The sequence below is a fragment of the Bos mutus genome, chromosome 20, assembly GCF_027580195.1.
Source record: "Bos mutus isolate GX-2022 chromosome 20, NWIPB_WYAK_1.1, whole genome shotgun sequence".
NCBI lineage: Eukaryota > Metazoa > Chordata > Mammalia > Artiodactyla > Bovidae > Bos > Bos mutus.
Window position 1 is genome coordinate 56,396,764 of NC_091636.1, and position 288,358 is coordinate 56,685,121.

At 43.8% G+C, this 288,358-nt stretch overlaps 2 protein-coding genes and 1 non-coding gene across 5 annotated transcripts; 2 read left to right on the top strand and 1 right to left on the bottom strand.

Annotated features, from left to right (window-relative positions):
• The first annotated feature begins 422 nt into the window (after positions 1-422).
• RETREG1 (reticulophagy regulator 1) lies at positions 423-158,556 on the top strand. 3 transcript variants are annotated; one of them, XM_070357697.1, is made up of 9 exons: positions 451-797; positions 42,581-42,687; positions 48,778-48,808; positions 145,778-145,904; positions 148,975-149,059; positions 151,719-151,856; positions 152,619-152,683; positions 153,303-153,429; positions 156,352-158,556. In XM_070357697.1, exons 1-9 carry the CDS (start codon positions 490-492, stop codon positions 156,843-156,845), a joined length of 1,482 nt encoding a protein of 493 aa, XP_070213798.1. In that variant the 5' UTR covers positions 451-489; the 3' UTR covers positions 156,846-158,556. The 3 variants fall into 3 exon arrangements, with proteins under 3 accessions (XP_070213799.1, XP_070213798.1, XP_070213800.1); XM_070357698.1 differs by lacking the exons at positions 152,619-152,683; positions 153,303-153,429 and having other exon boundaries at positions 423-797; XM_070357699.1 differs by lacking the exons at positions 451-797; positions 42,581-42,687; positions 48,778-48,808 and adding an exon at positions 107,539-108,068.
• A 6,623-nt stretch (positions 158,557-165,179) lies between these two features.
• Positions 165,180-179,417, top strand: ZNF622 (zinc finger protein 622). Its single transcript, XM_005898542.3, has 6 exons — positions 165,180-166,401; positions 167,279-167,539; positions 167,757-167,919; positions 170,507-170,619; positions 177,855-177,998; positions 179,198-179,417. The coding sequence occupies exons 1-6, from the start codon at positions 165,600-165,602 to the stop codon at positions 179,323-179,325; spliced, it is 1,611 nt and encodes a 536-aa protein (XP_005898604.3). The 5' UTR covers positions 165,180-165,599; the 3' UTR covers positions 179,326-179,417.
• Positions 179,418-240,793: 61,376 nt separating this feature from the next.
• On the bottom strand, positions 240,794-240,865 carry TRNAG-ACC (transfer RNA glycine (anticodon ACC)). Its single transcript has one exon. It is a non-coding gene; the product is annotated as a tRNA-Gly (tRNA).
• Between the last annotated feature and the right edge of the window lie 47,493 nt (positions 240,866-288,358).

Genomic DNA, 288,358 nt, shown 5'->3' on the forward strand with positions numbered 1-288,358 from the left:
CCTGAAGATTTCGGCTATGAGGGTGCAATCTGCTCCTGCAAGGGCACTCGGTGGGGATCACTGGGGGCTGAAACACGCTGCCAGGCTCAGGGGCGCCCCATTATGCCCTCTAAAGCTGCAGGATGAGCGATCAGAGGCCCTGGCTGGAGAAAGTGAGGACGGCCAATTGCTTCCGCCCGTGGCCCGGAGACTCCCTTTTAGATAAGCGGGCGGGCGGCGGCTGGGAAGGGAAAAGGGGATCACTCCGGTGGCCCCGCTTGAGGGCCCCCGCTCCCCCGGGGACGCCGCCCGGCCCCGCCCAGCCCCGCGCCAACCCGGCCGCACCCACTTCCCCCGGGAGGCGCCCCGCCGCGGCCGACGCTGACGTCACAAGGCACCCAGCCGCCGGCGCCCCGCGGTGCGCGCCCCGCGCGGGGACCCGCCGCCCTCTCGGCGCGACACCGAGGCGCGCGCGCGCGCCCGAGCCCGTCCCCGCCCGCGCCGCCGAAGATGGCGAGCCCGGCGCCCCCGGAGCCCGCCGAGCAGGGATCCCCGGCTCCCGCCGCCGCCCCCCAGGCGCCGCCGCCGCCGACCCGGGCTCCCCCAGAGGAGCCGGAGGGGGCCGCGCCTCCAGAGGAAGGGGCGGCGGCGGGCGCGGGCCGGCAGGTGGAGGAGGCCGCGGGCGGGGTGGCCGCCGTGGTGACCTGGCTGCTGGGGGAGCCGGCGCTGTGGCTGGGCGGCCGCGCCGACGAGCTCCTGAGCTGGAAGAGGCCGCTGCACAGCCTGCTCGCCTTCGTCGGGGCCAACCTGGTGTTCTGGTGAGAGCTCGGGATGGGTGGGGCGGGGGGTGCGGGCAGGTGACCTTGGGGCGCCCGGGAGCGGACGGAGGGCGCGCCCGGGACCCGATATGGGGCGGTGGGGGGCGGTGCACGGCGGACCCTGCGGAGGAAGGTACACGCTCAGGCCCGCTTTCGCGGCCACCCTTCCCCGCACAGGTCTACACACACTCCCAACTTGCCTCCAGACTCACCTCCCCCTGTAAGCAGCTGTCATCCTCCGTGGGGGTAGCCCAGCCTCGCGGGCGAGACGATGGGCTGACCCCGCACGCACCTGGACCGGCAGGTGTGCCTCCGAGCGCACTGGACCTTTGGCTTTCTGAAACTCGCAGGTCGTGACCTGCTTGCCCAAAGCCCGCCGGACCACACGCACTTGAACCTGTGTCCGTTCTTGCCCCCAGAGAGGGCATATCTGGACCAGCTTGGGCACACGCTCAAGACTGAGCCGTCGCCATCAGTCAGCTGAGACGGGCACCGAGTGATTTGTTTGCCCATCCCACCCGGAGGCTTGGGTGTACTGTCTCTACTCCCCGAGAAGAAAACAGGAGGCAGACAGGTGGATTATGGACATCACCCCGCTCCCCAGGTGTGCGTAGTGTAAAAAAGTCTTATTTTTAGCTGAAGAATAAAGAGACTACCCAGGAATGTTCTCTGAAAAGCCCCTGATCAACAGGTTTGTCTCTTCCAAAAGCGCCCTTCGCCCTAAAGACGCGGAAATGTCTGGCTCCTTCGTGGAAGCCCCTGCCTGGTCCTCTGTTACCAGTCTGATGGGGGTGGAGAAAAAGCTGCTTTGTTTCCACCTGTGTTCTCATAACAAGCATGACCGACACTGTGCAAAATAAGCAGAGCTTCAGTGACCCATACATACCTTGTCACAGGACATTGGTTTCTTAACCTTAATAAAGTTAGGAAATAAATAAACGAACAAAACATACACAACCTGCCACTTCCTCAGTTAGCTCGTTTAACCATAATGTTTATCTGCAGATCTGTGCCAGACTGATCTTGTCTTGAAACAAACTGTTTCTTAATAGAGCCCCTGAGTGTGAATTAACCTTACTTTGGGTCTCTTAGCTATCATTGTTTCTGGAGCTTATTCTGTATTTCTCTAACCTGTTATGAAGTTATAGTGAGCACTCAAAATCAGGAAGATATATGTATGATGGTAAATTGGGCAACAATAGTCATAGGGCTGTATCTCTCTCATTTTACCAATGAGGAACATGTTTTTAAAATTATTAATTTTAAACTTTATTAAAAAAATAGCTAATAGCCTCAGAGTTCACAAGTTTAAGGTACAAAAAGTTAAACAGTCTGTAAATGTCTTTCCTATGTCTCTCTCTGGCTACCCACTTTCCTACCAGAAGCAACCAGTGTTACCGGTTTCTTGTGTATCTTTCCAGATAGTGCATATTTCAACAAATACAAAATATTCTCTGCAAATTGTGGACTACTGTCTGGGCTATTTTTCTTCTTAGCGCACTTTGGTGATCACTTTCTTGTGATCAGCTGAGTCCCACTGTATGGATGTCACACATTAACCTGTCTCCTACTGACAGAATAAGATTCTTTACAAACTTTTGCTATGACAGCGTTATAGCTAAGGGTCTGAACATGCATTATTTTGCATGTAAGCAAGTATTGCTGTAGGAGGAAGTCCCAGAAGTGGAATTGTTGGATCAGAGGGAATGCGCCCTTGTAGTTTTGATGGCTGTCATTGCATTATTATACTTCCTTGGAGTGTTACCAATTTATGCTCCTACCAACAATGCATGTGACTGCCTATTTCTTTTTATACCCTTGCCAACAGCATTTTGGAGAAGGCAATGGCACCCCACTCCAGTACTCTTGCCTGGAAAATCCCATGGACGGAGGAGCCTGGTAGGCTGCAGTCCATGGGGTCGCTAAAAGTCGGACACGACTGAGCGACTTCACTTTCACTTTTCACTTTCATGCATTGGAGAAGGAAATGGCAACCCACTGCAGTGTTCTTGCCTGGAGAATCCCAGGGACGGAGGAGCCTGATGGGCTGCCATCTATGGGGTCGCACAGAGTTGGACACGACTGAAGTGACTTAGCAGCAGCAGCAGCAACAGCATTTTAGCAAACATTTTGATTTGTAAATCTGATAGGTAAAAAAGGCTATCCAGTATGGTGTTATGGTTTTGCATTTCTCTGAGCTTGAGCATTTTTTATTATGTTCAGGAACCATTATAATTATCTTTTCTATGCATTATCTGTTTACAGAAAACTTTTATCCGTATTTTTAATTGAGTTATTAGGCTTTTCCTATTGATTTGTTAGAACTCTTTTTATATTAAGAACTTTAGCCTAATTTCTATAACATGAGTTGCAAACATTTTTTCCTGTGATATATTTTTAATGTCTATTGAAAATAATGATTTTTGCATTAAATAATTGAAAGGCATATTTAATTTTATTTGGGAATGATGTCTTCCATCCATATATTTTTTTAATAAGTATGATAGCAAGGCAAACACTGGCCATAGGTTTTCTGTTTATCTGTTTTGTTTCTCCTTTTTGGAGAATTTACAATCCTATGTGTATATTTTCATGGACAGAAAAATGACTGTCCTGCTTTTGAAATTTGAAGTACTTGCTAATTGGAATTTCTGACCCATTTATTAATTTCATTAAAATGTTGTAGTTTTCCCCATTTTGCTCCTAGGTTGAAATATTCTTTCAAGGACTTTGTTTTCTCTAAATAGTGTACCTCTTATCAAGCTATCTTAAATTATGTGGCACTGACATTCTGTGTCCCAAGAACTCTAAAACTGTATTTTTATGCTCACTAATGTTTTATTTATAATAGTGAAAATTGAATAAAACTTAAATGACAAAACATAACACTAGTTTCATAAACTGAAGTACTATGTCTAAAGAGTAGATCATGTAGTTAGCAAAGTATAATTAAGTATACAGCATAAAATAAAGCTCTGTTTTGTTTTGTTTTAATAAAAAATCAGTGTTCGAAGCATGAAGAACCCAAATTTGTATGAAGCAATCATGATGATTTCACTTTCACTGATGTTATGTTTGTGAAAATTAACTTTTTAAATACATATTTTTGACTGTTTAGTACCTGGTACCAGCAGTAGCTCTCAGGATTTTGAGTTTGAGTTTAAAAGCTTTAACATTTATTATCTGCCCATTTTTTGCAAGATTTTAGTGCTGTGTATTGGAAGGACAAAAGCTGAGACAGGGGCATGATGGTATGGGTATAACTCAAGGCTGAATGGCATGAGTGTGGTTGAAGAGTCAGAGAAGGAATCATTCATTTTGATGCAGCTTTTTGTTGGGCAGGTGGCATCCTGGATAGATGAGGCTGTGGGGTCTTCTTAAGGAGACCATGCTTGAATCGATTTTGACGGACAGGAATGATTTGGGTAGATCTAGTGCATGAAGGCAATGGCACCCCACTCCAATACTCTTGCCTAGAAAATCCCATGGGCAGAGGAGCCTGGTAGGCTACAGTCCATGGGGTCACTCAGAATCGGACGACTGAGCGACTTCACTTTGACTTTTCACTTTCATGCATTGGAGAAGGAAATGGCAACCCACTCCAGTGTTCTTGCCTGGAGAATCCCAGGGACGGGGGAGCCTGGTGGGCTGCCGTCTATGGGGTCACATAGAGTCGGACACGACTGAAGCGACTTAGCAGCAGCAGCAGCGCATGGTAGACAACACTCCAGGCCTAAGGAATTGGACTTAATGTACTTGTTTCCACCAATGTATTCAACTGATGCAGTGCCACATGAGGCAGTGGGAAAAAGTAGGGGAGATGAGACTGGCTAGGCATTTTGGCGACCCATCTGGGGGCAGTGGTTGCCTCGAGTGTCATACTTCATGTTTGGATCTGTTTTTTCTATAGGCAATGGAGACCCCAAAATGCCTTGTGTAAGTGCCCAGGAATATTTTAGTGGGCAGGTAAATTGTGGTTTATTCATTTATTCTTACCATAAAATTCTTTCCATAGAGCAATAAAAATAAACTGGAGCTATAGGCAACAATGTAGATGAATTTGACAAATGCAATTTGGGGAAGAAAAGCACCTTTAATAATATGTACAGAATGATTCGGTTTTTTGAAAGTTTTAAGATGTCCAAACCTGAACAGTATTGGTTAGGGATATATAGATAAAAGACATTCTTATCTGTAAAATCAAGAGTAGAGGGAGAAGGTTTGATCACAGAAGGCACATGAAAGGTTCTGGAGTGTAGGTAGTGTTCTGTTTTTTGACTTTGGTGGTGGTAGTTATCTGATGTTCAAGTTATAATTATTTTAAAACTGTGGTTGTGTGTGCACATTCTTATCTTTGATGTATTTTTGAAAAATACTAAACTCCTAAATAATGCTTTAAACAATTGTTATTTACTCAGAGCTCAGAGGAGAATCCCAGGGCGGAGCCTGGTGGGCTGCCGTCTCTGGGGTCACACAGAGTCGGACACGACTGAAGCGCCTTAGCAGCAGCAGCAGCAGCAGAGGAGTTTAGTATAATGCAGACCATATAGTTCCTGTCTCAAGAAGCAGGGTTTCCACAACCTGAAATAGATTGGGCAACAGTCCAGTAGTCATAGGGTTGGGTCTCTCTCACTTTACCAATGAGGGACATGTTTATAAATTCTTTTTCTTATCTTAAATTTTATGGATTTAAAAATGGCTAATAGTGCCTCATAGTTCAGAAGTTTAAAAGTATGAAATTAGATGTCTTTCCCACGCCTGTCCTTGACTGCCTGTTTCCTCCCAGAGGCAACCAGTGACACCAGTGTTAAGTACACTATCAAATAGAACGAACCCAGTGAAACAGAAAATGCCCCATTTGCTTTTGTTTTTAAAGAAGTAACTTCATGCAGTATACTGTCAATAAAAACACACACATTCTAAGGGAACAGCCAAGTGTAAACACCTGTGGAATCAAAATGGCAATCAAGATCTAGAACATTTCACCTCTCTTAAAGGTTACTTTGAGTTCCTTTCCCATCCACACCCACCCCAGGGATCGATCTGTTTTCTCTCACTGTAGATTAGATTTGTCTTCCCTAAAGTTTCTTGTAAATGATACTTTATAATATGATGTCTTTTGTGCCTGGCTTTGCTTACCCAGCGTAAAGCTTTGAGATTCATCCTTATTGTGTTTATCAGTGGCTTGTTTCTCATTTTTGCTGACTAGTCCGCCTCTTTGGGGGCTTTCTGGAGGGCTCAGTGGTAAAGAGTCCACCTGCCAATGTAGGAGACACAGAAGTTGCGGGTTTGATCTCTGGGTTGGGAAGAGCCCCTGGAGGGGAAAGGGCAAGCCATTCCAGTATTCCTGCCTGAAAAATCCCATGGACAGAGGAGCCTGGCGGGCTCCAGTCCATGGGGTCGCACAGAGTCGGACAGGACTGAGTGAGCATAGCACAGCACTGCTGCTTCAGGGATATACCACAATTTGTTTATCCATTTGCCAGTGGATGTTCTTTTGGGTTATTTTCATGGTTGGCTGTTATGAGTGAAGCTATTGAAAAAATTCAGGCACAAATCTTTGCATGAAATGTCTGGTTTTGGTGAAAGGAGTGACGAGCTCTCACTGTGTTTTGTATGGCCATATGGTGATTGCCTTGGATAGCAAGGGCTGGAGGAGAAGGTCCCTCTTGTGCTCCTTGATGGTCATGATACTGAAATTGAGTCCTTCACGATGCCACCTAGAAAGCTGCTCTGATGTGATTTAGTCTTGAACCCACAGTTGGAGACCATGCATGCAGAGAAGTCTATGCTGGGCCTTTTTCCTCAGAGCATCTGGCACTTCATGGTAACAATACCCTCCACTTACATGGTTAGTTCAACTGCAAGAAAGTGATTAGCCTGAGGTGATGACGCAAAGGTGTGCCTGGCAGGAGACCTTGAGTTCTCTGACTTTTGCCATTTCTCAGACTGGGCACCCGTGCAGTCTGGAATGCCCAGGACCCACTGAGAGTCCTTGGAGGCCGGTCCTCTAGAGTTGGTTTGGAAGGTTGCAGAATCCAACTCTCACTTGATGTCAAGAGCCCCCTTATGCCATCACTGTTGGGTTCAGTCAGCTGATGTCAGAATGGTGTCCCTCAAAGAGCCAGTAGCCACCAGCATCATCATGGCCATCTCCGGGGTGCTTGTAGAGATGCAGATCATGGGCTCCACCCCAGTCCTTCAACCAGAATCCCTGGAGGTGGGGCCAGAACATCTGAGTTTTCTCCAGCTCCCCAGGTGACTCAAGTTTAAGAATCACTGCATTTGAGCACTCTCTGGGATCATGAAATCTTCTCCATTAAGGCAGCATTTCCACTGCAGGACAACTCTTGACTAGCAACTATTTTTCTAATACTGAGTTAAACTCACCTCTTTGTTACCTCTCCAGCTGCCCAAGATCTGGGCTCCCTCCCCATGACAGTCCTTTGTCTGTTTCAAGATTTGTTCTGTTCTCCATTTCCACTGAGTCTCTTTTCCCCAGGTGAGAAATCCTGGGCTCCTTCGACTCACCAGGCTCTTCTGAACACGCTTCAGTTTATCCACATTCCTCCTCAAATGCAGCATTCTGAGATGCTCTGAACAGTGTGGGTTTTCCCCCATCCTCCTGGACAGCATCCTTCTGTTCACATGGCCTGAAATAGAAATTCTTTGTTCTACTTGATAGTAACTCCTTTGACAGCCGCTACTATTAATGACTGCTGCTCTCCTCAAATTGTGCCTGTATATATAAATGTAGAAGCAGGTAGAGTTTGTCAAACTACAAATATTAAAATGATTAAAGATGCTCACAGTTAGCACCTCATTTAAGTCTTACAGCAACAAGAGAAGCAGATATTGTTCCCTTTTTACAGAAGAGGAAACAGGCCCATAGAAGTTAATTGAATTATTAAAGATGACTTTGTAGTGTTCCATAGAAAATTTGCAGTGATGGAAATGGTCTACATTTGTTCTGTCTTGTAGGGTAGCAAATAGCCTGCTGTGGTTATTGAATTTACAGTGTGTGGCTAGTATGACTCAGGAACTGTATGTTAAATTTTCTTGAATTTAAACTTCAATTTAAATAGCCACATGTGGTTAGTGGCTGCCATATCAATAGCCCAGTTCTAACCTGGCTCATGGGCCTAGGTCATGAAGCCACATACTTTCTTCTTCTTCTTTTTTTTTTTAATTCTATCACTCTAAAGAATAATAGAAGACAGATATGGGAGCAGACTGGAGGAGGCATGGCAACCCACTCCAGTATTCTTATCTGGAGAATCCTCATGGACAGAGGAGCCTGGAGGGCTACAGTCCAGGGGGTCGCAAAGAGCTGGACATGACTGAGCGACTAAGCACAGCACAGCACACATGGGAGCCAAAAATTGGGGCTTACATTTTACAAGTATTACAGAATTTCACTTAATGGTTTCAGTATAGGTGAAAATAACTTTATTGGGAGAGGATTGTTTCTACATTGAGAGGGATCTTTTTAAGCCTATTAGCAAGTCTGGTCCACATCCCCCACCTTATCTCAGCTCCATCTGGGCCTGAGGAGCCATGGAAGAGTGTCTGCTTCAGGCCTACATGGTGCTGGGCCCAGAGGGTATACCAGAAGTCCCCGGTCTGCACTTGGCTCTGAGAGCTTACTCTCTGCTTTTGGAGATATAGCTGGTTCAGTGAATTGGTTGAAACAATGTATCACACTTCTAAATTGCATGCCACAGGCTCTCTAGGGCTTTACAGTTTAGGAATAGTGAATATCAGAAAGGTTTGGAATAGTTGATAAAAGCTTTGTATGATTTACTGTATGTATAGCCTAGCTTCCCTGGTGGCTTATAGGTAAAAATTCTCCTGCCAATGCAGGAGACACGGTTTCAATCCCTGAGTCGGGAAGATCCCCTGGAGAAGGAAATGGCAACCAATTAAAGTATTCTTGCCTGGGAAATCCTGTGGACAGAGGAGCCTAGCGAGTATGGTCCATGGGGTTGCAAGACTTGGTGACTAAACAACCACAACAAAATAGGCCTAGAAGAGAAGATGTAACTGTAAAAGTAAGGTTAACAATGAGGGTTTTCTGTGTGGGACAGACCCAGGAATAAATGGGGGACAAGCGCTGGCTGTTGTCAGTCTAGGGAGACTCACCTGCCTCAGGCTGAGGATATAGGTTATAGTCCATGAGATCGTGAAGAGTCGGGCAAGACTGAGTGACTTCACTTTCACTTTTCACTTTCATGCATTGGACGAGGAAATGGCAACCCACTCCAGTGTTCTTGCCTGGAGAATCCCAGGGACAGGGGAGCCTGGTAGGCTGCCATCTGTGGGGTCACACAGAGTCGGACACGACTGAAGAGACTTAGCAGCAGCAGCAGCAGCAGAGGATATTCCCCTATACTGTACTTGTATATATATAGGCAGGTATAGTCTGTCAAACTACTACTATTAAAATGCTTAAAGATGCATGGTTAGCCTGGATAGGGTGAGGATGGTTTAAGGAAGGTCTTGCAAAATAGAGAATCTTCAGGTCATTGAAAATCGTGGACAATTTTTATTTTCAGCAAACGTTTCTTGAGTGGTGGCCGCATGTGCTTATTATTAGATCCGGGGTGCCTTTCACGAGCCTCTCTGTAAGGCTGTTTTCTAGATCTTGGTCTTTGAAGACCAGGAGCTGCTGGTGGGAGGTCCTAAGAAAAAGGGCTGTTTTTAACCAGATTAATGTTTATTCCAGAAACCCATCAGGTTTTCTTCTCTAGTGTAATAACCACAAAGCTCATTTTTAGTGATTTCTCACAGTTTTATGGTTATGCTTATTTGGGTAATAACTTTGTCTCAGCTTCTTCTTGCTACTCTTTCTCTTCTTGTCCTGCTGTGCATGAATGTTTTTAAGCTGCCTGATTGATCCAAACGAGTACAGATAAATGTGTTGTATCATTATCCCTAGCTGCTGGGAATATAGTGATGACTAAGACACATTCTCATCCCTGGTGAGAAGTGCAGATTAGTAAGCAAGTAATTCTAAGGTTATGCTGTGAGCACTAAACTATCGCACATGGGCCAAGAGGAGCCAATAGGATTTCCTTAGGCAGCAAATGAGGGTATGGAGACTGAGGCAGAAGACAGGATGATCAGTATATAAAAGTGGAAGAGAACTAATATGTATTGAGCAGTTATTATATGCTGGGTGCTCAGTTGGGAGAGGGAAGGGTGGAGATCGGGGGGACAGGGACAGCAGGGGCTCTGGGGGAGCCCACGGGGGCTGGACTTAAAAGACACCTCCTCCTCTGACTCCTGAGGACCAGGGGGAAAGCTGGGTGCACCTGGCGGGCAGGTGGCCGGGGGGCCCCTGCCAGTGGTGGCTAATTTCTCTTTGAAGGAAGAGGATGAGCTCCTGAGGTTGAGGCGGCTTAGGGAGGAGGAGACTGACTCTTGATTTCATGGGGAAGGATAACAGGAACCCAGAAACTATTGGGTGCGGCGTGCAGGGGGGAGCTCGATTACATTTTCTTGGCTTTATGTGTGTGTGTTTGGCCGTTTCTTCAGTGAATGCATTTTTATCAGGCAGGAGGGTCAAAGCATGGTGTCCCCGAGGGGCCAGGTCAGCTCGCAGCTGGGTCTGCTAGGATTCCAACCAGCAAGTGCCCTTTCCTGGCCAGCACAAAAATGAAAATACATTTTATCATGTATTTTCATCTTTGTCCTCATAGACCAATGATTTTTCAAGGTGCATGTTTCATAGAAGAGCACCAAATTTAGTGTTGTGGTCACCTCTGTGGTCTGTGAACTTTAACAGGAAATATTTTCAGGAAGTTAACCATTTGCTGAAGAAGCGAGATCGCCTGTGTCTGGGGTTTGCACATGTTACTACACACATGCTGTCAGAAGTGTACAATGCAGGTATTTTCAAAGATTCTTTGTTCTCTGCCGATTTCAGTTCATTGGGGCAGTAAGTGTTTTTGTCTCGGGCATGAAGGCAGCATTCCCGAAAGGAAAACAGGTGGAGCGAGGTGTGACCGCCTCCCACCCCAGGTGGCATCATCTTCTTCTTGTTTAGTTGCTAAGTCATGTCCAGCTCTTTGTGACCCCACGGACTGTAGCCCTCCAGGCTCCTCTGTCCATGGGGATTCTCCAGGTGAGAATACTGGAGAGGGTTGCCATGCCCTCCTCCAGGGGATCTTCCTGACCTGGGACTCAAACCCCCCTTTCTTATGTCTCCTGCATTGGCAGGTGTATTCTTTATCACTAACGCCATCTGGGAAGCCTGAAGAATGCTATACAGGAAAATAAAATACTCTTTTTTGTCTCTCCTCTCCCTCTTAATTAGATCAATGAATTCCACCAGATTTTTAATAAAATTAGAGCAGTCTCTTGCTCACCTCTTCCCACTTCCAAGTCTTGTTTCTCAGGGAAACTGTTGTTAATTTTCTGCTTTTAGCTCTGTTTAGGCTTTTCTAGATAATGTGCTTAAAATGCCATTTCTTTTTTTTCCCCTGCATTTATTTTATATTTACATTAGTAAAATTTGCGGGGTATAATTGATGAACGTTATATTAGTTTCAGGTGTACACTATAATGATTTGATATAAGGAGTCGGACATGACTGAGTGACTAGCACTTTCGCTTCCTTGACTTTAATTTATATATATTGTGAAATGATCACTCCAGTAAATCCAACATCCATCACCACACATGAGTGTGTGCTTAGTCGCTCAGTCGTGTCCAACTCTTTGCGACCCAGTGGACTGTAGCCCACCAGGCTCCTCTGTCCTTGGGATTTCCCAGGCAAGAATACTGGAGTGGGTTTCCAGTTCTTTCTCCAGGGGATCTTCCCCACCCAGTGATCGAACTCATGTCTCTGGCACCTCCTGCATTGGCAGTGGTAAAGGATTCTTTACCACTGTGCCCCTAGGGAAGCCCTATCACCATGCACAGTTACAAAATTTTTTACAATGCCATTTCTGGATTTAGCAATCCGTTGACCTCCTCCCTCTACTAAAATGAGGTTACCGTTTCGGGTTCTGTCTCAACATCAGTGTGGTTCATACGCGAGCTGGAGAAGGATGCCATGTTCATGGTCCCTTTCTGGTACAACTATTTTGCCCTTGCTCCTAGCATTTTTTTCTGTTAGGTCTTTGTAACTCTCCAGCATTTCTAGAAAACGCCTTCTGATAAAGGTCAAGCCTATCAGGCCCGCACTTCAGTTTCTCTGTCTCTTTCCCAGGGAGCCCCCTCTCTTAGAGTCCTCATTCCCCACATTGTCCCCTGGGCCTCGTCTCCCCCAGGATATCTGCATCATCGCTTCACCCCCACCTCCAGGGTGAGAGCCTCTGCTACTGGCCCGCTGCTGAGAGCAGGGTCGGGACAGTCAGCTGAAATGGGGGAGCCCCCGTTTCTTCTCCTTGAGGTTATTCCTGATAGTTTAAGGTTTCCTTGTGTTCGCACTTTGCCTGTCTGCTTTCTCTGTTGTTGCACTCTTTCTTGGTAGGCTCTTCATCCTGAGAAAGCACACCCTCTACCTTGGAGAGAGGACAGAGAAAACAGCACATTTTGGGAATCTGTGTGTGGAAACGTCTGTATCTCACCCATCCAGTGGGCTGCTGGTTTGGTTTGGCGTAGAATTCAGAGCTTGGAGTCATTTTCCTTTAGAATTTTGAAGCACCACCCTCTCTCACTCGCATCCAGGGGTGCTTTTCACAGATGGATACCTTTCCTGTACCCTATCTTGGTAGATCGTCTGTAGTTGGTCCACCCGATGGTTTATCATTTCTGGTATTTGGTTAATAAACTCAGGAGTCGGCCTGAGTGCTGTTACTATAGCTCGTGCTTTAGCTCTTTGGGGCAAGCTCATTCCTCTTTGCCTGACTGACTTCTGGGACCTAAAGTCCGCTTGTCTTGTGAAGGCTGCATCTGACTTCGGTGGTCCATTCTCGAGGTGGATGGAGTTGAACACGGGCTTCTGTGTACCTGTCAGGGCTGCTCATGCAGAAACGAGCCTGAGTAACACCTGTTGCCCCACCCCATGCCCACCCCCTGGTCCCACAAGCTTGGCTGAGTCGTGCCCCCTGGGCGTCAGGCCTGGTACCTGACCTGGCTTTGTGGAAACTTATATCCTAGGATTGGAGAAGGAAATGGCAACCCACTGCAGTGTTCTTGCCTGGAGAATTCCAGGGACGGGGGAGCCTGGTGGGCTGCCGTCTATGGGGTTGCACAGAGTTGGACACACTGAAGTGACTTAGCATAGCATAGCATAACATACATCCTAGGATAGGCTGGGCCTAACTGAACTAAAAGGCCGGGAGAATTCATACCTTGACCTCGTTAGCACAGTGCTCAAAACAGATGGTTAAATAGCATGACCAACTCAATGGACATGAATCTGAGCAAATTCTGGGAGATGGTGAAGGACAGGGGAACCTGACGTGCTGCGGTCCATAGGATCACAAAGAACCAGATCCAACTTAGTGACTGAACGATGAAAACCACAGAACAAATAGTTTCCTCACTTGTCACAGACCAGGACGCTTGAGTCCAGAGTCACTGCTCAATTTCTGGGTCTGGCGTGGAGCCGAATGCTACGTAGGTGCCCACTTCTGCTTTGTCTGCTTCCATAAAGCCTCATGGGTGCTTCTCTGTGTGTGCTTTGCTGACCTGTGCAGCGCTGGATGAAATGGACATCTGGAGTTGCAGATTGCAGCCCAAGAGTCATTGAGTAAATCTATTAAAATCAGCTAAGACCCTGAATGCCCCAGTTCTCTGATGGTACTGACCTGCTTTCGGTATTTCAAATAACTGGGGAAGAGGCTTAATTCTACAGTCAAGTTACAGTTGCTCTGACCTAGTAAACTGTATTATTTATTTTGTTAGTAACTAAAACTTTTCAAAGGCAAGCACCTGTGTGATGAAATAAAAGGTAGGTGATCTTTGCTTCAGTTTAATCACCTCATTTTATAGATGAAGAAACCGAGGCCCCAGGCCTCACAGAGAGCTGGTGACAATGCAAACCCTCCTCCACTTTAAAAAATATTTTAAGTTGATATGTTGTATTTTCAGTTTTATTCAGTTCAATACATTTTTCTTTTTCTTCTGTCCCCCCCCCCTTTTTTTTTTGGCTTCATGGCATGTGGGATCAGACCCGCGCCCCTTTCAGTGGATGCGTGGAGTCTTCACCACTGGACCCCCAGTGGGGAGTCCAACCCAACCCCTTTTGAAAACTGCATGCTGCCAAGTGTGGAAGCAGTGAGCGAGGAAACTTAGGAAGGGGGAATCATAAGGTTCCCAGGGCAGAATCACCCTTCAGATTTTGCAGGCCTGTATAGAGGCTTTGCTGAGTTGATCCAACCATGTCTTTGGGGGGTCTTGAGCATCTGCAGTAGGTATATTGACTGGTCTCCCCAAGACTTAACCTCATGCATTTCCTCCAGATTTACCTGCACTTCTTACCTGCTGTCACAGGAGCCAGTTCGTAAAAGTCACTTTTGACATAAGGGGACTTTCTCCTCTCTCAGTAGTCAAGGCTTACGTTTGATCGCGTCTACTGGAAACAAGAAGTCTACCGTCCAGGTGATGGAGCTCCGCCTTCTTTCAAGTGATGAGGTAACTCCATCCTGGGAGACCTTTCAGAGGAGACTTGGTGTCACTTGAATATGCCTTTATTATTCAAAGGAAATATTTTTACATGTTCTTGAACTACAAATGGATAACATTTGCTCAAGTATCACTGAGACCTGTTAAATTCGACAACGTACTCGGTAACTTTGTTTTCAAACCCAGCTGAAGGACTTTTTTGTTGGTAATAAAGTCTCTTGAAAAGAGCTCTTGACCTCTTCCCCTCAAGCTCTCCTGTAGCTGCTACACATAAAAAAAAAAAAAAAATTATGTGCACACTCAATATTTTTTAAAAATTCAAAATTTCAGGGGAAATAACAGCCAAATAAAAAAATAAGGATTAAAGCTATTCATTCGAACAGTGAGGTTTAGGGACTGATACACAGGACTTCCCTGTTGGCTCAGACGGTAAAGCGTCTGTCTACAATGCAGGAGACCCAGGTTCAATCCCTGGGTCAGGAAGATCCACTGGAGAAGGAAATGGCAACCCACTCCAGTACTATTGCCTGGAAAATCCCATGGACAGAGGAGCCACAGAGAAGCCTGGTAGGCTACAGTCCATGGGGGTCGCAAAAAGAGTTGGACACGACTGAGCGACTTCATTTACTTACATACACAAGATTGCAGCTGCTACTGATTTGCCCAACTCTAGTCCCCCAGGGGAATTTCACAGGTAGTCTGGAGGTGGCCTTGTGTGCTCTTGCTTGGGGCTCTGTTGCTCATGAGTTGCATAAAATCCAAATCCATCTTTGTCAATGGAGGAAACGGCTCATAAACTGGAGGAAGGGATGGTAATGAAATTCCTTCTGCGGCTGAGTTCCTGTCGTTGAATGGATATGTCTTGGACTATTGACTGTAGCTTGGAAACCTTACTTCATCTAAGTCATCTTTTTAGAATGAATATATATTTCCTTGTCATACCTGATGGTTTTAACTTCCAAATACCTTTGGGATAAGTTCAAAACAACAGCTTGCGTTGTTACATTGTGTAGGATATCTGAGAGTTATAGCGAGGGACTTTAACTGGTTTATTTTTATAGTTTATGAAAAATATGATACATATGTGAAACTACAAACCTTTTTCTTATAAATTACATCCAAATATTTGAAGATATTTAACAATGATGTTTCCCTTTTCGCTCAAGTTCCAAGTTTCTTAGATTTTAAAGCATAAGCTAGTGGAAATGGAGAATACGATCTTAGGTTGTTTTTTGCTTTTCTAATTCACTAGTAGGAGCAGACTCTAGTTTTCATTTATCAAAGTGGAAATTGATCATTTCCATTCAAAGCTTCAGTTTTAGTAATATCCTGAGTATTTTAGCTCTGATGTTGTCCATGGACTCTCTGCTGTGTGTGGGTTTGCCTGGCGCACAACGTGGATGTCTTAAGCCTTACAGCCCCTGATTCATGCCACGCTTGCCACGTGCCTCTGGCATCCAAAAGCGAGGCTGTTAAGAGAGACCCTTTGTTGGGTATTGTCTTCAGAGTGTCAGAGATGATCTTTTCTTCTAGTTAGAGCTCCTGGATGTGTGGAAAGAAGCCCTGGCTCATAGTGCTTTCACGTAGGCCTGGCTGCTTAGACAGCGTGCAGTCATCGGCCAGGGCACCGTCCTCAGGGACCTGACCAATCACATCATTGCAGCAGGGCTTTATTCAGCACCGTGGCAAGTTCAGAGGGCCAGACTGACTTCCCATTAGAGAGATACATATTCACCTAGGCCAGAGTCCCAGGGCCATCATCTTATCAGTTGCTTTTCGAAAGGTCTTCTAAAACTCTGCAGAAATATTTATGCTCCATAGGCAATTACTGTCCCTTCCCCCCTACCCCCTCCATTTTGGCAAGCTGTTACTGTTGTGATAGTATGATAGTGTGCTTTAGGGAGTTCATGATTCATGATAACGTTAATTACATGCATAATTATTTAATTATGTTAATTGGCCCATCCATTCAGTAAACACTGAATGAGCCACAATGCCAAAAGGCATTCTTGAGCACCCGCGACCAGCCAGGTGGTGGCCTTGTCCAGGGGTGACCTTGGTGAACTGGACAGAGGGGATCCTTCCCTCCTGGAGCTAATGGTTTGGTGTCAGCAAATGATAAACAAGCAAATGAATGTACAGGTGGGAATCAAGATGAGTCATGAAAGGAATAAACGTTTTTCTGGGAAAGCAGTAGGGTGACGAACATGATCACAGTCAGCCAAGGAGACTGGTTCTCCGGGCTCTGTTGCTACTGAGCGTGACCACAGGGCAGTGTTTTGACCGGGTGCCTTTACCAAGCTTTTGAAAATGCCTTTTGCCAGAGAACTCCTGTCATCCTTGATCAAAATAGCCAATCCCTTTTGAGAAAGCAGTTTTGATGTTCTGATGTAGCTGACTGTGTGGTTGGGGTCATTTTTAAAAGATGTGTTGGGAGGGACTGGTACCTGTACCTGTTTTCTGGTGGGTGGAGAGAGCTACAGTGTGATCCAGCAATCTCACTCCTGGGCATGTATCTGGAGAAAAAATAATTTGAGAAGATAGATGTGCCCCAGTGTTCACTGCAGCTCTGTACACAATAGCCAGGACATGGACACCACCTAAAAGTCCATCAACAGAAGAATGGATAAAGAAAATGTGGTACATATGTACAATAGAACATTGCTCAGATGTAAAAAAAATAAAACAATGCCATTTGCAACAACATGGATGGATCTAGAGGTTCTTACACTGGATGAAATCAGTCAGACAAATATTATGTGATAGTGCTTATATGTGGAATATAAGAAAAGGCTACAAGTTAAACCATCCCAGGGTTGGGAAGATCCCCTGTAGGAGGGCATGGCAACCCACTCCAGTATTCTTGCCTGGAGACTCCCAAGGGTAGAGGAGTCTGGTGGGCTACAGTCCATAGGATTGCAAAGAATCCAACAGACTGAAGCTACTTAGCACTCAAGCACGAGCTTATCTATAGAACCAAAACAGAGTTACAGCTTTAGAAAATAAATGTAGGGTTACCGGGGGGTAAGGAGGAGAGGGATAAACTGGAAGATTGGGATTGGCACCTGTGCACTACTGTATATAAAATAGATAACTAATGTGGACCTATTGGGGACCTACCATATAGCACAGGGAACTCCACTTTCTGTGACGACCTGTGTGGGAGAAGAATCTAAAAAACAGTGGATGTGGGCATCTGTATAGTGGATTCACTTTGCTCTGCACCTGAAACTTGCACAACATTGTAAATTAATTATTCCCCAATAAAATTAAAAAAAAAGACATGTTAACAACTGACCGAAGGCATCTTTCTGTCGTGTGTGTGTGTGTGTGTGTGTTCGCGTACACGTGTGCCGAGTCATGTCTGACTCTTTGCAGCCCCATGGACTGTAGCTCACTATGGCTCCTCTGTCCATGGGATTCTCCAGGCAAGAATACTGGAGTGGGTTGCCATTTCCTCCTCCAGGGGATCTTCCCGACCTGGGAATCAAACCTGCGTCTCCTGCATTGGGAGGGGGGTTCTTTACCCCTGTGCCACCTGGGAAGCAGTTTTACCTCACATTCACTTCTCATCTGGTTGAAATGCCTGCTTATGACTGAAATGTGGATCCTATCCGGTATCAGGCTCCTCGTGTCTGCTGTCTGCCGTTGCACTGAGGCGTTTTCTCTTATCTTTCATGTTTAATGTCAGATGTTATAAACACAGAGGCGGAGTCGCTCATTTGGAGACCTTAGTGAGAAACTGTTGTCTTTGCTCATTATGTTTGCTTTTACTCTGCTTCCAGGCATTGTTTTTCACAGGCGTTGTCTATATGTTTGAAGAGTTAATTTGGCGCTGGGAATCTCAGGTGGCATTCTCAGGAGGACATGTGTTTTCCGTTGGAGGTTGGTGAGGGCCGTGCTAGGGGACGGCTTTGTCTCCCTTGTTTAATTAGAGAGAGTTGCACCACTGCTGTGCAGGTGTGCACAAGAGGACAGGCCTGTCGGGTGATGCTCACACCTTCTAGCACACCCATGGGAGTTTTGAAACTGCGTGTGTTACAGCGGGTGGCTTGGTTTCCTCCTATAACACTCCCAACCACCATTTATCTTGTCTTTCTTTTATTGCTCCTTTTGGACAGACAGTCAAAAGCATTAAACCCAGCATCTCCAGAGATTCCCTTTTTTTTGTAACCATTTTTTAAATTGAAATATAGTTAATTTACAGTGTTGTGTTAGTTTCTCGTGTACAGCAAAGTGATTCAGTTATACACACACACACACACATCTATCAGGTTCTTTTCCTCTATGAAAGCGAAAATGTGACAGTGTTAGTTGCTCAGATGTGTCTAATCCTTTGTGACCCCATGGACTGTAGCCCTCCACACTCCTCTGTCCATAGGATTCTCCAGGCATGAATACTGGAGTGGGTAGCCATTCCCTTCTCCAGGAGATCTTCCTGACCCAGGGGTTGAACCTGGGTCTCCCACATTGCAGGGGGACCCTTTACAGTCCGAGCCAGCAGGCAGACCCTTTATAGGTTGTTGTAAGACACTGAGTGTAGTTGCCGGAGCTGTACATTAGGTCCTTGTTGTTTATTTTATATGGAGTAGTGTTTATGTGTTCGTCGCAAACCCTGTCTTCCTCCCATCTCTTTTGTAACCGTAAGTTTGTCTTCTATGTCTGTGAATCTATTTTGTTTTGTAAATAAGATCTTTTATATCATTTTTTAAGATTCCACATACAAGGGATAGCATATGATGTTTGTCTTTTCTCTGTCTGACTTCACTTTTAACAAGTCAGAGATGCATTGTCATTCAGGTCGTTATTGCATCTCCCAGGCTCTCAAAGTGAGCTTTTTTTTTTTTTTTCAGTTTTTTTTCCTAAATTTTACTTTATTTTTAAACTTTACAATATTGTATTGGTTTTGCCAAACATCGAAATGAATCTGCCACAGGTATACACGTGTTCCCCATCCTGAACCCCCCTCCCTCCTCCCTCCCCATACCCTCCCTCTGGGTCGTCCCAGTGCACCAGCCCCAAGCATCCAGCATCGTGCATTGAACCTGGACTGGCGACTCATTTCATACATGATAGTATACATGTTTCAATGTCATTCTCCCAAATTTTCCCACCCTCTCCCTCTCCCACAGAGTCCATAAGACTGTTCTATACATCAGTGTCTCTTTTGCTGTCTCGTAGACAGGGTTATTGTTACCATCTTTCTAAATTCCATATATACGTGTTAGTATACTGTATTGGTGTTTTTCTTTCTGGCTTACTTCCCTCTGTATAATAGGCTCCAGTTTCATCCACCTCATTAGAACTGATGCAAATGTATTCTTTTTAATGGCTGAGTAATACTCCATTGTGTATATGTACCATAGCTGTCTTATCCATTCATCTGCTGATGGACATCTAGGTTGCTTCCATGTCCTGGCTATTATGAACAGTGCTGTGATGAACATTGGGGTACACGTGTCTCTTTCCCTTCTGGTTTCCTCGGTGTGTATGCCCAGCCGTGGGATTGCTGGATCATAAGGCAGTTCTATTTCCAGTTTTTTAAGGAATCTCCACACTGTTCTCCATATTGGCTGTACTAGTTTACATTCCCACCAACAGTGTAAGAGGGTTCCCTTTTCTCCACACCCTTGACGTAATTGTCTATGATTTCACAACTTCACTTACCCACCAACTATATTTTAATTGATGAATTCTTTTCCTATTAAGAAGATGAGGAAATGCTCACTGTTTTAGTTTGCCTTCTACTATTGGGGGTGAGAAGGGATTTTTCTAGTGATGAAATATCAAGTTCTTACCCCAAGGAGGTCATCTCAGAACCAGATTTGTGGCTGTCATTTTGCATCTCAACTCTTGGTTTGATTTCTCGTGGGCTAAACTTAAACCTGAATGATGGTCTTTTCTTTATTTTTCCTCTCTCAGTTGCTTTTTGGATTGAGATAGAGTAGAAATAAATGCTCATGGAGGCACACAAGTGTGTGCGTGTGTGTCTGCCTCTCTCATTGTATGTGTGTGTGTTTGTGTGAGGCTAAGGAGGAGGGGTGAACGGGAGGTGAACTAGCTTCTAGCAAGATGAGCCTGGTTAAAGAACTTAATCTCTCTGAGCTTCGGTTCGCTCGTTTGTCAAAAGCAGTGAGGATTACGGAGCCAGATGCCTCACGTTCTCAGCACTCCAGCCGTGAACTCATTCAGGCTCGTGCCCTGGCCTCGTGGCTCTTTTTCAGAATCACAGTTTCCCACTTAAAAATGCTCCATTAAATTGTGTGTTACCACTTGTTTGTGCTGTATATCAAAAGTTATTCTTTTTTTCATCATAAGATGTGAAAGAGGACAGTAAAATATTCTTTTAAATAAAAATAACTTCTTAGGGGCTGGAGGCCTGATTTATAGGTTACCCTGCACTTTCAGGAGCAGGCTCCACCAATCCAGGGCAGAATAATTTTGTGACAGTAGCGCTCCCTCCCACCGGCAAGTTCCCACGTGTTCTCCATCCGGGAGGGTGGGAGAGGCTCTGCTCCGCCTGCTCAGGGATCCTGTAGGTCCCAGGATCAGGGGCTGGAGTTGGGGACCCTGAAGAATTGACATCCATCAAAAAAGATTCGTTCCTGGGGCTCCCTTGGCAGCTCAATGGTGAAGACTCTGCGCTTCCATGCAGGGGATGTGGGTTCCATCTGTGATCAGAGAATTAAGCTCCCACATGCCGCGAGGCATGGCCAAAAAAGTAAAAATTAAAAAATTCATTCATATCCAAAATTTACTCTTGGTTTGGAACACTCCAGAAACACATTTGAGGCCAGGGGTCCGTGAGGCAGCTACTGGTCCTCTGTCATGCCTTGTGTACTGATGAATAACATAACCCCTCCCCGGCCCCATATATCTGTCTCTGTCTCTCTTTTCTCTTTTCATTGGACTCATAGGAAAGAACCAGAAAGGGTTTTCTTACCTGGATGACAGAGCACAGTCTTGGGCCTGGAAGCAGCCCTGTCAATCAGAATCCAGGCAGGCAGTGGCCGTGCGTCCAGAGTGGGCCTTTCTGGTGGCCTGGGTTCTCCCCTCCTGTGCCAGCAACTGGAAGGACACCCACTGGACCTGCACACGTGCTTTTGGTTTCTACTCAAGTTTGGAAAACGTCTCCCACCCTGTGTTGGTCAGGCAGTCACCCAAGTAGGATTATAGTCTCCCTCGTGGTGCAAACGGTAAAGAATCTGCCTGCAATGCCGGAGACCTGGGTTCAATCCCTGGGTCAGGAAGATCCCCTGGAGGAGGGCAAAACCCAGTCCAGTATCCTTGCCTGGAGAATTCCCATGGACAGAGGATCCTGGCAGGGCTACAGTCCATGGGGTCACAAAGAGTTGGACATGACTAAGCAAGTAACACTTTCACTTTGGCCTGTCCCCGTGTTGCCTTTTGTGGGGACAGACACCCACCTGTTGTCATCACTGCTGTGTCCCCTGAATGTACCTGTGCAAACTGTGATGACATGATTCTGGGATGATGTGATGACAGGATGACTAGTTCTGGGTAGTATATAGTTTTTTGAATGTTTTTGCATCAGATGAAGGTGGGTGACTTTTTTCCTGGCATAGCTCCTGGATATGGTGTTCCTGATATTAAGGGAGTGTTTGTGTGGGGAGGCTGCTTACTCGTATTCTTAGGGGGGCATGTTGGTAAATGGGGTGACCCATGAAGCTTCAGTTCAGTTCAGTTCAGTCACACAGTCGTGTCCAACTCTTTTCGACCCCATGGACTACAGCACGCCAGGCTTCCCTGTCCATCACCAACTCTAGGAACTTGCTCAAACTCATGTCCATTGAGTCAGTGATGCCATCCAACCATCTCATCCTCTGTCACCCCCTTCTCTTCCTGCCTTCAATCTTTCCCAGAATAAGGCTCTTTTCAAATGAGTCAGATCTTCACATCAGGTGGTCAAAGTACTGGACCTTCAGCTTCAGCATCAGTCCTTCCAATGAATATTGAGGACTGATTTCCTTTAGGATTGACTGGTTAGATTTCCTTGCTGTCCAAGGGACTCTCAAGAGTCTTCTCCAACACCACAGTTCAAAAGCATCAATTCTTTGGCACTCAGCTTTCTTTATGGTCCAATTCTCACATCCATACATGACTACTGGAAAAACCATAGCTTTAACTAGACAGACCTTTGTTGGCAAAGTAATGTCTCTGCTTTTTAATATGCTGTCTAGGTTGGTCATAACTTTTCTTCCATGAGGCTTCAGTATACTGATAAAGGATTCTTGATCTTGGCCTTCCAATAAATGGCCCTCCCAGGATGGCAGAATTACTAACTCAGTGCTCAGTCTGTTTGATGTTTTCAACATTTGAAGCAAATTAAACTGGTGCTTCTCTGTGTTGTGTATTTGTCTGGCTCTTTAGTGGGTGAGTGTGTGATCTTCTGTCTAATCCTAAGGACGCCGGACAAGGTGTCAGGTGGGATACTATGGTTTCTCTAGTCTTAAGTCACCTGTCTCTTCTAATTTGCAGTTTCTTATAGTTTGTTCAGTTCTTTCAGCCTTGGCGTCTTCGTTAACTGAGTGTAGCAGCCTGAGAGAATGTCTTCTTCCCTAGCCGGTAGGGAAGAGACAGGATGGTCCTCAGCTCTGCAGGGTGGCCCTGGGGCAACTTTAGGGTCATTCACCTTGACACAGAAGTAGACCTTGCCGTGAGCAGTTCAGTCCAGACACTTGGCCCAAGGGCTGTAAAAGCCTCAGTCCTAGTTCTGGAACATTATGGGCTCAGACCTTCGAGGCGAGGGTCTGGGCTGTGTGAATCTTGTTGCTGAGCCTAGGATCTTGACTCAGGGAATGGTCATTCCAGGAGGCCCATTGAGGTGAGACTGTGATCCTGTACAGTGTATTATTAGGGTGTGATCAAGGTTTCATCACCTGGATAGGGGTTGGCTGGAGCTGGGGAGGCAGAGTCCTGGCCAGGCTTCCCATGAGGAAGAAGAGAAGGACCAGGGTAGGGATGGGCTGGAGAACCAGGCTGACCAACAGGGCAAGACCAAGTGGGGTGGGGGCCACATGAAAGCACCAGGACTAGGGTGTCCAGTTCCCTCCATCCTTGGGTTTTCAGAGTGACGAAGCTGGAGGAATAAGATCGACAGCTGGGGCAGTGCTGTCAGAACTGCAGAGTGTCTGACCCTTGTGGGGCCCTGGACAGGGTGCGTTGGAATGGGGTCTGGGAAGGAATGAGAATGAGAGGAGCCCATATGACAGTTGCTCTTTCAACCCTGCTATCTAGGGACTTCACTGGCGGTCCAGTGGTTAAGATTCCTCACTTTCACCACAGGAGGTGTGTGTTTGATCCCTGGTTGGGGATTGAAGACCCCTGCATGCCTCACCAGGGCCCCAAATTTTTTTTAAAGAATCCAAGCAAAACAACCACTCCCCTGCTATCTAGAACATTCTGGTGCTTTAGATTGGTTGATTAAAGTGGGAGGCCGAGGGACTCTGTAGATGATATGTAAACAGAGCAGTGGACTTGGAGTCAAGAAGACCCAAACTCTTTGGGTTATATGCTGCACGTTTTTTGACTAATTGCTCTAACCTAGTCTATTTATCGGAGAAGGCAATGGCACCCCACTCCAGTACTCTTGCCTGGAAAGTCCCATGGATGGAGGAGCCTGGTAGGCTGCAGTCCATGGGGTTGCTAAGAGTCTTGCACGACTGAGCAACTTCACTTTCACTTTTCACTTTCATGCATTGGAGAAGGAAATGGCAACCCACTCCAGTGTTCTTGCCTGGAGAATCCCAGGGACGGGGGAGCCTGGTGGGCTGCCGTCTATGGGGTCGCACAGAGTCGGACACGACTGAAGCGGCTTAGCAGTAGCAGCAGTCTACTTATAAGTGTATGATTTCCAAATATCTAGCTTCCCAGGTTGTGCAGGAGCATTAAATGAGATGAAAATGTAGAAAAACTTACAGCTATCAAAGGGGAAAGGAAGTGGAAGGGAGGGATAAATTACGAGTATAGGATTAACAGATGCAAACTGCTATGCACAAGACAGGTGTGTGTGTGTCTGTGTGTGCTAAGTCGCTTCAGTCGTGCCCAACTCTGTGCGACCCTATGGACTGTAGCCCACCAGGTTTCTCTATCCATGGGATTCTCCAGGCAAGAATGCTGGAGTAGATTGCTGTGCCCTCCTTCAGGGTCTCTTCCTGACCCAGCAAGCTAACCTGTGTCTCTTACATGTCCTGCATTGGCAGGCAGATTCTTTACCACTTACACCACCTGGGAAGCCCACACAGAGAGATAAGCAACAAGAATTTACTGTGTAACACAGGGAACTATATTCAGTATGTTGCAATAACCTATCATGGAAAATAATCTGAAAAAATATATATATATAACTGAATACCTTTGCTATACACCTGAAACTAACACAATAAAATGAGATGAACATGTGAAAATATTTAGCACACGGTAAGTCCTCATGACACCTCAGCTGCTTTTTTTCTCGGGCTCTCATAAAGGTTGATTGAATTCCTTACTGTGTGTCTGGTCCCCCTTTCTCCTTCCCAAGAGCTAGTCGTCTTAGAAGCCCCTTCCACCCCTGCCACTGTGGATTGAACTCAGTGTTTACATTCATTTATTTATGAAGGAAGAGGGCCCAAGTTCAGCTCAGATTTGGATCAGCCGAAAGGTATTACTTCTGCACTTACAGTTCATGAACTCAGAGGATGTTTGGATGGGAAATGCCCAGGGGAATCATTGCAGTTCATTATTTGCAAACCTGGCTGTTAACACGGAGACTCCTGTGCCCCACCCCAAGGATTCTGCTCTCCCAGGTCCAGTGTGGTGCCCAGGAATCTGTATTTGGAAAAAGTGTCCTGCATGATTCTGATGGTCAGTTTGGGGAAGGACTTATCTAGCCACTGTCCACTTTGCAGATGAAAATACTGAGGTGTAGAGAGGAGGATGGAGGTGTTTCTCACTGGCCATGTGATTTGGGGCTGAAATTCAAACTTTGCAGTCGCCACTGGGCACACATACCATATATCTCCTTGCTATTGGCATAAAAGCCTATGTAAACCCAGGTGGCTCACTGGTAAAGAATCCACCTGCTGATACAGAAGATGCAAGTTCAGTCTCTAGGACTGGAAGATCCCCTGGAGAAGGAAATGGAAACCCACTCCAGTAGTCTTGCCTGGAAATTTCCCTGGACAGAGGAGCTGGTGGTGAGGGGGTGGGCAATACAGTCCATGGGGTCACAAAACAGTCCGACATGACTTAGCGACTGAACAACAAAACCGACAGCGATGCCGTGAAAACAGATGCCTGACCTTGTATTTATTTTTTTCCCTCCTCTGTGCTTCTGGGTCTCACTGTCCCTTTTCTGGTCTCCACCATCCCCCCGCCCCCCCCCCAAACCCCCCTTCCCCTTGCCTTCCCTCCGTCATGCCCCATTGCAATGCATGGCTCTGATAGCATCTATTTCTTCTTTTTCTAGCTCCTTTCTGTGATGGAATCTTGGAGTTAGTCTTTAACTTACTGGGAACTCGTTGGAATGGGCTGTAGAGGTTGACTCACTAACCCTACTTGGAAGTCAGCTTCTACTGAGCTGCAGAGACCACCTGGGACAGGTGTGGGGTATGGTGGATGGGCAGATATTGTAGCCCAGGTGGCGGTGCTAGAAACCCACTGCTCACCCGGGTGCTCCTGACTTGATTTGCCCGTGGCTTTTCTCCTAATTCCTTTGCAGAGCTGGGGTAGGGTAGGCCTGAGTTTGCCTTGCCTTGACCTCAGTTGGACTTGGTTCCTCTCTAGCTGTGCCCTTGGCTTCTCCCACTCCCTGGGCTCAAGAACACAGACGCCCCGAGGCTCCTCCCCACAGTCTTGTGGTTTGTCCCCTGTGAGTTGCTTAGCTGGGCACATTCCCTGAATTCACTGGATTATCACCACTGGTTTCTACTGGAGCCAGCCCGACTCCCTCTTCCACTGACTGCAGTGGACCCTTTCTGATTGCCTCATTCTGATGCTTCCCTGCCTATGGGTGGCTTCCAAAATGTCTCCTCTCCCTGGGTCAAGAGGCTCACCTCTTTATTTTTCTTCATACTTCTCACCTCTCTTGCTTCTGATTCACTTTTTTGGTCATTGCAACTAAAGTACTTCTCTGGAAAAAGAAAAAAAAAGCACTTCTTTGGAGACTAACACTTCAGAGTTTTAGTCTCTGATTTGCAATTTCTTGAGTCATTACTTTATCTCACTAGATTGCATGATTACCCTCTTCTTTCTCAATTATTTAAAATGTGTATTTAGCTGATTTCTAAGAAATACATCCCTCCCCACCTTGGCATATCTTCATGTTTAAACAGATTTGCATCTGGGACGCTATTACAATTCAGAGGGTCATTGTGTATTTGGCAGATTTTTCCCCCTTTTGTGGTGTGTGTGCTCAATCGTGTCTGACTCTGCAGTCCTTTGGACTGTAGCGCGCCAGGTTCCTCCGTCCATTGGATTTTTCAGGCAAGAATACTGAAGTGGGTTGCCATTTCCTCCTTCAGGGGATCCTCTTGACCCAGGGATTGAACCCATGTCTCCCGTGTTTTCCCCGTTGGTGGTGGGTGTGTAATTTCACATGGCATCTTCAGACAGTATTTTTGCTGGATAAAAGACCAGGAAAAATTAAAGCCAACTTCAGTGAAGATTCAGAATTTTGTGATATTAAAGAGGACTGCTGCCAGTACGCCTAACTCTTGACAAGATGATGGAATTATTTTCCAGAAAAATGTGATCTGGAGTTTGAATAATGTTGGATAAATCATATAAGGCCCTTCTTTTATGATTAGAGGTGTGTAATGTTAATGTAATATTTAATAAAGCTCTATCTAGGCAAAGCCTATGGTTCTGTATATTTCAATAAAGAAAAACTAAACTTCCTTTTTAGATCTCTGTTTTGAAAGAGCTACAAAGCCAACATTATAGATGAATTTGTGCTTGAGAACTTGGAGAGTTTCAATGCCTTTGTCTTTCTTTCTCTGGAGACAAAAAATAAAGTGTGTTTTTTTTTAGCTGTCAACAGCCTTCATTTCATTGTAAAAAGTGAGTTATACTTTACCCAGAAAGGAGGGTTAGGTTTTTACATGTGGGTTGAGCTAAATATTGTCCTTTTCATCCATTAACAAAGAAATTGTTGTTTCCTTTTGTGAATTATCCCTTTCTTTGCTTCTTAAGAAATGTATCCTGTCAAGCCATTTAATTTGGCCTTGCAAAGCTCATCAATGAAGTAATGGATGATTCAGTTAGTGTTTCCTTATCAAATAGATACACAACTAATCAAAAAAAAAAAAAAAAAAGAGGTTTAGAGACTGTAGTTGGCCACGGAGGGGAGGGTCACAGAAGGTGGCTGTGTACTTTCAGCTCCTCCTCATGTGCGCACTGTCCACACAGCCCTTCCTGGGCGCTCCCAGCCTGGCCCAGTGCTCTGCCGGCCGCCAGTCCTGAGTTGGAGCAGGCACCCTGGAGCCCCACGCACCTTTGAAATGCCTGAAACCAATGAGCTTTGAGGGAAGATCCCCCTGTCCATGGCTTATAGGCAGTGATTTCAGACTGATTTTATATTAGTCAAAGCCTATAATTTGATAGGAAAATTTTCTACTTAAAATCACAGTGCTTTCCAAAATGGACGTCATCCGGGAGCTCCCTGGTCTCCTCTATTTTTTTTTTTTTTCCACCATTAGAAGAGTCATGTAGTCACAGTCATGTAGATTTTCTCAGAGTCTGTTTTCCTTATACCCTCCCTTGTCTCTGAGTATACAGGTTGGGTCTTATTTCTTAGCAGAGCAGAGACTAGTGTTATAATCCATCCCAACAATACCAAGTGGACTGTGGCCACTGGTGACTTGAAACTAGATTCAAATGCAAATTGATGTACCTGAACTGGAGAAGAAAGTGTAGAATACAAAAAGGACAGAAAGAAAAAAGCAAATAGACAAATGTATTTATTCCAGTATAAAAATGAATCAGAAATGATGCTATACTAGCATGGCTGGACATCATCCGTAAACTGTAATTATCACAAGCTAGACATGAGTCAGCCTGGTCATGCAGTGTTTTTTTAAAGCAATCATCGCCCTGAGATGTAGAAATTGGACACAACTTGCTAAAAGAAAGTACACACAGTGAATTGCAGAACTTGACCTTTCCAATAACTGTTAAACCATACAGTACGTCTTTATAAGACAGATGGGTATCATATATACATATGATTTTATATGTATAAGCATACATAATTTAATATATTTGTATACAAAGTATGATTGTCATATGTAGTACTGACCTACGATGATATGTGCATGCTAAGTAAGTTGCTTCAGTCCAACTCCTTGTAACCCTGTGGACTATAGCTGGCCAGGCTCCTCTGTCTGTGGGATTCTCCAGGCAAGAATACTGGAGCAGGTCGCCATGCCTTCCTCCAGGGGATCTTCCCAACCCAGGAACTGAACCTGCGTCTCTTACATCTCTTGCACTGGTAGTGGGTTCTTTGCCACTAGCACCACCTGGCAAGCCTCACCTACCATGATGTGTATGTGTATATTATGGTTGTCATGTGTAATATGTACCTGTCTTGGCTTTCGGAGTCTGGATTATCCATTGTCAGATAAAAGAAGTACATGTAATACGCACTGTTATATTTAAAATGGGTAACTAACAAGGACCTCCTGTAGAGCACATGAAACTCCGCTCAGTGGTGTGTGGCAGCCTGGATGGGAGGGGAGTTTGGGGGAGGATGGAGACATGTATATGGATGGCTGAGCCCCTTCGGTCACTGCTCACCTGAAACTATAAGAGCCTTGTTCATCATCCATACCCCTGTACAAAACAAAAAGATTTAAAAAATATGCAAAATGGTATTTGAATTTAATTGGTTATGAAAAGCTCACGTGCAGAACAATATTTACCAGAGCCGGAGACTTAGGGGCTGGTAGGGCTTCTTACTAGTTCTCACTTGTAGGAAGCATCTGTTGATACAGTCAGGATCCCTCGGCTAATTTGGAGAAAGACAAGTGTCTATGATCTTTTTCTCGAACTAACAATGATTTTAAAGTGAAAGAAAAAAACCTTTCCAGGGCTGGCTGAAAGGGCGTGTGACCTGTGCAGACACGCAGAGCCTGGCGCCCAGAAGGCCCTGCACTTGGAGACTGATGCTCTGAGGCTGCAGTCTTATAATTCTTAGCCCTTCTGTCGAGGGATTTGTGTTTTGTTGGTGAAGCGCAACAGGACAGTGAAGCAAGGGGAGCAAGGAGCCTCAGCTCATGCGTGGGGTCTCCTCACCAGAGTGGGGTATGGGCACCCCCTCCCTGCCATTGGGTGCTGGCCCTGCCAGCCTCCCCCTCCCCACCCCACCCAGGATTGCTGCCCCAGGGCGGTGGGCAAGAGGAGGCCTGTGTTCCACTGTAACCCCCTGCTCCTCACTGAGGCGTGGGTGTGAGACACAGACCACCACCTTTGCCCGGCCCGGAGAGCCCCAGTACTCCGAGTGACCAGTTGGCAGGGGCCTCACCCCTGCCCTGGATCCAGGTCCCGAACCCGCCCTGGAGTAGGGGCTGCAGTGTCTTAGGGAGCCCCCCTTTGTTGTGGGTGGGGCCTGCAGCCTGGTGGGAAGGGGAGGTTGATTTCTCCACCACCAGCACCCACATGTTCAACTTGCACTGGACTCGGAAAGCCACGAAGGCCCCAGCGTGAGAGACACCTGTCCACAGCCTCTTCCTCTTAAAAGTCTGTGCTTTTTCACTCTGCTTCCTGGGGCCTCATGGGCATCCTGCATTGTGACTGCAACCCGTCTCTGAATCGTTGTTCAGCAGCATTCAGGAATCCTCTGGCCACCTGGGTGAGGGGGTCACTGTGTGTGTCTGTGAATTCTGTGAATGGGTGGATCAGCAAGGTCACCTGGGTCTTGGGCTCGGGTCAGGCTGTTCCATGTGATATTTGCTGGCAGGTCCTAATGTTGTTTAGTTCTACTGAGAATGTTCCCAGACCTCACAGTGTAATCCTCAGCATCAGCCAAGCAGATCAGCACTTATAGACACTCAGACCCGAGGAATGCAGCAGGTTTCAACAAGGTGTTTAAGAAAAGTGTCTCATTAGATCTTTATGGACAGGATGGACTAACATGGGCAGAAGATAATGGCAAGCTGGATGGTCTGTCATATTCATAAAGTACCGATTAATAATAGTAAACTAGGTCTCCGTGGGAATCACCAGGCTCCAGTCCTGATCCGTCTTTGATGAGGATGAGGACAGAAGACACACAGACGTCAGATGTGTGGGTGTCATGGCACTGGGTACGAGAACGAAGGTGGTTGATGCCACCAATAAGGGCTGTAGGTTTGATTGATGGGCTGTCAAACAGGCACCAACGTAATAAGGCATACTGAGATTCAAAAGTTGCAGCAGAAAAATAAAATCCGTGAAGGTTTTAGCCGCCTATAAATTGAAAAGCATGCTGATAGAGCTATTTTTAAAAAGGCTGTGTCCAAGTGAGTTAATGAGTTGAAAACTTATGAATACACAAAATGCTGCACACACATTTTCAGAGAAGTTTTATTTATAATCGCCCCGAATTGGAAGCAACCAAGATGTCCTTCAGGAGGACAAACAGTGGTACTTGGATAAACGGTGGTGCAGCCTATGATGGGATGTTGCTGCTGCTGCTGCTGTATCACTGCAGTTGTGTCTGACTCTGTGCGACCCATAGATGGCAGCCCACCAAGGCTCTCCCGTCCCTGGGATTCTCCAGGCAAGAACACTGGAGTGGGTTGCCATTTCCTTCTCCAATGCGTGAAAGTGAAAAGTGAAAGCGAAGTCGCTTAGTCGTGTCTGACTCTTAGCGACCCCATGGACTGTAACCCACCAGGCTCCTCCATCCATGGGATTTTCCAGGCAAGAGTACTGAAGTGGGGTGCCATTGCCTTCTCCATACTCAGTAATAAAAAGAAGCGAGTTATCAAACCATGAAAAGACAGAGGAACTTAAATAAATTCTAAGTGAAAAGAGCCAGTCTGAAAAAGTTACCTGCTATGCGATTGCAGCTATATGACATTCTGGAAAAGGCAAACTCATAGGTACAGTAAAATGACCAGTGGTCACCAGGGTTTATGGGGAGAGAGAGAGGTATGACCATGTGGAGCTCAGGGATTTTTAGGGCAGCGAAAATATGCCAGGTGACACTGTCATGATGGATACGCAAAATTCTACATTTGTCAGAACCCACAGACTGTGTGACAGAGTGAGCTCTCCTGTGATCTATGGACTTGGTTAATAACATATCAGTATTGGTTCGTCAGTCATAACACATGTATCACAGTGAAGCAAGATGTTAATACTAGGAGACACTGCAGGTGGGATGGGAGGATAGGGGAGGAGGGGATATGGGAAGTCTCTGCACAGTCTATTCAGTTTTTCTGTAAACCTAAAACTGCTCTAAAAACACAGCCTATTAATTCTTTAAAAAGTGTATAAGTAGAGCTTTGGAATCCAGAACAAAGGGATTCAAGGCCCTTCCTGGCTCCCCTACAGATGCCCAGTGGGAGCATTTGGTCTGAAAAGAGTCACCCCTGGAGCCTGGCCAGAGTTGGATTAGACACATGGGGAAGAGGTGACGGGACCAGGGATGTTTGTGCTGACGAGGCATGATCATGACCCCCACTTTCTGCAACCTTGGTGGTGGTGGCTGGTGTCACTGAGGAGTGCTCTTGGGATCTCTTGTGTCAGTTCAGCACACCCTGAGCAGACATACTTTCCAAACTCAGTAACAGCCCTTCTAGCTGTTTTCATGTAGTAACAGGAGGAGGAAGAAGAGGAGCTTGTGTTTTGGAGGTGTTTTTGCAAGGTGGTGAGAGAGCTGGCTTAGAGCCAAGCTGTTTGGATTCCCAGATCCTGTCTGGATCCTGGTCCCACCTCCCCTGACTTTGGGGCCTTAAGAAAATTTCTTAACCTCTCCTTGCTCATCTGCAAAATGGGGCTACGTAGTAGCTTCCTCATGGGATTGTTATAAGGATTAAATGAGTGAATACATACATTGTTATAAGGATTAAACAAGTGAATACATACATTGTTATAAGGATTAAATGAGTGAATACATACATTAAATGATGTCTAGAGCCATGCTTGCACTCACTAGACATCAGCTATTCTATTCACTGCAATGTGGTTCTGTAGTAGCTTCCTCATGGGATTGTTATAAGGATTAAATGAGCAAATACATGCATTGTTATAAGGATTAAACGAGTGAATACGTATATTAAATGATGTCTAGAACCACGCTTGCACTTACTAGACATCAGCCGTTCTATTCACTGCAATGTGGCTCTGGATAGCAGAACTTGAGCCTCTGGGTCAAGGGAGGCTGGCGTTAAGGGCACTTTGTCACTCTCCTGTCCAAGCCTCTCATTGTTTCCCTGCTTCCCCTGTTCCCAGACCCAGAATGCCTTTGGTGCCTTTTTACCTGGCAGAGTCCAACAGCTTAAACGCCACCCTCTCTCAAGAGCTCTCTCTGCCTTTCTTATATGGTCATCGGTCCTCTTTCCTGTTTCCACAGTCTTGTGGAAAGTACTTGGGTTAAACATAGCTGTTTACTTGTCTGCTTCTCAGCTTCTCTGGGATTTAGTCATCAGCCCAGGGCCTGACAGTCACTGGTTATGGAATGAAATGGGATTTCCCCTTCCCCCAGTAATAAAAGGACACTGTAGGGAGCTGGATGCAGAAGACATGCTGAGCTTCCCCATATGAGATGTGTTTCAGTAGGACTGGGTGATGCTTACCGAGGGAATCATGGGTTGGATGAAAAAGTGTAGTCGTCTCTGAGTAGTGCCACAGAGTGCCAGAATCAGAATCGCTTATGGCCGGCAGGCAGGGATTTTTTTGTTTTTGTTTTTGTTTTTTTTGATGTCCTATAAGACAGTTTTCATAAAAGAAAAGATCGGTTTGAAACAACTCTGTTCAACTATTTTTTTTAAAAGATGTTACTTATTTATTTTATTTTTGGCCGCAGTGGGTTTTCACTGCTTCAGGAAGGCTTTCTCTAGGTGCAGCAAGCGGGGGCTACTTTTTGTTGTGGTGCTGGGGCTTCTCATTGCTGTGGCTTCTCTTGTGCGGAACTCAGGCTCTACGCGAATGATCTCCATAGTTGTGGCACACAGCCTGGGTTGCTCTGAGCCATGTGGGATCTTCCAGGGCCAGGAATCGAACCCATGTCCCCTGCATTGGCAGGCAGGTTCTTTACCACTAGACCACCAGAGAAGCCCTCTATTCAACTATTTTTTTTTAAAGTATAATTTGATTTAGTCAGATTGTAACCCTGTTATTCTTGAGCTTTCAATTTTAGCTATCATAGCATTATTATGTTTATAAATCCAAGAAATTTTAGCAGTCACTTTCAAGAGAGTCTTTGATGAATGATTGTGTGTGTTAGTGGCTCAGTCATGTCCAACTCATTGCGATACCATGGGCTGCAGCACACCAGATTCTCTGTCCATGGGATTCTCCAGGCAAGAATACTGGAGTGGGTTGCTATTCCCTTCTCCAGGGAACCTTCCCAACTCAGGGATCGAAGCCAGGTCTCCTGCAGTGCAGGCAGATTCTTTATCATCTGAGAATGGTTTCATTAAAAACTTTCATTATACTTCTTTCCACATGTTAAACTGCATTTGTAAAGTTTATATTTTTCCTGTCCCTTTAAAGTGTTTTATTATCAAAGGTTACTACAGTTTATACCAAAGGGACTCAGGAACCAACCTGATTAACCCACCAAGATGGGCCACTTGAGGGTCCGTAGGGATGAGACTCCGGGGGCTGTGGCACATCATTCATAAACACTGAAAAGGAATGAAGGAGACCAGCTTCTCTACCTTTACCTTAAATCTTAGTATTAGAGAACACTAAGGTCTCATTTTTTTTGAGGGCTGGTAAATAAAGAGAAGGAATCAAGTGTTGATCCCGCCTTTGCCTTGAGATCCATCTCTTCTGGTCATCCGACATTGATGAAGGGAAGTTTCTCTTGATCGATGTGACCTAGCTAACACCTGAAGCTAGAATGAAGTGCTCCCACCCCCGGGTAGCCCCTGAGGAAATATCAGCCAGGCAGCCATCACCAATGGCTGCTAACGTCACAGAATCGAGACAGTGGTCACTGGGTACCTGCTGATGGGAGCACACAGGTTCACCTGTCGTGCAGCTCTATAGAAGAAGAAACTGAGCCGAAATCTGGTCAAGACTGCAGATGCAACTGCCAGTTTTCACAGTCTGCAGAAGGGGTAAAGGAAAATGTTACACTAAGCCACAAGGATACAAGAAATGATTCTGACTTTGGAAAGCTTTACTGGACAAATGAGTCTGTTTCTTCCATGATAATTTTAAGCAAAAACAGTAATAATAATAAATAGAGAGAGACAGATGAGGGGCAGACAGGAAACCTACAAATTACAGGAAACTTAAAACTCACATCTACCGTTTCAGTGTATGATTTTTTCAGATTCTGGTTCAGTCTTTCAGTGTTTTTGTGTGTGTGTGTACACATGTGTGCAAAAGATGAGTGGGCAATTGGGAATGCTGACAGGCACCTGACGACATCAAAGAATGTTTGCATTAAGGACATTGAGCAGTATTATTAGATGTGATAGTGATATTGTTGTTAGGTTAAAAGTCCCTTTTTGTTTTTGAAGATAAATGACATTTGCAAATACACACACAAAAAATAAAATTTTGTGAAGTTTGACATTTACTTCAAATAATTTAGCTGTGTATGTGGTGGAGAGAGCTTCAGTTCAGTTCAGTTCAGTTGTTCAGTCGTGTCTGACCCTTTGTGATCCCATGGACTGCAGCATGCCAGGCCTCCTTGTCCATCACCAACTCCCGGAGTTCACTCAGACTCACGTCCATCGAGTTGGTGATGCCATCCAGCCATCTCATCCTCTGTCATCCCCTTCTCCTCCTGCCCCCGATCCCTCCCAGCATCAGAGTCTTTTCCAATGAGTCAACTCTTCACATGAGGTGGCCAAAGTACTGGAGTTTTAGCTTTAGCATCAGTCCTTCCAACGAACATTCAGGACTAATTTCCTTTAGGATGGACTGGTTGGATCTCCTGGCAGTCCCAGGGACTCAAGAGTCTTCTCCAACACCACAGTTCAAATGCATCAATTCTTTGGCGCTCAGCTTTCTTTATAGTCCAACTCTCACATCCATACATGACTACTGGAAAAACCATAGCCTTGACTAGACGGACCTTTGTTGGCAAAGTAATGTCTCTGCTTTTAAATATGCTCTCTGCTGCTGCTGCTAAGTTGCTTCAGTCATGTCCGACGCTGTGTGACCCCATAGACGGCAGCCCACCAGGCCTACCATCCCTGGGATTCTCCACGCAAGAATACAGGAGTGGGTTGCCATTTCCTTCTCCACTGCATGAAAGTGAAAAGTGAAAGTGAAGTCGCTCAGTCGTGTCTGACTCTTAGCAACCCCATGGACTGTAGCCCACCAGGCTCCTCTATCCATGGGATTTTCCAGACAAGAGTACAGAGTGGGGTGCCATCGCCTTCTCCGAAATATGCTGTCTAGGTTGGTCATAACTTTTCTTCCAAAGAGTAAGTGTCTTTTTACTTCATGGCTGCAATCACCATCTGCAGTGATTTTGGAGCCCAAGAAAATAAATCTGTTTATTTTTTAGATTTGTTTCTCCACTGTTTCTCCATCTGTTTGCCATGAAGTGATGGGACTGGATGCCATGATCTTAGTTTTCTGAATGTTGAGCTTTAAGCCAACTTTTCACTCTCCTCTTCCACTTTCATCAAGAGATTCTTTAGTTCCTCTTCACTTTCTGCCATAAGGGTGGTGTCATCTGCATATCTGAGGTTATTGATATTTCTCCAGGCAGTCTTGATTCCAGCTTGTGCTTCCTTCAGCCCAGCATTTCTCATGGTGTACTCTGTATAGAAGTTAAATAAGCAGGGTGACAATGTACAGCCTTCACGTACTCCTTTTCGTATTTGGAACCAGTCTGTTGTTCCATGTCCAGTTCTAACTGTTGCTTCCTGACCTGCATACAGGTTTCTCAAGAGGCAGGTCAGGTGGTCTGGTATTCCCATCTTTTGAAGAATTTTCCATAGTTTATTGTGGTCCACACATTCACAGGCTTTGGCATAGTCAATAAAGCAGAAATAGATATAAAAATAGGAGAGAGCTTCAGTGTGTGGAAATATAAAGAAATAAGACTGGCCATGAATGGAGAATTGTTGAAGCTGGGTTTACTATACTTCAGTCTCTCTTTTTGTATATGTTTGAAAGATAACAAAATAAAAGTTTTAAAAAATGACCTTGTCTGACAACCAAGATCTCCCAAATATTAGGCAATTCCCATAAAATAAATACATTCATAAGTGTTCCCGTGATTTGAATTTCAAAATCAGAAGTCTAAATTATGCTACATATTTTAATTGCAACCATGAGATGAATCCTCATAACCAGTATAAATAACTAAAATACCAAAAATATGCAGGTTTTTCCTAAGTACAAATTATTAATATTAGGACTTTGTTTCTTAGACATTTCTATTCTTAGCTCTTGGACTGCAAAGACATGCATCGACCAAGGAGACATGCAATCCCATACAATTTTGGCATTTCCACTCCAAGTATTGAATAGTGATTGGGTTGCATTCTCATTTGGCTGAGGATCTTTAATGACAAATGAGACCCTTGGGCAAGATACCAACTAGTCCCTGGCTCAGGGCACATGAGGGGCATCCTCAGGGCTCTTGGAGTTGCTATGGTAGTGCCCTCTAAATGAGAGCTATTAGCAGCCAGGGCGATGGGTCAAAGTCCTATCATTCCCTAATTTTTGTATTCCTGGAAGATTGTAATTTCCACTAAAAGAATAAGTAATGACCAGCATTGCTTCAGTTCATTTTGCATTTCTTTGGTTTTTAAGACATCCTTAAATGGCTTCCTGGTTAGCTCAAAAGATATTTAAACTTGAGGGAACTTTCTCTCCTAGGTCTTTACCTGACTCTGAAGCAAAGGCCTTTCTAATGAAACATAGTAATCTAACATCTGCAGATTCCTTCTGATGCAATGTGAGTCACACTGAGTTACAACTCGTTGTGGAGACACTTAAGTGAGTTGCAGTCAGCATTTTAAAATATAGTGGAATTGAAGGAAAGTATCAGAAGTCATCACACATTATAAGGACAAATATCACTTTTGAAGCTGGTTTCATCTGTATGTATGTAGATATAAATTAATTTCTTACAGTGGATCATTATCAAAAATTCTGAGAACTGCCACTTCAGTGTGTTGTGGTTCAGTTGCTCAGTCATGTCCAGTTCTTTGCAACCCCACGGACTGCAGCACGCCAGGCTTCTTTGTCCTTCACTGTCTCTCGTGCTGGCAAAGTAATGTCTCTACTTTTTAATGTGCTGTCTAGATTTGTTATAGCTTTTCTTTCAAGGAGCAAGGGTCTTTTAATTTCATGTATGCAGTCACCATCTGCAGTGGTTTTGGAGCCCAAGAAAATAAAAGTCTCTCACTGTTTCCATTGTTTCCACAACTATTTGCCATGAAGTGGCCCAGTGTAGGCCCCCATAAATAGATATTTATTGAATGTAAATACTAGTATTTAAACCACCTATTTCAGAGGATCTCGGGGGAGGAGCCTGGGGTCTGGGAATCTGTATTTTAACAAGCTTTCCAGGCAGCCAGGCTGCTAACAGTTGCAGAACTATACTTAGGAAGCACTGACCTATTCTACCTACTCTGGCCCAGGTCACACACAGACAATTAGCATAAGAACCAGACCTTAAACTTGGGTTTCCCACATTCTGGGAGAGGGTTTACCTGTACTTCACCAGCATCTCATGTTGGCCACTTCCCACCAAGCACATTGCATAACCTTCCTGAATGCCAGTTTCCTCCCTATCTACCGTATCTTCCCTGCTGCCCTCAGGGATTTCCCTAAATCACTCAATTTCATTTTCCTACTCTATATCTTTGGCTTTTTCTCTACTGTCAGTAGAGTTAAAACCAAACTCCCTATATATCCTTCAGGGCTTGCCACAGTCAGCCCTGAGCCTGACACCTCAATCTCTTCTCTCTGCCAATCTCCCAACTCTCTTCTTTATCCCTTTGCTTCTGCTGGGGCTACCTCAGACCACCTGCATGCCCCAGGCACACCTCACCCTTGTCTGATTCTTCTACTCATGTTATATCCACTAATTGGAACTTAGCTTCTATTTACCTCTGAATTGCATCCATCCTCCCAGACTAAGTTCAGTGCCACTTTTCTAGATCTTCCCTGATTTGGAGTTAATAGTTTCTCCTCCTTTGGTTCTCTCTTCTCTTTGCCCATGTTTTGCTATAGCATTAAGACTCATTGCCTTGGATTTTGTTAGCACAGCCTGTGTTCATTTCTCTGATGAGGAAGTAAGTTCCTAGAAGGCAGTTTTCATGTATTCTTTATATATGTATGCTTCTTTATATTAATACATTCTACACTACTTTACAGTTAGTGTTAAGTGATATATATGTTAATTTGTCTGAGTTATGATCGCCCCAAGTGAAAGGATTCCCTGGTGGCTCAGTTGGTAAAGAATCTGCCTGTAGTGTGGGAGACCTGGGTTCAATCCCTGGGTTGGGAAGATCCCCTGGAGAAGGAAATGGCAACCCACTCCAGTATTCTTGCCTGGAGAGTCCCATGCCAGAGGAACCTGGCAGGCTTCAGTTCACAGGATTTCAAAGAAGTATTAATTAGCAGCTTAACCAACTAACTTATGTAAAATGGGCTTCAACCTCTGTATGAAGGCTCAAAGCTCCCTGTGACTTCTTTGCCTTTCCATTCCTTTATAAAACCAATCAAAAACAAACAAACCAAAAAAGTATTGTAGGGTTTGTGTGCTGTTCATCATAAAGAATTCTTTGTTTTCTTCTGGAGAGAAAGCGGGCAGATAGACAAAAGAGCAGTGATATTAGAGAGAAAGGGCTGGCAAACTGGGTTCCTAATAACTGCTCTTTTTAAGAGATTGGTGGGAAAATGGGTAGGAGTTAGAGAAATGAATATGGCATAAAACAGAAACTAAGACAGAATAGTAAGCAAAAGGCATCTACTTTAGCTACTCTCTGTGCATGAGAAGAGGCTTCCCTGATACCTCAGTTGGTAAAGAATCCGCCACCAATGCAGGAGACCCCAGAGAGAGTTTTGCCAGGAGAACGCACTGTTCATAGCAAACACCCTCTTCCAACAACACAAGAGAAGTCTCTACACATGGGCATCACCAGATGGTCAATACCAAAATCAGATTGATTATATTCTTTGCAGCTGAAGATGGAGAAGCTCTATATAGTCAGCAAAAACAAGACAGGGAGCTGACTGTGGCTCAGATCATGAACTCCTTATTGCCAAATTCAGACATAAACTGAAAAAGTAGGGAAAACCACTAGACCATTCAGGTATGACCTGAATCAAATCCCTTACGATTATCCAGTGGAAGTGACAAATAGATTTAAGGGATTAGATCTGATAGAGTGCCTGAAGAACTATGGATGGACGTTTGTGGCATTGTACAGGAGACAGGAATTAAGACCATTCCCAAGAAAAAGAAATGCAAAAAAGCAAAATGGCTGTCTGAGGAGGCCTTACAAATAGCTGTGAATAGAAGAGAAGTGAAAGGCAAAGGAGAAAAGTAAAGATATACACATTTGAATGCAGAGCTGCGAAGAATAGCAAGGAGAGATAAGAAAGCCTTCCTCAGAGATCAATGCAAAGAAATAGAGGAAAACAACAGATTGGGAAAGACTAGAGATCTCTTCAAGAAAATTAGAGATACCAAAGGAACATTTCATGCAAAGATGGGCTCAATAAAGGACAGAAATGGTATGGACCTAACAGAAGCAGAATATATTAAGAAGAGATGGGAAGAATACACAGAAGAACTGTACAAAAAAGATCTTCATGACCCAGATACTCATGATGGTGTGATCACTGACCTAGAGCCAGACATCCTGGAATGTGAAGTCAAGTGGGCCTTAGGAAGCATCACTACGAACAAAGCTAGTGGAGGTGATGGGATTCTAGTTGAGCTATTTCAAATCCTGAAAGATGATGCTGTGAAAGTGCTGCACTCAATATGCCAGCAAATTTGAAGACTCAGCAGTGGCCATTGGACTGGAAAAGGTCAGGTTTCATTCCAATCCCAAAGAAAGGCAATGCCAAAAAACATTCAAACTACTGCACAATTGCAGTCATCTCACACACTAGTAAAGTAATGCTCAAAATTCTCCAAGTCAGGCTTCAACAGTATGTGAACTGTGAGCTTCCAGATGTTCAAGATGGATTTAGAAAAGGCAGAGGAACCAGAGATCAAATTGCCAACCATCTGTTGGATCATCGAAAAAGTAAGAGAGTTCCAGAAAAACATCTATTTCTGCTTTATTGACTATGCCAAAGCCTTTGAATATGTGGATCACAATAAACTGTGGAAAATTCTTCAAGAGATGGGAATACCAGACCACCTGACCTGCCTCTTGAGAAACTTGTATGCAGGTCAGGAAGCATCAGTTAGAACTGGACATGGAACAACAGACTGGTTCCAAATCAGGAAAGGAGTACATGAAGGCTGTATATTGTCACCCTGCTTATTTAACTTATATGCAGAGTACATAATGAGAAACGCTAGGCTGGATGAAGCACAAGCTGGAATCAATATTGCTGGGAGAAGAAATATCAATAACTTCAGATATGCAGATGACATCACCCTTATGGCACAAAGTGAAGAGGAACTAAAGAGCCTCTTGATGAAAGTGAAAGAGGAGAGTGAAAAAGTTGGCTTAAGCTCAACATTCAGAAAACTAAGATCATGGCATCTGGTCCCATCACTTCATGGGAAATAGATGGGGAAACAATGGAAACAGTGGCTGACTTTATTTTTCTGGGCTCCAAAATGACTGCAGATGGTGATTGCAGCCATGAAATTAAAAGATGCTTCCTCCTTGTAAGGAAAGTTATGACCAACCTAGACAGTATATTAAAAAGCAGAGACATTACTTTACCGACAAAGGTCTGTCTAGTCAAAGCTATAGTTTTTTCGGTAGTCATGTACAGATGTGAGAGTTGGACTATAAAGAAAGCTGAATGCCAAAGAATTGGTGCTTTTGAACTGTGGTGTTGGAAAAGACTCTTGAGAGTCCCTTGGACTGCAAGGAGATCAAACCAGTCAATTCTAAAGGAAATCAGTCCTAAATGTTCAGTGAAAGGACTGATGCTGAAGCTGAAACTCTAATACTTTGGCCATCTGATGCAAAGAACTGACTCATTTGAAAAGAACCTGATGCTGGGAAAGATTGAAGGCAGGAGGAGAAGGGGACGACAGAGGATGAGATGGTTGCATGGCATCACCAACTCAATGGACATGAGTTTGAGAATACTGCAAGTGTTGTGATGGACAGGGTGGCCTGGCGTGCTGCAGTCCATGGGGTTGCAAAAAGTCGGACACGACTGAGCAACTGAACTGACTGACTGACTGTGCCTGAGAAGACCCTGCAGCTCTGCCTTTGTTATAATGATTCTGCTCCAGGTCAATTCTATTCCATCTAGCAGAGTGCTATTTGGGCCATACCCGAAATTGCAAATCCTCTGCCCAGATGGGCAGTTAGAGCAGAAAAGCCTGGCACAAAAGTACACATGGATCAGGTGCTTTTATTTCACTGTCTCTAATGCCTATTAAGTAACTTTCTTTCTTCTTTAATTTTTGGCTTCTCTGGGTCTTGGTTGCTGTGTACAGGCTTTCTCTAGTTGCGGCAAGTGGAAGCTGTTCTGTAGTTGCAGTGCTCGGGCTTCTCATTGTGGTGGCTTTTCTTGTTGCATAGCATGGGCTGTAGGTACATGGGATTCAGTTGTTTCACCTCGTGGGCTCTAGATCATGAGCTCAGTAGCTGTGGTTCACAGGCTTAGTTGCCCCCAGACATGTGGAATCTTCCTGGACCAGAGATTGAACCTGTGTCCCCTGCATTGGCAGGCAGATTCTTAACCACTGGCCCACCAGGGATGTCCCAAGTAACTTTCATATGGTCACGTTGTGGGTGCTTTTGACAAGTGAAATCATTATTGAATCTATTTTTTGTTTCTGTGGCAGAAAGTAAACCTAATTGTTTAAAAAGGGTAAAATCCTCAAATTGAAACAATGATTTGTCTGTTTTTTGCTGTGATAGGTTCCTTGCACTGACTCCATGGAGAGTGTATCACCTGATTTCCGTCATGATCCTTACACGTGTTATTATGCAGATAATAAAGGATATGATTTTGTCTAGAACAAGAGGTAAGAAAACTTTGAATTCATTTTTATGGCATTTAATTTTCTAGACCCTGAATGTCTGACCTTTGTGTAGAGATTTTAACCAAGTGGTCTTTGAAAAGGAACAAAATAAACAGATTGTATAGGCACTGGCTTTTCTAGTTTAAATGTTTGTTAAGTGTTACTTTTAAATTTATTAAATTTATTTAGGTATTTATCATTTATTGAACAGATGTGTCCTTAGTCATAACTGCTGCTGCTGGGCAAATGGTCTGCGTGTGCTGGTTTCTATTTTGGCTCTGAGCACTGTTATTCTAAATGGCATTTTGATATTCAAGTAGGCCGCAGTGAGGATGACAGTTAAATATTTATTACATCCCACATGACGAAACTGAGCCATTGGAAAATGGACTGCTGCTGCTAAGTCATTTCAGTTGTGTCCGACTCTGTGCGACACCATAGATGGCAGCCCACCAGGCTTCTCTGTCCCTGGGATTCTGAGGCAAGAACACTGGAGTGGATTGCCATTTCCTTCTCCAATGCAGAAAAGTGAAAAGTGAAGGTGAACTCGCTCAGTCGTGTCCGACTCTTTGCGACCTCATGGATTGTAGCCTACCAGGCTCCTCGGTCCATGGGCTTTTCCAGGCAAGAGTACTGGAGTGGGTTGCCATTTCCTTCTCCAGGAAAATGGACTAGTTGATGTAAAATTTTTCTCTGCCTCAGTGGAGAAAAGCAGTGAATTCAGGGCTTAAAAACAATTAAGTTATGGTTAAATACATTTTTTTAATGAATTGAAAAAATAAATTCATTTTAAACACCAAATTTTGAAAATTCAAGTGAAAATTTGAATTATTTAAAATATTTGTGTAAGATTTAACTATGCTATACGTCTGAGTCAAGCGTTTCCATACTTGGAATGGGGGACTTCTTTCTACCAAGGTTTGAGCAAATGTTTGTAAGTAGGTAAAAATCCCTGCTTGGAATACTTGGGCTCCGTGAAATTAAGTGGAATAGGATTGATTCGATCAAAAGTAGCTAAGAGTGGGTTACAGTGAGGTAGTTGATTCCAATGAATGTAACCCCAATGGGTAATTTTGGTTGGGGTCCTTATGGGTGGATGCACATAAGAACTGTCCAGGGTCCTGTTCCCTTTTGGGGACACTGAGGCTGCTGCTGGAACCTCCCTGATGACATTCTTGGGACCAGGGATGTAAGCGGTTAGGGATGTACCATCATCTGTTAAGGAGGCACCATCACAGTGCTCTATAGGCTAGTCCTGGTACTTAGTTGCTCAGTCGTGTCCGATTCTTTGTGACTCCATGGACTGTAGTCCAGCCAGGCTCCTCTGTCCCTGGGAATTCTCCAGGCAAGAATACTGGAGTGGGTTGCCATTTCCTTCTGCAGGACATCTTCCCAACCCAGGGATTGAACCCAGGTCTCCCACATTGCTGGCAGATCCTTCACTGTCTGAGCTGCCAGGGAAGCCCCTACAGTGTTCTATCAGTTCAGTTCAGTTGCTTAGTCATATCTGACTCTTTGCGACCCCACAGACTGCAGCACACCAGGCTTCCCTGTCCATCACCAATTCCCGGAGCTTATTCAAACTCATGTCTATCGAGTCAGTGATGCCAGTGTATGGAACATTACAGTGCTCTATAGTGCACTTCAAATCCGGTTTATATTTTAAATCTGTATGGTTCTTAAATTAACTCATGTGTAAACCATTTAGAAAGATTGTTTCACATGGCTGTGTTTCAAGGTTTGGAGGTGATTCCTTGGAGGTGATAGATACCTCCAAGGTTTGGAGGTCCCTGTTCTGGGAACATGAACAGATTTGGTTTTGTCCAGTTACCACTTTTCTCAAATCTATATAGGCTGGTTTATATTCTTGTACATGTTCTTCCTTCTTGCCTTGTCCTCCTCCTCCCCACGCCCCTCTTTTCTGTTTCAGAGAATACCTTCTAACCTTAACCGGGCACCCGATGCTTTCTGTTCACCCTAACATATGCGTGCGTGCTCAGTTGTGTTCAACTCTTTGTGACCCCTTGGACTGTAGCCCACCAGGCTCTCTGTGCATAGAATTTTCTAGGCAAGATTACGGGAGTGGGTTGCCATTTGCTCTTCCAGGGGATCTTCCCGACTCAGGGATCAAACCCACATCTTCTGCATTGCAGGCGGATTCTTTACCGCTGAGCCATTGGGGAAGCCCCTTGGTTCGCCCTAGAAATACTAATTCTGCCTAGAGTTGGGGCTTCTTTGGTGGCTCAGATGGTAAAGAATCTGCCTGCAATGCAGAAGACCTGGGTTTGATCCTTGCCTTGGGAAGATCCCCTGGAGGAGAACATGGCAACCCACTCCAGTATTCTTGCCTGGAGAATCCCCATGGACAGAGGAGCCTGGCGGGCTATAGTCCATTGGGGTCATAAAGAGTCAGGCACGACTGAATGTGCACACATAACATTTTCCACATAAAGTAACATTTTGCAGGATTCAGGGATTAAGGCCTGATAGTTTTGGGGACCGTTATTCATCCTCCTACATAATTGGAACCTCTATACTATGATGAGAAATCCTCCTTATACCACAGAGTTGTGTAGAGGTCAGACAAGAGCATTAAAAAAGAAGTTCCTACATCAGTATGGGCCCCTCTGTTCAGCTTCCGGCCCATCACTTGAATATCACGGGTTTGGTCACCCATCAGTTTGTCCATATTGAGGGCCTTCCTCTAGCCAGGGCCTGTTGTGAGTGCCACTCTGACCAAGTCCAGCTCTCACACTTCTGCCTGTAGGGCCGGCATTTGGAATGGACCAATCTTTCTGTCCGAGTTTTCACTGGGGGACATTGCTCTCAATACAGAGTTTCTGCTGCATGAGAAAAGGAGAAACAAGATTCATCCCCATGCGTTCCCAGGACTCCCTCTCTGTGGCTGAAGAAGCCCTGGTGCCTGCTTCATTCTTTCTGATCCAGTCTTTTAGAACAAAGGCCCATTGAATCCCATGTGTGGTTGGCAGGAGCCTGGTCTTATAGGCCTTCAGCCTAAGGCCCTGTGGTGATGAATTGGTCTCCAGGAGGCACAGAATTGGTTTCAAGTTGGACCCAGATATGGGGATTGGCTTCATTTAGAGCCGCTGGGCTCTCATGAGACACCCTGGCCCCCCAGCAGGAGTGGTGAGGAAAGGACCCCCAACTCATCGGTCTCCTCGCCTCTCCCCCAACTTTCCTGCTTCCCACAGCATTTCTGGCTAAATATATTAACCAAAATCCTCTTGTTAAGAATTTAATTGTATCCCTCCTTTCCCTTCATTATATCTTTAACACTATCTCGACACTTAATATGAAATAGATGAGCAAAAGTGTGGCTGTACTGCCTTGGAACTTAATCGTTGTAAAACCCATGGGGCCCCATGTCTCTGGTTTCTGAGTCACTAGTGTGGATGCCCCCTGGCTGTGATAGATTTCTGTCTTGCTTTTTGTGCCCAAGTGCCTGCTCCCAGAATTAACCCCCTAGTCTGGTTCCTGGGCAGGCATCTGTGGTGTGGGAAACTCCTCCCACAGCCTTCAACTTCTCCATCACCACCTTCTCTCTCTTTACAAAAGAACCAGTCATCTCCACACCCCACACCACCTGCCCCTCACTGTCTTGAGATGCTCTTTACCTACTTCCCTGGGCAGTGGAGGAGGGCTCACTCAGCAGAGCCCCACATGCTCCCTGTGGAGCATGACCAACCACCGTCCCTTTATGCCTTTCCTCCTGCCAAATCTACATGAACCATTTGATACAGAACATGGACCCACCTGGAATCATGGCCTATGAACTGTAGGCATTTGTGCTCACTCTGCACTGTCATTCCAGCTTGTGCCCTCATGGCTTGTGTGAAGGCCTGGATTTGGTCCCCTAGACTGTCTTCGCATCTTGGACCTCAGCCTTTGGAAGTGCTGTCTCCAACCCCTGACAAGGCTGGAGGGTGCTTCCTTCTGTTCAGCCTCACTGCCACTGAACCAGCTCTGTGCCCGCAGTTCAAGCTCCTGCTCAGCCTCTCACCACTGCCCCACCCTCAGCCCTGAGCAGCCACAGCCTGGTCTACGTTCAGTGATGGTGGTGCTGCTGTCTTCATCATTCTAATTTTCTCGCTCCCTTAGGCAGCAACCATTTTTCCATTTTTTTGTTATAATTAACATACAATATAAGCTTCAGGTGTATAGCATAGTGACTTAATATTTTATACACTAAAAGTGAAAGTCACTCAGTCCAACTCTTTGCAACCCCATGGACTACACAGTTCATGGAATTCTCCAGGCCAGAATACTGGAATGGATAGCCTTTCCCTTCTGCAGGGGATCTTCCCAACCCAGGGATCATACCCAGGTCTCCCGCATTGCAGGCAGATTCTTTACCAGCTGAGCCACGAGGGATGCCCAAGAATGCTGGAGTGGGTAGCCTATCCCTTCTCCAGCAGATCTTCCCAACCCAGGAATTGAATCATTGAACCGGGGTCTCCTTCATTGAAGATGGATTCTTTACCAACTGAGCACTTAGGGAAGCCCTCTTTTATACATTATGAACTGATAACTTCAGTAAGACCAGTTACCATCCATCATGTCACCACACAAAGTTGTTACAATATTATTAATTATATTCTCTGTGTGTGCATTGCATTTCCATGATTTATTTTATAGCTAGAAGTTTGTACCTTTTAATCCCCTTCACCTATTTTGTCTATCTCCCTGACCCCTCTCCCCTTTGGCAACCATCAACAGTTTGTTCTCTTTATCTATGAATCTATTTCTGTTCTGTTTCTTCATTTGTTTTGTTTTTTAGATTCCACATGTAAGTGAAATCATGTGGAATTTCTTTTTCCCTGACTCATTTCATTTAGCATAATACTCTCAAGTCCTTCCATATTGCTGCAAATGGCAAAATTTCATTCTTTTTTCATGACCAAGTAATACTCCACTATATATGTATATTGGGTTGGCCAAAAAGTTCATTTGAGTTTTTCCATAAGATGTTACACTACATCTTCTTTATTTGTTCATCTAGGTGAAAGGGAACCCAGATCAATTATACAGTTCTAATAATCTGATAAAAGGATGCAAGCAATTTTGAGAAACTTCCTGGGGCTGAATTCTAAGAAGACTTTATCACATAGATCTTTGAGAGGGGCTTCCCAGGTGGCTCAGTGGTGAAGAACTTGCCTGCCAATGCAGGAGATGCTGGTTCGATCCCTGGTTGGGAAGATCCCCTGGAGGAGGAAATGTCAACCTAGTCCAGTATTCTTGCCTGGAAAATTCCATGGACAGAGGAGCCTGGTGGGCTACAGTCCAGAGGGTCACAAAGAGTCAGACACAACTGAAGTGACTGAGCACACAAAAGCATGTAGTGAAGCACAAGAGGGACAACATCTTTATTTGATGGAAAAAAGCAGAAACTGCCTCATGGCCATTTCTTTTCTTGAACTTCATTAAAGCTGGTATCTGGGAACGTACTATCAAGACATAGTCCAATGAAGAAAGTCATCGGAGAATTAAGAAAGCAAATGAGATCTAGGTGTATGTTTATATACATGTATATACAATTTAACGTTGATTTCAGTTGAGCCTAGATATACACTCAAAACACTTAATGAATGAATCTTCTTTCTCAAATAACAGTTGTCCCTTTGTCAGTACCATTTCAGAGTTCACCTCATATACCACCTCTGTCATTGGTGCTTTCATGACCAGTCACATTTTTCTGTCCTCCCTGAACTCTCATGGCTTATGTTTCTTGTAGAGTTCCTACATCCCCTACCTTGGTTCATGTTCACTTGAGTGCAGGTTCGGTCTGCCCCAGGGGACAGTACAGCCCTCCAGGCAGGACCATGTGTTCTCTGCTGTTCCATCTCTCCTGCTACCTATCCAACGGTTTTGCATATATTAGAATCTCAGTGGATATTTGTGGACAATTTTCCTGAATGAGTTATAGTACCAGAGGTAGACACTGTATGATTTGAGAGTTTGTAGAGTTTAAAGATCTAAGCATTCCATTTTAAGTAGCCCAGAATCTTTCTACGTTGAGAAATACCTTAAGCAGAAAATACCTCCACTAACGTTCCACATTTACTTCTATTGCAGGTGCACAGTTGTGGAGAAGCCTCAGTGAAAGGTAGGGAACTTGCTTTCAGTGTTACCACTGATGAAGAGTGGGTGGGAGAGGTGACTGGGCCACCGAGATGTGCCTCTGAAACCATAGTTTAGCGACAAGAATGACAAAAGTAATCTACAAGAGTGGGAAAATAAAGAAAAATACAGCTGAACTGAGGATGAGGATAAAATTGGGACTAGCTCTTGGAAGTAGCTCGCAAATTGCTGTAATATTGGGCTACAAGATTGCTTGAGAGTCACAGTGTGTGAAGGAGTATGGAGAGGGAAGAGTTGGGAGATGGGTTTCATTGGGGATTTCCTCTCCAACCTCATTTTGGGGTGTGAGCATCACTGCTGAGGTGGGTGAAAAACAGGTGACCCCGAGGCCTGGAACTCTGCTGGAACGTTCCTGAAGGTTAACCAGGAGAGAGCTGTTGGTTCATAGAGCTGTGGATTTGGGGAACAGCGAAGAGGAGTGGGAGGTTTGTAAGCTTGAGGGGACAGCGAGTATCTACCAGCGTCTGGGCTCCTGGCACAGCCGCAGGCAAAGTAGTTCCGTTTTCATCCACTGTACTCTACCCGGAAGTAAAGGTGGTCCACCCGGAAGTAAAGGGCCCCACCCGGAAGTAAAGGTTCTCCACTCAGAAGTAAAGGTGCTCCACTCGGAAGTAAAGGTGCTCTGCTGTGTGGAGGAGAGAGCTGGGGCAGGTGATGCGGGGAAAGTAATCAATATCACGAACTGCATGTATGAGAAGTGGGAAAGTGAAGAAGATGTAAGGGTTAACACCCCAGTAAAACAAATTTTTGTAGTTATTTATTTTTTAGTTCTGCCTTCAAAGTATTCTCGTATGACTGAAAGAGAGGGTTGAGTGCTCAACTTACATCCAAGTGGACTGTGTGCAGTGAAGACTCAAAAAGGAGACAGTTCAGTGCAGTTCAGTTGCTCAGTCGTGTCCGACTCTTTGTGACCCCATGAATCGCAGCACGCCAGGCCTCCCTGTCCATCACCATCTCCCGGAGTTCACTCAAACTCAAGTCCATTGAGTCGGTGATGCCATCCAGCCATCTCATCCTCTGTCGTCCCCTTTTCCTCCTGCCCCCAATACCTCCCAGCATCAGTCTTTTCCAATGAGTCAACTCTTCGCATGAGGTGGCCAAAGTACTGGTTTCAGCTTTAGCATCATTTCTTCCTGGTATATAACATACCCTTAAAAGCTGTGTGTTTATTTCAGGTGTAAAGTCCAATTTTATGACTAGTTGACATCTGTGTGCGTCTTCATTTTGGAGCTCAGATTTTCAAGGTGGGGTAGGTGGGAATGTAAACTTGCCAAGAGACTCAGCAGAAGGAGACATTGGCTATAAGAAGGGAAATGTGATCTTCCAGGCACAGACTCACCCCAGCTTGGCCGTCTAGGGCCTGGTTTCTGTCCTGTCCTTGCTGACACACTGAGCCTCCTAGGATATGTCTGCAGATGCTTCCCCAAATGTCAGGTGGAGAAGTTGAGCATGCTCCCTGATTCTGACTGGGGGAAGATCTGACCAAGTCAGCGGGTGTAATTTCAAAGGAATTTTAAAAGCTTTTTGATGAAATATTCTTTCATATCTGCTCAGACTGGTTAAGGCATTGCCCATCTTTACTATAGCCCTTGCTGTCCACAGCCCTTCTGAAGTAGCTGCAAGTTGCCTGGGAGAATTTCCACGGCACACTTTCTCAGCATGGAAATTAACTAGAGTATTTGATAAGGGTTTGGAGAAAAACCTTAGCTGTTAGTGAGCCCGGCAGGACCAAGGATCTCACTTTGCCAGTGTCAGGTTCAGTTCAGTTCAGTTCAGTCACTCAGTCATGTCCGACTCTTTGCGACTCCATGAATCGCAGCATGCCAGGCCTCCCTGTCCATCACCATCTCCCGGAGTTCACTCAGACTCACGTCCATCGAGTCAGTGATGCCATTCAGCCATCTCATCCTCCGTCGTCCCCTCTTCCACCTGCCCCTAATCCCTCCCAGCATCAGAGTCTTTTCCAATGAGTCAACTCTTCGCATCAGGTGGCCAAAGTACTGGAGTTTCAGCTTCAGCATCATTCCTTCCAAAGAAATCCCAGGGCTGATCTCCTTCAGAATGGACTGGTTGGATCTCCTTGCAGTCCAAGGGACTCTCAAGAGTCTTCTCCAACACCACAGTTCAAAGGCATCAATTCTTCAGTGCTCAGCTTTCTTCACAGTCCAATTCTCACATCCATACATGACCACTGGAAATTAGCTCCTTACAATGTGGCTTTTTAAAGATTTGTAACATTCTACTCCTTTGGGGAAGTGCTTGTGTGCCCCCAAAGAAGCCATGCTATGGAAATAGTCCTTTCTAGGGAGGTCTCTTTGACTTCAAAGTCACCCAGTTGGATATTCAAGTGCAGCTGATTTTCCACCTGGGTCCTAACCCTGTTCCTAGTGGTCTTGCCAAGTTACTGCTCTCTCGGCCTGCTTTCTCATCTGCAAAGTGAGAGGTAAGAGAGAGAATCATCTCGAAAATTCATTCCAGCCCTAAAAAGTCTGCAATGTGATTCAAGGGGATCAGTGTTACTTTAAGCTTCCCAGGAGTAGGAAATGACAACCTATTCTAGTATTCTTGCCTGGAAAATACCACAGACAGTGGAGCCTGGAGAGCCAGAGTCTGTGGGGCCACAGAGAGTCGGACATGACTGAGCGAGTACGTGTATGCATGCAGTGTTCCTTTCAGATTGTTACCCTTTTACCTTTCTGTTTGGCCAGTGCTTGTTTCAAAGTGATTTAATTCTCACTAGAAGGGATACTTTCCCCGATTTTCTTACTGCATTTTCCACTGTATAATTGCATTCTGTTCTCTGTTCATCACACTGGAGATGTGAAATTAAAATATGGATTTCTTTCATTTCTTTGATGGTTTGGTTTATTGTTTACAGTGATTCTTAGTATCTGGTACTGGCTAGTACAGTGGGTTTTTTTCTAATTTATTTTTATTGAAGTATAGTTGTTTGGACTTCCCGGTGGTGCTGGTGGTAAAGAACCTGCCTGCCAGTGCAGGAAACCCAGGAGACACTGGTTCGATCCCTGGGCCAGGAAGATCCCCCGGAGAAGGGCATGGCAACCCACTCCAGTATTCCTGCCTGGAGAATCCCATGGACAGAGGAGCCTGGCAGGCCACAGTCCACAGGATCACAAAGAGTCAGACACAACTGAAGCGACTTCGCACACATGCCCAAGTAGTTGATTTACAACGTTATTAATTCCTGTTTTACAGCACAGTGATTCGGTTTTATACACACACGTTCTTTTTAAAGTATTCTTTTCCACTATGGTTTATCATAGATTTTTTTTTTTTTTTTTGGTGGATAATTGCTTTACAATGTTGTGTTAGTCTCTGCGGTATGACAACATAACTCAGCTGTAAGTATACATATATGCCCTCCCTCTTGAACCTCCCTCCCACCTATCCCCCATCTCATCCCTCTAGGTCATCACAGAGCACCATGCTGAGCTTTGAAACATTCAAAACCATCTTATTTTAAGAATAAAGTGCAGTGATGAGTAGGAGGATCTTTGCAGGCAGAAGGGGGTGGGATTTTGCTCCTGTGAGGCAGGTGGGATGAGGATCTTTCCGCTTGTGAGGTCTGTGAAGTCTCTCTCTTCCTTGGCGGTAGTTAGACATCAGCATTTCTCCTTCCTTTCTCCCGTTACAGCCCGTACACCTGGATCCCCAGGTCTGTCAGGCTGGCTTTATCCTTCCTCACCCCAGCTTTGCACCAGTGGTTTATGCTTGGTCCCAGAATGAACCCGGCCTCTTTTCTGAGGGCTGGGTTTAAGGGCCATGAAGTTCACTGTTCAAAGGTGGATGGAATGATGGGCCATTCTGTATGACAGCCTCTAGGTCCACCCATGTCTCTTCAAATGGCTCAATTTCGTTCCTTTTTATGGCTTAGTAATATTCTGTTGTATATATGTACCACATCTTTTTTATCCATTCGTCTGACGATGGGCATCCAGGTTGCTTCCATGTCCTGGCTATTGTGAACAGTGCTGCAGTGAACACTGGGGTGCATGTGTTTTATTCACTTTGGTTTTCTCAGGGTATATGCCCAATAGTGGGATTGCTGGGTCAGTCATACAGAGTGAAGTAAATCAGAGAAAAACAAATATATATTAACGCATATATGTGGAATTGAGAAAAGCGGTATAGATGAACCTGTTTGCAAGGCAGAAATAGAGACACAGATGTAGAAAACAAATGTATGGACACTCAGCGGGGAAGGTGAGACACTAAGGGGTGAGACGAACTGGGAGATTGTGATTGATTTATATATACTCATATGTATAAAATAGATCACTAATGAGGACCTGCTGTATAGCACAAGGAACTATACTTAATGCACTGTGATGACCTAAGAGGGAAGGAAATCCAGAAAAAGAGGGGATATATGTATACATATTGCTGATTCATTTCATGGTACAACAGAAGGTAACACAACATTGAAAAGCATCTATACCCCAATTAAAAAATAAAACACAGTGGACCACTCTACCTTCATGATGCCACTGTAGAGTTTTTCCATTAACAAAGAGCTCCTTAAAAAGGGAACTCTTGTGCACTGTGGCTAGGAATATAGATTGGCACAGCCGCTACAGAAAACAGTATAGAGGTTGCTCAAAAAATTAAAAATAAGCCATTCTGATGGTGGTTCAGTAATTCCACTCCCAGGTCTAGATCTGAAGGGAATGAAGTCACTGCCCTCAAGAGATGTTTATGCTCCGTGTTCACTGCAGCGTTATTCACAGTAGTCACAACAGAGAAACAACTCAGTGTCCACCGGTGGATGACCTGGTAGAGAAAACTGGCATATATACACAGTGGAATATTATTCAGCCACTAAAAAGAAGGAAATTCTGTCATTCATGACAACGTGAATGAACCCGGAGGGCATATGCTAAGTGAAATACATCAGACAGAGAAAGACAAATACTATGTGATCTCACTTACATGTGGAATCTAAAAAAGTTACTCATAAAAAAAAAAAAAAGTAGAGTGGTGGTTGCCAGGGGGCTGGGGAGTGGAAGTGAGGAGCTGTTGGTCAAAGGGTACAAACTTCCGATTATGAGGTGAGTGAGTTCTGGGGATCGAACATGCAGCAGGTGACTGCAGATAACAGTACCATATTATTTACTTGAAGGTTGCTGACAGTAGATCTTAAATGCTTCCACCACCACCATGACAAAGTGACAATAATGTGAGGTAAAGAATGTGTAAACTACCCACTGTGGTCAGCATTTTGCAACAGGTACATCTGTCAGATCCCCATTGTACACTTAAACTTGTGCAATGTTGCACATCAATCATATCTCAATAAAACTGGAAAGAAAAGTAATTTCTCCTTCCTACAGTCCTAATGGCTTATTTCCATAGAGTCTGAGAAAATTTGCTTTGTCAGCTAAGCTTAAAGTACTTCATCCAAAATTTAGCATAAAGATAATGATATCTCTGTGCGTGCACATTCGTGTGTGCTCGTTCGTGTCCTGCTCTTGGCAACCCCATGAACTGTAGCACGCCAGACTCCTCTGTCCATGGGATTTCCCAGGTGAGAGCACTGGAGTGGGTTGCCATTTCCTCCTCCAGGTTATCTTCCCTACCCAGGGATCGAACCCATGTCTCCTGTGTCTCCTGCATTGGCAGGTGGATTCTTCACCACTGCACCATCTGGGAAGCCCTAATGTCTCTGTGCATGAAGGATGTTCTCAAGTATAATGTGTTACCCTTAACTAGTAAATAACAGTAAAGCCAGCATCAAATGTCTGATGTTACCAACAATAAAAATTGGATCGTTTTAATCAGATGCCATTCACATACCAATTTCTGTACCTGGAAAGTTCATTTTGTGCAAATATGATTCTCAGTGGGTAAGTCCTAAGAAGAGCTTGTGCTTGACCTTATTCTTTAATAAACAGTAAGGCCCAGCTCTGCATTCTGAACAGGATTTGTATGGAGTGGTCTGTCAACTGAACCAAATTAGCATTTTCTGTGGCTCATTTCTAGTAAAATGAAAGCTGACCTGGGGTATCATAGCTCTTAATTCTCGTGTGACCATGGCCGTGACTGAATAAAACCTCTGTTAACATAGGAGAAATTGTCCCCATTACCTTTAAAAACATAAAATTGGTTTCAGTTTGGCCTGATTTTTCTAAGTAAGTATAAATCAGAAAGAAGTACTTTTACTTATGTATATACTGATCATTTAAAATTTCCCAGATTAAAGAGTTATTTTCATCATAAACAGTTTTATGGTTCAGTGTCAGTTTACAGAAAATGTTTTTTTTTTTTTTCTTTAATGTTACAGATTTTGGGAGTTATGGCTGAGAACCCTGGGGTTTTCTTACAGATATCCCTGGAACCCCGATACCTTGGCTGTTGTCTTTCACAGAAAGTGGGGCGTGGCTGTCCAGGGGTGTAACGAGGGCCAGGACTATTGTGCCTGACCTCGAGCTGATTCTTGGGGGGCACAGCAGAGAATTAACAGACACTGCCTTTCTAGAGCCAGCTGGGATTAGCGAGAGTTGTGAGCTTTTTACCTTCAGTCTTTACCTCCAAATCTCAGGACTCCTCTGAGCTTGCTCGCTCGCTCTTTCTCTTTCTCCCCCAGCCCTGCTCCTGCTCTCAGGAGAAGCAGTTCTGTGGCCTCACTTTGTGGAGTGAAATACCCTTTTGTCTTGTCAGCTTCCAGATCATTGCCAGTCAAAGCATTCTAGCTGATTCTGTTTTTTTTTTTTTTCCGAGGAAAAGGAGCCAAGAACTATTGGTCGTAAACCCCAGTCCTGAGCTTGCCCCAGCTCATAGACCCAGAACCAAATGGAGCATTGACGTGAGAGCTGTCTAATTAATTAAACCCTGGAGCACAAACTCAAGCCTTGGTTGAAAGTGAAGAGTCATCTAGCATTTGCTAAATTGTCTCCTTTGAGGAATAGCATTCAGTGTGAAAACTGCGTTTTCTTATTTATGAATCATCATTACTTGTCAAAATTCCACAGCCAGGATGAATTACCAAGTAAAAAGAATTAACTAGTCACATGGTAGCTTAAAAAGTTTCCTCTTTGCTATTTGTGTGTGTGTGTGTGTGTGTGTGTTAGTTGCTCAGTTGTGTCCAGCTCTTTGTGACCCCATGGACTGCAGCCCTCCAGGCTTGCACAGCAGGAATGCTGGACTCATGCACTGAAACTACTAGATTTCACAGTTTTTAGTTTTTTCAAAAGTGTCTAAAATCCCCTCGTAACTTGTATTTTGTTACCTTTTTTCATAAGGCATCCTGTTTTGAAGCCGTATTTTTTAACTTCAGCCAGGACTATAGTTAGGGAGCCATATCTCCATGAGTTTTAAAAGAAAGTCTAGATATGAAGGATACATTTACCTGGAATGAATGAAAAATTCTTTTCCTCAGAAGAAAAATGCTCACTTCAATTTGGAATGTGCTGGATTTTAGCTCAAGTGTATCTGAGCTTGTGGCGTCTCAGGCTGCAGATGTCTGGCCAGCCTGCAGGCAGAGCGCCGCCTTGAAAGTCTCTACCCCGCCAACACAAAAAATGCGAATAGGCCTTTTATTCCTTTTTTCAAAAATCATAACTGAGCACAACTCTGTAGTCATTTATTGTAGCATGGAGGGCCGAAGTCCTTTTATTCCCCCCTCTTGGGGAAGAAGAGACCCATTCAGTGACTGAAAGACGGCAAGCTCCCAGCCAGCGCTGCCGCCGAGAGAACATTTCTCAGAATTCATCCAGATTCCAGTCTGTTGTGTTCATTTCTCAAAGTCGTGCTTTGACAGTCAGACCAGCTGAAGACAAGTACAGAGCAAAGGACAAGCCAAGTTTTTTCTTTTTTGTTTTTTGGACCGTGCCACTCATGGCATGTGGGAATCTTAGTTCCCTGACCATGAATCAAACCCACTCCCACTGCATTGGAAGCATGGAGTCTTAACCACTAGACCACCAGGGAAGTCCCCTTTTTTGAAAAAAAAAAAAAAAAAGAAAAGTTAAAAAAATTTACATTTTATTTTCTAATTAAAACTTTAAAATTTTATTAAAAAAAATTTTTTTCCTGCAAGCTGTTTTTAAAGCTGTTTGAGGACAAGAGGGCTAATTCTGCTTGCTTCCTGTCTCTTCACCATCAGTGGGGTCTCTACATAGAGTGTTGACTTCCTGAAAATGCTTCATGCTAGACATTTAAGGGCTTTCCCCCGCTCCTCAGGAGCCCATCAAGCTAAAAACCCTTCTTGAAACTGACGTGCATCTGCACAATTGCAAACTGATCTATTTCTTAGGCATTAAAAATAAAATGAAACAGGAAGTACAAACTGTTATGTATAAATGAGCTACAAGGATATATTGTACAACACAGGGAATAGAACCAATATTTTCTAATAACAGTAAAAGTAATATAACTTAAAAATTATGAATCACTGTGCTGTATACCTGTAACTTATACAACTTTGCACATCGACTACACCTGAATAAAATGAAGAAAATGAAATAGGAAGTACATTTCAAGGCCCACATGTTTCATTGACAAGGGAGATAAATTGCTAGACCTGTTTCCGGCTGTATAGTCCTGTCATGAGTAATATATTCTCCTTATATTCAAGCAGATTTGTCAAGTCAGAATGTGGGTGGAAAACCCCAGGCCAGGCTGTTGGTGAGTCTGGAAGCGGCAGCCCCTTACTTAATACTCAGGGCTCCCAAGTGAAAAACATTCAATATTATATTTTATAATAATTTATAGTTTTTGGTTTTTATAATTTGGGGCATTCCTTAAATTTGATAATCTGATTTAATGAGTCCAATTAGTTTTTTCCCCCCATTATTTTAGAGCTACTCCATTTCTGCATAATTCAAACTGTGTGTCCATCACTGTGTTCTGTGGCCACACCACAGGTGTCTACAGCCACTTGATAAGAAATGAAAGTTCTAGCTTTGGTCATTTTAATTCATGTTTTCAGATCCTCTTAGCCTCCTTGCTTATTAGGTTTGATTTGGTACTGGACCCTGTGTATTGGGTTTCCCTGGTGCCTCAGACAGTAAAGAATATGCCTGCAATGCAGGAGACACAGGTTGGATCCCTGGGTCAGGAAGAGAAGTGAATGGCTACCCATTCCAATATTCTTGCCTGGAGAATTCCATGGACAGAGGATCCTGGCAGGTTACAGTCCATGGGTTCGCAAAGAGTCGGACATGACTGAGTGACTAACACTTTCACTACATTTTTTTCCTGAAGTATTAAGCATTTGAGAATACAGTTCACTTATAAATATATAAAATAAGGAGAAGGCAATGGCACCCCACTCCAGTACTCTTGCCTGGAAAACCCCATGGACGGAGAAGCCTGATGGGCTGCAGTCCATGGGGTCGCACAGAGTCGGACATGACTGAGCGACTTCACTTTCACTTTTCACTTTCATGCGTTGGAGAAGGAAACGGCAACCCACTCCAGTGTTCTTGCCTGGAGAATCCCAGGGACCGGGGAGCCTGGTAGGCTGCCGTCTATGGGGTCGCACAGAGTTGGACATGACTGAAGTGACTTAGCAGCAGCAGCAGCAGCAGCAGGCTAGACTAATTGTTACTTAATAGCAGTCTTGCTTCAATAAATTTAAATTACCGAGAAGGAAGAATGATCAGTAGTTAATAATATTTATCTTAACTTGCCCTGACCTTTGTTGTGATTATTTGACCATAAATTAAAATTTCACAGGTAGTTGAAGGTTTCTGTCCTCTGCTTATCTTTGCCTCTTTCTCTGTCCTTCTCTTTGTCTCTCTCTATTGTACCAAAACAATATTTATAGTCATATTTTCTAGTAGCATTTAAAACAATTTTTCCTGATTTTAAAAAGTAATACTTGCTAACGTAGAAAACAGAAAATATAGGAAACTTATGATAAAAAAGATAAAAGACACTTGCTCCATGGAAGAAAAGCTATGACCAACCTAGACAGCATATTAAAAAGGAGAGACATTACTTTGCCAACAAAGGTCCATCTAGTCAAAGCTATGATTTTTCTAGTAGTCATATATGGATGTGAGAGTTGGACTATTAAGAAAGCTGAGTGCCAAAGAATTGATGCTTTTGAACTGTGGTGCTGGAGAAGACTCTTGAGAGTCCCTTGGACTGCAAGGAGATCCAACCAGTCCATCCTAAAGGAAATCAGCCCTGAATATTCATTCGAAGGACTGATGCCAAAGCTGAAACTCCAATACTTTGGCCACCTGATGTGAAGAACTGACTCATTTGAAAAGACCCTGATGCTGGGAAAGATTGAAGGCAGGAGGAGAAGGGAACGACAAAGGATGAGATGGTTGGATGGCATCACCAACTTGAAGGACATAAATTTGAGCAAGCTCTGGGAGTTGGTGATAGACAGGGAGGCCTGCCGTGCTTCAGTTCATGGGGTCGCAAAGAGTCTGACCCGACTGAGCAACTGAACTGAACTGATGATAAAAAAAAGAAAACAAACTTTATAAACTGTCACCTAGAAATTAAACTCATTTTCAATTTTATGCTTTTCCAGTCTTTTTATAAATGTATTTGTTGTTTTTGTTGTTTTTAGCTGTTTAGTTGCTCAGTCATGTCCAACTCTTTTGCAACCCCATGGACTATAGCCCACCAGGCTCCTCTGTCCATGGGATTTCCCAGGCAAGAATACTGGGGTGGGTTGCCATTTCCTTCCACAGGGGATCTTCCCGGCCCAGGGATCAAACCTCCATCTCCTGAATTGGCAGGTGCATTCTTTGCTACAGAGCCACATGGGATGCCTGTTTGCTCATTCATCCTTTCAACAACTATTTATTGAGGGTCTTTGTTGCCAGTACTTCTAGGCATTTGTGGAATTAAACAAAAACAATGACAAACAACTTTCTCCTCCTGGAGGTCACATTCTACTGAGTGAAGCCAGAAAATAAATAAATTGCTACAATATATAATGTTAAGTGGTGATCCATATTTAAGGGAAAGTGAAGCAGGAGAGGAGATTAGGGAGTGTGAAGGTGGGAAGTGAGGGTTGATTGTATTAAAGTCCTCAGGAAGATTATTTTTGAGCGACCACTTGGAGGAGGTGAGCTTGTGAATCGTGTCTGGTTGAAGAGCTTCTAGGCAAAGGAATCAGCAAGTGCAAAGACCCTGGGCCAGGAGTTGTAGATGAGGGTGATTTTTGTTTTACATCATTACTTTTATTTTTTAAATGCAACTGTGGTAACTAGAATAAATGGAATATTATGTATCTGATTAAGATCATATTTCATCGTGTTTCATTAAGCTAGTTTCATACTCTGTAAAGAGTATGAAAATGGAATATGGGATGTGAAAATGTATCATTTACTGCTAATTGTAAAAAAAATTTGAGATTTAAAGTACTGTAGGGTGATGTCATACCTGGTACATTACAGCTATATGCTGGTACATGTCTGGAAGCTTTGGGTGAGGAGAAAACAAGTAGTCTTTAGTTTCTTGATTTATTTATCCTTATCACATTTTTTCCCCCTATAATGAGCATGCACAGCCTTTAACCTGAAGAGAGATGACAGATACTCAGAGGGGAGAGCGTCCCACCAGGCAGGTGAGGCCTGTGACTGTGGGCCTGGGAGGTGACACGTCACTTCAGGTATTCAGTTCACGTGAGGGCTCCGGCCCGTGAGCTGGTGTCCAGAAACAGGGCTCTGGTTACCGGGATGGCACAGCCCAGGCCTTGGAGACAGGTCAGGGCTGAAGTCCAGAGATGCAGCGGGGCTCAGAGGAGAGGCCGGAGCCTCAGGAATACATCAGAGGCATTACAGGGGCCCTTGACCAGCCCAAGTGTCACTTGATACGAAGCCTCTGAGGATTGGGGCAAAGAAAATGACTAATGTGTGATTAAGTGATAAGTTAAAATGATGAATTTCCTCAGGTGGTATTGGAGGGTGGGATGAAAGTGCTCCCTGCTTCCTGAGGCTCGGTGGCAGGCACAGGTGAAAGGCCCTGGTGCGTAGCCTCCTGACTCAGACGCCCCTGGAAAGCTTATCGAAGTAAAATTTGGAAACTCTTTGTATCATCCGATAGGATTTATATCTTATTTATATCTCAATCCTTATGCTCCAAACTGCAGTCTTGGGACAATTCAAATAAGAATGAACCTGAGAAGCCATTGTGTTCTCTTCTGAATATCCCATCTCTGGGTTATGTAGGCCAGTCAGTCTGTCTGTCTGTCTGTCATCTCTGTCTGTACAATCTAGTTAGGGTGCATAGTCCATACCTTTGCATATTGCTTAATTGTCTTTTAATGATTGTATTTGATATGTTGAAGAATGTAGCTTTTCCACTAGTCATGTACAGATGTGAGTGTTAGTTGCTCAGTCGTATCTGACTCTTTGTGACCCCATGAACTGTAGCCCGCCAGTCTCCTCTGTCCATGGAATTTTCAGGCAAGAGTACTGAAGTGGGTTGCCATTTCCTACTCCAGGGAATCTTCCCGACCCTGGGATTGAACCCACATCTTCTGTCTCCTGGTTGGCAGGCAGATTCTTTACCACTGTGCCACCTTTGAAGTCTATTAAAAAACGGTACCGTAATTATGTAATCTTATGTAAGAACCAGTGTCTTAACACTAAACCTTTTTCAAAAAGATGAATCCACGCCGCTGTGTGTGACTGTGGGTCCTTCCTTTTTGTTGCTATATAATATTCCACTCTGTAGCTATACCACAGTTGATCTATATGCTGTCTTTCACTGGACTTTGGGACATTTTTTACCAGACTGTCCACTGCTTCTGTCACTTTCTGAGTTTACCGTATGACAGTACCAAAACTCAGAAAATGGGGAAAGGCAAATACTTAGCACATAAAGTGAATGGTTTTCTAGGCCAGAATACTGTAATTTGAAAGCTTGTGTAAAGTTTGTATCATTTCTTTGGCTCAGGCAGCTGTTTTAACGGAATGATGATTGCCTTGCACTCTTGGATTCTTGGCAGTGCTGTAGTGCTGGCCACCACTAGAGGGCGTAGGAGAGCTGGGCCATCAGCGTGTTGAAGAAGCTTAGAATGAGGTGACTGCTGTTTGAAACCTAGCCCCATGGCACCAGTGTTTTTAGTACATGCACGTTTCAGCAGGGCGAAAACATCGGTATCGCTCCAGTTACAGTATGAAAATCCAATTAAAGGCCACATCTGTATCTGTACACGTCTATGCCAGGTTAAACTTTAGTGTTAGTTAGTTCAGTCATTAAGTCACACCATAATGACTCTTTGTGACCCCATGGACTGCAGCACATCAGGCTTCCCTGTCCTTCACTATCTCCCTGAGTTTGCTCAAACTTATGTCCATTGAGTCACTGATGCCATCCAAACATCTCATCCTCTGAAATGAATAAGGATGAAGAGTAGCATCAAAAAAGAATAAGACAGATTGGGTGCGGAGGAAATTCACATACAGATGACCCAGAACAATGACAGATGACTCTTCTCAGATGAGAAACAAGCTGATGTTCAAAGCCTCTAAGGACTCAGTAGTATTTTGAGTGTATCACCCTGTTCCTATGTATTTCTATCCAGTGTTTTAAGAAATCTTCTGAATGTTCTTTATTATGTGATTTCCAAGAACTTCCATAGAGCTCTGTTGTTGCTGTTTAGTTGCTAAGTTGGGTACAACTCTTTGTGATCCCATGGACTGTAGCCCACCAGGCTCCTCTGTCCATGAAATTCTCCAGGCAAGAATACTGGAATTGGTTGCCATTCGCTTCTCCAGGGGATCATCCTGACCCAGGGATTGAACCAGCATCTCCTGAATTGGCAAGCAGATTCTTTACCACTGAGCCTCCAGGGAAATGTTCCCCCCCGCCGCCCCACCAGAGCTGTAAATAACCTTGGATCAAGAATCCCAGAAAATGGCTTAATTTGCAGTTTCATGAAGAGAGGGCTTCTTCTGAGTTGAACAACAACAAGTTGATCAGAACAACTTCTGGTCAGTTGTTCAGCAACTGATCTGTGAAATACTGAGGACAGAGGTCCCTGCTTGTTGGACATATGTGCGAAAGTTAGGGGCGGGGCTGCTGAGGTGTGTCCTGGACCAAGTCACACCCCAGCACCCACCTAAAGATGCCCATCTGCAATGCCCAGAACCTGTGATTTTATTCCTAACATGGCAAAGGGACTTGGCAGGTGTGGACATTGAGGGTCTTTACGATGGGAGATGATTCTGGATTATCCACATGGGCCAGTATAATCGCAAGGATCTTAGGAGAGGGAGGCAGACAGGCAGAGAAGAGAAAAGATGCTTCTGGGCTTGGAGATGGAGCCTGGGGCCCCGAGCCAAGGGCAGGCGGCCTCTAGAAGCTGGAAGAGCTCAGGAAGCAGATCCTCCCCCAGAGCCTCTAGGAGGAAGGTAGACCAGCAGACCCATGTTAGACTCTGGTCCCCAGATCTGTATGATGATAAATCTGTGTGGCTTTAAGCTACTAATTTGATAACATGTATAGCGGCAATGGGAAACTCTACAGTGTTCCTTATGATGGGAAAGAACTGGCTTTGTTTGAAAAGGTTCAGGATAGGTTTACCAACTCACATCTCCATCCCCTGAAGGAGATGCTGTCTGACCCCAGCATGCGGGAGAAGCACCTCCTGAAACCAGGGGGCCTTGAGTGATGCCAGGCGAGGTGACGCAGCCCCAGGAAAGGACAGGGAACCCAGGATGGCTGGGGAGAATGTTCCCACTGGCAAGTAGGTATTGGAGAGCTTGGAAAGGAAACAGGAGGTCAAGATGGCCTGAAAGAGTCTTGAAGACGCCATACTTGGAGGGACTGTTGTGGTGCAGGCTGCCTCGTCCCTGGGGTAGAACTTGCAGGGAGAGTCACTCGCGGGGCAGGATGATGTCTGGGGGAGAGGTGGACCTGGGCAGGTGATTGGCATTGCTTTTCATCCATAAATCTCTTCTGGAGCATTGAAGATAGTGTGAGATAACTCAGCAAATGCCGGAATGCCTACTGGGGAAGCTGAATTCTAGGCAGGCTGTGTGCCTCCGGCAATGAAAGCATTGCTTCTGGAAGAGGCACCCAAGAATGTGCCCTTCACTTGTCATTTTAGTCATGTGTCCTTTTTAATTTTTTGAAAGTGGAGGGGACTCTGCAGTTAGGAAGTGGGAGGGGACAGTGTTATGACTTAGAGGTACTTCATAAAACAAGGAAGAGGGCCGTGAGTCGTCCCCTTGTTGGGGTAGATTGCATTACTCATGTGCCGTTTTAGGTTTTTTTTGAAGGCTATTCTTACTTGTGCCTGTTTTTAATACCTGAACAACTGGGAGAGAACTTATAATCCTGCAGTCATTTGGCTTGTATTCTTAGAGAGTATTTTTAAACTCTTAACTTTCAAAGCCCTCTAATGTCATTTAAAGCACAAGAAGTGCTTTCAGTATCCATTTCTGCCCAAGTGCAAGTTTTTGATTTTAAATAGGATTTTTGCTTCTGCTGAAAACACCTTTCAGTGATGTTTGGGTTTTTTTTTTTTGGGGGGGGGAAGGTGGGCTCAGGTGTTGTTGTTATCTTTATGAAAATGAGTGATATTTTCAGTCATGACTCAGGAGTCATCGGCTCTGGAAAGAGAACTAACTGAACTCTGAAGCTTATCAAGCTGAACATCCCCAAGTCAGAAATGGATGTTTATTTTTAATAAATTGCACTCTTAAATACATTTATTTTTCATGGGGCTGAGTTGGAATGAAATCATCCTCCTTTATAGGGCTTTTAACAGATGCACCAGGCTTGGAATATGTAATGGAAACTCAGTAATTGAGAAGATCTTTAAATGAAAAAGAAATTTGTATTTTAAAATTGAGAGCTGGATCTGAAATTGATTTCTGATTACAGCAGGACTGTCCCAAATCTAGGTCCTCAGTAAACTGGACTTGGAAAAACTGCCTTTCTCCCTACTTCTGCCCGTAGATGAGCTGTTCCATGAATACACAGATGACTGGGTTGCATCATTTCTGCTTCCCTCATGGAAGGGGGTGCTCAGTGGTAAAAAATCCACCAGCAATGCAGGAGACTCGGGTTTGATCCCTGGATCGGGAGGATCCCTTGGAGGAGGGCATAGCTACCCACTCCAGTATTCTTGCTGAGGGTATCCCATGGACAGAGGAGCTTGGCGGGCTACAGCCCATAGAATCGAAAAGAATCAGACATGACTGAATTACCTGAGCCCACACACACGCAGGGAAGGAGAGAGTGACCCTGGTTTGCGGAATTGGTCTGTGCTCTTTGTGTAGGGCACACAGAGAGCTTGAGACTGACTTATGAGTTTGTCTTTGTCCCTTGTTTGAGGCACAGAAGTCCTTCAATGGTGAAAGAATGCAAGGCTTACAATAAATGCATTTTATCCAGCTCATTAAAATGTGGGGCTAATAATTTAATCAATTACAGATAGCTATTTGTAAAATCCTAGATAAAGCTTTTCCTTTTAATACTGCCAGTTGATTTCTAGAATTAAAAGAAAAAAGCAACTTTCCTCTGCTAAGCATGTGATTTTGAGAGAGAAGGAGGCCAATGAGAATTGAGTGAGGCTGGATGTTGCCTGAGCTCATCACTTAGACTTTGCGTGACCTCCTGGCCTCAGATTCTCTTCCTGCCAATCTCCTCCATTTTACCCTTGTGAATTTAATAATAAGAGTAAGAAAGGGGAATGAAATGGTTGATAAAATTCATAAAGAAGGCAGAATTACAGAGTAAGATGACTCTACAGGTAATCCAAGCCTCCGAGAAAGCTTTGAATGAAACAAAGTTATAAAGATAATCTATCTGGCACTCAGATTCCTACAGAAGCGATTACTTCATAGTCAGTTTTGGTTAAATGGATTCCCCTGTGGCTCAGCTGGTAAAGAACCTGTCTGCCAGTGCAGGAGATGCAAAAGATCTGGGTTCAATTCCTTGGTTGGGAAGATCCCCTGGAGAAGGAAATGGTAATCACTCCAGTATTCTTGCCTGGAAAATTTCATGGGTAGAGGAGCCTGGTGGGCTACAGTCTATGGGGTTGCAAAGAGTTGACTAAGCACACACACGTGGCTACCCTTGGTTAAATTGTTCTAGCATCTCAGGACCCCCTGAGATACAAAGGAGAAACACTCCCTTTCATATTCTTTACAGACACTCTTTCCTGCCTATTACAATTGAGCTCTGGGACTCTCGAATTACAAGGGTTATTTTAAGGGACGTGGTATATATTTCAGTGTGCACCGCAGGGGACTAAGCCATTTTCAGTCACATACTGCCTTCAATCATTTATATTTTGACACCTTTCTTTATAAAAACTACATATTTATTTATTTACTTGCTTATTTGTCTGCACCAAGTCTTCACTGTGGCACTCGGGATCTTTGAACCTGGGCCCCTGCATAGGGAGCGTGGAGTCCTAGCCACTGAACCACAAGGGAAGTCCTCATATTTGGACTCCTTGGGAAGATAACTTTATAGCCGCTAGACTGGGTCCAATTCTGTGGTAGGCACCGAGGGGAGGAGTGCATCATGTGGCGGGGACACGTGGCATCAAGACAATATCATGGGCCGAGCCCACTATCAACCCTAGTCATCCTCCTCTCCTCCAACCCTGGAGTCTCATAATTTCAGGATATGAAATTGTTGGGACTTTTGACATGATGATGCCATATTTGTATCTGTTCTTCCAGACACAGCTAAAGGGTTTTGTAAAACCTACTGTTAACAGAACTGAAGGTATTATATACCTTTGTGTTTATGGAAAGGTTGTGTTATACACAATGAAAAGAGAACTTGGAAGAACCAGAGATATTCTTTGGCCAAACCATCCAACTATTTCTGTAGCCAGAATTCATGCTGCTGAAGCAAGAGTTACTGTTTGGGGGCCATAAACTGTCTCCATTGTTGGTAACATGCTCATGGTTATTTTTCAACACAAGAAAGCAGAAAGCCAGCTATGTGCTCGGCTCTGCAAGAGGGTGGTAGGAAGCGAACGTGGGATGCATTAAAATCGTTCCTTTTGTTCCGAGGAAACCCAGGTCTCCTGTGATCTGCTGAGGAGATGGTTAACCCTCTGTGCTTTCCCTCCCTTAAAATATCTTTCATCTTGGGCCTGACTCTGAAATTCTGCACTTGAACTTCTTGTGATCTTTGCAATGGGATGAAACGCTTCACAAATGTCGATCTTTTGGGTCGTGAATGGAGAAGGGGAGGTGACGGTGTCCATGGTCCCCTTCCGTCGCTACAGAGCTGCTATTTTGGATTCCTGCTTAAACTCTGGGGCCACTTGCCCTGTTGGTGTCTTGAGCTTGAATCAGCGGCTCCATTCTTCCAACATTAAGTAGATGCCTGCTGTGTATAAGGCACTCCACTGGACGTCTGGAATGGCCCCTCATGTGCTGTCAAGAGTTGATTGTATTTCCCTTGATGTTAGCACAAGGGGTAAAGTTCTCAGACATCAGAGAGGTGGTACAAATAATAAGAGAGTTGTGCATTGTCAGAATTGGGTTGAAGCTGTCAGTTCACTTTGAAATAATTCTAAAGAGAGTCTGTTGCTGCTTGCTCTACCTAAAGGGAGAGAGCCAGTGGGACCCGAATGAAAATAGCTGTATTACATCATCAGGAAAAGTTTTCATTGGTACTTTATGTCTTGAGGGGAGGAAGTCTGCAGTTATATTTAGATTGACTCGGTTTTGCTTTTTGAAATGGTAATTTCAAGAGAAAGTAAGAAACAAGAAAGGGAGGGATACTTGAAGAAGTCCACTAGGTTTATCTTGTACACGTTGATTAATGTGGCATTAATTTTTGTGTGTATTGAATCCGCAACCTATCGTATTCCTGTTTTCCAATCACCTATTGTATCTCATTTAAACTATAATAGCATCTTTGAAGTAACGTGTTGCTTCTAACAGTGCACCTCTTTTGAAATGTCAAATGTTTCTTTATCAGGAATATGAAATTTCAAGATTTCTTCTGTGGAAAACAGAGGTACCAAAAGAAATTTTTTTAGTGCTTTTTTTGTTTTGTTTTGTTTTGTTTTTCTCTTGGCATTTCATTTATCTGAATCTCAAAGCCTTGCTTTTTATGACCTGTGAAGACCAGACTTGTTTAGATGCTGAGGGATAAAGGTCTTTAGCTTACCACATGTATGATGCATTTCATCAGAAGCCAGTGGTGCCTCCAGCCCAGCACTCCTCCTGGGCCCCGTGGAGAAACAGTGTCCCCACATGACCCAGGGGAGTGAGGCGGACCATGAGAACCACACTCGGGAGACGCTAATTCACATGGCTTCCCAAGGAAGCGTCTGTGATAACAACAGACAGAAACCTCTCCATCCAGCATTCAAGAAGGAGAGGTTATTATTTGGACTCAGTATCACATGAAAGGCTGAGACCCTGAAACGTAAGGAAACAGGAGCTGGAAAATGACTGGAACAGAAGCTACTAGAAGGCACCCCAGGAGTCAGAGGGGACTGGTGGGACGCTCACAGAGGGGAGGCCTGGGATGAACATAATGGTAAGTTGTGAAGAACCATCATCTGTTAGTGCCAAACATATGCCAGGCTGTGCTGAATACGGGCTCAGTTAGTAAAGAATCTGCCTGCAATGCAGGAGACCCCAGTTTGATTCCTGGGTTGGGAAGATCCACTGGAAAAGGGATAGGCTACCCACTCCAGTATTCTTGGGCTTCCCTTGTGGCTCAGTTGGTAAAGAATCCGCCTGCAGTGCGGGAGACCTAGGTTCGATCCCTGGGTTGGGAAGATCCCCTGGAGAAGAGAAAGGTTACCCACTCCAGTATTCTGACCTGGAGAATTCCATGGACTGTATAGTCTATGGGGTCGCAAAGAGTCTCCCAGGTGGCTCAGTGGGTAAAGAATCCACCTACAATGCTGGAGACACAGGTTTGATTCCTGGGTTGGAAAGATCCCCTGGAGGAGGGCATGGCAACCCACTCCAGTATTCTTGCCTGGAGAACCCCATGGACAGAGGAGCCTGGAGGGCTACCGTCCATAGGGTCACAAAGAGTCAGACACGACTGAAGCCCTTGAGCACGCACACATGCGCTAAATATTATACTTTCAGCTTTACCTGCTTTACCTACATGATGGTTCATGAGGCAGGAAGTGCTGGCCCCATGGAAAAGAATACCACAAGGATACCACAGCTTGGCTAACTTGATTAAAGTGATGGAGGGAAGACATCGACTCACATCCACCTCCGAAGGGCTGGGTTTACCTCAGCGTTTTACTGCATCTCTTACTACACTGCTTTTATTTCCTTTTCCAGGGTATAGGTGCTGCTGCTTCTCTTTTTCAAAATTTACTTATTTGGCTTCATCAGGTCTTAGTTGCAGCACACAAAATTTTCGTTGCATCGTGTGGATCTTTCCTTGTGACGCATGTGCTCCAGAGAAGGAGGGCTCCGTAGTTGTGGTGCATGCTCCAAGGCTTGTGGGAGCTTAGTTTCCTGACCAGGGATTGAACCTGAGTCCCTTGCATTGCAAGGCAAATTCTTAACCACTGGGCCACCAGGGAAGTCCTCCCAGAGCATAGCTTCTTAAACAGTATATAGACAAATTAAGGTATAGTTAAGAGTTTAAAATGTTTTCACCACCTCACTTGCCAGCAGTGAATAAATGAATGGAATGTTGGCAGCATTATTTTGCAAGGATTAGAGATGCTCAGAGCTTTTGGGGACACTTGAGCTAGGTGGAGCCCTGAGCGGAGCAGTGGGGTGGGAAAGTGAAAGTGTTAGATGCTCAGTCCTGTCCAACTCTTTGTGACCCCATAGACTGTAGCTCGCCAGGCCCCTCTGTCCATGGGGTTCTCCAGGCAAGAATACTGGAGTGGGTAGCCATTCCCTTCTCCAGGGGATCATCCTGACCCAGGGATTGAAGCTGGGTCACCTGCATTGCAGGCAGATTCTTTACCGTCTGAGCCACCAGGGAAGCCAAGAGATGGGAAGGGGTCTCTGAAATTTAGGGAGTTGTGCTTTCTTTGTGACTGAAATATATTTATGTATTTCTTTGCTTTTGCTAAAAGCTGATTGTTCATAGTTGTAAACCTTGCTTTCATCACAGAAATGAGACTGTATTTTAATATGTTGATTTCTGTCATACCAACTAATTTTTCTTGGCATAGACCCTCTCCTTGCAGGTAAAAGAAGTGAATCTTAGGAGATGATGTGTCACCAGTGGAAGGCAGTTTGGACTTTGAGCAAACAAGGTCGGCTCTTGGGCCTCGGTTTCTTTACCAGCTAAACCAAGTGAACAGGCTTATTTTAAAGCGATGCTGGGGCTTCCCTGGTGGTCCAGGGGTTCAGACACATGCTTCCACTGCAGGGGGCGCGGGTTCAGTCCTTCACTGGGGAACTAGGATTCCCACAAGCCTCACGGCATGGCTCCAAAAGAATAAAAATAAACTGGTTTTTGAATTATCTTTTCCTTAAAAACTTGTGCTAATCCAGGCAGAGTAGAGTCTAGAGATAGACTCACGCATATATGACAACTAATTTTCAACAAAGATTCAGAGGCAGTTCCGTGGAGAAAGGATGAAAGTCAAAGCCCAAGTTGCTCAGTCATGTCCGACTCTTTGTGACCCCATGGACTGTAGCTCATCGCTCCTCTGTCCATGGGATTCTCCAGGCAAGAATATTGGAGTGGACTGCCATGCCCTTCTTCAGGGGATCTTCCCGACCCCGGCGTCAAATCTGCATCTCTTACATCTCTCCATCATTGGCAGGTGGTTTCTTTACCACTAGTGCCGCCTGGGATGGTGTTTAACAAATAGTGCTTAAAAAGCTGAATATCCATGTGCAAAATCATAAACTAAAGGATGGCTTCTAACAAATAGTGTTTAAAAAGTTGAATATCCATATGCAAAATCATAAACTCTGATCTATACCTTGTACAATACACACAAAAAATAACTTAAAAAGGTGTTAAAACATAGGCCTAAGTGTAAATCTACATCTATAAAGTTTCCAGAAGAGAAAGCAGGGAAACTCTCCATTATCCTGGATTAAGGAGAGGTTTGTCGGATAAAATGCTGTAGGCATGACCCATAAAAGAAGAAAAATGACAAAGTGGGCTCCATCAGGATTAAAAAACCTTTGTTCTTTAGCTGGAATGTTGAGGGAATGAAAAGTCAAGGCACAGATGGGGGTGAGTTTTGTAAATCATATAGCTGACAAAAAAATCATACCCAGAGTCTATAAAGAATTAAAACTTAATAAATATCCCAATAAAAGAGGTCCAAATGGTTTGAACAGATATGTCAACAAAGATAAACACATGAAAAGGTGCTCACCATTGTTAGTCACTAGAACTGCAAATTAAAACCACAGTGAGACACCCCCATACCAATTTGAATGGACAAATGGTATTTTATTTTCTTCTGTTCTGTTCTGTACCAGACTGCAAAGCTTGTGGGTTCTTAGTTCCCCGACCAGGGACTGAACCTGGGCCCCTGGCAGTGAGAGCAAGGAATCTGAACCACTGGAATGCCAGGGAATTTCCCAAATGGCCGTTTTTTCTTTAAAAAGGGCTGACCATACCCTGTTTTATGAGGGTGCGGAGCAGTTGCGGTTGTCATGTCCTCACATTCATATAGACGGAATGAATGTCAGACTATATACAGCTGTTTGCTAAATCAGCTGGGCAGTTCTTAAAAAGATAAACATACACCTGCCACGTGATTCAACCATCCCATTCCTCCGTGTTTACAAGAAAAATGAAACGTGTCCACACAAAGTCTCGGATGTGAATGTTCACAGTGTCGTTATTTGTAATAGCCCCACACTGTTCTGTGACAGGTAACGGATGAGTAAACTGTGTCTATCCATACAGTGAACTCCGGAGAAGGCAATGGCACCCCACTCCAGTACTCTTGCCTGGAAAATCCCTGGACGGAGGAGCCTAGTGGACTACAGTCCATGGGGTCGCTAAGAGTCGGACACGACTGAGTGACTTCACTTTCACTTCTCACTTTCATGCATTGGAGAAGGAAATGGCAACCCACTCCAGTGTTCTTGCCTGGAGAATCCCAGGGATGGGGGAGCCTGGTGGGGTGCCATCTATGGGGTCGCACAGAGTCGGACACGACTGAAGCGTCTTAGCAGTAGCAACAGCAGCATACAGTGAACTCTGCTTGACCATGAAAAGAGCTTCCCAGGTAGCTCAGTGGGTAAAGAATATGCCTGCAAGGCAGGAGACACAGGAGACACGGGTTCGATCCCTGGGATGGGAAGATCCTCTGGAGGAGGAAATGGCAACCCACTCCAGTTCTCTTGCCTGGAGAATCCCATGGACAGAAGAGCCTGGCGAGCAGCAGTCCGTGGGGTCACAAAGGAGTCGGACACGACTGAAGCAACTTAGCATGCGTGCACGCTATGGTGAAAAGGGATGAATAAATGGAACAACTTGGATGAATCTCAAAATAATTATGCTGAATAAAAGAAGCCAGACAAAACAGAGTACGTGCTGTAAGATTCCATTTGTAGCAAATTTTTTAAATGCAAGCTAATCTATGTTACAGAAAGTGGATCAGTCCTTGCCTTGGAACAGAGTGGGGTGGTCAGGGAAGGGTGATTGGCAAGGAGTGAAAAGGGTGTCAGGAAACTGGGGAAGAATGATGGATTGTTTATTATATTGATTTTGGTGATGGTTTCTTGGGTGTGTATATATGTCAGACGTTATCAGATAGACCTCTTTAAATATGCAGGTTTTTGTACGTCAAGTATACTTCATAAGAGAAAACAAAACAGCTACAGCAATCGATACCAATACATGAGACAGACACAAATACAGTAGGAGCTGTTCTGTGTAGACAGACACAGTTCAGTTCAGTTCACTCGCTCAGTCGTGTCCGGCTCTTTGCAACCACATGGACTGCAGCACACCAGGCTTCCCTGTCCATCACCAACTTCCGGAGCTTGCTCAAACTCATGTCTATTGAGTCAATGATGCCATCCAACCATCTCATCCTCTGTTGTCACCTTCTCCTCCTGCCTTCAATCTTTCCCAGCCTCAGGGTCTTTTCCAGTGAGTCAGTTCTTCGCATCAGGTGGCCAAAGTATTGGAGTTTCAGCTTCAGTATCAGTCCTTCCAATGAATAGTCAAGACTGATTTCCTTTAGGATGGACTGGTTGGATCTCCTTGCAGTCCAACACAACAGGACAGTTCTAAAATCCTGGCAGGAATTTTCTGAAGTTTTCTCCAGGTAGTCCCAAAGCTAGTTCCCACACCCTTCCATGTGGCTGAGATGTCCCTTCACGTGTGCTGTGTGGCATGTATTTCTTTTAGCCGAAACGATTAAGCAGCCCTTTGACTTATGAAAACAATGTGTCATATATTCAAAAACAAAAAGAGATGCTTTCTGGAGGCACAGTGCAGAGATGGACAGCGTAGACCTGAGTTCTGAGCTGAGTTTGCTGGGCTGTGGGTCTCAACCTTGTCGTTTGCCCTTCATGGAAGACCACCCCCAAAGAGGGCTGGATGTTTGGAGCACACCAGGGTTTCCCTGGTGGCTCAGACAGTAAAGAATCTACCTGCAGTGCAGGAGACCCGGGTTCAATCCCTGGGTCTTCAATCCCTGGGCGGGAAGATCCCTTGGAAGAGGAAATGGCCACCCACTCCAGTATGCTTGCCTGGAGAATTCCCATGGACCAAGGAGCCTGGAGGGTTACAGTCCATGGGGTGGCAAATAGTCAAACACTGCTGAGCAACTAACACTTTCACTTATAGGTTTTACTGACTCTGAGACCCCCTTTCCCCCAACCTGTCTTCTGTCTTCATAAAGCTCTGTCACCTGCTAGTATTGTATACAGTGGAGCAAAATAAAATATACTTGTGCTTTAACGCCCCCATGCACACACACACAACGCCCTCGGGCAGGAGTCAGGTGGAGCGCTCCTCCCTGGCACCATTGCTCCTGGGCAGTAATGGAAACCAAGCGGTGGCTGGGGCAAGGTAGGCAGGTGTTCAGTAGGGGAGCATTGGAAGTGTTATGTATCTTGCTTCTGGTGGTGGTTCCACGGGTGTTGTCATCTGTCAAAACTCACCCGATTTTATGCTTTGAAAAGAAGTGAAAGTGAAGTTGCTCAGTCATGTCTGACTCTTTGCGACCTCATGAACTGTAGCCCACCAGTCTCCTCCATCCATGGGATTTTACAGGCAGGAATACTGGAGTGGGTTGCCATTTCCTTCTCCAGGGAATCTTCCTGATCCAGGGATAGAACCTGGGTCTCCCGCATTGTAGGCAGACGCTTTACCGTCTGAGCCACCAGGGAAGTCTTATGCTTTAAATGCATGCAGTTTATTCTCTGAAATTTTATCCCCATGAAGTTGTTATTAAGGATGTATTTTATTTTCATCTTTGGCTGTGCTGGGTCTCCTTTGCTGCACGCAGGCTGAGTGGGGGCTATTCTTTGTTGCGGCACACAGGCTCTTGAGGGGCAGCCTTTAGAGCACGCGGGATCTTCTCAGACCAGGAATTGAACCTGTGGCCCCACATTGGCAAGGCAGATTCTTAACCTGTGGATCACCAGGGAAGTCCGAAGTTGTTATTTTAGAACTCCATACCTTGTCTGCCCTCAGCTCTCAACTCTAGAATATAACGGCCCCTCCACACACTCTCTGATTATGTTTTAATAAAATAATAGTATTGTTGCCTTCCTTGGTATTTCTTGGAACAAGAAAGCATAGGCAGGTACGTTAGATTTTATTGTGAAACTTGGATGCTCTTCCTTTACGTCTCTGTTTCTAAGGACAAAGTCAAGTGTGAAATTGCAGCCATTTGTTTTAGCTAATGAAACAGGAGAGAAAGTGATGCGTAGTCCTGTCTCCTCAGACGAGCAAGCCCTGGGACAGGGCAGGGTCAAAGGTGATGCTTGTCCTAGAATCTCCCAAGCACAATGATACCACATGATAAATGTTTCTTGTTTACTTGTCACTTGACGGAATTGATGCTTTTTTTTCCGCTTTAGTTGTGAATCATCCTTTTACACAGCTGCTGTTTCCCTGATCCCCACAAAACACACAGGACGTATCAGCCAGCCATGGCGAATGTCTTCCCAGTCACTTCGTGTCCCCAGTTCTGTGCTCAGAAAGGTCATTTCTGTTTGGCTCCCTGGATCCCGGAGGAACTGATGGACCTGAGTGCCCAGAACCCCTGCTTTTCGGGCCCAGGTCCCCGATATCCCTCTCCTTCCCTTCCCTTGCTATATAATCATCAGTCAGCTCCACGTTACTCATTAACCAGCCTAAATCTTTCTCAGATTTGATTTTCCTACAGCGACCAAGTGAATCATTTACAGGTATGTGGATTTCCTAAAGGGATCAGAATCAAAGGGTTTCAGATTCTCAGTGTTTAAGATCCTGTCGCTCATAATTGAATTTGTGGTAGAGGTGAGCTCATTCTTTAGCTCCGGCCTGTGTCTTCAGAGATAGGAGCTTCTGTGTGACAGAAACATGAATCCTGAGTCCCTGAGTCCAGCCTCATCAGATCCCACTGTCTCCCTCTCCCCCTTAGGCTGGTACACTTTGTCCTCTCAAGTTTTATCAGTGATTGACTTCACAAATGACTGTGATCGTAAACAAGCATAATGAGGTCATTGATTTGTTCTTAAGAAATTTACAAGTGCTTAAAAGGCATCAGTCAGAGAAGGCAATGGCACCCCACTCCAGTACTCTTGCCTGGAAACTCCCATGGACGGAGGAGCCTGGTAGGCTGCAGTCCATGGGGTTGCGAAGAGTCGGACACGACTGAGCGACTTCACTTTCACTTTTCACTTTCATGCATTGGAGAAGGAAATGGCAACCCACTCCAGTGTTCTTGCCTGGAGAATCCCAGGGACGGGGGAGCCTGGTGGGCTGCTGTCTATGGGGTCACACAGAGTCGGACACGACTGAAGCGACTTAGCAGCAGCAACAGCAAAAGGCACCAGTAGGGTAGAGGCCAGTGCCCTGGGAACTGAAACTTCCTGTGTTGGTTGTTTTTAGTCGGGGACCCAGTTTGCATCAAGAAAGCTGTGGACTTTGGCTCACTTTTGTTGTTGTTCAGTTGCTCAATCATGTCCGACTCTTTCCGACCCCCATGGACTGCAGCATGCCAGACCTCTCTGTCCATCACCAACTCCCAGAGTTTACTCAAACTCATGTCCATTGAGTCAGTGATGCCATCCAACCATCTCGTCCTCTGTCACCCCCTTCTCCTCCTGCCCTCAATCTTTCCCAGCATCAGGGTCTTTCCAATGAGTTGGTTCTTTGCATCAGATGGACAAAATATTGGAGCTTCAGCTTCTGCATCAGTCCTTGCAATAAATATTCAGGATTGATTTCCTTTAGGTTGAACTTTTTAGTCCTTGCAGTGAATATTCAGGGTTGATTGATTGGTTTGATCTCTTTGCAGTCCAAGGGACTCTCAAGAGTCTTCTGCAACCCCATAGTTCAAAAGCACCAATTCTTTGGTGCTTAGATCCCCATCAAGAAATATTCCCAAAGAACCGATTTTCATAAATCTACTCACTGAATGTCTATTTTCTTTTCAGCAGCCACATCCTTTGTCCTAACCAAAAAAGCAGTCAAGAATCTAAAGAAGATACTTAGAAGTTTTATGTTAAAATAATTATTTGAATGTGCGCTTTCCTCAGGCAGAGTTCTTATCTGTTCATTTAAATGTGTCATTTATATTTTCTACTCTGAGCAAAGCTGACTTGGAAAAGTTATTTTAAAACATGTCTTTCAATCTAGGCGTATTGGATAAGTAAAGAATCTGATAGCAGTAATCACTTGACATTTAAATGTCTGGTGTATAAACTACTTAACAAATTTTGACAATTACTCAAAACATGTTTAAGACAAGTCAAGGTAACAATGAGATCTGCCTTCAGTGAGAGTGAAGTGACATGGTGAGACATGGTGCCAGGACAATTGGCTCTGCTGGCAATTGTGGGGATGGGACCTGGGGGCCCAGGGCCGGGCAGCAAGCAGGGGCCCCGGAGACAGGACAGGAGAGGAGGCTGGGCCGGCAGGACGAGAGGCTGGTCTTGACCTTTCCTGTCTGGCTCGCTGAGTCCCGGCCCTAGATTACGAAACATGTTCTGGAAATTATTTCCAGCCGGCACACATCCCTGCGGTGACAGCTTATTTCTGGATTCCCGGTGCGAATGCCTGGGCTCTGATGACATTCAGGGGTGTGTTTTACAGCCTATCATCTGATTAGTCACTGAATTCTGAGGACTCTCCCCGCTGGCGATGGGACAGAGCACGTGAGCACAGGAACAAAATAACTTGTTTATTTCCTCCAGGCTCCTTGTAACAGACCGCCAAGTCAGGGCCTCCCTGCCTCTGTGTCCCCTTTGTGAATGTTCCCAGCCATGTGGATGAGAAGTGTGGGGCCCTTCCCGGGGAATACCCCCAAAGCAGAGATTTTTGAGCTGCATATAGGGACATTTCGAACTTGATGTCTGAAGAGATGATTTCAATCATTTCTGAAAATTTTTGAAATACAAACTGAGTCTGTAACAGCTTCTTACAAACCAGCCTCAGCTTTCTTTTGGAGAAGAGCGCTGTCACCCCTTGTCAGTTCTCGGGATTGGGGACACCGAGGACAGAGTGCAGGGTGTTCTAGAAGGTCAGAGGTCATGCCAAGAGGCAGAGTCCTGGTTACAACAGACTTGAGTTCAGACGTCTCCTGACCTCATTGTGCTCATCTTTAAAATGGGTATAGTGATAGAATTCCCCTCCCAGAGCTCTGGGAAGGCTTGATGGAGATCCTGTATGTATGGCATCAAACAGAGTAGTGCGCTTGCAGTTCATCAGAGCTGCCATGGCTGTTGTTACTTGGGAATCATTTTCATGAGACGTAGAGGAGCCCCTGGGGCTTCCCAAGTGGCTCAATGGTAAAGAGTCTACCTGCTAACGCAGGAGACCCAGGTTTGATCCCTGGTTTGGGAGATGCCCTGGAGAAGGAAATGGCAACCTGCTCCAGTATCCTCACCTGGAGAATCCCACGGACAGAGGAGCCTGGAGGGCTGCAGTCCATGGAGTCGTAAGGAGTCTACAGGACTGAAGGCCTGAGCACATGCATGAGAGGACCTGCTGATCTAAAGCTGCTGCCCTGCTCAGAACAAGCCTCCGCAGGGAGCCAGGAGGTACACTAACCCTCCTGCTGCCTGGAGCTGTCGCCCCTCAGGTTCCCTTCATTCAGAGCAATCTAGAGCCGGGGTCACCTCTCCCAGAATGGTGGGGGGCTAACTTTTCAAATCCTCTCTGGGGGCCGGGCTCTGTATGTCTTGCTCTGATTTGGGTCCTACTGGAACTCTCTGTTAGTCCCCACAGATATCCCTGGAGGAGGGCATGGCAACTGCAGTATTCTTGCCTGGAGAATCCCCATGGACAGAGGAGCCTGGTGGGCTATAGTCCATGGGGTCGCACAGCCTAAGATATCAGATATCACAGACTAAGCACAGCCACAGATATCAGTAAAAGGAGCTAGGTCCTCCCTGTGAAGATCCTTGAATATACACAAGTGCTGAGTTCCTCCGTATTCTGTGAATATATTGGGGGCGGAGAATTCCTGAATTTGATCTGCTTGCCATCTGCTCCCACAGCAGCGTCCCTGCCTGCAGCCTGGGGCAGGGTCCTCACACTCCCCTTTGCAGATGAGGGGCCCCTAGGACCTAAAGTCACCCCGTGGCCACCCACACCCATGCCTCACGCTGTTTTTTTTCCCTTTGATGAACCAGAGCCTTGGTCTGATCTGTGGTCATAGCCACACGCCATGTAGGACCTATGCCCACGCCCCACAGTTGAGCCGCTGCAGATGCTGGCAGCTGGCAGATATCCAAGCAGAACAGGGGCAGCATTTACAGAACGGGCTCCGAGGCTCACTGCCTGTGGTTGCAGCCTAGCTCTCTTCCTAGGCACCTGGCTCTGGGCAAGTTCCAAAACCTCAAAGCCTCAATTCCTCATTTTTTTTGGCTGCAGCATGCAGCCTAAGAGATCTTAGTTCCCCAACCAGGGGTGGAACCCAGGCCCCGTGCAGTGGAAGCACAGAGTCTTAACCATAGACCACCAGGGAAGCCCCTCATTTCTTCATTTTTGATACATGGGAAATGCTAGTTAATGCAGGGGTCACAATGAGGGTTAGAACCCATGGAACCCTGCCAAGGGCCTGACTCTTCCCAGTAGGGGCTCCAGGAACGAGGGCGGTTCTCTGATCTCTGCCACCGTCCAGGGTCGGAGGGTAGGCCCGTCGAGGGTGTGGGGGCAGGACAGGCAGAGTGGGATGGGTGGGTGATGGTCAGGGGAGAGCAGGCAAGGGTCCAGAAGGACTGTTGGCTGAGATGGGACCTTTTGCCATCTTGGGGCCCTGTTTCTATGGATATGCCCTCCTCGCCCTGACAGCTCATCCTGGGGGGACCCTCAAGCAAGTCCATATTTGAAATGCCTTCCTCTAGTCTTCTGGCCAAAATCCTCCCCCAGGAGTCTCAGATGAACTTGGAAGCCCCATTAGTGGTAAAACCCTCTAACTCTGATATTTTGTTGTTGTTAACTATTTTTTTTTTTTAACTTTAAACTTTTTATTTTGCATTGTGGTATAGCAAAGAGTTGGACACAACTGAGCGACTGAACTGAACTGATAACCAATTTAACCCACTGCAGTATTCTTGCCTGGAGAATCCCATAGTCAGAGGAGCCTAGTAGGCTACAGTCCATGGGTTCGCAGAATCGGACACAACTGAAGCGACTTAGCGCGCACGCACATAGCCGATTAATAATGTTCTGGTATTTTCAGGTGAACAGCGGAAGGGACTTAGCTATACATATACATGTATCCATTTTCTTCCAGACTCTGATTTTAATTTGTCAAAATCCCCATGGCCTTGGGCATCCCTTTGGTTTGGTGTCCTCAGCATCACGCGCCAGTCACCCATCAGCCTCTGGACTCTCTCTGGTTTTCCACCCAGCTGGCTCTGAGACACCTGGGCCTGAGTACTTCCTATTGGGTGGGATGAGGGGATAAAGGTCACGGAAGACCAGGGTGTCTTGAGAGACCTGTGTTTGTCCTGAGACCTGTGTGTCTCGGGGGAGCCTTGGGAGAGCAGTTAAAATGTGTGGCAGGGCTGGCACGTCGATTCCACGTTGTGGCAGGTGACGCTCTTAGGTTTACTTATAAGCCTTGCTGCTCTCATTGCGACTGTGAGTAATCGGATTCTTCCTGTTCAGAGACACAAAGGAGTGAATTTGGGTTTTATCAACACTGATCAGCTTCAGGGCAGTTTGTGAGCTTCTCTCTGGGGATGAACAAGAGGGCTCACGGACTTCAAGGCCACCCCTGGGAAAAGGCAGGCTTCTTCACTGGTGAAAACTGGTCAGAAAATTGTCATCAATCCCAGCATTTGGGTGGTCTGTTTCGAGCAAGAGGCAAGAAAATGGTTGGGCACAGGAGGTGGGCTGCAAAGAAGAGAAAAGGACTCACAAAGCTCTCATGTGCTCCTGTGTGGTTTTTTCAAAAAGATATTTATTTGTTTATTTGGCTGCACGGGGTCTTTGTTGCAGCCTGTGAACTCTTGTGCTGAGTGCTAAGTCACTTCAGGTGCGTCTGACTCTATGCGACCCCATGGACTGTAGCCTGCCCGGCTCCTCTGGCCATGGGATTCTCCAGGCATGAATACTGGAGTGGGCTGCCATTTCCTGCTCCATAAACTCTTAGTTGTGGCATGTGGGATCTAGTTCCCTTACCAGGGATGGAACCCAGGCTCCCTGCCTTGGGAGTGTGGAGTCTTAGCCACCAGACCACCAGGGAAGTCCCTTTGTGTGGTTTTAAATCAGGCCCTGAGGCGTGGCAGACAGCTCTTCTGACCCAGTGCAGCGTGCATCCCACACCTATCCTGTAGCTCCCGCCAGCATGGAGACCGCTCCCACCCTTGGTGCCTCTGAAATCGGCCAAGCGCTCAGATCTCCTGAGGACTCATGCCGCCTGCAAACATGCTTGTACATACTTGGGGGTGAAGAGAAGAGAAAAAAACATGGGTGGTCTGCTTTAAATCCTTCGTTGTTAGGACCCAGAGCTTAGCTTTTAACCAAATGATCTTAGCTCTTAACCAAATGGGCCTTTATGTGTTGGTCTCTGGGCTTCCCCCTTGGCTCAGTGGTAAAGAATCCGCCTGCAATGCAGGAACCTCAGGAGACCCAGGTTCGACCCCTGGGTGGGGAAGAATTGCTGGAGGAGGGCATGGCAACCCACTCCAGTATTCTTACCTGGAGAATCCCATGGACAGAGGAGCCTGGCTGACTACAGTCCATGGGGTCGCAAAGAGTTAGACATGACTGAGGTGACTTAGCATGCACACACATGTTGATCTGTGTCTTTGGTTGCTTCAAATTCAGCTTCTCTACTACCCTGGGAGCTCTATGAAATGGAGATCGTGTCTCCTGGATCTGCCCCTGTGACCCCCTCCCCCCAGGGCCTAGCACAGTGCCTGGCACTTAATACATGCTCCCTAAAAATGCTTGATGAGTGAATGAGTGACCACAGGCCTTTGTTTCCAGAAGAAAAATGACAGCAGGAGACACCGCCTTGCGGGAGTTTGGCAGGGATATTGTAGCAATGCAGCAATCTCTGCAACAGAGTATAATTCTAACAGGGCTTCTGCCCTGAACAAATTAGTAAGATGGGTGTTCTGAGTCTCCTGTGAAAAGCGGCTGGTAAGCGCTCAGCAGAGGAAAATGCGAGCTGGCCAGGAGTGAAGTGTGAAGGTTGCTGTGAGTGCAGAAATCCCCGGGCCACCCCTTCTGATTCATTCACACATTATCACCTGATGGTCTTGGCCTTGATAAGGTTGGCTGAAATAAGCAGAGCAGCCTCTCCTCTCCACCCGCTCTATACGTCTGCACTCTGCAGCGGGGCCGGGCAAGCGTGGGGCGCCCTGCACTTCACACAGTAACCTAGGGGAGCATCCCGTCACACAGCATCACACCAGTGGGGGCCTCGTGTCTCGTGTCTTAGACTGAGTGTAGACAACACACTTCTCACAGTCAGAGCCTCGGTTACTCGGAACACATACTCTAATGCTGGGGTTTTTCGTTGTTGATAACATGCTCACTGTTGTAAATCAGTGGGTGTAGAGAAAACGTGGCGTTCTTTTTGGTTGCCCAGACCTTTGCCCTGAAGGAGGATTTTCTGGCTTATCACTTCAGGCAAAGATTTCATGCCATTATCTTCTTATTCAGGTAATTGGTAAACGTTTCTTCACAAATATGCAGATAATGCAGTGTAATACGCAGATTTTACACTTGGCAAAAATGCTTTAAAAATGGCATCTAGGTAATTGCTTTCAGTTCAGTTCAGTTGCTCAGTCGTGTCCAACTCTTTGCGACCCTGTGAACTGCAGCACGCCAGACTTGCCGGTACATCACCTACTCCCGGAGCTTGCTCATGTCCATCGAGTCAGTGATGCCATCCAACCATCTTGTCCTCTGTCATTCCCTTCTCCTGCCTTCAATCTTTCCCAACATTAGGGTCTTTTCTAGAGAGTCAGCTCTTCGCATTAGGTGACCAAAGTATTGGAGCTTCAGCATCAGTCCTTCCAATGAATATTCAGGACAGATTTTCTTTACGATGAACTGGGTTGATCTCCTTGTTGTCCAGGGGACTCTCAAGAGTCTTCTCCAACACCACAGTTCAAAAGCATCAATTCTTTGGTGCTCAGCTCTCTTTATAATCCAACTCTCACATCCATACATGATTACTGGAAGATCATAGCTTTGATTAGACGAAACTTTGTTGGCAAAATAATGACTCTGCTTTTTAATATGCTGTCTAGATTGGTCATAGTTTTTCTTCCAAGGAGCAAGCATCTTTTAATTTAGGTAATTGCTTTAGGGGAGATCAGCCCTGGGTGTTCTTTGGAAGGAATGATGCTAAAGCTGAAACTCCAGTACTTTGGCCACCTCATGTGAAGAGTTGACTCATTGGAAAAGACTCTGACGCTGGGAGGGATTGGGGGCAGGAGGAAAAGGGGACGACAGAGGATGAGATGGCTGGATGGCATCACCGACTCGATGGACGTGAGTTTGAGTGAACTCCAGGAGTTGGTGCTGTGATTCATGGGTCACTAAGAGTCGGACACGACTGAGCAACTGAACTGAACTGAACTGAATTGCTTTAGGTGTTCCCTTTATCATCTGCATGGAGACCCAGCATGAGGGAACTGAAAGGAAAAAAAAAAAACATGAAAAAGGAAAAACATTTTGAACACTAATGAGTCAATTAAGATGAAACCTCTGATGTCCTGGGAAACTGCGTCACTACCCTGATACCCACAGACTTGAGTGACAGACAGGCTACTGATATTCAGTGTCACTGGGTCTCCATTGGACACTGTGCAGGCGTGCTAAGTTGCTTTATTCGTGTCTGATTCTTTGCAACCCTTTGGACAATAGACTGCCAGGCAGCTCTGTGCATGGGATTCTCCAGGCAAGAATATTGGAGTGGATCGCCATGCCCTCCTCCAGGGGATCTTCTCAACCCAGGGATCAAACCCGTGTCTTTTATGTCTCCTGCATTGGCAGGCAGGTTCTTTACCACTAGCTCCACCTGGATATCAGGATGCATCTCAGTGTCTGCCTTCCTGTGTCTGTTTTTAAGGACGGTTTCTAAGGCCAAGGAGGACGTGGCCTATTCCCTCCAGCCTAGTGGTCTAAGTCCTTTAACAGTTGCACAGGGCCCGGAAGGGCCGATGGTTCCCAAGGATGCCGCTTCCTCGTGTTGGAAAGGAACCTTGCAGCGGGAGGAGGAGCACAGACCTTCCTAACCAGGTTGCTGGCCGCACGCACTCTAGGGAAAGCCCGACGCAGGCTGTCCACTGCCTCGTTTGTTGGGAGAAATCCTGTCTAATGCCTGGGGGATCTCGTTCCCCACCCCCCTCCCCTGCATTCCTCTCTAGCCCGCCCCCTCCTGTGCTCATCACGTGCCTCTCCGTATCACCCTGTCCTTGACCTGTCCTGACAGCACCCATCACATTACTTTGTAATTGCCCCTTGATTTGTCTTGTCTTCCCCACCAGACAGACCTGGTGATAACAGGGAGCTTTTCTAATCTTTGCCCTCCTGCTGTCTGGCCTATAATTGCCATCAATAAACACTTATTAGATGAATCAGTCATGTAGCCAAACGATAGAATTAATAAGCAACTCAGATGAGTCTAGAATGGTGCTATGAGCAACGAGTGATTCAGCAGAAGAAACACAGCCCTGGCTCAGCCCGTGTCCACGTTCTTCCTGTGGCCTTGAGCAAGATGCTGCAGCTCTCCGTCTCTTTCTTGCTCTGTGAAAGGGGATTGGAACAACACCTTCCCTAAGATGTTCCAAGGATTACATGAAATAATGAACATAAAGCACTTGATCCATAGTAAGCAGTCCTTGGTGCCGTTATTATTATCAAGAGGAGAACTGGCCAGCAGTAATGAAGGATCAAAAATGAAAGAATGTACAATATTTGTCTTTCTCTTTCTGCCTTACTTCACGCTTTAGAATAGTCTCCAGGTCCAGCCACCTCATTAGAACTGAATTAAATGCATTCCTTTTTATATAGCTAAGTAATATTCCATTGTGTACCACAACTTCCTTATCATTCATCTGTGATGGACATCTAGGTTGCTTCCACGTCCTAACTATTTTAAATAGTGCTGCAGTGAACGTTGGGGTCCACGTATCTTTTTCAGTTATAGTTTCCTCAGGGTAGGATGATTGAGGGACTAGCATAGAAGCATATATATTACCGTGTGTAAAATAGATAGCCAGTGGGAATTTGATGTATGACACAGGGAGCTCAGTCCAGTGCTCTGTGACAGATAGAGGGACCGGGGCGAGAGGTGGGGAGTAGGGGAGAGGTGGAGAGGGGCACTCGAGGGAGGGGACACAGGTATACATACCTCTGGCTGATTTCGTGTTGATGTATGGCAAAAGCCATCACAATATTGTGGAGTAATTATCCTCCAATTATAAAAAACATTTTAAAAATGAAAGAATAGGAAACCTAAACATCAGTTCAGTCGCTCAGTCCTGTCCGACTCTTGGCAATCCCATTATGGACTGCAGCACGCCGGGCCTCCCTGTCCATCACCAACTCCTGAAGCTTGCTCGAACTCATGTCCATTGAGTCGGTCATTCATTTCTTATATTGATATTCCACTGAGAGTTAGAGAAAGGAAAGATCGTTGTGATTGGAGAGAGCAACATGGAAAACGTGAGACTGAATCTTTGTCTCTCATGTGTGTTTTTAAAGCCAACACGTAGGATAGTCAGAACCCCTGCACTGTCCTCTGTGTTTTGCATATGACAGTATCTCGTTTAATCTTACACACTCAGTCTAATCCACTTACAACACTTACGGGTGCCTTAAGTCTTTGCAGCCCCTGTTGCCAGTACTTTTATGATCCTCATTGCACAGATGAGGAAACAGGCAGAGAGGTCGAGTCGCTTGCTTGAGCTCACCGCACTGGTGGGTGATGGAGCCACATCAGGACCCAGGCGGGCTGCCTGCGGGGGTCACTGGGTACTACTGCCCAAGGAACATGCTGTGTGCCCAGCACAGCGAGGGGACCAGACACCAGCAGGTTTGCTGCTGGGGGTGAGGACTCACAGTGGCATTGGAAGTAAACAATATTTGGCAACAGAGGAGAGGTTGATGGCCGGGGTGGGTCTCCTGGAAGTGGACTTGGGGATGGAGATGAGCTACAGCACGTTTGTCTGGGTCAAGACCTGGGAGGGTGGGGCAGAGGGAAGAGGGCAGGGAGGAAGGGGAGCTGCCACTTGGCCCAGCCTTCTGGGCGGGGAGGACGGTATCAGATGATGGGAGACGGTGAACATCACCGTGTGCGGGCTGCGGTGAAAGAGAGGCTGAGGATGGTATCCATGAGCTTCAAGGTTAAATTTCACCCTCTGCCCAGTTCCACAGGTGGATGCACAGGGGTTTGCCAGTGTGTGCAGTCAAGGAGATGAAAAATGAAAGCAATGAGACAGCTGGGGGGTCCTCGAGATGGTCCATATTCTCTGAGGTTCAGTTGCTTCTGAAAAATGCCGCCAGACGACCCTTCTGTTGTCTTCGGTGGGCTGAAGTGTTAAGTCATTCAGTCGTGTCCGTGTCCACTCAGTTTGTGACCCCGTGGATTGTAGCCCACCAGGCTGCTCTTTCCATGAAATTTTCCAGGCAAGAATACTGGACTGGGTTGCCGTTTCCTCCTCCAGGGGACCTTCCCAAACTAGGGATTGAACCTGGGTCTCCCGCACTGCAGGCAGATTCTTTACCGCCTGAGCCACCAGGGTGGGCTGGTTCAAATCAGAGGCGGATCCAGGAAGAGAGAGTTTCTGGTTTGTTCAGTTACCACATTAACAGCGACTGCTACAGCTTTGATTTGCACCTGATATGATAAGAGACTAATTATATGACAGGGTGACCCACATGGCAGGACGATTTCGGTCATAGCAACACAATATTTACCTGGACTGCACACCGTCCAGCTGCTAAGTCAAGATGCAATCTTTTCCAGGGACTCAGCCAATGCAGTGAAAAACAGCCTTCCTTGTTCCTCACACAAGCTCTCTCCAGTTCTAGGAAGCATGACAGGTTATTTTCTTGTCATCTGCAGATTTAGAATTTATTTACTGATGACCTTTTCCGTAAGTATTTTTATATTAAAAGAAAATATCCATTTGAAAGTATGATCAATGACAGGACACCAAAATACAGTATCCTGATTTTGTTTTTTCTTTGTAGATCTGTAAAGGTAGAATTTCACACTTTTGGGGGGTAGATTTTTATCTGACTACATATATCCGTGTGGGGAAACTTTTGAAAATACTTGAAAATCACAAAAGAAAATAGAAACTGTAGAGACGATTGCTATAAATATTGGGTTCCTTCCAACAGTTCCTTCCTGTTGGTTTTCTTTAATCAATTAAAAATACCACATACTCTAACTGGTGGTGGGGGTGTGTTTAAAAAACAGAGGTTTGCCAACTGTGGCCTACATTCGTTCCTTTACATATTGTCTGAGCCACAGTTGTTTGTTCACTAAGTCGTGTTTGACTCTTTGTGACCCCATGAACTGCAGCACACTAGGCTTCCCTGTCCTTCACTATCTCCCCAAGTTTGCTCGAATTCACGTCCATTGAGTTTGTGATGCTATTTAACCATCTCATCCTTTGCTGTCCCCTTCTCCATTTGCCTTCAGTCTTTCCCAGCATCAGGGTCTTTTCCAGTGAGTCGACTCTTCAAATCAGGTGGCCAAAGTATTGGAGCCTCAGCTTCAGCATCAGTCCATCCAGTGAATATTCAGGGTTGATTTCCTTTAGGATTGACTGCTTTGATCTCCTTGATGTCCAAGGAACTCTCAGAAGCTTCTCCAGCACCACAATTGGAAAGCATCAATTCTTCAATGCTCAGCCTTTTTTATGGTCCAGCTCTCACATTCATACACGACTACTGGAAAGCTGAGCTACACTAGTAGAGTTGATTAGCTGGGATAGAGACCATATGGCCCACAGATGTGAAAATATTTAGTGTGGGGCCGTTTTGCAGAAAAGTTCTCCAAGCTTTTTTAATATGTCAGGTATCCTAGGCCATTAGCTATTCTTTAAAAACGTGCTTTTAAGGACTTCATGGGGGTCAGGTGTATAGACTGAAGTCACATGTGGTTTCCCCTTATTTGTATTTCACAAGTTTGGTCCGTATGGAGACCTGCTTGGCTCCATCTCCAGAATGTGACCTAGACCCCAAGCCCCACTCCATCATCCCCTTGGACCTGGGCCAGATCTTACCCCTGACTGACCCCCACACTTCCTCCTAACCCTGAAGAGGGGTCTTCATGTAGTAGCCAGGACTATTTTGATGATTTCTCCTTCCATTCAGAATACAATTCATACGCAACATAAGGGCACCTCGAACGTGTGTTGGCCCTCCTTTCCATCGCCAGATCCAGGAAAAGTTTTAGGCCGCCTTGCCTACGTCAGCTTCCTGGAATGAAAACAGAAAGGGTCCAGTTTTTGACTTGTAGTAATTGTGAAATCACTGTTAGCTCACTGTGTTGATAGATATAAAATCACAACTCATTTGCATAACATCTTATTCATATTTAGTTTCAAAATGCTGTTTTTCCTCTTCTCCCTTCACGTCAATTTTATTAAAATGAGGGCCACTTTTTGGCCTTAACACGTTTTCCAGAACAAGTTATTTTCTTTCCTGAGTTGTGATAGAGGACTAAAGTCACGGATATTGATCCAAGCTATAAACAGCTATTTCAGTCAATCACTTTTTCACTCTATATTTATCCCTCCCCCTCCCGTTTTATTGAGATATAATTACCATACTACTTCGTATAAGTTTCAGGTATATAAGGTAATTATTCAGTACACATACATATTACAAAACAAAGTTAACACCCATTGCCATACAGTTGGACTTCCCTGGTGGCTCCGTGGTAAAGAATCTACCAGTCAAGCAGGAGACTCAGGTTCAGTGCCCTGGAGGAGGAAATGGCAACCCTCCCCAGTGCTCTTGCCTGGAGAATCCTACTGATAGGAGTCTGGCGGGCTGTGTTCACAGGGCCACAAGAGTCGGACACGATTTAGTGACTAAACAACAGCAACTACAAAACAGTTGCAGGTTGTTTTTAGTATTCATTCCTCACTTACTTGTTTGGCTGCACCAAGTCTTACTTGTGGCACTGGAGATCTTTAGTTTCGGCACGTGAACTCTTAGTTGGGCATGTGGGATCTACTTCCCTGGAGGAAGTAGATCGAACCTGGGCCCCTTGCACTGGGAGCACAGAGTCTTAAACACTGGACTATCAGGGCAGTCCCCACTTACCGTTTTTTTTTTTTTTTTTTTTGATGACAAGAGTTTTTGAGGTTTACTCTCTTAGCAACTTTAAATATATAATATAGTGTGGTTAACTATAGTGACCATGCTGTATGTTACATCCCCAAGATCTGTTCATCTTATAACTGAAAGTTTGTAACTTTTGTCCACTTTGACCCAATTCCCTTCCCACAACCCCCATCTCTGGAGAATTGCATGGCTCCATCTTTGGCACATGAATACTTAGGATAGTAATTTTCTTAAAACTTTTTATTTTGTATTGGGGTATAGCTGATTAACAATATTGTGATAGTTTCAGCTGGACAGCGAAGGGACTCAGCCACACATATGCATGTATCCATTCTTCTCCAAACTCCCTTCCCATCCAGGCTGCCACATAACACTGAACAGAGATCCAAGTGCTAGTATATTGCTTTTTGGAGAAATTTTTGCTAAGCTTATATTACGATAACACAGCCACTTAAGCTGTGAAGTTGCACACTCCAAAATAATTAAGAAATCTGTGATAAATGTGTTTTTAATGTGTTATTATTTTTTGCCCACCTCTTTAATTAGTGTTATTATTGTTTTTACCCACCCTGGCAATCAGGCAACTGCTGTGACATCTAAAAGCTTCCCAAACCAGCCTTGACTGATGTCATTTCAGTCATTCTTCCTCTCCTAGTGCTTTTCTATTCAAAATTTTAAAGTTGAGTCCACAGCCCTGGTCTGTGACAGATTACAGACATGTGACAGCTCCTCATTTGGAGGGATTTGTTGTTGTTGTTCAGTCGCCAAGTCATGTCCGACTCTTTGTGACCCCATGGACTGCAGCATGCCTGGCTTCCCTGTTCCTCACCATCTCCCGATGCTTGCTCAAACTCATGCCCTTTAAGTCAATGATGCCATCCAACCATCTCATCCTCTGTCGCCCCTTCTCCTCCTGCCTTCAGTCTTTCCCAGCATCAGGGTCTTTTCCAGTGAGTCAGTTCTTCATATCAGGTGGCCAAAGGATTGGAGCTTCAGCTTCAGCATCAGTCCTTCCAAGAATATTCAGGGTTTTCTTTAGGATGGACTGGCTTGATCTCCTTGAAGTCCAAGGGACTCTCAAGAGTCTTCTCCAGTTTGAAATCATCTTTTAGAGGGATAATTTCTAGCACAGCGCAGCACAGCACGTTTTAAAGAACTGTGCCTGTTTGGGGGCCTGTGGGCATGCATTCAGTGAAGCCTACCTTTCAGGCCGATGCCCCTAGAGGAGCCTCAGTTTTGCCCTTCGGGTTTATAATCCTGTGCCATCGCAGAGACCCCAGAAACAGCTATTTCTCATTGTTGGGGAGCCTCCCTGTGAACCCCTTCTGTGACAGCAGCTGCACTTGATGGGAGGAGAAGTGGACCCCCAGCTCACCCTGGAAGACATGTGGAAACATGGTGTCCCTGCTTGCACACCCATTGAGGCTGGTGTGAGAAGACATGTTGCTTCCTGGCCTCTGTTCCAGCCCCTGACACGGCCCATCCCTTGCTCTTTGATGACTTTGGACTGAGGCGGTGTGTACATTCTTATTGCTCCTGATGAACACAGAAGCTGGGTCAGGGGGATTCTTCACCTCTCATGGGCCTCTCCAGCTTTCAGTACAGTGTAGGATTTCACTGTCATGTGTTAAGTCAAGTTTGATATAAAATTCACATTGGTTTTAAATAAGCAGATCAGAAAGCCGTCCCTGGCAGCATAAATCTGCTGTGAAAATGTATGATGAACTGTGTGTATGTTGTTGCCATGGTTTTGATGCTAAAAGTAGGTGCAGGTGAAGAAGCCAAGTCTCCTTTCCATTTTTAAACTGTGGACTTCCTCTGTACTCAAAATAGGAAAGACACATGAAACGTCAGGACGCATGGCACACGTGGAAAGGAAATCTGAACTTGGTTACAAACCTGGACGTTTTATGAGAGTAAGGAAAAAACAGCAGGTGGTCATGGTTTTGTAAGAACGCGCTGGTGTGCAGATGGCTCACCTCCGAGGACACTGCTCGCCGCCGGTGGCACCCCCTGAGGGGCACATGCAGCGCCCCCACCTCACCCACGTCTGTGGAAATGGACATGCACGTGTGGAGCACAGGCTTTTGCTCCTGTGTCTGCTGACCTCTGACTTCTGAGTTCAGTCTCCATATCGTCCCTTGGCTGGTGCTTACAAGGTGGGAAGGAAGCAAGATGATGTTGAGGGGGTTCAGGTGCACTGTGGTTGATCCTAAGCCCAGCTGGAGAGTGAGGGCTGGAGTTGGATCAGTCAAGGGGGGAGCAAAGAGGTGGCCTCTCTAGGTCTCTTAAGGGGCTGGAGGAGGAGTCGTGGAAGAGGGCAGGGTGGGCAGAGTTGGCAGCTGAACAGTTTGCACAACAAAAAGTCCATCATATAGCTCTGGATTATGGCTTTCCTGGTGGCTCAAATGGTAAAAGAATCTGCCTGCAATGCAGAAGACCTAGGGTTGGATTCCGGGGTCATGAAGATTCCCTGGAGAAGGGAATGGCAACCCACTCCAGTATTCTTGCCTGGAGAATTCTGTGGACAGAAGAGCCTGACTGGCTACAGTCCATGGGGTCACAAAGAGTCAGACTTGGCTGAGCGACTGACATACACACACATACACACTCTGAGTGCTCATGAGTCCGCCCTGATTGATATACATGAATAGGTGAGTCAGTGAGGGAAGGAGGAAAGGCAAGTCTTCCTTCCAGAAGAATTCTGAAGACTTGAAGTTGCTCCCCCTACGTTCAGGAGGTGAGCTGTGTCCCTTGGGCTCCACCACCCTCCCCCTGAATGTGGGTGGGACTTGGATTTGCTTTCCAAGACCAGAGTATGGAAAGGGAAAAGTGATAACTTTGCAATGGGGAAACCTGGCATACATGCTGTGTAATCTCAGTGATCAAGTGACTGTCACCCGGGAGAAGTCATGTGGACATCAGGAACGCCCCGGTGTGATGGGAAGGGCCCTTCTCCTCCAGCGTCATCTTGCCCCCAAATCCATAGTGAAAGTCACTCAGTCGTGTCCGACTCTCTGTGACCCCATGGACTATACAGTCCTTGGAATTCTCCAGGCCAGAATACTGGAGTGGGTAGCCTTTCCCTTCTCCAGGGGATTTTCCCAACCCAGAGATCGAACCCAGGTCTCCCGCATTGCAGGCGGATTCTTTACCAGCTGAGCCACCAGGGAAATCCATAACCTCAGTCGACTCATGAGACAAATATCAGAAAGACCCAAACTGAGGGCATCCTATAAAATTACCTGATAGCTACGAAGTAGCTGTCACAGCTGTCAAGGTAAAGGGACTTCCCTGATGGCTCAGTGGTCAAGACCCTGTGCTTCCACAGCAGGAGGCCCCGATTTGATCCCTAGTTGGGGAAGTTCCACATGCCATGCAGTGTTGTCATAAAAAAACAAAGACAAAAAACATGTCTAGGTAGGAAACCAAGGGAAGAGGAGCAGCTCTCCTGGACCACAGAAGCTCAGAGGGTATCATGATTGAATGTACTGTGATGCCCCGATGGGATCCTGGAAGAGAAAAAGGACATTAGTGGAGGAAACTAAAAATAAAATCTGGTGATCATAGTCACCTACTGATGCTGGCATGTAGTTCTGACGGACGTGCCATGGTAACGTAAGATGTTAACCCACGGGAATCTAAGTGAGGGGGGTAGGCAGGCGCTCTGGGTACTATCTTCGCGGCTCTTCTGTAAATCTCAAATCATTCCCAAATGAAAAAGTTATTAAAACAAAACACGTTTGTTATGCTTATAGGAGTGAGGGGCTGGGTCCTGGGGGAAGCCCCTCATGGGGAATCATTGTAGAGGCTGGAGATCAGAGATGAACCCTGTCAGTTTTTTGGGGTTTTTTTTAAAGATTTTTTTTTTTTTAATGTGGACCATTTTTTGAAAGTCTTTATTGAATTCCTTACAGTATTGCTTCTGTTTTATGTTTTGCTATTTGGGCCATGAAGCATGTGGAATCTTAGCTCCCCAGCCTGGGATGGAATCCACATCCCCAGCCTTGTAAGGCGAAGTCTTAACCCCTGGATGACCGGGGAAGTCCCTACCCTGTCAGTCTCAATGGACCCAGTTTCTCTGCTAAGGCTTCCTTCAGGTTCACCTTTTGGATTTGTTTCACTGGGTTTTTAAAATGCATTGCTTTTTGCCAGTCATTGAGAGGGCTTTACTCATGCCTGCTAGAAACAAACTCACTCAGGGCTGCCTTATCTGGAACCTTGAGGTGGCCTGAAGGAGAGATACTGCGTTTCTGAGAGGCCAGGTTTATTATCAGGAGGGCAGACAGTGGTTGAGGTGATAAGGAGATGCTGGTCCTATAGTTTACTGGAGGGAGCCACCCTGCCACGAGAAGCAGATAGGGGTCTCTGCAGTGAAGGCTCTCTCTCTCTTTTAAAATTTATTTATTTATTTTAATTGGAGGCTAATTACTTTACAATATTGCGGTGGTTTTTGCCATACATTTACATGAATCAGCCATGGGTGTACATGTGTTCCCCATCCTGAACCTCCCTCCCACCTCCCTCCTCATCCCATCCCTCTGGGTCATCTCAGTGCACCAGCCCTGAACACCCTGTCTTATGCATCGAACCTAGACTGGCGATCTATTAGAAGGCTCTCTTTACTGAGGAAGACCAGAAAGAGACAAAGGTCTGTCTAGTCAAAGATGTCGTTTTTCCAGTAGTCATGTACAGATGTGAGAGTTGGACCATAAAGAAGGCTGAATGCCAAGGAATTGATGCTTTCAAACTGTGGTGTTGGAGAAGACTCTTGAGACAGTAAGGAGATCAAGCCAGTCCATCCTAAAAGAAGTCAGCCCTGAATATTCTTTGGAAGGACTGATGCTGAAGCTGAGGCTCCAATACTTTGGCCACCTGATTCGAAGAACTGACTCACTGAAAAAGACCCTGATGCTGGGAAAGATTGAAGGCAGGAGGAGAAGGGGACGACAGAGGATGAGATGGTTAGTTGGCATCACCGACTAAAAGGACATGAGTTTGAGCAAACTCCGCGTGATAGCGAAGGACAGGGAGCCCTGGCGGACTGCAGTTCATGGGACTGCAGAGTCAGACGCGACTGAATGACTGAACAACAAGACCAGCAGATACCCAGCTTTTCTTGTAGCAAACATTTCTAAAGGGACTGATTGTCTCCAGAAATGCCTGGAGGCCATCGGATGCTAGCCAGGCCTGGAGAACATTCCCAGAAATGCAGTTACCTGGAGGGGAGGTTCTTTCAGTGTCTGAGATCTCTCAGCCCTCCCCAAGGCCAGGGCAGCAGGTGGAACTCATCCAGCCAAGGCCACAAGGGTGTCAGTTGATGCGTGGTGAAATGGGACTTGAAAGGGATTCTCTGGTCCCTGGCCCATACCCTCAAAGCTAATAATGATTAACTAGTACAAGGCTATGGAGCTGGATAGTCTCCATTTCAGTTTGGCTTCTCCACCAAATACTGGGTAAATGTACAACCAAGAAGCATCTTATCAGGTGCTATTTAAGGAATGAAAACTACTTTTTAACACTGACTTCGCAACATGTGATAAGGAAGATTAACAGATGAAAGTGTTACATAATCCTTGGTTAAACATAGGTTGTAATTACCCTCTGTTTTTCATTGTGTTTTTTTAATTAATTAATTTATTTTTAATTGGAGGAGATGCAGATGTAGAGAACAGACTTGTGGACACAGTGAAAGGAGAGAATGGGACAAATTGAGAAAGAAGCGTGGAAATGGATATGTTCAGTTCAGATGCTCAGTTGTGTCTGACTCTTTGCGACCCCATGGACTGCAGCACGCCAGGCTTTCCTGTCCATCACCAACTCCTGAAGCTTGCTCAAACTCATGTCCATTGAGTCGGTGATGCCATCCAACCATCTCATCCTCTGTTGTCTCCTTCTTCTGCCTTCAATCTTTCCCAGCATCAGGGTCTTTTCCCATGAGTCAGTTCTTCGCATCAGGTGACCAAAGTATTGGAGCTTCAGCTTCAGCATCAGTCCTTCCAGTGAATGTTAAGGACTGATTTCCTTTAGGATTGATTTTTTTGATCTCCTTGCTGTCCCAGGGACTCTCAAAAGTCTTCTCCAGCACCACAGTTTAAAAGTATCAGTTCTCCAGTGCTCAGCTTTCTTTACAGTCCAACTCTCATCCATACATGACTACTGGAAAAGCCACAGCTTTGACTATATTGACCTTTGTTGGCAAGGTAATGTCTCTGCTTTCTAATATGCTCATTACCATATGTAAAATGGATAGCCAGTGGGAATTTGCTGTATGACCCAGGGAGCTCAACCTGGTGCTCTCTACAATGTATTTTTAAGTGCAAGAGATAAGTTTTGGCTTAAGCTGTGTGCCACTCTTGTTTGAGTCACTCCAGGCTTTACCATCTACAAAGACCTCTGTCTTTACGATTTGTGGCTTTAGAAATTTTCCATTTCCTTATGTTTACTAAGAGCAGTAAGACCTGCCAGAGTTCTTTCTCTCCTACGGCTATTTGTCCTAACTTTCTTGGAACCAAAGATTCTCTGTCAAGGAGTTTTAACTCCTGAAATACACATAGAGCCTGAGAAAGGAGCTTTCAATAAGCATGCAAGATTATTCAGAAACAGGATTGTTATTCTTCAGGATTATTCTATGAAGGGAAGCTTGAACCAATAGTGACATTGCAAGCCTTGGGAATTTGATTTCTACCATGTCTGTACTGCTGGAGTTTTATGCAATTGGGAGGGGAGGAGTTTGAAAAGGATGGGAGGGGGAAGAGATAAAGAAATGACCCCTCTTATAGAGAAGAGCATCAACAATGTTCTAAAGAAGGCATGAGGAAGTAAGTGGGAATGAAACCAGTCACCACTGACAACAGGTCCTTGGAGAAGCACGAATAGGACTTCGGAGAGACCCTGTTAAGTGCATTGAAATGGGTCTCAGTAAATGATACACCAGTAGTCACGTATGGATGTGAGAGTTGGACTATAAAGAAAGCTGAGCGCCAAAGAATTGATGTTTTTGAACTGTGGTGTTGGAGAAGACTCTTGAGAGTCCCTTGGACTGCAAGGAGATCTAACCAGTCCATCCTAAAGGAGGTCAGTCCTGGGTGTTCATTGGAAGGACTGATGTTGAAGCTGAAACTCCAGTACATTGGCCACCTGACACGAAGAGCTGACTCATTTGCAAAGACCCTGATGCTGGGAAAGATTGAGGGCAGGAGGAGAAGGGGACAACAGAGGATGAGATGGTTGGATGGCATCACCAACTCAATGGACATGAGTTTGGGTGGACTCCAGGAGTTGGTGATGGACAGGGAGGCCTGGCGGGCTGCAGTCCATGGGGTCGCAAAGAGTCAGACGTGACTGAGTGACTAAACTGAACTGAACTGAGATGACACACAGACACACAACCCAGGCCAGTGAAACAGGGTGATGTGACTCACGAGGTCCCAGCACCTGGCTGGTTTCCCAGAGTCCTCTTTTCCTCGCTGTTCCTTAAGCAGTTGCCAGGCAGCCTCTTCTTCCTCTCTAGGTATCCTGAGGCTACTCCTGTCCCCCGAATTCACCGTCCCTTTCCTGCTCTTCCCCAACTGCCATCACCCCACCGTGAATTCGCCAAATGAATCGGCAAATGGTTACTTGTGTTGTTTACACTTTCCTTCATAGGTTCAAATGGTCATTCACTCCTAAATATCACAATTTAAAATTTAACAACACATAATGAACTTTTATTAAGAAACACATAAGCCAAACCTATGGTTTTTCTAGCAGTCATGTATGGATGTGGGAGCTGGACGATAAAGATTCTGGCTAAGCACCGAAGAATTGATGCTTTTGAATTGTGGTGCTGGAGGAGATCAAACCAGACTGCAGGGCGATCAAACCAGTCAATCCTAAAGGAAATCAACCCTGGACATTCATTGGAAGGACTGATGCTGAAGCTGAAGCTTTGGCCACCTAATGCAAAGAGCTGACTCATTGGAAGAGACCCTGATGCTGGGAAAGACTGAAGGCAAAAGAAGGGGATGACAGAGAATGAGATGGTTGGATGGCATCATTGACTCAATCGACATGAGTCTGAGCAAACTTCTGGAGAGAGTGAAGGACAAGAGTGCCTGGCATGCTGCAGTCCATGGGGTGGCAAAGACTCGGACACGACTTCGTGAGTGAGCAACAACAACAAGAAGCAAGGACCTACTTACTGTACAGCACAGCAAACTATATTCAGAGTCTGTAATAACCTCTAATGCAAAAGAATCTGGACAAGAACGTTATATATATGTATATACACATATGTGTATATATGTATTGTATGTGTATATATATATATATATATATCTGAATCACTTTGCCATACATCTGAAACTAACACAACATGGTAAATCAAATATACATCAATAAAAAGATTTTGATTTAAACTTCAGAGCATCAGATACAGCCCCACAGAGATCAGCATGAACAAGATGCACTGGCATAGGACCCACCTCTTGGGGGGTCTTGGGTCTTTCACTGTGCTTCCTCCCTCCTCCCTACCCCAAAACTTCTCTCTACTCCTTCACCCCCTTTTCCCTTCAGCCATTTGCTGATTCTTCTCCCGTAGTTTGATCCTTCCACTCCTGCGTGCTCGCTCCTCCTTTGTCCCTGGGGCAGCTGCATCCACAAATGTCCAAACCACAGTTTCCAGACAGCTTCGCTCCATCAGTATCTTTTTTAGGAAAGGACACAGTTCAATCCGCGATGACAAGTCACACGACGCATGTGGTATGGACCAGACTGGAAAGGTGTGAGAGGCATTCCCTAGCTAAACTGAATGATCTGTGGCACAGACTTGGCTCCAGTTGAGGGGCATCCCTGTTGAGACAGTAACAAATTACGCAGTAATGAAAACAAGAATCGAGCACAAATTAGCAGCATGGAAGTTCTGACAAGTAAGAATATGCTAACAATTTGGGTTATCCTACAACTGATGACCTAAACAGGGACACTGATGAGAGTGCAAGGGGTCTGTTATTGATTATACCAGGACAAGAGGTGAAAATGAAGACTGTCCCAGGCTGGAAATAGGATGATTACAGTGGTACCTCCAGCGAAAGGAAGGAGGAGGTTGACCAGAAAGCTGGAGGACAGGACCTCAGAAGCTCCATGTGTTGGTTACAGAGTATCAGCTATGTTTGGATGAGAAGAAATTTGAGGAAAATGCTTCATAACTCTAAGCATAAAAAAAAAATAAAATGGGTAACTGAGTTGTTTTGTTGTTCAATCGCTAAGTTGTGTCTGACCCTGTGACCCCCATGGACTATAGCATACCAGGTTCCTCTGTTCTCCACTGTCTCCCTGAGTTTGCTCAGATTCATGTCCATTGAGTGGGTGATGCTATCTAACCATCTTATCCTCTGTCATGACCTTCTCCTTTTGCCTTCAGTCTTTCCCAGCATCGGGGTCCTTTCCAATGAGTTGACTCTTCACATCAGGTGGCCAAAGTATTAGAGCTTCAGCTTCAGCATCAGTCCTTCCAGTGAATATTCACAGTTGATTTTCTTTAGGATTGACTGGTTTGATCTCCTTGCTGTCCGAGGGCCTCTCAGGAGTCTTCTCCAACACCATAGGTTGAAAGCATCATTTGTTTCTGCGCTCAGCCTTCTTTATCCAGTCACCTGTGTTGATTCTGTCCTAATTATTATAAGAAGCAATTGAGAAAAAAAGATTCCCACTTTCTCTTCCTGGCTGTCCAGATGATCCTGGTCACAGTTTTCCATCTGTATCTCATGCAACTCTGGATTTCCAAGGATTCAATTCAGGGGCTGCCTTTGTGCAGAATCGAGTCAGCCTCTCAGTGCCCTGCTCCCAATTAATCCTGGATCACTCTTTTGGGTTGTTTTGTCTTTTATATACAAAGCTTTGTCATAACAGCATTTAGGGAAAATAAGAGTTTTTTTCACTTGGGAAGCCACGGATCTAGGACAAGTCTCAGTATGACTCCACCAACCAGAAAGCAAGAGACAGGTACCATCTCTCAGTGTAAGATGTTATGACTGTTCATCAGATCATCACTACTGAATGACATTAATCACATGGTATACGTGTATAGTCATTTGAGCCTTTTATTTCTTTTTAAGAGGAGAAAGATGTCCTTTTCCATTTTGTTCCAGAAATACATTGGCTTTGATACTAATTGACATCCTTAATCCACTTTTGCAAAGTGCATAATGTATACGCTGACTTCTCATGGGAAACAATTTCTGTGTTGGCGACACCACCTTCTTCTATGAAGAATATGCATTGAAAGTCTTTGGTGGGATTGTCAGGTGGTGCTAGTGGTAAAGAATCCGCCTGCCAATACAGGAGACGTGAGAGACACAGGTTTGATCCCTGGGTCGGGAGAGGAGGGCGTGGCAAACCCACTCCAGTGTTCTTGCCTGGAGGATCCCATGGACAGAGGAGCCTGGCAGGTTACCAGGCTATAGTCCATGGGATCACAAAGAGTCGGACACAACTGAAGCGACTTAACACACACTCATGAAGAAGGTGGAGAAGGGGAATTCTTATCCTCTCAAGTCAGTGGGTGGAGGGAGGGCTTGCTTCTGTTTTCTTTCTCTCGTTCTTTCAGTCAACACGAATCTTTTTCTGAACAGTCAGCTGCTTGTAGATGGGAACTCTTTCTGATCTGGCTTGTGGGAAAAGTCCTGAAGGCCTTGTTTCTCAAGTGAAAGAATATAGATTTTTTTTTCCTTTAGTGACAGGAAACCACAGAAAATTTTTTCCCTTCCACTTAAAAGTAACTGTTTTTTCTTTTTCCTACTTTAAGAACATTTTCTTATCAGATGAACCATTTGTATTTGTTGCCGAAAAATGGAAAAACAGGCAAAAAGAATACAAGTTAAAACATTTATTATTTTCTAAAGCTGGGAAAAAAAAACCCACAATTAATAGCTCAGTATAGACAATGGCACCCCACTCCAGTACTCTTGCCTGGAAAATCCCCTGGACGGAGGAGCCTGGTGGGCTGTAGTCCATGGGGTTGCTAGGAGTTAGACACGACTGAGCAAATTCAGTTTCACTTTTCACTTTCATGCACTGGAGAAGGCAATGGCAACCCACTCCAGTGTTCTTGCCTGGAGAATCCCAGGGACGGGGGAGCCTGGTGGGCTGCCGTCTATGGGGTCGCACAGAGTTGGACACGACTGAAGTGACTTAGCAGCAGCAGCAGGTCCTTTGAAACATTTTTCCTTTGTCTCCGCCCCCCCTCCTCGGCCCCTCCCCACTCCTCCTCCCCTCGTCTCCTAGTTTCCCTTTCTTCATTCATATCTTTGTTCAGATATTTTCATCAATATATAACTGTATATTTTTACATCAATGGGAGGCTATGCATTTTGTTTTCTAGTCTCTTTTTAAAGCTGACTATATTATGGAAAGATTTTCATAATCTCATCCTTTTTATCATAAGATTTCATTGCACCGAAATATAATTAACCCCTTGCTGATAAACCTCTAGGTTGTTTTGGTGGGGAGGAGTTGCAATTATAAAGAATGCCTGTATTTATTTTATCTCTATGTGTTTTTATTTTACATATGATGGATGAAATACATAAAGTATTTGCAAGTCATGTATGTATATCAAAATATATGTGAAGATGAAGTCACCATGGATTTGGAGAATGTGTCCTGCTAGGGGTGCTTGATCACAAACATTTGGGGGGCTCTAGCCAAAACAACAGATGATGCTGGACTGAATTAGGACAATAAGTACAGCAGGCACAGCCTCCAGGGTGGTTACAAATACAGCTCATGTGTTAGAGTAGATAGTACTTAGTGAGAAGTCTCCCCTGGCTGGTGACGGAGAGGGAAGAATGAATATAATCCCCATGTTTTTGTCTTATTTGACCATTTGGAACATTTCTTCACTTACTGATGTAACTAGTATTAACTAATAATATCATCCTAAAATAATATGGTATGTGCTGTTCTAGGAGCTAGGTCTACCACGCTCTGTACTACTGTTGAGAAACAATAATGACCAAGAGGCTAAGATCCCAGGGTATCTCCTAGTTGGGAGGGAGGGATTCAGACAGCTGGCATGTCAACAAGTAGTGAAGATCCACGGAGATGTTGCTAAATTCTATGAAGAAAATGCATCATAAAAATAAGATTGAGAATGATATGGGAAATGATTTTTCTAAAGAAAGAAAGAAAAAGAAGAGGAGAAACAGGAAAGGATAAGGGAGAGCTGGTTGATGAGAGACAGTGGGTCCTCTCTGGACTTGTTTTTAGAGACGTTTGTGGGAATTCCAGGTATTAAAAGACACACTGAGGCATATTAAGCATTTTAAGAGTTTATTTGAACAAAAACATCAATTTGAACCTGGCAGCACCAAACCAGAAGTGCTTAGGATGCTCCATTGGTGGGAACTGGGGACAAATGAGTCTTTTATAGAGAAGACACAGAAGCAGAGAGAGGAAATCATCTGATTGGCTTTAGCCTAAGTAGTTGCTGACAAAGGTCTTTCTAGTCAAAGCTATGAATTTTCCAGTAGTCGTGTGTGGATGTGAGAGTTGGACTGTAAAGAAAGCTGAGCACCAAAGAATTGATGCTTTTAAACTGTGTTGGAGAAGACTCTTAAGAGTTCCTTAGACTGCAAGGAGATCCAACCAGTCCATCCTAAAGGAAATCAGTCCTGAATATTCATTGGAAGGATGGATGCTGAAGCTGGAACTCCAATACTTTGGCCACCTGATGTGAGGAACTGACTCACTGGAAAAGACCCTGATACTGGGAAAGATTGAAGGCAGGAGGAGAAGGGGACAACAGAGGATGAGATGGTTGGGTGGTATCACTGACTCAATGGACATCAGTTTGAGCAAGCTTCAGGAGTTGGTTGGTGATGGACAGAGAAGCCTGGTGTGCTGCAGTCCATGGGGTTGAAAGGAGTCGGACACGACTGAGCGACTGAACTGAACTAAGTCGTTGTCCTTATTTGGGAAATCCTGGTTGGATGTATGTGATTAGCTGTTCTTATGTTTCTTAACCTTGCAGCATCTGTAGGCTCAGGTTATGATTGTATTACGTAGGCTTCTAAGGCCTTAGAACCACCTGGATCTGATGGCGTCCCTATTTAATTAATTTAACACAGATTCTGATGTCTAGTAGGCAGCTTTGTGTGGGTACATTTCTAGCAACTGTCAGTAGGGAATAGCAGCTTATATGTAACATTTGCCAGTTTCCATACCGTGGCTAATGCAAGCTACCTTCTTCAGAGCACTGAATGTGGGGTGGTAAGAAATGGTAAGAGTTTTCATGAGCAGATCAGAGGCAGCTTTGGTGCATCACAGCTGGTGGGTGACAGGACTCAAAGCTTCCTCGGGTTATGATAGGGTTATGTCCCGCTAAGTTGAAAATGTTGTAAGTCAAAAATGCATTAATACACCTACCCTACTGAACATTGCAGTTTAGCTGAACTTATATGTGCTCAGAACACTTCCATGAGCCTACAATTGGGCAACATCATCTAAAAAATAAAAATAAAACAGTAGTCACTCAGTCATGTCCGATTCTTGGCAACCCCCATGGACCGTGGCCTGCCAGGCTTCTCTGTCCCTGGAATTCTCTAGACAAGAATATTGGAGTGGGTTGCCATGTCCTCCTCCAGGGAATCTTCCCAATTCAGGAATTGAACCTGGGTCTCTTGTATTGCAGGCAGATTCTTTACCATCTAAGCCACCATGGAAGCCCAATGTCATCTAACACAAAGCCTATTTTATAATAAAGCGTTGACTGTCTCGTGTAATGTATTGTCCCAGGTGGCACTCATGGTAAAGAACCTGGCTACCAATGCAGGAGACAGAAGAGACACAGGTTCAATCCCTGGGTCAGGAGGATCCCCTGGAGAAGGGCATGGCAATCACTCCAGTATTCTCGCCTGGAGAATCCCATGGACAGAGGAGCCTGGAGGGCTGCAGTCCATGGATTGCAAAGAGCTGGACACGACTAAAGCAACTTAGCAGATCTCACGTAATGTATTGGACGCTGCACTGAAAGTGAAAAGCAGAATGGTTATCTGGGTACAGAGTGGTGGTAAGCATATCGGTTATTGACCCTTGTGATCACTGGGCTGACCAGGAGCCCAGGCTCACTGCCACTGTCCAGCATCACAGGAGAGTATTGTACAACAGCACTGAGTACTATTAAAAAAAAACTTTTTTAATGGGTCTTGTTCTTAGCAGGTGACGAGGAGTCTCTTTGACCAAACTCTAGTCAGGCTTCTCTAAGCTCTTTTTCACCCACTCCAGTGTTCTTGCCTGGAGAATCCCAGGGACGGGGGAGCCTGGTGGGCTGCCGTCTATGGGGTCGCACAAAGTCGGACACGACTGAAGTGACTTAACAGCAGCAGCAGCAAGCTCTTTTTTTTTTCCACCTAGGCGAAGTCTGTGGGTATGACCTCAGGAACCCAATTTTAGCAGGAAACTTGTCAAGTCACTTTATCGAGAATCCTCCACCCTTGGTATTTGATCACCTTTAATACCTAACCAAGGGCTTTCCTCATAGCTCAGTCGGTAAAGAATCTGCCTGCAATGCAGAAGACCCAGGTTCAATTCCTGGGTCAGGAAGATCCCCTGGAGAAGGGCATGGCAACCCACTCCAGTGTTCTTGGCCTGGAGAATCCCATGGACAGAGGAGCCTGGCAGGCTACAGTCCATAGGGTCTCAAGAGTTGGACACGACTTCGCAACTAAACCACCTACCAATACCTAACCAAATCCCTCATGTCTCATCACCTGGCCAGCCTTCAGCAAGAATTTTGTTAGGTCAGTTCAGCAAAGAGGCAACCTACCCCACTTAGTAATTTTCTCTCTACCAGTGACAACCACCTCCTCCCACCACCACCACCACCATTGCTTAGCCATTCATCCTAATATTGCCCAGTAACTTCCAGGAGAGGGAGCTTCCCTCCTCTTGACTCTGAAAGTTCCAGAGTCTCAGTCCACACCGCTGTAGGAGTGATGGGGAAAACAAAGCTCTTAGACCAGTGATTATGTGGAGAGAAAAAGTGCATTAAGAAAAGTGGACAGGGACATCCCTGGTGGTTCAGTGGTTAAGAATCTGCCTTGTAGTACAGGGACATCCATTTGATCCCTGGTTGGGTAACTAAGATCCGACATGCTGCAGAGCAACTGAGGCCAAGTGCAGAAGTTAGAGAAGCCCATACACCACAATGGGGACACAGTACAGTCGAAACTTTAAAAAAAATTTTTTTTAAATTTTTTTAAAAAAGAAAAGTGGACATTTAGCTTTGAAATGGCATTTATTTTCTTAGGGCATAACACTGTGTGATTAAACAGCAAGAGAAAATGGAAATGTTTGCTTAAAATATACTACTAAAATTAAACGCATACGAATTTTGAAAGAGTGTGGGTATAAGAGAACTTGAACCGTACACGTGTCTGGCCGTCTGGGTGCCCTTTTGCCGGAATGAGAGGCTCTGCCATCTGTTCAGCCGGAGGAATGAGAAGAGCCCTCAGGACTGGAGGCTGTTGCTGGCTCTGACCCCAGCAGCTCACCTCACTACTGGGCCCCAGTTCCAGCGACTGAAAGTCTAGGATGGCTTTCGTGGCCCTTCGGGGTCTTTCCCATGTCTGTATTCTGTGAGACCTTAAATTCGGGCGCCCAGTAGATTTTGAATTGGTGATGACGAGGGGACCCTGGGCATCCTAACCCCCTGCAGGACCACAGGTGTCTGCTGGGGCAAGGAAGGCATGCTGTATGTCCTGCACTCCGGAGTTTGGTGTCTGTGCCATTACTTTCTCCCTCCTCACCCCTGTGAATTTCAGAAATTAACCCAAATATGCTGAAAGGGGAGTTTACAGTTGGAGCAAGAAATTCAAAAATCCACAAAGGAGTGCTTAAAGGAGGTATTGTTAAAGGAAATTAAAGAAGATATTTTATGGTAGTGATGAGTGATTCACCTCTCACACAGACCAGTTAATTGTCCTTTAAAACTGATAGATGGTTTCAGGGATCTAGTGGTCAGTTCTGTAGTCATCCACAGCTGAGTTCAGCAACAGCTATACATAGATATTCAAGAAATTAGTACAAGAGGAACTTATAAGAATAAAGAAAAGGTAAAAATTAATGAGATAGAATTGTTAGAACTGAGAATTAGAACATAGAATTAGCATTGTGGTTGATCAAGGAAAATAGTCTCATGGATAATATTCTCATGAATTTTTCACTTCATTTAGACCTGGAATTTCTAACACAGCACATTGCTCCAATCCTTGGGAGGCTCTGGCATACCCTGATCTTCAGAACTCTGCTTATGATTGTTTTCTTCCAAGGTCAACAGTATTTGAGTTATGTATTTGAGTAACTGCAACAACTTACTCTTAGCCTTTGAAGTCTAAAACTTTAGGTCCTGTGTGGAATACTGAAGGATTGTCTTGAGTTGCAACATGCCTGTATCACAAAATAGCTAATACCCCTCAAAGAAAGTAGACAATATTTGCTTCCACTCTTCATTATACTCTAGAAATTACTTCAGAGACTTGTGAACGTTAAGTGTACATTGAATATAGAGATATTGCTGGGATTAGCTATGACTAATCCTGTGACAATGGAACACATATTTTAAAAAGTGTACCATTTTACATATATACAGTGGAATATTACTCAGCTATTTAAAAACTTCATTTGAATCAGTTCTAATGAGGTGGATGAAACTTGAGCCTATTATATAGAATGAAGTAAGTCAGAAAAGAAGAGCACCAATACAGTATATTAATGCATATATATGGAATTTAGAAAGACAGTAACGACGACCCTGTATGTGAGACAGCAAAAGAAACGCAGATATGAAGAATAGACTTTTGGACTCTGTGGGAGAACGCGAGGGTGGGGTGATTTGAGAGAATAGCAGTGAAACATGTATATTACCATATGTGAAATAGATCACCAGTCCAAGTTCAATGCATGAAACAGGGCGCTCAAAGCCAGTGCACTGGGACAACCCAGAGGGATGGGATGGGGAGGGAGGTGGGAAAGGGGTTCGGGATGGGGGACACATGTACACACGTGGCTAACTCATGTCAATGTATGGCAGAGACCACCACAATATTGTAGGGTAATTAGCCTCCAATTAGAATAAATTAATTAATTTTAAAAATAAATAAATACTAAAAAAAAGTGTACCATTTTGTTTTTATTTTTAAAATTAATTTGTATTGGACTATAGTTGGTTTACAATGTTATGTTAGTTTCAGGTGTACAGCAAGGTGAATCAGTTACACATGTATCCACTCTTTTTTAGATTATTTTCCTATACAGATCATTACAAAGCACTGAGTTGCGTTCCCTGTGCTATGCAGTGGGTTATTAGTTATCTATTTCACATATAGCAGTGCGTATATCAGGCTTCCCAGGTGGTGCTCGTGGTAAAGAACCTGCCTGCCAACGCCGGAGACGAAAGAGACGTGGGTTTGATTCCTGGGTCGGGAAGATCCCCTGGAGGAGGGCACAGCAACCCGCTTCAGTATTCTTGCCTGGAGAATCCTATGGACAGAGGAGCCTGGCGGCCTACAGTCCATAGTCTCACAGAGTCAGGCACACCTGAAGTGACCGGGCAGGCACGCACGCGTGCTCACAGTGTGTATGTGTCAGTCCTGAGTGCCCCGTTTATCCCTTCCCCCTTCCCCTTGGGTAACTATAGCTTGTTTTCTACATCTGTGACTATTTCTGTTTTGTGAATAAGTTCATTCATACAATTTTTTAGATTTTTGTATATAAGTGAGATCATATGATACTTGTCTCTCTGACGTACTTCGCTCACTGTGACAATCTTTAGGTCCATCCATCTTGCTGCAAATGGCATTATTTCATTATTTTGTATGGCTGAGTAATACTCCATTGTATGTATGTACCACATCTACTTTACTCATTCATCTGTAGATGACATTGAGGTCATGTCCTAAAAGTGGTTGTTTACATGGCTATTGTAAATAGGGCTGCAGTGAACACTGGGTGCATTCATCTAAGGAAAATATATTGTTTCTTAATAATTAGATCTTACTTATGGCTTTACTTTGCCAACCAGGAAAAGAAATGGTTTCAAGATTCTGTGCAAAGCTTTCAGGTTACATTTCTAAAGGGATCTCAGTGTTTTGCCCAGCTCTTTTGAAAGCAGGATTAAGTAATTTTTGTCCTGCTCTTAAAAGTTATAGTGAATGAGGGTACCTGGTGATTGATGACCTGTGTATGATAATGGGGGCTTCCCAGGTGGCGCTGGTGGTAAAGAACCCATCTGCCAATGCAGGAGATGTAAGAGACATGGGTTCCTTTCCTGGGTCATGAAGATCCCCTGGAGGAAGGTATAGCAACCCACTCCAGTATTCTTGCCTGGAGAATCCCATGGACAGAGCAGCGTGGCAGGCTACAGTCCATGAGGTAGGTCACAAAGAGTCAGACACGACTGAAGCGACTTGGCATGCTCACATTCACGTGATGAGGGGCCAAGCTATCAAAACATCTCAGGCCAACAGCTCAGCCACATCCCAGTGTCAGGCTGCTCCCAGATGACAGAGGGAGGTCCCTCTGAAGAAAACTTGTTGCCCAAAGGAACTCACAGGCTCTTGTTTGCTTACTTCTGAGTTAAGAAATCTAGATGACCCAAAGGAAGATTTTCTTGCAAAACAATAGCGCTCCAAACACAACTGTTGATCAGTATCTCCCCCTCACCCACACCCCCAACCCTTTTGTGTGTGTGTGTGTGTGTGTGAGAAGTGATCTTTTTGCTGAGTGGCTAAGTGTTTCCAGAACAAACAAGCCTCTGGGCTCTTGCAGTCCTGCCCATCTGCTCTCCGCCCTCCAGCCCCTCCTGCGAGTTGGAGATCTGATAGCCCAAGCTGAAGTTTGAAGCTCCCGGTGGCCACGCCGCCCTTCGGAGGGGTGCCTTGTCAATGCCAGGAAAAAAAACAGGAAAGAGAAAGGGTAGGCTGGCTTCGGTGAAGTCATCCCAGTAAAGGTTAATAGCTGGGCGGTGACACCTCCTCACAGGACTGGAGCGAAAATGCTGGGCAGCCAGGCAGCGCTTTGCTCCCAGCTGCCTGTCACGGTCCCGGGAGTAAGAGGTGACCTGTTTATATTTAGAAGGGGACAGTCCTAATAACCCGGCTCCCAGCTTCATTCAAGGCAGGCCGGCGCTTCGGAAGTTTGTAAACACCTACTTTCTGAGTAGGGGAGGAGTGCTTTTCTCCAAAAAGGAAAGAACTTCACTACTGGGTTTTTTCCCCCTCCTGATAATCATCATCAGTGCGGAGAAGAAACTGCTATAGCACAGAAGGGCTGCAGCTTTCTCCACTTGGTTATTATTTTTTTTAAAGGGCAGAAATGCCTGAAGGTGAAGACTTTGGACCAGGCAAAAGGTAATAATGATCTGTATTTACTTTTTCCTTGAGTCTATTTCCTTTGCCAGTTATCTTTTTTAAAAAAATTATGACTAATTTAAAAGGTAGTTGAAATTAAAATTTAAAAAGGAGTGCAAACCCTTTAGTTCCAGAAAGGGAATTTTCTTTAGCACGAGGAGAGAAACCTAAAATTAACAGATATACCCTTAGAAACATATGCCAATAAGCGCTTTTCTTGAACGAGGAAGAGACAGCCTGAAATTATCAAAAAGTGCTTTGACCTACACCCCGTAAAGTCTACTTGGGGTTTTTTGATGTTTCATTTTTAACTTTAGGTGGTAGTTGTTAGAAATTTAAGCTAGTGAGCATTTTAGTTGTTAGAAATTTAAGCTAGTGAACATTTTGCAAAAACGCTTGGATTTTAAAGACTTGTTGAACATTTCTAAAAGTTAACTATTAGACCAATATACCCATTTTTATATTAAACACTTTTTTTTTAAACTTCAGTTCTTGTCTTTGAAAATATGATCCCTGGGGCCCCCATATGCAGTACATTAACCAAATACTTTATTAATACCTGGCTCTAAGAAGGGGTATAGGGACGGGAAAGGAAGCAGGCAGTTATTCCTATTAATATGAACATAACTTATGTCCATACTGGAAGTTTCCACTTCTAGCCCCACTGCACTGTTAACAAAATCTGTGTGAATTGGTGTCGTTGGAATTCTGATTCAGGTCATTGAAATTCATATGTGAAAAAGTAGAAAGAAACTTGTTTTAAAAAAGGACAAGAGATTATTGCCAATCGTCAAAGAAAGTGGAAACTGGTGAATCTCTAGGAATAAGAATAACACAGTATTTTTTTTATCATTGTATGAGCATCCCTTTTCAGCCATAGTTGTATGATTGTGTGTGTGTGTGTGTGTGTACTATAATGTAGCTATAATCATGTCCTTAAAAGCTACTTTTGTCTTTAGTTTTCATTTTCTTCCAGATTCCTTCCCAGTCCCTAAGAGGGGACATGAAATTCACATTTAATTGCCTATTAAAAGAGATTTCTATATAAAATGAGACATCAAATCAAGTGCTTGAAGATGACAGTTATACACGTGCCTAGATTTAGGACACAGACTAATTGATTAAATAGTTAAGAAAATATTTCCAGAGACATTTAAATGTCAGTTTTGGTTTGAGATGATGGGTGATCTACCAGGATTGTATGTGTCCCCCTTATGACATTTTAATATTTCTGAACGCAGGACTTTCCCTTTTTTACTTTACATCATGGCATTCCTAATGACTCTGCATAAATTTTTGCATAGAACAGGCATTTTTAATGAATACTTGTGAATGGAATGTATTTATAAACCATTTGAACACTGGCAAGAAGTATCTAGGGGGCCTGATCATTTCAGAGACTGAAGGGAGAGTCTTGGCAGAAATGTAATAAAGTTTGCCTTAATGAAATGTTACATTCCCACAATTAAATTAAATCACAATTAATTGTGGCTAATTATAAATACTTTGAACTCGCAGTTTATGATATAAACTAAACAAACTTAAGTTTTTTTCTGAGAGTGTGTTACTGGTTACAGGGTAAACAGGCAAGAAGGGGAACCCTGAATACACAGTGCATGTATATCTATTAATAATAATTATTCCCAAAGACCAATAACTTGTGGAAAGTAGAAAACACCCTCACACTGCTCTGAAGTCGTGTACCCCTGCCTCTCCTTGTTTATTCTGCTGACATACTCTCAGCAGTTGGTGGTTTCTATAGAATATACTTTGCTTTGCCTCGTATGGTTTGGTTCCACCGTATCTGTGCAAGAGAGTTAGAAAGGGCACCCCAGACAGAGGGGATGTTTAGAGCCCGGCAAGAAGTGAAATATTATACGAGAGGGAATTTTACTCTTGCTAAATTTGAGATGGAATGTCATTGGACATGCCCTTTGGTGTCACTCCTGAAAGAGATGACTATTGTAAGTCTTGAATCTGCTGATAAAATGTGCTGTTGGAGCTTGATTGTGGCAGGTTCTGGGTGAGTCCCACATTTAGGGCTCCTTCGTGTTACTTTAGTCCCATTTTGGAATTTGCTGAATGGCTCTGTAGCTGGCAGTGAGGCAGCCCTGAATTCCATCAGTGGAAAGCAAGCGAGGGGAGACTTCGTGAGGGTATCCGGATGCACACTTAGGGCACCGCACGGGCAGACTGCTGTGTGGCTGTGGTCCAGCGGGCCCGACGCGCCGTCAAACATTCACCAGTGGATTTCACGTGATCACAGCCACCGGTGGGCTGGGGAGGCAGGGGAGAGACCCTCCTCCTGGCCATTTATCTCGCTGCGTCGCCAGTCATAAGCCCTCTTGGTAAAAACCTCCAAAGACTCCACGCCAGTTTCAAGGTCAGGAGATGAGGGGAGAGGGTGTGAGAGAAGGCCATTCCGATGCTGGGTGGGGAAGGCAGAAAGCCAGGCGTCTGTGCCAAAGGAGAAGGAAGGGAGGGCCACAGCTGGGGAGGCACACTGGATCAAGAAATGCCAGGAGAGTCCTCCTTGCTCCAGGCGCTGGGCACTGCGTGGTCCCTTATCCTACCTCTCACCTCATTTGGGGCCCCACCTGGAGGTAGCAGGCGGGCCCTGGGGTGTCTTCAATAGCCCAGTGAGGTGTGTGTGTGGGGAGGGGATGTGTGTGGATGGGAGAACCGGTTTTCTGTTTTTCTGTTCCAACTGCCTCGAAGGGTGTGGACCCCAGGCCACCCAGACTGAGTTCCGAGTGTGTTTTATCACAGAAGCCCTTCCACAAGAGATCATTCTGTCCACACGTCCCCTGGTTCACTTGGGGCATGTTTAATCAAGCTGCATTCTAATCTGGTGGCCGTGCGCCAGGTATGATGGTTTGAGCCTCTGCTTTCATGGAGCACACAGTCTGAATGGGGGTGAGACTTCACACGTTAAAAAAATCAGTAAAAAAAATACTTCTGATAATAAGGGTTAGAATAAAATATAAGAATGGTCCTATGGGAGATGACCTGGTGGGCGTGTGGGGTGAGAGAGTCTTTAAGCAGGCCTATCTGACAAAGTGCCCTTTTGGGGCTGAGATGTGAAGGGGTGGTCATGTTGGGGTGTCAGGTCCCCAGGAAGGAGACCCAGCTCGGGTCAAGATCCTGAGTGTGTGTGTGCTCAGTTGTTAAGTCATGGCTGACTCTTTGCAACCTGACAGACTGCAGCAGGCCAGGCTCCTCTGTCCCTGGGATTTCCCAGGCAAGAAAACTGGAGTGGGTTGCCATTTCCTCCTCCAGAGGACCTTCCTGACCCAGGAACTGAACCTGCATCTCCTGCATCGGCAGGTGAATTCTTTACCACTGAGCCTCCTGGGAAGCCCAACACCCGTTAGAAGCAGACAGACGGGAAAAGAGAGCAGTGACTAGGAGAGAGGGTTGGCCAAGTCCGCAGCACCTCTGAGGCCTCGGCAGGGGCTTGGATGGTCCTCAAGGGCATGAGAAGGTAGGGAAGGGTCTGAGGCAAGGGGCCGGGGGGCCTCCTAAATACTCGAGAGATGTCATGAGGTGATACGTGCTTTCATGAATTGATCTCAGGACCTTAACACGGTTTCTAATTTCTCATAGAAATATGGATTCTGAAGGTAAAAATGCTGATTTTAAGAACAAATCTGAGTTTATAAGTTGGAATGAGAAAAGCCTCACAAAGAAGTCTGACCAGTACCCCCTGCCCACCCCAACACACACACAGCTCAAGCTTTGTGTTGAGATGGGTTCCCTGAGCAGGTATATTTCAGCGTTCTCAAGGCTGCCAAAGTCCTTGTGCTGCCTGCCATTTGGTTTTGAAATAAGTAGAGAGAGGTGAAGTTAAAAAATAAAGGTCACACAGCCATTAAGTGAAGGAGCTGCTGTGTGAAGGCAGGCAGCTGCCTCCTGAGTCTGTCCAGACACATGCATAGTTATATGGTGGTGACCCACAGCATGGGCTGGACACTTAGAAAGGCCAGTGTGGTCAGCACACTCGGAGAAAGGAGAAAGGTGGCTGGAGGTGGGAGGGGGAGGTGTATAGGATCCCCTCATTGGGCCTTGTAGTCAGTGGTGTGTTGGTAAACGTTCAACAACCTGCTCTCTGTTCTTTAGCATTTGTTGATTCCCGTGGTGTAAATATAACCACTGTGGTCAATTTCAAACCACCCCCATGCGGTCAGTGAAAGTGGGGTTCAAAGGAGATTGGAAAAACTGGTTCTTGCAAACCTGCAAGGGTCAGCCGCAATGTACAAGTGGTGCGCGTGAAGTGAGTGAAAGTCCCTCAGTCATGTCCGACTCCTTGCGATCCCTTGGACTACACAGTCCATGGACTTCTCCAGGCCTTTCCCTTCTCCAGGGGATCTTCCCAACCCAGGGATCGAACCCGGGTCTCCTGCATTGCAGGCAGATTCTTTACCAGCTGAATCACCAGGGGAGCCCAGAAATACTGGAGTGGGTAGCCTATTCCTTCTCCAGGGGATCTTCCCAACCCAGGAATGGAACCAGGGTCTCCTGCATTGCAGGCAGATTCTTTACTAACTGAGCTGTGAGGGAAGCCCAAGTCAGCCTTCCCTAGTAGTCAGTGGTGCAAAAGTCATTATTTAATTCTATTAAAAACTGCTCCATCTTCATTTATATATCCTCAAGGCATACTAGACATTCAGGAAAGCTTTGTCAAAGGAATGAATGGTTTATTTTCCTTCCACCCTTTGATGCGGTCGTGGAAAATATCTCTCAGGCATAGACAATGTTTACCATTTTCGAAATCCTGCTTTGACCCAGCCGGACTAATATTTAAAATTGATTAAGAGCTTGGAGAACAATGTGATCTGTCCTTGTTGCAAGAGAGCGTGTTTAATGGCCATATCTTTACTCACCAGTTAACAAACCGTTAACTTCCCAAACCCCCAGGGCTCCCCAGTAAGCTTCTGGTAGTCAAGCCCTGTTGAAGCTCATTTCTGTTTCATCAACACAGGGTAACTCATTCTCTGCAATCCTTAAAATGTGATGAAGGTGGCTTTGGTTTCCATTGCCAGAGGAGGGCTGTAGCTGTTGTATGGCGGACCACTGAGAGGGCTGTCCCCAGGCTGCTGCGAGAAGCTGTCCCCAACAGAGGGACTGTCCCCTCGTTCAGGCCACCCTTACTCCCAGCTTTTTGTCTCTTCATGGGCAAATCTGTGTCTGGAGCCACTCAGTGTCTCCTCACTGTAGAAACTGGATTCCCATAGAAGGCATGGGAGGGCACAGGCTCACCTGAGGACCAAAACTCATACACAAGGTTTTCCCACTGAAGATGTTATGACTATTCATTTGGGGAAACCAAAATCGTATTAGAGAAAAATGAATGTAAAAAAAGATTGTAAGAAAAGATCCATCATAATCTTACTACCCTAAAAAAAAAAAAAAAGAGGATTGTTATATGACATTCTGTCTTTTCTAGTACTTCCTTGGACAGGTTTTCTTGGCAAAGTTACAATCATGTACTTTACACACAGTTTTGTATGTTGCCTCTTCCTCTTCTAAGCACCTCTCAATGGCATTAAAGATTTGGGGAACATTTTTTAATGCCTCAAAATACTCTCACCTTTGAATTGCTCCCATTTATTAATATTACTCTGTTGTTCAAGATTATTTTGTCATATATAAATGGGAGAAAGGTATACCACTTTAATTTTTCTCAGGGGAATGCTTAGATCCAGGGCTAAGAAGTCTGAGCTGCCCATTTCCTAAGGCCTGCTTCCAGAAACTGTCCAAGTATCATTCCCACTGTGTCCTGCTGGTCAAGCAGTCAATCCCAGTTTGAAGGGAGAGGACATGAACCCCATTTTTCCTTGGGAAGAATGTCAGTGAATTTGGGGGGGTTTATTTTAAAACTTGTAGACTGGGAAAACTTGTTTACTTACTAATGATTTTTATAAAATGTTATCAGTTGTCATTTGAAAGGATATCAATGGTAAAAATTACAGTCTGGCTCCCTCTTCAGCTTTAAAAAAAAAATGCAGGCTAGTGACATCTAAGGGAATGCTCCAGTGGTCTGGTCTCTTGGTGACTTTTTTATATAGAATAACTTCTTAGTTTGTTGATGCTCACATTTTTACACATAAACACTTAACTATTTTAACTCTTCTGTAGAATGCATACATGGTCTGTGCAATGATGCAAAGCTGTTTCCAGTTCTGGCTGCAAATCCCAATTTCACCAATGACTAGTGAATTTCATTTTGTTATCAATAAAATGGGGATAATAATACTTCCTTTATCAGTTTGTCTTATAGATGAAATATGGTAATCCACATTAAATATTTAGCTTTATAAGTGGCTTATCATAAGCCTTCAAGAAATAGTTAATGATAATAATACTTGCATAAGTTATATACTTCCTTAGGCAATATAGAATAGGTCACTTTTAAGTGAAAACACCTCAACCATCTGTGGTTTCATCCTCGTGAATATTCTGATTGCTGGTCATGATCCGTGCAGAGGCTGTTCAGTGTGTGTAACCCATCCACTCTAGATGGTGGACTCAGCCTTGGGTGTGCACAGAATTGGCCCATTCTTGTATGGTTTGGTCGAGATGGTTGGTTTGGGTAGGGCCATAATGGGGTGTGTGTTCAGTTCACATTGTTTTGATTCTTCCTGGGATTGATGTAACCCACTGTCGTGCCAGTGACCTGTGTTGAGTCAAAGTACTTACTCTTTCTTGAGGGAACAAGGATGTCTGCCCAGTGCATCCAACAGAGAACTGAGTGCCCACAGGAGGGAGTTCAGTGCACTTGTCTAAGTGTGTGTATGGTAGTCGCTCAGTTGTGTCTGACTCTTTGCTATCCTGGATGGCAGCCCACCAGATTCCTCCGTTCATGGGATATCCAGGCAAGAATACTGGAGTGGGTTGCCATGCCCTTCTCCAGGGCATCTTCCTGACCCAGTAATCGAACCCAGGCCTCCTGCACTGCAGGCAGATTCTTTGCGGCCTGAGCCACCAGACAAGCCCACTTGTCTAAGTGGTTTGCTTTAATCTTATGGGCACCATGATTCTTCTAACCAATTTATTTCCATCTCTGATTTAGCCATTTGGGGTAAATCACAGCTCACTTCTAGGTGGTATGTGGGACCCTCCAGATGTACTTCTGTATGTTCTTCTTCCCCTGGGCTCTTCTAATTTCCTCTCCCATCAGGCGTTTTAGTCTTGTTCCTTTGTAGGGCCACAGGCCCCATGGCTGCAGGGGTAGTATTCAAGGCATCCAGCTGAGAGAGTCAGTGGAGGTGGGGGCCACTGCCGTCCATCCTGGGTTCCATCCCCAAGCCCTGTGCCCTGGAGTGACGCTTCATCTCCTGGAAAAGGTGCACCATTTTGTACAAATACAGCCTGTGGACTAACAGGCTCTGCTCCTTGAGCTGTTTATTTATCCCTCGTTCACTATGTATTTTTATAAGCGACCTCAAATCCTTTCTAGACCAGAGTGAGAAAAAGTAATTACCAAGGGAACAACCTCTGCCACACACGAAGATGCTGTGAAGGGTTAAGGGCAGGAGGAGAAGGGGACGACAGAGATGGTTGGATGGCATCACCGACTCAGTGGACATGAGTTTGAGCAAACTCCGGGAGATAGCAAAGGACAGGGAAGCCTGGCGTGCTGCAGTTCATGGAGTCGCAAAGAGTCGGACACAACAACAACAACAGCAACATGTATAAAGAAACAGAAAATGAAGTGTGCCACTCACCTAGTTTTAAACTTTAGACAAGGGGACAAAAAAGATTCAGTACTGGAGAAGGTCAGTTATAGGTTGAAGTTAAGGGGAAAGAAATTCAGTGCCTCAATTTTGTGTTTGAGAAAATAGGGCATCCACTTACAGTCTTTTAAAGGAAGGTTGCTTTGAAAATCAGAAGTTTTCTTCAGCGATTACATTGCTCTTTCAAATAAAATCAAGGAGTTTCAGTTGGTTTCTGGGGCTGGTTGGCCACATCACAGCCTAGTAAGAGTGTATAATAAGAACCAGCCCAAAGTCAGAGGAAGGACCTTCAGGCAGAAGTGAGTTAAAACTCTGTTGATGTTTCTCCCGCTGTTCTTGTGAAACTACCGTGAACTCTGAATAGGAAAATAAAAGTGGCCTCCTTAAGGAGTCCTGGCTTCCGGTTCTTCAGCCAGAGTGACCGCATCTCATCCCATGTTTTGTGAGTGAGATGATCAGTTAGGAGGATTCTACCTGAGCCGTTCCTCCGTGCATTTTTTTTCTAATTTCTCTCTCATCCTCTCCTGCATCCGTTCTGTCTCTAATCTCTTTTCCCTGGTGCCTTCAACACAGGAACTACCTTCTCACTCATGGTACTCACCCACCTCTTCGTCCCCAACTGCCAAAAGCCTGGATGTAGCAACACATGGCCGTACATCTAGGTCACACACTGTCCTGTTGCAGACGTTGGGAAACAGTGGGGTGGGGAGTGTCCTGGCTGTTCCCAGAAGGCACACAGAAGCTCAGTGCTCAGGAGGACACACGTGGGACCCTTAGAAGGAGGCTCCCATGAGCCCTCCAGGCAGAACACGCTCCCCTACCTGCTGCCCCCCACCACACACACACCCCACAACCTCATTTCTGCAGGGTTGCCCTGCCCTGGGCGTGACTGTCACCCAGTGGCACAGTGCCACAGAGGGCTATTAAAGATGCTACTCTGTGGATTCAGCAGCGTCTCGAGAGGGATCACCAGCCCACATGGTCTTCCTTGGAAGGGGAGATACGGAACGAGGTGAGAGAAGGGCTGAGGCCCCACCTGCCTGCTCTTCTCCGTAACGCTGATTTATGACGGGTTGGTGCGTTTCCAGGGTGGAGACTGGCTCCCCAGAGCTGGGCAGACACCCACTTGCGGTGGTGCATCAGAGGCGTCAGCTTGTAATTACCAGCAAGATGCAGCCTCTTTGCTCGCTGTAAACTGAATGAGCAGCCATGCACCAGTATTATCCGTGACTCAGGAAGGAACATCTTCTGGTCGGTGTTTTAGTTGAACTCTAAGCAAGTGTTTTATTTTTTAAAGGAAAACAAGCCCATCTGTCAGAGCGTTTTCACATTATGCCTGTAGAAACATGCCTATAGACTCTGTCTTCAGAGAAGAGGTTGCGATTGTTGTTGTTAGTTGCTCAGTCATATCCAACTCTTTGCCACCACATGGACTGTAACCCGCCAGGCTCCTCAGTCCATGGGATTTCCCAGGCAAGAATACTGGAGTGGGTTGCTATTTCCTTCTCTTGGGGATCTTCCCGACCCAGGGATCGAAGTCGTGTTTCCAGCATTGGCAGGCAGATTCTTTACCGCTGAGCCACCAGGGAAGCCCAGAGAAGATGAGGGGATTACAGATGTGTTTCTACATTTTGGGGAATTATTAGCATCTACTACTGGGAGTATTCTGTGCAGAACTCATTAATTATGTGGCATGAACGTGTAGGTCATTCAGTTGCATCCTACTCTTTGCGACCTCATGGACTATAACCCTGCAGGCTCCTCTGTCCATGGTATTCTCCAGGCAACAGTATTGGAGTGGGTTGCCATTCCCTTCTCCAGGGGATCTTCCCGACCCAGAAGTTGAACCCAGGTCTCCTGCATTGTAGCTCCTGCCGTTTGAGCTACCAAGGAAGCCCATTATGTGGCATATGTATGTTTAAACGTGGCTCTCTTCTCTAAGAAATTAACTCAGTGTTTCTCGAGTAACTTGTTACATAAGTAGTAGATAACTTTCCTTCCAAAGTGATTTAAGTGAATATGAATTCTAGATAGTCATAGTTTCCCCACTTTGTAATATGAAAACTTCCCTTTAGAAGTGTGTTTTTTGTATGAAGGAAGACTTGAGACATAGGAGTACACACATCAATAGATTATAAACCTAGACTTAATTGATTTGCTTGCTGAAACAAGAAGAGATTTGCTCAGTAAACTAAGATACGGCCGACATTGGCAGCGACAATAAAGGAAGAAATAGATAATCCCTTTTTTGGGCACTGCAGAGGGGAAAATAGGAGGCGGTTTGTTCCATAAGTGTTGAGGGTTTGGTGGCAAATGACTTCATTCTCTGATGCCAACTCCTATAAACTGGAAATGGTGCCTGGAGCTCTGACAGGATTGTGAGGCCTCACTGGGAAGATTCTAGAAAGAGTATGATGACAAATTAGCATGGTCTGCTGTACTTGGGGAGGGTAGAGTAGTTACGTGTATGAAGCCCACTGCACAAGGGTGAGGAGTATGGGTTGGAGTTGGAGGGGCTGGGGTTTAATCTTTGTTTATTTAGATAAACTTTGAAAGACCCTAAAGTTTTCAGTGATATTTATGGCACCTTGACTTTTCCTCTGCGTTAGATACCAGTGTTCTGAAGCTTAGCAGCTTCACCCAGGGAAAAGTCTGAAGGTCAGATGCCTTTTGCTAAGACCTGGATAAACTTCTGGGGCAAGGACTATTTTAAGATCAGAGGAAATTTTTCTCACTGTAATACTTGACAGGCCAAATCTGGCATTCAACAGCTTCAACCAGTAATATGACAAATTGTGTGCTTATATTTCGTTAGCAAAAGGACTGTTTTGGTGACCACAGGCTTGAGAGGCTGGTGGGCTGGAGCTGGAAAGACCTGGGTTTAGATCCTGAGTGCTGCTGCTTCTTGGTTGTGTCCCCCTTCTCATCTGGAAAATGGGGGCATTTAGTCCACCTTGTCAGATATTTGTGAGGATTAAGGAAAATGTTATCAAGATCCTAATGTAGTTTCTGGGCTTCCCTGGTGGCTCAGAAGTAAAGAATCTGCCTCCCAAGGCAGAAGAGGCAAGAGATGGGGGGTTTGATCCCTGGGTTGGGAAGGTCCCTGGAGGAGAAAATAGTAATCCACTTCAGCATTCTTGCCTGGAGAATTCCATCGACAGAAGAGCCTGGCAGGCTACACTCCATGGGGTCGCAAAGAGTCAGACTCGATTTAGTGGCAACAACATGTAGTTCCTCGCATTTGGTATGTGCACAATAAGTGGAAGGTGTCCTTGGACTAGAAGTCCTTTGAATGGTTCCTGGTTGGCTCGCTGGGCTAATCAGTGATCCCTGTCATAGCAGTACCCAGAAGTTCAGTGAAGCCCTGAGGCCAAATCCACCCGCGGCCTGTTTTTATAAATCAAATTTTCCTGGGAAACACCATGCTCTTCCGTTTGCATGTTGCCCTCGTGCTGTGAAGCAGAGTTGCGTATACAGACTGGCCAGCAGGGCCCAAATATTTGCTCTCTGGCCCTTTCCAGAACACATTTGTCTCCTCTGCTCTAGGGCATAACAGCTTCCACTGTTTGTCTGCATTCTGAGTCGTGTGTTCATTCTCAAATCTCTTAATGGCCATTGCTGTCACTACTGTAATCGCATAATTTTAATTATAAATTATAATAAACTGATGAAGTAAGAGATCAAAAGGAGTATTGTTGTGGGAGAGTCTACTGGCTGTCCCCAAATCCTTGACTTCCTTTCCTTTGGTAATAAGAATCTCAAGTTCCAGCTGGAAGATGGCCACCAGCAATTTAATTACATTTCTTAGGCTCCCATGCAGCCAGACATGGCCATGTGATGACATTCCGGCCAGTGGGACGTGCTTGGAAGCTTCAAATACAACTTACAGGTCGTGATTTCAAAGGGAGAGGGGGTGCCTTCTGCTTCCATCCCATAGACCATGGGATGGTTATGTGATGTTGAGAACATGGAGCAACAAGATGGAAAGAACCTGGGTCTTCAGCATTACAGAGATCTCATGTCAGCCCTGGACCACTGTGATCTGCTGTCCCTGAGGGAAAACAGAAGTGCTTTCTTGTTTAAATCCCTGTCACTTTGACATTTGACACAAAAGACAAACTTATATCTTAATACATACAGCTGTTTATGAAAATTAAGTTAAATGTATTAGAATCAGTAAGGGCCAGTTACAAAGTAACAATACTATTTTTAAAGAGTGGACAAACAACTAAAAAGGTCCATGGGAAATAGGCATAAAAATTGAGAATGATCCTTTATGTGGGTTGTTTGACTTATTAAATTCTCATTCCTCTGTAAATAAATGAAACAAGAAATTATGGGTAATTCACTAGGATGTGTTTTATGCCAGAACGCCAGTCTTGTTCTAAGCCCTAACTCAACTGGCACATTTATAATTCCCACAGCACATATGCAAACATTAATGTTTACTGGACTGAGTTGACTGACCCACGAGTGGACTGCTTGGTTTGTCAGTCTCCAGTCAGCATTCAAGTTCTACCCTGAGCCTAAGGATATTCACGCCAACTGCTCATTAACATGGCTGAGAACTAATCATCTACACGAGCTCAGATAGGGCTTCCCTGGTGGCTCAGTGGAAAGAATCCGCCTGCCTTCCGGGTCCAGGAAGATCCCCTGGAGAAGGAAATGGCAACCCACTCCAGTGACATTGCCTGGAGAATCCCATGGACAGATGAGCCTGAGTCCATGAGGTTGCAAAGTTGGACATGGCTTAGGGACTAAACAATAATAACAACAACTGGAATAGGGAAGTTATCTAATACTGAAAAAGCAGCTTCAAAGTGACCATGGTTTGCAACAGATAAAGATGGGCTGTGTTTGCTCTTTTAAACCCCATGATGAAAATCTGAGATAGGAAGTATAATCAGTTCAGTTCAGTCTCTCAGTTGTGTCTGACTGTTTTCGACCCCATTAAATTGCAGCCCGCCAGGCCTCCCTGTCCATCACCAACTCCTGGAGTTTACTTAAACTCATCGAGTCAGTGATGCCATCCAGCCGTCTCATCCTCTGTCGTCTCCTTTTCCTCCTGCCCCTAAACCCTCCCAGCATCAGGGTCTTTTCCAATGAGTCAACTCTTTGCATGAGGTGGCCAAAGTACTGGAGTTTCAGCTTCAGCATCAGTCCTTCCAATGAACACCCAGAACTGATCTCATTTAGAATGGACTGGTTGGATCTCCTTGCAGTCCAAGGGACTCTCTCAAGAGTCTTCTCCAACACCACAGTTCAAAAGCATCAATTCTTTGGCGCTCAGCTTTCTTCACAGTCCAACTCTCACATCCATACATGACCACTGGAAAAACCATAGCCTTGACTAGATGGACCTTTGTTGGCAAAGTAATGTCTCTACTTTTAAATATGCTATCTAGGTTGGTCATAACTTTCCTTCCAAGGAGTAAGCGTCTTTTAATTTCATGGCTGCAATCACCATCTGCAGTGATTTTGGAGCCCCCCAAATAAATTCTGACACTGTTTCCATTGTTTCCCCATCTATTTGCAATGAAGTGATGGGACCGGATGCCATGATCTTAGTTTTCTGAATGTTGAGCTTTAAGCCAACTTTTCACTCTCCTCTTTCACTTTCATCAAGAGGCTCTTTAGTTCTTCTTCACTTTCTGCCATAAGGGTGATGTCATCTGCATATCTGAGGTTACTGATATTTCTTCCAGCAATCTTGATTCCAGCTTGTGCTTCTTCCAGCCCAGTGTCTCTCATGATGTACTCTGCATATAAATTAAATAAGCAGGGTGACAATATACAGCCTTGGTGTACTCCTTTTCCCATTTGGAACCAGTCTGTTGTTCCATGTCCAGTTCTAACTGTTGCTTCTTGACCTGCATATAGGTTTCTCAAGAGGCTGGTCAGGTGGTCTGGTATTCCCATCTCTTTCAGAATTTTCCACAGTTTATTGTGATCCACACAGTCAAAGGCTTTGGCATAGTCAATAAAGCAGAAATCAATGTTTTTCTGGAACTCTCTTGCTTTTTCGATGATCCAGTGGATGTTGGCAATTTGATCTCTGGTTCCTCTGCCTTTTCTAAAACCAGCTTGAACATCCAGAATTTGACGGTTCACGCATTGCTGAAACCTGGCTTGGAGAATTTTGAGCATTACTTTACTAGCATATGAGAGGAGTGCAATTGTGCAGTAGTTTGAGCATTCTTTGGCATTGCCTTTCTTTGGGATTGGAATGAAAACTGACCTTTTCCAGTCCTGTGGCCACTGCTGAGTTTTCCAAATTTGCTGGCATATTGAGTGCAGCACTTTCACAGCATCATCTTTAAGGATTTGAAATAGTTCAACTGGAATTCCATCACCTCCACTAGCTTTGTTTGTAGTGATGCTTTCTAAGGCCCACTTAACTTCACATTCCAGGATGTCTGGCTCTATGTGAGTGATCACACCATCATGATTATCTGGGTCGTGAAGATCTTTTTTGTACAGTTCTTCTGTGTATTCTTGCCATCTCTTCTTAATATCTTCTGCTTCTGTTAGGTCCATACCATTTCTATCTTTTATTGAGCCTATCTTTGCATGAAATGTTCCTTTGGTATCTCAGATTTTCTTGAAGAGATCTCTAGTCTTTCCCATTCTGTTGTTTTCCTCTACTTCTTTGCATTGATGGCTGAGAAAGGCTTTCTTCTCTCTCCTTGCTATTCTTTGGAAGTCTGCATTCAGATACTTATATCCTTCCTTTCTCCTTTGCTTTTCGCTTCTCTTCTTTTCACAGCTATTTGTAAGGCCTCCTCAGACAGCCATTTTGCATTTTTGCATTTCTTTTTCTTGGAGATGGTCTTGCTCCCTGTCTCCTGTACAATGTCATGAACCTCAGTCCATAGTTCATCAGGCACTCTATCTATCAGATCTAGTCCCTTAAATCTATTTCTCACTTCCACTGTATAATCATAAGGGATTTGATTTAGGTCATACCTGAATGGTCTAGTGGTTTTCCCTACTTTCTTCAATTTAAGTCTGAGTTTGGCAATAAGGAGTTCATGATCTGAGCCACAGTCAGCTCCCAGTCTTGTTTTTGCTGACTGTGTAGAGCTTATCCATCTTTGGCTGCAAAGAATATAATCAATCTGATTTCGGTGTTGACCATCTGGTGATGTCCATGTGTAGTGTCTTCTCTTGTGTTGTTGGAAGAGGGTGTTTGCTATGACCAGTGCATTCTCTTGGCGGAACTCTATTAGCCTTTGCCCTGCTTCATTCTGTACTCCAAGGCCAAATTTGCCTGTTACTCTAGGTGTTTCTTGACGTCCTACTTTTGCATTCCAGGCCCTTATAATGAAAAGGACATCTTTTTTTGGGTGTTAGTTCTCTAAAAGGTCTTGTAGGTCTTCATAGAACCATTCAACTTCAACTTCTTCAGTGTTACTGGTTGAGGCATAGGCTTGGATTACCGTGATATTGAATGGTTTGCCTTGGAAACAAACAGAGATCATTCTGTTGTTTTTGAGATTGCATCCAAATACTGTATTTTGGACTCTTGTTGACTATGATGGCTACTCCATTTCTTCTAAGGGATTCCTGCCCACAGTAGTAGATATAGTGGTCATCTGAGTTAAATTCACCCATTCCAGTCCATTTTAGTTTGCTGATTCCTAGAATGTCGACGTTCACTCTTGCCATCTCCTGTTTGACCACTTCCAATTTGCCTTGATTCATGGACCTGACATTCCAGGTTCCTATGCAATATTGCTCTTTACAGCATTGGACCTTGCTTCTATCACCAGTTACATCCACAGCTGGCTATTGTTTTTGCTTTGGCTCCATCCCTTCATTCTTTCTGGAGTTATTTCTCCACTGATCTCCAGTAGAATATTGGGCACCTACTGACCTGGGGAGTTCCTCTTTCAGTATCCTATCATTTTCCCTTTCATGCTGGCAAGAATGGGGTTCACAAGGCAAGAATACTGAAGTGGTTTGCCATTCCCTTCTCCAGCGGACCACATTCTGTCAGACCTCTCCACCATGACCCGTCCATCTTGGGTGGCCCCACATGCCATGGCTTAGTTTCATTGAGTTAGACAAGGCTGTGGTCTGTGTGATCAGATTGGCTAGTTTTCTGTGAGTATGGTTTCAGTGTGTCTGTCCTCTGATGCCCTCAGGCAACACCTACCATCCTACTTGGGTTTCTCTTACCTTGGATGTGGGGTATCTCTTCATGGCTGCTCCAGCAAAGCGCAGCCGCTGCTTCTTACCTTGGACGAGGGGTATCTCCTCACTGCAGCCCCTCCTGACCTTGAACGTGGAGTAGCTCCTCTCGGCCCTCCTGAGCCCACAAAGCCACTGCTCCTTGGACACATGGTAGCTCCTCTTGGCCACCGCCCCTGACCTCCAGCGTGTGGTAGCTTGTCTTGGCCGCTGCCCCTGATCTCGGGCGTGGGGTAGCTCCTCTCGGCCGCTGCCCCTGACCTCGGGCGTGGGGGCGTGGAGTAACTCTTCTCGGCCGCGCTTCTTCACGGTCTGTCGCAGCTGAGTCGCTTCTGCGCGGGGGAAGTTTAATCACTCCCAGGTAATTAGACCCGGACAGTAAGGAGCACCCATTGCTTCTGGAAAATTTGCCTTTGTCTTCTGACCCTCATCTCTGCCATCTTCTGCTCAATGTTTCCAGTGAAACCAGAGGTCCTGCTTTGACCAGACACAGAATTTTGACTCACATGTTTTAGCAACTTTGGAAAAGAAAGATAACAAACCAGTGAAGGTTGGAGCCTTGGGCCACCTAGAGGATCCAGCTGACTGAGCCTGCAGAGGGTGGGCTGGCTGGACGGGGCATCTGCTCTGGCCTTGCAGTTCCCAGGGCCCGGCTCGGAAATCAGTAAAGAAAAGATGAACCCTTCTTGTTGTTCTGTCGCTCAGTCGTGTCTGACTCCACAATCCCATGGACAGCAACACGCCAGCCTTCCCTGTCTTTCACTATCTCCCGGAGTTTGCTCCAACTCATAAAATTCCTTATATGGTTTTAGGTTTCTCCATCCTAGGACCACAGATATGGACAGTTTACATCTTTAGTATCCTCACAGTCTCAGAGAATGGAAGCAGATGGGGCCCTCACAGCTTATTAGGAGGTCTGTTTGCTGGGAACATCTCCTAGCCTGAGATCTGACACTTTGACGTCAGTACTTGACGGGTCTCTGATAGCTAATGGCAGAGGTTCTTTTTCCCATTGGTATCACCAGGGGTGTGTTAAGGGATGTTGTCAGCTTTAAACATTTCTCTCTAAAGTTAATGTCAGTTTCTAAATCGACTCTTTATAGTAGAAAATAAACGTTTATTTCATGAAAGTAGAGGACATATCTAGAGTTTTCCTGAGTTCAGGTAAACATGTGAATGGATTATAAAATCCTTGAACAGAAGGTGTCGTTGATGATCAAATCCAGCCGTACTCAACCTGGAGCCCATGAACCCTCTGAATCCCTGAGATATTTCAAAGGAGGCTAAATATTATCCAAAACCAGTTAATATCCAGTCTGGTCCAGCAGAATGGCTCCCCAGTGACTTCTGGGGTTGCTATGCCCCTGATCTGTATATTATTATATTCATGCATTCTTTAGCATAATTCATTAAAAAACATTAATTTCATTTCCTCTTATGATTCCAAAGAGTCCCTTCATAACAGAGTTGATTCATTCTTGGCCTCTCGGGCTATATATTCAAAATAAATTTAATTTTTAAGTGAACCTAATCATTCTTAGCATCTGGGGTGTCTGGTGGTTACGCTTTGTACAGGGATTGTTCAGACCATGTCAGTACTAGATAGTTTTGTTAAAAGGTACATAAACTAGAAGGTATAGGCTTTTGTTTATGACAAGAGAAGCCAAGGCATATATCTATCTATAGAAGCAATTACCTTTTCTAGAGCCCAACATTTTATGAGCTGTCTTTTCCATTTCTTAAAAATGCACAGTAGCATGAGCTAGGGGGAAAAAAAATAATGTACATGATAAATTCAGTCCTGATCAACATAGAATTCTAAACACAGAATATCTTTCAAGACAATGATTAAAAGATCTCCCTCTCTCTTGCAGTGCACATTATTTGTTTAAAATAGTAATCATGTTGTTTAATTATAGATGATTTTCTTTGACCATCTGCCTCCATTGGTTTTATTTTGGCTGTGGTCAGTTCCCTGAAGACCTGTTATCTTTAAGACTCTCACCAAGGATGATGAACTCGCAAGAAGCTCAGGATGAAATATTTGGCACCACTTTACTGATCCACTTAGGGCTTTTCTGATAGCTCAGTTGGTAAAGAATCCACCTGCAATGTGGGAGATCCTGGTTCGACTCCTGGGTGAGGAAGATCCCCTGGAGAAGGGAAAGGCTACCCACTCCAGTATTCTGGCCTGAGAATTCCATGGACTGTATAGTCCATAGGGTCACAAAGAGTTGGACATGACTGAGCAACTTTCACTTTCACTTACTGATCTACTTAACTGGATGGAGACCACCCTGGGAATGTCCAGGCCCAGTTACATGCTGTGTCACAGTAGTCTTGTCCTTGTGGTTCTGGATGGTTCCACATGGCAAAAAGTGTTAAGGCAATCCAAGTGTGGGTTGGAAAAGAATTTGCTGACACAGAGCATTTCAGAAGAGGGTGAGTTTATTAAAAGCAAAAAGCAGAAATACTGAGGGTACTGCAAATGCAACATGCCAACCTCCTGACAGACCAGGGAGAGTAGACACTTTGGGAGGGTTAGTAGCCAATTTTTATAGCTTCAAGACAGGGACAAATCCTGCTGGAAGGTTGGCATTAGGTGATTGGTTAGGATGCCATAGGGTGACTTCCGGGGTAGGCATTTTTGCCTAATATGAGTCAGGAAGCATGCTTGTGATGATCAAGGGGGTTTTTGGCAACAGTCACAAAGGGGCTCAGTCAGCTTTGGAGATGACCTTGGTTCTGGGCTCTGCTTCTGTGGCCTTGGTACAAAGCCTCACACCTGTGGCCTTGGAGCAGGACTCAACAAAAAGTAAACGATTAAGGCTGATCAAAGATCTATTTCACCTTACTCGGGCTCTTTTCAAGTTTATTTCATGTAACTATATTATAGTGTTGGGGAGGAATAAATTTTCCTCAACCCTTCTAGGTACTTCTGGCCAGTCTGAGAATTAAATTGGCATGAGCTAGATTAACAGGACAAAATCAAACAGAAGTTTATTAGCATGTGTATACATGAGAGACACTCAGGAGAACTGAGTAACTACCATCTTTAGATAAAGACACAGAGAATGTCGAGGGTAGTGGTTTCGGACTTTTAAGGCTAGAAGGCAGTTGACATGGAGATAGAAGAGCAGATGTTTGGGGACTTCTCTGATGCTCCAGTGCTTAAGACACCACACTCCCAATGCAAGGGGCAAAAGCTCGATCCCTGGTCAGGGAACTAGATCTCACGTGCCACAGCTAAGACCTGGCACGACCAAATAAATCTTAACAGAAGCAAATGCTTGGTAAGTGCAGGTTGGCTGGGCCTGCAGAGCAGTGGGACACAGAGTGGACTCTGATCTCTAGGCCTGCCGAGTTTCTCCCACCATACTCAGATCATGTTCTTTGCCAATGTCTCTGATTCTCACTTGGTTCCTGGGACAGGCCCTCTATCTACATTATTTTAGGCATTTTAGGGAGAAGGTCAAAGTTTCTTCCTGAGTTTTTTGGGCCTTGGTTGTTTTCAGCTCAAAATAATACACAATTTGGGGTAGCAGATTTTGCTCCCCTGCAACAGAGTACAAGCAGAACGTGATCATAATACATTCTGTGTGTAAAAACATGAAGGCCTATAGCGTTTTACTGACTAGACAATCCAGTTAAACAGTGACCTAGAGGGAGAGGAGTAATGGGTATGGGTATATTGGGCAAAGAGTGTGTTTGGATTTTTCCCATTACTTCTTATGGAAAAACTGGAATAAACTTTTTGGCCAATAACATGGGGCCTGAGCAAGCTGGGGAGGTGTGAGCACACTTTCCTAGGAGATCTGACTCAGTGTCGGTAGTTTCCTAGAAATGGCTACAATATCGGGCAAGCAGGTGTTCTCCAATGTACTGGCTTGGCAGTTTATCCACCCGGAAATTGCTTGTGGCAGCCTTTAGATTCTCCTGAACGCCACAGAAGGAATTTGCATTCTAGAGGCAGCCGTGAGTGTCTGCAAAGATAAAAGGGGATGGGGGAGATGGCAGGTACCTCTCTCACTGGCATGAAGTTCAGCCTAGATCATTTCAGTCTCCTTTATTTGCATTGAACTACATTGCACAAGGGAATATGAATTTTTAGAGTAAGGTTTTCTAAGCAAATTATAATTGCGAATGGATATGAAATGTTGGGGGGAAATCTTTAAATAAAGTGTTTGCAGAAACCCCTTCACTTTTCAGGTATAAAATGAACAATAACATTTATCAAGGTGGTGAAAAATGCACTGAAGGTAACTCCTTTTTAGTTCATTACCAGCCAAATTCTCTTTTTTTTTTTTTAACTTTTTATTTTGTATTGGGGTCTAGCTGATCAGCCAGTTAAAATGTTGTGATAACTTCAAGTGAACAGCAAAAGGACTCAGCCATACATATACACATATCCATTCTTCTCCATGTGGTGTTGGAGAAGACTCTTGAGAGGGAAGCCTGGCGTGCTGCCATCCATGAGGTCGCAAAGAGTTGGACTGAGTGGCTGAACTGAACTGATTCTTCTCCAAACTCCCCTCCCATCCATGCTGGCGCATAACACTGAGAAGAGTTCCCTGTGCTACACAGTAGATCCTTGTCAGTTATCCATTTTAAATATAGCAGCGTGTACGTGTCCATCCCAAACTCCCTAATTATCCCTTCTGCCCCATCCTTCTCCCAACCCTGGCCCCTCACAACCATTAAGTTATCAGTCTGTGAGTCTCTTTCTGTTTTGTAAGTAAGTTCTTTTGTATTGTTTTTTTTTTTTTTTCAGATTCCACATATAGAAGATTTCATATGCTATTTCTCCTTCTCTGTATCAGCCAGATTCTTACTGCTGCTCTGTGTATGAGAAAGTAGGGGAAATACATTCCTGTAACAACTCTCTAAAAGCAGACAGGCTGTGTTAATTGCTTTTTAGAATTTTTGTTTTCCTAAAAAAGCTATCACTAGGAGAAATAAGTTCTGAAGTTTGTCTTCACTCCACAGCATCAACCACTGCACCCCACCCCCCAACAAAACATGGCTCCTCGGTAACCTGTGCCAGGCCCACCTCTCCTCCCCGCCCACCATATACTCCTTTCTAGTTTGTGCCAAACACACCCCCACCTTCCGCCATGCTGCTGTTGGATATGGCCTTGTACTCATTCACCATTAAAACATGCAATATCCACACAGTAGCTCATTGTTAAAAATCTGCTTTTGAGGGAGGGCTATGGTTTTTCCTGTTGTCATGTATGGATGTGAGAGTTGGACTGTGAAGAAGGCTGAGCACTGAAGAATTGATGCTTTTGAACTGTGGTGTTGGAGAAGACTCTTGAAAGTCCCTTGGACTGCAAGGAGATCCAACCAGTCCATCCTAAAGGAGTTCAGTCCTGGGTGTTAATTGGAAGGACTGATGGTGAAGCTGAAACTCCAGTACTTTGGCCACCTCATGCAAAGAGTTGACTCATTGGAAAAGACCCCGATGCTGGGAGGGATTGTGGGCAGGAGGAAAAGGGGATGACAGAGGATGAGATGGCTGGATGGCATCACTGACTCGATGGACATGAGTCTGGATGAACTCTGGGAGTTGGTGATGGACAGGGAGGCCTGGCGTGCTGCAATTCATGGGGTCGCAAAGAGTTGGACACGACTGAGCTACTGAACTGAACTGAACTGATGGCCTGTTTAGCAAGCAATAAGACATCATAATGCAACTCTCATTTTCTCTATGACTGGTAACAGTGATCTTCTTGGTAGGGGCACATTCTTGTGAAGTGAAGTGAAGTGAAGTTGCTCAGTCGTGTCCGACTTTGCGACCCCATGGACTGTAGCCTACCAGGCTCTTCCGTCCATGGGATTTTCCAGGCAAGAGTACTGGAGTGGGTTGCCATTTCCTTCTCCACACATTCTTGTAGGAAACATCAACATTGTTTACTGGCTTTTAAAAGAGAAGAAACAGGAAATTCACTCTTTAAAGATCTAAGGTGAGACAGGGTCCCGTGATTTAACAGTGTAACATTTGTATATGTGTGTGTGGGGGTGGGGGTGGGGGGCTGTGCTGAGTCTTCTTTGTTTTGTTTAAATTTATTTATTTTTCAATGAAACAAAGATGAGTACTTTTAATGATGAAAGGTGCAATTCACAGAGAAGATAGACACCATAAACCATTGGACACCTAACAACAGAGAAACAAAGATACATACAGCAAAAATCAGAAGAAATATAAGGGACAAGAAATATACGTATAATCATAGTGAGACATATTCTTCATTACAGTGCTTGGGCTTCTTCTGTGGTGGTGCTTGAGCTTAATTGCCCCATGGCCGGTGGGATCTTAGTTTGCTGACCAGGAACCGAACCCGTGTCCCCTGCATTGGTAGGTGAATTCTTAACCACTGGCCCACCAGGAAAGTCCCAGCATTTTTAATAAATACCTCAGTGATGGATAGTCACTGACTTCCCATTTGCCATATTCCAAGGTACCCCTTTAAACACAAAGGCTGCCAACAAATTCTCGAAACAAAATTGATGTTAATTGACCTTTATAAAAAAAAAAAAATGCCCCTTGGAGGAACTTGATCATCATTCAGCCTGTTTGGGTTGTATATACCTGTTCCAGTCCAGTGCTATGGCTAAGGTTTCTCAAAAAACAAAATGAGGAACTATATACAGTTAATGAAAAATTTTGCACCATAAGAAATACATTCTTCAGTATTGTCACAGAAGCTTAGGTTTCATGCAACTAGGCCAAAGGATTTTGTTTGTTTATTTGTTTGTTTTAAGAAAAAGCAGGGAGGGGACATTTTCTTTTGAGTCCATTTTGAGTAAATCCTGGATGGTACTTCATTGGAAATGTAGATCCCATACGGAATGCAGAGAAAGGCTTATATCTGAATTAGCAAACGTGCTTCCCAAGAACAATTTCTATTTTCTTTGGAGAATATTTCCTGGTTCTCAGGTATTGTCTGTCCTTCAGGGATAAAGTAGAAACCTTTTCTTTCCTCAGGGGTAGTTATTAAAGCAGATTTCAGTGTTTACAAATGAAAGGGTGTTGACTCTCCTGAAGGTCTCAAGTAGGAGCTTGTTAGGAGCTTGTAATGGAATTTAAACTGTTCATGCCCTCGGCTTAGGAAAGTCTACTTGTTGAAAAATTAACAAAATGAGAACACTGGAAAGTAACTACTATGGGCATCTGTTCATAGAAGCTAGAATCATAAGAAGTAGTGTGATGGGCATCTAAAAAGAAATTATAGAAACGAACTTACAAAACAGTAACAGATCTACTGACTGAGAAGAAACTTAAGGTGGGGGGTGGGGAGTGGGAAGAAGCAGAAGAGGGATAGTTTGGGAGTTTGGGATGGACACATACACATTGCTGTATTTAAAATGGATAACCAACAAGGACTTACTGTATAGCACAAGGAACTCTGTTCAATGTTGTGTGGCAGCCTGGACTGAGGTGGGGAGTTTGGGGGAGAATGGATACATGAGGCTGAATCCCTTCACTGTTCACCTGAAACTATCACAGCATTGTAAATCATCTGTACCCCAATACAAAGAGGGTTTTTTTTTTTTTTTTCAAAAGTAATGTGATGGGCAACCAAATGCCAGGATTCCAGAAGGTCTTGGTGAATTGATCACTGATGATCTCTGCTCTCTGGGGAAGTGGCAAGGCAGAGATTGAGGTGGAAGGAAGGGCAGTTTCACAAAGTGACTGATCTCTAATTCCTTTATGACGTGGTATAAAAAGAGAGAAAGACCTCCAAATAAAACACCAAGTTGCCCAGAGGGAGGTGAGGCCTGGCTTCTTAGGGCAGGAAGAGATGACACTCAGGTGGGCCTCTGAGTGGTCCCTGGCCGGGGAGAAAGATGTCCACGTGGCTGGTTGATCTGAGAGAGTGAGGGCTTCACATGGAGTGCTATGTAATTTCTTAATCTCGTGTTTGCTTATTTAATCCTCCAGTTGACATATCTCATTTGCTTTGTCATGGTTCTAATTCTGTGACTGTTTGTGCAGGGAAACAAATCCCTGTTTTTTATTTTGTTTCTCTGCTTACACACCCTCACGCGCAAACACACCCTCACGCAGGGAAACACGTCGTGGATCTGGAGGATTAAAAACAGTCATAACGCATCGCACTAAGAAATGCCCAGATCTGTAACTGGAGACTGACTGACCTTTCTAAGAGAAATTCGGCAGGAGTTAACATCAACAGATGTTCACTACCAGCAGAGAACATGAGACCATTAGTCACCAACTGAGAAGGACAGGGCGATGGAGGGCTCGGGGCCAAAGTTTATTTATAGGTGTGATGGGTGAAGCAGCTATTTGTCCTGTTGCTAGGTGACAGCTTAGGTTATAACAAATTCCCTCCTTCAAAAGTTTGTCAATATATGGGATGTCGACGTGTTAACTTTCTATAAAATATGGTTCAGCTTCAACTTCCAATCCGTATGGATTAAAAATAAAACCAGAAAGTGTAAAATAATGTATTTTCCCTGGAGGTAGTTTGACAGTTCTTCTAAAGATCTTTGGAAACGGTTATTGCCATATGAGGGCTTAGGGATATGGAAAATCTAAAAAGTGAGTAGAAGGGTGTGCGCGCACGCGTGTGTGTGTGTACTTGTGCATGTGTTTGAGAGAAAACAGCAATAGCTAAAAATATTCTTTAATGGGTTGACATTGCCCAACAGCAACAAACATATCCTTCTGTCTCGATAGCAAGATGAATATTCATGGAGTTTCACATTCTGGATGACTTCCGGGCCCCAGTCCTGTCTCCATGGGTCTCACTGGTGCTCTTGAGTCACTTGAAAGTAACAGAAGGTGGGCCTGGATCCAGGGATCTCCATGGCATTAAGACCCAGGTTTTACCAGAAGGAATTCCACCCAAAACGCCAATTCCCAGTTCAGGAAACGTTTGGAATAAATGAGCCCTATTTCCTTATTACCTAATTTCAGTGACACATTAATGCTCCATTTCCAAGAAGAAAAGATTGAAACATTCCATGTAAGTGAAAGTTAGTTTGCAAATTATTTAGACTTTTTGCCTATGGTATATTCTTACACATATAAAGGAATACACGCTAAATATTGTGATAGGTAACATATAGAAGCATTCAGATAAATGAATAAAAATCATACATGGTGTCATTAGACTTGGCATGGGATATGGAATCACTTGAGGGTCCTGGAATATAATTAGCTGAAGCAGTGGAGAGAGGAAATAGGAATCTAAACTCCTGGATCCCGAGCTTCACCTGGGAACCTAGATGAAGCTGAACCTTCTTCAGCGTTTCTACTTCTGTAGCTCAGAATTCCGGGAGTCTGTAATCCATCCATGTTACTGCTCTAGCGTTCTTTCCCACTCATCTTTGAAATGCTGCCAAGTTCCATTCCAGGAAGTTCTTCCTGTGTTTCACTTCTCATGATCAGCATTTTCAGTTCCATTTATGAAGGTCTTCTATTCTGTGTGTATTTGTACTCTGACCTCAGCAGTTAATGTATCTAAGCCTCAGTTTCCTCATCCGTAGGACAGAATAATAAATGGCATCTCACACATAGGCTGGATGTAAGGATTGAATGTGATCGTAAGTTTTCAACATCATAGCATGGTGCTTGGCTCCTTGTAAGAATTAGTTGTTACTCTGATTTCGCATTGTCTGGAACCCCCTTTACTTGAACTTTTCATCATCTTCTTTGGTGTGAGTTTTTTGTTCTGTTTCCATCCTTCCATTCTATTAAAACTTTATTTAAACATCATCTAAATAGACGTCATCTACATTTATTAAAACGTCATCTAAATAGAACTTCTAAAAAGCACTAATTTGAAAAGATACATGCACCCCAGAGTTCACAGCAGCATTATTTACAATTGCCAAGATATGGAAGTGGCCTAAGTGTCCGTCAGCATATGAATGGATTAAAAAGATGTGGTGTATACATATGATGGGATATTACTCAGCCATGAAAAGAATAAGACTTTGCCATTTGCAAAAACGTGAGTGGACTTAGAGGGTATTATGCTAAGTGAAATAAATCAGACAGAGAAAGATAGATACTGCAAGTTCTCACTTATATGTGGAATCTAAAAAATATAAAAAAGTAGTGACTATGACAAAAAACAGAACAAACTAGTGATTACCATTGGGGAGGAGGTGACAGGGCAAAATAGGAGTAGAGGGGAGTAAGAGGCACAAACTATTAGATACAGCATAAGCTACAAGGATATATTGCACAACAGAGAGAATATAGCCAGTATTTCATAATAACTATAAAGGATAACCTTAAAAATTTATGAACCACTATGTTATATACCTGTAACATATAATATTGTATATCAGTATTACAAGTTGATTGTACACTAACCATACTTAAGTACAAATAAAACAAGGTGAAAAAACTAACAAATGAAACCATTTGAGTACTAAAAACTAAAAAAACAAACAAACAAAAACCAGACAGTAAAAGTTGAAAATCGCTCAGTTGTGTTCTACTCTTTGTGGCCCCATGGACTATAGCCCACCAGGCTCCCCTGTCCATGGAGCTCTCCAGGCAAGAATACTGGAGTGGGTTGCCATGCCCTTCTCCAGGGGATCTTCCCAACCTAGGGATTGAACCCGGGTCTCCTGCATTGCAGGCAGATTCTTTACCATTTAAGCCCCCAGGGAAGCAAAAAAGAAACTGAACTGTCATACTAAACTCTGTGGAATCTTATTCCATAACTCTTTTTAATAGTTGTTTCTACCTTATAATTTAAAATATATTCTACAGTTCTCCATTGCACCCCTCCTCCCTGAAAAATGTAGCACTTTGTTTTACATTGTAAATGCCAGAAATCAGACTGAAGCCAGTTAGAGCCAAAAAAGGGGGAATGGGCTCTACAAAGAGGGCATCTATGTTTGGGTTTGTTTTGGACTCAACAGAAACCAGATGACCTCACACTGAGCATCAAAGTCATTCATAGCCTGTACCCCCACTTACCCCTACTCCTCACACTCTTTGTCCCACTTTCTGTCTCTCCATCTGCTCCACGATTCCTGTCTCTTGTTGGTGATTATCTCCTCAAATCTAAAGCTCAAGAAATATGTGCAAGAGTTATTCCAGTATGCAGTAGATGCAGACACATACTGTCTGCACTTATATAATTCCACTTATATGAGGGACCTTGTTGTTGTTCAGTCAATAAATTGTATCCAGCTCTTTGCGACCCCATGAACTGCAGCACACCAGGCTTCCCTGTCTTTCACCCTCTCCCGGAGCTTGCTGAAACTCATGTCCATTGAGTTGATGATGCCATCCAACCATCTCATCCTTGGTCACCCCCTTCTCCTCCTGCCCTCAATCTTTCCCAGCATCATGGCCTTTTCCAGTGAGTCAGCTCTTTATATCAGGCAGCCAAATAGTCAAATTCATAGTCAGAAAGTACATTGGTAGTTGCCAGGGTCCAGCTGAGGAGTGGGGAGGGGGACGGGGAGTTGGTGTTTAACAAGGACAGAGTTTCAGTTTAGGAAGGAGAGAAATTCAGCAGATGGATGAAAGTGAGAGTTGCTCAAGAGTGTCAATGCACTTGGTGCCACGTCACTGTACAGTTAAATATGGTTAAAATAGTATGTTATGTTACTTTGACCACAATTTAAAAAAAAACATTAAAAAGGAAATATGTGCAAGGATTTAAACTTTGGTATATTAAAACCTGTTCTTTTGCTTTGAAAAATTACTTTCAGTTTTAAAAATATCTTCTGAGTTTTAGGTTCACTGAGCTCAGTCGCTCAGTCATGTCCAGCTCTTTGTGACCCTGTAGACTGTAGCCCGCCAGGCTTCTCTGTCCGTGGGATTTTTCAGGCAAGAGTACTGGAGTGGGTTGCCACTTCCTTCTCCAAGATTCACTAGTATATACTAAAAAGATTTATTATCCTATAAAATATACAATAATGAAATGATTGTAACATATTCAAAGGCTCTCCTCATATATCCAATCCCCAGCTTGGTTTTTGAGTGTCTCCGCCACCCACCCTCCCCCAACCCCAGCAATTAGCCCTCAATTCAGTGAAATGTCGTTTTATAAAACTGAGTTTCATACATAACGTGAGCAGGAGAGAACTCATTTTGGGGTCACACCTAACCCTTTTACTCGCTGGTTGAGATGCAGTCAGATCACTCACTCACTTGAGATCCCTGAGGTGGGACTGGTGACAGACAGACAGCCACACTCAATGCAGGTTGATTGAAATGAACCGAAAGGGAAATGATACTGAAATGCATTGTTTGTTCTCTGCCAGGATTAATTTATTTCAGCATTATTTTTGGTTGTACTCAAAGACACTTGGGAGTGAAAGAGATAAAACAGGCTGCCGGCATGTGTTCTTTCCTCCGGAATTACCATCTATTTTTAAAGAGCACTGGGGCATCACACTTAGTCTTACAGAACCCCCTAATGGGGAGAATTGTGTGCTGCACCCGGAAAGCCAAGTCCATTCCATTCCTGGTTCGTGTACAGAGCCCTTAAATGTGCAAAGCCTAGTTTGCTTTTTAATATAAAATTCAGACAGTGTTTTTGTTAAGTAGATTTTTAAAGAAAAAAGATACACAGTCAAGTAAAAGGTACTTTGCCATATACGTGAAACTAACACAATATTGTAAATTAACTGTAGTTCAATGAAAAAAGATGAAGAAAATTCTTTACCACTGAACTATAGTGCCATTATCATTTGTTCGTTTGATATTTTGTTGAATAAATACTGTGCAAGGAAGTCCCTATGCATATATTAAAAGAGTACATCATATATGATAGCATCAAAACCCATCAGATTTCTAGGAACAAATGTCATGAAGGGTGCATAACCTCTACACTAAAAGCAGTAAACAAAAGATAAAAGAAAAACAAAATTATAGTTATGTGTTCATACACATCGGTGTGTGCATGTATATTTAATAGCTTTACAATAGATCTTGAAATATGGTAGCGTGTGTCTGAACCTTGGTGCATCTTTTTCAAGATTTCCTTCACTGTTCTAATACATTTGAATCAGTTCTAATGAGGTGGATGAAACTGGAGCCTATTACATAGAGTGGAGTAAGCCAGAAAGAAAAACACCAATACAGTATACTAACACATATATATATAATTTAGAAAGATATTAACGATAACCCTATATGCAAGACAGCAAAAGAGACACATGTATAGAACAGTCTTTTGGACTCACAGTGAGATGGTAGTCATCTACAAGCCAAGTAGAGGGTCCTTGCCAAGAACTGTGTCTGCCAGCACCTTGATCTTGGACTTCCTAGTCTAAAGAAGTGTGTTGCTTAAAAAATTAAAAATTAAAAAAAAAATTCTCATGTAAATTTTGGGATTAGGCAGCCAATTGGCATAAAATCTAATGAGATTTTGAATTTGTAGGTCAAATTGGAGAGAATAGACATATTTACAATATGCCAATATATCTACTCCATGAACATATTCCTCTATTTACTAAGGTTTTCTTAAGTTTTTCTTACTAATATTTTGTAGCTTTTAGTGTAGTGATTTATGCATCTTTTGTAATATTTATTCCTAAGAATTTAGTGGCCTTTGATGAGACTGTAAATTATATACTTAAAAAATTTTTGTTTTTTAAGTTTCTATGTTATAAATAAATGAAAACTCAACTGAATAAAAAAAGGTATGAAAGAAAAAATTAGAAAATCATTTAGATCCCAGTTTGACCATGTGGGTTATTTGGTCCATAACAAAACTCACCACTTTGTATTCCTTTGTATGACAGAGTTTGGAGGAGGAAATGGCAGCTCACTCCAGTATTCTTGCCTTGGAAGTTACATGGACAGAGGAGCCTGGCAGGCTACATCCATGGGGTTACAAAGAGTCAGACTAAACAACTTAGCGACTAACAACAACAGCATGACACAGTTAAATTACTTTAAATCAGTTGGATCCTTTGAGCCCCTGCTTTTAAGCGGTGTTAGGACCACAGTGGCATTTCAGTCTGAATTCATTGTTCTCCGATACTGAGGTCGGACCTCTGAGCACTCTACTCCGTTGTGTGAATTCTGAGCATGTCTAGTCCCGTCAGTGGGATCCAGTGTCCTCCAGCCCTGTGAGCACAGGACTCCCTTCCCTCATTCCTCACATCCTTTCTGATGCTTTTTGTTCCTCACTCGTACTGTGGTCACCCTCAGCTGGAGAGTCCAGGGGACCCTGGAGGTGGCCTGTGTTCCCTGTTCAAGCTCTTACCCCTTCCCCCGCACACTCTGTCCTGCCAACTCCAGCCTCTGTTTACTCTCACGGCTGCCTCCTCAATTCAGCTAGTTGCCAGGACCCACCTTGGGAGGGGGTGGCACCTCCCTGCTCTGGAAGTTAGGTCCCTGCTATACCATCTTGCCTGAAGCAGAGTTTCCCTCTTGTCTCTTATTTTTGAAACAAGAATCCTATGTGGTTTTCTCACTGGGTGTTTCTTATTTTGATCTTAGGATAAGAAACACCTGACTCAAGATGAACTTATTTGCAAAGGAGAAATAGAGACACAGATGTAGAGAACCAATACTTATGGACACCAAGGAGGGGAGGGGCGTGCAGGATGAATTGGGAAATTGGGACTGACTTATACCCACTATTGATAGTATCTAGAACCTACTTATAGTGCAGGAAACTCTACTCACTGCTCTGTGGTGACCTAAGTGGGAAGGAAATCTAAAACAGAGAGGATATATGTATACGTATACCAGGCAATCCTAAAAGAAATCAACTCTGAGTACTCATTGAAAGGACTGACGCTGAAGCTGAAGCTCCAATACTTTGGCCACCTGATGTGATGACCGTCTGACTCATTGGAAAAGACCCTGATGCTGGGAAAGATTGAGGGCAGGAGGAGAAGAGGTTGACAGAAAATGAGATTGTTAGATAGCATCACTGACTCAATGGACATGGATTTGAGCAAACTCTGGAAGATGGTGAAGGACAGGGAAGCCTGGTATGCTGCAGTTCATGGGGTCAAAAAGAATCGGACAGGACTCAGCGAGTGAACAACAGCAAATAGCTGACTTGCTTTGGTGTGGTAGAAAATAACACGGTGTGGTAAGGCAACTATACTCCAATAAAAATTAATTTTAAAGGAAAGAAACACCTGCCTGAGAATCACCTGGGACGCTATTTTCAAAGGGCAGATATCTGAGGTCACAGCAGGCCTGCTCTACCAGAGTTTCTGGAGTAAGGCCATGACCGCTGTTTAAACAGTACTCTGGAGTTCACACACACTTTCCACGTAGAACTACCTAAAGAGATTACTTTGGCCACATGTAATGTCTATGCCTGAGTGTGTTCTAATAATTGCCTGATGGCTCAGCTGGTAATATAGGAGTATTACCTGCAATATAGGAGACCTGGGTTCGATCCCTGGGTTGGGAAGATCCCCTGGAGAAGGGAAAGGTTACTCACTCCAGTATTCTGGCCTGGAGAATTCCGTGGACTGTATAGTCCGTGGGGTCTCAAAGAGTCAGACCATGACTGAGAGACTTTCATTTTCACTTAATTTTCATTTTCTCAGTTCCATGGACAGAGGAACCTGGCAAGCCACAGTCCATGGGGTTAAAAAGAGTTGTACATGACTGAGCGCATGGTGAGAGCATATACCCACACACACAGAGATGGAGGCAGAAGGAAGGGATGTTGGCTTCAACTTCTCCTGGGAATCCAGAGCTCCCTTCTGGAACAAAGTGAGGCTGCTTGTCTCAGGAGCTATTTCCCTTAGATCTTCTCAGGCTGGTGGAATCATGTTGGTTCTTCAGTAAGCAGCTGCTTGTCTTGAGCATGTTCTTTGTCAAAAATCTAACCCTTTAGTTTCTCTTAAAAAGGAGACTGTAATTGGCTATATGACTCTGGGAACTCAAACCGGGGCTCCGTGACAATCTAGAGGGGCGGGATGGGGATGGGAGAGTGGCTAAAGAGGGAGGGGACATACGTAAGCGTGTGGCTGATCCGTGTTGATGTATGGCAGAAACCAACACAATACTGTAATTATCCTTCAATTAAAAATAAATCAATTTTTAAAAAAAGGAGAATGTAACTAAATGGATGTTTTGGAAAGCTCTGCACAGCTGCAGACTCCTGGGCAGAGCCCAGGTGACAGATGGGAAGGCTGGGAGGTATGGCTTCTCCAGGAACCATGTGACCTGGATTCTTGGAGAGTCTGGGAAGCTGGGACTGATGGTCATGACGGAGGGACTCTCACGTGGTCCTTGTCTCCTGGCAGGAGTGTGCCAAAGATTCACTCCTTCGAGAGAGAGAAAATTAGTGGGGAAAGGAAGCAAGTGAAGGTAGGGAGGAAAGAAGGAAAGAAAAAAAGGTAGATCAACAAAGAAAGTGCATGTTCTCTCTGAAACTTCGAAGGAAAAATCCTTAGCCCTGGAATATTAATGCTGAAGCCATTGGTATCTTTTTTTTTTTTTTTTCCTCTTGAGCGAACATCAGTCATAGAACACTTAACACTCTTTGGTGAAGAACTTGGTGAGTCAGACAGAGAAGCAGAAGTATCATATGGCATCCCTTATATGTGGAATCTAAAAAGAAATGATACAAATGAACTTACAAAACAAAAGCAGACTCACAAACTTATGATTGCTGGGGGGAAGGATGGAGGTAAAGGGTAGTTAGGTTGTTTGGAATGGATATGTACATGCTGCTATATTGAAAATGGATCACCAACAAGGACCTACTGTAGAGCACAGGGAACTCTGCTCAGTGTTATGTGGCAGCCTGGATGGGAGAGGAGTTTGGGGAAAATGGATACATGTATATGTATGGCTGAGTTGCTGATTAACAACTATCAGAACATTGTTAATCAGCGATTCCCCAATACAAAATAAAGAGTTAAAATTTTTTTAATGATTAAAAAAAAAAAGAACTTGGCCAAGATTCACACCATTTTTCAGCCTCCTTTTCTCTTGCTTGGGTCTTTCGTTGCCTGTTGTTCAGCGCCAGGGATGGTGGGAAGAGAGCCACATGCCATGTAAAAGATCTGTCTCCCTAGCATCGTCCAGTATTCACAGGAGATCCTTTCTCTGGTTATGCGTTTTCCAGACAAGGCTCTCTAGGAAAACCTAGAGTTTCTTTATGGAGCAACTCAGAGCCTGTGTGCACCCACACATGTGTGTATGTATGTGCAGCTGTAACCTGTATTGTCAACCATCCATCAAGCATGAATCTTACGTTCTGATGAATATTTGGATTCTGAACAGGAAGTACTCTTTTCTTTCTGTAAAGAGTTGGTCCTAATGATGCCCTGTTGGTCTTGGTCACACCTCATTTGCCCTGACTCTGAAGGAGTGAGGTTGATCAGCTTATGTTCCTTCTTGTTCTAAATTATAATTCATGGCCTCTTCCAAGATGTCATTGAACGGATTCTTCCCTTGAAGAGGGCACATGTTTTAAAGGGAAGAGAACTATAGGAAATCAGGCTCTGCCCTGAACTAGCTGAGAAAATAGGGATCTCCCTTTCCCCATTTATAAAAGAAGGGAATTTGAAAAGTTGCCATCAAGTGTCCCATCTCATTCTAAATTATATAACTGTATTATTCAAATATATTATGTAACTGAATTACCTAAATAGAACTGTGGTGATGTCAGTTACCGGTAGACTATATATAATGGAAGACAAGAGAAATGTATAGCCCACTGGTCCTCAGAATTAGCCGCTGGACAATTTAAAGGTATCATGAAACTCCCAGAAAGTAACTCTGCTGGGTGCATGTTTTATTTAGAGTGTACATGTAGAGTGACATCTCTTCTTGGCCCTTGAATTCCCATTTTCTTCTTAAATCATATTTCCATTAAATTTTATTCAGGATAATCTATACATTTATTTTTATCTCAGACATTTATACTCTTTCCCAAACCTGTTTGGTTAGATGATATTTTCATGATTTACACAAAGAATTTCTCATTTCTGTTTGTGATTTGTACAGTAATGCAGGTATCATTAGAATAGTTTAAGGCATTTGAAAAGATGCTTTGATAAGCCTCAAGTATTTTAGTTCCCCACATAGACACTGAATCCTGGCCATGGCAGTGAAAGCACTGAGTCCTAACCACTAGCCCATGAGCGAACTCCCTAAGGGGACTTTGTTAAAAATAAAGATAAGTAACTAGTGGAATTTGTTGTCCCAAAGTACTGTCACAGGAGGTAACATTTGTATTTTGACTATAAGATGTGAAGTGGGATATACTCGTGTAAGAATGTTACTGATTTAATTAAAAGAAAGAATATACACTTAAGCATCAAAAATCACTGCAAATGGTGACTGCAGCCACAGAATTAAAAGACGCTTGCTCCTTGGAAGAAAACTTATGACCAACATAGACAGCGTATTAAAAAGCAGACACATTACTTTGCCAACAAAGGTCCATATACTCAAAGCTATGCTTTTTCCAGTAGTCATGTATGGATATGAGATTTGGACCATAAAGAAGGCTGAACACCGAAGAATTGATGCTTTTGAACTGTGGTGTTGTCAAAGACTCTTGAGAGTCCCTTGGACTGCAAGGAGATCAAACCAGTCAATCCTAAAGGAAATCAATACTGAATATTCATTAGAAGGACTGATGGTGAAGGTGAAGCTCCAATCCTTTGGCTACCTGATGTGAAGAGCCGACTCACTAGAAAAGACCTTGCTGGGAAAGATTGAAGGTGGGAGGAGAAGGGGACGACAGAGGATGAGATGGTTGGATGACATCACTGACTCTACCGACATGAGTTTGAGCAAGCTCCAGGAAATGGTGAAGGACAAGGAAGCCTGGCCATGCTGCAGTCCCTGGGGTCGCAAAGCGTTGGACACAACTGAGTGACTGAAAAGCAACAACAATCAAGGAGTTTTAAATCAAGGGTGTGAATGTGTACATGTATACAGCTTTAAGAACAGTAATATTGTACATCATTCTTGTGTATCCAGCACTTGAATTAAGATATATAACATAAGGATATTCAAGAATTGCCATCTTAAGTCTTATTCCTTACATACTCTCATCTGAGGTAACTGCTCTCCTGAATTTTGTTTTTTTCTGTTTTTAATGTTTCCTTGCTTAAAGAACTGTTAGCTTAATGTGATTTTGAGCTTTATAAAAATGTAATTATGCTGTGTGTATTCTTCTGTGAATTTTTTCCCTCAATATTACGATCCCAAGGTTCATGTACAAACTTGGAACTTGTATTCCTTTATTTCCATTCCGTCTTTCATTTCTGAACACAGCTCACTTTATTTGTTCATTATCCTAATGGAAGTATATCTTAAATTTGCTTCAAAATACAAAACGTTCACTCATTCCATTGTAATCATTAAAATAATAATAATCAAATTAGTTCCATTATGTTTTTCATAGATTTTTGTTAGAATTGTATTTGCCAGTCAATTTAACCAAATGCTCATATACTACTTACTAGGCCTAGAGAGTAGAAATTAAAATCTTTATTAGGTTAGCCAAAATTTTTGTTGGGGTTTTTCCATAAGATGTTACCCCAAATGAACTTTCTGGCCAACCCAGTATGTCATGCACTGAGCCAGCCGCAGAGGAGCCTACCCTTGGCAATTTGTTAACAGGCCTATATTGTTGTAGAAAAGAAACCATAGGTTAGTAGCCAGTTCAGTTTTTACTCCCCTGTACAAAGTCATTTCCCATTAAGTTAATACACTGGCAAGGTTTTGTTACAGATAGTGACCTCCTAGCCATGCACTTACTGTTTCTTTTAATAGGTCTGGAATCATTCATAGGATATGCAGACCTAGTGCTAGACTTGGTCACCAGTGTCAACAGGCTTGCTCAGTGAGTCACGAGTGGGTAGCGTTTATGAATACATAAACTGATAGCTAAACGTCCCCAAAAGTACATTTCTTAAAATAGTTGGGACATCATTTGGCAAATGTCTACCTCATGGAGTAGCATCAGCCTGAACGCTGGAGGCTCAGTGACTGTCTGGCAGAGCTTTGGTTGAGGCTGACAGAGCAAAGAGGAAGGACAAGACTTTTTTTTTTTTTTTGCTTTTTTAATGCTGTTGAACTCACTTAAATTAGCTTAAAATTTATACTAAAAAGGGAAATTGTATTGATTGTAGTTGTCATGGTGTTGATTTGAAAATTTATTAAAAAGAAACAATTTCTGAGTAGTTCAGCATCTAAGGGCCAAAGTGGCTTTGATTTGTCATAGGGCTGAGTTGAAGGCAGGAGAAGAAGGGGACGACAGAGGATGAAGTGGTTGGATGGCATCACGGACTCGATGGGATGGACATGAGTTTGAGCAATCTCCGGGAGGTGGTGATGCACAGGGAATCCTGGAGGGCTGCAGTCCATGGGGTCGCAGAGAGTCAGACTCAACGGAACAACTGAACTGAAAGTGAAAGTGTGTGGAAGTGTTAGTCGTTCAGTCGCGTCCGACTCTTTGCCACCCATGGAATGTAGCCCTCCAGGCTCCTCTGTCATGGGATTCTCCCGGCAAGAATACTGGAGTGGGTTGCCATTCCCTTCTCCAGGGGATCTTCCCCACCTAGGGATCGAACCTGGGTCTCCTGCCCTGCAGGCAGGCTCTTCACCGTCTGAGCCACCAGGGCTACTGGAGTCCAATCTAGAGATCAGTCTCACTCTGGCACCCTTGCAGTCACAGCTCAGAGGACACCTCACTAACAGTGTGTCCTCTACTGGACACATTTGTTTAAAATTATCTATGAGATGATTGAATTGGGGGGCCCTTGGTAGATCTTGTTTGGTATATTTATGTGATAAGATAGGATTTTAAGAGTGGCATTTGAACTTGATGGCTTTGTAACTGTAAGAAATGCCCAGTGTCTCTATGTCTCCCTCCTGGAGCAGTTGTGAACAGTTTTTAGTTCCTGTAGAACAAATGAAGACAGGGACGCACAGTACGTGCCTGGCATGTACACCACATTCAGCATGTTTTCTGATGATGATTGAGAAAAGATACTCTAGAAAAATACGGGGTATTGAGAGATCTTGTTGAGCTTAACAGTTTTCTACTGAGTTGACCAACATGGAGTACCACTGACCCTTGAACAACCCAGGTTTGAACTGTGTGCATCCACTTAGAGTGGATATTTCTCAATAGTAAATATACAGGGTCTGTTGTCGGCTAAACCCTTGGATGCAGGGGAATGACCAACACGAAGGGGCAACAATAAATTGTACATACATGGATTCAGTGCAGCATTGTGCAAGGATCAAGGGTGTACTGAAAATGCAATATTGGTGTTGATGTTGAGGATGATAAGATTTATGCCAAGGTTTCTTTCAAGGTGCTGTGGCTTCTGTATCCCTAAGGTTTAAAACATTCCTAAGAATCCCACAAGGTCTCTTCCCGTCGTCCCAGCTCCCTGCAATGTTATTCTCTGGTTCGCTCTGCTGCAGCCGCACCAGGCTCAATGGTGCTTCAGCTCCATCTCACACCAGTGCCTCTTGCACACGCTGTACACTGTTCTGTTTTGTCTGGAACCCTTCCAAGCCCTTATAGGAAATAGTGTAAATGCAGACTGCACCGTAAAAGTGACATCTTCAAAGATGCCCCAGCGCCTCCACTCTATGCTTTTCCTTTGTTGTGACCAGATAATCGTGGAGTTCCGTGCTGCCCTTGGCCTGTGAACGTCCTTGGACAGCTATCTGACTTGTTCATCTCTGAATTTATATGGCTTTTCCAGAGAGTGTAGTCACTAGGAGGTGCTGAATGAATATGTGCTGAAGCAGTGACTATTGAGTGAATTATCCAAAGTTCAGTTAAAAGTTTTGTTTTCTTTTTCTCTCTTTAGCTGGGAAGTTATCAATTCTAAACCGGATGAAAGACCCGGGTTCAGCCACTGTCTTGCAGAATCATGGATGAATTTCAGCATATTTCTTCAAGAAATGTCTGTGTTTAAACAGCAGAGCCCTGGCAAGGCAAGTTTTCCAGGGAAGGAGAATGATGTGTGTGCTTTAAGATGTGCAATAAACTTGGAAACAAATGAATTAACCTATTTCATCAGCTTGTAAAAGTTTTCCAACTCTGAATGTAACATACTGGGAACTGTGCCATAAAAACTGATATTAGCAAGGTCTGGAAATGTTAGTGTGTTAGCACTAGAAAGTCCTCAACCTTATAATTTAGTTGGAATTGGATTTCTATTTTATCAATATCTATGTAGCTTATTAGCTAAAATAAAATGAATGATGATTTGTCTTCTCACTCAGTGAGACCAAAGATAAAAATGTATTAGGGGCTCTGTGACAACCTAGAGGAGTAGAATGGGATGAGAGGTGGGAGGAAGGTTCAAAAGGGAGGGGACATATGTATACCTATGGCTGATTCACATTAATGTATGGCAGAAACCAACACGACATTGTAAAGCAATTATCATTTAATTAAAAATTAACTAATTAAAAAAAGAATTTCAGTTTATGTTAATCTAGACTGGGAGAAGACAATGGCACCCCACTCCAGTACTCTTGCCTGGAAAATCCCATGGACGGAGGAGCCTGGTGGGCTGTAGTTCACAGGGTTGCTAAGAGTCGGACACGACTGAACGACTTCACTTTCACTTTTCACTTTCATGCATTGGAGAAGGAAATGGCAACCCACTCCAGTGTTCTTGCCTGGAGAATCCCAGGGATGGCAGAGCCTGGTGGGCTGCTGTCTATGGGGTCGCACAGAATCGAACACGACTGAAGCGACTTAGCAGCAGCAGCAGCAGCAGCAGACTGGTTCTCAAGTCAAAGGGAGATAGAATGAACACATAGCCCTTTGAGGATGCTTTTGGAGGTAACTGAATCTCACTTTTAGTCTAACAAGTGAAGATTCTTGTATGATTTACTTAAGGAAGGAAACCTTTGGCAGAAACATCCATAGTGATCATATGAATGGAATGAGTATTTTTCCAATGAAGATGAAAACCCATGAGGAGCAGAGTCAAGAGTGGTTTGAAGGGGCTGCATGGAGAAATGCACACTGGAGTGTTTCTATGTGTAGAAGCAGCTCCCGCTGTATCCTGACACCATGGGTGAGGTCGGGCACCATCAGTAGACCCTCCCCTTCCAGGGCTGTAGTCAGGTTTCTTGAACATCCCCCTGTCATTGGAAGGAAGGACCTAGGAATGTCCTCATTTAAAATCCCTCTCTTACAGGAAATCTAACCTTCAATGAAGAGTAGAACTATACTTGGACACATTTTGAGCATACTAACATTGCAACATTATATATGGATAAATCATTTTAATCACTGAAGGCAGTTTTTAGAATAGATACCAATATGGTGGTGGGGGTGGAATAAGTCATGCTTTTGTTGCTTCCTTTACTGAGATGATTAAACACATTGTCAGAAGATTCTGAACTTAAACTTTTGCATTGGGTTACACTAATGTGCCCCAAGTCAGTTAGCCTAAGATGATGATGCTCTTAATACAGATTTAGTGGATAATATGAAATCCCTTTGCAGAACTGAATTCTGTATATAGTAATGCCTTTATTTGTTCTTTTAACTTTTATGGTCTTTCCCCTTCCATTTTGCAAATAGAGCTCCATATTCTTCAAGGACCTCTGATACTTGAGAAACAACTCTTAATTTTGTTCCCACAGTTTCATCTGTTTTCCTTTTGACTAGTGAATTTGTTCGGAGAAGGCAATGGCACCCCACTCCAGTACTCTTGCCTGGAAAATCCCACAGATGAAGGAGCCTGGTAGGCTACAGTCCATGGAGTCGCCAAGAGTCAGACACGACTGAGCGACTTCACTTTCACTTTTCACTTTCATGCACTGGAGAAGGAAATGGCAACCCACTCCAGTGTTCTTGCCTGGAGAATCCCAGGGACGGGGGAGCCTGGTGGGCTGCAGTCCATGGGGTCGCCAAGAGTCAGACACGACTGAGCGACTTCACTTTCACTTTTCACTTTCATGCATTGGAGAAGGAAATGGCAACCCACTCCAGTGTTCTTGCCTGGAGAATCCCAGGGACGGGGGAGCCTGGTGGGCTGTTGTCTATGGGGTCGCACAGAGTCGGACACGACTGAAGTGACTTAGCGGCAGCGGCAGTGAATTTGTTAACCCTGTGCCAAGAGTGAAAAATCAAAATTAATCTGAATTTTAGATCCCCTTTCTGTTTCCCTTTATCAGTTATTGATCAGAATTGTATATGCTGTCCTCATGACTTATTTTGAAATTCCCTTAATGAATTTTCTTGGCTTATCAGTGAAATTTAGTACCATAATGTAAAGCAAAGGAGTAAGATAGTTTAAAGAATAGAGTGTGGGAAAGAAGTGAAGACTTTATGGGACAATTTTTCTGTCTTGATGTTTTAATTTCCTAAAACAACCAAGATTCTTTTGGCCACAACTGACAGAAAGAAAATAACTGAATTTTGCCATAGGAATTTAGTTTTACTCGTCGTTGGTTTCCAGCTGACCTAGGAGTGGAGTTGGTTTGAGGAGCAGGTGGTTAGAAAGGAGGATAGTAATGGCCAGTAGATTTATCCTACGATCTACTAGTAATCTACAATCACAATTGCTTACCACCTGGGTAAATTGCTGTTATGTTTATGTAAATACCTCTAATTTCTCTAACTCGTTTTGCTGGATTTATGGATTTCCATGGACTTACAGGTGTAGTTTGAACTTACAGATTTCATTCCTGGACTGCATTGTTTTCAGAGAGTGACCATGAGTGAAAGAAGTTTCCAGGCACATACTACTCTTCAGGTCTCTTGCATTTAGTAACGTAGCCGATTAACGGGAGATGTTCTCTGTGCCAGAAATTAACTTCTGGAAACTTCAAAATGATTATTATTAAATGTGAAAGTGGATTAAGGCTCATTGAACACAGCAGTCATTAGATCTAAGTGCAGAGAACAGTGTTTGAAGAACGTTTGCCATAACATGATAGATGACACATAGATCAATAAGTGTGTGTGTATCCTGTGCTCTGAAGTGTCTTGGTGTTATGAGCGAGTGAGTAACTGTCCCATTACTTCTGTTACTTCTAGTTTTGTCTCCTGGTCTGCAGCGTGTGCACCTTTTTTACCATCTTGGGAAGTTACATTCCTGGGGTTATACTCAGCTATCTACTGTGTAAGTATGTAGAACATTCAGCTAATTGATACAACACATACGATGTTATTTAATGGTCTATTAAGAACTTCCATAGCTTAGAAGAGCGGGTATGAGTTCTTGATTATAAATCAAGTTGACTATTTAATTTTCTGCTCTTCAAAGTTTCTTCTTTTTCTAGAGACATGTTGCTTTTCCACAACTGTACAAATCACTGTCAAAAAGCAAGATTGTAAGCAACTCATTTTATTTTAAATTATGTCAATAAAACAATAAAGTTATACTCTCCACTCCCCAACCCAAACACATTAATTCCTTTCGCCCAAACACATTAATTCCTTTCGCCTAAACACATTAATTCCTTTGCCATTGTGCATGATTGGCAGCTCAAATGTAATTAAAGGCACAATGAGGATGTCCCTGGGTGGCTCAGTAGTGAAGAATCCCCCTGCCAAAAGCAGGAAACATGGATTTGAGCCCTGGTCTGGGAAGATGCCACATGCCTTGGAGCAGCTCAGCCCACGCACCGCAACTATTGAGTCTGTGTTCTGGAACCCGGGAGCCACAGCTACTGAGCCCACGTGCTCCAGCTGCTGAAGCCCACACACCCTGCAGGCCGTGCTCCACGACAGGAGAAGCCACAGCAATGAGAAGCCCTTGCCCAGCAAGTGGAGAGGAGCCCCTGCTCACCGCAGCTACAGAGAAGACCCAACACAGCCAAAAATAATAAAGAAGTAGAATTTTTTTTTTTTAAAGCACAATGAGACATCATTATACCCCCACCAAAGTGGCGGAAATTAAAACTACTGACTGTATCAAGTATTAGGCAGGATATGGAACAATTAGAGTTCTCATGGATCAGTAAAATGGCGCAGCCACTCTGGCTAACAATTTGGCAGTTTTCCAAATGACCCAGCCATTTCAAAGCAAGGTATTTATTTACCCAAGAGAAATGAAAGCATACACCTTCACAAAGACTTGTGCACAGATGTTCATAGAGGCTTTATCTGTAGTCTACTCACTCCAGTATTCTGGCCTAGAGCATTCCATGGACTGTATAGTCCATGGGGTTGCGAAGAGTCGGACATGACTGCGCGACTTTCACTTTATCTGTAGTAGCCGAAATCAGAAGATAATTCATATGTCCATCAACAGATAAATGGGCAAACAAATTGTGATATATCCATACAGTGGATTACTACTCAACACTAAACAATTGATATATGCAAAGATCTGGATAAATATAAAAGTAATTAGTTGAGTGGGAGAAGCCAGGTTAAAAAACAGACTACGCACCATACGATTCCATTTATATATAATTCACAGTAATCTTTAGTGACAACACACAGAAGTGATTCTCTGGGGATGGGGTGGGTGGGGCGGGGAAAGGCAGGAGAGAGGAAGGGCTAAGAGAAACAGGAGGAAACTTTAGGGGCTGGCAGGCATGTTCCTTATTTGTCATAATGATAATTTCTTAGTTATATGCATGTGTCAAAACTTTTCAAACTGTACACTTTAAATGTATGCAATTTATCATATATCAACTATAACTCGAAAGTGCTGTAAAGAAGTTGTGCCTTCATGCTTTTCCTGAAAAATGTGACATTCTGGCCCTGCCACCTTTTTAAATGGGGCAGCAACTCTTCACTAAACTAACCTTCTTATTTCCCTATTTTTCTTGCACCAGCCTTTACATTTTACATATACCTTCTCAGCTTCTAAAGATATTTGAGTTCACAACTCCTATTTAAAAAAGGTAAATGGGCATGTGTCCTGACAACTGCAAAGAAATAAACATGAGGGCATGCAATGTTGATTAGGGCATACTGCGTTGATCTTCATTTCTTTTCATATTCCTAAAGCCTAGCACAAAAGGCAGATGAAGTGAAGTGAAGGTCACTTAGTCATGTCCAACTCTTTGCGACCCCATGGACTGTATAGTCCGTGGAATTCTCCAGGCCAGAATACTAGAGTGGGTAGCCTTTCCCTTCTCTAGGGGATCTTCTCAACCCAGGGATCGAACCCAGGTCTCCCTCATTGCAGGTGGATTCTTTACCAACTGAGCCACAAGGGAAGGCAGATGGTCAGGGCTCAAATTCATTCTCCCAGGTATAACTCATGTAGAATGTTTCAGCCCTTGAGCTGCCTTGTTTAAGAGAGAAAGGAGAAGAGAGCCAGGGAAAGAGTGTCTAAATATGGGCCAGGCATTATTCAGATGGTCTGTATTCATCTCAGTTGTTCTTCACAGCAACCCCCAGAGATGGTGGTGTTATCCTAATATGACTGATGAGAGGCTAATGGATAGTGATAACTTTTCTATGGAGAAATGTCATTTAACAAATAAGTAGAGTTGATATTTTCATCCAGGACTGTTGTATGAGAAGCATGTAACCTTTGTATGACTTTTGAGTGTAAGAGGGTTGAGTGGATGGGTTATCTAATTTCAAGTCTTTGAGAACAGTGATCATGGGGTGTGTGTGAGTGTGTGTGTATGTGTAGGAGAAAATGTTTTCATTACAAGGAGAAGAATGAAATTATGAACTTATCTCACAGAGGCATTTCCCCAAGGGAAAAAACTCCAGTTTGTCCGTAAAGGAACTGAAACAATTTTGTGAAATACTAATAGGTAGTTGGAAAGCAAGGGCATTTCCCCTAACCTCTCTTCCTCCTTATCTTTCAGTGCTGTGTGCATTTTTGTGTCCACTGTTCAAGTGTAATGATATTGGACAAAAAATATACAGCAAAATCAAGTCATGTCTCCTGAAACTAGATTTTGGAATCAGAGAATATATTAACCAGAAGAAACGTGAGAGATCTGGTAGGTAACGTTTGGATTTTAGATTCCACACCTGAAAGGAGGCATTGCTGGCTCTGTATTATGAGATCACTTTGAATGCATTTTAGGGTGTTTTAGCCATTAACTACATATTATTACAGAAGCAGATCCCCCCACAAAGTAACATAGCTTTTTCCTACTTAAGCATTTATTACTCTTTTCTCACACACATACTAAAGTGGCTTTTTAATCCAAACTATCGGGGGAAAGAGGAAAGACTCCGGAGGTCTACATTTGCTATTTATTGTTTCCTTTCTCGACACTGTTTGCTTTTGGGGTAGGTGCTTGCAAATAACGAATGATGCAGGTAGGGCAGAGAGTGGGAGCCATGGAAAAAGAAAATAGAGGGAAGGCCGGTGCGATCCTTTTTCACATTTTAACTTGGCCTCTGACCTTATAGATTCTCAACTAGAGCAAGCACCAGATGGATCTCGAGAGCGTCTTAAAGTTAGTGTCTGATTGAGTTGGTCTGGGGGAGGGCCTGGGAATTTGTATTGCTAAAAGATTCCCAGTGCTGCTGTTACTGCTGTGGTCCAGGGGCCACGCTGTGAGAGCCACTGGTATGGACCATTTCCCTCGGGAACCAAACACTTGCAAATATGTGAAGCTCGTTATATGCAAACATTTAATTACAGGGAGACATTGAAGGACATGAGGATTGGGGGATCAGGATATATAATGGATAAAATACACTCTGTCTGAGCTGGCCAGGAAACTGAAAGCTTCCAAATTTTTTCTCAACAGAAGCAGATAAAGAAAAAAGTCACAAAGATGACAGTGAATTAGACTTTTCAGCTCTTTGTCCTAAGGTATTTTTTGTTCAGTTTTCAATTCGTTCCTGTGTTGTTTGCCTGTCAGTGTATCTACTTGTACCAAAACTGGAATGATTTTCCTTTTTTAAAAAATTTAAATTTATTTATTTTAATTAGAGGCGAATTACTTTATAATATTGTATTGGTTTTGCCATACATCAACATGAATCTGCCATGGGTGTACACATGTTCCCCATCCTGAACTCCCCCTCCCACCTCCCTCCCCATACCATCCCTCTGGGTCATCCCAGTGCACCAGCCCTGAGCATCCTGTATCATGCATCAAACCTGGACTGGCGGTTCATTTCTTATATGATATTATACATGTTTCAATGCCATTCTCCCAAATCATCCCACCCACTCCCTCTCCCACAGAGTCCAAAAGACTGTTCTATACATCTGTGTCTCTTTTGCTGTCTCACATAGAGGGTTATCGTTACCATCTTTCTAAATTCCATTAATACAACTTCTCCTATTTCTCTAAAATGATTGAACTATTAAAAGGGAAAATACTCATCTGGTTCTTACTATTCTGACATTTTTGGTGTTAGTTGGATTTTTAGAAAGACATCCCATAGGAGTTTGAAATGTGTCACTGGCATTTATATTAATACAGATTAGCCTCACCACTGCTGCCAAAGAATTGTCTGTGTCTGACACCGATGTGTCTGAGGTCTCCTGGACGGACAATGGGACCTTCAACCTCTCAGAAGGATACACTCCACAGACAGACACTTCTGATGGTATGTTCACACCTGTAGATGCTCTGAGTGTTATTTTGAGTCCATGCAAAAGTATTTAACTGTGTCAACTTCTGACTGGATAAAGTGTGCTACATCTATGCAATGGAATATCACTGGGCTATAGAAACACTGACACTTGCTATAATATGGATAAACCTTGAACATGATATGCTGAGGGCAGGAAGCCAAACACACAAGTCCACTCATTGTGTGACTCCATTTACATGAAATGTCCAAAACAGACAAATCCATGTGGAAGGAAATTAGATGAGTGATTGCCAGGGGCTGGGAAGAGGGACTGGTGGGTGACTGGTAATTAATATGTTTCCTTTTGGGTGATGAAAATGTTCTAGAATTAGGTAGTGGAGATGTTGTACAGCCTTGTGAATATACCAAAGACCACCTAGTTCAGTTCAGTTCAGTTCAGTCGCTCAGTCGTGTCCGACTCTTTGCGACCTCATGAATTGCAGCACGTCAGGCCTTCCTGTCCATCACCAACTCCTGGAGTTCACTCAGACTCACGTCCATCGAGTCAGTGAAGCCATCCAGCCATCTCATTCTCTGTTGTCCCCTTCTCCTCCTGCCCCTAATCCCTCCCAGCATCAGAGTCTTTTCCAATGAGTCAACTCTTCACATGAGGTGGCCAAAGTACTGGAGTTTCAGCTTTAGCATCATTCCTTCCAAAGAACACCCAGGACTGATCTCCTTTAGAATGGACTGGTTGGATCTCCTTGCAGTCCAAGGGACTCTCAAGAGTCTTCTCCAACACCACAGTTCAAAAGCATCAATTCTTCAGTGCTCAGCTTTCTTCACAGTCCAACTCTCACACCCATACATGACCACTGGAAAAACCATAGCCTTGACTAAACGGACCTTTGTTGGCAAAGTAATGTCTCTGCTTTTGAATATGCTATCTAGGTTGGTCATAACTTTCCTTCCAAGGAGTAAGCGTCTTTTAATTTCATGGCTGCAATCACCATCTGCAGTGATTTTGGAGCCCAGAAAAATAAAGTCTGACACTGTTTCCACTGTTTCCCCATCTATTTCCCATGAAGTGATGGGACCAGATGCCATGATCTTAGTTTTCTGAATGTTGAGCTTTAAGCCAACTTTTTCACTCTCCTCTTTTACTTTCATCAAGAGGCTTTTTAGTTCCTCTTCACTTTCTTCACCACCATAAGGATTGTGTCATCGTCATATCTGAGGTTATTGATATTTCTCCCAGCAATCTTGATTCCAGCTTGTGCTTCTTCCAGCCCAGCATTTCTCATGATGCACTCTGCATATAAGTTAAATAAGCAGGGTAACAATATACAGCCTTGACGTACTCCTTTTCCTATTTGGAACCAGTCTGTTGTTCCATGTCCAGTTCTAACTGTTGCTTCTTGACCTAACCGTACACTTTAAAAGGGTAAATTTTATAGGATATGAATTATATCTCAAAATCTATTATTTAAGAGTGTGAGAAAAAAATCTAAGCCAGTCAATGTCAAATTCTTCCTTTATTTTGAAAACAAATAATTGGCAATGAAAAAAATTCTGGAATATCTGGTGGCATTATTTATAGCAGTAATGGGAAATAGTGAGACACACACACGCTCAGTCATGTCCAACTCCTTGTGACCCCATGGAATTCTCCAGGCAAGAATATTGGAGTGGATAGGCATTCCCATCTCCAGGGGATCTTCCCAACCCAGGGATGGAATCCGGGTCTCCTGCATGGCAGGCAGATTCTTTACTATCTGAGCCACCAGGAAAGACCACAGTTGTGGGAGAGAGGAAGAGAAAAGCTAATCCCACGTATCCAGAGCTAGCGCTCATTAAGAGGGACTGAACCATGGGGGACAGGTTTCCTGAATCAAAAGCTGACTCCAGGGTTGCTCATATTCTTCTTCCAAGGTAGTTTTTTTTTTTTTTAAAAGCTTTCTTCTCTTTTATAATTAGGTTAAGTACAATTTAAAATAAAATTTCAGACAACTCTTGTGCAATAACTTTTGCTAGTCTCATTGGATTATTTCAAGTCATTTTAACCATATACTGAAAATATAAGCAATTATAATAAAGGATTATGAATAAATTATTTTACACATGTATTTACAGGCAAGAACACACTTCCTTTTTCTAGAGGAAGGAAGAAGGCTGTGTGATGTTGAAATAATACAGATTGGGAGATTGGAAAACCCAAGTGTAGCCTTGCATTTGTCATTAACTTACTATATGGCCTTGCACAGGTAACATAATTTCTGTGGATCTCAATTTCCTCATCTTTAAAGTGTATTAGAACAAGAGGCTCACTGAAGTCCTCTCAAGTTCTACAAGCTGTAAACATCCGTAAGACCAGCATAACAAACCCTTTAATCTTAAGCATCCTGTCTCAGGGGCTTCCCTGGTGGCTCAGATGGTAAAGAATCTGCCTGCAATGCAGGAGACCCGAGTTCTATGCCTGGGTTGGGAAGATCCCACTTGGAGAAGGAAACAGCAGTCCACTCCAGTATTCTTAAGTGAAAGTCGCTCAGTCTTGTCCAACTCTTTGTGACCCCATGGACTATGGGGTGAGGCCTGGGTTTGATCCCTGGGTTGGGAAGATCCCCTGGAGGGTTTTTCTGGAGTAGGCTGTTCCCCTGGAGTAGGCTACCCTACTCACTTCAGTATTCTGGCCTGGAGAATTCCATGGATTGTATACAGTCCATGGCGTCGCAAACAGCTGGACATGACTGAGCGCCTTTCACTTTCACTTCCAGTATTCTTGTCTGGGAGATCCCATGGACAGAGGAGCCTGATGGGCTGCAGTCCATGGGATTGCCAAAGAGTCGGACACAACTTAAAGACTAAACAACAACAGCTTCATCAGTTAAAAGTTGAATCATTAAAAAAAAAATTATTATGGTGCTTAAGCCTCAATTTCTATTCTGCATTTTACAGACCTTGACCGACCTAGTGAGGAAGTTTTCTCTCGAGACCTTTCAGATTTTCCATCGCTAGAAAATGGCACGGGAACAAACGATGAAGATGAATTGAGCCTTGGCCTGCCCACTGAGCTCAAGAGAAAAAAGGAGCAGTTGGACGGCGGTTCCAGACGGAGCACAGAGAAGAAGTCAGCAGCTGGTCTCAGCCTTCCTCTGAGCAGTGACCAGACGCTGCACCTGATGAGCGACCTGGCTGGGGACGTCATCACGGCCGCGGTGACCGCCGCGGTCAAAGACCAGTTGGCAGGCGTGCGCCAAGCGCTGTCTCAGGCTGCTCCCAGCCTGGGGGAGGACACAGACACGGAGGAGGGCGATGACTTTGAACTCCTGGACCAGTCAGAGCTTGATCAAATTGAGAGTGAATTGGGACTGTCACAAGACCAGGAAGCAGAAGCCCAGCAAAATAAGAAGTCTTCAGGTTTCCTTTCAAATCTGCTCGGAGGCCATTAGTCTGGGAATCAGCTTATTATGACAGAGCACAAACTACCAAAAAAATTTCAAACAAGCAAAAAAGAAAAAAAAAATCAAATCTTTTCAAACTGTGAGCTTTACTGATTACTTTAGAATTTTTTTTGGTCTTTCTCCCTCCTTCTGCAGTGAATTCATTGGATATATGTCAGCTGACACTGATAGATTGATATTTCTCATAGTTATTTTTATGTAATGAGCATGGAAATGAACTTTATATATATGTATATACACACACACTGTGTTGTCGGAGTTGAACATTAGCGGTTGTTTTTAAAGTAAAATGGAAACACCCAATTATTGAGATCCTCCCATAAGTATTCCTTACATTTTCTTCACAATTTTTCAAGCATGCAAAAACAGTTTATTGTAACTCACTGAAATACTAACAATTGTGAACACATGCTATATTGGCTCCTTGTTCCTAATACTTGGACACAGTTAAAAATTTTTGGTGGATTTTGACATAAAAAGACAAAAATTATCAAAGTCACTTTGGTTGAAAGACTTGGGAGAGACTATTAAAATCAATTTCCTAGGATAATTTTTTGAAAATATATTTATGTTGGATAGGCTGATACATTTCCATGTTATTTCTGCAGTTGTAGACTTTAGGCTTCCTTGTAAATGGCATGCTCCATTGACTGCCAGCTCGAGCCTTGGCAATGGGTGATATTAGCGTGTAGAAAGCAAGTACTTAGATATCACGTGTCTACGTGGTTTTGATGTAAACAGAAATAGGCTGCACTTTGTTGTTTCAGTTGTCATGTATTTGTGAGAAGGATATTGTGAGTGCAGATTTATTCTGCCTGCTCAGAACTAGGTTAAACCCTCATCTTTGATATTACAGAAAAGTCTCTTAAAATAGTTCCTGGTATGTTCTATGAGTGATGTGGTCATCCACCGCAGAGAAACAAGAACTGTTTTCATAGTCTGACTCCCTGGCAGGAGAGAAACTTGCCTGGCTTTCAAGTGTATTTATTTGCCATTGAAGTCAAAACATGTAATCTGTTTCTTCTTAGGAAGCTAGAATATATATTTTCTTTTACTTTAAACATTTTAGATTACTTATAATCAAATTCGACTTAGGTTTTTAAAAGGACTAAAGAGCAGAAATCAAGCTACTTCTGTTTGTGCGATAGAAACTTTTAATAGTGTCGAGGGACCATGTCAGCAGCTACCAACCATCTCTTCAATCTTCAGGTAGAGCTGGCATTTTGACAGATGCACACAGACATCTGAGCCCCTCAGAAAGGAAGGATAATCCAAGAATACAGGAAATCTGAGGTCCCCTCTCTTTACTTCATCCCTTCCCTTCTGTGTCTAAAGAGTAATAATACATCACCTGACATTTTAATGTAACATCTCATATTTTGTTTTTCTTTCTGAGGTATTAAAATATCTAGACTAAATTTTGCCAAATGTTAAAGGGAGAGAAGTGACTGAAGACTCTGACCGCTTGCTTTTCGTGATTGATGATGCTTCCTTGTTATTAGTGCCTCGTGACTGTGTTTGATGTCCTTTATCAATACAAAAGTGAGCCCGTGCCTTCATCATCTTGCCCATTTCGGTACAAATGGAAACCTGGTGTTAGATCTATGAGCTGTGTGGGTTTGCGAGGAATATCCCTGACTTCTGTTTCAGCAAGAGTTTCTGGACATGAAGAAAAATACAGTCACGTATTTATAAAATAGTTTGTTACCAGGTTTCTTTTTTTATGTGTATGTTTCTTCATTGGAAAAAACTTCTGACCATGAAGTCAGAAAGTTTAAAGGTCTTTTAAGTTTCTTCTATGAGGAGAAAAATAAGTTAAATAACTCAAATAATTAAAGAACGTGTTACAAGCTTCAGTCAGTTCAGTTCAGTTGCTCAGTCGTGTCCGACTCTGCGACCCCATGGGCTGAAGCTTACAAGCTTACAAGGAGATAAACTCCAAGATTTGATGGTATAAATCATAAAGCTAGAATCAAATGTTATAAACTATCAATTAAAAGGGGTTGGGGATAGGGAGGGAGGTAGGTAGGGTAGAAAAATGTGTTACCACCCTATGGTGGAGACATACCAACTCTCTGTGGACACTTGCATTCTAACTACATATGCACTTTAATAGCATTTATTGAAGAATGGTGGTGGTTTAGTTGCTAAGCCATATCAGACTCTTGCGACCCCATGGAGTGTAGCCCGCCAGGCTCCTCTGTCCTTGGGATTTCCTAGGCAAGAATACTGGAGTGGGTTGCCATTTCCTTCTCCAGGAGATCTTCCTGATGAAGGGCTTGAATCCAGGTCTCCTGCAATACAGGCAGATTCTTTACGAATTTACGGATTCTTTACTGAGTCACCAGGGAAGCCCTATGTGACTATAAATATACACAACGTAATAATGGTACTCTTAAGTCTATCAAACATCGGGATGTTGAGGGTTTTCATCTTGTGTGTGTGTGTGTTTCTGGCAGGTTGGGGTGGAGGGGACATTACATATAGTCCTGTTTCTGGTTTTAAGATGTGCTAATGATAAACCTAGTGATTGATTCAGTTCAGTGGGAAACTACAGATCCTTTATTATGATAATTTATACAATCATTAAAATGGGAAGCATGGATTTTTCTTTTAATTGTAGAGGAGCTATAGAAAGATGTCTTGTTCACTTCTCATAGGAAGTGCTGAGCAAAACCATACAATGGGAAAAGCATACCCTGATCATGCATTTTGATCTGAAACAATAAAGCAGGGCTCAAGTTCCTTTTGGAAGGTCAGTCTAGGTTTAAAGCAGTATTTATATTCTCATTCTGCAACATTTTTACTGTTTTCACCCTAAAAGTCTTCAGAAGTGATTTTTGAAAACACTTTAACATAGTACCTCGATATGCCGAGGAGAGATTTAACTCAAAGTTCTCTTGGCCAGTGGGCTCGCCATTTATCAGGGACCTGTTGGCCATAGACCTCCTCTTTTCTACTGTTTCTCCAGTCAATTGCAGATACTGCTGCTGGATCTCCTCAAGGTCCAGTTATATTCCTCATGCCCATAAAAACAGAAACACTCTGAGTCTCTACTGTTTACCAACTGCAAAGTGAACAGCAAATTCTAGAATTCAACTCTTTACCCAAAGGTGATACCTTAATACTTCCTTGTCTCATTTCCCTTTCTTTACCATATCTTTTGTATCACACAAGCTAGGTATGTAATCTTCCTAAATATGCCGCTTATTTTCCTCTGTCCACAGGATCTCTTCTCTAGCCCCTTTTTTCCACCTACAGATGAAGTCTTCATTATCCCCACCTCCTTCAGTGCCCATCTGAAATGTCAACTCCTTAATGTAAACTTATCTCCCTAGTTGATGCCATTTTTCTATTCTAAATACCCATTGCCACTTCCTTTGTATCTCATTGTATTTGACCCATCTTTATGCTATTAGTTACTTGTGAATTTCTTATCCTTAACAAGACAGAAAAATCTCAAACAAAGGTGTATTAATTTATAACCAGTAGGATATTATGTATGTGATTTTGTGATAATAAAATACAGATATTTAGTCTTTGTCCCATTCCTTGCATGGAGCTCCTAAAACCCTTGGAAGGTCTTAAATGATGAGAATGATAAATGTGTCTTTGTTATCTTGATGAGGTGACTTTTGGACAGGCCTGGGTAGGCTAGCTGAGAGGATGTCATAACCAAAACTCCAGGGAGAGAGAATCTCTTGTTTGGGACCTTTCCAACCTCACTCTAAGTATTTCTTCATTGGGCCGTTCATTTACATCCTTTAGTTTCCTTGGTAGGGCTTCTCCGGTGGCTCAGTGATAAAGAATCTGCCTGCAGTGCAGGAGACACAGGAGATGTGAGTTCGATCTCTGGGTCAGGAAGATCCCCTGAAGTAGGCAACGGCAACCCACCCCAGTATTCTTGCTTGGAGAATCCCATGGACAGAGGAGCCTGGCAGGCTACAGTCCACGGGGTCGCAAAGAGTCAGACACGACTGAAGCTACCTAGAAGTCACCCCTGTTTCCTTTGTAGTAAACTGGTAATCTAGTGAGTAAACTAGTCTCCAGATTTCTGTGAGCTGCTCTAGTAAATTACTCAAGACTGAAGAGGACGTCTTGGAAACCTCTGATTTACAGCCAGTTGGTCAGAAGCACCACAGCCTGGACCTGGAATTGGCTTCTGAAGTGGGGTCAGTCGTGCAGGACTGAGCACTTTGACCTGTGGGATCTGACTTCATCTCCAGATAGATAGTGTTAGAATCAAGTTGAACTGGAGGACACTAGCTGGTGCTGGAGAACTGTTTTGTAGTCTGGGAAAAAACACACATGTTCCTGGAGATAGATAGTGAGGAGAGGTGATAGGAGATACTGAAAACCAGGCAAAGGAATGTAACCTTCATCTATGGGCAACAGATAACCATTCTTGAGCAGAAGGAGCCACACAAGAGAAAAGATGGCTGAGGAGAATTATTGTAACGATCTCTGTGTGCTGGAGGGTAGATTAAGAGGAACGAGAAGGCTCTCCAGGAGACCAAGTATTAATAGAATTGCAGCCCTTGGAGAAATTCACATGATGGAGAAAGTAGAGTCCCTTTGAAGGAAAAGTAAAAACACTCGGTGAGTTTAAAGATGCTGAAATGAGTCATGAAATAGATGGAAGGAGGTAGGGAGGAAATAATGACCTGAAGAAGGAATAGATGCTTGAAGAACCACAGATAATGGAAAAGAGAAAACAGAAATTCTTTACTTAACATAACCATTCTCTGCTTTAATTTTAGAGAAAGCTTGGAAATATATATTGTATTGTGTATCCCTGCTGGATTCATACTAATTACATTTCTTAAGATGGGTATCCAGAGGACTCAGCTATTTTAAAAGATTTTGATAATCTCAGAATTTTCTGGAATAAAAATCATCACAAAAGAATCCTTCAACACATACTAAATAATCCATGTGCCAGCACTGTTCTAGTTTTGGGGTACATAGCAAGGAAAGGAGTCCCTGTTCCCAGGGAGCTTGTAATCTGGAAATGGAGGACTAACCCATAATGGGACTGACTATTCTGGTCTGCCAAGGATGGAGGCAGTTCATGGGCTACTGGACTTACTGTGCTAAAATTGGGAAATTAGAAACAACAAATCCTAATGGTGGCCAATTTCCCTAAATGGTCCCCAAAGACACCCCATTCATGTACTCATATACCCCCTCCCACACTGATTAGGGCTGACCTTTGTAAGTAACAGCATATTGCAGAAATGACCGTGTGTGACCTAAAGACATTATGACTTCCACTTTGCTTACTTTGAGGGAAGCCAGTTGCCATGTTACAAGGACACTCAAGCAGCTCCATGGAGGAACCCAAACCCTCCTGCTATCAGTGTGCAAACAAGCCTCTTCTGAGGGGATCCACCAGCCACAGTCAGATCTTCAGCTGCCTTAGATTCTTGATGTGACTTAAGCTCTGTCCCCTGCAACTTTATGAGACGGAGAGCCACTCCAACTCCTGACTTACAGAAATGGAAATAAGCAAGGTCTGTTGTTTTCTTGCTAGATGTTGGGCGTAATGTGATATGGAGTAATACATGTCTAGTACGGTGATGTGAAAAGAATGGTAAAAAAATTCTCCTGCAATTCAGGAGACCCAGGTTCAATCCTTGGGTCAGGAAGATCCCCTGGAGAAGGAAATACCTACTCATTCCAGTAGTATTGCCTAGAGAATTCTATGGCCAGAGGAGCCTGTTGAGTCCATGGGGTCACAAAGAGCTGGACACCACTGAGCAACTAACACACACATTGCTGTGGAGAAAAGGTATGCTGGGGAAAGATTTATGAGCTGGGAGTAGGCACTACTATGACAAGAGGGTGTGGATAGGCCTCTCCTATAAAAACATTTGGGTAAAAACCTTAAAAGTAAGGGAGCAAGACAGCAATAGTTGATTCAAGCAGAATAGTAAATGATTTCTGAGACATAACACCAACAAAAAGATGCTTGCTTAGCTTTGTTAGAGGAACAACAAAAGTGTCAGTGTGTCTAACGTGGGTAAGCAGGGTAGGGCAGGAGGTCAGGGGTAGGTGTAGTGGGCACGCTAGAATAGAAAGGGGATCCTCTTCGTCACTTTGGACTTCCCTAGTGGCTCTGACAGTAAAGAATCTGCCTGTAATGCAGGATTCAACCCCTGGGTTGGGAGGATCCCTTGGAGGAGGGGGTGGCAACCCACTCTAGTATTCTTTCCTGGAGAATCCCATGGACAGAGGAGCATGGTGAGCTATGGGCCATAGGGTTGCAAAGAATTGGGACAGGACTGAAGCAACTTATCACACATGGACAATAAAATATCACAGACTGGGTGGCTTATAAACAACTTCCCCCCCCCCCACAGTTCTGGAAGCTGGAAGTCAGGGTGCCAGCACAGTCTGGTGAGGGCCCTCTTTGTAGTCTCAGACTTATTGTATCCTTTCCTGGGTTTCTGTTAGAAGACCACTAACCCCATTGGGAGAAACCTGACCTCACACCCTAACACCTCCCAAAAGGTCCACCTTAAATAATACCATCATCTTGGGCACTGTTTTCAATCTATGAATTGTGGGGGAACACAAACATTCAGACCAGAGCAGGAAGGTGTTTGAATCTTATTGTGAGTCAGGGGAATCCACTGGATGGCTTTCAGCAAGAATACAAGACTAGACTTGATTTTTTTTTTTTAAGTCTTTTCTTTGGTGCTCTGGCTCCCTTGTATTTAAAACATGTAGCCATTCAATTTTGAAACAGGCTGATTGCTTGTTAGGCTGTGCACAGAAGTATAAGAACTCCCCTTTCCGTCAACATAAGTGCCTCCTATAGAACTGGGCTGGGACAAATGAAAGGACAGAGCTAACTGAGCACACGAAATGAAGCTAGTCTGAAGTGCTGCTGCTGCTGCTAATTCGCTTCAGTTGTGTCCCACTCTGTGGGACCCCAGAGACGGCAGCCCTCCAGGCTCCTCCGTCCCTGGGACTCTCCAGGCAAGAACACTGGAGTGGGCTACCATTTCCTTCTCCAGTGCATGAAAGTGAAAAGTGAAAGTGAAGTCGCCCAGTCATGTCTGACTCTCTTAGCGAACCCATGGACTGTAGCCTGCCAGGCTCCTCCATCCATGGGATTTTCTAGGCAAGAGTACTGGAGTGGGTTGCCAGTGCCTTCTCCGAGTCCGAAGTGAGGTGGGCGTTAGTTGTAAATCCACTCTGGAATCCCAAGATTTAGTACTAACAAACCACGTAAATGTCTCATTAAATCCTTTGTCTTGACTACCTGTTGAAATAATATTCAGGTCACTTAAGTGGTGTCCAGCTCTTTGCGACCTATGGCTTGTGGCCCACCAGGCCCCTCTGTCCAAGGGATTCTCCAGGCATGAATACTGGAAAGGGTTGCCATGTCCTTCTCCAGGGGATCTTCCTGACCCAGGGATCAAACTCGTGTCTCCTGCATTGGCAGGAGGGTTCTGTACCACTATCACCACCTGGGAAGCCTGCTATACTGGGCTTATTACAGGATCCAGTTCAGTCACTCAGTCGTGTCCGACTCTTTGCGACCCCATGAACCACAGCACGCCAGGCCTCCCTATCCATCACCAACTCCCGGAGTCAACCCAAACTCACGTCCATTGAGTCTGTGATGCCATCCAACCATCTCATCCTCTGTTGTCCCCTTCTCCTCCTGCCCTCAATCTTTCCTAGCATCAGAGTGTTTTCCAATGAGTCAACTCTTCGCATCAGGTGGCCAAAGTATTGGAGTTTCAGCTTCAACATCAGTCCTTCAATGAACACCCAGGACTGATCTCCTTTAGAATGGACTGGTTGGATCTCCTTGCAGTCCAAGGGACTCTCAAGAGTCTTCTCCAACACCACAGTTCAAAAGCATCAATTCTTCGGCGTTCAGCCTTCTTCACAGTCCAACTCTCACATCCATACATGACCACTGGAAAAACCATAGCCTTGACTAGACGGACCTTTGCTGGCAAAGTAATGTCTCTGCTTTTTAATATGCTGTCTATGTTGGTCATAACTTTCCTTCCAAGGAGTAAGCGTCTTTTAATTTCATGGCTGCAATCACAATCTGCAGGGATTTTGGAGTCCCTCAAAATAAAGTCAGCCACTGTTTCCAGTGTTTCCCCATCTATTTGCCATGATACGGAGTTTAAAAAAATGGCCATCTTATCTTTCTTTCTGCTTTCTTAAAACATGGCTACTATTAGATTTAAGATGACCTGCATGTCCGGGATTCTATTCCTAATGGGCAGCAGCTGGACGGGGGCTCTGTGCTCCCAGGTGCGAACTATTGATTCAGGAGGTTCCCCTGCGCCCTTCATTGGAAGGGCCGCCCTAGTAAGGCCGAGGCTCTGGCCTGGACTCTCTGGTTTCCCTGTGAATTCCCTCAGCCTCCAACCTGAGTCTCTCAGCCCTCGGGAAGAGGTCTCTGATGGTCCGACCAACGGTCTAACCAGCAGTCCTGGCTTTCGTGACACCCACTCCCGGGGCTGCAGGGGCACGAACTTCAGAGAGTCCTCGACCGTCGAGTGGTCAACCACATCAGTCCTCCGGATTCCCCAAGCCGCGTTTCCGCGAGGCGGCCCCCCTTCCTGGCCTCAAGTTTCACCGTACAGGAAAAAAAACAAACCCAGACATTAATTCGGCCGGGGCTAGGCCTGTCAATCAATAACCACCTCAGGCCACGCCCACTTTTGTTGACTCAACACACAGCTCAGGTCGACTGGGCGGGGCCGGATGCGTCACTGGCTTCCCCCACTTTCCCGGGACTCTCCGCGGCGGAGGCGTGGCTACAGTCTGAGAGGCGGGACTTCCTGTCCGGCTGGGGATGACACGTTCAGTCCGGAAGTCAGCTCGCAGTTCGGTTCTTTTGGTGTGGTCAGGCCTCTGGTTGCTAGATTTCTGCCTCGGTCGCGCTTTATTTCCCGCCTGGGGATGGCGACCTACACCTGCAACACCTGCAGGGCGGTGTTGGAAGATGCGGAGGCGCAGCGGGTCCACTACAAGACGGACTGGCACCGCTACAACCTGAGGCGCAAAGTGGCCGGCATGGCCCCCGTCAGCCTCGAGGGCTTCCAGGAGCGGGTGCGGGCACAGCGGGCCCTGGCGGAGCCAGAGAGCAAAGGCGCGGCCACCTACTGCACCGTCTGCAGTAAGAAGTTTGCTTCCTTCAAGGCCTACGAAAACCACCTCAGGTCCCGGCGGCACGTGGAGCTCGAGAAGCAGGCGGTGAGTCGGAAAGTGGCACTCATGAACGAGAAGAACTTGGAGAAAGGGCTGGGCGTAGACAGTGTGGACAAGGATGCGGTGAACGCGGCCATCCAGCAGGTCATCAAGGCTCAGCCGTCCACGTCTCCCAAGAAGGCGGCGCCAGCGCCCGAGGCGGAGCCCGGGTGTCCCGTGGCCGCCGGCGGACGTGGGACTCAGCCGCGAGACCCGGGCGAGAAACCTCCCCGGCTGCGGTGGTTTGAACGGCAGGCGAAGAAGTTGGCGAAACAGCAGGGGGAGGAAGAGAGTGAAGAAGACCTGGATGCGGACGGTGAGGACCGGCCTGGGGGGCGGGGCTAGGGAGGGGTTGGTCCTCAGGTTTTCAGTTTATCCTTGAGGTTGGAGCGGGGAGGTGTCAGTTTTTAAGTGAAGATGATGAGTGAAGGTGGTTTCCATGCTTTCTGAACTGACCGGTGTGGCCAGCATCCTTACAGGGCATTTTATCAGTTAAGTCAGTTGTCAGTTCAGTCGCTCAGTCGTGTCCGACGCTTTGCGACCCCATGGACTGCAGCACGCCAGGCCTCCCTGTCCATCACCAACTCCTGAGTCTGCTCAAACTCATGTCCATCGCATCCGTGATACCATCCAGCCATCTCATCCTATGTCTTCCCCTCACTGTTGTATTAAATTGAGATACTGAAACCTTAAGATGGGCGAAGGGTGAGAATTAGCTTAGTAAATATTTGTAGAATGAATAGATCCTTTCTCTGTTTATTGAATGGAGAGATTTTTAACATATGCAGAAGGGTACACATTACCCACTACACCTTCTGCTGTAGAATGTGTTATTTCTATTGGGTATCTAGTTATGATGGCTTTACACTTAACCTAGTTTGGTAAAACCGTGCACTGAGAAGTTCAGAATCAGCTAACCTGAAACGGGAGGTTTGAGCCTTCGACCTAGCTTCCTTGACTTGGTGAGTTTTTTTTTTTCCCCTTTCTTCCCCTATGGCATCTCACATCCCACTAACACTGATTGGAAGTGTTCATATATACCTAGAAAAGGAGCCAAAGCCCCCTTCAACGGGTTTACTGTGCCCTGAACAAGGAAAACTAAGGCATTCCTTAGCCATGCAGACTGGTGAGTGGTAAATGAATAGCTAACACTGACATCTACTAATTTTGTTTTCGAAATCTCTGGCTTGAAGACTGGGAGGATATTGATTCTGATGAGGACTTGGAATGTGAGGATGCTGAAGCCATGGAGGAGGAGGAGGAGCAGGATGCAGAAGAGGAAGAGGCAGGAGGAAGCACCCCCCTTGGTGCCATCCCCATAACGGACTGCTTGTTTTGTCCACATCACTCAAGCTCCCTCACAAAAAATGTGGCTCATATGACCAAAGTCCACAGCTTCTTTATTCCTGATGTAGAATATCTTTCGGATCTTAAGGGACTGATTAAATATTTGGGTGAGTATAATGTTCTTTTCTTTTTTAATGATGAAACCCTGCATTATTGGGGGGCATTAACTTTGTGTTTCTCACCAGTCTTGGATTTAATGACCTACTGATTTTGTGAACATCAAAAACTTGACCACCAAGGTTTTGATTGTGATGAGATAGATGATGAGATATAATCTGGCTGCAAAAAGCTGCTTTCATGTCTTTTTCTCAACTTTTTTTCCAGGAGAGAAAGTTGGTGTTGGGAAGATTTGCTTGTGGTGCAACGAGAGAGGGAAGTCCTTCTACTCCACGGAGGCGGTACAGGCACACATGAATGACCGGAGTCACTGTAAGCTCTTCACAGATGGGGACGCTCTTTTGGAATTTGCGGACTTCTATGATTTTAGGTCAGTCTGGTTTGTAACATGGAGCGAAGCAAACTCATCACATTTGCATTGGATTCACCTGTGCCCCTCCCTGGTAACTGTGTCTGGCTCTGTCGGATACCCTATTCTTAATACCTCTTAGAACACTTTTGTAAGAGGTGCTTATTTCCTGTCATTTTGTAAATGAGAAACTGAGTATCACAGAGGTAAACACACATATCTGACAAAGAGACGATCTCAGGCCCAAACTGTAAGTTCGTCTGGTTTGAAAGCTTGTTTTTGTTTGCTGTGGTGTCAACGGTCCGAAGTTCAGTTTTGCCTGAGTGGTTGGTGCTTAGTGTCGGTGTGCCTATGACCCATCACAGCTCTGCTTTGCAAGCAGGTGTGTGTCATGACCATGCCAGAGTGCAGAGTCCCCCTGATACAGGTGTTCAAAAAAGTCCTGGTCTTTTAAGTTGTCCTTTTGCATTTTCCTCCTGATTTCTCATTTCTCACTTGTCCTGACAGTTTTTCATTATAGCCACTTTGGTGGCTGTGTAGGGGTAAAAGTGGCGGCTGTGTAGGGGTATCCATTGTGGTTTTGATGTGCGTTTCCCTGATGAGAACTAATGCAGTTGAGAACCTTTTACTGTGTGTTAACTGGGTATCTTAACCACTTGAATATCTCTTGTGAAGTGTCCGATCTAGTCTTTTGTCCATTCCTGTTGACTTATCTGCCTTACTGTTAACATTTTAGTGTGATTTTCTCTAATTATTTTCTGTGTGTATTTGTGAAAGAGATTCTTCTAGAACTACAGTGTCTTAATTTGCTGATTTCTAGATGTACTCATGTCACTCTTTGGGATAATTAATTAAATTAAAAATTAAAAAATTCGGTTCTTCAGTTGCACCACCCACATTTCAAGACCTATGCTTAAAAGCAGATGTGCTTTCAAAGTAGCCACCATACTGGACACGCAGACTGAAGATCTGTATCATCACAGAGTTCTCCTGGACTGCACTCTTCTAGAACTTGTTTCTGTAAGGATTTAAGTTGAGGAGAGCTGCATCTCCCACTGTACAGCCTCTTCCTCTTCCTCTGTTTGCCAGCCCTCCTCGAGAGAAACAGATAACACAGATGAAGAATTGGTGTAGGTTATTTGCTCACTGTTTTTAGGAACAGTTTTAGGTTCTCAGCAAAATTGGGCCGAAGGTATAGCAGTTTCTTATGTACTCCTCACCCTACAAGTGCATAGCCTCCCTCATTATCAGCCTCCCCCAGTGGCACATACATTGCATTTGATGAACCAAGTTGACCCACCAGTTACCGCTCAAAGTCCATAGTTCAGTGTTCGCTCTTGGTGTTGTCTGTTCTGTGAGTATGGACAGATGTACATATAGTGACCTGTATCCACCCTCAGAGTAGTTTCATTGGCTTACAGATCCTCTGTGTTCTGCCTGTTCATCATTCTCCTTCACCCGATCCCTAGAAAACAGTGATACTTAATGTCTCCATATTTTTGCCTTTTCCAGAATATTGTCTGGTTAGAATCATACAGAATGAAGCCTTTTCAGGCTTCTTTCACAGTAACATGCTTTTACGGTTCTTCTGTGTCTTTTCATGGCCTGCTAGCTCATTTTTTTTTGGTGTAATCCAAAACTGTTCCCTTGCATGGATGTACCAGTTTGTTTATCTAGTCACCTATTGAAGTCTGTGTTGGTTTCTTCCAAGTTGTAGGAATTTGGATAAATCTTCTGTAATCTACTTGCAGGTTTTTGTATAGACAGAAGTTTTCGACTCCTTAGGGTAAATCCAAGCAGCAGGCTGGGTCTTATGGTAAGAGTATGTTTGATTTTGCAACAAGCGGCCAGCTCTTCCAAGGTGGCTCTGCCCTCCTGTATCCCTGCTGGCAACCAAGGATTCCTACTGCCCATACCCTCCCCAGCATTAGATGTTCCGGGTCTGGGCCATTCTGATAGGTGTGTAGTGATATCTCTGTTTTAATTTCCATTTTTCTGATGACATATCCTGTGGGCATCTTTTTTATATGCTTATTTGCCATGTGTTTCTTCTTAGTGAGGAGTCTGTTGAGGTCTTTGGCCCATTTTTGGCCGAATCGGTTATTTTCTTACTGTTGAATTTTGAGAGTTCTTTTTACATTTGAATAACAGTCCTTTATCAGATGTGTCTTCTGTCAATACTTTTTCCAAGTCTTCATCTTGTATTTTAATTCTCTTGATACTGTTTTTCACAGAGCAGAAGTTTTTAATTTGAATGAAGTTTAGTTGATCAGTTCTTTCTTTCATGAACTGTGCCTTTTGTGTCATGCCTAAAAAGTCATCACCAAACCCTAAGTCATCCAGGTTTTCTTCTATATTATCTTCTAGGATTTTTTTATAGTTTTGTGTTTTACATTTAGGTCTGGGATCCAATTTGAATTCACAGGCTATTTGCTTACTTTACTAAAGAGAAAATGCTAGCAAATTGTTTTCTCTCCAGAAGCTTTCAGTGTAGTCCCTGTAGACGTTAACCCCCACCCGCCACCCCTTCAGTGATCTAGTAGGTTGGCAGTATTTTAATGAGATTTGGGGTCTTGGTCTGTGTGTTAATGGCATTCCATGGTTCCAGGAGTAGCTACCCAGATCACAAAGAAGGCGAGGACCATGATGAGACTGAGGAGCTGCCCTCAGAAAAGACCCTGGATTATGACGATGAAACCATGGAGCTGATTCTCCCTTCTGGTAAGTGCATTTGTCCAGAATACGTAGCTTCACGCCATTGAGATTATCGGAGAAGTGTGTTCCCATCACTTGCCTTCCACGCTGTGGGGAGAGAACCTACAACTTCAAGTGTGTGTCTATGTTCCTTGGACTAGGTCACCTCTGAAGGGAGCCCCATAGCTCTGATTTAGCTGTTTTGTTTAAGTTGCATCAGTGTTTTCCTCACTTTGTTGTGATTTATAATGCTTTAATCGGCCGTTTCCTTTCTTTTCAATACATAAACCTTTTGTATACTGTTTATTATCTAGCTTTTCGGCTCCTGGATTTTTCTTGTTAAACTTGACTTTGCCCTTACTCCTTGAACTGATTCCTGTTTCCACAGTTGTTCAGACTGCATGTGTTAGTCTGGCATGGTCGGATATAATTGACAGCACCTAGGCTTCCTGTTCATATTCTGGGTGCAGGGAGAGACTTGGAGTTTAAATTCTGCCTTCTCCTTTGGGGAACAGCATTCATAATGGTAGAATTTTGTCCCAGATATGAGAAGAAGAAGGAAAGCTATGAATATGAGAAGTGTGAAATATTGTTTATAGTGTTATGCTTAGCTGATAGGAATGGGAGCAGCTAGAGAATATACATTTTAAAATGACAGGGAATGGAATGATAAGATAATAAGGTTCTAATAGTATATTTACTGAGAAGTTTGTATATTCAGGCAGATACATTATTTTATCTTTAGATCAAGTCTGTGAGTTAGATTCTGTGGTCCTTTTTTGACATATGAGCCACCTGAAGTTTAGACGGATGAGTAATTTGCCTAAGATCAGGGACCTCATCAGTGAAGAGCCCATTCCACCTTTCCTCCACTGCCTGGGAGATTTGCTGTGATGGGGGGTGCAGGAGCAGCCATGCTGCCAGTGGGTACATGTCTGCCATGATGGAACCACCTTGTGCTGTTTGCAATCCACATGCAATATTGCTGTTTAGGAACAGACAGCCCTGCTTAACCTGGAATAATAACCTTCTAAGGTGAAGGGCAGCTTTATGCAGTGACAGTTGGAGGAAAGTGCCGGCGGAACCTGTCTTGAGGATATAGCTCCTCTACAGTGATAAGAAAGCTATAATGCAGCAGAATATTGTGGCCCGTGCAATACACAACAGCAAAACAGGCTTACGTGTATCACAAGGGACCTGATCTCTTCCCCTGGTGAAAATACTAATGCAGAACCTCAGACATAAGTTTGAAAACTTCTTTTTCAAAAACTAGTTGCTTGGGCCCTTATTTTATTAGGTTCCCCTTCCTTGCATGCTAAGTCGCTTTAGTCATGTCCGACTCTGCGACCCTATGGAGCCCACCAGGGTTTTTACCACTAGTTCCACCTGGGAGACTAAGATCACAGTAGACTTTGAGAAGGTGAATGTGCTAGTCCCTGCCAGCAGTGTCTGGCTGTAGCAGGATCACTAGGAACGTGGGCTTCGTTTTGCAGCCATTTTAGCACTTTTCATGACAAAAGTCTGCTCAACAGTGAGGATATCCTATTTAAGAAATATAGCCTATTTTGAGAGAAATTTTCATCTGGACTTAAAATTTCAGAAACTTAAAGACTCCTTAGCTGTCTAGACAACAACACATTGCCCAGAGTGATCCAGTCTCCTCAGGTTCGCCAAAGCCAAAACTGAGTGTCTTCTCAGGATCCTTTATTCCTCTCCTAAATCCAGATGGTAACTAATTGCAGTTCCTAATTAGTTAGGAATTTGCGTTTTGAATAATTTTTCTTTTTTTTGCCTCCTTGTCCGTTTGTCTGTGTTACCATGAAAGCTTCCTCTCTGGCCTTCTCCAGTCTGATTTCCACTTGGCCACTGGAACATTCTTTCTAAAACAAACACCATTCTGCTATATTTTCTTTTCCCTCTGGAATTCCCAGGGGCAGCCCTGGCCTTCAGGGTCACTTTGTCACCAGTGTCTTTGTGTGCTTCCTTTTCCTGCCCACGTGAAGTTTCCCTCCTCTAGGCCTTTGTACACGCACTGCCTGTCTTCCTCTGAGACTCAAGTTGGGTTCTATGCTCCAAGCGGCTGAGCTGAGCTCCCGCCCTGGGTGAGGAGAGTCTCCTCTGCTCCTGTGACACTTCGCACGGCCCTCATGATGGGTCTCTTCTTCTTGGTACTCGTTGACTCGCTTGCCTTCTGTCCCTGTTTCTGTGAGGACCAAACTGGCTTCTTTCATCTCAGGACAGTGCCTCAGATACATGGGAGCCACGTCTGTTGACTGAGTGACTGGAAAGTTGGAGGTGACTTCCCTGGGCCTGCCACAGGGCAGGTAAAGAGAGCCGAAGGAGCCACCCTGGGCTCCAACGTGGCCTCAGGGACCACGTGTCATATTTGCCTACAGCCCCAGGTGGCAGATTGCTTGTTCATCACACAGTCAAAGAAGAAAGGGCCATGAGATTAACTTGTAGGTCCAGTTTCTTGGGTATTATTTAGTCTTTATTTTTAAGATATTTTTTATGTGGACTTTTTTTAAGAAATCTTTATTGAATTTGTTACAACATTGTTTCTGTTTTATGTTTTGGCTCTGGGGCAAGTGGTATCTTAGCTCCCTAACTGGGGATCGAACCCACACCCTCTGCATTGGAAGGCAAAGTCTTAACCACTGGACTTCCAGAGGAGTCCTATTCTCGCGTTTTTAAACATGAACTTCCTTACTGACAGCTGCCTGTCCACGTACAGAGTCATGCTGTTTTAAAGTGTCGGATGGTGACCTCAGGCAGCTCTTGAGGGAGACTTGGCAGTAGTGAGTGACCCTTGTGGTCCTAGAGTACCAGGCAGTACTGTACCATTATACAGCCTCTGGAGAGACCTAACCGACTGCCAGGTACTGCCCCAACCCGGGGTAACTAGGCTGTGCACATCTCTTCCTGTACGTACATTTTCGTGGGGAAAGGCCATAACGGCATCAAGTAACCTGTGTGGCTACACAGATTTTTTTGACCATGTGAATAAGTGTATCTCCCCACCCTGGGGAGAGTCTGCATGTAGTGTCTAAAAAGCATGTGTGACCTGGAGCCAGAAAAGGAACTATCTACATATACATCAGTCATTGCCTTCCTGGGTCTTCTTCACAGATGACTGACTTCTGAAACCTTATAATAGAATTCATTTAAATAGCAATAGTACATGGCTTTCTTAGTGAACCAGAAACTAGCAATATTCTGAAATTTTTTCCAGCTCTACAGTTACATACACTTTTACTATCTCATTTTAAAAACCAGTCATCCTCTGGTCAGTCTTGGTTGTAATGAGATATGACAGTTTATTGTCCATTGGTTTTCTCCCTCAATACTGGTGTGGGTTTTTTCTAATGAACCAAGGAAATAGGAACTCTCAAATAAACACCGTTTAGACGTGTAGTGGCATTATGGCAGTATATTCAATCACCTGGTTATTTCTTTGAACAAATTCACCATTCAGAAACTTCTGATTATGTTCAGTTATATGACTGGGTGGTGTGGACATTAGCATGAAGCTGATTTGAGAAGGATTCTAATGTGGAGAGCATAGTGATATTTAATCAACTACCCTTAGTAGAGTCTGCATAAAACTGGTTTCAAAAGCAGCAAGTAGTTGGGATTCCTTGACTGTAGTTGCTTCAGGTCAGTTTCAGTTCAGTCGCTCAGTCATGTCTGACTCTACGACCCCATGGACTGCAGCACACCAGGCCTCCCTGTCCATCACCAAATCTCGGAGCTTGTGCAAACTCATATCCATTGATTTGGTGATGCCATACAACCATCTCATCCTCTGTCATCCCCTTCTCCTCCTGCCTTCAGTATTTCCCAGCATCAGGGTCTTTTCCAAGGAGTCAGTTCTTCACACCAGGTGTGTGAAGTTTCAGCTTCAGCATCAGTCTTTCCAATAAATTTTCAGGACTGATCTCCTTTAGGATGGACTGGTTGGATCTCCTTGCAGTCCAAGGGACTCTCAAGTGTCTTCTCCAACACCGCAGTTCAAAAGCATTAATTCTTCGGTGCTCAGCTTTCTTCACGGTCCAACTCTCACATCCCCATACATGACTGGTGGAAAAACCATAGCTTTGACTAGATGGACTTTTGTTGGCAAAGTAATATCTCTGCTTTTTAGTATGCTGTATAGGTTTGTCATAGCTTTTTTCCAAAGGAGCAAGCATCTTTTAATTTTATGGCTGCAGTCACCAGCTGCAGTGATTTTGGAGCCCAAGAAAATAAAAGTCTGTCACTGTTTCCACTGTTTCCCCATCTATTTGCAATGAAGTGATGGGACCAGATGCCGTGATCTTGATGGTCCCAGAGGCAGTGACATAAAGCATCCAGTAGAGGGCGCCGTGAGTATTTGTATCCAGACTGGTCGGCTCAGTTCCCCCTTCGCTCTTCAGTTCCTCTGGAGCAGGTTGGTGTGAGGACAGCTCCAGTTAGTTGCTGACTAGCCAGAAGAATCTCCCACTGGATCCACAAGAGATACATAATCAATCTTAGGGAAATTACTGTTAGAGATACTTCTTTTTCACTGTCTAATGTCAAATGTTAGGCTCTTTGTTAAGTAGGACCCCACTCCAGTACTCTTGCCTGGAAAATCCCATGGACGGAGGAGGCTAGTAGGCTGCAGTCCATGGGGTCGCTAAGAGTTGGACACGACTGAGAGACTTCACTTTCACTTTTCACTTTTCATGCATTGGAGAAGGAAATGGCAACCCACTCCAGTGTTCTTGCCTGGAGAATCCCAGGGACGGGGGAGCCTTGTGGGCTTCTGTCTATGGGGTCGCACAGAGTCGGACACGACTGAAGTGACTTAGCAGCAGCAGCAGCAGACAGTCTTTTTCATTTTAATTGAAGTATAGTTGATGTACGCTGTTGTGTGAGTTTCTGTTGTACAGCAAAATGATTCTACATGTTGGCGTAAATATGTATATGTGTGTGTTCTTTTTCATTAGAGTTTATTACAGGATATTGAATATCGTTTTCTGTGCTGTGTAGTAGGACATTGTTGTTTATCTATTTTATACATAGCAGTTTGTATCTGCTACTGCAGTTACAAAGCCCTAATTTCTCCTTCCCTGACCCTCTTTCCTCTTCAGGAACCAAAAGCTTGTTTTCTATGTCCGTGAGTCTGCTTTGTTTTATTAAGTTCACTTGTATCATATTTTAGATCAGGAGCGGACAGTCTTGTAAGCAGTTATTACTGTGGCAGAAGATAGGTGGACAGGTGGAAGCTTCAGCCTGACTCAGACACTTCGCATCTGTTACTTATGGACAGGCACGCTGTGTTCTGGTACGAAGCGGAGCTGTTCTCAGCGCCTGTGCTAGGTGCTTACTGCCAGGCACGCCTGTCACTGCCACAGGAAGGGGTGGCTCTAAACAGCGCTTACAGTTCTCCTGCCAGGTGTCAGAAACCCTGGCACTGATTCATGAACCCTCTTCAAACATGTCTTAAAAGATAGCCTTCAAGAATAGGTATTTCTAAATGCTGCTTACAAATGTAAATAAATCAATTTAGTAAGTCCTAATGAGCAGCATTATCATTTAATGATTCTGAGGAAGTCTTTGTTGCAAACTCAGAGCATCCTGACCTACATTATAAATAGAAAGTTGTCATCAGCACTGCTGGGCTTTGCTGCTAGAGCCTCCATGTACGTGCGAGCCTTCTCCATTGCTGTGTCTTACTTGTTTCTGGTGGTCTGGGAGCTTTGTTAATTCTTCCCCCACCAGAACAATCGGGTCCAGGGAGACATCGTTCATCCATGTTAGTATCCAGAGACCACAGCATCCTGGAATTGAAAATTTCTTTTTTTGTTGTTTCCTGAGTCTGGTCACAAATCAATCACCTGGAAGTAATCACTTATTCATATCTGTGTAGGGAGCAAAATGTTACACAGGTAGCTCGTCAAGTACTGGGACTTCACACAAAATAACCTGATAGAGATTTTTCTAGTAGGTTAAAAATCTAGATTCTAAAAGCAAATATAGCCATCTATAATAGTTATAGTATTCTGTTCATGGTCTTTCTACCCAAAAAACTTCCAACATTTAGAAAGCAGTAGGTCGGGGTTTCTCCACTTCAGCACTGTGGACATTTTGGGCCAGATAATTCTTCGCTGAGGGGCTGTCCTGTGCATTGTATGGTGTTTAGCCAAATCCCTGGTCTCGACCCACTAGGTCTCAGGAGCTTCCCTCTACCTGTGACAACCAGCAGTGACTCCAGTCATTGCCACGTGTCCTCTGGGGATAAAGTCACCCCTGTTTGAGAAGCACCCCATTAGAGAATGTTAGCAAAGGGAAAGTGGATTGGCTTCTCTTCTAAACCCAGACTGTGGCTTGTAGAACTAAAATCGGGCCATTATTGGTTCAATCTTTTTTCTTTTAAAGAGAGTTAAAATTCCTTGTCTCCTAGGACCCTGTTACCTGTATTAGTAGGGATGGCCATGTGAATTTCTGTGGAGGCATATCGTAAGTGCGGGGGCTGCATTTTTCACCTGACAGTGACTTGTCACTGTCTCTACTGTTATCACTTGTCAGCGTCTCTACTGTTCTTTTCTCCTTTAGCCGTAGACTTAATTGGTTGAATATTTGCAACTATTATTCTATACACAAGTTTTAATTTCTTACAGAACTCTCTGTTCCATGTTGCTAGGTCACTTCACTCTGTTTTATGCCACATTTCCATCAAGAAGTATTTCCCCAGTTCACAGTCTGCCTGGTTGTGTGTTGTTGTTGTTTAGTTGCTAAGTTGTGTGCGACTCTTTGCAATGCCATGGACTGCTCTGTCCATGAGACTTCCCAGGCAAGAATACTGGAGTGAGTTGCCATTTCCTCCTCCAGGTTTTTTTTTTTTTTTAATATTTATTTACTCACTGATTTGGCTACACCAGGTCTTAGTTGCAAACTCGGGATCTTTAGTTGTGGCGTGTGAACTCTTAGTTGCAGCACGTGGGATCTAGATCCCTGCCCAGGGATCAAACCTGGGCCCTCTGCCTTGGGAGCATGGAGTCTTAGCCACTGGACCACCAGGGATGTCCCTCAGTGTCTCTGCTCGGGTTTGCCTTCTTTCCCTCGTTGGTTAACATACAGCTTCATCTTTCTTCAGCTGATAGGAGTGTTTTTTTTCCTGGCACATGCGTTTGCCAGCTAGATGAACATGAAAAGTGATTTGGAAAGCTCTTGCTTTATAACTCTGCTTTGAAAAATGATCCACCTCCGTACTTCAGTACTGTTCTTTTGAAAACCAGGTGCCAGGGTGGGTCATCGCTCCTTGATGAGATACTACAAGCAGCGGTTTGGCTTGTCGAGAGCTGTGGCGGTTGCTAAGAATCGGAAGGCTGTGGGCCAGGTCCTGCAGCAGTACAGAGCCCTGGGATGGACTGGCAGCACAGGTACGTCCGTGGGGACCTCCCGGGCCAGCCCAGGAACTTGCATTACACAAAGGGGCTTGGGTGACGTGGTTCTCTTCACTCTGTTCTTATGGGTCCTCTCTGGGGGAAACTTACCTTCTTGCCTATGACCAGTTGAGACACATATGGCGATAAACCCAAAGCTCTATGACTTAAAAATTTCATATTCCCCAGCACAGTAGCTTTTTAAAACTGCCTGTAAACCATTAACTTTTTTAGGAGGTATAATTGCAAAAATAATTGTTTAGTAATCATCAAAGGTTGAAATTCTGGAGGTTATACAGTGGAATTAAATAATGTCCTTGAAGCAATATAGTTTGAGCTGTAGAGTCAAACATGACTTACCTGATATTCTTATAGGTTCTTATACAAAGAGTCTGAGTAATTTAGTTAATCGAAGCCTCTGCTTTCTCACTGATAAAATGGAGGTGGTATTAATAATATCTACGTATAGAGTCGTGCAGGTTGAACGTCATAAAGCATGTATGACATAGTACATGCATATAATAAACGCCGGCTATCATCCTTCGTTTTGAAATTTTTCTTTAGAAAGCTTAGTAAGACTCAGAGGGCTAGAGCACGCTACTGAAATTGTTCAGCTTTGAAACATCATCAGTATGAAACTATTTAAATCTATTCTGAGGTCTGCTGAGTGCAGCTCGTTATGCTTGGATCTTTGAGGAGAACGTCAGTCCCTGAAAACAGGAGTGGGGAGAGGTGCTTTCCGACGGCCTGGAAAGCGCCGAAACCGAAATCCATTGTCAAGGCCTCTGTGTTCATGTATGCACATGGGTTCCCTCACTCGGGCTCCCTGGGAGCTGTGAGACCACTTAAACGTAGTGGACAGACTTCCTGTTAGTCTTGTCAGGAATTCCTGTCTGACTTGGTTTCTAATCTGCCTTTCTCTGTGCCTTTGGTCAGTGGGCTTCACCTTTTGGGCTTCTAGACCTTTTCAGGTGATGAAAACTGAAGAGGCATGTATATAGAGAGCAGTTCTGGTGCACAGTGGTGGGCGCACGGAACCCCCCAGGGCTCGTTGGATAGAGGCATCAGATAATAACTCCTGGTTAAATATTAGAACCCGCTTACCTGAAACCAGCTTTGATTCTCTGCCAAGTTGGGTTTTCTCTGATCACAGCTCACAGCCCTTTGCCTCATTCTCACCCCCTTCCCAACCCCAGGAGCAGCTCTGGTGCGCCAGCGGGACATGCAGTATGTCCAGAGGATGAAGTCGAAGTGGATGCTGAAGATGGGGATGAAGAACAACGCCACCCGGCAGATGCACTTCCGGCCCCAGGTGCTGTTCTGATCGGCCAGGGGCTGGGACGATGGCCCTCCTGCTGCCACTCCCCTGTACTTCCTCTGTCCTGACCTGATAATAAAAGCCAGGATCAAATTGGCTCTCCCGTGTCGTTTTTGGACAGGGTTGAGGGGTCATCTTCTCACCCAGTGAGTACTGTCTGCTGGACGCAGGCCCTGCCCTGCTCCTGAGAGGTGCTGTGTAGTGTCAGCTTGGAGCTGATTTAGGGCTGTCAGAGTAGCGTGGGGGACTCAGGACTGGCTTGTCTGCCCTGAGCCTGGCTTAATGTTCAGAGGAACACCTTGCTGTGTCCTGGAGCCGCGACCCGCATTAGGTGCTTTGAAGCTTCTGGGGGAGCAGAGTGGAGTGTCCCTCATTGGAATGTACTGTGGCTCCCGACATGGCGACGATCTGTGGGCACTTTGATTAAATCCAAGCAGAATAAAAAAGCATGTCAATGGCTGGCTGTAAAAGTTCTTTTGAATTTGTTTATCATTTATTTTTGGCGGTGTCGGGTCGTAGTTGCAGCGTGCAGGATGCTCATTGTGTCATGAGGGGTCTCGTGTTGCCGCACGGGCTCTGGAGCTCTCGAACTTGCGTAGTTGTGGTGCACGGGCTGAGCTGCCCTACAACATGTGGGATCTTAGTTCCCCAAGCAGGGATCGAACCCGGGGCCCCTGCACTGCAAGGGGGGGTTCCCAACCACTGGACCACGAGGGAAGAAGTCCCTCTTTATTTCTAACTGTGAGCCAGTGCTCCCTTTAGAGTAGGAAGAAAATAAATGTAAAATGTTGAGTTTTCATTTTAGAAACAAAAGCGATCTCAGGGTTCAATCTCTGAAGAGATGCTCAGTATAGGTGGTTTGGGGAAAAGGCCATGGTCTGTTGGAAATGAAAGTAAACGTGAAGTTCAAATCCACTGAGTGACCTTTCTGACTTTGGAAAGTGACTTGATCTTTAAAATCTGTGCAGTGAGGTGTTTATTACCTCACAGGTGGTGTGTGATGAATTAAATCAGTGGACCCATCAGTCACTCAGTCCCCAGCACAGACTAAGTGCTTCACGTTCTCCTGGGTGGAGCAGGGGCCCCGCTGAGTAAGGGGGTGTCTGGTCAGTGTGATGGTCTCCCTGAGGGGTGGGTTCTGAGATGCCCAGAGAGCGTACTTTACCGTACATTCACCAGCCCTTGATTGCTATGGAGACACTTATTTTTCTTTAAATCTTGGATGCAGAATTGAATTAATTTTATTTCTTTAGTACAGGGCTCACTGTCCAACGGTGGAGGGCTCCCTGGTTTTTTATTTCATTCTGTTTCCTAACATTCTCGTCACACAACAGTCCTCCACTCTGTGTCTGACATCTTTAAATCTATGTCCTGGGAAATGATACACTGCTTGGCATGGGGTATGTTTTTAATTTATACTTAATTGAATGTGGCCTTCCCAGGTGGCACAGTGGTAAAGAATCCACCTTCAATGCAGGAGACACAAGGGTTGCAGGTTTGACCCTGGGTTGGGAATTTCCCCTGGAGTAGGAAATGCAACCCACACCAGTATTCTCACCTAGAGAATCCCATGGACAGAGGAGCCTCGCGGGGTTCAGTCCCATGGGTTACAGAGAGTCGGTACATGATACTGTGCTATATAGTTCTTGTCAGTTTTGTTTTTCTTTCAGTATTTTTTGACTCAGCCTCATAAGCTTAATTCATCATGTAATTGCTGGGAGACATCCATGCTGTGTCCCCCACGCAGAACTTCCCTTCCCTTGCAGCTGACGTGTCCTTTCTAGCCTCTGGTCTCACAGCAGCCCTGCACTGTTGGTGTGCCTCATTTGTATAGGTACCCTTTAATTTTAAGACCTTTTTACCTCTTGAGTGTCGATGAGGACAGTTTGAAATATTTCATTGATTTATTATCTCCTTCCAGGCTTCAAAAGACCGGTTCTGATTTAAATTTGTGAAGGAATCCACTACACTGCTACCTACATCATTTTAATAACTTTTAAAACTTCAGTTTATGTGCTTTTCTGGAGTAAAATTCTACTTGGGAATGAAGGCAAAGAAAAAAGATTTAAACAACTCGTAGTTAAATAACATGAGAAAGGAGCTTGTTTGGGAGGGGGACTTCTTTGTGGTTCAGGAAACTGAGGACGTGTCTGATAATGAAATCCTCCCGTAGTTCTCTCCTCTGATGTGTCTCTGTCTGTCTCCGGGTGCACTGTGCCCCAGTCTGTCTCGTGTAGTTGGGCTTCCTGGGGCTTGCTGGCCCATTGCCACACAGCAGTTTGCCATCGGGCCTCCCCACTTCAGTCCTTTCAAGGCCACATGTTCTTTACGTGGTGTCTTAAGCACATTGGAGAAGAGGCAGAACCTGTCAGAATACCAGCTTAGAGTCTAAGGCAAAGCTGCCATCCTTCACCTCACACTCTGTCATTCTGAATTTCACTGCTTACAATGTATTGTTGACATACTGCTTTCCTTTCTCCAATTATTTATTCACATTTTTAAAATTAAATATTTATCCAAAGTAACTCCAAAGTATATTTTTACTAAATCCAAATTTTTTACTTCATTCTCATCAAGACTTCCTAATAGCGACTGTAAGATAGTTGTCTAAACTGACAGCGGATACAAAAGTAATCTTATTAGCGGTTCTGCATCAGGACTGAGTGAGCACTGGCTGCTGCAGCTGACTGACCGTGACTCAGGTGGACTCTTTCATCCTGGGAGTAACCCCAGGATCGGCTGGTCCTTGAAAGTGGATCTGTCTGTCTGTGGTTGAGATAACAAGACTGGGATCAAAAGTGACAGAGTGTAATCTCATCCCCTCTCCATGCATTTTACCCAAGTCCCATGCAGCTCTGCTGACGGGTTGCACTGCTCATCTGGTGATGGCACCGTGTGCTCTTCCTGCCTTGTGGACACTGCGTTTGTGTTTTATGGAGTGTAAAGTGCTTCACAGTGCCATTTTCTGTTTCTCCACAGTGAGGTGTAGGTAACATTTCTATTTCACATGTGAGAAAATAGATTTAGGGAAGTTTAATAGCTTTGGTAAGGAGACAACCAAAGGAAGCCAGAGATTTCTGGTCCAGTGTTCTTATTTAGATATTTACTTGACTGCTGCGGTCATGTGACTAAATTAGGGCCAATGGCTGTGAGTGGAGGTTGGATTCAATCCAAGTACAGATCATCTCTGACTTGGAGACAAACAGCATTTCCACACTGTGACTTTTTCTCCTCTGCCCACCTGGGGGTGAGCTGTTGCCACTCTCAGCTGTGCAGGTGAGGATGACACCTTAAGCAGAGTGATCGTGCGGAAGACACCAGGGTCTCTAAATGACATCATGGAGTGGAGCTGCCTTGCTGACCCGAGCTGGCTGGACTGTTATGCGAGATAAACTGAAGCCACTGTGTGGTAGCGTTTCTGTTACAGTTGCCTCGCTTACAATCCAACAGAGTAAAACCCCAGGGTAATGCTCATGGGACCTGGCCCAAGGCAACAGTATGTGAGATGCAATTGCTGGGTTCCTCTCTTTCCTCTTACCTTTGTTCTCAAAAAGAGGTGGGCTAGATTGTTCCGTTATGCAGGATTGGGGAACAGTGAGGAGAAAAATGATATGATCTTATGGGACTTGCTCAGGTCAATGTGTCCAACATGTCTCTTTTTAAAATTATTTTAAGAGAGTGTGTGTGTGTTAGTCACTCATTCGTGTCCAACTCTTTGCAACCCCATGGGCTGTAGCCCACCAGGCTCCTCTGTCCATGGGATTCTCCAGGTAAGAATATTGGAGTGGGTTGCCATTCCCTTCTCCAGGAGATCTTCCCAACCCAGGGATTGAACCCAGATGTCTCATGGAGCCCACTAGAGACTGAAAATGAATATTTTTTTATTAACCTTGTTTGGCAACCTTACAACATGCTTGTGGATTCTTTGACCCTGCTCCTATGGAGAGGTAGGGTCTGCCTCCCCTTCCTTTGATACTGGGCTGGCCTTCGATGACTTGCTCATAACCAATAAAATGTGGCAGGCGTGATGCTGCCAATTCCACGGATAATCACATAATGCAGTTCGGCTCCCACGTTGCTTTCTTGGCCCCTGACCATGGAAGAAGTCTGACCCCCACCTTTCCTGGAGGTCAGGCTGTGCAAAAGCCCAGGTGATGTGGAGAGGTCACTGTAGAGTGCTCTGGTTGATGGTCCCAGCTGAGGTTCCACTCAGTAGCCAACACCAACTGCCAGCATCCAAGGTCAGCATCTTGCATATCACACCCAGTCAAACCTTCAAGGGACTGCAACGTTCCTTGACATCTGACCATAACCTTATGACAGATCCCACCCCAAAACTGCCCAAATGAGATTTCCCCAAATTCCTGACTCATAGAGGCTGTGAGAATTTAAAAGACAGAAAATTGTTTTACACTGTTGGGTTTATACAACAGCAGTGATCAGCACACTTGACTGTTGTACCATCACATGTTTCACCCAGTTGGCATTTTGGTTTCCACTTGTCAACTTTCAGTTCAGTCAGTTTTCATTCCAGTCCCAAAGAAAGGCAATGCCAAAGAATGCTCAAACTACCACACGATTGCACTCATCTCACATGCTAGTAAAGTAATGCTCAAAATTCTCCAAGCCAGGCTTCAGCAATACGTGAACTGTGAACTTCCTGATGTTCAAGCTGGTTTTAGAAAAGGCAGAGGAACCAGAGATCAAATTGCCAACATCCGCTGGATCATGGAAAAAGCAAGAGAGTTCCAGAAAAACATCTATTTCTGCTTTATTGACTATGCCAAAGCCTTTGTCAACTTTAGGTGCAGTTTTTCTGTCAATATGGCTTTAAGGGCAAGGCCTTTACATACATTATTTTTATTACTTAATTTTTGTAATGTTCTTATCAAGTAGATGCAATTATTATTCCCATTGTACAGCTCAGGAATCTCAGGCATGGCTGCCAGGGTCTTGTGTTCTTCATCACTGTGCTTTTTATCAGCTGTGCTGCTTGAGTCATGGAATTTCAGGCTTTGGTGACACTCTAAACAGAATCAGATCAATTCCCACCACCCACCTCTTCCCTCCCATCTGGGTTACATACAAGAACCCGGGTGCTCTGGGTGGTGACACGTGACTCCTCTGTGGTATACGTCAGTAATTGACAGCATGGGAAAACCAGTATCTCCATGCTGGGCTCGATACTCACTACACGACTCAGCAAAATCAAACTTTTTTTCAGCTCTTTCAAACAACCTTTTATTATAAACTATTTCCTGAGAAAACATGATGCATTTCTTTGGAGGAAAAGAATGCTCACTTAGCATAGACCTACAAATATATTAAAAGCACTAAACTACACTAAAACATCAAGCCTGTTTGTTAAGGAAATCTACAATTTTGATTTTATTGAATAAGACCTCTAAATCCAAGGAGTTCATTATTATGTTAACTCCATGATATTTCATTATTAATGACCATATTTGATATTCCATCAGCAAATACCATCTTCATCTGGAGTAATGCGTCTCATACATGTTGCCCTGACCAAAAGCATCCATTTTCTAAACCCAGCATCTGCAAATGTGGAGAATAAGACTCTATAGAAGCAAGGGATTTTAGTGTTTGTGAAGAGATTTGCTTTCTTCTTAGTACTGGTGATGGGAATATGAAACTGACAGCAAATGGGAACTACTCTGACATTCATGCTTGAAGCATGAGCCCCCTTCCAAGATGTCTTTCCTATTTCTGATTCAATGAAGGAAGTCTATGTGGATAATTTGGTAGTGTCTTCTTTTTATTCATCTTGAAGCATGGGGGAGTTTTTCACAATATAAACATAAAAATATATAATATGTAAACATTCATAACAATGAAACGGAGCTTATTATGTGCAAGATAGTGCTGTGTGTACTCTAGATATGTTAGACCATCATCTTCTCACAAGTACGGGAGGTAGGTAATATTAATATCCCTAACTATCCAAGTGGGGAAACTGAGGCACTGACATCCCTTTGTTGTTGTTATTTAGTTGCTAAGTCGTGTCCCAACTCTTTGCAACCTCATGAACTGTGTCACGCCAGGTTTCCTTGTCATGTAAAAATTTAGCATCATAGTATTAAAATGTCCCCTCCTGGACCATGTCAAAATGCAGCAAATGTTTGTTAAAAGGAAGGGAGCAGAAATACTAACTTTTTAAACTACCGATGTTGATTTCAGTAGATATCGCCTCTGCAGTGAGGTGGGAGGATTTGATATTTCCTTTTATTTTCCTTCCTCCCTCCCTCCTTCCCTCCCTCTTTATTTCCTCTACTTTTACCCCTCAAAAATGGACTTTAATGTTTCTGTTCGACAGTAAACCACTGATACTTCATTGCCTTCATTACCTAGAATTCTTTCAGGAACAGCAGTTACAATCACAGCGTTTAGTTGAACCCAGGGCTTCTCCCAAGATCCGTAGTAACTAGTGTATGACAGTAAACCTGGGCTCATGGATGCCTATCTGGTTTCGTTACCATGGATAGACATATTCAACAATTCAATTATGTGTTGTAGTGGATACTGTGGTGTGCTGCCTAATCTCGCCTCCAGGACGGAGGCACTCCCCCAGATGCCAGGAGAGCTGGCCTCTGATATCTCACTGATGAGCCTGTCTCTGGGAATAGCCCTTAGCAGAAGTAGGCTGCCCTTCCGAAGGCCACACCTGCTCTGCATCCAGCGGCTGGTCCCCTTGCCTAGATTAGGTCCACTCTGATAGCTTCCCCAGCTTCAGAGCTCTCCATGGGACCGTCTGAGGCCTTCACTGCAACTGCATCATAGTTCAACTACTCCCACTATGGATTCCTTTTTCTTCTACTTCTTTATAGGTAAAGACCCCCAAGGCACTCCCCAGTTAAAAAAAAAAGTCCTGAATGTAAATCTCCATCTCAGAGTTTGTTCAAGAAAGCATAATGAAAGCCAATGGTGGTAGGAAATGTCCCAGGAAGCTCTTACGTGAGATCTGGAGCTGGGTTACCAGCTTATTGTTGTTCAGTCACTAAGTCATGTCCAACTCTGTGACCCTATGGGCTGTAGCACCCCAGGCTTCTCTGTCCTTCACTATCGCCTGGAGTTTGCTCGAATTCATGTCCATGAAATCAGTGATCCTATCTAACCATCTCATCCTCTGCCACTCCCTTCTCCTTTGCCTTCAATCTTTCCCAGCGTCAGGGTCTTTTTAGCATCAGGTGATCAAAGTATTGGAGCTTCAGCTTCAGCAATAGTCCTTCCAATGAATATTCCTTTAGGATTGACTGGTTTGATCTCCTTGAAGTCCAAGGGACTCTCAAAAGTCTTCTCCAGCACCACATTTGAAAGTGTCAATTCTTTGGTGCTCACCCTTCTTTATGATCCAACTCTCAACATGACTAGTGGAAAAACCATGGGGGTTCCCAGATGGCGCTAGTGGTAAAGAACCTGCCTGCCAGTGCAGGAGATGTAAGAAATGCAGGTATGATCCCTGGATCAGGAAGATCCTGTGGAGGAGGGCATGGTAACCTACTCCAGCATTCTTGCCTGGAGAATCCCATGGACAGAGGAAACTGGCAGGCTAAGTTCAGAGGATTTCAAAGAACTGGACACAACCGAAGTGACTTAGTATGCATGTGTGCACCTTTGTTGGCAAGCTGACCTCAGTGAACGAGAGCACCGTCTCTGGGGGTGGGTGGAGAACAGCGAGCCCCCAGTACTCTGTAGTCCTACAATTGTTAAAACCTTCACTGTGGTGTGACAGCCAGGAGGGAATGCATAGAAGGGCGCAGGATCTGTACATCTGAGAGGTTCAAGGGAAGTGGTAATCGTAGGTACAGTGGAATTACATGGCTGTTGCTGAGTGTTGTGGAATGACTTAGAGGAAGCGGTGAAAGGCTGGAGTGATTAATCACCAATCTAAGGCTAAGTGCGAGAGCCAAAAGGCTTTGAAGGTTTATAGAGAGACTCCCATCTCCTGCAGCCAGAGGCAGAAAAAAATGCCAGCATTCAACCTTGGACTTAATTAGAAGGCCAACAGAGCTCCAGAGAAGTTTGAATTTTTCAACCCCAGCAAGTCTGCTATGCCAAGGTCAAGGCCCTAATTGGGAATAAATGAGATGCTGAGACTTGAGATGCAGACAGCTGTGTTCATGCACTATCAAAAGTCTGGAATCTCCAAATGCCCTTGAACCCCCTGGGCCTGCTCCTCCCCATGAAAAAAGTTAGCTCTGCCCCCTTACTTGAAGATGAGGCAGCAGCCTGTCCACCATCAGCATGAAACCAGCTCCCAAGCCAAGATCCACCCCTACCTCCATCCCTGGACACTAGACCAGTAACCAGAATGGGGACCAGCAACTACACCCTATGGGTCAAGTCTAGCCTGTAGTCTGTTTTTTTGTACATAAAGTGTTATTGAAACACAGCTCTGCTCATTCAGTTACATCTTGTCTGTGGCTGCTCTTATGCCAGAGTGAGAGACTCAAATCATTGCAACAGAGTCTAAAACAAGACTGGCTTTTTACAAAGAAAGTTTGCTAACCCCTGAGCCTTTGACTGTGTGGATCACAATAAACTGTGGAAAATTCTGAAAGAGATGGGAATACCAGCACACCTGATCTGCCTCTTGAGAAATTTGTATACAGGTCAGGAAGCAACAGTTAGAACTGGACATGGAACAACAGACTGGTTCCAAATAGGAAAAGGAGTTCATCAAGGCTGTATATTGTCACCCTGTTTATTTAACTTATATGCAGAGTACATCATGAGAAACGCTGGACTGGAAGAAACACAAGCTGGAATCAAGATTGCCAGGAGAAATATCAATAACCTCAGATATGCAGATGACACCACCCTTATGGCAGAAAGTGAAGAGGAACTCAAAAGCCTCTTGATGAAAGTGAAAGTGGAGAGTGAAAAAGTGGGCTTAAAGCTCAACATTCAGAAAACGAAGATCATGGCATCCGGTCCCACCACTTCATAGGAAATAGATGGGGAAACAGTGGAAACAGTGTCAGACTTTATTTTTCTGGGCTCCAAAATTACTACAGATGGTGACTGTAGCCATGAAATTAAAAGACGCTTACTCCTTGGAAGGAAAGTTATGACCAACCTAGATAGCATATCAAAAGCAGAGACATTACTTTGCCAACAAAGGTCCGTCTAGTCAAGGCTATGGTTTTTCCTGTGGTCATGTATGGATGTGAGAGTTGGACTGTGAAGAAGGCTGAGTGTGGAAGAATTGATGCTTTTGAACTGTGGTGTTGGAGAAGACTCTTGAGAGTCCCTTGGACTGCAAGGAGATCCAACCAGCCCATTCTGAAGGAGATCAGCCCTGGGATTTCTTTGGAAGGAATGATGCTAAAGCTGAAACTCCAGCACTTTGGCCACCTCATGCAAGGAGTTGACTCATTGGAAAAGACTCTGATGCTGGGAGGGATTGGGGGCAGGAGGAGAAGGGGACAACAGAGGATGAGATGGCTGGATGGCATCACTGACTCAATGGAGTTCTGAGTGAACTCTGGGAGTTGGTGATGGACAGGGAGGCCTGGCGTGCTGCGATTCATGGGGTTGCAAAGAGTCGGACACGACTGAGCGACTGATCTGATCTGATCTGAGGAGAAGGAAATGGCAACCCACTCCAGTATTCTTGCCTAGAGAATCGCGTGGACAGAGGAGCCTGGTGGGCTGCTGTCCATGGGGTCGCACTGAGTCGGACTCGACTGAAGCGACTTAGCAGCAGCAGCAGCAGCAGCAGAGCTCAAGTCAAGTAATAATAAAACCCAGCAGGAGAAGCGCTAGTTCTGATAAGGGAGTAAAGGGAAAATACACTGAAGAAGATGAAGATCTTAGCCAATAAATACTAGCAGAAGTGGAAGAGTACACATGGGATTGAGTTCAGAAGGGCCTGGATTATTAGGATGGATAAAGGAGCGTTTCTCCACATGAAAGAACTCTCCTGACATATAGGGTTTATTAAACACTCTCTTGGTTGGCTCTTGGAAGCTTAGGAAAGCAATGACCATGCTAAGTGGAGGATATATGTGAGCAGTGCCTTGGCTGACACTGGAGAAAGGGATCAAAATTCTCCAAGAAGCAGGCACGCCAGAGTGGATATGCTCTGTATGACTGGAAAATCTACCGATCCACTGTGTTTTATAGGGGCACCCAGAGGATGCTCTGGTTACCAAGGCTGTAAGCAATGAACCGGTGAGAGCAACATCCTCTTCCCTGAGAGTCTCAGTGGGCTGACCTCTGCAGGCAGGGCTGATGCTATAAAAGATGCTGATACAGAATTGGGCTCCCTGGAAACAATGAAGATGAGATCTCAGTTTGTCAGAGGTCAGGTCATTATTGTTCAGTTGCTTAGTTGTGTTTGACTCTTTGCAACCCCAAGGACAGCAGCACGCCAGGTTTCCCTGTCCTTCACCCTCTCAGAGTTTGCTCAAACTCATGTCCGTTGAGTTGATGATGCCATCTAACCATCTTATCCTCTGTTGTCCCCTTCTTCTCCTGCCCTCAGTCTTTTTTCAGCATCAGGGTCTTTTCCAATGAGTCAGCTCTTCACATCAAGTAGCCAAAGTATTGGAGTTTCAGCTTTGGCATCAGTCCTTCCAATGAATATTCAGGGTTGATTTCCTTTAGGATTGATTGGTTTGATATCCTTGCAGTCCAAGGGACTCTCAAGAGTCCTCCAGAACCGCAGTTCAGAAACATCAGTTCTTTGGCTCTTGGCTTTTTTTATGGTCAAACTCTCACATCCATACATGACTACTGGAAAAATCATAGCTTTTAGGGCTTTGAGGTCAGGTAGCAGGAGCCTGGTAGGCTGCAGTCCATGGGGTCACTACTAGTGGGACACGACTGAGTGACTTCACTTTCACGCATTGGAGAAGCAAATGGCAACCCACTCCAGTGTTCTTGCCTGGAGAATCCCAGGGATGGTGGAGCCTGGTGGGCTGCCGTCTCTGGGGCTGCACAGAGTCAGACACGACTGAAGTGACTTAGCAGCAGCAGCAGCAAAACTTAAATATTGGAAGCAAAGAGGATGCAATTTAAACAAGTTAAGGGGCCCCTCACTCACAGAGAGCCATGAAGATGACCAATAGAACTTGATGTTGTTAAGGGCAGGAAGAAGAGTGGCTAATTAAGATAATGCTGACAATCCCCCCCAGTGATAAGTCATGGCCAACTTCCAGACCTGAGCTGGTCCTTCAACTTCAAAGCTGGCGCCTGAATGAAAGGCTGGTTTGAAAAAGGATCCTGCTATACCAAGGCAAGGGCATACAGTAATAATTTTCCTAGTCTTTATCCAAAGGTAACTACAAAAAGTTCCTTGGGTAACTATAGAGTGGCTTCCCAAAGATTTCAGAGACTCTTGGGCATGGCAGTTTTCATTGATATGCAGAGATTTTTGTGTTTCATCATGGCTCTTTACTCAAGTTGGGCCTAGTTGGCAGGGGTTAGGTAGTAAGATACCCAGTCTTGTCCACAGTGGGTTCTTTGGCTCCATGGGTCTACTTGGAGATCATTGGTTCCGTCTCTGAATGTGTCAGTAAATGGACATCCTTCAGTTGCCAGAATCTCTTCATTGTCTCTCTGGTTTGTCGAGTGAGCTGCTGTAGAGGAGAAGGCCACATGGAGGAGGACCCTGAGATGTTCCCACTATGGTTGAGAGAGTAGTTTAACAAAACTGTATCACAGATGGGGAGAGTGGCAGTGATATCTGCTCCCTTAACAGACTCCACACTGCCAGGGTAGTGGGCCCCATCAGGCCCCCATTTAATTTGCCACTCTGCCCCATGTGAAGCCAGTATCCTGGACTGTCCTGGTGGTGCAGTGGATAACCTGCTAGTGCAAGGGACATGGGTTTGATCCCTGGTCCAGGAAGATTCCACATGCCATGCCACAACTTCTGAGCCCAAGTGATGCAACTGCTGAAGCCCATGCACCTGGATCCTGTTCTCTGAAACAAGAGACGGCACCGACGAGAAGCTTGCTCCCCGCAACTGGAGAAAGCCAGTGCAAAAGAAAAAATAAATAAATAGAAAAGCAACGAAGACCCAGTGCAGCCAGAAAAAATAATAAATATAATAAACAAATAAAACCAGGATCCTAATCATTAAGAACAGACTTAGTGCATTACCATTGCTACATATCCAACCTGGCAGCACAGACTCCAACTCTGAGATCCCAGAGCTACGTCCTCCCCTGACAAACCAGTTACTTGTTAGCAACTTGCTGGCATGGGATCCCTTCAATCTGCCAGTGGCAATGACCAGAATTAATGCATATTCCAGGAAACACCTTTGCCTTTCCTGCCTAAATGGACTCAGTCGGAACTGCCATCCATGAGTTTGTAGGTTATTTGATAAACTGGCATGGGATTATATACAATGTGACCTTGGACCAAGAATCCCATTTAGTAGCAACTGGAGCCTACCTACACAGAAACACACCACCCAGAAGCTGCCTGCCTAATAGAGCCTTTGGAAGACACAGCTAAGGTGACAGCCTGGAGATGATACCCCAGGAGGACTGGGTAGCATTATATCAATGTCTGTTATATAGTGCTGTGCTCCCAATAGGTGGAATTGATTGGTCCGTAAAACAAAGATTGGAAGGAGGCCAGGCCCATTGACCATTACTCTCAATGACCTGCTTGGGGAATTTGTGTTCCTTGTCATTGCACATTTAGTCTCTCGGGCCCTGGTGTTCAGGGAGAGGTTGCTCCTATCAGGGGACACGGTGAGAATTGCATTCGGCTTGAAGCTACAGCTGCTGCCTCGTTACAGCCACATCCACTCACGTGACTCACTAGGCTGGTCCTTGGGACTCCCTGGCCACATTTTTAAGCTAAAAGAACAAGTAAAGCAGCTATGGCTTGACTTTGGTCATTTACCACCACGGCCATGTCCTCAAGGTCACCCCTTGAGGGCTCGGAGCCCTTAGAGATGAGAACTGGTTCACCCCCACAGGTAAGCTACCCTGACTAGCGGGGATGCTCTAGAAAGGATAGCTGGGAGGGAGACAGTGGTACCAGCTGTAGTGGCAGGAGCTGGAGTTCATCCCAACAATCTCCCTTCTTCTTAACATTTTCCTCAGAAAAAGGGATCATCCAGAATCACATGGAGGTAAGAGCCCCTGGAGGAGGCCATGGAAACCCACTCCAGTATTCTTGCCTGGAGAATCCCGTGGACAGAGGAGCTTGGCGGGCTACAGTCCATGGGATCACAAAGAGTTGGACACCAATGAAGCAACTTAGCATGCATGCATTCCCACATGAGACAAAATCAGTGTATATAGGAATTGGATTTGGAGGGCTTGAGGAGTGAACTGTAATAGATCTAGGGGGTCTCCCCTTCAGGAATGAAGCATTCATTGCTTAGGTAGTTGGAAGGGTTGACTGACTTCTGCAAAGGTACTCACCATGAATCCCGCTCAGAATAGCCCTCGGCCAAAGGGCAATGCTTCAGTCAAGGTTACAGCCAATTTCCAATGGCATCTGGAGATGGGCTTCTGTAAGGACACAAAAGGCCTGGCCCCCTCACCTCTATGAGGGCCTCCGAAGGGCCATGTCCACTTGCCATCTCCTTCTGGTATCACTAAGGCTCCTTCTGCAACTGCATCCCAGCTCAGCTTCTCCCTACACCCCATCCTGCCTCCCTCAGCCCTCAAATTAGGTATGTGAGAGCACTTTCCACCAAAAGCCCCTGTGTGTGACCTTCCATCTCAGAAGCTGGTCCCCAGGAACCTAAGACCACACTCTGGTTTAGGCATCTTACAAATGCATTTTCCCAGTTGTTGTAACTGGGGTTAAAATAGACCTGTGACTGCTGCTAAGTCACTTGAGTCGTGTCTGACTCTGTGCGACCCCATAGACGGCAGGCCACCAGGGTCCCCCGTCCCTGGGATTCTCCAGGCAAGAACACTGGAGTGGGTTGCCATTTCCTTCTCCAATGCATGAAAGTGAAAAGTGAAAGTGAAGTCACTCAGTCGTGTCCGACTCTTTGTGACCCCATGGACTGCAGCCCACCAGGCTCCTCTGTCCATGGGATTTTCCAGGCAAGAGTACTGGAGTGGGTGGCCATTGCCTTCTCCAAGACCTGGGACTAAGAGGGAATAATTTTCCCTTACAAATTGAGAATTAAAATATTCAGTAGTTTCATGCAGCAGAAAACCTTGTGCTGAACACAAAGGGCTCTGTTTCAATGGGAAGGCGTCTCCACACAGCATCTCATCTCTCAGTGAGCTTTTGGTGTTTCAATTATTTATTTTTTAATCAAGTTCTAATCTGTTGTTTGGATAGATGTTTCTGAAGTATTTTTTTAATGTAGGATCTCAGTCTGTCATTATATAGACTGTGTGGCAGATGGTAAATGGAATTAGTTTTAACCCCTGGATGCTGTTAGCTTGCTTCACTGTCTCCCTGGAAGAGAAGGGTTGTTAGAACTGTTCTTTTCTTCCCTCCACTCACAATTAATTTTGCTTCACTTTGGGATTTCCAGCATCAGATTTTGGGGAAAAAATCCAAACATCACCTTAACCTCTTTAAAGAGGATCACAGACAACAGATCTGCAAATTGATCTTCTCTTTCCACCTCCGAATTATTTCTTTGCAAAGAGAAAGACATGTTCACTAAGCATATTGTAGATTTTCAATTCACTGAATTTTTTTCTTGAACTGTTAGTTTTTTAAATATAAATTTATTTATTTATTTGTTTTTGGCTGTGCTGGGCTTTCTCTCGTTGCAGCGAGCAGTGTCTACTCTGCAGCTGTGGTGTACAGGTTTCTCATTGCGGTGGCTCCTTCTGTTGCAGGGCAGGGCTAGGGTGCTTGGGTTTCGGTAGTTGTGGCTCCTAGGTTCTGGAGTGTGGGCTCAGTAGTTGTGTCCATGGGCTTAGTTGCCCTGTGACAGGGATTTTCCTGGACCACGGATCAAATTCATGTCCCCTGCATTGCCAGGTGGGTTCTTAACCCCTGGACAATCAGACAAGCCCTAAACTGTTAGTTTTGATGGTTTTTCTATTAAATTTGTGGTGCTTTAAGTCCCAAACAAACATACTGTAGGTGATCCATTTTTTTTTTCAAATTTTCAATCATTAAATTAGATAATATTTGGAATGTTTCCAAATTTCAAATATATGTAAGAAATCAACATATTGATTATGGAGAGATTTTATGAGAGTTTTGTTTTCCTCAGATTGTTTATTTCATTACTTTCTAGTCCTTGGCAAGTTTGGAATTTCATTTCTATAGGTCTTGATGTCCTCTTAAACATCATTTATTAGTGTTAAAGTTTTTTATTAGGGAATTTCCCAAACATGCACAAAGGTAGAATAAATAGTGTAGTAGACCCCTGGGCACCCATTGTTCAGTTTCAACAAGGATCAACATTTTTCAAATTTTATTTATTTACCCATCTTTACCACCTCCTTTCTGCTCCCACCACACACACACACACACACACACACAATTTTTTCCTGGAATATTTGAAGAAATATCAGACACTGCATCCTTTTCCACATAAAATATTTTATCTGCATTTAATTAATATGACTTCAAAAATATAACACTGATATAAAAACATATGAGTGTTGAGTTGAGTGTTAGTTGCTCAGTTGTGTCCGACTCTTTGGGACCTCATGGACTGTAGCCCACTAGGCTCCTCTGTCCATGGAATTCTCCAGACAAGAATACTAGAGTGAGTAGCCATTCCCTCCTCCTGGGGATCTTCCCAACCCAGGGATCAAACCCTGGTCTCCTGCATTGCAGGCAGATTCTTTACAGTCTAAGCCACCAGGGAAGCTCTAAAATATCAGATCAGATCAGTTGCTCAGTCGTGTCCGACTCTTTGCGACCCCATGAATCGCAGCACGCCAGGCCTCCCTGTCCATCACCAACTCCCGGAGTTCACTCAGACTCACGTCCATTGAGTCAGTGATGCCATCCAGCCATCTCATTCTCTGTCGTCCCCTTCTCCTCTTGCCCCCAATCCCTCCCAGCATCAGAGTCTTTTCTAATGAGTCAACTCTTCGCATGAGGTGGCTAAAGTACTGGAGTTTCAGCTTTAGCATCATTCCTTCCAAAGAAATCCCAAGGCTGATCTCCTTCAGAATGGACTGGTTGGATCTCCTTGCAGTCCAAGGGACTCTCAAGAGTCTTCTCCAACACCAGAGTTCAAAAGCATCAATTCTTCGGCATTCAGCCTTCTTCACAGTCCAACTCTCACATCCATACATGACCACTGGAAAAACCATAGCCTTGACTAGACGGACCTTTGTTGGCAAAGTAATGTCTCTGCTTTTGATATGCTATCTAGGTTGGTCATAACTTTCCTTCCAAGGAGTAAGCATCTTTTAATTTCATGGCTGCAGTCACCATCTGCAGTGATTTTGGAGCCCAGAAAAATAAAGTCTGACACTGTTTCCACTGTTTCCCCATCTATTTCCCATGAAGTGGTGGGACCAGATGCCGTGATCTTCGTTTTCTGAAGCTTTAAGCCAACTTTTTTACTCTCCACTTTCACTTTCATCAAGAGGCTTTTTAGTTCCTCTTCACTTTCTGCCATAATGGTGGTGTCATCTGCATGTCTGAGGTTATTGATATTTCTCCCAGCAATCTTGATTCCAGCTTGTGCTTCCTCCAGCCCAGCGTTTCTCATGATGTACTCTGCATAGAAGTTAAATAAGCAGGGTGACAATATACAGCCTTGACGTACTCCTTTTCCTATTTGGAACCAGTCTGTTGTTCCATGTCCAGTTCTAACTGTTGCTTCCTGACCTGCATACAAATTTCCCAAGAGGCAGCCACCTGAATATTATTATACCCCAAATAATAATAAGATATTACATATTCTAATACCCAAGCTATATTCAGATGTCTCCAGTCATCTCAAATTTTTCTTTACGGTTGGTCTACTTAAGTAATAAGAATTAATGATGTTCATAAACGGCATGGTTGCCATATCTCTTAACTATTTTAATCTACGTGGTTCCCCCTCCCCTCTCATACCATTGAATTTGTTGGAGAAATCAGATTACTCATCCTTTATAGAATTGTACCCAGTTCTAGAAATGTATAGTTACTTTTATATGATGTTTCTAACTTGCTCTTCTGTTCTTTGTGTTTGCTGTAAACTGGTAGTTAGACCTGAGACATGATTTGATTAAAGTTCAGATGTTTTTTGGGGTCATATTATTTCTTAGGCTGTATACTTTCCATGGAATCATATCAAGAGCTTAGGAAATCTGAATATCCCACTTTCAGAAATATCACCAATTCGTCCAGGTGGTGTCAGAATGTCCTGTGAGTTTAAGAACATTTCACCTATAATTTTAGGATTCACTGATGACCATTGCTTAGATGCAGAGTTTCATTAAGGATTGAATTCAATTCTCTTGCCAGTTAGTTAGCCATAATTAGTCAGCAAATTAGCCATGATTCTCTGCATTAGTTAGCCATAATTCTTCTATAAAGAATAATTCATCCTCATCAGTTTCTTGGCTTCCTCGAAACAGAGTTTGTATAGGAAACGCAGGCCAATTCTTTATTCTTTCCATATATTTATCAATTTCCAGAGCAATGAGTTAGTGCCCTTATGACATCCAGTGGAAACTAGTAAGTTTAAGAAAAGTATCATGAATTACATATATAAATAATATTTTAACTGAGTGTGATTACTATTCTTTTAGTAGTCATGATGTTCCATTTTGCCCAATGGGCTCTCTTTCAAGTTGGCTTCCTTTTGACACTGTCTATTTAGTCTTTAATAGCTTCTTGCTTTTTTGCACTTTGAGATGCCCCAAGTTCATCTTGTACATTTCACATTCCATATAGATTCTCAAAAGGTGATTTATGGGATCAAAAGGAATAGCTATCTTTAAGGCTGTTTGAAATAGTAGAAGGTGGCTTTATAGGTGGTTAGAACATGATAAGAATCCTAGCTCTGGGGACCTAGAAGAGGTTTTATCTCACAACATAAGGATAATACGAACTCATAAGGAAGAGGAAGTTAAAATAACATACAGAATTATTTTATTATAGCATTAAGTGGAAAAAGCAGGCTTCACAATTTTATTAAAAAAACACATGAAGACAATATTGTGATCAAATATACTAACATGTCAATAGTGATGTCTCTTGATGGTGAGACTACAGGTCATGTATTCTCTTGTTTATGCTTCTAACTCTACTGTTTCACATAACCTAGAATGGAAAGAAATAAGGTAACTTCATTCAAAGAAAAATAAACCTAGAAAATAAATCCTATAGTGCTGATGCAGATTCATTTGGGATATGATTCGTTGCATACACTTTTTGTATCTCTCATGGTCAATTTAATCCCCTTGTCCTTTAATAGGATTTAATGCAAATTCTTTAATAAAGAAAAATACTGATGTACCTACCCTCTGCCATCTGCCTCATTTCTCTGCACCCTGTTCTATTGATTTCAATAGACCAGGTCAAAGCTGAGCATGCCCTGCTTTCAAGGATAACCTCTGAGGGCCTCATGCTCTCTGCCTCCTTCTCCCAGGGGATAGCCTGTAGGTTCTGGGGTGACAGCTGATGGCAGAGCAGTAAAAACAGGAAGTAAAATAAAATCTCCATTTGACACACTTATAAATCAGCTTTCCTATGGGACACAGTTGTTGGTGTTGGTGCACAATGAAAATGGTCTTATTGATCAGAAAGCTAAACCAACTGTTCTTTATACACCTGAGAATTCAGATTGACTCAGAGTGACTTGTCAAGGATGAATTCATCTGTAATTCTTTAAAACTATGGCAAATGATGAAAACTTGTGGGGAAGATATCTGCAGAGTATTCTGATCTAGGATTCAATCTGCTTTTCAGGAATGATGTTTTGCTCTTGGAGTCAAGGATCCTAATTTTTTCTTTTCAAATGGTTGATAAAGTTCTACAGATTTGAGGTTTAAGGGAGGATGATAATATTAACATCTTTCTTTGTTATTTTTTCTATTTATATATCTTATTTCCAAGGAGAATTCTTGATTTTTTGAGTCAGTGTAGGCTAAGTCTGACATTGGGGAAACCTGACTACCATGATCAACTCATTAAATTCTGAACAGTGACTTGCCTTGGACAGGTCCTCAGATGGCTGTAAAAGAAGAAACATGTAAAATGAAGTGTCCTGGAAATTGACAATAAATGGGAAGGGTTGTTTTTTCTCTATTCTTTTTCTTTGTGTTCCCCTCATCAATGAGCTGATTTAGATGCTGATCTGTAGATGAGCTAAACCCAAGTATTTGGTATCTGAACTCGTCACTAAAAGCGTTGCTTCCTTGGGACGTTCCTGGCATCCCAGTGGTTAAGCTCCTCTGCTTCCACTGCACCAGGCGCAGTTCCATCCCAGGTGGGGGAGCTAATATAAGATCTTGCGTGTCGATCCCACACACCACACAGTAAGGCCGAACGAAGAAGTTAAAAGTGTTGCTTCCTTCAACAACACATCTTTAGTGAGCCCTCATTCCTGATGCAGGGTCTCTGCTGAGTGTTAGAAAAACGCTGCTGATGGAGATAGAGTGCCTGTTTACAGAGCCCTCCCAGCCTGGCTGGCTGGGCCTGGAAATAAGAGATTAGCGTTGGCTGCACCAGGTGTGATGTGTGATAGTACTCGGGACAGTGTATTAGCCAAAGAAACAGAACCCACATACCTCTTCCCCACCCCTCATTATTTTAAGGAATTAAGGCATGCAACTGTGGCAGGCTGGTGAGTCTGGCATCTTCAGGGCAGGCAAGCAGGCTTGAGACCCAGAGGAGTTGGGGGTGCGGTCTCAAGTCTGAAGGCAGTCCTGAGACAGAACTCCCTCTTCCTTTTTAGGAGGAATATCAATCTTTTTTTTTTTTTTCTAAACTTGAGGCCTTCAGCTGATTGAATGAGGCCCACCTTCTCATTCTTTTTTTTTAACTATTTATTTGGCTGTGTCAGATCTTAGTTGTGGCACTCAGGTTTCTCTCTAGTTATGGCAGAAATAGTCCCACAGCACATGGGATCTTCGTTCATTGACCAAGGCTAGAACCTGCGTCCCCTGAATTGGAAGGCAGATTGGTAACCACTGGACCACTGGGGAAGTCCCCACCTGCTCATCTTATGTCACAAATTCAAGATGCAAAATGATACACAACAAAAATGAGTATCCCCCTCACTCCTGACCTTATGCCACCCCAGGCCCTTCCGCAGACAAAGCAATGATTATCAATTGTTGATTTCCTTGTAGAGATATTCTATTCACTGATGAGCAAATGAATACAGATTATTTTAAAACGATATGCCAGTGATAACATCTTGCTTTTTTTCTAGCTTGAAAAATATCTTGGAGATTGTTCCACTTGAATTTAGTTAAAGCTGCCTTTGTTTTTTATAGCTACATACTATTCCATTGAACAAATATACCATAATTTTTTAGTAGGTCCTCAACTAGGTTGTTTCCAGTCCCACACTAGGACACACAATATGGTCATAAATATCCTGGTACATACACCCTCTACCCCCATTCTTTAGGATAGATTCCTAGAAGTATAATTACTAGGTCCAAGGGGACATGTATTTGAAATTCTGACATACTAGCAAATTGTCCTCCAGAGAGGCCCTGCCAGTTAACACATCCACAGCTGGTTCTTTTCAGACCCAACTTGCAGATGCCCAGACATAAATCACAGGCATTATTTTCAAGGGTGTTGATGGATTTTGATCCATTCTCTCCTTTGCCTCATGCCCCTGGTCCATTCACTACCATTTGGGAATCCGCTGCCTAGGGTGTAGCCTGAGGAAAGGAAACATAGCAAAGGGAATTGGTCTGTGGAGATAGCAACACCGGAGCTGTACACGGTGACTATTTGGCTTTGATCAGTTACAGCAATGTAGGTCTCCACCTGGTGACTTGCCAAGACCACTCAGCTCACAGGTGTCAGTAGTAGAATTTGAACTCTTAATCAAGTTCCTGTTCAATTAAACTTACGATTACCAAGGGGAAAAGGGGGAAGGAATGAACTGGGAGATTGGGATTGATCTATACACTACTATGTATAAAATAGGTTAACTAATGAGAGCCTAGTGTGTAGCACAGGAAACTTGACTCAATGCTCTGTGAATACCTAAATGGAAGGAAATTAAAAGACACTTACTCCTTGGACTTCCCTGGTGGCTCAGATGGTAAAGCGTATGCCTACAATGCGGGAGACCCAGGTTTGATCCCTGGGTTGGGAAGATCCCTTGGAGAAGGAAATGGCAACCCACTCCAGTAGTCTTGCCTGGAAAATCCCATGGACGGAGGAGCCTGGTGGGCTGCCGTCCGTGGGGTCGCTAAGAGTTGGACACGACTGAGCGACTTCACTTTCACTTTTCACTCTCATGCATTGGAGAAGGCAATGGCAACCCACTCCAGTGTTCTTGCCTGGAGAATCCCAGGGACGGGGGAGCTTGGTGGACTTCCATCTATGGGGTGGCATAGAGTTGGACACGACTAAAGTGACTTAGCAGCAGCAGCAGATAGCATATTCAAAAGCAGAGACATTACTTTGCCAAAAAAAGGTCTGTCTAGGCAAGGCTATGGTTTTTCCAGGGGTCATGTATGGATGTGAGAGTTGGACTGTGAAGAAAGCTGAGCGCCAAAGAATTGATGCTTTTGAACTGTGGTGTTGGAGAAGACTCTTGAGAGTCCCTTGGACTGCAACCAGTCCATCCTAAAGGAGATCAGTCCTGGGTGTTCATTGGAAGGACTGACGCTGAAGCTGAAACTCCAATACTTTGGCCACCTCATGCAAAGAATTGACTCATTGGGAAAGACCCTGATGCTGGAAGGGATTGGGGGCAGGAGGAGAAGGGGACGACAGAGGATGAGATGGTTGGATGGCATCACCGACTGACTCGATGGACATGAGTTTGGGTAAACTCTGGGAGTTGGTGATGGACAGGGAGGCCTGGTGTGCCGTGATTCATGGGTCACTTCTCTCTTGACAAAGAGTCAGACATGACTGAGTGACTGAACTGAATTGAACTGAAATGGAAGGAAATGTAAAAAAGACTGGATATATATATTTGGGGGCTTCTCTGGTGGCTCTGCAGTAAAGAACCCACTTCTAATGCAACAGACATGGGCAGGAGACTTGGGTTCAATCCCTGCATCGGGAATATGCCCTGGAGAAGGAAATGGCAACTGACTCCCTGGGAAATCCCATGGACAGAGGAGCCTGGAGGGCTACCATCCATGGGGTTGCAAAAGAGAGACAACTGGGTGACCAAAGAGCAGCAACATAACTGATCCACTTTGCTGCACAGCAGAAACTAACATGACAATGGAAAGCAACTATACTCCAATAAAGATTAATTTGAAAATACACAGACTTTGACAAAAATAAAAAAAATGAGGCAAAAAGAAAAATTCAAAGAAGTCCTGTCTATTTAAACTAAAATCAAATTTCTTTAAAGACTGTTTAGTCTTTGTTTATATCAGCTCAAGTTGTAGAGAGAATGAAAACATATTATTATGTTACAAGGAGAGATTCTCACACTGGAGACCACCAACATATGCTAGAGGATTTGTAAGTTTTCTCTGAGAATGTAAATATTTTACGTGTTTATTTCAAACACAATCTTTAAGGAAGAATATAAACATAAAGTCTTAAATCCCCAAAATAGTTCTTGTTCAACTCATGACCTCTAGGCATCATAAATACATGACCGTGTCTCAATGAACTGATTCATCTGCATCATTGATGATGAGCTAATTCATATTCATCCTGTAAAAGCTGATTCATGTGTATTTGTGATGGTCCATATGTCTCATTTATGAACTGGTTCACGCGTGTTGTTTAGGATGGTACCTGGGACTTAGTAAGCACTCAGTGAACACTAGCTATTACTGTCCTTCTGGTTCCTTAGGAAGTGGGTGTGGAATGTGTATGGTGGGGGGACACTGGAGGAGACTAGAGGAGGCTGGATGCTGCTGGGGATGGGTCTGGAGCCCCAGAGAGGGCTAGGATGCCCTCCTGCTCCTCCTAGCCATGTAATTCAAGCAACTCCAGCTTTGTAGCAGCATTTGAATCGTGGGGGCCGAGGACCATTTTTCTTAATTGAGCGAGAGCTAATGAGAGCTGTATTTCTTTGAATCTGCCCATTGGATGAGAACAAACATTAATTACTGCAGGGCTGGAAAGGCCAGATACAATATACGGAAGAGAGGACATCTTCTCCCATCAGTTATAAAGTGATGTGCAGGGGACCCGAGCACTTTCCAACAGCGAAAGTCCATCACTGGCTGTGGTGTTAAATACAGAGCAAAGGCCCCATAAATGGTACCCACGTGTGAAGCAATTTAACGTGGGCGGCCCTAGCAGCCATGCTCCAGCAGCCGCCTCCGTGGGAGCTTTCAAGCCTCAGCAACTTGCAGGATGACTGAGGAATGATAATGCTCTGGCTTCCTTTGTGGACACAAGGAAGCCTGCAGAGGAGGAGCTGGCGTCTCCTAGCTGAAGCAAGATCCTGATGGCGTGGTCACCTGGGTCCCCAGGGAGGGCAGGGCTGGCTCTCCCCCGCCAGCTCCCTCTGCCCCAGGACCCTGTGGTCTGCTGGTGGCCGCAATTAGATACCTTCCATGCACCTGACAGGCAACCCCGGGCTCCCAGGAAAATAGTGACCTGGCTGCTGCTTCTCTTTCTTTTTCATCGTAAACGCAACCTACCATTTCATGTGTCCCAGCTCCCATCTCACCAAAAGCCAGTCTCCCTGCTCCAGTTTGGGAGCCCAGAGGGTGTTGCTAAGTCTTGGGGACTCAGCGAGGTTGGTGGTTATCCTGAGCACATCTCTGAACTGATGCAGTTGGCTCGGTTTATAGTAATGGCTGGGTTCCTCCATGCTATGCTAGTGGGAAGCAGAGGACAGGGTACAGGGAAGGCGTGGAGGAGGGGTAAAGGAAGTGCTGCTGGGTTTCTCATTCTCCTCTGTGACCATTCCCTTTAAAAGCTGGAAACCTGGGTCCCCTGGACCCCAGCACCCATCTCTCCAGAGCAGATCCAGGGCCTGTTGGACCCTGGGTGTGTCTGGTGTGTCCAAGTGAGCAGCACCTTCTGGCTCACTCCATCAGCTCCACTGTCCTGGCCAAGGGGCCACTGAAGTCCCTGTTCCCAGGCCTCCCCCAGGTCCTGCTCCACTTCACGTCTCTGGGTTCCTGGGAGGACCAGGGCATGTTGTCTCATGTCGCAGCACCGCTGCCTGTGGAGTTGAGGCCATGTGGTTAAGAGGCCATGTGGCTCAGTGGTTAAGAGTTTGACGCTCTCTTTTGGAATCTGGGCTCTCCCTCTTACTGTGTGTCTTTGAGGCAACTGCTTACCCTCTCTGTGACTTAGTTTCCATATCTGTAAAGTCTGGATCATAGCAGTACCTCCCTCAAGGATGGTCAGAATTAAATGACATCTTGTATGTGGAGTAAATGGAACAGTACCTTCTATATAAGCAGCCCCTGGTCCCTGATCCCACCTACTTCATGCTTTGACCTAAGATCTCTTTCTTGGGGCTCAGGTCTAGTCTGGCTGGACTGGGGGTGGGGTGGGCAGGGAAGGAGGGCTCTGCCTTGTGGTCCACATCTCATCCTGACCTCTTGGCTTTGCAGTAGCAACTTTCCCCTCCTTGTTCTGGTACAAAAGAAGTTCAGAAGCTCCCAGGTGTGTCAGCCTTGGGGGCTGCCTGTGTGAACCAGGCTGGCTTTGCTAGGCCCTGTGGACAACCTTAGATCATTTGGGGTGTCCTCTGTAGGCCAGTGCACACCCTATGGGACCTTCTCACCCATCTTACCAGCCAAAGCCCATGGGTCGCATTTGAGTTGCATTTCTAAGTGTGTTGCCATGATCACCAAGATGACTCCCGAGCTGGGGGAGAAGAAGAGCCTTTACAAATACCCTCACCCCTAGTTAGTTTCTGCTGGAGGCTGGCAGGCTGAGTCGATAGTTATTGGCTCCAGAGGCAGATCCCTTCCTTAGGTCTCCACACACACCCTGATGGTAAGAATTTCTTCTCGGTATTAGGTGGTGTTAGGAACTCCTGATCAGGAGGAGCATTCTCCTCTGTTAAGAGAGAATCGGGGGAAGTTTTGGTCTTTCTGGGCTCCTGGCTGGGCCCAAGATCCTGGATTTTGACTCCAGGAATTTTCCAGTCCTGATGAAGTTAGCAAGGATGGTGAACATGAATTATTTGCCACTTTTTTGTGAGTGTATGAGGGTGTCAATTATGATTTACATTTTTATTAAACAATCCTTCTTTAAAAAAATTAGTTTACTCCTTTTAAAATTTTATTTTGATGATTTCATTAATTTATTTGTTTATTTCTTGGCCACACCGACTGGCATGCAGAATCTTAGTTCGATCAGGGATCGAACCTGCACCCCTTGCATTGCCACCACAGAGTCTTAACCCCTGGACTGCTAGGGAAGTCCAACTATTAAGCAATCTTGACTATTATTCCCTTTGTTTATATCTTCCAATGATTATTTTAACCTCTCTTTCATCTTTGCCTTTTGACTTATTATTACTTTCCCCTATCCTTTTAAAAAATAGTCTTATTGAGGTCAGTTGATAAAGAACTGCATGTATTTAATGTGGACAATCTGATGAGTTTGAACATCTCGGAACACCTGTGATTCCATCACCATGATCGAGACAATAGACTCAGCCAATACCTCCCAGAGTTTCCCTGTGTCTCTCCAACCCCACCAGCCAGTTGGTTTTATATGGTAAGAAAAAGGTCTTTATTATGTGGTTCCCTCTCTTTTCACATTAAAATATCGTATTTACCGGCAGTCATTTGATTTGGACTTTTCCTCTGTCCACGGAAATTTTTAGGCAAGCATACTGGAGTAGGTTGAAATTTCCTCCTCCATAGGATCTTTCCAACCCAGGGATTGAACCCACGTCCCCTGCATCTCCTGCATTGGCAGACGGATTCTTTATCATTAGCACCAGCTGGGAAGTCCTTGGACTTTTAGTATTGTTAAAAAAAAGACTGAGGCATATCACAGATTTTAAGAGATTTTTGGAACAAAAATCTATTTGAATTGGGCAACCTCAAACTGGAACTGGTTAGAAATGCTGTGCTGACAGGATCAGGGGAGAGAATTATACAGAAACAACAGGAACAAAGTGAGAAAATGATTGGTTGGCTGTAGCCTAAAGCCTAGTTGGCTATTTGTGTTTGGTTGTCCTTAGATTTTGATTTCAAAACTTGAGGCCTTTACAGGTTTGGAATGCCGTTGGCTCACACAGGCTGCCATGGTCTTGGTGCCACCTCTGTCTAACGGCCTACTTGTCTAACTGATTTAAAGATATCAATTAAATCCAATAAAAATGGACAATGATTAACCATCTATATTTATTTTAAAAATGAAAATACCTTTTATTTAAAAAATAGATTTCCATTGAAGACTAAACGGAGCATAATCTCTGCTTTAAGGAGGTGAGTCCAACAGTTTAGAAACCAATAATCTGGGGATAAACTCCTCTCCCACCCCACACACACTCTCTGCCTCTCTTTTGGGTTTTTTTTTTTTTTTCTCTTTTTCTTTGTTTTAAACTTCTCTCTCACGAACACACACAATAACTGATAGACTGATGTTAATGGATGATTGTTTTTTCCAGCTCAACTGGGGTTCTAGGGTAGAGATAGAAATTTGGTCTATGGGGATCTCAATATATGGACTGGCTGCTCTCACTAGCAACATGCCCCTGGGAGCTCCACTTAGTTGCTCTGGGCCTGAGTTTCCACGTCTTTAAAAAATACAAATGTGACTTCTTATTCTATAAGATCACTTCTATTCTTTCACCATAAGACCTCCAACTTGCAGTGGCCATTTATCCACAAGCCACAAAGGCAAGGGCTTATTTGCATACAAATAGAAGGCTAACCAGGAGATGCAGATAAAGGCCCTCACAGTCTGGATGGTCTGTGGGGACACCATCCTTCGGGAGGTGCCCAGATAGGACCAGCTCAGGCTGGAGACATGAACCGAGCTGGAGCAGCAGGGCGATACCAGTTATCGCGGGCTCCAGGTACACTAAGCAGTCTCAGAATCTTCAGTGCTTAGCTTGGGGGAGGCCTTATCACTCCAGCCCTGGAATTTGGAGCCATTATCTACCAGAGCAGAGGGAGTAAAAATAATGTCTGGGCCTGATGGACAGCGGCTAGCAGCCCTTCACACAATGACCTTGATTGCTCACAGAAGGGTGTCTTGGAAGAAATAAGCCAGGAGGCCAAGATAGAATGTTCAGGACCTTTGGGATATCCCTGGGGGCACCTCGGGAAAGTTCCTTCGACTCCCTGCAACTGAGTTTTAGTCTTCATTTTGTAACCAGTTATTATTTGACTTCTTTTCTCACTGTGCTGTTACAAGAATAAAATAGAATCATGTGGCAATGGTGCTTTGGAAAATTAGAAATTGGGTCCATATAAACCATCAGTTTTCAGGCAACCCGTATCAGTGTGTATTGTACGCACTATCCTGTGAATGGTAGTAACCGCCAACATTTGTAAAGAGCTCACTATGCGGCAGCATTGTTGTGGGTGTTTTAAATAAATCAATGTTCTTAATTCTTAAAACCTGTGAGATAGGTGCCACCACTGTACCCATTTAAGAGATTAGAACATGGAGGTAAAGGGATTTATCTAAGGTTACAGCTAGTATGTGTTTCAGCTGAGGTTCCAACTCCCTCTAGAACCTGCCCTTTTAACCACCAGGTCATACTCCCCTCAATAAAAATGGTGATAAGGCAATTTAGAAACATCCTTTTATGCAATGTACCTTGTATTTATTTGAGATAATATTATAATCTTGAAATATATTTTAGTTAATATTATGTAAGTATATTCCCATGTCTTTAAAAACTATTCTTAAACATAATTGAAGGGCACATATTGTTATATTGAAAGGAATTACTATAATCTACTTAACCCATGATTCAATATTTGTTTTTTTTCCATTACAAGTAATCTTAATAAACATCTTTTCTATAATTTGTATCACTCCTCAAAAGTGAAATTTTTGTGTTTAGAAAGTGTTTATATAATTTTATTTAAAAATTATTTTATGCAAATTTTCAAGTGAAAAAAGTGAAAGTTGCTCAGCCACGTCCAACTCCTTGTGACCCTATGGACTACACAGTCCATGGAATTCTCCAGGCCTTGCAACCCCGGGGAATTCTCCAGGCCAGAATACTGCAGTGGGTAGCCATTCCCTTCTCCGGGGGATCTTCCCAACCCAGGGATCGAACCTAGGTCTCCCGAATTGCAGGAGGATTCTTTATCAGCTGAGCCACCAGGAAAGCCCAGGGAAGCAAAATTTCAAGTATATCAAAAAGTAGGAAGAATTATCTAATGAACCCTGGCTTCCCATCACCAGCTCCAACAGTCATCCACACCCAGAAAATCTTGTTTCATCTATTCCCTCCCCGTTCCAAGCTATTGTGAAGCAAGTCCCAGATGTTATTTCACATGAAGATATTTCAGGATGCATTTCTAGAGGACAAGGCTTCCTTAAAAAATACCTGCAATATTGTTGTCACACCTAAAATTTTTCATAATAATTCTTTAGTATTGTCAGATATCCTGTCAATTCACATTTTCCTTGTTATTTTATATATTTCAATCAGTACCCAAATTAGTTCCACTTATCAATTCAGTTCAGTTCAGTAGCTCAGTCATGTCTGACTCTTTGCGACCCCACGGATTACAGCACACCAGGCTTCCCTGTCTATAACTAACTTCCAGAGCCTGCTCAAACTCATGTCCATCGAGTCGGTGATGCCATCCAACCATCTCATCCTCGTCCCCTTCTCCTCCTGCCTTTAGTCTTTCCCAGCATCAGGGTCTTTTCCAGTGAGCCAGTTCTTTGCATCAGGTGGCCAAAGTATTGGAACTTCACCTTCAGCATCAGTCCTTCAGGACTGATTTCCTTTAGGATGGACTGGTTTGATCACCTTGCAGTCCAAGGGACTCTCAAGAGTCTTCGACAACACCACAGTTTAAAAGCATCAATTCTTTGGTGTTCAGCTTTCTTTGTGGTCCAACTCTTACATCCATACATGACTACTGGAAAAACCATAGCTTTGACTAGATGGACCTTTGTCAGCAAAGTAATGTCTCTGCTTTTTAATATGCTGTTTAGGTTGGTCATAGCTTCTCTTTGATTAGGTAATACTTTTTAAAATTTATTATTGAAATACAGTTGATTTATAATTATATATATAATAATTATATATAATATATAATATATATTATATATTTATAATTGTTGATTTATAAAAAATTTATAAGTTTTAGGTAGACAGCAAAGTGAATCTGTTTTACATATTTACCTAGAGGGACCATCCAAGATTCAGGCAGGAAATTCTTCCATCCTTCTCTTCATCTAGTCCTGAGCCCCTGGAACAATTGGTGTTGGCTGTTTACCCAACAGCAAACCTATCCCTGCCTCTGTCCCTTGGCTTCTTATTTCTTGCCAGATCCAACTTCCCACCATGATATACACAAGCCAGATATGTTCCTAAATCACCTTGATGATTCTCTTGAAGCCAGTCCTGGCTGCAGGGAACTAAAAGGAAAAAATGCTGTATGTATATGTGAGGGATGTTAAGAAAAGTTGATTTCCTAATAAAAAGAGAGAATCCTTTGGATGGCAAGGAGATCAAACCAGTCAAGTCCTAAAGGAGATCAACCCTGAATATTCATTGGAGGGACTGGTGCTGAAGGTGAAACTCCTATACTTTGGCTACCTGATGTGAAGAGCTGACTCATAGGAAAAGACAAAGATGCTGGGAAAGATTGAAGGGACAAGAAGAAGGAGGTGGCAGAGGATGAAATGGTTAGACGGCATCATTGGTTCAATGGGCATGAATTTGGGCAAACTCTGGGAGATAGTGAATGACAGGGGAGCCTGGTGTGCTGCAATCCATGGGGTGGCAAGGAGTCAGACAGGGCTTAGTGATTGGACAACAATAAAAGAGATTCGTAAGAGGAAGTACCAATATTTTCCACTGGATGTGGTTATAACTGTGGGTGATGCCTGGCTCTGCAGCAGTCCTCTTGCAGTCCCAAGAAGGGACATTCCAATACTGGGAAGTGCAGATCAGAAGGATAGAAAGAGCCTGAGAGGCTATCCCTGAACTGTCACAGCAGTCTGGGGGATTACCCTTCCTCTGAGCTTCTTGGTTTATGAGATAGATGTCATTGTTCAAACTACTTTCGAGTGATTAGCTAGGAACCTGCATCTGAAAATATCCTGGTATATTCTCTTTGTTCCAACTTCCACTGCACACTCGGGCTCCTTGCTTCAATGCCCAAGGTAGCTCCCTCATCAGAAACACAGACATAGTTCATGTCCAGGAACAGGCCTTGGCCACCGGCTTAGGGCTGCACAGACATGCACAAGTGCACGTGTGCACGCACACACACACACACACACACAAACACACACACGGTGTCTTCATTCTCTTCCTTTCAGTTCAGTGTGTGTGTGTGTCTGATGTATTTAAGTGCCCAGGGAGTATCGATGAAGCCCAGAATCCACAGATACGAAGTGACAGAGGTGATGAGTGGCTCTGAGGCAGGCGGGTCTGGGTAATGAGTGAGATGTCTCACAGATGTGTGGGAGGTGTGACGTCTTTAATCATGCCTTTCCTGTGGCTCTTGCCAAGGAGACGTTTGTATTCTGTTGACTCAGCACTAGCCAGAAAATCCAAGACAGGCTGGATTTGCTTTGAAAGGGCTAAAGATGCCTGAGGAGTGGGCTCCTAATAAGGGATGCAAGGCATTTCTATTGAGGTCAGGAAAGGGAAACTGCCCCTCCGGCTTCACATGACTAACTGGAAGGATTCTTGATGCCCAGCAGAGGCCAGGAGCCTTGGGAGGAAATAGCCGTGCAGTCTTAAAGTAAGAGCTAAAGCATGTGACCACTACACATGGTAAGATTTGTACTCCAAATGTCGGGCAATCAGATGTCTAAATTCCAGGGAAAAGAATAAATAAGAGGTTATGGTCAACTTGGCTTATGGAAAAGCTGGGCTTGGATGCAGAGGACTGGATAGTCTGGGAAAGGCAGGACAGGGTGCAGACGTGAGGTAGTGAAACGGGAGGAAAAGAACTCAGTCAACTCCAAGGGGAAGAAAACCACCATGGAAGCTTCTAGAGCATTCTATTCAGTTCAATTCAGTTGCTCAGTCATGTCCGACTCTTTGCGACCCCATGAATCGCAGCACGCCAGACCTCCCTGTCCATCATCAACTCCCGGAATTCACTCAAACTCACATCCATCGAGTCTGTGATACCATCCAGCCATCTCATCCTCTGTCGTCCCCTTCTCCTCCTGCCCCCAATCCCTCCCAGCATCAGAGTCTTTTCCAATGAATCAACTCTTCACATGAGGTGGCCAAGTACTGGAGTTTCAGCTTTAGCATCAGTCCTTTCAAAGAACACTCAGGACTGATCTCCTTTAGAATGGACTGCTTGGATCTCCTTGCAGTCCAAGGGACTCTCAAGAGTCTTTTCCAACACCACAGTTCAAAAGCATCAATTCTTCGATGCTCAGCTTTCTTCACAGTCCAACTCTCACATCCATACATGACCACTGGAAAAACCATAGCCTTGACTAGACGAACCTTTGTTGGCAAAGTAATGTCTCTGCTTTTGATATGCTATCTAGGGTTGGTCATAACTTTCCTTCCAAGGAGGAAGCGTCTTTTAATTTCATGGCTGCAATCACCATCTGCAGTGATTTTGGAGCCCAAAAAAATAAAGTCTGACACTGTTTCCACTGTTTCCCCATCTATTTTCCATGAAGTGATGGGACCAGATGCCATGATCTTCGTTTCCTGAATGTTGAGCTTTAAGCCAACTTTTTCACTCTCCTCTTTCACCTTCATCAAGAAGCTTTTTAGTTCCTCTTCACTTTCTGCCATAAGGGTGGTGTCATCTGCATATCTGAGGTTATTGATATTTCTCCCGGCAATCTTGATTCCAGCTTGTGCTTCTTCCAGCCCAGCGTTTCTCATGATGTACTCTGCATATAAGTTAAATAAGCAAGGTGACAATATACAGCTTTGATGTACTCTTTTTCCTATTTGGAACCAGTTTGTTGTTCCATGTCCAGTTCTAACTGTTGCTTCCTGACCTGCATATAGGTTTCTCAAGAGTCCAGTCAGGTGGTCTGGTATTCCGATCTCTCTCAGAATTTTCCACAGTTTATTGTGATCCACACAGTCTAAGGCTTTGGCATAGTCAATAAAGCAGAAATAGAAGTTTTTCTGGAACTCTCTTGCTTTTTTGATGATCCAGCAGATGTTGGCAATTTGATCTCTGGCTCCTCTGCCTTTTCTAAAACCAGCTTGAACATCTGGAAGTTCATGGTTCATGTATTGCTGAAGCCTGGCTTAGAGAATTTTGAGCATTACTTTACTAGCGTGTGAGATGAGTGCAATCATGTGGTAGTTGAGCATTCTTTGGCATTGCCTTTCTTTGGGATTGGAATGAAAACTGACCTTTTCCAGTCCTGTGGCCACTGCTGAGTTTTCCAAATTTGCTGGCATATTGAGTGCAGCACTTTCATAGCATCATCTTTCAGGATTTGAAATAGCTCAACTGGAATTCCATCACCTCCACTAGCTTTGTTCGTAGTGATGCTTTCTAAGGCCCACTTGACTTCACATTCCAGGATGTCTGGCTCTAGGTCAGTTATCACACCATCATGATTATCTGGGTCATGAAGATCTTTTCTGTACAGTTCTTCTGTGTATTCTTGCCACCTCTTCTTAATATCTTCTGCTTCTGTTAGGTCCATACCATTTCTGTCCTTTATCGAGCCCATCTTTGCATGAAATGTTCCCTTGGTATCTCAGATTTTCTTGAAGAGATCTCTAGTCTTTCCCATTCTGTTGTTTTCCTCTATTTCTTTACATTGATCGCTGAGGAAGGCTTTCTTATCTCTTCTTGCTATTCTTTGGAACTCTGCATTCAGATGCTTATATCTTTCCTTTTCTCCTTTGCTTTTCATTTCTCTTCTTTTCACAGCTATTTGTAAGGCCTCCTCAGACAGCCATTTTGCTTTTTTGCATTTCTTTTCCATGGGGATGGTCTTGATCCCTGTCTCCTGTACAATGTCACGAACCTCAGTCCATAGTTCATCAGGCACTCTATCTATCGGATCTAGTCCCTTAAATCTATTTCTCACTTCCACTGTAATAATCATAAGATTATAGATCTAGAACATTACAGGTCACCAAAAGCTGTGGGCACAGAAAGCAGGTATTTAACACAATGCTCCTCACTAGGAAATAGACCTTGAATGCAGCCCAAGCCTGATGATGCATCGGAGTTATTAGATGGGGAGCTTCTGTAAGAAATGCATGTCCTACCTGTTGCAGGAGGTCACCGAGAGGATGAGACCGCTGGTCGACCCTCCAGCTGGACTTGGGTCATCGGAGGCCCCTTGGGTCAAGGGGTCATCACCCCTTCCTGTCCTTGGAACATACATTCTGCCTATCGTTCCCACGGTGGGAGCTGTCTTCCAGAACACGGCCATGAGAGGGCAGTGAGTGGCTGAATCCAGTTAAGGCCTCCTATAAGGTTTGATGTGAGCATGTATGGAGGTTTACGGGGGTCTTGCAGGAACCACAGCAAGCCTCATATGTCGTATGTGAGTTCCATTTCTTCTGAGACCCTCCACCTGCCAGTCTGGACCGGCTCCCTCTATTCTGTGTCTCTTTGTCTTCTGTGTGGGGATCAGTCAGATCACAAACCAACACCATTCTCCTTCTGCCTCTGGGATTCTGATTCAGTAATTTCGCTGGTTCTAATTTCATTGGTTCCTTGAATTTCTCTTTTGAGGAAGATTTACAGGTGATTCTGATGACCTGTCTGATTTACAGGTGACCTGAGTTAGGCAGGTTGGGAACTCAAGGAATTTGCCGTCACAGTGTGGACTCGAGGGTTTGGAGCAGGTAGGGGATACACTGAGGGGAAGCGGGCAGTCAGCACTGGGGATCGGGGGTCAAAGATATGAATTCCTCCTCCCAAGAAATTGTGCAATCACCCAGCCCTGGGCTGGACCTCAACAATCTCAGAGAAAGCATTATATATTCTTGTCCTGTGAGCTGTGTCCTGGTGTTCTGAGTTTACACCAGATGAAACTGAGGTCAAAGAGGGGAAGAGATTTGCCTAAGATCACACATCCAGCAGATGGAGGAAACAGGAAGTGGACCCAAGGTTTTCCTTTGACCACTGTCTGTGGGGGGGAACTGGTCACCTGGACCCTAAAGAAACAGAAACTTGAGTGGAGAAAAGAAAGGAAAGAGGAAAACACTGGACTTGATTCTCCCTGGGAGTGGGAAGAGAGGAAGGTATTCCAAAACAAGAGAAAAATCTCTTATTTTCTGAAGTTGGCTCTGTTTATTCATCATTTCTTCATCACAATCTCCAGAATAACTGTTCACCTCCCTTACTCATGACCTTCTCCTGAGTCCTCACTTCCCGACAGCGGGAAACTCTCCTTCTCCTTCTCCCAAACTTGATTGGTTCCTTCTTCTCATTCACTTTCCCGCTGGCCTCTTGCCACTTGGCAGGATGTTGTGTAATATGGTGTCTCTTCCGCTGTCTTTTTACAGAAGTGCCTTTCCTACTCAGTCCCTTGGGACACAGAGGAAGTAGCGTGGACTGTTGCCTTCTAGAAGGAGTTCTGAGTCATTTGTTGGGTACCAGCTTCTTCCAGTGTTTAAATCAGGGGTCTCCAACCTCCAGGATGAATTGCCTGATGATCTGAGGTGGAGCTGATCTAACAATAATAGAAATAAAGTGCACAATAAATGTAACGCACTTGAATCATCCTGAAACCATCCCCCTGCCCACGGTTCACAGAAAAATTGTCTTCCGTGAAACCTGTCTCTGGTGCCAAAGAGGCTGGGTACTGCTGGTGTAAATAATACTTCTTCAGCAACCAAAGATAGAAATCATCCACTTGTTTGAAACAAGCAAATCCACCGCTAATTAGTTTTTATGATACTTTTTGCATCTCCTGAAATGCTGTACAAAGAACCATGGAAACACTTACAGCTCTAAGAGTCAAATACAGCATATTAATACACACTTACAAGAGCCATTGTGCCTTTTGAAGCATCTGCCTTTCTAACCATGGGTAACCAGGGATCTAGGACAACTGGGCTCAGGGACCTTTCAAAGCAAGAAGGGAAATGCCATTTGTTATGGATAGTTCACAGGGCACCTAAGAATCCTCTGTCATCCAGTTAGAGCAAAGGAAAAATAAATGCTGGTCTTTTTTCTAGAGTTTACCAGCAACAATAAGGTCCATGTTCTTCAGGTTTCTGCAGTAGACATTTTGAGCAGCAATGCATTAGGCCTTAAATTAAAACAGTAATTAAAATATTATGCAAAACATCCCCTTATTTATAACATACTAAATTCATTGTAAAGCAGTTTTTTTTCCTCCATGGCTGAGTGTAATGAGTTTCTTTCAAAAGAACCATAAAAAGCCCGCTCAGAGAAAGGGGACAGTGTTGTTTTTAAATAAGCAATGTAGCTGTCAGCAGATGGTATGAAGATTGATGACTAATGCATTTTTAATGCAGATAATTTATTAGATAATAGAGGTTTCCCCCTTCTAAATTTCCAGTAGGAGGAAATCATTGAGTTTTTCCATTTTAAATTAAAGGCTTTCTGCAGCTGGTTTTTCACAAAGCCTTACAATGGATGATCCAGTTCAATTATGCAACAGGCACACTCAGGATGAAGCCCACTGCTGTAGCTTCCCCATCATCCGTTTACCTTTGATCTCAGCTTGACTCCCCACACCTGTCCTGACAGCACAAACCAAATACAAGCCATACCCTAACCAACACCCCTAGTAGAGGGCTGTTAGTATATAGTACAGAGAAGGCAATGGCACCCCACTCCAGTACTCTTTTCTGGAAACTCCCATGGGTGGAGGAGCCTGGTGGGCTGCCGTCCGTGGGGACGCTAAAAGTCTGACACGACTGAGCGACTGCACTTTCACTTTTCACTTTCATGCATTGGAGAAGGAAATGGCAACCCACTCCAGTGTTTCTGCCTGGAGAATCCCAGGGACGGGGGAGCCTGATGGGCTGCCGTCTGTGGGGTCGCACAGAGTCGGACACGACTGAAGCGACTTAGCAGTAGCAGCAGCAGCAACAGTATATAGTAAGTGCTCCAGGCATGTTTGTTGGATGAAGGAAGGCATATGCTCTTGTTTTTATTGGAAACACTAATTCATAGATTCCTTCTGCTGAAGACACGTGTCCTGGCTCATTTCTCAGTGATGACTGGCCATAATTCCCACTGCTTCCTGTCCCTCCGTATTGCCTCCAGAGGTCAGGAAGCAGACAGAGGCTGAGCCAACTGTGGACTCAGGTCTCTGTGTTCACAGACATGGTTAACTCCTTTGCCTACTTGGGTTAAGAATAGTGAACCCAGTCATGTCCCTATTTTCTTTGCTGAATGAAGTTGAAACTGTTCTATACCACCAATGCCAAGTGGTCAGGCTTCACTGAGACAGCTGATGGAAAATTTCCTAATCAAGGTGGCCAAAAACTTGAGATGAATAAGGTGACGCTCCACAGCAATTTTTCATAACAATGTTGAAGAAACCGCCTACCAGAACCCTCTTACACTGTTGGTGGGAAAGCAAACTAGTACAGCCACTATGGAGAACAGTGTAGAGATTCCTTAAAAAACTGGAAATAGAACTACCATACTACCCAGCAATCACACTGCTGGGCATACACACCAAGGAAAACAGACTTGAAAGAGACATGTGTACCCCAATGTTTATCACAGCACTGTTTACAATAGCTAGGGCATGGAAGCAACCTAGATGTCCATCAGCAGATGAATGGATAAGAAAACTGTGGTACATATGCACAATGGAATATTACTCAGCCATTAAAAAGGATACATTTGAATCAGTTCTAATGAGGTGGATGAAACTGGAGCCTATTATAGAGTGAAGTAAGTAATAGAGAAAAACACCAATAGAGTATATTAACACATATATATGGAATTTAGAAAGATGGTAACGATGACCCTGTATACAAGACAGCAAAAGACATACAGATATAAAGAACAGATTTTTGGACTCTGTGGGAGAAGGTGAGGGTGGGATGATTTGAGAAAATAACACTGAAACATGTATATTACCATATGTGAAATAGATCACCAGTCCAAGTTCAATGCATGAAACAGGGTGCACTGGGACAACCCTGAGGGATGGGATGGGGAGGGAGGTGGGAGGGGGGTTCAGGATGGGGACACATGTACACCCATGGCTGATTCATGTCAATGTATGGCAAAAACCACTACAATATTGTAAAGTAATTAGTCTCCAATTAAAATAAATAAGTTGATTTTAAAAAAAGAAACCACCTACCAATGTGGGAGACTCAGGTTCGATATCTGGATCAGGAAGATCCCCTTGAGTAGGAAATGGCAACCCACTCCAGTATTCTTGCCTGGTAAATACCTTGGACAGGGGAGTCTGGTGGGCTGCAGGCCAGGGGGTTGCTAAAGACTTGGACACGACTGAGCGACTAAACAACAAAACAACAAAGAAAAATAAGTTTAAGTAGAAATGTCTCTGGGGAAGATGGGGCACCTAGACCAAAAGAGCTTATGGAAAAAAAATTTTTTTCCTTGAAATCTCATTTTATGAGACTCGTTTTAAAAGTGCGTGCAAGTCCTCATTGTAAACTATATGTAACTGTTTGTTATAATAAAATCAAACAGGGTAAACAAAGCAGAAATTTCCTACCCATCTCTGGTTATTACTGAACTGAGTATTATTTCCTGAAAGATAACCTGAGTTTCAACTGACATGAGGCCACATTTTCAACTACAGTTTGTGAAACCCTGGGTTAGTGTCTCTTACTGAGAGGTTAAGCCACTTGGGTCACATGCTGGTCAATTTTCTGTTAAACTTGGTGAGTGTCCAGATTTTTGTCAAACATTATTTTAGATGTTAATGTGAGCTTATTTTTTAGAAAAGATTATGATTTTAGCCAATAAACTTTGAATGAAACCTACTAACACCCCAGGTCCCCACCATAAAGTGGATCAACAGGCCTCATCCAATTAGTTGAAGTCCTTTTCCCTAGGGGAAGAGGTAATTCTGCTTTCATTCTCAAATTGCAACTCTTTCCTCGGTCTCCAGCCTGCCCCTCCACTCTGCAGACTTTGAACTTGCCAGTGTCCACATTTAGGAAAGCCAGTTCCTTAAAATAAAATGTCTCTTCCTCTATATATGTCTATATCTTATTTTCTTGCTTCTCTGGAGAACCTGATTCATATAGGTTGTGACAATTACATGGTGGATGAAAAGGGTAATTGATTTATTGATCATCAACCAAGGGAACAGGCATCAAATCTTTTTTTCAGAGAAGAACCATGACTGACTATGGGCATCAAGTCCCATCACTTCATGGCAAATAGATGGGGGAAAAATGGAAATAGTGACAAACTTTATTTTCTTGGGCTCTAAGATCACTGTGGATGGTGACTGCAGTCATGAAATTAAAAGATGCTTGCTCCTTGGAAGAAAAACTATGACAAACCTAGACAGCATATTAAAAAGCAGAGACATCACTTTTCTGACAAAGGTCCATCCAGCCAAAGCTACGGTTTTTTCCAGGAGTCGTGTATGGATATGAGAGTCGAACCATAAAGAAGGCTGAGCACTGAAGAATTGATGCTTTTGAACCATGGTATTGGAGAAGACTCTTGAGAATCCCTTAGATAGCAAGGAAATCAAACCAGTCAACCCTAAAGGAAATCAACCCTGAGTATTCACTGGAAGGGCATATGCTGAAGTTGAATCTCCAATACTCTGGCCACCTGAATGGAAGAACCAACTCATTAGAAAAGATGCTGATGCTGGGAAAGAATGAAGGCAGGAGGAGAAGGGGGTGACAGAGGATGAACTGGTAGGATGGCATCACTGACTCAATGGACATGAGTTTGAGCAAACTCTGGGAGATAGTGAAGGGCAGAGAAGCCTGGCTTCATGCTGCAGTCCATGAGGTTGCAAAGAGTCGGACATGGCTGAGAGACTAAAGAGCAATAGTAGTCTCTACTTACGCTGGAATTTTCAACACGTGTGTGTGAGTTAAGTCACAGAAGCCTCATCACCTGTGCCCTGATGAACTGCTTGTCAAGTTTTCAAACCACTTTTTCCCTGTGGCAGTTTCATTATAGGTGACCCAACTCAGCTTTGCCCTTGATTAGATGTTGAGAGAAGTCATGCTAGATGATTCACTAAGAAAACTGATGAATGAATAATGAATCCCTTTAATGGATTCCGTTTTTTACCTTTTCTAAAGATGCCCTTTGTTTTCACTTCAAGAGGAAAAAGCTATTGATTCAACCCTGAGTTCCTAAATTCTGATTTACACCTCCCAGTGGGACAAGCATCCCAGTATGCATGGGACGGGGATTTCCTGGGATACAGGACTTTTAGTGATAAAACCTGAAAAATCCCATGCAAACTGAAATTATTATCAGTTTACTCACTTAGTAACTATGCTCTCAAAAGCTTAGTCTGAAACAATGAGTCTTCAAGTCAATAATATTTGTCCCTTTTTGGTCACCTCATTGAACATGGTTGAATGTTGAAGATGGTTGGATGGTATCACTGAATCAATGGACTTGAGTTTAAGCAAACTTTTGGAGATAGTGAAGGACAGGGAAGCCTGGCATGCTGCAATCCATGGGGTCGCAAACAGTCAGACACAACTGAGCAACTGAACAACAATTGAACATGGTAAGAAACTGACGAGGCAGGCAGTCAATTAGTTTGATGAAAGATGCAGTTGCTGCTGGCTCTCAGGATGAACCATGGTCGCCAAAATTTTGACTACTCTGATTAGACTCTCATGTCCCCTCATTTTTTTTAGTTGACACAGCATGAATAGTGACTTATTTGTTTCTGTTTCTGTATAAGAAATGAAAAGGACTAATTTTTTATCAAGTGATACAAGCATGAACTCTGACATACTCTAAGAAATCAGACTTGCCAGATCCTGCTTCTGGGTGGAACAGCACCAGCCGTGGGTTCCAGGCTCATTTGTATAATTCATTCCCCCTCCAGGATGATTCCCCAAACAATAGTAATCTCATTCAGTTAAGTTCAGTCGCTCAGTTGTGTCCAGCTCTTAGCGACCCCATGGACTGCAGCACGCCAGGCTTCTCTGTCCATCACCAAGGGTGAGAAATAAAGGAAGAAGTAGGAATAAAGGAGAATTGAGGAATACAGGAGAAGTAAGGGTCTTACATGACACCAAGGTTTTACGCAATGATATTAATTATAGGATATGGGAAAGGATTCAGAGGCAATTCAGGATATACATAGAGAGGGTGTCAAATACTAGGACATGTTCTGTTTGTTCAGCTGAATCTTAATCTCGTTCAGTTACCTGCTAATTAGAAGGAATCAAATTACAAAACCACTCTCAGCCCATTATAATTTTTTCCACCAGCTTCACAAAAAACATAGTGTACTATTTTTTTAAAAATATATATTATTTATTTGGCTGTGTCGAGTCTTAGTTTGGTCAGGTAAGATCTTTCGTTGCAGGGCACGGACTCTCTAGCTGTGATGGTTGGGCTCAGTATTTGTGGCATTCAGACTTACTTGCTCTAGGCACGTGGGATCTTAATTCCCTGACAAAGGATGGAACCCTTGCCTGCTGTGTTGCAAGGCAGAGTCTTAATCCCTGGATCATCAGGGAAGTCCCCCCAGTTGTACTTTTCAACATGGAAAAATGGAATCCTTTACAACTTCATGTGCATATGGGATGATCATAACTTTTAAGGGTAAGTGTTTCAAAGGCTTCCCTTAAATAATTGGTGAAATAAGTGTCCCTGGAGAGGTGCGATAGACTTAAGGAGGTCAGTCTTCAAGGCCTGTGGCCTTTCCTATCTGTTCTGTTATCCTCGGGATTAGGGCTGGGAGAAATCAAAAATACTCTCTGAACTAGGGTTCAAAAATGGCATTATTTATGGCTTTATCAATTAAAGGGCTAAAGGCTAGAGAGACAATAGAGGATTAACAATTCTGTCTGTTAGTCCCCATAAACGTAACAAAGATTTCAAATAGTCACCATTGTAACCGGGGGAATTGTTTGTGTGGACCATAGACCTCATGGTTCTTGTTTACATATGTTTAGATGCCCCTCAGCTCATTGCCCGGTGCCTGTACAGGAGAGCATCAATAATAGTGGTTGACACACTGCCAGCAGCTTTCATTTGTATAAACTACAGAAAAGAAATGTGATCTGTTGTCACAGTTCCCTTGTGTGTGCTGTACGTACCGAGAGATAGAGGCCTCTATGGTTTCAACAGCCTGGAAATGCACTGAAACAGCCACAAAAGTTACTTTACTGCTCAGATTTTCTTCTACAAAAATAAAACCATAGTGAAGGTTCATTTAATTAGGAAAATGTGAAGAAGGAAGATTTCGTTGGTGGAGACAGTGAATACAATAATCTAGATGAGATAATGGAGGAGAAAAATAGAGCCATGGAAGGTCCTTGAGAGGCAGAAGTATATTTCTACCGACAAGACTAGATAGGGAAGCCAGTAGAATTGAGGAATAAAGAAGTAGGAGTCTTAAATGACACCAAGGTTTTACACAATGATATTAATTATAAGATATGAGAGAGAATTCAGAGGCAATTCAGGATATACATAGAGAGGCCTTCAAATACTAGGAAATGTTTTGTTTGTTCAACTGAATCTTAATTAAAATTTTTTTCTTATTGGGGGTAGAGTTGCTTTACAATGTGGTGCTGGTTTCTGCTGCACAATGAAGTGAGTCAGCTCTACAGATGCACATTCCCTTTCCTCTTGGAATGCCCTTCCAACATCCCGTCCAGGGCCTCACAGAGCGCCGGGCTCCCTGTGTTGTGCAGCAGGTTCCCACTAGCTAGCTGTTTTACAGGTGGCAGCATGTATCAGTCCTCTTGCACTGTTGGTGGGAATGTAAACCAGTACAGCCACTGTGGAGAGCAGTGTGGAGCTTCCTTAAAAAACTAAAAAGGGACTACCATACGATCCTGCAATCCCACTCCTGGGCATATACCCTGAAAAAACCATAATTAATTTTTATTACAGTGTGTGCATGCCTGCCTGCTTGAGCAATTCCCTTTTTGGTTTTTAAGGAACCTCCACACTGTTCTCCACAGTGGCTGTACCAGTTTACATTCCCACCAACAGCACAAGAGGATTGATACACCATGTGTGAAATAGCTCCAATACTTTGGCCATCTGATGCGAAGAACTGACTCTTTGGAAAAGACCCTGATGCTGGGAAAGATTGAAGGCAGGAGCAGAAGGGGATGGCAGAGAATGAGATGGTTGGATGGCATCACTGACTCGATGGACATGAGTTTGAGCAAGCTCTTGGAGTTGGTGATGGACAGGGAAGTCCATGGGGTCTCAAAAAGTCGGATATGACTGAGCCACTGAACTGACTGATGCATGCCTGCTAAGTTGCTTCAGTGGTCTCTGAGTCTTTTCGACTGACTCTATGGACTATAGCCCAACAGAATCCTCTGTCCAAGGGAGTCTCCAGGCAAGAATACTGGAGTGGGTTTCCAGGCCTTCCTCCAGGGGATCTTCCTGACCCAGAGGTGGAACTCGAGTTTCCTGCATTGGCAGGCAGATTCTTTACAGCTGAGCCACTGGGGAAGCCCTTTATTATAGTATTATTCTTTTAATAATAGACATAATATTAGTACAAATTATAGTATTTATTGACTTTCCCTGGGGTTCAGATGGTAAAGAATCTGTCTGCAATGTGGAAGACCTGGGTTCGATCCCTGGATCAGAAAGATCCCCTGGAGAAGGGCTTGGCAACCCACTCCAGTATTCTTGCCTGGAGAATCCCCATGGACAAAGGAGCCTGGTGGGCTACAGTCCTTGGGGTCGAAAAGAGCTGGACATGACTAAGCACACAGCACATAGTGTTTATTGGACTTCACAGGTGGCATAGTGGTAAAGAATCTACCTTGCCAGTGCAGGAGACACAGGAGATGTGGGTTTGATCCCTGGGTCAGAAAGATCCCCTGGAGGAGGGCTTGGTAACCCACTCCAGTATTCTTGCCTGGGAAATCCTATGGACAGAGGACCCTGGTGGGCTACAGTCCATGGGGTTGCAAAGAGCTGGATATGACGAAACAACAATAGTATTTATTTGATGTGATGTTTTGTAATTATAAAATATTTTAAGATTATCCATTGAAATGTCCACTCAAAAAGTAATTAATTAATTAATTCACAATACACTCTGAATATGTTATGTGAGGGGCACTGGGCTTAGTATATGAAATGTGGTCATTGTCTTCAAGGAGCTCAAACCCAGAAACAGAATTTTGCCACTGGAATTCTTGGGTCTACTTGGTAAGATGGGACTTCTTTCGGATGTGATGGGATCCACATGTGTGAATGTTGTGTAGCTCCTGGAGTTGGACTTTGACTTTTTTGTTGATGTTGTTATCTGGCTGTGCCAGGTCTTAGCTGTGGCAAGCAAGATCTTCCATCTTCGCTACGGTGTGCAGGGTCTTTAGTTTCAGCATGTGAACACTTAGTTGAGCCATGTGGGGTCTAGTTCCCTGACCAGGTATGGAATCTGGGCCCCCTCCTCTGGGGCCACAGAGTCTTAGCCACCCAACCACAAGAGACGTCCTCCAGAGTTGAACTTTGACACAGATCAGACCTTTTCTTTATTCACCATGATCACATAGTACCTAGCACTCCCTGGCACACAGTAGGTGCTTAATGATATTTGTTGAAGTGGAAAAGGCAGGTGGGAGGGTGGCACAGCCACTGGAAATTACAGAAATACCTGGGCAGCCGTGAGTCGTCCCCGTTGCCAGAGTCCCCTGCAGTGGCCAGCTTTCCTCTGTCCTTGAGGATTTTTCTTTGCCTTTTTCTGCCTCCCTAGTGATACCAATGAAAGCCTTTTTGTTCCCACATTGGTCTCCGGGGAAACCAGGCCAAGGGCTTGAAGGTGGCCTCCTGCAAGAAAACTGTGCCTCTTCTCTTCTCGGCCCTCAAGCAATATTTTCTTTCCAAAATCCTTTGCTACCCTCCGTATTCCAATGCACTTAAATTTGTTTTCTTAGAGTATTGTAACCAATGTCTAAATTCATTAGAAATTTGAATTTAGAATTTAGAAATTTAGAAATCAGCCAGATTTAGAAATTTAGAAATCAGCCAGGATGTGCAGACATCTGACAAGTAACAGGTATGGTCTTCATTTGGACAGTACCCTGAACCCAAATATGAACTTGAACTTCCAGGTTCATATCTGATGTCCTTTAATTCAAATACTCAGCGTGAGGTTATGTGGCTGAATTAGGCAAGGAATGCCTGCTTCTTACATCGTGGCCTTTAGTCATTCGCCAACATGACTCTGTGACTAGACTGTTACCAGATTACAGATTAGATCCTGTGTCCTTTTGGATCAGCAGTCTGGAGGAGATGTAATTCTGATGGGAAAACAAGGGTATGTAAGCAACTCATTTGCCTCTTTTCTGTTCGATCATCCCTGTTTTCTTTGGACCTTAACCATAGAGATGAGATCATTCAACAACATTTAACTTAGTTCTTGACTTCTGCTTTATTAAATATATACAACATACAACAAATATTACTAAATATATACAACACTTTACCTAACCTGGTGGTTCCTTTCTTGGATTAGGAAAAGTAAGAAGAAAGAATTAAGTAGTTAGAGAAAGACCCTCTACCCTCAGTTTATCCTTAGTAAATTTGCAGGTGGACCATTTGGGCAAAAGAACATCCAGTTTCAGGTGGACCACATGGGCAGGGGGCTTCCCAGGTCGCTCAGTGGTGAAGGATCCACCTGCCAATGCAGGAGATGCAGGAGACATGGGTTCTATCCTTGGGTTGGGAAGATGCCTCAGAAGAAGAAATGGCAACCCACTCCAGTATTCTTGCCTGGAAAATTCCATGGACAGAGGAGCCTGGTGGGTTATAGTCCATGAGGTAACAAAAGAGTCGGACATGACTAAGTGACTGAACATGCACACACGCATGTGGGTAGGACAGCATTCCAAGGAAGATGGGGAGAAGTCAGCAAATCTGCACGCAATGGAAAGATGAGCAAAAATCTGACCTCCTGCCTCAATGATTCATTAAGATCGTTTCCCCTTTATCCCTTTAAAAATCATCTTGGCTGAGCAGGATCTTTGGAGTTGGTCTCTGGACCTAAGTCCACCATCTCTCCAGACTGCCGGCTTTTCTGAAAAAGTAAATTTCTTCTCTACCAAAGCTTGCCCCTCAATTTATTGGCTATTGAGTGACCAGTTGCTGAAACCACATTTGGTTATAATTAGAAATATTGCGGATTTTCCAGCCATTTGGAAAATATGTTGATCCAGTAGGCTCTTGGATTCAAGTTCTCATTAGCTTGTTTGTCCTTTCATCTATAGCCAAGAAAGGAGTGACCTAAGCAAGAAATATAGACAGCATTATTTCATCCCTACAGATCTGAAACCCAGACTCAGAAGGGGCAGTTGTAAAGAGCCTGCATTTACTTGAGCCACTGGGAATCCTGGTGGCTCAGACGGTAAAGAATCTGCCTACAGTACAGGAGACCAGGGTTCAGTCCCTGGGTGTGGAAGATCCTCTGGAGGAGGAGATGGCAACCCACTCCAGTATTCTTGCCTGGAGAATTCCATGGACAGAGGAGTCTGGAGGTCTACAGTCCATGGGGTAGAGTCAAACGTGACCTACGAGTGACAGCAAGTACATTCACTTGACCTTCTCTAAACGGTTAATTTGAGAACACATTCCAACACTGAAATACTGTTTTCTTTCCCCATTTCTTGAATGGGTGGCCCTTTCCCTCTCTTTTCTGCTCTGTTCAAATAGTGAAACTGACATAACACATTTGCAGGGAGTTTCTTTGCCCTGCTGCAAGGATGCCTTCAAGAAAAGACACTTTTATGACATGTGCACTGAAAACATTGCTGTTGTTTCTTTTAAATCATTTTATTACCAGTGTGTTTCCTTAAATTAATTATAAACATATTTTGAGTACATACTATGTGCCAGATACTGCATTAGAGATTTTATATACTTTAATTTCAATATTTGATTTGCATATTCCAATTCGTATCCTCAAAAATGTCCTGTTGTGTATTATTTACTATATTTTACAGAAGATGAACAGAAACTCAGAGCATTGGGGTGAGAAAGTCACGTTACATGCTCAAACTGGTATTCGAGTTCAATCTGAACACATAGACTCTTCATTTTTTACCACATGCATATGTGTGTGTTAGTTGCTCAGTCTTGTCTGACTGTTTGCGACCCCATGGACTGTAGCCTGCCAGGCTCCTCTGTCCATGAAAATTTTCAGGCAAGAATACTGGAGTGCATTGCCATTTCCTCCTCTAGGGGGTCTTCCTGACCCAGGGACTGCATCCACCTCTCTTGCGTCTCCTGCATTGACAGGCAGAGTCTTTAACACTGTACCACCTGGGAAGCCCATTCTTCACCATGTTGGCAGCAATCAGCTGCTTCCTCATCCTCTTGGCGTGGTTCTGTACTGATCTCAAAACCAATCAGTCCTCAGTCCTGCGATTTAGCCATGTTAGAAAGACACATTTAAGGAGAACAGCTAGCAATATCTGAGCATCTATATTTACTGGGCACTGTGCCATGCAATTACATGTATCATCACAGCTGTGCAGTGTATATGTGGGAGGGCTGGGAAAAAGGGGAAAAAAGAAGTTTCCTGAATTGTGGAGACAAAGGTTTAACTGTTAGTAGATCAGCAATAAACATTTTTAAATTGTCAAACTATTTCCTCCACGTTTCTGAATGTAGGCCTTTTTGGGGAGGAGCATCATTCTAATAATGGGCTTCCCAGGTGACCCTAGTGGTAAATAATCTGCCTGCCAGTGCAGAAGACTTGAGACACAGGTTTGATTCCTTAGGTCAGGAAGATCCCCTGGAGGAAGGCATGGCAACCCGCTCCAGTATTTTTGCCTGGAGGATCCCATGGACAGAGGAGCCTGACGGGCTACAGTCTATAGAGTCAGAAAGAGTCGGACACAACTGAGGCGACTGAGCATGAATGCGCACATCATTCTAATAATAAAGCATTCAGTCCTGTTTGTTTGGAATTGCACCATCACCCTGAAAAATAACATGACTCCAGTAGTCTATGTCAGAGATCAGTAGAGATCTTCAATCAAGAACCCCATGCTGCTCTGGAATAATCCTTTTCTTCCTGAGTCACTTTAGGTTAATAGAGCGAAAGTCAAAAGCATCGAAGTCATGCAAAAGCTTTTAGGAAAATGTATGTATCAAATAAATGGGTCTTTAGAAAAAACAATCCAAGAGTTGATGCACGCTAATAATATTAGCTTCAATTATATTTAGCCTTTTTCAAATAAAGCCCACACAAAGAGATAAGAGAGGATGGCTTCCATTTCTGCTCCCCCAACCCCTCCCTCTCTACCAGGGATGACTCACAGATGAATCTGGGACCCAAACAGCAGGCAAAGGGATCAACAGAAGAACCAAAGGAAGATGGTGCCACCCCTCTTTCCTCTCTAATTGCTGACACACAAGCTTCCCAAGAGAAGCTGGAATTGTGCAGGATGTGAGTTCTCTCTATCTGGTAGATTTCATTCTTTGATACTTATTGTGTTCCTCTCCCAATTGTCATTCTCTGCGATTAAGTAAAAATAAATGTTAGCACCATTAGGAGGCTGAGATAATTCTGTGGCGTATACTAATTCACCCTGGTCTGTCTGCTGTGTGTTTTCAAATGCCAAGCCCAGCTCTCTTCGTTTCTGGATCTTTAGGAAACACTATTTATAACATGAGTTGTCACCCTGTCGGAGACACTTTCTCTAAGTGATAATGAAGCTTGCTGTGTTTACACAAGAGACTGTGTCTCAGTAAATCACAGCCTTCCCTTTGCGTACCATCAATGCTATCCAGCCAGCCTGCAATACCAGCGCATGGGGTCAGAGAAGGAAAAAAACCAGTTTGCAGATGTCTGATAACTAACCACAGAGGCTTCCTTGTTCATGTTTTTTTCCCTAGAATGAATCACTTGTCAGAGGAAATTATGTTGATAGCTTTCATGTAGTTACACTGATAACAAATTAGCAGTTTCCATCGTTGTGTGCATTCATTTGTAGTGATGCCAGTCCACTTCCCTGCAATTCCTTAATATCCATCTGGGTAGTAACAATTTTCATCAGGGAGTTGGAACAATAGGGAGGCCTCGCTCTCCCTTCTGGAAACCGACACCTTTATTTCCCTATTTTCCATTTTTATTCTCATCTTGGCTGGCTGGCTGCAGTGTCTCATAGCAGTTCGTGACATAACTACTAAGAATATAAATGATTCTTCATTGATTGAATGTGGTTTACCTGAGCTGTGAGAAGTGTCTCAGGAGGAAAGAAAATAGAAATTGTAATGACAGTTGCAGTTTGGGATTAGCAGATGCAAACTATTATGTATAGAATGGATAAACAACAAGGTTCTAGTAGCGTATTGTACAGGGAGCTGTATTTGATATCCTGTGATAAGCCATAATGGGAAAGAATATGCAAAACAATATACATAAGCGTAACTGAATCACTTTGTTGTACAGCAGAAGTTAATGTTTTGTCAGAACTCTCCATTATGACCCGTCCGTCTTGGGCCCTTCACAGCAAGGTTCACACCTTCATTGAGTTATACAAGCCCCTTCGCTATGACAAGGCTGTGGTCCATGAAGGGGCAGAAATTAACACAACATTGTAAATCAACAATATTTCAATAAAATAAAAAAAAGAAAAAGAAAATGCGATCTCTGATGAATGGTAGCTGCCTCAGCTACCTTTCTTGGAAGGCAAAATCAGGATGCAAAATGGCAATTTAAGTCCTACGTACAGGGTTAACTTATTCATTTTCTAAAATGAATTAGCAGTCAATTCAGTCAAAGAACGGGTTTGATGAGTTGGAAAATTTGGAGTCAGCTAGTCTAATCAACTGAGTCTGCAAATCATCAAGCTTATTCTTTATGTAGTCATAAGCCCCCCCCCCCACTATTTTTTTCAGTCATGTCTTATCATTTTGGTTTTATGTACAAATCAAAATGACAGTTACTTTGACAATTGTAAACTTAATTAATAGCTTAGCAAAGAAAACCTGTCTTTTCCAAAGTTTTCCTCATAAATCTGCAAAAACGACTCAGCTAGTAATTTTGTTTACAAAACCAAATTGTAGTATCCAGAATATTCCTAATTAACAGTTGAACTCCAGCCTTCACCCCCTCCCACCGTAATTACATAATGCAGGATGAAGGCAAGTCCATTTAGCGTTTTGTTTTAGACTGTCAACATATTTGAAATACCTTGTACCAAGAAGAGCTTCCCAGTTGACTTAGTGGTAAAGAATTCCCCTGCCAGTGCAGGAAATGCAGGAGACACAGATTTGATCTCTGGGTTGTGAGGATCCCCTGGAGGAGGAAATGGCAACTCACCCAGTATTCTTGCCTGGAAAATCCCATGGCCAGAGGAGCCTGGTGGGCTACAGTCCTTAGGGCTGAAAAGAGTCAAACTGGACTTAACAACTGAACACGTATCAGGAAATGTCATTTGAGGCAATTTCTTATTAGGTCAACTAACTCGGAGGGGAGAAAATATTTTTGTGTTTATTTTTTGTCTTTTAATTTTGTGGCACTTAGGGGGAAAAATTAAAGGTTGACATATACCTAATAAATTAACATACTGAGTTAACCTAACTGTACCTTAAGAACAGGGCTTCCCTGGTGGCTAAGTTGGTAAACAATCTGCCTGCAAAGCAGGAGACCCGGGTTCGATCCTTGGGTCAGGAAGATCCCCTGGAGAAGGGAATGGCAACCCACTCCAGTATTCTTGCCCGGTGAAATCCAAAGACAGAGGAGCCTTTTGGGGTCACAAAGAGTCAGACGTGACTGAACAACTAACAACTAGACCTTAAGAAGATGCAGAAAATAATCCACAGGCTAAGGAGTTGGTCCAATTCCTGGCAGATGATCTATTGTAATTGCGTGAGCGGTCTTCTTGGGTGGGTGGGTGGGGGGTGGTTATAGGAAGCATGGAGGAAGACTATGAACAGGGACAATGAGACAGAGAATGTCTGATGATCATCCAGAAAAACATCTACTTCTGCTTCATTGACTACACTAAAGGCTTTGACTGTGTGGATCACAACAAACTGTGGAAAATTCTTAAAGAGACAGGAATACCAGACCACCTTACCTGCCTCATGAGAAACCTGTATGCAGGTCAAGAAGCAACAATTAGAACTGGACACAGAACAATGGACTGGTTCCAAATTGGGAAAGGAGTATGCCAATGCTGTATGTTGTCACCCTGCTTATTTAACTTATATGTAGAGTACATCATGTGAAATGCCAGGCTGTATGAAAGCACAAGCTGGAATAAAGATTTCGGGGAGATATCAATAACCTCAGATATGCAAATGACACCATCCTTATGGCAGAAATCGAAGAGGAACTAAAGAGCCCCTTGAAAGTGAAAGAGGAGAGTGAATAAGCTGGATTAAAACTCAACATTCAAAAAACTGAGATCATGGCATCTCGTCCCATCACTTCACAGCAAATAGATGGGGAAACAATGGAAACAGTGAGAGACTCTATTTTCTTGGGCTCCAAAATCACTGCAGACGGTGACTGCAGCCATGAAATTCAAAGATGCTTGCTCCTTGGAAGAAAAGCTATCAATGTATTAAAAAGCAGAGACATTATTTTGCTAACAAAGGCCAATCTACTCAAAGCTAAGGTTTTTCCAGTAGTCATGTATGGATGTGAGAGTTGGACCATAAAGAAAGCTAAGCACTGAAGAATTGGTGCTTTTGAACTGTGGTATTGGAGAAGACTCTTGAGAGTCCCTTGGATTGCAAGGAGATCAAACCAGTCAATCCTAAAGCAAATCAATCCTGAATATTCATTGGAAGGACTGATGCTGAAGCTCCAATACTTTGGCCACCTGATGCATAGAATGGACTAAATGGCAAAGACCCTGATGCTGGGAAAGATTGAAGGTAGGAGGAGAAAGGGATGACAGAGGATGAGATAGTTGACAGCATCACTGACTTGATGGACATGAGTTTGAGCAAGCTCTGGGAGTTGATGATGGACTGGGAAGCCTGGTGTGCTGCAGTCCATCGGGGTCACAAAGAGTTGGACACGACTTAGTGACTGAACTGAATTGAGTCAAGGGATAGTACTTCAGTATCTTAGTCACAAAATATTGACTAAGACACTGAAGTACATAAAACTATTCAAGTTATTAAAATAAAAAAAACACTTGAAACCACTCATTCTACATAAATACTTGCTATGCCCTAATTATACGTGATTCCTAAATAGCCATTCTTAAGCCATTCTTAAATAGCAAAGTCACTGGGTCTTCCATTAGCCTTTACGTGTCGGTCTCTTTCAAGTGAGTGAGTGTCCCCAGAAACATAGAAATTGGGCTTCTGAAGTCTGAAATCCAAACTTGCCTTTCCCTCCATTCATGAGTACTATTACATTTTACCTTAATAATTCTTCTTTGGCCCAGGATTGGGGTGGAGCAGAGCTCGGCACATCTTTTCTTTTTTTCCTTGATATGGACTATTTTAAAAGTCTTTACTGAATTTGTTACAATATTGCTTCAGTTTTATGTTTTGGTTTTTTGGCCTCAAGGCGTGTGGCATCTTAGCTCCCTGAGCAGCCCAAACAGGGATTGAAGCCACATCCCCTGCACGAGAAGGTGATGTCAACTAGGGAAGTCCCTCAGCACATTGGTTTTTAGTCGACTTCCGTGGAGTTCTGGGTTCCTCTTCTCCTGGGTCAGAAGGAGGGCTTCAGAGAATTTCCTTCAAAGGCTGCTTTGCCACGTGACCTCTTCCCTGTCACTGTAGGAAACTTCCAGGTTTTCTAGGAGCATCTTAAAGACTATTTGCTACTCAGTTCTTTGATGCTAAAATCCCATTAGCAAACATGCTCACTTATCACCACACCTGCATTAAACTTCCCACATCACAGCCCAGTTCTCAAGGTACCCATCTTCTCCTCTTCCCTCCTGCTTCCTCCATGTAAATTTACTGGCTGCTGTCCCCGCATCTTTTCTGCCTCTTCCTAAACCATGCTTTTATTCCAGCTGTCTCTTCCTCCCATCAAAATAGTAAGTCTTTGCTGACAGCGCTTAAAAATTTATATCCAATTCCCCACCACTGCAAGTAAAGAGGTTAGGGCATTTAAGGTGGGGAGTGTGGGTCAAAACTGATCATCTCATTTAAGTCAGTGAATTATTGCCTGACATACCATATAACATCAGTTCTGGATGAGGCTAAATGAATTATTTTCATTCCTCAAACGACAGTTTATCTACACGCTGACCAAAAATTACACATGGCTGCCACTCACAAAAGAGAATGACTTTTTTTCTTTTCCAAGTTTGGAAGCAAGGTGAGCCATCCATACTTACTATTTAAAAATCACATCCAAAGTGATTGTCAGAATAACATTCTGTGCTCACTAAGAGAGTTTAAAAAAAATAGAAAAAATATACAATAAGTACATTGACAGAGCAATTTCCAGCTTTTGGGCTTAATGCTCAGGTGTAGGGTAAGAGATCAGGAAATAACAGTCACTATTATTACTTTACATCTATTATTTTAATAATAAAATAAATGGTTAATTTCTCCACTTGTAACCCCTCATGCCTTTAGCCACAGGAACTATGGCTACTTCCAAAAGACTTAAGGTATGTAAAGCAGAGAAGCTCATGTTCCCTGTTCTGGAGGAAGGGAAGGGAAAGGGACAGATAAGAGGAAAGTGTGTCCAGGTTCTCCCTCCACACTAAACCATCACATCAGGATGCTCCGTATCTCCTGGGGAGGAAGAGGTAAGGGAGCAGAGAGAGGCCTGGAGGGTTCCACTCCTGGGATTCCCTTTTACTGAAAGAAAACACTAGGAGAGGGGCTGGAGTCTTATCGTGTAAGCACTATCCTTATCTCAGGTTATGATTCAGTGTTTATTACTTTTAATGTCTGTAAGCCACAGTTTTCTGGTTTTTAAAATAGATACAGTATTGATTATATCTACGTAGAATGACTGTTGTATGGGTTAGAGGCAACGCATGTGAAGCTAGCACAAGTGCCCACAGTCGGTCCTGAGGGGAGAAACGTATGCACAGCTGTATATACTACAGATGGAGTATGCGATGTTGTAACAGTAAAGGAGCAAGTCAAGTGCTCTAAAATCCCAGTGAAGGAAAATTTAATCCTAACATGGACTTAGGTAGATGGATGATTTCCCAATAAGGGTGACTCTGGAGTTGAGTTTTAAGATCTCAAGAGAGGCCCTCCACCATTTAGTTTATCTGATGGGCACACATCTTGATCATCTACTGTCTTAGAGACCCTAGGAAAGCAGAGATAAGAAAGATAAATAATACAGTTCCTGAATCTGTAGACCCAGTTGGAGAAACATCACACTCACAAGCACACACATGCGTGTGTACACAAGACACAAGAGAAATGCAAAGTATATATGTATATCTACAAGTGAAGTGATGCGAAATATCATGGGGAGAGGATGGGGAAGGGAAGAGGATGCTGAAGCGACAAGTCTGGATGCATTCATCCAGGATGCTTCCCTAGAAGGTGGAGGCTTTCAAGACAAAAGTAAGTAAAGGGAGGGGAGGATGGGAGAGATGTTCGGAAGCAAGGCTATTGAAAACCTCTGTGCAAAGAGAGGAAAGCAGTGAGTGCTATCAGAATAGCAGAGGCTTGCTGGAGGAGCTTCCTTTGGAGAGGTTTGTTCCTAGGTGATATCAAGTCAGGCTGAAGAATTCTCATGGGGATCACAGGGCATAGGGAGTATGTGGTTTAGGAAGAAGCCATTTCCCAGCTGTGGGGAGCCATGTCCTTCCCATCAGGATACTCCTTTTTCTATCCTAGATCTTTAAGATCTTTTTATCACAATTGTCAAGTCCATTTAGAAAGTCTGCCAATGATGCAGGACTGCTTCCACTTAAGGACAGAAAAAGACTGTGACATGATATTCTGACAATACATCATTTATGTTTGAATATGAACATATTTTAAGTACATAAGCTGTAGTTGGAAAATAAGTATTATTTCTTAATCTACACTTGTTCCTTATTCTGTATTTTGATTCATGTAGAGAATCCCAGTGAAAGGAATAAGTAATTTCCTGACCTACTTAATGGATGGAAATCTGTGTAATGGTGTCCAACATCTTGGAGATGCTGGAGTCAGAATTCTTGTATAAAAAAAAGTAAATTGCATGGTCTCAACTCAGCAAACCATGGATCATGGTCTGTGCCATTGCAATAAAGCTGGTGACCAGGGATGCATGTGTGGAGGGAGAAAAGAAATCCAGCAAGATGAGAGAGAGTATGGCTTTCATGGCTTGGCAATGTCCCCAGCAGAGAGAGCTTGCATCATTTAAATAGTGATGTCACTTTATTGACCATCATAAACTGAAGCCTCAACACATCATGAATAAATAAATGAATATCTTGAAAGAATGTAGCAGGAGAAGGAAGGAGAAGAGAGCTGCAGGATCGGAGCGCCCTGGTGTGCGGTGGTTTGGGTGATGCAAGTGGTGAGTCCGGTCTTCCCCTGCCTGGGTGCACCCCAAACAGAAAGCCTGCCCTGCACACAGACACGGATTCCACGAACCGACTGGTATTTGAGACATGGCTGGTGGGGAGTTCTTTCTGTCACTCTTTTTCACAATTCCCGTATGCCATGAAAGCGGAACTGTAGCAGGGACGAACAGAATTGGACTCCACGTTGGATCTCTTCCTTTAACCTTTGCTTTTCGTTCCTTTTGTTACTCTAATCACTGGAAGGCTGCTGTCTATAGCTGTAAGCACACCTCATGGCCTGCTTCCGGGAACCTGCCCCTCTGCCCGAATGTTAAATTCAAGTGCCTTTATTCAGCTCACAGGGAGACATTCTGCCCCTGCCCACCTTGATCTCTGATGCTGGCCAAGCCAGGAGATACTTTGCAAGACGAATGGCCTCTTTACCTCCTCGCCTCCTCCCCCTCTCTATTCTATATAGTAACTGGCATCCAGACTCCGATGAGACGATATTCTAGGTCACTAGTCCACCATCCTCTTGGACTCCTAACTTTCCAAATAAAGCTGCTATTCCTTGCCTCAAAGCCTCTTCTCCCAATTATTGGCCTGTCCTGTGGTGATAACAGAAATTTACAGAGAATCAACTAGGATGTGGGTTACCTCCTGTGGCTTCAGAATAGAGCAAGGCCGAGGCATCCTTCCCCACTGACCCCTCTACCACACATACACACATTCCCCACTGCCCTGGAAAGGCTACTCCTGTAGACTCTCAGATGGGATCGTAAATCAGCTAAACCAGATTCACAGTAGTTTGCCCCCCGCCCCCGCCCCAGGGTAGTACATGCCTGGGGGTGCTTCCGTTACTTGGCTACATGTGTTGCACCTCCAAATTGGCACCAAGTGTTTCTATAAGGATGACACTGAAGCTATGACATTGCTTCCTTTCACAGGAGGGAGAGAGTAAGTTTCTGTTCAACGTTCTAAATGCTACCTGATTAGCTTCATAGGACTGCAGTGACCTCCCCGAGTCCTCCACTGAAGGCGCAAGTATCCTGAAGATGCGCATTTTTCTCTTTTCTGTTAAATGGTGCAGAGCAACAAGTTCATCATGACCCCGATTTGATTGCAAAGTCATCTGTTTAATTAAATGTCCTCTCTTTATCCCAACTGCCCCACTCTACCTCCTGCACCCCTCCCTCCATCAAATGGCATTCTGTCCTAAGACAGAAACCAAGGAATGTGGCTAATTGAGTACTGGGGGCAGTGTGATTTCTATACATAGGTTTTTCTCTCACTTGAAAAATCATACCAGGAAGTGAATTGGCAGTTAAAGTAAACACTCAGTCCTGTTGATGACACAGTGTCCGAATTATTTCTGTTCTGCACACAGGCAACCAGTGCTCACAAGCAGATGGCCAAGGCAGCTGGTCCATTTCTTCCCCTGTTGGGGAACTTTTCCCAGGTGGTTTTGGATAATGTAATAGCTGGGATGGGCTAACAGCTGGAGCTGAGCTTTCAGAGACCTTCCCCTCGCAAAGCATCTAGCGGGAAGCTGCTGTATAGCACAAGGAGCTCAGCTTGGTGCTCTGTGATGGCCTAGAGGGGTGAGAGGGAGGCTCAAGAGAGAGGGGACATGTATACTTAAAGCTTATTTACTTTGTTGTACAGCAGAAACTAACACAACATTGTAAAGCAGTTGTTCTCCAATTTTTTTTTTTTTTTAATATAGGAGCTGTTGTCAGGAGGAAATACTGTACCAACCCTACTCAGTGGCGGCTCTCCCTTACGTCACGGGCTGCTGTCTCTGCTCCTAAGGCGATTGTCAACAGGTGCAATCAGGAAGGGCTTCCAGCCAGAAGGGTGGAGTGTGTGAAGGCAATGTGACTGATTGAGTAAATTCCATCTTCCTGGGTACCTCTGCTGCTGAGCCACAAGGGAAGCCCAAGAATACTGTAGTGGGTAGCCTATCCCTTCTCCAGCAGATTTTTCTGACTTAGGAATCAAACTGGGGTATCCTGCATTGCAGGTGGATTCTTTATCAACTCAGCTACCAGGGAAACCCAGATGCCATAAACCATGGGCACATTCCTTGCCCATGAGCAGTGGGCCAGGATGACAGATGGTGAAGTGGCCAGGCAACTGCCCAGACACGGCATCTGGAGGATTGCACTGGGGAAGGGCAGCCTTCAGTGGACTCAACCGTGATTCAGTCCGAGCTTTTCCGCAGAAGTTGGAGGAAGCACAGCTCAAGCAGCCTGTCACGAACCAAACATGTTAATAAAGGGGCAGGAGGCATGCCAGTTCAGGGTTTTGACCTTGTTTAGGTCCCAGAGGTGGCAGGCATGCAGTAAAATGAGTCTCATCTTCATCAGGATTCTTGTTTTCTTCAGAGGTGGGGGGATCCAGCCTGGGAGGTTGGGCATAAATGAAAAGGGTGAGTGTGAATGAAAGTATTTCTAATCAGCTGCACACCTAGTGGATGAACTAGGATGGAGGATGAGCACCACTTTATGTCAGGTGTTGCCCTGGGGGAGAGGTCTGGGGAGCAAGGCTGGGTCAGTGCACATCTTTGAGGCTCAGGGCTTGCAGGGGCTCTTGTGCGTATGTGAGGTCAGACACAGGGACTGAGATGAAAGCTGACATGTGTCTCTCAGAACCGGCCACTGCTGTCAGGTTTGGTTTCTGGAGCTGAGAGCAGGTGCCTCAGACTTCAGAGTAGAACCCAGCATCTCTCTGTGACCTTTCCTTGTGGATCCGGTTTGGAGAAGATGTAGTCTTTCTCCTTGACTGCATCACTGTTTTGGAATGTGGGCACCCTTGACACTTACAGCTGTGATCTTGACCTTGGGGCCTTGGTCATGAGTCAAAGAGAAAGCATTTGGTTCTAACATCTCCTTAAATGTTTCCTGCCCAAGCAGGGCAATGGTGGAACTTGGCTAGAGAAATGTGCTTCAAGGCTTTAACATCATGTTAAAAAGTATTTGCAAGGCGCTTACTACATACATGCTGATATATACCAGCAGCTGAAGTTCCAATCCTTTGGCCACCTCATGCAAAGGACTGACTCATTGGAAAAGACCCCAGTGCTGGGAAAGACTAAAGGTAGGAGGAGAAGGGGATGACAGAGGATGGGATGGTTGGATAGCATCACCGACTTCCATAGTATCTTCCCGACCCAGGAATTGAACAGGGGTCTCCTGCATTGCAGGCGGATTCTTTACCAACTGAGCTATCAGGGAAGCCTAGCATAGGTATTAGACATGGATATTAATTAACAAACAATTAATTCATTAGATGGGGATTACCTGGTTGCTCAGCGGTGAAGAATCTGCCTGACAGCACGGGAGACGCAGGTTCAATCTCTGGGTCAGGAAGATCCCCAGAGAAAGAAATGGCAACCCATTCCAGTATTCTTGCCTGGGACATCACATGGACAGAGGAGCCTGGTGGGCTACAGTCCATGGACTTGCAAAAGAATTGGACTTCACTTAGCGACTAAACAGCAATTAACTGGACAAATATCTATCAGATACCTACTCTGAGCCAGGCACTGCAACAAGCACTAAGAATACAGCAGTAAAAATATGTCAAAATTCTCACTTTCATGGTACTTACAATATACTGGTTCAGTTCAGTCGCTCATTTGGTCCAATTCTTTGCAACCCCATGGACTGCAGGACACCAGACTTCCCTGTCTATCACCAACTCCTGGAGCTTACTCAAGCTCATGTCCGTCAAGTCGGTGATGCTATCCAACCATCCCATCCTCTGTCATCCCCTTCTCCTCCTGCCTTTAGTCTTTCCCAGCACTGGGGTCTTTTCCAATGAGTCAGTCCTTTGCATGAGGTGGCCAAAGGATTGGAACTTCAGCATCAGTCCTTCCAATGAATATTCACGGTTGATTTCCTTTAGGAGGGACTGGTTGGATCTCCTTGCAGTCCAAGGGACTCTCAAGAGTCTCCTCCAACACCACAGTTCAAAAGCATCAATTCTTCAGCACTCAGCTTTCTCCATGGTCCAACTCTCACTTCCATACGTGAATACTGGAAAAACCATAGCCTTGACTAGATGGACCTTTGTTGGCAAAGTAATGTCTCTACTTTTTAATATGCTGTCTAGGTTGGTCATAGCTTTTCTTCCAAGGAGCAAGCATCTTTTAATTTCATGGCTTTGGTCACCATCTGCAGTGATTTTGGAGCCCAAGAAAATATAGTCTCTCGCTCTTTCCATTGTTTCTCCATCTATTTGCCATGAAGTGATGGCACCAGATGCCATGATCTCAGTTTTTTGAATGCTGAGTTTTAATCCAGCCTTTTCACTCTCCTCTTGCACTTTCATCAAGAGGCTTTTTAGTTCCTCTTTGCTTTCTGCCATAAAGGTGGTATCATCTGCATGTCTGAGGTTTGATGTTTCTCCCCGCAATCTGGATTCTAGCTTATGCTTCATCCAGCCTGGCATTTCACATGATGTACCCTGCATATAAGTTAAATAAGCAGGGTGACAATATACAGCCTTGACTTACTCCTTCCCAATTTGGAACCAGCCTGTTGTTCCGTGTTCGGTTCTAACTGTTGCTTCTTGACCTGCATACAGATTTTTCGGGAGGCAAGTAAGGTGGTCTGGTATTCCCATGCCTTGAAGAATTTTCCATAGTTTGTTGTGATCCACACAGTGAAAGGCTTTAGCGTAGTCAATGAAGCAGAAATAGATATTTCTGGAATTCTTGAGGAGGCTCAAAATAAATAAAATAAATAGGTTAAGTAATGAATGTAGACAATGGTGGGAAAACCACATCCCTTATCCTGTGGATCTTCCTGATCCAGGGATCAAACCTGGGTCTCCTGGATTGCAGGCAGATTCTTTAGCATTTGAACCACCAGGGAAGCCCAGGTCAATAGTAGGGCAGTGCAAATAGTAGGGCAGTACAAATTTCTAGCCTGCCCAGAAATAGTGATAACATAATAGGGATGAGAGTAACTCTGTAGTTATCTGCACCTTGCTCTGAGTCCCAGAAGGCAATCTGAGTGGGCTGCATCCATGCGATTTTTGTCCTCTGGCTTCTGAGGATGTTCAGCCAAAGGGTGTTGGGGGCATTACTAGAAGATCAGAGGGTGAGGGGAGAGGGAGATTCAGATGTTTATTCCTTCAATTCTCTCCCTGCCAAGTCTCCACGGGCTTCTGTGTCCCTCTACTGAAGGCCACCATGCCGAGCTGGTGGTCCTCGTCACTTCCTTTCAGGGACCTTGTCACTGCCTCTCCCCACTTGCCTATTTAGGTCTTAGAATGACATATACCAGCCCTTGCTGGTTTTCATGAACTCTGCCCACATCTTTGCAAACAGAACTGTTGCTAGGCTCTTCTATTACCCCAGCTTGAGTATACCATTCATTTCCTGTGGGACCCCTCAAAGATCTATCTTAACAATTCCTTCAAACCATAAACATTTTGGAGTCTTGGTCACATCATGGAATAAGTGAAAACTCACCGGAGCACTCCAGTGCCAGCTGACAAAGCAGCTTCTTTCCTGGAGCACTCCAGTGCCAGCTGACAAAGTAGCTTCTTTCTTTTTTTTTTTTTTTTTGCTACATACAGGATGGAGGGGACAACGTACAGACCTCCCACCTGTAGGTTGTGAGAATGCTGACTCTGAATATACTGCTCTGGAATCCTTCCAGAAGGGCTTAGGTTCTGACCATACTTCTGGGCATGGGAATCTATTTTGTGCCTCCAGAAAGTATCTGTTCATCATCTCCATTTTCAAGCAACACAGATGGTGAAATCTCTGGATGGAGGTAGTGTCAAAGGAAGATGAGCATTGAGGGTGGTCGTGCCTTCCTAAAAGCCTGGGGAGTGTGCACCTGTCATGCTGAAGTCAGCAGGGAAGACTGCTTGCAAGTGGCCCCCATGCCAGCCAGCGGGTGAGCAAAGCCACCCTCTTCTCAGTTTCCTTGTCTTCAGAGATTGGAGAGGGTGATGCTCAAGCAACAGCCCACAGAAAATTCATTTGAAACAACGTCTCAGAGACTTTCTACTGAAGTCTTGTAGTTGATGTTGAACAACCACCAACGCCAGCATATGGGTCTTGCTGTCAGAGCGTCAGCCACACTTCACAAGCACCCCTAATGTGTTGAGCAGTGCCACCTGTCAGCAACTGTAGAAGTCAGCTGCCTCTATAGGCTGAGGATAAAGCCAGCAAATAAATGGTGAGATTCTAGTTTTCCTTTTCTCCTTTTTCAAATGCCGGGCAGGAGAAGCTGATGACATGGATGATCAGCCTATCCTGATCTCTTCAGGACTTCTTTAGTTAAGTCCTGCTTCTCAGAAACCCCCTCAGTCCCTGGGAAACCCGAATGGTTGTTTGATCACTCAGGAGACGTGATGTCAGCTGAAAGCCTGCATATTGATTGCTCTTAAATATGCAAAGATTTGAACACTGATTCATTTTCTTTATAGTGATGAGTGACTAGATGACTTGCACTCTTAGTAAATTTTCACAATGAGTAGGATATGGAGATCCACATTTTCTAGGGGAAAGTTTGAAATTAAACCTTCTAATCCTGGGTTCAGAGAGCTCTGTGACAAGTTATCTTTCTATGTAAGATTTAATAAAACACTCTTTAAGAAGACTGGTGGTGGTGGTGTTGGTTTAGCTGCTAAATCGTGTCTGACTCTTGTGACCCCATGGACAGAGGAGCCTGGCAGGTTACAACCCATGGGATTCTCCAGGCAAAAATACTGGAGTGGGTTGCCATTTCCTTCTCCAGGGGATCTTCCCAACCCAGGAATCGAACCTGGGTCTCCTGCATGGTAGGCAGATTCTTTACCAACTGAGCTACAAGGGAAGCCCAAGAAGACTGGTAACACTGGCCAATACAATTTTTAAATCACTATTAAATATAGAATTCTTTTTACCTATTGATTCAGCTCACAGTTTATTTATTGAGGCTTCATCTATGTCAATTAAAAATACTCTTAATACGCTCTCTTTGTTCCTAAGAATCCATTATGATTCCAAAAAGGAAATATTTAAAAGCAATAATTTAAAGTGCAGGATTAAGAGATCTGGCTTAAAGTTTTTTATATGCCTACAGTTGTCCATACTTCAGTCTGAATTTGGTAATGATATGAATGTTATGGTCCCTGAGGGGCACATCTGATTGGTCTAGGGTGGGGCACAGACTGGTAATCTTTAAAGTTCCCCAATCTTTCTGATGTTCTGCCAAGGTTGAAAAACCTGTTCTAGAGTTTTGTTGTTGTTAATAAATGACCTTTTTCTCAGCTTATTCAACCTGAAAAAAAAATAAAATAAAAATAAAAGCAATAATTTTTCGCTTGTTTTTGCTCACTTCTATAGTTGTACTTCCAGGGGACTTTTGGCTTGACTTTCCCTATGGGGAAAAAATCCAAAGAAAAATTGTATCTTGGAGCAGGATGGTGGTGGTGACGAGTTAGAAGAATCAAGTGAGAAGTAAGGCAGAAAAGAAGCCCTTTTGGTCTCAACTTAGTACATCTCAAGGGCTTCCCTGGTGACTCAGTGTTCAAGAATTAGCCTGCAGTGCAGGAGAGGCAGGTTTGATCCCTGGGTCAGGAAGATCCCTTGGAGAAGGAAATGGCAACTCAGTCCAGTATTCTCGTCTGGATAACCCCACGGACAGAAGAGCCTGGCGGGCTACAGTCTGTGGCGTCTCAAGAGTCAGACACGACTGAGCGACTAAACCACCACCACCACTGTGCATCTCAACGGTGGCTGCACATCGGAAGCACTCGGTGCCTGAGCCACATCCCCAAACTCTGGTGTAGCTGGTCTGGGGGGTTCCCCTGAGCAGCTCCCCAGAAATAGTCCCTGAGAAGCATCTAATGAGAACTACAACTGAAAACCTCTGCTCTAGCAATGCTGAACATTCGCCAATTGCCGTCTTGTTCCACATCTTTCTGTCTTTGCCTGTGTTACTTCTGCCTGTACATTTCAACTCAACTTCCCTTTGTGAACCTTCCCTGACCCCCTTGACAAAGCCCTCTCCTTTGCCATTACAGCACCATCCGCTTTGTATTGAATGCCTCCATATCCACACAGTACTTATTGATCCTTTACAAATATTTTGCCTGGCAGCATCTGTTTCCCCTTTCTGTTCAGGGAGAGTCTGGCACTGTGTACATCTGGTGAAGCCTCAGGGACAGATATGCCCGGTTTGGACCCAGGGCTTTGAATCTTGAGATACTGACCATACTCACAGTGGGAGTTCAGAGTTCACTCTCTGCCCACTGGTGGTGGCAGTGACGGTGACCACAGCAGCGTCCAGTGGCCCAAACTGACCGCCTCTCAGCATGACTTTGGCAGTGGTGCCCTCTCTTAGTTCCAGTGCAAACGTTCAGCTGGATGGTGGTTCTCTGAGCTACTCTCTAACCTCCTTTAAAAATTCCTTTTGTGTGTGTGTGTATTGTTGAAAATAGCCAGAGAGGTTTCTGTTACAGAGAAGACTAACCAATATCCTACCCCACTAGAACCATCAATGTCTCAAGGGTATGGGCCCTGTCTTTCCTCTTCGTCGTTCCAGTGCCTTGTGTATGATACGTTCACAATAAATGTTAAACCCGAATGAACAAAGTTCAGTCTCATCTGCATGGCCCCTTAAGAAACCATTTGCGAGAACTCACACATATTAGATGTGCTGTTTTCTAATGATGCATAATATATCTTCCATTTTATAATATGCCATTCAGTCATGCAGGATAAATTGGACTGTCAGCATAATTTTTGTGGATGAAGTTATCTTTTTAAAGGAACTGAAGAGAAAGATCTTTGAATCATCTCCTCCCAGGCCAAGCCAAGAGCTGCCAAGCCAAGATCAGCCAAGCCACTCTTCCTGGGTTAGACATACTAAGATGGATACTATCAGAACTGAAAGTACCTCCTCTCTCTCTTCCCTGTATTTCTGTCTCCATCACCATGTCTCCCTTTCCCTGTCCCTCCTCCTCCATATGCTATGACGGATCCACTGTGGAGTCCCAGACTTCCGACTCCTGGCAAGCCCCACATCGTGCTGGCCTGCACATTCATTACAGAAGTGCAAAAGCTAGACATCCACCATCAACATCGACTCTTGTTTTATGCCCATCAGACCCACAGTGCACATCATCTCAATGAAAACCTCTTGGACCAGGAACAAGTAGAAACAGGGAAAATAAGTACATGACAGTCACTCCCTGCTCTTAATTATATTTCTGTTTCCACCAGACAATGCCCACACATCTTTCTCCCCCTCTTCCACTCTCTCCACAGTCTTTCAGTTCCATTTCAGATTGGGAGAATGGCAACTAGCTTGGTAGCCGAAAAGAACAAGGAGAAAGGGTGGATGGGATCGAGAGCAGAGTGATGAAGATGGGAAGTGGACGGAGGAAATAAAGGTAAAGCTTTTCCACCAGGTTCAACTTTTTGGCATCAAAGGAGAGGCCCCAGATGCAGTCAAAGAGTAAGGGAGCAAAGGAGGAATCTTCTCTGAGAATTCACTGATGAGCAGCAAACCACTTGATTTTCTCCTTGTCTTCCTCCAGTTCCAAGCAAATGCTACCAACGACGTGGAGACATTATTATGTGAGTAACCAGTGGCAACTTATCTTTCTATGCTAAGGATTGATATTCACCTGACCCTGGGTGGAGATTTCTCAAATTCTCATTCAGAGAGGCAGCTGGATTACATTGGGGGAAAAAAGAATCACGCCTGTTCCTAAATCTTGATATGAAAATGATGAACTCTCAAGAGCTGACAGGCCATAAACTCATTTAATTCAACCCTTCCCTTCACAGACAGGGAAGAGAGACACAAACTTTTGAGCACTCAACTGTTTAATGGAAGAGCCCAGAATAGAGACTTTTCTCCTGAGTCATGATAAGAGCAGTGAGGGGGATGAAGTCAAAGAGGAAGAGAAGAAGATTAGGTTGGGGAAGCGTGTGTTAATAATTTATTCTGTATTTGTATTGTTCAGAATTTGAGAATGCTTTTTGATAAATTATTCATGGTGGAAGAAGTTACAGAAAACATCCAATGCCATAGTGCATCTGATCTGACCTTTTTGAGAAGCATCATTTCCTGGGTCCAGCATAGTATAATGAAATTAGTCCATCAAGGATCTTTCAATAAATTTAGTGAGCATCTCCCATAGGCATCCTGAAATACCCTACAAGATAAAGACAGCATCCTTTTCAGGGACTATTATGGATCCACTTGCATATAAGCCTGAAGAAATGTGTGCTTTTTGAAGTTAGGAGATGACCTCTCTCTGGCAGGTCTGCTAGGTGAATGCGGAAGACTGGGTTTCTGAAAACCACAGGGCAAGAGGCTGTGCCTATCAGGGTGAGAGGGACATTAGTGCAAACAAGACAGGAGATCACGAAATGATGATCTGAATCATCAGATCCTGAAAAGATGTTCCAGCACCTGCTATACTTCTGTATCATTAGTAGGTGTTTCCTAAAGGCTTGTTGAATAGAGTGAATGACTGAGCAAATTAATGAATGAAAACTAGTGACTACCTTTAGGATCCAGAAAGCAAGATTATCTGAAATGCTAGACACATATTTCATCTTCTTTTTGCTCTGAGTCCCTTAATCTTGAGAGACTGTGGACTGTATTTGAGACTGAAAAAGGTCAACCTCAAGTTCTATGAAATTAAAACTGTGTCTGTAGCCCCCTCTGCTATGTGGGTTAGGTTAAGAGTTTATCACAGGTCTGTGTATTAGGAACATGGATTAAAATCTTGAAAATAAGTTATAAGGCTTTGAAAAACTAGAAAATTTTGTAAAAGAATAAAAATGATTTAACTTGGGTAGCTGGATGGGGCATCGTGTCTAAGATGGTTGTGAATACTTTTTCTTTCTGACTTTCATGAAATTTCCCTTTTAGGTTGCCCTGAGGAGTTCCAAAAGAACATTTGCAGATTTCTGCTTAAGAAGATTCGTGTTGATATATAGCAAAACCAATACAATATTGTAAAGTTAAAAATATAATAAAATAAAAAAAAAAAGTAAAAGAAAAAAGTCTTCAGCAAAAAAAAAAAAAAAAAAAAAAAAAGAAGATGCCCAAGGTTCTGGAATGAAAAAATGAAACCAAACCTTGGGGCTGAGTAAATGACAGATAATGTATATTTAGAAATAGACAAATGTCCAGCTTCCCTGGTGGCTCAGACGGTAAAGAATCTGTCCGCAATGCCGGAGACGAGAGTTTGATCCATGGGTCGGAAAGATCCCCTGGAGAAGGGAATGGCAACCCACTCCAGTAATCTTGCCTGGATGGAGAATTCCATGGACAAAGGAGCCTGGTGGGCTACAGTCCATGAGGTTGCAAAAAGTCAGATACGACTGAGCAACTAATACACACACACACACACAGGCACACACACACACACACACACGCACACACATAATGACATCACTCAGCTAGCAGAGATTCTTTCTTTAAAATGGAAAAGGAGCAGCAGAGTGGGGGTGCCGCTCTGGAAACTGAGCTCAAGTGTGTTTTATTGGTAAATCTGGACAGCAAATGAAAGTAGTAATTCAGCTAGTTTGCTCTGGCCTGGGTGTCTGCCCATCCCTACTTCAACCCCACCCTCCTCACTCATTTCCCCAACCCAATCAATGGATTTGTGAATGTGGGGTTGGAATTCGCCCAGTAATATCTGAAAATGCCCTCTCACGTTGTCTGAATCTCTAAGGAGGAAATTATTCAGACGACTGACGCTCTTTGGGGCACAATATTAAATTGATCATTTGGCAAGGAAGACCTTATATAACTTAATACCACCATTCCCATAAATACCAATCAGAGTATCAACCAGAAGGCTTACCTCTTTCTCAAAATGAGACAAGTTCTATATACCTTTTTGTGTAGTTGTTATGTTTAATATGTGTGTATCTTAACATGCTTAAGCCAAGTGTGACATAAATGACACCAGTGAAAATACACTGCCAAGCACCCAATATGCTTGATGAAACGCTGCCATTGTAGGACTGTTTTTGAGCACTTACCTTTCAAGTAAAATATCCTCTAGACTGACGTTATTTTTGCTTTTTCTGACCTCAGTGGGAATTCTCTTTTCAACAGAAAGTTTTATTGTATTCCCTTCTGAGACATGACTGTATTTTAATGATTTAAACTTGCACAAGTATTAGTTAAACTTGCAATAGGTATATTTGATAGCTTTCTTACTGTGAACCTAAAACGTTTGTAAAAGTTTTCTTTCCCCAGGAAGGCATTTCTTGCATCCATTTGTTCATTCATTCAGTAAATATTCATTCAGTGCCTGTTTGTGTCAGATCCAGGGTTCTAGGCGCTGGCTGTTCACTGGTAACCAAAACAGACATGGTCCCAAATAAAGATGAAGAAAAATCAAAGAGAGGTGTTCAGTAGGTGAGTGAGGCATGGCGTAAGGGTGCTGTCAGGGCGGACCCTCCAGGCACATAACACCTGAACAGAGACCAGAATCAGGTAAGAAGTGAGAGAGCAGCTGTGCCAGGGGAGGAAGCTTGGAGCAGACAGAAAGTGTACAAAGACCTTGAAGAGAAACATCATGGGCATTTCTTTATTTCTTTGTGTGGCTTATAGGATCTTTTATACATAAATAAATAATATATATAATGAATTATATATAATAATATATAGTTTATATTATATATAATATATATAATTTATTTATTTTTAGCTGTGCTGGGTCTTCGTTGCTGTGTGGGCTTTTCTCTAGTTGTGGTTAGTGGGGGCTACTCTCTAGTTTCAGTGCACAGGCTTCTCATTGCAGTGGCTTCTCTTGTTGCAGGGCACAGGCTCTAGGGCATGTGGGCTCAGTAGTTGTGGCTCCTGGGCTCTAGAGCACAGCCTCAATAAGTGTGATGCACGGGCTTAGTTGCTCCGTGGCATATGGAATCTTCCCAGACCAGGGATTGAACCTGTGTTTCCCGCACTGGCAGGTGGATCCTTTACCACTGAACCACCTGGGAAGTCCCAATTTTTAAATATAGCCAGGAAGCAGAGTTTTATTATTATTATTTTTCTTTTGGCCATTTAGAGCCTGCCTTGTTTGCATACCCCGTGAAACTGCCCAATGCCTTCTAGAGATATAGAAGATAAACTCTGGGGCTGTTAGGACCCCAGGTTGGTGATGTGGCCCTTTGGGGACTGTCTGACCCAGAGATGCCCTGTTGGGTTGCTGGGTGATGTCAGACATGTCAGACCCCTCTCTGGTCCCCCCTCTCCTGGGAGTTCCCTTGCCCTCCTCTTCTGGACGGTGGTCCCCATGGTAGGCTCTGCATAGTGTCATTTTGTGAGGGATTCCCCTAGGTTCCCCGACCAGGGATCAAACTCATGCCCCCTGGCATTGATCTTCCCTCGTAGCTCAGTAGGTAAAGAATCTGCCTGCCAGGTGATACCTGGGTTGATTCTTGGGTTGGGAAGATCCCCTGGAGAAGTAAATGACCACACGCTCCAGGATTGTTGCCTGGAGAATCCCATGGACAGAGGAGCCTGGCAAGCTAAAATCCATTGGGTCTCAAGAGTTGGATACAACTTAGTGACTAAACCACCACCTAGGATTGCAAGCACCATGTCTTAACCACTAGACCACCAGGGAAGTCCTTAAAACTTGTCAAGAGTAGTAGAGCAGTGTTGGTCACTCAGTCATGTCCGACTCTTTGCAACTCCATGGACTGCAGCCCACTAGGCTCCTCTCTCCATGAGATTTTCCAGGCAAGATACTGGAGTGGGTTGCCATTTCCTTCTCCAGGGCATCTTCCCAACCCAGGGATTGAACCCAGGTCTCCTGCATTGCAGGCAGATGCTTTACCGTCTGAGCTACAAGGGCAAGCTTGTGTGTGCTACCGCCACCGTGTGGTCATATTTTCCTCCCTGGTGAGCTTGTATATCTTTCCATCATCCCCTGTGGATGGGAAAGCCAGTCACAGCAGATCTGGTCTAGAAGTAGCAGGAAGAGTCCCACTGGGAGCCACAACATCAAGGAAGACAGAGGGACCTTGAACCAAAGAAATAAAGGGGTTTGTTCACACTCACACAGACTATTTGTAGAAGGGCTGGAGAATCTTTACTTCTGAAATCTTTCTTCACTTCTAATTCTTTGGATAAACTTTGTAGTTTTGTGAAAACTACACTTCAGGTCTCCTCAGGTAGCGCTAGTAGTAAAGAACCTGCCTGCCAATGCAGGAGACATAAGAGATGTGGGTTTGATCCCTGGGTCGGGAAGATCCCTTGGAGGAGGAAACAGCAACCCATTCCAGCATTCTTGCCTGGGAAATCCCATGGACAGAGGAGCCTGGCAGACTACAGTCCATGGGGTCGCAAAGAGTTGGATGTGACTGAAGTGATTTACCACACTTCAAGTATATTTCAAAAATGGGTTTCTGTCTTTCTCATCTTGGGAAATAAATCTTTCCTATATCATTGAGTGCTTTAATTTTTGCCATAGTTGGAAAAGATAGTCGCGCTTCCTGTCACCAGTCTCAGACAAGCAAATATGAAATGTATGAATACGGCTGCATTAAACTGTTATTTGGGCTTCCCAGGTCTGCCTGCCAATACAAGAGATGCAAGAGACTCAGGTTCTATCCCTGGGTTGGGAAGACCCCCTGGAGGAGGGCATGGCAACCCACTCCAGTATCCTTGCTTGGAGCATTCTATGGACAGAAGAGACTGGTGGGCTACAGTCCATGGGCTCACAAAGAGTTGGACATGACTGAGGATACATATAAACGGTTATGTACTGTTAACTTTGGGTTATTCTTGTGTTTTATATGATATAAGCATTCAGACTTCTAACCTAATGACCTGAGACTAGTTAGCTCTTCTGGAAGCAAGAGATAACTGTCTATATAGAGCATCCAAATGCAAAGCAACTTCAACAAAATTGGATTTTCTGGCTAATGTCTTTGAGAAAGAGACTCAGCTATTAAGCCTAAATGCAGACCACACAGCTTTGCTCCAGTTATAAATGGGACCCCTCCATTTAGAGCCTCATAAATACACCTTAGCCATTTTGAGAGTTTCACTCTTGTGGAATAATACAAAGATAGATGGAGGGCAGAGGCATTAGTGAAATATTCTGTAGAATGAAGGAGAAATATGAGAGTCAAACAATTAACTCTTCAGCCAGTTGCCTGTGTATTTACCCTTCATCTCATTGAGCAAAAGACTGGGTACTGAAATGTCTGAGTTCAACCTTTGGTTAAACTCCATAATCTGAAGAATGGCACCACATCTTGACACACGCTGAGGTTCTTCTATCCAAAGAGTGATGGGAGACTAGAGCTACACAAGGAGGAGTTTGTAGGAATCTTTCCTACAAATAGAAATAGAAGCAGTTGCTTCATTTTCCTAGGCTGTGGATGGCTGCACAGGTGTGCAATGATTCTTTCTGTAAGACTCCGTTTTCTTAAGGTGCCAACTAGTATCTCATTATGCCAGGTGCCACCTGGTAGCAGAATTTAGTAAGAGCTTTCAGCTCAAGTCACGGATGCGTCTTAGCACAATTCAGGACAGAGTTCCCTCTTTGTCCAAAAAGTGCCATTCAGGATTGATGTAATCTGTGCCCAAATATGTTTTCTGTGGCTCTCACATTTATAACTCATACTTATTACTTGACCTTTGCACATCTTACAAGGGATGTGGGGCCTCTTCAAATGCAGAAAGACTTGGGTTAAAATCCTGGCTCTATTTGCTTACCCAGCTGGGTGACCTGGAGAAATGTATTAACCTTTCTGAGTCTCAGTTTCCTCACTTGTAAGGTGTGGGTGACAATGTCTCTTTGATGGACATCTTGTAAAGATTTCTTCTATTAAGAATTGCCTCATCTTCCCTGTCTTGCTGGGGTTGCACAGTTGCTTGAGCAGCAATCTTACTAGACACTGCGTCTTTCCTTTCCTTTGAAATCAGGTTTCATGAAAAAGTATTCCATACTCAGTCCACTTTCTACACTCCCATTTGTTCTTCATCTTGTTCCAGAGCATCTGCTAACCTCATTCTTCCAAAACTGTTTTTGCCAAGGTTATTGCTATGGACTAAATGTTTGCATATCCTCAAATTCATATATTGAAGTCCCAACCTCCAGTCGGATGGTATCAGGAGGTTTGGTCTCTGGGAAGTAATTAGGTTTAGATGAGGTCCCAAGGAGAGCACACCTATGATGGGGTTAGTACCCTTATAAGAAGAGACCAGAGACCAGAGGGAGACCTCTCTCTCTCATTCTCTCTCTCTTTCCCCATCTCTGCCACTATGTAAGGATACAGCATGTGTTAACCTGGAGGAAGGTGTTCACCAAAATCATTTTGATTTTGGGCTTCCAGCTTTCAGTCCAGAACTATGAGAAATAAATGTTTGCTATTTAAGCCACTCAGCCTATGGTATTGTTGTCAAAGCATGCTGGATGACCTGAGTCAGTTGTAGTCAACCTCATTTTCCAATTCGATGATCTGTTTTGGCCTAGACAGCATATTAAAAAGCAGAGACATTACTTTGCCAACAAAGGTCCGTCTAGTCAAAGCTATGGTTTTTCCAGTGGTCATGTATGGATGTGAGAGATAGACTATAAAGAAAACTGAGCACTGAGAAATTGATGCTTTTGAACTGTGGTGTTGGAGAAGACTCTTGAGAGTCCCTTGGACTGCAAGGAGATCCAACCAGTCCATCCTAAAGGAAATAAGCCCTGACTATTCACTGGAAGGACTGATGCTGAAGCTGAAGCTCCAATACTTTGGCCACCTGATGGAAAGAACTGAATTATTTAAAAAGACCCTGATGCTGGGAAAGATTGAAGGTGGGAGGAGAAGGGGATGACAGAGGATGAGATGGTTGGATGGCATCACCGACTCAATGGACATGAGTTTGAGTGAACTCCGGGAGTTGGTGATGGACAGGGAAGCCTGGCGTGCTGCAGTCCGTGGGGTTGCAAAGAGTCAGACATGACTGAGCAACTGAACTGAATTGAACTATAAGTCACTAGACCTTACTGATCAATTCCTTAAACTCTCCCCTACACACCATCCAGGACACTCGCTGCTCTCCAGGTCTTACCTCACTCTCCAATCATCCTTCTCAGTCTCTCGCCAACTCCTTTTCCTTTACCTGCTCCTTAACTGATTCCACCACCATCTACTCCTATGTTGCTCCCTTCTGCTCACCAGCTGATGTCGTTTTCTGCTATAATTTCAGCTGTTACCCATATGCTCATGATTCCAAATCTGTATTTACCACCGTAACTTCTACCCTACACATATTTCCAACTGAAGGTATTTTTCATTTCTCCCTGGATACCCTTCAAGCATCTTATATCTACCAATAAGAATTGAACTCATTATGCCCTGGATCCACCAAAAACTTTTTAATTAAATAAATGGGAAAAAAAGACATCTAAATAGATCTACCTCCTGGTGGTTTTCTCTTGATGCACCTGGCATAGTATCCCAGGCTAGGAATTTATGAGATATCTTTGACTTCTGTCTTTTCCCATCTCCAAATACAACTACCAACCACTCATCTAAGCCTGACTATTTGTGCTCAGGCCTCTGCCCTTCTTGCCCATGCTCATGCTGCCTTGGTTTATCACCTGCCCACCTTATCTGTTGAGCCTTCCTGCTTGGCCCAGCCTCCCTGTTCCAGCCCACTGCATGTACGTCCTGCGATATCTTCCTAGACTTCAAGTCACATCACATCACATCATTTTCTTGCTTACAGGACAAGCCCTAACGCCTTGGCAGGACGTGGCCCTCTTCATACTCAGGTGTCAGTACTTCATATCTAGTCTATGTCCCAGGATTCTCTTCCCTTTGTGTATAGATTCCAGGCACCCTGAATCTAGTAACTCCTTAGACTTCCATTTCTTCTTATAAACTGAATTGTGTCTCCTCAAAATTCATATTTGAATCCTTAATCCCCAGTTTGAGAAAACTCTGGAAGATAGTGAGGGACAGGGAAGTCTGGCATGCTCTAGTCCATGGGGTCACAAAGAGCTGGACATGACTTAGCAACTGAACAACAACAACCCCCAGTATCTTTGGATGTGACTGTATTTGGAGAAAGAATCTTCAAAGAGGTAATAAAATGAACAAGAGGCTGTTAGGGTTGGGCTCTAGTCCAGCAGGACTGATATCTTATACAAAGAGGAAGATATCCCTGGGGTGCAGGAAGCAAGGAAAGGCCATGGGAGGATGCAGAGGAAGACGGCCATCTGCAAGCCAAGGAGAGAGGCCTCAGGAGAAACCAACACTGTGGGCACTCTGACCTCAGATTTCTAGTCTCCAGAAATACAATACAGTTCTGTTGTTTAAGACGCCGAGCCTGTGATATTTCATTACAGCAGAATTCATTACTGAATTCCATTCCTGGTTCAGGAAGATCCTCTGGAGAAGAAAACGGCAACTCACTCCAGTATCCTTGCCTGGGAAATCCCATGAACAGAGGAGCCTGGTGTGCTACAGATCGCAAGAGTTGGACACAACTTAAACCAACCAACAAAGCAAACTAATACAGTCTTTTACCCGAGAAATCATTCACCTTAGCTTTACTTGTAGTGCCTTTCCCTCATTCCTCTACTTGAGAAAGTCATGTAATAACTGAAAAAATAAGAGAAAGTCTTATTTATTTTCCAAGATTCAGTTCAAATGGTACCTTGATGATTATTTTCCTGATTCCCTCAGGAATAAATGGTCCATCTTCTTGCTCCCGCAGAACTTTGCTGAAATTCTACTGCATCTACGCTGAAATTTATCTTTTCCCCTTCTTCTGAGTGCAGCTTCTTGAAGGCAATGTCTTCACTTCTTTCCAACCCTAGTCTAGAGGTCACAGTGCGCCTCATGTAGGTGCGAGGCGTGTTTAGTGCACCCTCATCGGCATTATCTTCTTATAAATTGAGGTAACATCCTAAAGCCAGGAAATTTCACACAAGAATTCTCTGGAAGACTAGGAGGGTGTGGCAGCCTCCCCACCTAGATGTTACGTTACATACCTGGATCCGCAGACACGAGCTCCTGACTTCCTTACAGCTGCACCATAACACCCTCCTTGTCACTGCTGGTGCTCATCTGCTCACCCTTCTCCAAACATCAGGAAATCTTCAGAATAATAATGGTGGACTTAAAACCCATGTGTTTTTGTTGTTGTTGTTGTTTTAAATGGACAAGAGGTTGCATCAGATCGTGAAAATGAAGCAGCTCTGCCATTCTGGAAAGTTGTTGAGAGTCTCAGGTCAGTCAGCCTTGTTTAGGATTTGATGCAGACTAGAGATCAGACAGGACTCTCTCCTTACTTTCCTAAATGTAACAGCACGTCTCCAAGGTGGTGGCTTCCTTTCAGTTTTACATCTACCTTCTACCTTTATCTGGGCTTCCCTGGTAGCTCAGCTGGTAAAGAATCCACTGGCAATGTGGGAGACCTGGGTTTGATCTCTGGGTCGGGAAGGTCCACTGGAGGAGGGCATGGCAACCCACTCCAGTATTCTTGCCTGGGAATCCCCGTGGACAGAGGAGCCTGGTAGGCTAGTCCATGGGGTAGCAAAGAGTCGGACACAACTGAGCAACTAAGCCCAGCATATATAATAGACAGACTTGGTATTGGTATGTTTATGATCAAGCTATATCAGTTGGTTGTTTCAAACTGACAAGACACTGGCTGATTCCTTTTTTTTAAAGAACTTAAAAATATATATATTTATTTATATATATAAATATTAAAAATATATATATAAAATAAAAAAAATATATATTTTTAGACATGGACCATTTTTAAAGAAGCCTTTCCTGAACTTGCTACAGTATTGTTCCAGGGTCTTCCTGACCCAGGGATCAAATCCAGATCTCCCGCATTGAAGGCAGATTCTGTACCATCTGAGCCACCAGGAGAGCCCCAAAACTGCTTCTTATTTCCTGCTAATGTCACCACAGACCCCTCAGTTTGGTCCTTTATTTGACTTCTTACAGACTTTCTCTTCATCTCCTCCTGACTCAGTTCACATTCACTATCTTCAGATTGCTTTGGTGGGAGGAGACCGGGTATTCAATGCCTCCTTTCGTTTGCACACCTTTGTCTTTTTCCCTCCTGATTTTAATTTGCTAGTGCCTGGCATCCTTCTCTACCGGGTAGAGAATTGATTCTGGTGCCAACCCATGACTTTCTTCCTTGCTGTTGGAGATCCTTTAATGAAATAATCACAGTGGAGCTTTGTAAACTTCAGGGATTGTTTGGAAAGGAGAGTCAGTTTTTACTGGTTCCAGCTCATGAATCGCAAGTGAAGTTTTGTAAGAGATCCTGACGTTCATACTTTACCATAACTGGGAAGCAAGCTATATACCTAGCTTAGCTATGCACAAGACAGATGGTAATGACTACAGAATCCAGTAATGATTTGTGGGGCCACCACTTTCCTTCAACTTGCTGAAGCTGCCAAATGTCAAAACAAAAGTTAATTTCACAATTTAAACAATTAATTATGTGGAGAATAAAACCAATTCCACTCGTAGTCTGATTTGACATATCACACTTTTGTTAAAATGGCACAACTTTAAATATAGGCGACGATTGTTAAAAGGATGGTGAAATCAAGCTAACAAAATTTCAAGCATTCCAAACTATGCAGCTAACAACGCACCAAATGATACAGAGCATAAAATGACCCCGAGGAAATGTTAATGAATGGATACCGCACCAGTGCAAGGCAAAAAACCAACTCTGCCATAGAAGAGACAAGCAAGGTCAATGGAATAAGAAGAGATGATACTGTGCTTTAAATACTGTGACAGCCAGTTCAGTTGGGTGAACCCAATCGAAACAGTCCTAACAATAGAAACAGAAAATATTGTTTAGAGGCATTTGCTGTGACAGAGGGTAAGTGGGAGTATTCGTTTTTTTATGCTGGCGTAGCAAACTACTGCAAAATTAGTGGCTTTAAAACAACACTCACTTATTAATTCACAATGTGTTAATTCACAGAAGTCTGGGGGCTCTGAAGGCTCTGGGAGAAGGCTCCAAGCTCATTCAAGTGTTTGTTGAGGCAGTCCCAGCAAAGGCTGGAAAAGAATTTTCCAGACACAGAGCATTTCAGAAGGGAGTGAGGTTATTAAGAGCAAAGAGCAGCGATAACCAGGGCACAGCAAATGCAGGGGGCCGACCCTCTGACAGGCCAGAGAAGGCGTCGCCTTTCCTGGGTTAGTAGCCAGTTTTTATCGCCTCAAGACAAAATTTCTGGTGATTGGTTAGGGTGGTATAGGCTGATTACTGGGGTGAGCATTTTTACCTAATTTTTAGTCAGAAAGCCTGCTGGGGATGATCAGGGGTGGCAGGGGGTGAGGGAGGGCTGTCTTTGGTAATGGTTACAAAGGGGCTCAGTCAGCTTTGGAGACAACCTTGGTCTGGGCTCTGCTTCTGGGCCTTGGTACCAAACCTCAGCCCTGTGGCCTTGGGGCAGAACTCAACAGTGTTGGTAGAATCAAGTTCTTTACAGGTGTGACACTGAGGTCCCCATTTCCTTGCTGAATTCCCAACCCCTTTTGTGTGGCCTCCTCCAACTTCAGCCATCAGTGGCACATAGAATGCTTCTCAAACCTCAGCTCTGCCTGACTTCTTTGTCTTCTTCTCTGGCCTCTCTTCAATGTCAGCAGCAGGGGAAATTGCTCTACTTCAAAGGGCTAGTGTGATTAGATCAGGCCCATCCAGATAATCTACCTGCTTAAGATCAGTTGTGCCTTATAACATCACACATCGCTGGAGTGACATCTCATCACAGTCATACGTTCCAGGAATTTCCCATAAATTCTGCCTCCTGTGGTGGGTACTGAAGTCACACAGAAATCTCTAGCATTATGTTCGTGGGAATTAGAAAGCACTACAAAAACACATTTATGGAGATATTTTCCTGTTGAGCTTTCTTCTGAAAGGATGTTCTGATTATAAGATAATGTCAGTTCAAACTTTTGCATTATTTTAGGATTTTTAAGGTTTTTTTCCCCTCCTCGAGTAACTAGTCACTGGACTTTTTGAACAATATTTTTTTAATATCAAGATGAACATAAACTTGGAAAAGTGGCTAGACTCTTCATGAATACAAATTTTGTATGTAATAAAAACTTGGAGCTAATATGCATACATTCAGTAATTATTTTAATAATCTATGCCTTTTTACTGTTTCTGTTTGGGGATAACATCTCCTTATGAAGTAGCATAATTGGGCTTCCCTTGTGGCTCAGTTGGTAAAGAATCCACGTGCAATGTGGGAGATTTGGGTTCGATCCCTGGGTTGGGAAGATCCCCTGGAGAAGGGAAAGGCTATTCACTCCAGTATTCTGGCCTGGAGAATTCTATGGACTGTAGAGTCCACGGGATGGAAAAGAGTCGGACAAGACCAAGCAACTTTCACTTTCATGAAGTAGCGTGGTCTACTAGAATTCCTTCTGTGTAGGGTTTTGTGGAGGTCATACATTGATCTGAGGAATATCTGAATTCATATAATGCGGCTAAGGCTACTTACATAATTATGATGATTTAGTTGCTAAGTCATATCCGACTCTTGAGAGTTTATGGGCTGTAACCTGCTAGGCTCCTCTGTCCATAGCATTTTCCAGGCAAGAATACTGAAGTGGGCTGTCATTTCCTTCTCCAGGGGATCTTCCCGACCCAGGGATCAAACCCTGGTCTCCTGCACTGCAGGAAGATTCTTTACTGACTGAACTATTTCGAGTCCATGGGGTTTTATTACCTACCTTTTCTAAGGTAACTGAAAATGTCAAGCAATGCAAGCTTGCCTTGCACCTACCTTTATCTCTTAATAAATACTCTTTTCTTTATTTTTTTCATATCTTCTCTGGACATATTATGTGTTTATTTCTTTACTATGTATCTTTCTCCTGCCCTTCAACTAGAATGTGAGTCCATCAGGGCAGAGCTTCTGTGTTTTTACTTTTATAATTCTTGTACCTGAACAGTTCCTGACATATAGTAAGTGCCCAGCAATATTTGTTGGATGAATGAATGAATATATGAAAATGGAACATCAATTGTTTTAGAGACAGTTCTAGCACATGGAGCTATTTATTTTTATTTTCCTAGAAGCTATTCTATAGAAGCTATTCTATGGGCTTTCCCCATAGCTCAGTTGGTAAAGAATCTGCCTGCAATGCAGGAGACCTTGGTTCGATTCCTGGGTTGGGAAGATGCCCTGGAGAAGGAAATGGCAACCCACTCCAGTATTCTTGCCTGGAGAATCCCATGGACAGAAGAGCCTGGAAGGCTACTGTCCATGGGGTCGCAAGAGTCAGACATGACTGAGCAACTTTCGCTTCACTTCACTTCATTCTGTGGAAAAGTGAGATGTTTCAGATGATTTAAATGTCAAATGTAGATGTGTGTGAATTTGACCCTTGGTAAGAAAAATAAGAATCACCTCTCTGGAATACTTCAGGGAAAGAGGCAGATGGGTTTTCAAGGAATTGTGACTTAAGTTTACCTATGATTCAGATAGAGGTGGGTGTTAGCTGGCTAACAGGACTCATTACCAGTGCAATTTTTGGTGACCCAGGAACACAGTTGAACATCAAGAGTAAAACAACTCTAGAAACAGTCTAGATTAAAATCCCAGTACCACTTCTTTGGACATGAATTTGAGCAAACTCCGGGAGATAGTGGAGGACAGAGGAGCCTGGTGTGCTACAGTCAACTGGGTTGCAGAGAGTTGGAAATGACTGAGTGACTGAACAACATCACCTCTTAGAGAGGTGTATACTCACGGAAGCTTCTTAACCGTTTTGTGCCTTGGATTCCTCATCTATCAAATGGGAATGGTGAAAATCTATCCCACAAGGGGTCATTATGAGAATTAAATGAGTATGTAAATGTGTTAGACCAATGCCTTGCCCCAAGCAAGAAATAGTGTTAACATATTTAGATGTTATTAACTTCTGTTTTACTGGCTCTTGACCCTCTTGTTACAATGGAGAACTTGAGCTCCCATAGAGTTGACCCAAAGTATTTCTTAGTGTTCTGAGAAATACTTAATTGTGTCCAGAATCAAATCTTGCCAATATCTGATCATGTGTTAATATGATGTGCTGTTCTCTTCTTTTGCTTTGATCCTCTCTCTCCTACACAAAGCACTTTATCTGAGCCCAGGCAGTTACAAGAAAATACCCTAGGCTTAAACAATACACATTGATTTATCACAGTTTTGTAGGCTGGGAACTTCAAGATCCAGGTGCAGGGGGTGGGGGTGATTTGGTTCTTGGTGAGGCCTCTCTTTCTGGCTTGCAGTCCTTTGTCTTCTCATGGCAGAAAGAGAGCATGTTCTCTCTCCTCCTCTTATAAAGCTAGTGAAGACTCTGCTTCCCAGTGCAGGAGAGACAGGAGCTGTGGGTTCCATCCCTGGGTCAGGAAGAGCCCCTGGAGCAGGAAATGGCAACCCACCCCATTATTCTTATCTGGAGAATCCAATGGACAGGGGAGCCTGGTGAGCTACAGTCCATGGGCTCACAAAGAGTCGGACATGACTGAGCACACATACAGAGATACATAGATGATGTCACCATGAGAGTATTGCTGCCATGACCTCATCTAAAACTAAGTAACTTTCAAAGGTTTGATCTCCAAATATGTTCACACTGAGGGTTAGGTCTTCAACATACACATTTAAAGGAAGACACAGTTCAGTCCATAGCACACCCCCATGCCAGTGGGATGTTCTGCTGCTTCTGATGGTACATAGGCTCCTCTTGGTAAGGTTGGTACTTGAGTTCTTATGTCTGCTGGGAATGGTCAAATCTGTCTGGTCCTATTGTCCAGTCAAGAACCAGAATGTAAAGTCTGTGTCTAGGTTCATTTTTTTGCATGTGAATGTCTGGCTGTTCTAACACCACTTTTTGACTATCTTTGCTCTACGTATTGCCTTTGCTACTTTGTCAAAGATCAGTTACATTTATCTGTTTGACTATATTTATGTGAATCATTTTCTGGACTCTAATTTTTTTCATTGATCTATTTGTTTGTTAACAAGTATCACACCCTCTTGACTACTATAACTTTATAAATGAGTTTTGAAGTTAGATAGTGTCAGTTTTGGAGAAAACAACAGCACTCCACTCCAGTACTCTTGCCTGGAAAATCCCGTGGACGGAGGAGCCTGGTGGGCTGCAGTCCATGGGGTCGCTAAGAGTCGGACACGACAGAGCGACTTCACTTTCACTTCTCACTTTCATGCATTGGAGAAGGAAATGGCACCCCACTCCAGTGTTCTTGCCTGGAGAATCTCAGGGACGGGGGAGCCTGGTGGGCTGCCGTCTATGGGGTCGCACAGAGTCGGACACGACTGAAGTGACTTAGCAGCAGCAGCAGCAGTGTCAGTTTTCCAACTTTCTTCTTCAATATTGGCTGTTCATCTTTTCCTTCTCTGTATAAATTTTAGAATCAATTTTTCAATATTTACATAATAGCTAGATAGGATTTTGATTAGAATTGGAATGAGTCTATAAATGAAGTTAGAAAGAAATGGTATCATCACAATATTGAGTCATCCTATCCATTAACATGGAATATTTCTCCCTTTATTTAGTTCTTTTTTCTTTTTTTTAAAAAATTGTTTATTTATTTATTGTTAATTGGAGGATAATTGCTTCACATATTATGTTGGTTTCTGCCATATATCAGCATGAATTGGCCATAGCATTTAGTTCTTTCTTTGATTTTTCATTAGAGTTTGATAGTTTTCCTTACATGGATCTTGTACATATTTGTTAGATTTATATCTAAGTATTTTATTTTAGGGGGAGGATGCTAATGTAAATGGTAACTTAAAGTTTCAAACCTACATATTCATTTCTGATATATACAAAAGCAATTTACTTATGTTTTAATCTTGCAAAACAACAACTTTGCTGTTATTGCCTATTAGTGCCAGAATATCTTTTTGAGTCAATTTCTTTCAGATTTTCTACATAGATGATCTTGTCCTCTGCAAGCAAAGACAGTTTTATTCCTTTCTTCCCAGCCTTCTGTGTACATTTTTCTTCTTTTTCTTTTCTTATTGCATAGCTGGTATTTCCAGGATGATGTTGAAAAGCAGTTTTAAGAAAGGACATCATTGTCTTGTTCTAATCCAAGTAGAAAGCTTTGTGTTCTCACCACTAACCATACAGTTAGCTGTAGGTGTTTAAAAATGTTCTTTATCAAACTGAGGAAATTACCTTCTAGTACAAGCTTGCCGAGAGTTTTTGTCATGAATGGGTATTGGGTTTTGTCAAATGCTTCAGTGTGTGGTAAGTGATGTGGCTCTAGTCTTATGATTAGGTTTGAGTCTGTAGGTGGGCCTGTGACTCTGGACTGTGCACTTCACCAGTTCTTCCAGTTTTTTCTCCCCTTTTGGTGGAAATGGATGGCTAAAGGTAGCTGTAATTGGGTATTTCTCTTCCTCTATGTGGAAGGCTAGAGCTGCCTCCAGTTGGGAATTCCCCTTTCTGCAGGTAGTTCTGGCTAGCTAAGTTTCTCCTGAGGGCAGGCCTTGTTAAAAAGAGAATACTCTGGAGTATTTTAAATGGATTTCTTTTCCAGAAGCACAAGGGGATGTTTCTCCAACTTTCATGATGAGGACCTCATTCCTAGAGGGAAAACTCACAAAAGTGACTGTCTCTGACTCCCCACCACCACACCTCTAGACCAAATTCTCCTGTAGCTTTTAATTCTTGCATGCATGCTCAGTCGCTAAGTGTGTCCAACTCTTTGTGACCCCACAGACTGTAGCCCTCCAGGCTCCTCTGTCTATGGTATTTCCCAGGCAGGAATACTGGGGTGGTTAGCCATTTCCTTCTCCAAGGAATCTTCCCTGGCCCAGGGATGGAGCCCATGTCCCCTGTATTGGCATGTGGGTTCTTTACTATTGAGCTACCAGGAAAACCCGAGTTTTTCACTCTTATGCTTGTCTAAACTGAGCCTCCATCAATTAAACTACAGTTCGGGTTTTCCTACCTCAGCACGGGTCCCAGCAATGGTTTCTGCTTATGGATTTCTGTTCAATAAATTGCCATTCTCCCATTGTGCCCATCTGTCTCTCCAATATTGGGGCCAGCACTTTGCCCTGTGACCTCACTTCTCTGACAGATCTAAGAAGAGTTGTTGATTTTTCAGTTATTCAGCTTTTTACTTGTTGTTAAAAGTACAGACTGAGAGGCAACTTCTAAGCTCCTTACACTTTGGGGCAGACACCCAGAGTTCTCAAATTTATATTTAGATATGTTGATGATGATATTTCAACACTATTGGTTTATGATTTTGAGGAGTTATTACTCTGAGCATACAAATTTTACAAAAATGCCAAAGGGATTCATGTCACAAAAAAATGTTTAAAAATCTCAAATCTAAATGAATAGGGGATGAAAAAATGTACATTTGAATCTATTTTGCTCTGCAGTCGGGTCTTCAAGTTTTCTGGAGATTTTATTAAGTGTCAGGGCCATGGGTGATAATGATTTAAAGCAGTTTCTCAGAATAAATTAGTCTTGTGACAACAGACACATGCTAAGGCCTTTTGTGCATAGAACTCATGCTCCGCTTGTGCTGGGGTCCAGCTAGGAGCTGCTGTAGCCCGGCCCTGACTCCTCTTGGATAGTAATTGAAACATTAGTGAGAGGGGAAGGGAAATCAGTGGATGAATTAAAATATGATAAAGTCTGTTAAAGGAAATGGTCCGCTCTCAAGGCCTGGTTTGTAAGCCATTCAACCCTAACTTGTAAATAGAGAGAATGAAACAGAATGTGATCTTCCTGCAGAAGCCACTGTGATTCTAATAGATGGCTCCCTTGATAGACAAAGCCAGCATGCTGTTTCAAACAGTTTAAAGAACTCATTGCCAGAGAGGCTTTTGGTTATGTTTCTGGCCAGCCTTTCTTTCCCAACAGAGCTCTCAGCTAAGGAAGAAATGAGTGTCTCAGGGCTGACTAGGATCTGGAGGGAGGAATGGGGTAGAGAACTCGACAGGCGCGCTCGCCATCTGACAAGCAAGGATTCTCTCTGTTTTCCACGGTGCTTCCTGCTCCTCTTGGCAGGGACATTACTCCATTCAGGCTGCGGAGTAATCCCTGGTAGATCCCAAGGATGATGTTGCTTTTCAGAAAGGCCAGAACAAATTAAGCGTCCAGTGGAGAAGAATGTGGCCTGAGCCCATTTTTCAAAGTGAATGTTGATGCTGTACTTTTGGAGGATATAGACATGGATCGCTGGAAGAAGATTTATTTTAGAGGGAAGAAAAGTAATAAAAAGGTACAGCTCATTTCTTACTTCAGCTCCTGTATTTCTAAAATAACTAATGCAAGAATATAATCTACGGAAATGGCTTAGTGCTTACCCCTGTCCAACTACATAACATATAACAGTGAGGCTTGTATCCTTTGTCAAAAAGAAGCCACTAAAGAATTGATTTCTTTATTTGAATTAATTTCTCAATGAGATACTTGGGGAAAGAAGAATTCAAGAGGTTTTTTTTTAATGGACAATGTAAATAATCTTCAATGATCTTTCAGCTCTTCCTTCCAATTTACCAAAGAGAAATTATTCATCTAGGAGTTCATGGCAAAGACAGTAAAAAAATTTCAAATTGTCCTCAGATTTTCTAGTGAAAGTCTAACACCTTCAATAATAAAAAGAATGTACTCTAAAGAAACTTGCATATACTAACAAGGGAGAGGAGGAAACCTGAGGCATGGATGTGTGCATGACTAAAACACTGTTCTTGTAATTCATGTTCATGTTTTAGGTGTGTGGCTTGAGCAGCTGTGTTCAGGAGGGAAAGTCCAGGTCGTTGCTATAAACACAGAGTAACACTTTGGTTCATCACTCTCCTCCCCGAGTCAAAGAATGTGGCTGGTAAAAGACAAGAAATAATGGCATTTGCGGCAACGTGGATGGACCTACAAATTGTCATACTAAGTGACGTTAGGCAGAAAGAGAAAGACAAATACCATATAATAGCACTTCTCAGTTCAGTTCAGTTGCTCAGTCGTGTCGGACTCTTTGCGACCCCGTGGACTGCAGCACACCAGGCTTCCCTGTTCATCACTGACCCCCGGAGCTTGCTCAAACTCATGTCCATCGAGTCGGTGGAACGCTTCTATGTGGGATCTAAACTAGGCACAAATGAACGTCTCTGTGAAACAGAAGCAGGCTCATAGGCGTAGAGAGCAAACTTGCGGTCTCCAAAGGGGAGGGAGGCGGTGGGGGCATTGGGAGTTTGGGATTAGCAGCTGCAGACTATTATATCCATAGAATAGGCAACCAAAAGATCCTACTCTACTGTTGTTGTTTAGGTGGTGAGTCGTGTCAGACTTTTTGTGACCCCATGGCTGTAGCCTGCCAGGATCCTCTGTCCATAGGGGTTTCCTAGGCAAGGATACTGGAGTAGGTTGCCCTTTCCTTCTCCATACTGTATAGTAAATGAACTGTCTTCAACATCCTGTGATAAACCAAATGGAAAAGAATATGAAAAATAATGTGTGTTTTACATTCTTTTACATCAGATCAGATCAGATCAGTTGCTCAGTCATGTCCTACTCCTTGCGACCCCATGAATCGCAGCATGCCAGGCCTCCCTGTCCATCACCAACTCCCGGAGTTCACTGAGACTCATGTCCATCGAGTCGGTGGTGCCATCCAGCCATCTCATCCTCTGTTGTCCCCTTCTCCTCCTGCCCCCAATCCCTCCCAGCATCAGAGTCTTTTCCAATGAGTCAACTCTTTGCATCATGTGGCCAAAGTATCAGAGTTTCAGCTTTAGCATCAGTCCTTCCAAAGAACACCCAGGGTTGATCTCCTTCAGAATGAACTGGTTGGATCTCCTTGCAGTCCAAGGGACTCTCAAGAGTCTTCTCCAACACCACAGTTTAAAAGCATCAATTTTTCAGTGCTCAGCTTTCTTCACAGTCCAATTCTCACATCCATACATGGCCACTGGAAAAACCATAGCCTTGACTAGACGGACCTTTGTTGGCAAAGTAATGTCTCTGCTTTTGCATATACTATCTAGGTTGGTCATAACTTTCCTTCCAAGGAGTAAGCGTCTTTTAATTTCATGGCTGCAATCACCATCTGCAGTGATTCTGGATCCCCCCAAAATAAAGTCTGACACTGTTTCCACCGTTTCCCCATCTATTTCCCATGAAGTGATGGGACTAGATGCCATGATCTTCGTTTTCTGAATATTGAGCTTTAAGCCAACTTTTTCACTCTCCACTTTCACTTTCATCAAGAGGCTTTTTAGTTCCTCTTCACTTTCTGCCATAAGGGTGGTGTCATCTGCATATCTGAGGTTATTGATATTTCTCCCAGCAATCTTGATTCCAGCTTGTGCTTCTTCCAGTCCAGCGTTTCTCATGATGTACTCTGCATAGAAGTTAAATAAGGAGGGTGACAATATACAACCTCGACGTACTCCTTTTCCTATTTGGAACCAGTCTGTTGTTCCATGTCCAGTTCTAACTGTTGCTTCCTGACCTGCATATAGGTTTCTCAAGAGGCAGGTCAGGTGGTCTGTGTTCCCATCTCTTTCAGAATTTTCCAGTTTATTGTGACCACACTGTCAAAGGCTTTGGCATAGAGGTCATTTATTTTCAAAATGTTTGGAACTGTAGGAGGTTATATACAATACAGAATATATACAATAAATTTGGCAGATTGTTTTAAAAAATGGAGCCAGCGTAAGGAGACAGTATTACCTACCTTGTAGACATAATATGTATTTCAAATTGATTTCATCAGGACTTTTTTTTACCTGGTGCTCATGTGCCATGTAGCATTCATGGAGGCTGCAGACATGAATGGGAAAAATTACCTTTCTGATTTTTCAGAACTCTGACTGAAATTAAGTTTTACTGTAATTATGAATATAGATGTCATTAGGCTGTCAAAAGGATTAATGGCACAAAAAAAGGTTAAAACTTCTGGAATAGCAGTATCTTTACCAATAATAAGAAAACAAGTATTTGTTATGTTTGAACCGAAATATTAGTATATTCAGCTGGTGAATGTATATATATAGTAAAAAAATATTTTAGATCTAAGGAGACTGATAACATTACTTACTACTGCCTAAATATTTTTCATCTTAGTCTCTACAACTGATACTTTCAATTTAATTCTATTTGTTCATTGAGTATCTGCTATGAAGTAGATGCTATGTAAAGCTCTGGGGGCTACAGTGATTGCAAAATCTTCCAGGATTTTGGAGGAATCTGGCAGGTAATGATGACTGTAATATAAAAAATGGTGTGGTAATTTTTTAAAATAGAAAGATAAGAAGCAATGAATCAATAACTTACTTAGATTCTGTATGTATTGGCAGGGATGTTAAGTCCTCCTGGTATTCACATATGCTTTCTTCTATTCCTTTATGGAACCAGTTTTTGAGCATCCACATTGGATGAAGGAGGTAGTGTTTTAATAGGCAGTTGGCGACACCCAAACCCCTCACCCACACAGAGCTAACATCCTATTCCTTGTGATCTCATGAAACTCTAACCAGGTAAGATAGTTCTCTCTCTTTAACTTCTTCATCCAATTCTCCAGTTCACTTGAACCTATGAATAAAGAAACTGTAGAAGACTGTAACATATTCACTCTTTTTGAACCACAAATAAAAGCTTGTTCCTCAACAATGGTGGTCCAAAAGTATCATCTGTGTCAAGATAGGCTGCTTTAGAATAATCTAGACTTTATCAGATTTGGTCGACTCATTTGATTTGTGCTCCTTATTTGAGAAGAGACAATTAAGGGGAAGATATTGAATATTTCAAGTGAAATGCTGAGTCTCCTGGTTTGTTGCTGAGACAGCTACTTTAATTTTCAAAAGAGATTGCAAAAATTGACTCTTTTAAATGTAAGTTTAACTACACAGTATTTTAAGAATATCAGCTTAGACAATAGAACACTAAGAACACATACCACTCAAGGCTTAGGTAAACCCAGAATATTTCACACCATGCTTGCTAGCAAGTGGAATATATTAAAAAATACTTAAAGTACTTGTCATTTGGCATCCCTTGCCCGGGTGAGGATGCACATCTCTCCCCAGCACTCTGAGGAAGTTCTCCAAGTCCTGGTCCTCATATTCTCTCCGGCACTAAGAGATGGAGCCACTGAAACTCAGGCTCTCGATGCAGTAGAATTTCAGTGCTGTGCCAATTGTTAGGCTAAAAGCTCTATAGCTCATGTGATCTTGGGCAAGATAATCTTGCCCAAACTCCAGTTTTCTCATCTGCAAAACAAGCATAATAATAATAGTATCTATAATACTTCATAGGGTTATTAAAGGGATCAAATAAGGTGATTCATGTAAAATGCTTAGCAAAATGTCTTGCACACCAAATACTTTTTATCACTTTTATTATTATCATCTTGTTATTTTTGCTCTCCAAAAATCATTGACATTCACTTTACTATCTTCGCAGTCTCTTGCCCACTATACATTTTCTCCAACCCATCCTTATATTAGTCACTCAATCCCAGAATTATGGATACTTCCTCCTAACAATGTTATGTTTTCCACCTGGATATTTGACCTTATTCCCTCAGATTTCTTCTTCTTTGATCTTCAATCTCTTATTTTCTTTGCCTTTTTTTCTTTAGTTTCTCAACATGGGTAAGTCCGTTTGTTGTGTGCTGGTTTCAGCACATTGGTAACCAATGTTGTGGCTGGACTACTATGGTTGCAAGATGCCCTTAACGATGAACTATCAGGGCATTTGCAAAAGAAAAGTTTATTACTTTCAGGTCCTAGAAGTTACACAGGACACTTTAGGCCACACTATACTGGGGGGCCAACCTTCCTGATATCTTTTCTAGGTTGTTAGATCAAGTAAACAATGAAGTACATGAATAAGTAAAATTTTTCTCTCTCTTTCCTCCCCCAGAGAAAGTGACCATCAGTTAAATAGGAAAATCTTGAGCTTAAACATATTAACATACATACATGTTATTAGTTTTCACATCATAAATGAGCAATATTATTACATATGTTATTACATATGTCAATAGATGAATTGATAAATTCATGGATGTAGCAAATAAATGGGAAGCAAGAAGCTTGAGTTCCAGCTGACTATGTGAATCAGCTCTGTGCTGTTAGAGAATGCACTCTTCATTTGTTAATTAATTAATTTCTTAATTTCACCTTACTAATACCTTTCTTTGGAGAAGGAAATGTCAACCCACTCCAGTATTCTTGCCTAGAGAATTCCGTGGACAGAGGAGCCTGGTGGGCTGCTGTCCATGGGGTCGCTGGGAGTTGGACACAACTGAAGCAACTTAGCATGCATGCATGCATTGGATAAGGAAATGGCAGCCCACTCCAGTATTCTCACCTGGAGAATCCCAGGGATGGAAGAGTCTGGTGGGGTGCCATCTATGGGGTCGCACAGAGTAGGACACGACTAAAGCGACTTAGCAGCAGCAGCAGCAGTACCTTTCTTAATTTCACTATCTATAAATATGGAGATGAAAGCATTTGCTTTGTCTACATGATGGAACTGTTAAGAGGTTCAAATGAGACAATATAGTCACACTGGTTTAATGTCAAAGTGTCCATAATTGCACAGTGTTGTGTTAATACAGACATAATTGTTATTCTCAAATAATTTCTAATCTAATAATTTACAGTTAATTGGGTAGTTATTTCCATTACAATGATGAAATTATACCAAGACTTGCCACTGTCTTTGTGATTATATTTGCCTGTTTGTACTAATATTTCTAAAATAATTTAAACTCATTCTTTGTATGTTAGAGATAACTAGGGATATAGATTTATTTCTAGGCTGGAGTCTTTGTTATTTTTATTAGCTATAAATAAATACCTTGAACACCCTATTATGTTTTCCAATTAAAATTAAATCAAAACTTAATTTACTGTTTTAAGTGACTTTTTTTAATCTTGCTTTTTCCTCTAATTCAGTTGAAGTTCACTTGGGGAGTGTGGTGGATGTGGCTGGTTTCTAGCCAAAGGCCAAATTCCCTTCTTTATTCTTCCTTGCTAACAGAATACCAATTTTGTTCAGCGAAATGTCAGTGATGGGTTATTAGACTGTTCTTAGCCAATCTTAGCAAACCCATTCCTCTTTGCCAGTAATTGGTTTAGGGGTTGACATCCAATTGTCCACCCAAATCTGATTCATAAAACCTGAGAAGTCTGCTGTTGAAGGAATGAAGGATGTTCTGGGAAGGGTTTTCTTTCCAGATAAAAAGAAATAGACATGTTCTTCTTTCCTTCTTGCTTTTGCAAAAACACTGTTGTGGGAGGACATATTGGTTGGCATTGTGGCAGCTCTCTTGAAACCATGGAGGAAAAGTCACGAGCCCTGTGCAGAAGCTGATATTGGTAAACTACCGAATTAACCAACTCTGGAACTACTTACCATTGGGGCAGGCCATATAATGGGGACAGTGTTTACAACAAAATGTAAAGAATTCTTAAAAACCAATAAGAAGAAAAGCTATGAAAAATAGGTAGAAGACTTGAATAGGTATTTTGCAAATAATACATACAAATCACCCATATTTATATGAAATAGTGGTTAAACATTACTGTTCTTCAGAAAAATGCAAATTAAGACCACAAGACGCCACTGTATAACCACAAGAATGGATAAAATAAGAAAGACTGACAAACCAAAGATATGGAGACACTAGAATTTTCTTGAACTACTAATGGAAGGATAAGTTGGTACAACCACTCTGGAAAACTCTTTAACAATATTTACCAAAACTGAACTTATGCATGCCTCTTAAACCAGCTGTCCCACTCCTGGGTACCACCCAACAGACGTAAGGACATGTATCTACCAAGAATATTAATAGCAGCACTCTTTTCAATAACCCCAAATCAGAAACAGCCTAAATACTCAAGAGTAGAACGGATACCTAAATTGTGGTATATTCATGTTAATATTTATATAATAGGATACTAGAGAACAATGTGAATATAACTACTGCTACACACAGCAACATGGATACATTTCATAAACTCAATTTTGAACAAATGAAGCCAAGACATGTCATATAATTCCATTTGTATAAACTAAAAAACCAGCAAAACTAACCTCTGTTATTAGAAGTCAGGGCAGTGATTGGGAAGGTTTTTCATGCTGTTGGCAAGGCTCTGTTTCTTGATGTTGGTTTTGATTGCACATTGTATTTCACTTTACATATAAAAATTGAGGTGTATGAGCCTTCAGCAAGGCTGTGTGAAGACTAGCATACATGGAAGAAAAACCAAAACCTTCCAATAACCCAAGGCAGACATCATATAACTCATTGGTCAACAGTGAGGACTAGGGGCTAAGCTGGAGAAATCCAAAAGAGAAGCAAGTCATCAGTAAAGGTCTTGCAACAGTAAAAAAACAAGCAAACATAACTTGTTAGTTGATGAAGTCTTTGCCTAAATTATAAATTGATTAAGTGCACTATATCTAAGTTACTATTCTTCCATAATAGGAGAATATGTTGACTTTGTTAGCAAATCAGTATGCTGTACTGTGCTTAGTCACTCAGACATGTCTGACTATTTGTGGCTCCATGGCCTGTAGCCCACCAGAGTCCTCTGTCCATGGGGATTCTCCAGGCAAGAATACTGGAGCGGGTTGCCATGCCCTCCATGTGAAGGCTCTGTAGATTAGAGGCTTCCTGAGTCCTCAATTTGCCCTGTGACTGTCTCCTGTTATTGTTGAAGGTAAAGAACAACTTTATTTGCTCTAAAAGTTTAGAATTCACTGTTTGGAGCTAGTCCTCTGCCAGAAGTAGTCAGATCTTTCTTTTCTGGTCCTTGGATGATTTTGTAATTACGAGTCCATTTCTATCCCTCAATTAATACCTGGTTTTAGATGTATACACTTAATTTGTAATGCTTGGACTAGCTGGTAAAGAATCTGCCTGCAATTTAGGAGACCTCAGGTCGATTCCTGGGTCAGAAAGTTCCCTTGGAGACGGGATAGTCTACCCACTCCAGTATTCTTGGGATTCTCTGGTAGTTCAGCTGGTAAAGAATCCACTTGTGATGCGGGGACCTGGGTTGGATCCCTGCTTTGAGAAGATACCCTGGAGGAGGGCATGGCAACCTACTCCAATATTCTTGCCTGGAAAATCCCCATGGACAGAGGAGCCTGGTGGGCTACAGTCCATGGAGCCACAAACAGTCAGACATGTCTGAGTGACTAAGCACAGTACCGCAGACTACTTTGCTAACAAAGTCAACATATTCTCCTATTATGGAAGAATAGTACTTTAGATACAGTGTCCTTAATCAATTTGTAATTTAGGCAAAGACTTCATCAACTAACAAGTTATGTTTGCTTGTTTTTTTACTGTTGCAAGACCTTTACTGATGACTTGCTTCTCTTTTGGATTTCTCCAACTTAGCCCCTAGTCCTCACTGTTGAGCAATGAGTTATACGCTGTCTGCCTTGGGTTATTGGCAGGTTTTGGTTTTTCTCCCATTTATGCCAGTCATTTGAAAGTAGGATCTATATCTTATAATCTTTTAAAAGTTTCTCTAACTTTGGACTTTCTTCATAGAAAGTGCTCCGTTTTCATTGAATAATTACTGGTCACTCTCATGCTTAGGTCATTTCAGATAAGCAAGGAGCAGGCTCATGGGCGATTGGCAGGGGACTTTTCTTGGCAACACTGAAGGATGGAAGAGGCATTCTTCTGCTTATAGTCTTATAGAAACTCAAGGAAATGAACTATGAAACCCATGACAGTCTCTATCAGTTCTGTGACCTGTGTATGTAACAAAAATAACAGGCAAATTTTTGTCTGGCCTATCCAATACCAAACAACCCATTTGACTTTTTTTTTTTTTTTTTTAAACAGACTTAACTAAATTACCCAATTGTTTTGTCTTTGTGTAGACAGAACCTGGGATTCTATTGATGAAACCATATTTCATGCTCATGAGCTGTAACAGCTGTAGTTCACCGATTTGAAATAACTTAATGAGGTATTGATTTGCTGCTCAACAGGCTCCAAACAACTACCAAAATTGTGAAGTCAACATCATAGGGATGGGGGGAGAAAGAAAGGTGAATTTCTAATGAATGTGCTAGATGAGTTCCTGCCTATTTATTATTTGAATTGGATGCTTTAGAATAGAGACATGAATTATTTAATTGGAGAGGAAAACCATGAGTTCGTTTTGCCCATTTGGAATTTGGGACTGAATCACACGCCCTTTAGGAAGCATAAAAGCTTAAAAGAAAAACTAGTTCAGAGATGAATTATCGCAGTAAGTTATTTTTCAAGCCCATTTTTAGTTGTTCATACTAGCAGAACTGGAGAAAATCTTAGAGTGGAAATGAGACTCCAGGGAGAGGAAATAAGGAAATGTTCCTTTTGCATGTTTCCTAAATACTCCCTGGCGACTTTTAATGAGCTGCCTTATTGTCTCTTGGCTTTGGATTTGGATGGAGCTCTGCCATAAATTAGTGAGATGGAGGGAATTTGAATGCAAATACTGCACGGGCAGGTATACTGGAAACCTCTTTCCCAGATTCCATTTGGCTGGATTCTGATTCCAGGCATAAACAATTGGCATCTGGAGGGCTATCTCAGAAATACCCAACTTTGCAAAGCACTTTCTAGAATCACTGGGTCAAACACTGTGCTCACCAGGCACATTTCCCTAAGCCACTTCCCCACTCTCTTCCCAGTCGCCCCATCTCCTTTCATTAAGAAAACCCAGCATTGATTATTTGTCTGAATGAAATAAATCTGGCGTTCCCCACAAACACAGAGTGCTTCTATTACAGGACAGTTTAGAGCCAGCAAGGATGACACGGTAGACCACAAGAGGAAATGGTCCTGAAACACAGCAGAGGAGGCTCCAGGGTCATAAGGAAGAAGTTCCAGTGAATTGCATATGGAGAGTCCTCCCAGGCTAAGAAAATCATTGGGAAGGAAATAAGCAGCCTCCTCTCATGGGGGATGAGTCCCCTGAGGGCCCTTCAAGTCTCGGCTCTTTTCCAAGTTTAAATTTGCCTTGTTTTCTTGATTTCAAGCAGGTTACCTGAAAGCAGTGGTTCTCAGCTTGGGGCAAGGGTGATTTGCCCCTTGGGGGACATCAGGGGATAGCTAGAGATGTTTTGGTTGTCACAGCTGGGAAGAGAGAAGGGGCTACTAGTGTCCCGGGAGTAGCGACCAGAAATGCTGTGAAATATGCTAGAATGGCTGGACTGCCAGTCCCACTGCCCTGACAAAGATGGTTTTGGCCCCAAATATCAAGTGACAGGGCTCCCCTTGTGGCTCAGCTGGTAAAGAATCCACCTGCAATGAGGGAGACTTGAGTTCGATCCCCGGGTTGGGAAGATCCCCCGGAGAAGGGAACGGCTACCCACTCCAGTATTCTGGTCTGGAGAATTCCGTGGACTGTATAATCCATGGGGTTGCAAAGAGACACAACTGAATGACTTGCACTTCATCAAGTGACAATGTTGAGAAACTCTGGAAGGGAAGACTTATTTCTACAGTCATGGAAGAAAAAAGAACTATTAAAAAATTAGAAAGAACTTAAGCTGTGCTGGCTAAATTAGGGAAAGGCATGATAAGGTGACGTGCTGCTCTGGCAGGTGTGTGGAGTTCTGTGACACGGGTGTCTGGATTGTGTGGCTTAGAATCACTTTGGCTACTTGCCCAGAGCTTCAGTGCTGCCACAAATGTTCATGTAATGATATGTTTATATAAAATATATAGTGAGTGTTACATAAAACAACAGTGGATGGGTTTTTTTTTTAATGTATCTCTTCCATTGCCAGATAAGGATCATCTATTGAGCTTCTGTTGGGCTTTGGAACTGTGTTTGATATATTTTTTCAAGCTATTCATATTTGGTCTCTTTTTATTTCAAAACAACAGTTTGCATCAGATATCCTCATGAGGGTAATTTAATTGTTCCAGAAACATGAAGGAACTTCTTTGGGGTCCCTGGTTTTCCATCTGTAGAATAAGTTGTTGTTGTTGTTGTTATTGTTTAGTTGTTAAATTGTATCTGATTCTTGCAACCCCATGGACTGTAGCCCGCCAGGTTCCTCTGTCCGTGGGATTTCCCAGGCAAGAATACTGGAGAGGGTTGCCATTTACTTCTCCAGGGGATCTTCCCAACCCAAGGATGAGTCCTGTGTCTCCTGCATTGGCAGGCGGATTCTTTACTGCTGAGCCACTGGGGAAGCCTGTAAAGTTAGTACAGAGGAAATACAACTTTGAGATGGAAAGACTTTCAGGGTTTCTACACAAGGGGAAATAGGCCTCATGCACTTGAAATATTAATGACAAAAGGAGCTTAAAGGGATTTGCATGTCACAGCCTAAACCAAAATTATTCTAGGTCTGCTTCCTACAGCCTAAAATGAGAAGTCGGTTCTGATGAGCTTTGTCCCTGAGAATCTAGGATCCTGTCCTTCTCGGCCAGCCAGTTAGAAGAGAGGCAGGTGGGTCACGCTGTCATCTGAGTAGGCTGCAGGATTTGTAACCATTATTTCAGGGGCTTCAGGAAGATGGTAAAATTAGATGCCAAACTTTGTGAATATGTGCATATTCCTATGGAGACATTTCTTATCTACTCGATCATTGAATAGCCTATGCTTTTACAAAAGTGAAGATCTATTGCAGGAGGAGGTGATGCTCATACTTTTAGGATGACAAGCTTCTACTGTCTATGGCTATGAACAGAAAGGACATTCTATCCTATAACCCTCCACCCCACAACTGACCCAGGGGAATTACATGGAAATGTGTGTTAGTCACAGAGTTGCAAGGGAAGATGGTATATATGGGTTAACAGCCCCACGGCCTCTACTGAATATGGTGCTCGAAGATGAAGAAGAACTGTTATGAAACCTCATCAGTCAGAGCTCCATGTGGTACATTGGATGACCAATAAATGATACTTATCTTTCTCTTCAGATTCTAGAGCCAAGAGAGAGACACGCCAGAGAATACAGACAGATGGAGAGTAAAAAGAAAGTTGGCTTTATTACTGATTAAGTTGGTGGGGAAACATGGATTTAAATGTGGGCTTAAGAGGCTTAGAGATACTCCTGCTAAGTTCAGAATGATTCCTCCAGTTGACCCTGGCTCAGCCCACACAGCAGGGAGCTCCTTTCCTTTAGCTGAACAGAATGTCTGGTCTGAAGGCCACGTCTCCCTAAAGTGATTGAGCCTGGCGCTGCTCAGCTCTGTCTCCTGACCTCACCTGTCGGATGTGTCTCTCTTGCCAACAGGAGCAAAGAATGAAAGGTGATGAGCAATTTTCCCCAATAACTTTCACCTCTGGGGTATTGAATGCACATCATCTGCTCTCTTTAGAACACCTCAAGTTGAGCAATAATGTCTTCCTTCCAATTTAAGTGCATCTCTGCCTCAATTGCAGAAGGAAATACAATATTGGTGGGGAGATATCTGGGAGTGACTTACTTTCAAAAATGAAAATAAGAGTCCTTCAAGGCCATGTAAAGCAGAAAAAGAATTGATCAGAGGTTTCTAAGAGCCTGCTCATAGTAAGGTGGATCTCTTTTGCAAATACCACTTAAGGCAAACTGATGAGAGTTAAACATTGTTGTTTTTTAAAAAATATATTTATGTCTCTTATTTATTGATTTAGCTGCACTGGGTCTTAGTTGCAGCAGGTGGGATCTCCCTGCCTCCTGTGTGATCTTTTGATGCAGTGCATGGACTCTCTAGTTGTGGCATGTGAGCTCAGTAGCTATGGCATGCAGGTTCTCCAGGCTCTAGAGCATGTGGGCTCAGTAGATTCAGTTCATGGACTTAATTGCTCCAGCATGTGGGATCTTAGTTCCTCGACAAGGGATCAAGCCTATGTCTCCTGCACTTCAAGGCAGATTCTTTACCACTAGGCCAGGTGGCTTCCCAGGCTGTGCTAATGGTAAAGAATCCGCCTGCCAATGCAGGAGACTCAAGAGACCTGAGTTTGACCCCTTGGGTCAGGAAGATCCCCTGGAGAAGGGAGTGGTGCCCCACTTCAGCCATCTTGCCTGGAAAAGGACAAGAAGAGTCTGGTGGGCTAGTCTATGGGGTTACAAAGAGTCAGACACGACTGAACACAGGCATCTCTTCATTTCAACAAGGGATCAGACCTGTGTTCGCGGCATTGCAAGGCAGATTCTTTACCATTCATTGGGCACCAGGAAAGTCCCAATGTTAAGCATGGTTAAAAGGAGCTAAAATGTGCTGGTAGGAAGTGTTTGAAAGTGAGAAGTACAGGAGTGGGCATGGAACTGGTCCCCCAGGTAAAACTCTAAGTTGTGTTTTATAAGCATATGCTGTGTACTGGGAGGGCATTTCAGTTCCATTTTCTTTATTTTGTTTTACCTTCCTTGGCTCTACAAAAATTTCTCTGACTTTCTAGCAAACATTTTATAAATTTTAAATACTTTCAAGTTGTCACTCATCTCAAATTATAGAGTAGTTCCCGTTGGGGAAGGTGGAAGACCCACGCTTTAATGGGTAAGACCCAAAAGGATCTTCTCATGGCGTTTTCATTAGCGTTTTTATTTGTCCCAATGTTCTTACCCATGTCCCAATTTGTGTGATGGGTCTTAGGTTATACTTAACGTCCTGGTATAACAATTAAAGGTCTTTCCAGTCAGCCTCAAGAGTGTCTTGGTTGGGATAATACATTCTATGGCCACTCAACTTTTTCTTTTTTTCTTAACAATTTTATGCATTTATTCATTTGGGGCTGTGCTGAGTCTCTGTTGCTTTTAGGGCTTTGCTCTAGTCACAGAGAGCAGCGGCTACCCTCTAGTTGCGGTGTGCAGGCTTCTCATCGTGGTGGCATCTCTTGAGCATGGATTCTAGGCACGGGAGCTTCAGTGGTTGCGGCAAATCGGCTCAGTAGTTGCAGCTCTTGGACTCTAGGGCACAGGCTTAATAGTCGTGATGTATGGGCTTAATTGCTCTATGGCATGTGGGATTTTCCCAGACCAGGGATTGAACCCATGTCTCCTGCACTGGCAGGCAGAATTTTTTTTACCACTGAGTCACCAGGAAAGCCCTCAACTTTTTCTTTAATGTTTGGCTTTTTTAAAAGAAGAATGGATTTATTGTTGCTTGAGTAATTAAAATTAGTTTTATAGAAGGCTATGACATGATTTCTGCTTCAAGGGGAACCAAGTGCTTATTATGAGATTAAAGTAAGCATTGATATGGTGCTTTTCAACTTTTAGAACACTTTAACAAGTCTATTTAGAGGGTTGAATGGGAAGGTTTCAATATATTTTGAGTAGATGAATGAGTAGGTGAAGCTGGAGGGATGGGTATGGCAGGCATCAATATATTAATTACATATAAATTGTCAACGTCATTGCCAACAAATGCTTGTGTACATTTGTTCCTACCTAAACTAGTGACTCTCTTGTGTGAAGCTTCTTTCTTTCTTGCCTTTTTCTGAGTGGCCAATGAGACTTGAAATTATGCTGGTCTTTCAAAAAGTTGGCATTTCTCCACAACTCCTAATTTATACTTTCCTTAACATCTAATTAGATCTTTTTATTTTTTTCCAGCTGCCAAAAAGGTGCTAACTATTGTAGGCATTGTTGTATAAAGTGAAATAAAATTGGTAAGTGGGTGAATAGCACTGATCTCAGAATAAATGCATATGGAGTATTGTTTCCTAGCTTCTCCTATCTGATATGGAGTCACTGAAATCCTCTCTGTATTTTGGCCCTCCAGCGAGATCTTCCTTGTATGTCGTGAAATCCAACTAACCTTTTCCCCATTTATTAATGGCTGTTTCACACAAAAGAGAAGGAAGAGCCTAGATAAACTAAGATGGATTGCCTCTCTTTTCATTCCTTTCGATCTTTCTGTCAAGGAGGAGAGTGGGTGTCATGGGGTTGACAGTATCTGGATTCACACTGGTGGTTGTTCCAAGATTGATCTTTAGGCACCTACTGTGTCGGTACTGCTTGTTAAAATAGGAAAATATTTCTAAACCAGTGGATAAATAGCCACTGTTTCAAAGTTTCCCTTGAAATTCTCCTGCCCCCAGTTTTCCTGACTCTAACCTCAGCTACCCCTGGATGTCTCCAGACCCAGTAAGTAAGGGTCAACCCTTGGCATAACATGGGACTACTGGGATTTTGTTCCAACCCATTCTGATTAGCTAGTGTCTATGCTCCATAAGTTGTTGAATATCACCCTTGGTTGTGAGGGAGTCAATTTCTAGGCAGGTTGATAAGAAGTCCGGGGTCCCCAAGGAGGAGAGAGGAGTCTGGAATTCTCAAAGAGGAGGAAAGGACAAATGTCTTTTTTTCCTCTGCATTCCTTAGTCTTAAAACATAAACATAGGTTATGTATGTTTTTAGTATATATTTTAAACATTTCAGTATTTTAAATATCACATAAAACATTTTTTTAAATTATTCTTTAAGCCTTGAACTGATGATTACACAACAAAACAACTCAGACTAAACTCTGTACTAAGGATTATATAAAAACAACGTATCCTGCTTGAGGACAGTTTCTCCTTCCTGAAAACCTTCTGACTAATCCTGTTACCTTAAAACGTAAATTGTGGGAGTGGGTCTCATAAGACCTTGACAGCCTTGAGACGTTCTTTTGATTTATTGTAATAGCCAGTTAAAAAAGTATATACCTCCCTTGCTAAGACTAGCGAGGGGGGCACTCTCCATCCCCCTTCTGACGTCTATGTCAGAAGCTTTCTCTGTCTCTTTTCACTGTCATAAAACTTCTGCCACCCAAGAGCCCTGAGTGCTCAAGCCTGATCTCTGGTCCCGAAGCTAAAGCTTCTCTGGAGATCATGACTCCGACATCCTTCACCATAAGCTATCGGTTGTTCTCTTGCATCTCCTCTTTAGGGTGCTGAAGCCTGAATCTGGCATAACGTCGCACACTTTAAAAAACAGAAATCAAGCTAGTACTGCAGAATTAAGCTTAATTCTTTCCCGAGAGAGAGAGTGTGGTATGTGTGTGTGCGCATGCATATCAATGGCTCTAACCCATTTTCTATCTCTCAGGGTGTCTACAGTTAACACTGCTCATCAACAATTTGGTCAACGGTTTTCATAGCAGGCATCCTTTAAGGGTCTTCTCTTCAAATGATATTTGGGACTTTCTTCTAGTACCTGACAGATGGTCATCAGTTTTTGGATAACTTTGGTAATGGAGAGATCACTATCCATTTTCCCTTCGGAAGTAACTTACACAGGACCACCTACCCTCATTTCTCAGAAATGTCCCAATCACAAAGAGCCATAGCTGAGAGCCAACAATGGGCTCAGTCTCTCTCTGTGTAAACAGGCTTCTCCAGCTCATTTTTTCTTAGCCGTGGTCTCCGTGTACATATTCATGCACGTGTCACAACATTTGAGAAATACAAACTTAAAGAGACGGCGTGCTCCGGAGTCCTGACTTTTGGGTGAGAAACATGCTTTGCACATATTTAGAGAATCAGCAGAAGGGTAATTGATCATTTCTAACAAAGAAATGAACGAACAAATGAAGGGCTTCAGGTGGAAAATTTGTTTTTAGCCTCTATAGAAAATCTCTCAAAGGTATAAATTTCAAGACTTCTGGTTGGCCTACCTCAGTATTTTATCATAGCAAGGATCAAGACTCTCTCTTATACTCAATGGAAGTCACTATCTTTCATTTAGGTTAATTTCTTCTTCTTAAGTGGATGTCCTTCATCTGACTCCAGTCTCAGATCCTTGTTTGTGTGGACAGGGTGGAAGCAGAAGGAAGAACGTTCAGACCTGTGTTATAGGAGCCTGGTGTTGTAGAGAACTCTTTTTATTACCAAACTTATCTCTCCAAGAGAGCATTTTCCTTATAATCTTAGGTCTCTGATTATATTAAAATGTTTAAAAAATGCTATTCATTTTGTGATAGCAAGTGAGGCCAGTTTTTTTTATAAATGAGGTCATATTTCAGCCTTGGATATTCAGAGATGAAAAAAGTCTAACACTGTAAAAAAGTAGGGGAAAGTGGGTTTTCTTCTTCAAATTTTCTAGAAAAATTATCTGTTACACTGTATGCTAAATTTAAAGATTAGAATTATGTGTTTTGTCTTTCAAAATTGATCTTCCAACTCTTAATTAGTTCAATTATACACTCTCACTGATCTTCTGAGAATATAATAAAGAAAGCACAGAAAGAAGTTTTATCACGAGATTCCTAGTTCTGGTCACCTATCGATGGATTCTTTAATGACAAAACCCATGATTTTATTCGACTTTTAGTTTCTATGATTTTGAAGGGATATTAAGTCTGAAAGAGACTGTAGATATTCGCTAGCTTAACCCTCTGTTTTGCAGAAGAATTTGTTGCTTGTGCTTTGACCATACACGAAGGGTTGAGCATTGAGGCACAGTATTGGTCAGTATTGAACAGCAGCATTGACTTTGTTGGATATATCTGGATCAGATCCATCTCTTGCCACCCCATTGCCATGGCCTCCATTAGTTAGAGATAACCCTCCTACAGTGTTGGTGGGAATGTAAGTTGGTGTATCCACTGTGGAAAGCAGTATGGAGGTTTCTCAGAAAACTAAAAATAGAGTTACTGTATGATCCAGCAATTCCTTTTCTGGGCATATACCCAGACAAAACTATAATTCAAAAAGATACATGCAACCTACGTTCAGAGCAGCACTATTCACAATAGCCAAGACATGGAGAAAACCTAAGTGTCCATTGACAGGGAAATGGATAAAGAAGATGTGCTACATATACACAACGAAATACTACTCAGCCATAAAAAAAGAATGAAATAATGCCATTTTCAGCAACATGGAGACAACTAGAGATTATCATACTAAGTGAAGTAAGTCAAAAGAGAAAAACAAATACCATATGATATCACTTATACGTGGAATCTAAAATATGACGCCAATGAACTTATCTATGAAACAGAATCAGGGACACAGGTGGTGGTTACCAAGGGGGAGGTGGGATGGGGGAAGTGATGGATTGGGAATTCGAAGTTAACAGATGCAAACTATTATATATAGAACGGATAAATAACAAGGTGCTACTGTATAGCACAGGGAATTATATTCGATATCTTGTGATAAGCCATAATAGAAAAGAATATAAAAAAGAATGCATATATGTATAACTGAGTTTCTTTGCTGTACAACAGTAATTAACACAGCATTGTAATTCAACTATTTTTTCAATAAAAATTGTTTAAAAAGAAACATATGCAAAGAAGGAATACAATGTGTCTGGTGTCCCTAGCTGTTGGAGGTGTCCCCTAGGACCACTAACCCTTCTAAAATTAATTTTCTGATCATGAATAGTCTATGGCCATACCACTCTGAGCATACCCAGTCTCGTCTGATCGTGGAATTACTGCCTGATCTCTGAGAACATTTGCTTACTAAGAGAGAGTGCTCTGAGCAGAAAACAGATGTAGATCATTCTCCCAAAATAAAAAAATCTTCACCATTCTGATTTTTAAATGTTTCCTATGAGTTTGATTGTTTTGAGGTCATTTCTTAAAAAAGCTCTGAGTGAACTTGAGTTTCCATCAGGGATTATTTTTCTGTTTTAAAAAATCTTATAAACAACAGAAATGTATTGCTCACAGCCTAGAAGGCAGGGAGTCCAAGATCAAGGCACCAGCATGACTCTATTCCTAGTTCATACCCACTGCTTTCTTGCTGGGCCTTCACATAGTAGAAGAACCATGGGTTCTTTGTAACTGTCATTATTCAGCATCTCCTGTCAGTTTATTTATTCAACAAGAATTATTTCATGTCCACTATTAGCAGAACTGCTCTAGGTGATAGATATAGTTGAAATGAGAGAAATTCCTGCACTCATGGAGCTTTCGTTTCACGACAGACCCAGGTTGGCAAGACACATCCTATCCCTGCCCCCCTGAGCTTGGAGCCTAGCAGGAAAGAAAACATTTAAATTGATTGCTACAATTAGTATGATGAATATTCATTGCAAGTGTCAGGAGGTATAAGGTATTAAGTAAGCAGAGAACAAGGAGTTGGCATCAAGTCCTGGGGTCATGGGGAGCTCCTCAATAAAGCAGAGAGAGCCATTCGAGCTGATGTCTAAAGAGTGAGTAGGAGTCGAGTGAACTGGGGAGTTGGGAGAGAGATGCTTCATCAGAAGGAAATACATCCATGAGTTTTGAAATTGAAAGAATGGCACATTTGGGAAACTGGAAGCAGCTTGGTTTGACTGCAGCAGAGGATGTACGGTAGGAAGAATTTTTTTTGTTTGTTTAAGAATTGTGTGCCTTAGTTGCTCAATCTTGTCTGACTCTTTGTGACCCCCAAGGACTGTAGCTTGCCAGGTTCCTGTGTCCATGGAATTCTCCAAGCAAGAATGAATACTGGAGTGGGTTGCCATTCCCTTCTCCAGGGAATCTTCCTGACCCAGGTATTGAACATGGGTCTCCTGCCTTGCAGGCAAATCCTTTACCCTCTGAGCCAAATTGCGGTATGATTGCTTCACAGCATTGTACAACAAAGTGAATTAGCTATATGTATACACATATCCCCTCCCTTGTAGGCCTCCCTCCCACTCCCCCACCCCCATCCCATCCATCTAGGTCACCGCTGAGCACTGGGCTGAGTTCCCTGTACTATATAGCAGCTTCCCACTAGCTCTATATTTTACACATGGTAGTTTGTATACATCAACCCTAATCTCCCAATTCATCCCTTCATCACCCCACCTTCCCCACTCCACCCCGTGTCCACAGGTCTACATCTACATCTCTTACTCTATGTCTGTATCTCTATTCTTGGCCTGCTGCTAGGTTCATCTGCACCATTTTTCTAGATTCCATGTACATGCCTTAATTTATGATATTTGTTTTTCTCAAACTTACTTCACTCAGCATGACAGACTGTAGTTCCATCCATGTCTCTGCAAATGACCCAGTTTTGTTCCTTTTTGTGTACATGCATCACATCATCTTTATCCAGGACATGGAAGCAGCCTAAATGTTCACTCATAGTTGAATGGGAAGAGTTTTGAAATGAGGTTCCATTGCTGCAAAACAGAGGTAATCAAACAGAACTGTTACTTCAATGGTAATGTTAACCAGTACTGAACCAGTGAAGTTGCTCAGTCATGTCTGACTCTGCGATCCCATGGACAGTAGCCTACTAGGCTCCTCCATCCATGGACTTCTCCAGGCAAGAGTACTGGAGTGGGTTGCCATTTCCTTCTCCAGGGATTTTCTCGACCTAGGGATCGAATTTAGGTCTCCTGCATTGCAGGCAGATGCTTTACCATCTGAGCCACCAGGGAAGCATTGTTGAGGGCTTTGCAAACCATTTTACAGAGACTGTCCTATATTTGAAGGGCAATAGGGAGGCACTGAGTGTTTTAGGCCTCGTTTGGTTTTATTCTAAAGATCATTCTTGCAGCAATATGGCTAAGAGGATGGAAAGGGGCAGTGGAAGGGAGCACTTCCATTACAAGACAATTGGCATAATCCAGGAAGGGAAAGGAGGTGTTTGGAACCAGAGTGGTGACAGAGGGGATGGAGTGAAAGGGATGGATGTGAGTGACATTTAGGAAGTACAGTGATTAGTCATAAGTGAGAAGAAGAACTTAAATGAATGATCACATGTGCATGGGAAAGACAGTTCAAGGGAATTGTGGATTCTGAATTCACTTGGGTACAAATCGAAAGGCCAGACCCTGGACCTTCCCATCTCTCTGGTTTCCTTCCTTTAAGGACCTACTGTATATTCAGCCACTCATCCAAATATCTCTTGCAGGTCTTCATGCAAAGGAGGTCCCCCACATCTCAGGTGGGACTGTGTTCCAGTGACAAAGCCTGGAGACCTTGTTAACGAAGACTGCATAGTTTAAAAGAAATTATTGGAGTGTAGTTGATGTACAATGCTGGGTTAGTTTCAGGTGCACAGCAAAGCGATCAGTTATACATGGTTTCTAAGGTGAGCTGACCATCCTCTGAATTCCATTCAACAGTGAATACTGCTGAACTGAAAGAACATCTGAGAATGATGACATCAGAAGTATCCATCACTCTGCCCACATCATGGACCAATTGACTACTAACTCACTCAACTGTTCTATGCAAATAGCAGGGTTGAAATTCTGTTTTCCTTTTCTGGATACACTGTTGTTGGAGGTTGAATTGCACATCACCTGCTGCTTCCATACTGTAAAAACTCAATGTATCTGCTTCCCTGCTGAGTCAGAAGGGGACAATTGAGATTAATATTTTATTATTTTAAAATGCCTCCAAGATACCATCTGATTCACTCTCATAACAATTCTGGGAGACAGGAAGGAAGCAGGTAAATGTGTGCTTCACATAGTTTTTACTTAATGGCAAATTTAGTGCTGTTTGGTCAAAGATGAAAAATGAAGAAATTATTCATGTGGAGTCTAATTTAAGGTCATCATTCTTGGTGACAGTTATGATTTGCTTCTGGCAGGAATTTTGTTTGTTGTCTTAATATGAGAAATGTGCTACTTATGGTAGTTGAAGGTGACATGTCTCTCCCTCCATGAATTGCACAAGTGCTTTGAGATGGTTTTCTAATGGAAAGGACAGATTGCCATTAAGTCATTGGCACTGTCTCTCGACGCTGAGATGATTGACACACATTTCTGATGCCTGGACTTGGTACAGGTATTACAGCCCTCACCACCAGCAGAGAAAAGCAAATTGCCTGCCTGGGGATTTCGACTGTTGCCATTGGCCTCATTAGTACAGTGTGCTAGCCAACTAGGGTAGACTCGGGCAGGCAATTATAAAACAGCGTGAATCCAGCCTGGTCTATGGTCCTGCAACTGAACCTTTGAAGATATCCATTAGCCTTGACACATGGCCATGGTAGAACGTGGCCTTTCTCGAGAGGCATATACTGCAGAATATTTTGCAGTTTTCTTTCACTGAAGTTTATTTTTCAAATTTAATAAAGATAGAAACATTAGTGAATCTTGAAATAAAGTTTAATGTTTCTATAACACTAGGTACTTATTTTTGAATGGTATTTATAAATATATCTTTCATCTGTGACAATTGCTTTCAATAACTTCTTTTTAATAGTAAGGGCAAGCCTGAACCACAACTGAATTTATGTTTATTCACATGTAGGAGGAAATAACATTTCACAATTAGATCACAAATGTCAGAATGCTACTCAAAGTGGGAGCTTCATAGAAATGTTAGAGGGTGGAAAGAGATATATGAGGGCATTATTTTTTTTTAATTCTTTACAGTCAACATACCCTCGCAAACTGTTTTGAAAATGAAACACTCAATTACGTTGTGATACTAATGATTTAAAACCAGTGGAGGTTATATAGATTAAAAAAACCATTCAAGGAAGTGAAGATGTTATAGAAACAGATGATATATTATAAATTGTTGGTTTGCTTGGGCTGATACAACAAAATACTATGGATTGGGTGGCTTAAACAACAGACATATATTTTTGACAACTTCGGAGTGTGAAGAGTCCAAGATCAAGGTTGTACGTGCAGATTCAATTTCAAGAGGGGATTTCTTCCTAGCTTGCAGATGGCTGTCCTCTTGCTGTAGCTTCACATAGTGGAGAGAGAAAGTGCTCTAGTCTCTTTCTTCTCTTAGAAGAACACTAATCCCAGCATTACTTTGTCAACAAAGGTCTGCCTAGTCAATGCTATGGTTTTTCCAGTGGTCATATATGGAAGGAAGAGTTGGACTATAAGGAAACCTGAGCGCCAAAGAATTGATGCTTTTGAACTGTGGTGTTGGAGATGACTCTTGAGAGACCTTTGGACTGCAAGGAGATCCAACCAGTCCATCCTAAGGAGATCAGTCCTGGGTGTTCATTGGGAGGACTGATGTTGAAGCTGAAACTCCAATACTTTAGCCACCTGATGCAAAGAGCTGACTCATTGGAAAAGACCCAGTTGCTGGGAAAGATTGAGGGCAGGAGGAGAAGGGGATGACAGAGGATGAGATGGTTGGATGGCATCACTGATTGAACGGACATGAGTTTGAGTAAACTCTGGGTGTTAGTGATTGACAGGGAGGCCTGGTGTGCTGCAGTTCATGGGGTCGCAAAGAGTCGGACATGACTGAGCGACTGAACTGAACTGAATCCCAGCATGGAAGCCCCATCCTAAAAACCTTGTTCGTGGGTGTTAAGTCACTTCAATTGTGTACAACTCTTTGGGACCCTATGGACTGTAGCCTGCCAGGCTCCTCTGTCAATGGGATTCTCCAGGCAAGAATACTGGAGTGGGTTGCATTGCCCTCATCCAGGGGATCTTCCCAACCTAGTGATCAAAACCACTTCTCTCATGTCTCCTGTATTGACAGGCAGCTCTTTACCACTAGTGCTACCTGGGAAGCCCCCTTATAACCTTATCTACAGTGGAAACAGTGTCAGACTTTATTTTTGGGGGCTCCAAAATCACTGCAGATGGTGATTGCAGCCATGAAATTAAAAGACACTCCTTGGAAGGAAAGTTATGACCAACCTAGATAGCATATGCAAAAGCAGAGACATTACTTTGCCAACAAAGGTCTGTTTAGTCAAGGCTATGGTTTTTCCAGTGGTCATGTATGGATGTGAGAGTTGGACTATGAAGAAAGCTGAGTGCCAAAGAATTGATGCTTTTGAACTGTGGTGTTGGAGAAGACTCTTGAGAGTCCCTTGGACTGCAAGGAAATCCAACAAGTCCATTCTGAAGGAGATCAGCCCTGGGATTTCTTTGGAAGGAATGATGCTAAAGCTGAAACTCCAGTACTTTGGCCACCTCATGCAAAGAGTTGACTCATTGGAAAAGACTCTGATGCTGGGAGGGATTGGGGGCAGGAGGAAAAGGGGACGACAGAGGATGAGATGGCTGGATGATGTCACTGACTCAATGGACGTGAGTTTGAGTGAACTCTGGGAGTTGGTGATGGACAGGGAGGCCTGGCGTGCTGCAATTCATGAGGTCGCAAAGAGTCAGACAGGACTGAGCGACTGAACTGAACTGAAACCCAATTACTACCCTAAAGCCCTATCTCCATATATCATTACTTGGGGTGTTAGAGCTTCAACCTATGGGTTTTCAGTTCAGTTCAGTTCAGTGTTTGTGTGCACAAGTGTTTTGGGGGAGGTAGCCTCACACTAATAGATATAGCTTCACACAAATTTATATTTTTTGCTTTATCTCCAAGTGAGGTTACTCACATAGTGACTGATGTTTATATATTTGTGTTGAGGCATTAAGTACAAACATTTAAAAATATCTAATTTTTATAATCCCTTTTGACATTTCTGTATTTTCTTGGCACACTGATAAAATGAAAGTGAAAGTTGCTTAGTGGTGTCCAACTCTTTGAGACCCCATGGACTGAACAGTTGATGGAATTCTCCAGGCCAGAATACTGGAGTGGTAGCCTTTCCCATCTCCAGAGGATCTTCCCAACCCAAACCCAGGTCTCCCGCATTGCAGGCAGATTCCCGAGAGGGAAACCCAAAATACTGGTATGGATAGCCTATCCCTTCTCCTGTGGAACTTCCCAACCCAAGGATAAAATCAGGGTCTCCTGCATTGCAGGCAGATTCTTTACCAACTGAGCTATCAGGGAAGCCCTACACTGATAAATGAAGCAGAAACAAATTTAAGTGGCCTTGATTTCTTACGTTACCTTGATTCCTTACCTCTCTGTGAGGCTCTGCCCACAGAGAACTGTCTGCTCAAATTATATTCCTCCAGGCTTATTTCTGTAAATTATATTCCTCCAGGCTTATTTCTGTCTGCTCTCTACCTACCATTGCTCACCCTAAGCTCTACCTTCATCATGGGTTGTAACAATTGTTCCACTCTGGTGGGGGATGTTGATAAGGGGCAGGATAGGCTTTCCTTTGAATTTTACTGAACCTAAAACTGCTGTTTTTAAAAGCCTTAAGAAAAAACCATTTTATATATACACAGCACTTACCACAAGCAAGACATTGTCACAGGGGCTTGGACATATTAAAATAAGCTAAACAAAAGGATCCAAGTCCCTACTCCCGTGGTGCTTCTATGGAATAAGACACAGTATTAGTTAGTGTCTTTAGGATGCTTCCTTTTCTGCCAAACTATGTAGGAGAGAGAGCATGTAGCAGCTAAGAAAGCCAAAAGGCAGTTGAGAAGAGCTCCAGGGGCTTTTCTTCCAAGGAACAGGAAGAATTGCCTCCATAGTTTCGCCTTTTCCAGAACTTCGTGTGGTTGGAATCCCACAGTACGTAGCCTTTCCAGACTGGCTCTTTCACACAGTAATATGTGTTTAAGGTTCATCCGTATGTGTGTGTGTGTGTGTGTGTGTTTTAATGGCTTGATCACTGATTTCCTTTTAGCACTGACTAATACTCCACCGATTGGATGTATCACAGTGTATTTATCCATTCACCTGTTGAAAGAGACATCTCGGTGGCTTCCAAGCTTTGTCAATTATAAATAAAGCTACAACAAATATCCCGGTGCAGGTTTTTGTGTAGGTAAACGTTTTCAAAGCCTTTGGAAAAATAACAATGAACACAATTACTGGGTATTATGGTAAGAGTATGTTTTGCAAGAAGCCACGCAGCGTCTTCCAAAGTGGCCGTACCATTTTGCCTTTCCACCAGCCAGGACTGAGAGTTCTTGTTGCTCCACATTTTTTGCCAGCATTGGGTGTCGTCAGTGTTCTGCATTTTGGAATTCTAATGGACCAATTTATCTAGTAGATCTAATCACGCCTATCACTAAAGGAGCTGAAAGCTTTGCTCATGCTCAGCAGCTCAGTCTTGTCCAATTCTTTGAGACTCCATGAACTGTAGCCCACCAGACTCCTTTGTCCCCGGAATTTTTCAGGCAAGAATACTGGAGCAGTTTGCCATTTCCTCCTCCAGGGGATCTTCCCTACTGAGGGACTGAAGTCACATCTCCTACTTCTCCTGCTTTGGCAGATGGATTCCTTACAAACTGGGCCTCCTGGGAAGCCCTGTTTAAGTGCTATAAATGTCCAGTATTTATACCAGGAATCAGAGCACAGACGCCATCCTGTTGTCACCCTGTTGCAAACATGCACACATCAAGGAACAGCCCATCCTTTCCCTGTTCAATTCCTATGGCTCATCAGTGGTTTATCTTTAGAGAGCAGGAAGCCATGCTTGTCTGTCACCATTTTTTTAACAATTTTTTTTCCTTTGTAATGAATTCACAGTAACACGCTTCAGTGGGAAGGAAATAATGGAAGCCAATTATTTTAAAAAATGGATTGTCTTTAACTTTGCCTAATGAAAACTTAGCTGTATTTTTGCCTAGATAACAAAAGCCTCAAA

What these genes read in the sequence shown, in the direction of transcription:
- ZNF622 (XM_005898542.3), top strand. Translation starts at nt 165,600, where the DNA reads ATGCGTCACTGGCTTCCCCCACTTTCCCGGGACTCTCCGCGGCGGAGG. An exon ending in AGAAGACCTGGATGCGGACG is followed by an intron (nt 166,402 to 167,278) that starts GTGAGGACCGGC and finishes TCTGGCTTGAAG; the next exon opens with ACTGGGAGGATATTGATTCT. An exon ending in GCGGACTTCTATGATTTTAG is followed by an intron (nt 167,920 to 170,506) that starts GTCAGTCTGGTT and finishes CCATGGTTCCAG; the next exon opens with GAGTAGCTACCCAGATCACA.
- RETREG1 (XM_070357697.1), top strand. Translation starts at nt 490, where the DNA reads ATGGCGAGCCCGGCGCCCCCGGAGCCCGCCGAGCAGGGATCCCCGGCT. An exon ending in GATTTTGTCTAGAACAAGAG is followed by an intron (nt 42,688 to 48,777) that starts GTAAGAAAACTT and finishes CTTCTATTGCAG; the next exon opens with GTGCACAGTTGTGGAGAAGC. An exon ending in TGGAGAAGCCTCAGTGAAAG is followed by an intron (nt 48,809 to 145,777) that starts GTAGGGAACTTG and finishes TTCTCTCTTTAG; the next exon opens with CTGGGAAGTTATCAATTCTA.